Source organism: Podarcis erhardii (assembly GCF_964252035.2).
Source record: "Podarcis erhardii genome assembly, chromosome: 16".
Lineage (NCBI taxonomy): Eukaryota > Metazoa > Chordata > Lepidosauria > Squamata > Lacertidae > Podarcis > Podarcis erhardii.
This window is the reverse complement of record NC_138514.1, coordinates 3,906,883-4,195,240: the sequence shown is the minus strand read 5'-3', so window position 1 is coordinate 4,195,240 and position 288,358 is coordinate 3,906,883. Positions and strand designations below refer to the sequence as shown.

At 43.4% G+C, this 288,358-nt stretch overlaps 2 protein-coding genes across 5 annotated transcripts; one reads left to right on the top strand and one right to left on the bottom strand.

The window, feature by feature from the left end:
• Positions 1-116,032: 116,032 nt before the first annotated feature.
• On the bottom strand, positions 116,033-256,943 carry LOC309331261 (uncharacterized protein). 4 transcript variants are annotated; one of them, XM_081843380.1, is made up of 7 exons: positions 256,770-256,943; positions 215,269-215,382; positions 175,153-175,206; positions 171,373-171,498; positions 125,423-125,478; positions 116,248-116,375; positions 116,033-116,151 (listed from the first exon to the last, which is right to left on the bottom strand). In XM_081843380.1, the coding sequence occupies exons 1-6, from the start codon at positions 256,860-256,862 to the stop codon at positions 116,369-116,371; spliced, it is 450 nt and encodes a 149-aa protein (XP_081699506.1). In that variant the 5' UTR covers positions 256,863-256,943; the 3' UTR covers positions 116,033-116,151; positions 116,248-116,368. The 4 variants fall into 4 exon arrangements, with proteins under 4 accessions (XP_081699506.1, XP_081699507.1, XP_081699505.1 ...); XM_081843381.1 differs by lacking the exons at positions 116,033-116,151; positions 116,248-116,375; positions 125,423-125,478 and adding an exon at positions 152,935-153,057; XM_081843379.1 differs by lacking the exons at positions 116,033-116,151; positions 116,248-116,375; positions 125,423-125,478 and adding an exon at positions 152,936-153,061.
• On the top strand, positions 163,726-165,615 carry LOC309331481 (claudin-34-like). Its single transcript, XM_081843690.1, has 2 exons — positions 163,726-163,787; positions 164,176-165,615. Exon 2 carries the CDS (start codon positions 164,177-164,179, stop codon positions 165,329-165,331), a length of 1,155 nt encoding a protein of 384 aa, XP_081699816.1. The 5' UTR covers positions 163,726-163,787; position 164,176; the 3' UTR covers positions 165,332-165,615.
• Positions 256,944-288,358: the final 31,415 nt, after the last annotated feature.

The following is a 288,358-nucleotide window of genomic DNA, read 5'->3' as shown; positions in this document are numbered from 1 at the left end:
GGATGGAGCCTACCAGGGCATGTCTGGATGGGGGTGGCAGCCCCCTGACAGGCAGCTCTGTCACCTTTGCCAGGGCAAGGAACCCCACGGAAGCCAACTCCTGCGTGGAGGCACCTGGTTATGCCTCCTCAGAATTTTGCACCTGGGGCCATGGTCCCCTGGCCCCCCACATAATGCCACTGCTTGAGCAAGTGGTTTTGGCACAGAAACTGCTTTGGTCTCCCTGTTTGATGACCTCTGCCAGGAGAGTGACAACAGAAATGCCTCCCTGTGATTTATTCTCAACTTCTCAGCCATATCCTTCTGGTGTGGCTGTCTGAGTTAGGGGTGGTGGCACTGCTTTGCAGTGGTTCTGGTCCTACTTGGGTTGTTGATTCCAGAGGGTGATGCTTGGGGAGTGCTCTTCGGGCCCATGCAGCAATCTATGTGGGGTTCTGTGGGATTCACATTTGATCCCCTATGGGGTCATCTGGAGCTTTGAAGTACGTTGTCAGTGATATGCTGATGATGCACAGCTCCTCTTCTCCTTTACATCTGCAGATGTGGCAGTTAATGTGCTGGATCATTGTCTTGCCTCGGCAATGGACTGGATAACAGCAAACAAACGGACACTCAGGCCAAATAAGTCTGACGCACTGTTAATGGGTGGTTCCTTAGACTGGATGGATGATCAGCTTTGACTGGTGTCCCAGCTGCACCCCTGTCTGGACACGGATAATTTAACTTCTGTCATCTATGCCCTAGGAACCTCTAGGTTAGATTCCTGCAACACATTATACATTGTACAGTGGTACCTCGGGTTACATATGCTTCAGGTTACATACGCTTCAGGTTACACACGCCACTAACCCAGAAATAGTGCTTCAGGTTAAGAACTTTGCTTCAGGATAAGAACAGAAATTGGGCTCCGGCGGCGCAGCGGCAGCAGGAGGCCCCATTAGGTAAAGTGGTGCTTCAGGTTAAGAACAGTTTCAGGTTAAGAACGGACCTCCGGAACGAATTAAGTACTTAACCCGAGGTACCACTGTAGGCAGTTCAGAAACTTCAGTTTGTACAGAAGGCAGTCAGGTTGCTCTATGTGGGAAGATGGTTTGAGCATTTTACACTGATTTTGGCCTGACTGAACTGGCTGCTAGTTAGTTTCCCAGCCCAATTCAAAGTGCTGCTGGTTTTGACCTATAAAGCCTTAAATGGCTCAGAACTGCAGTACCTCTCCCCATGTGAACTGACCTGGACCCTGCAATCATTATCTGAGGTTCTTCTTTTGTGTGCCTCCGCCAGGGGGTGGCAACATGAGAATCAGCCTTTTCTGTGGTGGTTCTCTATGGAATGCTCTCCCTAGAGAGGCTCACCTCACGCCTTCATTGCATTTCCTTAGGTGCTTGGCAAAAACGTTTCTCTGTTACCAGGCCTTTGGCTAAATAACATTCTATAGACTTTTAAATGTGTTTGTTGGGAGAGGGGTCGTTGGTTTGTTTTTCTTTTTGTTTTACTATTTATTTTCTGTACTCATTTTGTATTTTTATGTTGTAAACCAACCTGTGATCTTCTGATGAATGGCAGGAAACAAACTTAATAAATAATGACAATAAATAATAATAAAATTTGCATTTGTAGTTCCACCACTTTTGTCCTTGACCCCACCCACATGTAGAAGGCTGCCCAGAAGAGGAGGTCCTCAGGCTTAAAATGGATGCCAATCCCTGATATAAGGGATGATGAGAGATGGGAGAGCTGGATCTGGCTGGTGGTCCAGATTATTCTCTCTCCCACCCATTGTGGGCCAATCACTTGATATCACAATGATATCTGGTCACTTTTTTGGTCCACAGGGGTCTTAAGAAGCTCCTTTTGAAGTACCATTTTACGGAGCATTTTGAAAGGGGCTTCAAGAGATCTGGCTTTAAAACAAACAACTGCAATTCTGTGCTTGCATATTACACACAAGCAAGGTGAGCATTCTGTATGTTCTGCCTTTTGTCTTTCTGACTGCAAGGACTATTCAGCTTCCCCTCCAGGGTATAGCATCCACTCCTGTTCCCCTTTCCTCCCCCTCAGTCCAAACCTATTCATACTTGCTGTAATTTGGATGCAAAGGGTTGGTTTCAGTACTTTAGGTTCAGTCAGAAAGCAGAGTAGGTGAGTTTTAATTCCAAAATTATATGCTTTTTGATGGTGAATGGGTGGGTGGGTGGGTGTAATAAAGTTTTGTGCTTAGAGCAAAAAACCCCTAACCTAGCAACAAAGTGCATTCCCACCTCCCCTTTCAGATTGTACATATTTTATGTACATTGACTAATAGATCATGTTTCCTGGGAGAAAATGAGTAGGTGGGGGAAGTGGTGGACTAATCACTCTGCAGGAGGACTGAACTTTAGATGGTCACATAAACAATGACATTCCATGCATTATTACCATGGACATTTACAGATACAAGTGGAGAGCTGTTTCACCCTGCCTCTCCTCCCATTACACTAGAATTAGGGTCACCTAATGAAATTTTTCATATAATGATCGCCGAAGAATTGATGCTTTTGAATTATGCTGCTGGAGGAGACTCTTGAGAGTCCCATGGACTGCAAGAAGATCAAACCTATCCATTCTGAAGGAAATCAGCCCTGAGTGCTCACTGGAAGGACAGATCCTGAAGCTGAGGCTCCAATACTTTGGCCACCTCATGAGAAGAGAAGACTCCCTGGAAAAGACCCTGATGTTGGGAAAGATGGAGGGCACAAGTAGAAGGGGACAACAGAGGACGAGATGGTTGGATAGTGTTCTCGAAGCTACCAGCTTGACCAAACTGCGGGAGGCCGTGGAAGACAGAAGTGCCTGGCATGCTCTGGTCCATGGGGTCACGAAGAGTCGGACACGACTAAATGACTAAACAACAAATGAAATTGTTAGGTATTAGATTTAGGACAGGCTTAAGATCAGCAACTGACTGATGGTAAGATTCCACTACAATTCTCCATATACCATTCCTATTCTCTTCCATCTCCAGCCAGTAAAGGAAAACCAGTTTTGCTGCAGCAGCAAAACTGCTGCCTATGGCGACTACCTAAAATTATCTTGTGATAAAGTTGGGCCTGCCTGCCTGCCTGGGCTTTTTGCCATCCTCAAGGAAAAGAAATAAAAAATCTTGCAGCAATTATCTGCTCAAGTTTGAGTTTCTGTTTTGCAAATGTTAGAACATGCTGGTCCTGGAGCAGAGTTGTAAATTGCAGGACACAAATGCCAGGCTGCAGAAGCTATTACTGCAGAAACAACATCTGGCACCTTTTTTGATGGGCTGCAGAAACAGATGCTGATTCACAAAATGCCAGCTCTTCTCGAGTGATTTGACTGCATCAAGAGGCTACCTGGCCTCAATCCCATTTGGCTGCGAGAGAACCCATTCTTCCAGCGTTGTGTGCCTTCCCTCATAAATTTCAGGTATTTTTGTACCTTTCCTGAAATTTCTCGGAAGCAGTCCTCATGATATAGGATGGGCGAGGCAGGGGCCTGGAGAGGATTCCTGGTCCCACATCTCTGGGGCAGAGGTAACAATACACCTAGTCAATGTGATGCCCCAACCCCAGTATTGTTGGACTCACAACTCCCATCAGACCCAGGCAGAATGGCCAACGGTCAAGGATAATGGGAGTTGCACTCCAAGAACATCTGGAGGGTGCCATGTTGGCTACCAATGACCTACATCAATGTTTCCTCACAAAATGCATGTAAATCCTATTTTTGGAAAAATATAGTCTTAGTATTTGGTTTTTGCCTACCTCATAGCAATCATTACAACTTTGTAAGGTGGATAGGCATTGGGTAGGCTTAGATCTTGGATGGAGGGAAGGTTGTAGCCTCTGCCTGCCCCTCCTTGGGAAGGGTATCCTGTTGAAAGGATCTGGGAAGAGTAGCTTCTGTCCAATGCCCAGACAGGGGCTAGGGCCATACCATTCCTCAAACGGGGACCCCTTGGGGGGAACCCCTATCCGATGTAAGTCATAGGACGCCCCTACAGGTTGGGTTTACCCTCAGACGCACATCCAGCAGACAGGCTGGAGTGGATTAGGAAAGGCTTCACCCAATGCCTATTGCCAAAACTTCAAGTCTGTAACCAATAAAGTTGTGGCCTTAATTTACCCCATAAATCTATATCCTGTGTTTTCTCTGGTTATTTCACTTTGGGAACAGGGCAGTTTCGGGGACTTGGCATGCAAGAACAACATAAATCACCGTGAATTTTTTTCAGTATTTGAGTACAAATTTCTCCTAATAAAAACCTTTTTGTAGGCAGTTTTGACTAGTGTACACATTTTTGCAAGCAACATGTTCTGGTACAATGCATCTAGTCATTTTAATACATAGTTTCTCATAATTTATGCATTTTGGTAAACATTGTTGGGTTTGATTTAAATAAAACAAAGGCCACTAAACCTGTAAGGAAGAGTGGACCCCCCCCCCAAGGGAGCAAAGTCTCTAGATATGATCAACATACCTGCATCTCTTCCCCAGAAGAGGTTGATAAGGAAACATTGATGTAAGATCCTTGGTCCAATGTTTTTAAAGTGAATAATAGAGATTTACCTCAACCACTGTCACAGACATCAGGACTGAAATATTATGCCGACTGTCATATACTAATACTTTGCTCTTCTGTGGCTACTCAAAACAATGGGGGTCTACTTTCCCAAAGTGAACAGAAATGCCATATAATCAATAAATTGCAACCAATAATCATTGGTTTATGTATACTAGATAATATTCTGAAGGTGGAATGTCAGTTTTATAACTACATTCAAGCTTGTGAGCTTCTGACTTTAAAGGATAGTATCACAGCTAGCAGGATATACAACAAGAAGGAGGAATTATTGGAGCTGGGCATAACAGTATCCAGATAGTTCAAAAATATGACCCAGCCCTTATATCTAATAAATGTAGACCCAGATAGGGCAGACAGAAGCAATCCAGTTCATAGAATCATAGAATTGCAGAGTTGGAAGGGATCCAGAGGGTCATCTAGTCCAACCCCCTGCAAAGTAGGAATCTCAGCTAAAGCATCCAAAACAGAGGCCATCCAATCTCTGCTTGAAAACCTCCAGGGAAGGGGAGTCCACAACCTCCCAAGGGAGTCCATTCCACTGTCGAACAGCTCTTACAGTCAGAAAGTTCTTCCTGATGTTTAGTTGGAATCTTCTTTCCTGTAACTTGAAGGCCATTGGTTCAAGCCCTACCCCCCAGAACAGGAAAAAAGAAGCTTGCTCCATCTTCCGTGTGACAGCCCTTAAGTTATTTGTATATGGCTATCATATCTGCTCTCAGTCTCCTCTTTTCCAGGGTAAATATACCCAGCTCCTTTAATTGTTCCTCATAGGGCTTGGTTTCTAGACCCTTGGTGATCTTGATTACCCTCCTCTGCACATGTTCCAGCTTGTCAACATCCTTCTTAAATTATGGTGCCCAGAATTGAACACAGGATTCCAGGTGTGGTCTGACCAAGGCAGAATAGAATGGCACTATTACTTCCTGCTTTATAGCGGGAAGATAAACATCGTTTCTGTGTGCTGCGCTGGTGCTGGCTCGCCAGAGCAGCTTCGTCACGCTGGCCACGTGACCCGGAAGTGTCTTCGGACAGCGCTGGCTCCCGGCCTCTTAAGCGAGATGAGCGCGCAACCCTAGAGTCGGACACGACTGGCCCGTATGGGCAGGGGTACCTTTACCTTTTTTACCTATTACTTCCCTTGATCTGGACCCTATACTTCTGTTGATGCAGCCTAGAATTGCATTAGCTTTTTTCGCTGCTGCATCACACTGTTGACTCACGTTGAGCTTGTGGTCCACTAAGACGCCTAGATCCTTTTCACATGTACTGCTTGTAAGCCAGGTGCCCCCCATCTTATATTTGGTTCTTCCTGCCCAAGAAAAAGAACCTTACATTTGTCCCTATTGAAATTCATTTTATTAGTTTGGGCTCAGTTTTCCAACCTGTTAAGGGCATTTTGAATCCTGATTCTGTCTTCTGTGACATTAGCTACACCTCCCAGTTTGGTGTCACCTGCAAATTTGATGAGCATCCCTTCAATTCCTTTGTCCAAGTCGTTAATAAACACATTGAAGAACAATGGGCCCAGGATCAAACCCTGCTGCACCCGCCTTGTCACTATCCTCCAGGATGATGAGGAACCATTAATGAGTACTCTTTGGGTTCATCAATCAGCCACGTACAAATCCACCTAATGGTGACCTCGTTCAACCCACATTTTACCAACTTCCTTGCCAGAATAGATAGATAACATAAGCAATGAAGAAGACCTCATTAACCTGTGTGTGACGACTGGATTTATTTCACCTATTGAGTGGGAAGAAAATTGGGATATAGCTCTGCAAGAGTTGAAAGTAGCTTCAGACCCCCCAGTGGGTGGATCAGGAGTCCAGAGTAGAGCTTAGGTTGACTAGAAATATCTTTTTGGAGAACTCCTACACTGTGCCTGCCCAGCTACAAGTGGATAACTTAGAGAGATCAAAGAGTCGGATAGGAATGTCACTGCACAATGAGAATGGAAATGAAGCAAGTAGAGCAGAAGTAGGACAGGAACTGAGCAAGGATAGAGCAGTGACTGGGTCTGATCAAAAGTGCATCTGATAAAGCATGTTTTGTTCAAGAAATGCATTTCAAAATTTGGAGAAGTACAAATTTTGGAGGGTGTCTTTTTTTGAAAAGTTCCTATTTGATAGGTCCATCTTCCAATGAAAATCCTAGATAAGACATTGTACAAGGACATGCACAGGGATGTGCATTTGAAGGCACATTGGACTGCACATTCCAGTCAAATCTATAGATTGCGGATGGGCTGTATCCTCACATCATACACTATTAGATTTAATTCTATATCCAATATGTGGATATGATAAAGTTGGCCAATCCTCCTGGATATATAGTCCTTGGGCCTCACCTCAGCCTTGAACTCACTGAGTGGCCTGGAGCAGGGAGAAGATGCCTTTCCCGGCTGTTACTGGTGGCTCATGCTGCACTCTCTGCTGCAGTCAGGAGGCTGAAGCCATCGTTGAAAAATGTATAAAAATTAATTAACCATTTTATAATTAGTTTTAATTAGTCATCATTTAATCGCTACCTCCATGGTTATGCCTTTGGGCCTGATTCTGGAAACAATTATCAATTGCAAAATGGGAACAGCCTGCTAGTAATGAGCTTTCTCTCTCTTCCCCCTTCTTCCTGATACAAATGTGCCTACCCCTTGGTGTTCGTTTTGCAAACTCAGGGCTGTCACTTAAATCTGTAGATTAAAACTCTAGCATTCAAAAACTGCACTAAAACAGATTTCAGGATGTACTCTGATGATAAAGCCACTCCCAACATCAGGGGGGGGGTTGCGGGCTCACGCCCCATCTACATCCTCGCGGGGCTGGCTGCAGCCCTGCGGGACTTGGGGAATCCCGGGATTCATTAGTAGTCATCATTCACTGCGCCAGCCAATCGGCTGGCGGCGGGGGCGGAATATATATATTTTAAATATGCCCAAAATCTAGTGCTGCATCAAAAACTTCATGCTTTTTATCTAACCATTCTCCATCAATTAATGAGAAATTGTGTTTGAAAATTATCAAAGGGAATAGGACACAGGTAACCAATATTTGGTCTGCTTTGTGCAGTGGAGCAACTTAATCTGATTGATCTAAACTTGATTCTGGACCAGAAAGCAACTCCTAGTCATGAGATATGCTTCCCTACATTTTGCAATCCATTCCAGGTGTGTAAAAAGTGCACATATACAAATGTTAAAATATGTTAAAAAGAAGCAAACAAAATTCACATTTTACTTGAAAATGTATTGAAAAGCATTGAAAATGTGCCACACAAAATACAGCAGAGTGAAATGCACAGAACAGGCTGCAATGGGACACCAAAGGACAGAATGGAATGAAAGAGATCAACAATTGAGTGTTAGCAAAACTGAAACGGGACAGAATTACCTGCACTGATCATCCCAAAAAGAATTGCTCTTTGGGGGCGGGGGGAATAAAACAGGCTACCAGCACAGCTCTTATAGGAAAGGTGACATGTGATCACATGGGTGAGCTGCATTCTGGAGGAAGTGAAGTTTTCAATGACACTTCAAAGATGGCCTCATATAAACCATGCCACAAAAATCCAAGCAAGATAAGTAAGTCATGAGTTGCTATGGCCAACTCTGATATCCAACAGGGCAAATCAGGACAGGGATTCACTAGGGAAAGATAGGCACCTCTCCCCATTCCTTACAGAAAAATTGCCTAGGCTCCAGCTGGAAGTTATTTCAACGCAGGCAACAGAGTAGTATCCTCCAGGGCACCTGAGACAGCAGACTAGTTTATGAGATTCAGAACAGGCTATGCTGCATATATAGTCAAGGAGCACAGAAGAAACAGCCAGGGGGCTACTGCTACTTACCCCCCAGTATGTCCTCACATTGTCTAATGCTGGCCCAGAGTAGAATGTTACATATGAACTGTGACTCAAGGCCTGTTTACTCATTCCTGAAATGAGCAGGCTTGCTCTACTTCATGTTACTTGCTTATGCAAACAAGGATTCTAAATAAAAGAACTGACTTTCTTCTCCCTGAATATATATATCCCACCCTCAGTACATTTGATTCCCCTTTGTACTAGATGAACTGTTGAGGTGGTGCAGGAAAAGGCTAATTCAATTCTGGCTGTGATTTTATTCAGGTTAATCATAATAATCTTCTGAACACATGGCTGTCAGCAATCATACAGTACATGAGGTTTCTAATAAACACTTAATCAGCTTGCAAAGTAGTAGGTGCATAATACACATTGCCTCCATCAGCTATAAATAACTACAGATGACTTATTAGCTGTTTCATTTTTTTAAGGGGGAAAAAACCACACCTGTGTCTATTTATGATTCCTTCCTGTATTCATGCTCCTTTTGAAGATCCACAGTATGATGAAGGAGGCAGTGTGCATCTTTGATTGGCTGCCTACCACACAGCAAGCTGCCTTATACCAAGTCATACCATTTATCCATCTAGCTCAGGGTTGTCTATGCAGCAGCAATCCAGAGTTTCAAAAAAGAATCTTTCCTTGCCCTGCTTGGCCAAGCCAGTGACTGAATCTGGAATCTTCTGCTTCCATAGCACATGCTCTACAAATGAGCCACATCCCTTCCCCAAGTTCACAAACCCCCTCAAATCCATGGAATGAAGACACAAGACCCAACTTTGTTAATTGCATGCCTGAGGAGGGGGATACATTGAAATGTATTGTTTTGCAGCCTCCCTGAGTTGATGGGTGTAACTCCCTTTCTTTCTTTTCCACTTTTGGACTCTGTTTTCCAACAAGCCCTGTGAATGAACTTGCAAAAGCGTTGCTGGATGGCAAGAGAGCTGGGATTAGGAAAAAATGTCCGAAATTGTTTCTTATGGCCCTTAGGATTGGATCCAGAAGGGGTAAGTGTGAAGGGGGGGTTGGAGTGAGCAGAGGAAATCCTGGTACCTCAATGTTCCAAACAAGAAGAAGGAACTGAAATTTGCATTCCCTGGCTACTTCTGCAAAGAGTGTGTGTGTGTGTGTGTGTGTGTGTGTGTGTGTTGCAGTCTGTCTGCCACATGCACTTCCAACAGCAAAAGAAGCGCCCATTGACAGTCCCAGCTGCAGGCTCCTCTCAGTTAAATCCCTCACAGACTTGCAATTTCAACCATATAAGACATGCTGTAAGAGGAAGAAGGTGAGGAGGGGAGAAGGGATATTGTCTAGAGCTTTGCCATTTACTTTCAAGTTTCTTTTCTGCCATCCTTTCTCCCCCCCCTCCCCCCGTCATATCACCATCCTTGCCTGCCCCACCCCATATTTCCTTCAAGTTGGAGCCTCTGGTCTGTAGACCATAGGGATGGGCAAATCTGTAAATTGTGGTTTCTCTAAGTTTCTCATTCTTTTTAGGAATCTTAAACTCATGCCTCCACATTCACACATCAATTTACAAGGGGTGTTTTTTAAATAAAAGTTCTCGTGAAAATTCATCAGCATTTAACGCAAATCTCTTTTAATAGACACATTTGTATGTAATCTTGTCTGATATACCCATTTTTTTGCAAAGCAGTTTCCCCTAAAATCATATAATGTATTTTTGTATGCTATTTTCACTAATATATGCATTTATATGCAAACTTTAGCCTAGATACACATTTTTGTCCAACTTGCACAGTCAGAGAACTGTGCTGAGAAATGTGGAGATGTGTGGATTTTGACAGAGGGCTATGTTTAGTTCTCATATTGCTTCAGAAAGTATAAATTAGGTTGGTTTGCCTTTAAATGCAGGCTGAATCCAATTTCCCCCCATTCACATGGGGACACATTCTTTTTGGGGGAGCTATGATCTGTCAGGTGTTGCATGCCAGTGGGTGTGAGCAGAGACGAAAGTGAATGGGGACACCCTTTTTCTCCCTCCATCTCCCTCTATCCCCCCTTTCCATTTCCATCCAGCAGGCTTCCAGGAGACAGATTACTCACGCCAGAGGTGCAAATTGCAAAAAGCTTTGAAAATTAGGCTGAGTGCCACAAAACATACAGTACAGTGGTGCCTCGCAAGACGAAAAGAATCCGTTCCGCGAGTCTCTTCGTCTAGCGGTTTTTTCGTCTTGCGAAGCAACCCTATTAGCGGCTTAGCGGATTAGTGCTATTAGCGGCTTAGCGGCTATTAAAGGCGTAGCGGCTTAGCGGCTAAAAGGCTATTAGTGGCTTAGCGGCTTAGAAAAAGGGGGGGAAGCAAAAAAAATTTGCAAGACTCGCAAGACGTTTTCGTCTTGCGAAGCAAGCCCATAGGGAAATTCGTCTTGTGAAGCACCTCCAAAATGGAAAACCCTTTCGTCTAGTGGGGTTTTCGTCTTGCGAGGCATTTATCTTGCGGGGCACCACTGTATAGCCATAGAGCTACAGGTTTCCCATCAGTGATCTGCACCCTGTGTACATAACAGTTGTTCTTCCTATTCTCCCCCTCAACTGTCATGCATTCAGTGCAAAGGCAGAGTCCACCTTGCCTATGACTATATGTGCAAAAGGCCCGTGTTCAGGCAATTAGAAGACCTGACCTTTGCATGGAAGCTCATTCCACAGAATTCAGTGTGAATGTGTGATGGTGTTGATGGCTATTGGCAATTAAATGGGCATCTGCACTAAGCATGCCAAAGGCACAAATCACTTGTACATTTTTTAAAAAAGTGGGGGTGACTGAGTCATCTGTGTTGCTTGGCCTTATAAAAGGTCAGGTTTCATTATCAGGCTAGCAGCTGGTAGACTGTAGTTCATCAAGCTGGCTTTTCAGCTCTGGTGCCCTTGACAGCAGCAGCAGCAGCAGCAGCTTTAACACAAGGAGAAGCCATGTGTAGAGATGACAACTGAGCCCAAGATGTGTGTGAATGAGAGGGGTGCAGGTAGGGTCAGAGATCACAGGTAGTCTTTCAATAACCTCAATAACCTGCAGTGATGTCAAGAAGGAATGGTGTTGGCGGGGGGCATAGTGGAAGAGCAGTCACGCTTCGTGATGTGTATTTAAATGATTTGTAAATACATTACACACTATGTAAATGCATTCTGCCTTCTGTAAATCAAGCTTGCAGCAATGTGGTGACAGGATTGAATATTCAAGATAAATACGACATTTGTAGTAATGATTTCTAAATCAAAGCCGAGTCTTTAAACTTCCTTGACAGCTTTGATAAATCAGAGACTGGGATCTAAAATTTCAAGAGCTGGGTGTGCATGTTTATAATTCCGTTTTGTAATTCAACCTGCAGGGAAGAGTGTGTAGAATAATTGTATTTATTACTGATTTCCCCCGTCTTCCTAACACATGTTGAAAAGGGCAGAATGATAGCCATCTTGCTGGTTTGGATTGTAGCAAAATTGCACTAGAGAGGGAATTGTATAAAGATTGCAACACTTTGGAAGAAGTTGTCTAATGGTGTAGTACCCATTGAGATAATACATTTATGCCTGAGCTATGATATTTCTGAATGTAGGTGGGGGGTTCACACGTCAGAGCTGTAGCTCAGTGGCAGAGCATATGTTCTAAATGCAAAAGTTCCAAATAAAATCCATATTACATCCAGGTAAGGTTAGGGGACAACCCAGTGTGAAACCCTGGAGAGCTGCTGCCAGTCAGTGTATACAATACTGAACTGGCTGGACCAATGCTCTGATTTGGAATAAGACAGCTTGCTGTGTTGTAGACTGCCAGTTGAAGATGCACACAACCTCCTACATCACACTGTGAGATCTTCAAGGGAAATATAAAGTAGTGGATGTTAATTTTAGCTTGGGAGTACTCAAGTTACCAAGTTAAATCCCCATCCTATTTAGCTACGTGGACCAATGGTCTGACTTGGTATAAGGCAACTTCCTATGAGAAATCCTTCCTAAATCTAAGGTGGTAAACTGGGATGAGGTTTAATTCAGCATCCCAACCCCTGCCTGCTGCAGGTCCACCCACTGCCCACCTATCCCAAGTTGTTCCAGTAGCTCTGTGTGAGATAATGTCAAGTGACAAGTTCCTAGTGGCATATACTATTTAAACAGCAGCAATCCTATGGATCTCTCCAAGGCCATGTTGTTTCCATCACCCCAACATTCCCTTGGAGGCTTATCTGTGTTGCTAGCACTGCAGCAGCTGCAAAAATTCAAGGATGGGTGGGAAGTGAGGAATGATGAAGCCAGCACTGGATAGAATGATTCTCCATATCTTAAATAGAAAAGACCCCACCACTCCCCAAAAATTAGCATGTCAGAGTTAGCCTTCTGACTGGCACACCCAGCTTTCTGCATATAATGATTTAAAAGCCAAGTGTGAAAAAACATTCATTCATACACGATCCCCACTGAGTAGGTTTAGCTTAGACACAATTCAACTCCCTCAATGACAACTTCAATGACTACATTCAAATACGGAGGGTCCATACCTCATTTCCAAACATATGGTGTATGCATACAGAAGATTCAAAGCTAAATGGTTAAAAATGTTGGCCAGCAAATATACACTGAAATCAAACTAGTATCTGAACTACTGATTGCATTTTTTAAAACCCACACAATTCTACCTTCAAACTGGTAGGAAAAACACTAATGGCTTCTATTGATGTTTGACTCAACAAATGATAGTTCACAATGAAAATGAAAAATTGACTTCCAGCGCTATTTTTATTTAGGTAGACATTTAGCTGCTGAGGCAACTTTTGTGCGATGGTACTATATTTATAGGTCTGGCTTTAATCTGTGCTTTAAGTGCTTAGATTATTGTTGTTATTTATGTGTTGTGAACCACTTTGAAATTTGCTTGTATATATATATATATATATATATATATATATATATATATGCACGTCCAGCAGAGATGAGAAGCATCTGAATGAATCTTCAGATGTTGCTGGACCACAACTTCTATCATCTCTGACCATTGGACACGCTGGCTCAGGCGGGTGGTTCGTAAGAGTTCAACCACATCTGAAAGCCAACAGATTTCTCATCCTCGAATTATGAGATGGTAGTTTCAGATGGCAGAATACCCTCCTTCATCTGATTGCCACAATTTGGATGCAGTTAAAGAAGAGTAAGGATAAACAATCTGTCATTTCAGAGCCCAACGGTACCCTCAGCCCATGGCAGTTTTACCGAACCTGATGCTTTTCAGATATTGTTGGACCACAACTCCCATCAGTCCAAGACAAGGGATGCTAGAAGTTGCAGTCCAACAGAATCTAGAGGATACTAGGCTAGGGAAGACTGGTCTAAGAGCTAGGAGGCTTCTCTGCTGCGAAACTGTCTGTCATGGGGACAATGGAGATGATCTGAAGAAAATGCTTGGATGTGAAGGAGAAATGGGAAGAGACTGGGGAGCTGGATGATCCCAGGGAGGTCCCAGCAGGAGACGTCAGGGTCCCATAAGTTCTCTGTCCCTGTGGAGGAGCTCAGTGGGTTGGGGGATGAACATCCTGATCCCAGGGAGGGACTGAGTGGCCTTTCAGAGAAATGTTCCACTCCCAAGTCTTAGGATGTTCTGAACCTAAAGCCTCCTACCATAGAACCGTGATAAAGCCTCCAGCTTTGAGGGAGGGGACATCTGAGAGTAACTTTGATGCAAAGCCAGCTCTGATTCCACATCCACAGAGATGCTAGCACCAGTGTTAACAAACCTAGCAAAGCCAATCCACTCTAAGGGGTGCCTGTTTAATTTCCCAGTCTTAGGACTCCAGCCGTTTGCTGCTCAAATAGCTGTGCCACTCTGCTATTCAAAAGGATGGTGCAGGCTGGGGGTGTCAATTGCTGGATCAATCTGTTAGCTTTGCACTTAGCAATGGTCTTAGCTTCTGATGCACCTGTTTAAACCATGTCTTGTAACCTGACTTACACATAAATCCTTTAGCAGGGATGGTGTCAAGAGTTCTTATTCTTTATCCAGCCAAGAGCCAGGATACTGTTCCACTTGTTACGAGTGCTCTGGTACCATAACTGAGTTGACGCCACCTACTAGTAATGTGTTCAGAGCACGTTTTCATGTATAGCATTTCATACATGTGTGTACATTTGCATGTAACATGCCTGCTACCCAAGAAAGTGGTGCATATATTAAGGTATGGAATAGCTTTGTTTCTTACCTCTTGAACATATTGTTCTTTTTCCAAACAGTACCGTGTACAAAGTTTTCATCATACCTCAGTTCCCAATTTGGCAGGGCCACCAAATGCCAGATAAAATTGCTTTGGGGGTGACTCTCACCTACAGGCTTCCAGGTGGCAATTCTTCAACAACAGCATCCAGCCAAGGCCCAGACTGAAGGAAATGAAACACAGCAAAACTTTTTTTTTCTAGGTCACATTGTACTCAGCCTAGATTCCAAAAATGGTTCGTGGTCTGCTGAAGCCAACGGGGTTCATCTCAGAGTAAAAATCTTGCAGATTTTCACAGTGCCTTTGATAGTGGGTTGCAGGAATACAAAGCTACATAAAAGCAGAGAAGCAGCTGCACGGCGTCCACCTCGCAGTCCAATCCAATTCTCTCCTGCTCTGAAGCTAGCATTTTAGCAGATTGGATGGTGCAGGTATGGCAAGTAATAAGAACATATGATTTACTGAAGCAATAGAAGGTTAGCAGATAAATTACCCATTACCTGCTGAACACCTCCATTTTGAAGCAACCTAAATTATCAGCAAACTGTTCTGTAGAGCTTTGTAATTAAAGCTTTCTTATTAGCAGTATATTAAAGCGAGTCCTTGCCTCAGCTACTGCAAACTCAAATTACAGAAGCTCAAATGAATTGCCTCCTTGAACATGTTCTGGACTGCTGGGGAAGCTGGAGACAGGAGAGTGACGCAGCCAAGACTCCAATCTGCCTAATTAACCAGTGGCAGGAGGGCACAGAATGTATGACGGGAATAGAAATGTACCTGGTGGAAGAAAAGATTGGTGAGCGATAAAAGTTGAATCTCCCTGACAACCTTCCATCCCAGAACCTCCCATTTCAGAAAATAAGTAACCATTGTTAGTTCAAAGCCGGAAATCTCTAGGGCATCTTGGGCCAACCTAGAAGGTATGGGGAAAGTGTTATTGCATTTTCAATATCTGTATCTGTGGGGTGTTCCTTTTTTTTTTAAAAAAAAGCAGCAGATGTGTGAGAGACAATATGAGGGAAAAGCCCAACTGAATCAAACCAAAGGCACTTCTCCTCAAACATAATGCTCTCGCACCAGATGTGTATGGGAAACCTGCAAGCAGGAACAGAGTGCAGCAATGCTCTCTCTACTTGTGATAGCCTTTAGCTGGCATTACTTCCTCCAAAAGTGGGCATAAAACATCGTCATTGTGGCTACAGTGGTACCTCAGGTTACAGACACTTCAGGTTACCGATGCTTCAGGTTACAGACTCCGCTAACCCAGAAATAGTACCTCGGGTTAAGAACTTTGCTTCAGGATGAGAACAGAAATCATGCTCCGGCGGCACCGTGGCAGCGGGAGGCCCCATTAGCTAAAGTGGTGCTTCAGGTTAAGAACAGTTTCAGGTTAAGAACAGACCTCCAGAACAAATTAAGTTCTTAACCCGAGGTACCACTGTATTAGCCATTGATACCCTTCTCCTTCATGAATTTGTTAAATCCTCTTTTAAAGCCATCCACGTTTATGATTCACTGCCTCTTGTGGGAGCAAATTTCCTAGCTGAACTACGTGAAGAAGTACTCCCTTTTTCTGTCCTGAATCTTCCAGCATTCATTTTCACTAGATGGACCTGAGTTCTAGTAAGATGAGAAAGGAAGAAAAATCTTCACCCTGTACACTTTCTTAACACTAGCATGATTTTATGTAGCTCTATTTTACGCCTTTGTCATTGGAACCAATGGCAGCTCTGATGTCTATCTATCATCTATACCTATCTATCTATCTATCTATCTATCTATCTATCTATCTATCATCTATCTATCTATCATCTATCATTACTAAACTTTAAATAAAAAGGCAAGCCATCGTCACAGTAGGAGGAGCCCTATGTGCCTACTCATTCTACTGTCCATGTGGTTGTGGGCAAAGTTGTTTTCCTTTGTTCTTATAATTTAATATACCCCTTCGAACAGCAGACATAAAATAACCACCCTATCAGTAGGATGATTTTCAGGTCACAGTGATGTAAGAAGACATCACTTTCTATTCTGTCAAGTATTAATGACATGTAGCACTGTTTTTGTTCCACTGCAGTTCATCTTTCACCCAAAACTATGTTATTTGTCACACTGAATTTTGTGGAGAAATTGTTTTATTAATGCAAGTTACATTGTCATTGTCATTCCTCCCCACTCTTTTCAATGCAAAGGCAAACAGGGTGGGAGGGCAAAATCAATTATGTATCATTGCTGGACTGAAAGCAACAATAGCAAATACCAAACAAATTTGCCCCATTGATTTCTTTTGTGGACATGGGATGCATAAGCAAAGTTTGCCAATTTCAGCTCCTGTTTCTGTTTTCATCTGAATAAATCCACCTTCCACACACAGCATGGTCCCAATCTTAATCACATCTATTTGCATCTGCTTAAAAAACAAACAAATTTGTTGCTCTGAGTATGTGCTTAGGACCACACTATTTGTTTTCTTTAGGTTTATTTCCACAAGCTAATTTTTCCCTATGGCTAAGCTGTTCTTGTATCATGATTTGTGAACTACCTTCTGTAGTCATCTGAACTCTGAATCCTTCAGGATTGAGAATCTGCTGCAAAACTGCCTGCCCTATCACCTCAGTGCTCTTTTCTTAAATGACCTTCTAGCCCTTGTGACCAAAAATGGGAAGGGGTTAGTTAAAATATATGTGAGCATCTCCTTGCCACTGCCTCCATCACAAGCACAGAAGGTAAAAGAGGCTTGGTATAATCATGGATATCCTTGCTACACAAGTTTCTGTTCTTTCCCTGTTCCTTCTGGGTCTAATTCCTTTCTTCCTTTGTCTGGGTTTATTGGTGTTCTGAGTCTGGAAAAGATGCATTTTCAGTGCGTTCATATTAAAATATTAAGATACATGTCATGTCATTAGATATTGAGGCATCTAATGATGGCCTAAAATATTGATACAGAGAGCAAGAACTTTACCTGAATAAAGAAAGGATCGTTTAGTTCTTAAATCCCCCACAGGGGTTAATATATATTGCTGAAATCCTGTACTCTGAGCATCCAAAGCATCATTTCTGCCAACCACATCAGGTGCTAAATTGCAGTTTTAGCCTTACCTCTCATTCCTTAATGCCTTCTTTCTGAGCATTTCAGATAAGTATTTAGAGACATGGCTATGAGCGAGTTTCATTTTGCACATTTCACTGTTTTGTTTTTCTGATTTTAATCATAAAAATTGAATGCTTCTAATAGAGCAAAGAAACCCAATTTCCTCCCCAAAGCATATTCTAAACTGATGTGCAACAGATATTTTGATGATCACCGGAGAATAATGTCTTGGGCTTCAGAAAGTGCTCTTAAATATGTGCAAACGCAAATAGAGCTGTAGCTGGTCGTTATGTGTTTGGCATCAATGACTTTCAAGAAGAGGTCTAAGACACTTGTTTGCTGGCTATCATCATCCAATAACCTTCCAAGCTTTAAAATGTCTCCTGTTCTTTTTTGTGCAAGCATGGAGTGCAGTTTACTGCTGAAAGGAATGAGCAGATGCAACTGAAGAGACTTTGTATATCCATTATCTGAGACCTGGTCTACATTTACAGTAGAATGAGCTGTGAGAATGGACTAGGAAAGCCAGTGAAAGTTCCCTGAGCTCAGAAATGAACTGCTGGGGCTTTTTAAGGTCCAATAAGAAGTGAGTTTTTAAAGCCCCCAAATTCTTCTCAGGCTTGGATTAAAATCTGAGCCAGAGAAGAATTCTGGGCTGCACTCCAGCAGCCACCATACTTTGTTGGCCAGCTCCTCCAAACACCCTCATCCCTTCCCCTTCAAGCCATAACTTTATGGTGGAGGATCTTAGTTCCAGGGACCAAATACAACCCTCCAGGCTTCTCTATTTGGTCATCAGGTCTTAAATGACTCAGGTTCAATCCGGATTTATCAATCAGGGTAATAAATTGGATCGGGAGATCCATTCACAGCCCAAATAAATACATGTATTGGTGAAAATAACATACAATAATGCATCATATTAGGGGATTTTAAAAATAAAAACAATAAGCACAAACTAATATGGAAATGTGCGGGAATGAAATCAGGATTGGGAAAATTAGGAGAAACTAAAATCATCATCTAGCCCTATGTCCATCTCAGCCCCAGGCCCTCTGGACTCTTCAACACTAACACCACTAACTGGTATTCCTTGAGTCACACAACCACCTATATATTCCCAACTGAACAAAATGTGAAGAAAGGAGAGCTGGCCATCTCATTAAAAGATCCAATAATCCCTTTGTGGTCAGAATATAATATACTATAACTTCAGAGCTTATTCAAATAACAGAGGATTAAAAAAAAAATCAACCCTTTGATAGACAGTTGATCTCTGACCACTGTTATTTATCAGAAGCTGATTTCTTGCTTCATAAATTGAAAATGATTTTGCTTTACTAGATGTTGTTGCATTCAACCGTAAACATATAACAAACAAAAGAGAAATAAATATAGAGAGGAAAACCTGAACCATAATAATAGAACACTAGAATATTGGGGCCAAGTTTTTCAATTTATAGATTGCAAGACAGCTGGCTTGTTTTCCCCCATATAATTCTAAAGCAATATGAGTTGACACACACACCCCACCACACACTTTCCCAATCCATGTGTAACAAACTACAGAAATTGATTTCATGGTCAGCTTCTGTGTGCATTTGGCTTTGCAACATGCTGTCTTCAGTGGGTGTTTGAATTTTTTCACCATGTAAAGGAAGCTATTTATCCAAGCTAAGTACAGTGGTACCTCAGGTTACATATGCTTCAGGTTACAGATGCTTCAGGTTACAGACTCCACTAACCCAGAAATAGTGCTTCAGGTTAAGAACTTTGCTTCAGGATGAGAACAGAAATCGTGCTCCGGCGGCACTGCGGCAGCTGGAAGCCCCATTAGCTAAAGTGGTGCTTCGGTTTAAGAACAGTTTCAGGTTAAGAACGGACCTCCGGAACGAATTACCGTATTTTTTGCTCTATAAGACTCACTTTTTCCCTCCTAAAAAGTAAGGGGAAATGTGTGTGCGTCTTATGGGGCGAATGCAGGCTGCACAGCTATCCCAGAAGCCAGAACAGCAAGAGGGATCGCTGCTTTCGCTGTGCAGTGATCCCTCTTGTTGTTCTGGCTTCTGAGATTCAGAATATTTTTTTTCTTGTTTTCCTCCTCCAAAAACTAGGTGTGTCTTATGGTCTGGTGAGTCTTATAGAGTGAAAAATACGGTAAGTATTTAACCTGAGGTACCACTGTACCGTCCACTCTAGTGACTCTAGAACTATTTGGGATCCTAACTGTACAAAGCATGTGGTTTGAGACTAAGCTATGGATTCTCTCCTAACCAAGCCAATGCTACTTCTAAATCAACAGGTTTGAGAGGATCCTGTTACTGATCTAGTAAAACTTTGGATGTCTTGCCTCAAAAATCTTCACCAGCAAGGCAGCAAAATTACAATTTTCCATCTGCTTAACTTCTATAGTATTTGAAATAGGGCCTCAGATGATGATCTAAGTCAGGCATTCCCAAACTCAGCCCTCCAGGACCAGTGGTCAGGGGTGATGGGAATTGTAGTCCCAAAACATCTGGAGGGCCGAGTTTGGGAATGCCTGATCTAAGTGAATGGGCGTCATATACAACAAGTCCTTCCTAGGCCATTTAGAGCTTTGTGCATCAAAATTGTATAGGTCAAGTGTTTTGAATTCTGCATGGAACATATTGGAAATTAATGTAGTTATTTCAACACAAGTAAAATATGTTTATTGTAATAACCCCATTAAAAGCCTGTCTCACCCACCCCAACATAAAACAGGACATCTTTGTAAACAAGTCATGACTGGCACATGGTGGCCAGACATAGTCTAAACACCTTCCCCACCCTGGATTCAGTCCCAAATCAACTGAGACGTGGGGATAACAGTTGCAGATAGGTAGCCGTGTTGGTCTGCCATAGTCAAAACAAAATAAAAAAATTCCTTCCAGTAGCACCTTAAAGACCAACTAAGTTAACTAACTTAGTTGGTCTTTAAGGTGCTACTGGAAGGAATTTTTTTATTTTGTGGGGATAACACTTAATGATGAACCCATCATGTTTAATTGCAATTAAAGATGCAGTTACAGTAAGTGGGGGAAGGGGTCATTGCTCACCACTTTGTGAGCAGAGGATTCAATCCTTTTGGAGACTGCTTCCCCATCATTCTCTCTGGGCTGGCCATCCTCTTCTTTGCACCCAACACCCCACTCCCTGACGACCCCAGATCATTTCTGGTGGCCAGCTCAGGGCAATCCAGGGCTGTGATCACCTGAATCAATTGAAGCCAGAATCCCACCCCCCCAAAAGGCCCAATTCAGTTCAGCAGTACTGTCTTTGATAATTAAGGTAAAACAATTCCATTATGGCTAGACCTTTGACTCATTTGCAGTATGAGAGCATTTTCAAGTGGCAGCAATATCTAACTAAGGAGGGGGGAAACCCCTCCCTCAGCTCTCCAAACAGCATGTATTTCTTCAAGAAGCTACTCCTGCCTTAAATGAACTTTAAGTAGAAGCTTTCAAAACAGGTGCTTAAATCAAATCACTGTGCACTGTAGCCCAATATGACATCAATGGAGGTCAGGTCAGCAGTGAGAGCTTTTGAGAAGCTCATGCAAATGGAAGTCGAGGCTACTTGTACTGGGAAAGTGGCAGGCTATTGAAGGAAAATAGCTACGCTAGCAGGAAAAAGACAAACACACACACACACACACACACACACACACACACACACACACCTTGCTATTATTTTCTTTTGCTTCAAAATGCATTTATACACCGGAAGGCTTCAGACCCCCCCTCAAAATGCTCTTGATCAGTTTTGCTAGAGTTGATGTCTGAATGCTAGTTGCCTTAGAGAAAGTTGGCCCAAGATTGTAAAAAAAAAAGGGGGGGAGGATGACGGAATTAAAAACTCACCCTCCACCCAGGCATGTGTGAGTTACAGGATTTGGGATGCAGTGATGGTCCTGTCATTCCGCTGCACACTGCTGCTCCCTGTCAGGGTTTGGATTGCTCTGTTAATGTTTGTCAGGAGTGGTTGACTTGGCATCCCTGCCAACAGTCACTTGGCTTCCCGGTCAGTTTGGGAGTTGAAACAGAAGGACAGGACAGTGCAACATTGTGAAAGAAACAGAGACATCCAGCCAGCAAGAGAATAAAAACACAACTGGCAGAGCATCAGTGAAGGGTCCCAAGCAGGGAAACAAACAAGCAGAAATACCAGGCTTTGATTTACAGCAGCAGAGCAGAAAAACAGGAGACGCTCCAGACAAAACAGACATGGTGGAAGGTAGCAGATGAGGCAGGTTGATGAAGGAGATACAAGAATCAGTGAGGATCGCAGTGGAACTGTAGAAAGCAGAGAGAATACAGAGATGAGAAAATGGCAAGCCTTGCCTACAGCAGACAGGGCACAGCAGAGAAGAAGAAGAAGAAGAAGAAGAAGAAGAAGAAGAAGAAGAAGAAGAAGAAGAAGAAACTGTGGTGGCTATATAGTGTATACATTGGTAGAGGTTCTGCCTCAGTAGGTTACAGAAGTGGGATATTGTGTCCTCCCTAAAAGAGGACATAGAATCGGATGGTTTATTCTTTTCAGTGTTCTGGAATGGACATTCACTACGTACAGTACCTAAAATCAGCTAGTTGTGCTGTAAAAAGGTAGGCAGGCACAGGTGTTTTCAGTTTAACTAGACCACAGGCTTAAAAGAAAATGGAATAATCAATGATAGTTTTATGAAATTATTATTTTCTCCAACAGCAGATCCTTAGGACTACCAGAACTCCACTCTCCCAGTTTCTTTCAGCAGCAAAAAAGGAAACAAATAAAAGAAAGAATGTTGTATTTGTGAAGGGGGAACTCTTGACAGGGGGCCTGAAAGCCTGGCTATGCTGAAATTATATGTGATTCATTTTCTGTCAGGAACATGGGAATTTATCTGCAACTACAAATCCCATTATTCTGACCAAATACACAACTGGGTAGTGCAAACCTGTGAGTCCTTCTCACTACCAATTACTCCATCATCCTTTGTGAAGGTTATGGGTGACATTTGTGAATTTATTGCTTAGAGATTTTATTTCATTTCAAGTATTCAAGGAAACACTTGAGAAGCCTAGTGATTTTTGAGGTGACCAGAGGAGAGTTGGAATATAATTAGTGCTAATGACATCACTAACATTACCATCTTTATAATCTAATTTCTTAATTTAAGACAATGATATTTGACTCTCAGTTTAACAAATAATCTATACCCCCCCCCCAAGGAAACCCCTAACAGGGGCTGGGCCTAGCAATGGCTCCCTGCTCTACCCCCCGCCCCGGTCAACTTGTGCTTAGTTGGTCTGCCAGTGCCCTATAGGGCCCTCTGTTCCTGAAAGTGTGTTCTCCCTCGTGGAGAGCACGTGTTGCGGTCGGGGCTGACAAGACACCACGCTGTTGCTGGGCAAAAGCATTTGGCCATCTTGAAATCAGGGATGGGCTGTTACTGGGGAGATTTTTATGTTGCCATTTAATGATTGACAGCCCTATTTGATAAATACACTGCACGCAGTGACGAGCTTTCTCTTTTCGCTGCGTGCTTCGGATCAACCGCCCTCCCTCCCTAATGTTTAGGCTGTTTGCTTGACTTTGCTTTGCCTGTCCTGGGGTCGTCTGCTTTGGGGCAGGGGCCCGGTAGGAATTTTGTCCATTTGGCTGATTGGCTGGTGCCATTTGGTTTTTGCCTACTGCGTAGCAAATCGTCACAACTTGTAAGGTTGTGGTTAGGCATTGGTTTGGGAATTGGTTGGTGGAGGGGTATGGATTTGGCTGTGCCTGCCCCTCCAAATTGCTGCTGCTGCAAGGGTTTTCCATTAAAGGAACCCAGGGGCTCGCCATGCTTTTGTCCGAACCCCCTGGCAAGGGGCTAGGGCCACGCAAGAGCCCCTGGGAGCATTCTGGGGAGAGGTGAGGCATGATTCCCAGTCCTGTCTCTCTCCCCAGGTGACTTACCCTTTCTGACTTCGTGGGGGGTGCGAATGTCAGACTGTCCCCAGGCGGGGTTAGTTAGTCGCTACCAATGCCTAAGCAACCACTCACATTGCTGTAATTTAATAAAAGTTGTGGCCAAAATTATGCCAAAAACCTTAAACAAAAATCAAGTGTCATTGTGTTTTTATTTGGGGTGGCTTGGGGACCTCGACGCACAAACTAGAACGCAGTCCTTTCCTGGATGAGGCTCAGCCGACAAGGCCTACAGTAGGCTATGACCTAGGGTGCTAAACAGAAGCTGGGTCCTGCCTCGCCACTGGTCTTCTTCTGAGTAAAGGGAGCTGCAAGGAGAACCAGCTCTCCTTGCCTCTCTAGGCTCTTTCCATCCCCACCCACTGTGATCAGGTCAAGATGTATCGAGGCTACTGCTGCTCCAGCAAATGGAGATCGACCCCTAAAGAAGGATCCAGTGCTGCCCTCTCCTCAGACCACCTTAGGAATGCACCAGTCAGTCGGTGCCAAGGATTTCCCCTCTCTTGCTGCCTCTCTGGCCCAACGGCCACAGTGGTACTGAGGATTATTTTCTCTTCATTGCACAGAACATCCATTTTGTATGAGTGTATCTATTTTATTTGGTTAAAGTTTTAAATGAACAATCCTGCTGCAGAAATATGGAGAACTGAACTTAAGAGTAGAAAAGCGAGAAACCCAAAGGCACTGATTTGCCCATTCCTGTGTGCAACTACTCTGAAGACTGAGGTGGTTTAGGCTTGGATATTGATAATGGCATGAATGCTAGCCAAGGAAGCAGTTGTTGTTTTTTAAACTAGAGCATGTATAATTTATTTCAGGCTGTGACAGTGCAAAGACAAGTCTCCGGAGTCTGGTCTCTAGTGACCAGAGATACAGGGTCAGTTCAGGCAATGGAATATACATAGCTAAATGGTTGAGATTTACGTGCAGAAGCTTTTCATGAAGAAACTCCCAGGGTCAATTTTGGCATCTCCTGTTTTTAAAAGGATCAGATAGCGTGATGGGAAAGACTTTTGCATATAATCCTGGAGCTCCTGCTGATGGTTAGAGTAGACAAGAGTGGCATATGTAAACAAATAGCTTGGCCTAGTAAATTCATCAATGTCAGATTCCCCCCCCCCCACCCCAAAAAAAAAACACCTGAGCCACAAGCTTAGACCTGCATGCCTTCATTATTATTATTTTTCAGAGCTTGCTCCAAGATAGAACAATACATGTTTGTTTATAGGGTCGTGATTGCACTTTCCACCAGTTTAAAAGTATGGCATTTGTCTTCAAACTCAGGTACCATAACAGGGTTTTTGCTTGTTTGTTTGTTTCGGTTGTTACAGAAGTCTTTTTCCCTACACCCCTGTGCCTGATCAGCCATGTAGAATCTATCAGCCAAAAAAATATTTGCAAGTGCTATTAGGTGCTATTTTAGCCTCTCAAACATAAAGAACTTGTTACCTGGGTGCACAGCCACTGTACATGTTACTCTATCATTATGCTGGGTAAAGTCATTAAAAATTATGGCTATTTCAGAGTGGCTGTAAAAAGTTTCATTACAACGTGCAGCATTATACCATGAAGATGATTGCACAAGGCAAATGCACGCAGCCCAGAGAATATGGAGACAATTAAAATGCTGATTAAACTTTTGGCATATTGCAGCAGGAGGTGTGCAGAGAAAGCCTTTTCAAGAAGCAGAGATCTGCTTACCCAGATATAGTACAGACGTTGTTCTCAATGTGATCACAGTTTCCTTCTGTCTTTTCTTCTGTTACAGTAGTTGTTGGGCAGTGGGGGTTCATCAGGCCAGGATACCAAAGGAATTTTGGCTGGACTCATTTTCTCAGCTGCTTTAGGCAGTGATAGCCTCAAGGATGGATTATTTGGGATTGCTGGCCATGGCTGCTGAACTGAAGGGGTTACTAAACTGAGCCCAGTGGCTCAGTTTCTGTAAACATGTGCTTACTGTATGCCATGAGCTAGGGTGAGATTATTGAGAGGTAAAGATAAAGGTAAACAACCCCTGACAGTCACAAATGACTCTGGGATTGCGGCACTCATCTCGTTTTACTGGCCGAGGGAACTGACATTTGTCCACAGACAGTTTTTCCAGGTCATGTGGTCAGCATGGTGAAACCAGAGCAGCACACAGAAATGCCGTTTACCTTCCTGCCAGAGCGGTACCTACTTATCTACTTGCACTTTGACGTGCTTTCGAGCTGCTAGGTTGGCAGGAGCTGGGACCGAGCAACAGAAGCTCACCCTGTCATGGGGATTCGAACCACCGACCTTCCGATTGGCAAGCCCAAGAGGCTCAGTGGTTTAGACCACAGCCCCACCACTCCCTGTCCTATTGAGAGGTAGCTCTTGGCTATTTTCATGGGTATTGCTTGCAAAGTCTGTAGGAAGTTTGGCCTGTTGCACTGAAGGTTTTTCAAGCTTGTAGAAACCGAAGGTGTTCCTTGGACTGGGTGATAGCGTGGACAATGAATATTCACCAGATAGGATATCCTGTACGCATGTGATAGTGTAAAGGTTTTTAAAACTTTCTTTCTTTCCTGGAATACTTTCCTCATGGGCTTGCCTTCCCAAGAATGACTACATGGTACAGAGGACCCCACAGAGTTTGTAGAGGACACTATGCTCAGACAACACATTTACTGCAGGAACTGCAGTGGCTGTCAAATTGCTACTGAACCAAGTTTAAGGTATTGCAGTTGGATGATGGTACCACAGCCATCAGTATTACACTTGAATCCATCTGGAACAGGTTTTTTTTACAATAATTGTGCCAACTCTTTGGAGTAGCCTTCTCTTGGAGATTAGACATGCACAACCTTTTTGCTGCATGTTTCAAAACATTATTTGTACACTTAGGCATTTCCTCATCAGTAATGTAGCCTGCACACAGGCATCAGATTGGATTGTATCCATATTACTGGGATGCATGGTTTCGTACTGATTTATTATGTTTTATAATTTTGCATTGTACTCCACTTTACACACTTTAAAATATAAAGTGGGTACATATAGAATCGTCAAAGAATCGCTGATAATCTTTTGAGCAACTCCACAGTTTTCCAGAACACAGCTTAAAAACCATGCATTGCCTAAAGCAAATAGCATGCCATAACTATTATAAGGAGCTCAGACAGCACAAATAATCCAAGTGGAAATGGCATCACAAACTGGACATGAGTGGCAAAAAAAGCATGCATTATATAAATAGCATAAATGTTATGTGTGCCAGCATGTGCATATTTTGGGATTTATTGCAAAACCCTCATGGTAACTTCATTTCACTCTAGTGGAGACCAAATGAGGACTGTTGCTTGATATGGTAAATAACTGTGACAGTCCCTGATAAATTGGACCATAACTCATCATTTATTGCAGGTCACTGTTGCAATGATAATGAAAAGGAAATTAATCTCTTGGGACCAGCTTAGATGAATGTGGACAGACAGAAAAGGGTACAAAGGATGGGTTTTTTAAAAAAAAAAATCCTGCCATTTTGTTATATGAACATAAGAGTTTAGCAATAGGAGATAAGACTCCAGACAGATAGCAGCAAGGACTCTGGCAGAAGGACCCAGACTCTAGTGCTATGCCAAAATCTGTCCTCCAGTTTCTCAAAAGCTTTATTTCAGCCCAAAGGAGCCTTCCATTTTTCTGCGTCATTCTCAAATAAAGTGATGATGTACTTTGAATTTGGAGCAGGATTTTGAGCTTATTGGTGCCAACAGTGGCATATTTGCCCCCCACTCCAGTAATCATTTCCCTGGTTTTCTACAGCTTCCTCCACTGCCCACAATCCTTGATCTGAAAAAAGTCCTCTGTGAGAAGTTACCTTGAGATGTCTTCCTCTGGGCTTATATTTTGTATTGGCACCCAGGAAACCTGCAGACCCTGGACAGATGATTTGTAGAATGAAGCAAATGATGCTCACAAATGCCCTCAGCCACCTGAAAAGTAAGGTAAAGGTAAAGGGACCCCTGACCATTAGGTCCAGTCGTGGCCAACTCTGGGGTTGCAGCGCTCATCTCGCTTTATTGGCCGAGGGAGCCGGCGTCCAGCTTCCAGGTCATGTGGCCAGCATGACTAAGCCGCTTCTGGCAAACCAGAGCAGCGCACAGAGACACCGTTTACCTTCCCACCGGAGTGGTACCTATTTATCTACTTGCAGTTTGACATTCTTTCAAACTGCTAGGTTGGCAGGAGCTGGGACCGAGCAACAGGAGCTCACCCCATCATGGGAATTTGAACCGCCAACCTTCTGATCAGCAAGTCCTAGGCTCTGTGGTTTAACCCACAGTGCCACCCACGTCCCTGAAAAGTAAGGTGGGGACTACAAAACTGCTGGCCCCCTCTCATGAGAATATCTCCAATTTTTTTGCTTCCTTTTGTTAATTTTAAATACAAATTTCCCACCCCTGCTATAAAGCTTCTGACTCAAGCTTTGTTCCTCTATCTGAACTGCTGACTGATTGGGTTATTTTACCCAATTTCCTGTTCAACTAGCTGCCTGGCTCACATTAGTTTGGCTCCATTCTATCAAGAAACAGCACTTTCCACAGGATGGAAATATATTTATTATGCACTGTTTGTTTACTTTGATTTTTGTGTGTTATGTTGCTGTTTAAACAGTCTTGGATATTATTCCTGTACTCTGGTTTCTTTTAGATGTGGAAGCCATTTTATGTTATGTCATACCCTCACAGCAGACATTTTGCAACTGGTGCTCACAGCGCTTTCTCAAAATTCCAAATATGCTCACTGGGCAAAACAGTTGGTAGCCTTCAATAGTTCCAGCTAGCTCAGTATTGTCTACCTGATTGGCAGCAGCTCTCCAGGGTTTCAGACAGGGAATGAACTGGGGGCCTTTTGCATATTTTATCCCATGGGCAACAAATAAATAATCAGGCCTCATATATCAGAATTCATCCCCAGCTGCAGTCACATCTTATCTGATGCGTGCAGTAATTTCAGCAATTGTGAGTGGCACAAGGCTGACAAAAGACACATTCATGTCCCTCTCATACAGAGGAACAAAGATATAATCATGCATTTAAAAGTATGACAGAATGCAATAACAAAGCAAATCGTATTTGAGAAACATAGTTATAGAAGAAATCTTCCTTTTATGTCTTTAGAGAAGGATAAATGACCACAGTTATTTAATTTGGGGGAGAAATCAAATTGGTGCACACAAAACATTTTTTGTTGTTGTTCCAATCTTACCTTTAGAATGAATGTAGGAAGCATAGAGTCACAGATCTTCGGCTTTGTTCACACAGACTCTTGGCAGCACAGGAAATGTACTATGTGTGCTAAAGACTGGTAAATGGGGAGCTGTGAATGAGTCAGAGGAACATAACTGGCTTAACTGTCTTTAAAATATGTTAGAGAAATTCTTAGAAGGTAGGTCCATGTTCTATGAATTTGTCTAATGTTCTTTAAACACCAGATAATAGCTGTATTGGGACGCAGGTGGCGCTGTGGGTTAAACCACAGAGTCTAGGGCTTGCCAATCAGAAGGTCGGCGGTTTGAATCCCCACGACGGGGTGAGCTCCCATTGCTCAGACCCTGCTCCTGCCAACCTAGCAGTTTGAAATAATGTCAAACTGCAAGTAGATAAATAGGTACCGCTCCGGTGGGAAGGTAAATGGCGTTTCCATGCGCTGCTCTGGTTTGCCATGCGGGCCACATGACCCGGAAGCTGTATGCCGGCTCTCTCGGCCAATAAAGCGAGATGAGCGCCGCAACCCCAGAGTTGGCCACAAATGGACCTAATGGTCAGGGGTCCCTTTACCCTTTACGTAATAGCTGTATTACAGAATAGTCAGCTTGGTGCACCAAATCCCATCAGCCCCCACCAGCATGCCAATGGTGAGGGATGATGGGAGTTGGAGACCACAGAATCTGGAGGCTACACCAAAATGGACCCTCCAGGTCCAGAAGCAGTGTTGTTCAGTCTAAGCAAGACCCTGGGAGGCAGTGGACATCTTCCCAACACACCTGATCTCATGGGACTCCCCAGGAGCCAGTGTGCTATCACGAGAAACCTGGTGGTGGTGTTGGTGGTACTACCTTGTCTTTAAAAGGGAGTCTCAACCACGAAACAAGTCCTGGTTCAAGGCTTCCATGTGCATCCTCCCTCAGGGCCAGTCTGTGTTCAGAAAACGTGTTTGGTCACTGGTTGACAGGGCTGGAAAAGCATGGGTGGGTTTATTAGTCATGAGGTTTTTACTTCCACCCTAGAGCTGATCACATTGTTAGGTGTATCAACTTCTGTCACAACTTTGGGCAGGAAAGGCAGGGTCTTTAACTTAGGTGGGGGACCCACTTTCCTGGGTGTTTGTTTTCCCCCTCATCAATCCTACCTGTGTGTCAAGGCACTGATATAGGGACCACATGATCCCTCCTGATGGGGATGTTATGAAAAAATTAAACTGAGTGCCATCAGTGTACTCCAAAACTCCCAGTGACTATTCCCAGTGACTTCAGATAGATATGATAGAGCACTGGGGATAGAGTAGTGCCCTGTAGCACCCCACAGAATAGTTAGGGGGTGAAGATCAACCACAATGGACACAGTCTTGTAGGTAGTATCAAAAGCGCTGTATAACACAGTGCTCTCAATTCCTATTCCATGTTGCTGGTTTCAGAGGATATCCTGGCCAATGGTACTGGAAACTGCTGAGAGAGCAAGACGCAGGAATCTTTTGTTTTTAACTATTTATTCTTTGCTTTTATCCTGTGTCTTTATCTTGTGAACTGCCCTGAGATCTTCAGATGAAGGACAGTAGGCAGATTTAATAAATAACAGTAAGGTACACTCTCCTTGTCCCGCTCTCTATAAAGGTCATCCATCAGGGCAACCCAGGGTGACTCTATCCCATGGCCAGGACTGAAACCAGATTGGAACAAATTTCAATAATTTCTTTTGTCCAATAATGATTGCAGCTGCCCCACTACAATGCTCTCCAGCTCCTCCTGCAAGAAGGGGCATTTGTGACTGGTCAGCTCTTATTCCAGTCCAAGTGGTCCGGTGCTGGGTTGGATACACAGCCCTTAAAATAGAGGACCGTACTCTGCAAAGTAGGGTACATGGCCACCCTTCTGAGAGTTATAAAATGCTTGGACACTATAAATATAGGGCAAATGATCAAAAATGAACTCTGTAGACATTAAAAGTCCTACTAACATGTTCGAAGGCGGTAGCCTTAAGACATAGACGTGACTAGACAGGAAAGGCATTGCAGCACCATATTAATACTTTAAGAGCTCTACAAAGAATACCCAGTGTGACAGTGAACAATGTAACACACATCAAGAGAGAGAGTGAGGAAGGAAGGGACTTCTTTTGGCAGCGTTTGCCATGGATTTAAGGAATAATGCATGATGTGCATGAGTACTAGAGTGAATTATCTTGCAAGCATTCAAAGGAGAGATCTTTGCAATTACAGATGCAATCCAAAGGCAAATCAGTCTGGCAGAATGACTGATTGACTTGGATCTCTGGGGTTCCTTGTTGAAAACCTGTGGAGAAAGAAGAATTAGAAGCAAAATACATCTGCTGTTGAGATTTTGGCAAGAATCAAGAGATGGAGGATTTCCCCCTTTTCCTCTCCCTCCTAGTCTACAAAACTGTTTGCTTTCACTGTATGATCTTTGAATGAAAAATTCAGCAGCAGAGGGCAAGGCAGAGAAATAGGTGCATAAATATTATAAAGGCAAAATCACTTTCATTAGTTGCCCTGATGAAACACAGCATGAGATCCCAAAGCAGGAGCTTGTTATTTAAGTGCTGGCCTGTTGCAGGCAACAACACAACAAAGCAGAGTCTTGCAGCATTTAAAGACCTGGTGTGCACATCACACTTAGACAATCATGGCTTATGGCAAACATGTAAGTGTGTGGACTCCCAAGGAGTAGCATGTGGTCGCTTTGCTCCTCCCTAGTCATTTAACTGCTGTGCCACACTGAGCTCAGTTACAGCTTGGCTAAATGTGTTTTCCAGACCCAGTCTTGTGGTTTAGTTTTTTTCATGAGGTGTAACCAACTTAATTGGTGGGTGGGTGGTGCTTGTGAGCTTATTGGAGATTGCACCTTGGAAAGAAAAATTAACTCATAATGAGTGGGGGGGGGGGGAGTTAGTGTACACACACACCTGTTCAGTTATGGTGCACAGGCTGTGTCCACAACAGTTTTTCCCATTTTGAAAATGTGCTCCCAGGCCCAAAATGATTGGCAATTCCTAATGCAGTCTGTATTCATGCTCAAAACACTACCAAACACTTTGTCATGTAAATTCAAAACTAAACAACACACACAACATGACGGACTGTATGTAACTATATACATTCTTTTTAAAAATTCTTTTAAAAATACAATTCAACATATCATATCAAAATATGTGGTTCTGTAGACCGACCTATCACACAAACAAAACATATTATAAGAAATTAGAGTCCAACAGATTGGCCTAGAGATACATTCTATTTACCGTATTTTTCGCCCTATAGGACGCACTTTTTCCCCTCCAAAAATGAAGGGGAAATGTGTGTGTGTCCTATGGGGCTGGTGGTGGGGCTTTCGCTGAAGCCTGGAGAGCAAGAGGGGTCGATGCGCATCGACCCCTCTCGCTCTCCAGGTTTCAGGAGAGCCCCACCGCCAGCCCCACAAGCTCGGGGGACAGCGGGGAGGCGCAGCGCGCCTGTCCCGCTGTCCCCTGACTTGGTTAGAAGGCTGGTGGGGGGGAGAAGCCTGCTCCTCCCCGTTGCCTGCCCCGCAAACTCAGGGGACAGCGGGAGAGGGGCAGCACGCCATCCCACTGTCTCCCAACCTGGTTTGGAGGCTGGCGGAGGACTTCCCCTTCCCCCAGCCCTGAGCCTGGGGGGGGGGGAATAATTTTTTTGCCTTTATTCCCCCCCCCCCCCAGATCTAGGTGCGTCCTATGGGCCGGTGCATCCTATAGGGTGAAAAATACGGTAGTTCTTATGTTAGCAATATCCACGATGTGGAATTCTTATATCAATCTTGTAATGTTCCACGTGAAGATGCTCTTAAGAATTCTGGCGTTCCCTGTATGCAGGTTTCAGACGAAAGTCTTAGAAGAATGGCATATGCAGAAAATAAGACAAGGATTACAGGATAATTCCTTGTTTCGCCCAACCAGGCTTGGTCAGCCTGGATTATATAAACGACCATAAAATGATATAGTTTTATACAAAGACAAGTAACATAACTCACATACAAAATACAAAATAATAACTACATACCGTATACTTGTAAATCAAAGACATGGAGCATTATGGATTCAGTTATAACAACCATTAACCTGATGCTTCTTTATATAGAGTATTGACTGCAACTACAGGTGGCAATACTTCCCATACATTACTTCTTAAAGAGACCATATATATACTACATACCATAAATAGATTTTTAAAGAAATTAAAGAAATTTATAATATTCCTTTAAGATGTTAATCATAAAAAACAGTTGTATTCTAATTCTAATTTTTAAAAGAATTAAAAATAATTTTTAAAAAGATTTTATATAGTTACATACAGCCTGTCATGTGTGTGTTGTTTAGTCTATATTCATGGGGCAGTCCTGACACCCTGCTCTATATTGTCCCCAGAAATATTGGATTTCACTTTCACTTGAATCATGCTATGTAAAAACACTGGGAGGAAACCATACAATGTTACCTTATACTGAAGAGGTCCATTGGTCCACCTAGGATGGTTTGTCTAATCTGACTGGGGAAAGGCGTCAAACAGAGGTCCCCAAGGTTTCAAGAGAGCTCCTCCCACTATCTATAGTTGGATGTCCTCATTCAGGACAGCATGCTATTTGAAGGTCAGTCCAGGACAGTGTACATTTTGCTGATCTAGTATAGGACATACAGGGTAAAACATGGTATCTGATGGATGGCCGTCCTTCCTTTGTTTAATTAAGCTGAAGGTAAGCTGACAGCCAAATTGCCACTGCTAGTTTGTGGCTTTGCCTCAAATGGATGAACACCACTGTGTGATGAATGCCACTGGGCCACCGCTCATCTGTGGTATCAGAGGAGGACCTGCCACCAGTAGTAGGAGACCACAGAGGACACTTTTTTCAGGACCCCCTTGAAACTTGGGGCAGGGCCTTCCATTGATTAAAGCAATTAATTCTCACCATCAAAGTAATGGGACTAGGTATGTTTATTGATTCCCTTTGCTATTTCCCTCATCAGATTCTTAGTTTCTGCTTTACTCAAAATAGTTATCAGAGCTGATCTGACTAAGAGTGGTTCCCTTTGTTTTCCTAGAAGTGCCTTTTTGGAATGTGGCAATACTTTCTCTCTCTCTCTCCCTCTCTCCCCAAACTCAAACACAAACACACAAAACTATCCCAGGTGGGTGACAGTAATTAAAATATAAAGTAAGCTAATCATTTCTAGTTCTGTAGACCTACCCCAGATCATTTATTTTAATCTTTATATTGAAAGGGGTGAGGAGTATATTTTTCTTCCTACAATCTCATGTCTGTTTTATGTGTGGAATATTAGAGTGTGGAGTCATTGCAAAATCATCAGTTCCTATAAAAAGACAAGTGGGGCAGAACTTAAAGTATACCAATATAAAGAGAATATAATGGTGCAAAACAGGGGAACCTGCTCATCATTAGGCTCAGCTCTAAAAGAACTTGTATTTGTGTAATAATTATTTGCTAGGCATATTTTTTACTCCTAATTCCAGGTACAGTGGTACCTCGGGATGCGAACGGGATCCGTTCTGGAGCCCCGTTCGCATCCTGAATGGAACGTAAGATGCGACGGCGCGTCTGCGCGGGTTGCGTTTTGCCGCTTCCACGCATGATGTCATTTTTAGCGTCTGCACATGCGCGAGCGGTGAAACCTGGAAGTAACGCGCTCTGTTACTTCCGGGTTGCCACAGAGCGCAACTTGAAAGCGCTCAACCTGAAGCACATTCAGCCCGAGGTATGGACTGTATAGCTCATCTTTCTTCCATGATAGAATCCAAGGCTGTTTACATAGAATGGTCTTCTATTCAGATACAGTTGTGGCTTCAGATTTCAGGTCCTCTTTCTTTGAAGAATAGCTCTCCAAAAGACTGAGTGCAGAACACACAAAACACAATGGACACAAAAGCCTTATTTATTTATTTCTTGTGTCATTATTGGCTAAGAATGTGCATGGACAAGCCATGTCTAATCCAGGTATTCTTTTCTTGGCAAAGGGCAGTTACATCCTGACCCCCCCCCCCAGGCCAGGTGCGACCAGTCTTGTGGTTACAACTGTGGGAACCTGCAAGCTCAGCAACTCAGCAGGCTGTGGACAACTGTGTACATGATGTGGTTATGGTGCCCTGTTATTAGAATGAAGAATAGATCTAGATCAGGCATAGGCAAACTCTGGCCCTCCAGATGTTTGGGACTACAATTCCCATTATCCCTAGCTAACAGGGCCAGTGGTCAGGGATGATGGGAATTGTAGTCCCAAACATCTGGAGGGCCGGAGTTTGTCTATATATATAGATATATAAATATATACAATACATGCTCACAGACTTTGACTAACTCCTGGATGATGATGATATGATTATTATACCTAGCTCATAAAAGGGTACACATTGCAGATGGGTCCTATATATGCAGAAATAAGTTAACAACAGTCTGCAAGGAGAAATACTGAAAAAATACAAGGCAAATGGACTTGGGATTTATCTCCTTATTGGTATCTCTCTCAGTGTGTGTGCACTCACACAGTGGGTTCATTTTTGAGCCTGTTGTGATCTTAAGAGGCTTCTTTCTTCAAAGGTATGTATGTTGACTTACTAGTACCTAACAACCTGCTCCCAAGAATGTTAGATTTCTATGCTAGCCAGAAAAGTTGACCCTGTCTTTTGATCAATCCAGCTTTTATCTTCCTTTAGGCTCCATAACTAACCACTGTATCATCCTTTCCAATCCCTTTTCTTAGCCATTCTGTTTATAGCCTAACTCCTTTTAATGTTTTCTTTCTGCACTTTCTTTTATTAAGTTGTGCTACCGGCTTTGTAGAGTTCTCCGGAGGTCATCCCTCTCAGTCCTGTAGAACAAGAACCACCAGTGGGAGGGAGAAAAACACAACAGCACTAAGAGATTCACTCCAGACAACTAAAGCATACAGAGGAGTCACTGACCGTTAGAGCAGGTCTCTCCTTTACTATGAAATGTCTGTATGTCCAGGATGAGAATGTCAAAATCTTGACGCTTCACTTAAGTTGTGGATGAAGTTCAAACTTGAACATTATGGATACTATGTAAGCATGTAGATTCAGTTCACATTTAAAGGCTAAACTACCACAACCAATCCAGCTGAATCCCAAACCAAATTGGGGTTATTTTGGTCAATTTATGCTGTGCATGGAGGGAATTGGGGTAGCCCCAGCTTGCAGCCCATCCCAAATTGCCTTGGAGATCTGGGAAATCCAACGTAAAAAATAAAAAATGGTGGGGAATCCAGACTCATTGTTTCCAATACGTTTGAAGAATTGAAATAAAAACTCATACACCATATAAAGGAAATGCCACAATGGGGAGTGGGGTAGTAGGAGAGCTTGACTTTCCATATTATTAACAGGGAATACCTTCCCATCTAGAGCTAAAATGCCAGGTTGGGGGAGAGGAGGACAGTGTGGGGACAAGCCATTTTGGCACCTGAAGTGAACCACAAAATGGCATCCCCCACACCAAGAAAGAAGCGGTGAGTGAAGATCTACATCAGAAATGAGTGATAGGAATAAAGATCTACGTTGGGAAGAAGGGTAGGAAGAGATCACCAAAAGGCTGCTGTAGAGGTGGCATGGGGGGAGAGCTGCCATGGAGGCAGCCTTCAAGGAGCACAACACACCCATTGCTGCCATTACAGTAGCGGGACGTGGGTGGCGCTGTTGTCTAAACCACTGAGCTTCTTGGGCTTGCTGATCAGAAGGCTGGCACTTCGAATCCCTGCAACGGAGTGAGCTTCCGTTGCTTGGTTCCAGCTCCTGCCAACCTAGCAGTTCAAAAACATGCAAAAAGGTGCAAGTAGATACAAGTTCAAGTTAGTTTTATTATGGCAAAAGCCAGCAACACAGAACACCACAAGATCAAACAAAAGGAAATCAACAACAGCATAAAAAAAAAAAATTACACAAGGGAACTTCGCAGTGTGCCATTCAACAAAAGAGATTTACGCTTCCTGATTGCTAAAGTGCAAAATTTGGCCACCTCATATGATATTGAGCTTGAGGAATCTTCCAGAAGGTATTTTCGTAGAATTTCAGGGAAGGATTCCAAATAATGTTGTAGGGGTATAAATTTTGATAAAAGCGGCAAAATAAGTTGAACTCGTTCTTCACTATAAAATTCGCAAAATAGAAGGATGTGAGTGACAGATTCTACCTTATTAGACATACAGGGGCAGAGACGCCATGCATTGGTACCCACGTAAATTTGCCGTACAGCACTGCTGAGGGCATTGTCTCAAAGCGGGCTCTGGAGAAAGCCCATCTATAAGCTTCGTTAGTGATGTTAGTTAAGTAAGGGGCAGCTGCAAAATTAGGCCCAGCTTTTAAACATCTATACGTCTCCGGGAGTAGGGCGTCTTCTTGTTGTAATTCGACATCGTAAAGTCTCTGAGTGATAATTACTGTGCAAGTAGATACTATGAGCAGGTACCACTCTGTCGGGGAAGGTAAACGGCGTTTCCGTGCGCTGCTCTGGTTTCGGTGTTCCGTTGCGCCAGAAGTGACTTAGTCATGCTGGCCACATGACCCGGAAAAACTGTCTGTGGACAAAAACCAGCTCCCTTGGCCTGTAAAGCGAGATGAGTGCTGTAACCCCAGAGGTGTCTGCGACTGGCCTTAACTGTCAGGGGTCCTTTACCTTTTACAGTGGTATTAGCAGGCAATGCATTCCTTGGAAGCTGGATCTGCTGCCCCTCTGAATCCTGCCACCTGAGGCAGTCACCTCACCTTGCTTCATGGGTGGACCGGCCCTGGAGTGGGAGGTGGAATTTGCATGTTGATACAAGGTCAGCGGTTCGAATCCCTATAACGGGGTGAGCTCCTGTTGCTTGGTCCCTGCTCCTGTCATCCTAGCAGTTCGAAAGCACATCAAAGTGTAAGTAGATAAATAGGTACCGCTCTGGCAGGAAGGTAAACAGCGTTTCCGTGTGGTGCTCTGGTTCGCCAGAAGCAGCTTAGTCATGCTGGCCACATGACATGGAAGCTGTATGCCATTCCTTGGAAGCTGGATCTGCTGCTCCTCTGAATCCTGCTCCCTCGACAAATAAAGCGAGATGAGTGCCGCAACCCCAGAGTCAGTCTAATGGTCAGGGGTCCCTTTACCTTTTACGGTTCTCTTGATTCTAACCCAAGGTCAGAAAATCTCATTCAACATCTCTCCAATCACAGTGTTTGGTTCAGGGGGTGGGGTGGGGGTTGAATTCTTAAAACTATATGCTTTTCAAAATGACTTCACTCTTTTGTTAGTTTTTTAGGAGAGAGAAAACATTTGAAAGAGTTGATCAGATTTTATTTGATAGTTTACTTATATACAGCTTGTCTTTTTTCCTCTCTTCCTAACCTTATCTGTGCTTGTTTGCTTCCTTCCATCTATTCTTGAGGACTGGGAGGGGGGGTATTGCACCTTCTCTTTCCAGGGGATCTTCATAAAGTATCAACCCAGGTAAAGGTAAAGGTAAAGGTAAAGGTAAAGGTAAAGGGAGCGGACGACTCTGGGGTTGTGGCACTCATCTCACTGTACTGGCCTAGGGAGCCGCCGTTTGTCCGCAGACAGCTTCCAGGTCATGTGGCCAGCATGACTGAGCCGCTTCTGGCGCAATGGAACACTGAAACCAGAGCAGCGCATGGAAGTACCATTAACCTTCCCCGCCGGAGTGGTACCTATTTATCTACTTGCACTTTTTGGCATGCTTTCAAACTGCTAGGTTGGCAGGAGCTGGGACCAAACAACGGGAGCTCACCCCGTCATGGGGATTCGAACCACCAACCTTCTGATCGGCAAGCCCCGGGCTCTGTGGTTTAGACCACAGCGCCACCTGTGTCCCCGTATCAACCCAGAGGGCCCCTCAAAAGAACCCTCGGCATAGGATTAAGAAGCCACTGCTTGTTCATATAAGATTATGGGTGGAATTGAATTTAGAACTAAGTGGGGTATGTGCAAAGAGAATGAGGTCATTTTCAACCATGGGATTTCCCTCCTCCCAGTATGCTCCCCAAACCAGTTCTGTGAAATTCCCACAACCTGCCAGAGAAGATTTAGGAAGCTCAGGGATGCAAAGGGGGAGGGGAGAAAGTCCTGTTGTATGAGTGGATCTTGTTCCGTGCATGCAACAGCTTAGTTGAACTCTGCCCTATATCCTCTTCTTTGATCTATTTGTCAAGGTGAACCAGGCTTCTCTAGGTTAATGCGCTTACTTGGAGAAACCTGTTGTACCTCACCAAATAGAAGAAGACATTTACATAGCTCATTTGGGTATGTAAAGCACATTGCCTACATTATCTCAGGAATGTGTGTGAGAGAGAGAGAAACAGACAGACAGACAGATAGTACCATATCTGGAAGTTAAAAGCCTGCTTTAAAACAAATTATCATTATTATTTTTACTGATAATTAATTAGGGTTTTCACATTTTACAATTACATATTCTGGCCCTCTCCCCCAGTTCCCTTGGCCCTCTAAAGTGTCTTTTGTTGACATCTTTTCACTCCAGTTACTCAGTCAATTGTTGGTGGGAAATGGACAAGGTCGTCACGTAGATGTTAGGATGATAAAAGTAAGTTGGAGGAATTACTGTTTTTGTCCTGTGCCTCCTATCCTTGTGGCTTTGGGACTACTCAGTGAAGGGCTGCAGGATTCTTTGTTTGCATTTCACCGTAAAATAATAATAATGGTGATGATGATGATGATGATGATGATGATGATGATGATGATATTATCCCCACATTATAGGTAAGAGGCTAAAGCTGCGTACCCAGTCCAATCCAATGAATGTTTAATTCAAAATCCTAATGTGTTTTATAGGACTTACTCCCCAATAAGTGTACAGAGAATTGCAGCTCTAGGGGATTAATGGAATAGATGAAATTTGAACCAATAAATTCTTTTTGCACAACTCATTATTGGCTATTGCACCATATCACTTTACCTCACGATATCACTTTACCCTTTTGTCAAGATTGAGGCGAGACCTGGCAGTCTTTGTTTCAGTTTTTGGTTGTTGTTTTTTTGGTTTTTTTTTTGGGGGGGGAGTCACACACAGAGGCCAGGAAACTTGACAACCAGGCTCTGTAAATTGGAAGATTATTTATTAAAATTAAATCAATATTAAAATCATGCCATGTGTGTAAATCTATGCATACAGTATCTGTTATACATAATTAGAAGTCTCTTGGTGTTGAGGTAGTCTGTGATTAATGCTTCAGGTGAGCATTTTTGCTTCTAATACTAATAAGAAGTGACTGGTTCTAAACCGCTGGTGGTACACGAGTACCTCAGGAGTAATGTAGGGTTGCTCAAGGCATATTGCACAATTTCTTGACTCATTAATTATAGCTATCTAAAGTGGGAAGTTTATAATTAAACATATAGTTTGTTCTTTGAGTTTCCAATGGAGTAAATTAAGGTAATTAGATTTCTTTTTGATTAAGCATATAAAGGCATTTACAAGGTGCTGAAGTCTGTGGAATCTGAAGGTTAGTCATCGAAAGAAATAATATCTCTCAAGCGAATCTCTGAAAAGTGTCATAGTTTGATAAGAAACATGGCCAGATTCCATTGAGCAAAATAGGTTGTGTTACAGTGTGTGTGTATTAATAAATACATCCTATACATGACAGCACACATTTAGGGGTGCTTATAGCAAAGACCTACTGTATCACAGTCCATAGTATGCTACCCACAGTACAAGTTCTCATGGTCTCATTTATCTGAAAGAGTTTATACATGCATGGGTATCATTTGACCACAAGCTTAACACTGTAACTTTCAACTGAATGCCTGAACTAGTTTCAATGAACTTGCTTCAATGAACTGAATGCATGAACTAGTTTTAATGAACTTGTTTTTTTGGGGGGGAGGGGGTAGTGGGATTTTAACATATGAACTCTAATATGAACATTAAAGGTATTAAGATCTTCACATGGGATCTTTCTCCAGGTACCCCCACTTTCAGAAGTGAGGCAGATAGATGGTGAAGTTCCACAGATCCCCCTCCAATTTATGCAATGAATTCCACAGAGTGATCCATTTGACTAGAAATTGCCTAGTCAGCCATGCTGTTGCTTTGCTGTTCTGCCCTCCCCTAAGCATCAGGTGGCAGGATGTCGACAGGATGTGGCTGCGGGCAGAGGAGTGCCAGCTGTGTGCATGGCGTGATGTGCATGCTTAGGATGCATCAATATATAGATGGGTTGCTACGGCTGTTTAACTCTGCTCTGGGCTCACCCCAGCATCTTGATTTATTTTGTTTCACTTCCTGATACAATATGCAAACTGAAACGCAATGATCCTTTGAACGTCACAATTTTGCAGCAATACATACGTTAGGTGAGATTTGTGCCTAAAATGCATACACAACTGAAAATAACATACAGAAATGCATTATGTTAGGCAAGATTGCTTACAAAGGTATGTGTATTAGTGTCACAACCCATCCTAGATAAGGAAGAAGCACATGTCCGATAGTTAACTCTATTGTTATCTCCCGCTTGGACTACTGCAATGCGCTCTACGTGGGGCTACCTTTGAAGGTGACTCGGAAACTACAACTAATCCAGAATGCGGCAGCTAGACTGGTGACTGGGGGCGGCTGCCAAGACCACATAACACCGGTCTTGAAAGACCAACATTGGCTCCCAGTATGTTTCTGAGCACAATTCAAAGTGCTGGTGTTGACCTTTAAAGCCCTAAACGGCCTCCATCCAGTATACCTGAAGGAGCGTCTCCACCCCCATCGTTCTGCCCGGACAATGAGGTCCAGCTCCGAGGGCCTTCTGGCGGTTCCCTCATTGCAAGAAGCAAAGCTACAGGGAAGCAGGCAGAGTGCCTTCTCGGTAGTGGCGCCCGCCCTGTGGAACGCCCTCCCATCAGATGTCAAAGCGATAAACAACTACCTGACATTCATAAGACATCTTAAGGCAGCCCTGTTCAGGGAAGTTTTTAATGTATGACATATTAGTGTATTTTTGGTCTTTGTGGAAGCCGCCCAGAGTGGCTGGGGAAACCCAGCCAGATGGGCGGGGTACAAATAATAAATTATTATTATTATTATTATTATTATTATTATTATTATTATTATTGGTGAGAGAAATGGAGAAGCTTCCACGGTGCACCAGGTATGCGCGCGCGCGCACACACACACACACACACACACAAACAAACTTCTATCCTCTAGTCTGGGCCCTATGGAGCAGTTGCAGCAACACCGGGGCCCCTCCCTTCCCCTCCTTCAGCTCTTTAGCTCTCTTCTGACAGGTTGTGTGTCTGCAGCCTGAGACTTCTCCTGCATGGAAGCCATAACTGCTCTTCCATTTTCAAGCTCTTCCTGGTCCTAGGAGATAGTGGGGTGGAGGAAGGTGGGGAGTCTACTGTCGTGTCCCACACCTTTCCCATCCCTTCTTCCTCCACCACATCGTGGGCACCTTCCTCTGCCTCAGACTGCCCTGAATCACCCTCCTCATCTGGCTCCTGCTTTGTGGGGGACATCACATCCAACAGAGACTCCAATGCCTCAGGGTCTTGCGAAAGAACAATGTCAAACAAAAATTGATGATCTCCTTCTACTGGGCCACAACAGAAAGTGTCCTTTCATACTGTTTTACAGTGTGGTACACTGGTTTGACAGCCACAGACAGGAAGTCCCTACAGAGGGTGGTGAATACAGCACGTGATATCATGGACTTTCCCCGGAGTTCGCTAGACGACATCGCAGGAGACCGCTGCCTCAGGAGAGTGAGGAAAATTCTTAGGACGACTCACACCCTGGCCAGCACCTCTTTAATCTCCTACTTTCGGGCAGGAGATACAGAAGTATAGTCAGCCGCACCAACAGGTTAAAGAACAGTTTTTATCCGTGGGCTGTTTGGCTGCTGAATGGAAAAAGTTGGGGTGCGATTGACTTCCGACAAGCACACAGAGTGCGAACAAGACTGAGTGTATGGGGGGGGGGCTTGTTTAATTTCACTGCACATAGGCTGTGTAGTGATAATAAAGGTTTATTATTATTTATTTATTTTATCCCATAAATCATCGGTCCCCTCCCCCTGGTCCCCTCCTTCCACCGCACGCTCTTTAGTGCCCCACCAGTCTCTGACAATTAGGCAAAATTGTGAACAAACGTGTATAGATTAAGAGAAATATGCACTACAGTGCTGGTGAGCCTTCACGGTGATTTTTTAAAAGGGCAAAGTGATGCAGAAATGTGAAAGAGTGAAGTGAATATTGCGCATCCCGAATTGGTTAAGAATCAGGAAGCAGACTATGAATAAGTAGACTACTATCCCAATGAAGGAATATAGAAAGTGGAGTCCCACAAGGATTGGTATTGGGACTTATGCTTTTGGGCTTTTTCACAAACTATCTAGAGTTAGGGGGGAGCAGAGTGGTGGTATTTGCTGGTGGTATTACATTGTTCAGGGTGGCTAAAATAATACAAGGGCTGTGAAGAGCTCCAAACTGAGTGGGTGGGCAGTAAAATGGCAAATGAAACAAGTGTAAATTTCACTTATCTGCCGATAGGGTCCAAACTGGCAGTGTTTGACCAGGAAAAAGACCCCGGGGTTGTAGTGGATAGCTCACTGAAGATGTCAACCCAGTGAACAATAGCTGCAAAGAACCTGAATTCCCTGTTAGGGATCATTAGGGAAGTAATTGAAAACAAAACTGCTGGCACAATGTCATTATTCAAATAGATGGTGTGACCACACTTGCAGTACTATGTACAGTTTTGCTCACCTCTAAAAGGATATTGTAGAGTTGGAAATGATTCAGAAAAGGGCAGCCAAAATGACCAAGGGGGTGGAGCAGCTCTCCTCTGACGAAAGGTTAAAACATTTGAGGCTTTTTAATTTAGTGGTAAGGCAAGTCAGTGGTGACATGATAGAGGCGTATCAAAATAAACATGGTGTGGAGAGCATGGATAGAAAAAAGTTTTTCTCTCTCATAACACTGGAGTTTGGAGACATTCAATGCAGCTGAATGTTGTGAGATTCAAGGCAGATAAAAGAAAGAACTTATTCACACATCGTACATTTAAACTATGAAATTTGCCCACACCAAAGGTAGTGTGGACAGAAATTTAAAGAGAGGACTGGACAAATTCATGGACGAAAAGGCTAACATTAGCTACCAATCCTAATGACTGTGTTCTGCCTCCAGTATGCTTCTGAATAGCAGTTGCTGAAAACAGCAGGAAGCGAGAGTCCTTCTAGGCTTTCCCATACAAATCTGTTTGGCCACTGTGACAGGGAGGCTATTGGGTTGGGTGGGGGCTATTGGGTTGTTGTTTTTATTTTTATGATGTATTTTGTGGTTTTATATTTTGATTTTATTCTGTGAACAGCCCTGAGACCTCTGGGTATAGGGTAGTATATTATTATTATTATTATTATTATTATTATTATTATTATTATTAGATGTGCCATTGGCCTGATCCAGCAAGTCCCTCTTATGTTCTTATGAAGACTGGGAAAACGAGAACTTGAGAGAGACTGAAATTGATAGTTTTGTCCATCTTTTCCTGCCAGTGTAATTCTATGCATATTTGCTCAGAAGTAAATCCCACGAGTTAGTGCATTTAAGACTGCAGCTGCAAATAGTACTCTTGAGTAATTAAACTTTCTTTAGGGAAACATAATAAATTTTCAGAAAGAACTCTAGGGAGGATACTATATCATGTTCCCCACAATCTAGTGTATTTTCACATTTAACCACCATAAATTATATTGACAGAATGATATTTTACAAAGACTTTTTTTTTACAGAAGTTGGTAGCAAAATTCCCATAAGTTTATAAGTTGCTATTGTTGTAGCCAAATGTATGATTAAGGGGGGGGGGGGGAAATCAGGTTTTGAGATCTAGTTCCCACATAAATGGGATATTACAGTGACACCCAAAGTAGATCAGATAAACTGATCCGCCCCCGCCACTTAATGGATCCAAATGGTTTCCAGAGAGTGGTAGGGGATGCTTTATCCCATGTTGATGGCCTTTCAGCCGATTCCCTGGTGGCCCGCTGGAATGTGGAGTTAACCAGGGCTATTGACTGTTTGGCTCCGAAGCGCCCTCTCCGATTGCATGGAGCCCGGACAGCCCCGTGGTTTTCCACGGATCTGAGGGCAATGAAACAATCGTTGAGATGGCTAGAGCGCCAGTGGCGGATAACTCATTCCGAATCTGACCGGACACAGGTTAGAGCTCAACGTCGAGCCTACCAAGTGGCGATAGTGATGGCGAAGAAGAATTTCTTCACCGCCTCTATTGCATCTGCAGAAAACAGCAGCAGGAGACTTTTTCAGGTGGTTCACAATTTAGCGGAACCACCTGCAACATTGGGGCCCAGTACGGGCCACATGTTCTCCTTCAATGATTTTGCAAAGTTTTTTGCAGATAAAATCGCTCAGATTCGGGAAGAAGTAGACTCCACCGTGGGAGCAGGGCCGGGGCGGGAGAGTGCTAGAGTTTTGTCTAGTCAAGTTAAGTGGGATCAATTCCAATCTGTTACCTCCGAGGATGTAGACAGGCTGCTTGGACGAGTGAAGCCAATCACCTGTCTCCTGGATCCTTGCCCATCCTGGCTTATAAAAGCTAGCCGGGAAGGACTGGGCAATGGGCTTCGTGGGGTGGTGAATGCTTCCCTCCATGAGGTCCAGCTCCAAGGGCCTTCTGGCGGTTCCCTCACTGCGAGAGGCCAAGTTACAGGGAACCAGGCAGAGGGCCTTCTCGGTAGTGGCGCCCGCCCTGTGGAACGCCCTCCCATCAGATGTCAAAGCGATAAACAACTACCTGACATTCAGAAGACATCTGAAGGCAGCCCTGTTCAGGGAAGTTTTTAATATGTGACATCATAGAATCATAGAGTTGGAAGAGACCACAAGGGCCATCGAGTCCAACCCCCTGCCAAGCAGGAAACACCATCAGAGCACTCCTGACATATGGGTGTCAAGCCTCTGCTTAAAGACCTCCAAAGAAGGAGACTCCACCACACTCCTTGGCAGCAAATTCCACTGTCAAACAGCTCTTACTGTCAGGAAGTTCTTCCTAATGTTTAGTGTATTTTAGTGTATTTTTCATCTTTGTTGGAAGCCGCCCAGAGTGGCTGGGGAAACCCAGCCAGATGGGCGGGGTACAAATATATTATTATTATTATTATTATTATATAAACTCCGACACTGGGTAAAAATTCATACATGCCAGCAGTCTGTATACATAATGAAATATGCCTTTTAAGTAGATGCATGATGGAGCTGGAAGGGATGTTATTTAATTAGTTATCATGGCAGAAATAGTGAATCGACTCCAGCCACAGTTAATGCATGTATGTAATGCAGTTAATATCTGCTGTTGTCAATTTTGTTAAGAGGGAGCATTAAGGCCAAATTAGACTACTGTTGTTTTAAGACAAAGAATTCTCAAGAGTAGGATAATACTGCAAGTTCAAGAAGTTAATAGAGGAGGCAAGAAGCCTCTGCCCTCCAATACCGGTAAATTGTGATTAGGTTAGAAAATGCCCCTGCATCCTATCAGATCAAAGCAGGCAACTTTGTCCTTTTGTATTGATAGATAGCATTCGCCTTTATGCTAAGCATGCAACTGGGAAAGGTTTCTGATCAAGATGGTGTGGAATATTCAGCTTCATATTATTATTATTATCATTATTATGAATACCACTCTCCACCCAAAATTCAAAGGACAGTTCACAACATAAGAATGCAAAATTAGAACACAAAAAATATATTAAAAACAAGAACAATAACCACAAGCACATTTAAAAGGGCATATAACCAGCATGCTTAACTCTAACGCATGAAGGGGTTAAAACCACAGAGTAAGCTGTCCTGCCAGGCTTAGTTAGGTCAATCCCCATCACTTTGGGTGAAAGCATTACCAAACTCTTGTTGTTGTTTAGTCGTTTAGTCGTGTCTGACTCTTCGTGACCCCCAAGGACCAGAGCACGCCAGGCACTCCTGTCTTCCACTGCCTCCCGCAGTTTGGTCAAACTCATGCTGGTAGCTTCAAGAACACTGTCCAACCATCTCGTCCTCTGTCGTCCCCTTCTCCTTGTGCCCTCCATCTTTCCCAACATCAGGGTCTTTTCCAGGGAGTCTTCTCTTCTCAGGAGGTGGCCAAAGTATTGGAGCCTCAGCTTCATGATCTGTCCTTCCAGTGAACACTCAGGGTTGATTTCCTTAAGAATGGATAGGTTTGATCTTCTTGCAGTCCATGGGACTCTCAAGAGTCTCCTCCAGCACCAGAATTCAAAAGCATTATAATTCAAAACCATAATTCAAAACCAAACTCTTAGTGCTCCCCTTTGACCATGTGATCCCTACCAGTAAGGAGGTATAAACTGGATGCTCCAAGCTTAGACTACATGGCTTAAGCTAGCCTTTGTGTTTCTATACAAATAATTTAGAAACTCTCACCATTTGGAACCTAAGTATTGCCTGTGTTTTCTTACTGCTGTATGGAAAAGCACATGAAGCTCACCTTTGAAGAGTTTGTAAGTAAACCATTTTTAACTGAACAAACATGTGATCCCTTTCTATGTTAATGGAAGTGAGGCACTTTGGAAGCAACTTAGAACAGAATCTTTTAAAGGTCCAGCAGCCTATATTCCCAGGATTCACTCTGCTGAACATTTTGTGATTTGAAATCTGTGCTGAGGTTCTCTCACCAAAGAGTACTTGACCCGAACCTTGGCATCCAGGAAAGTCTTTTTTAATTTTTAACACCTAGTATATTTTTACTTTAAGCAAATGGAAATACAAAAACCAAGAGCTGAGACCTTTCTATATATAATTTTTAGATGTTTCACTGCAGATATCTACTTGAGTAATGCATTTACATTTATAGGGGGGGGGTCTCTAAATGTTTGCTTTTGCAGTTATATATTTGAGGGTGGAACAGCAGCAGAGAGAGATCTTCCTTTCCTCTGCCAAAAAGCTCAGTTTAGAGCAGAGGATGGGAGACATCAGAGCCTTGGAACTGATCTGATCCTTGGAACTCTCCACAGACCCCACCCTCATGCCTCAGACTACACTCCCCACAAGCCCTGCTTTACACCCTCCTAGAGTGTTTTGTCTGGCTGGAATGTGTCCCTGAACTCTGATCATTCCTCTTGTTGGCCTGGATGGAGGACAGGGGGGCATAAGTGGAACCTATTGTCCAATGGTAAACTTTACATACATTGCTGCACCCAATTTTGCCTCTGACTCCACCCACCACTGGCACATGGCTCTCAGAAAGTTGCACAGAAAGGAATGTGGCCCTTAGGCTGACAAAGGTTCTCCAGTTCTAGAGATAATATCCCAGCTATCCACACAATTGTCCTAACAGTTTTTGCATGTGTCTTTTTACAGAGGAGAATATTTAGAGAGAGAGTAACCTCACTGGGTTTCAGACTACATGTGATGATTCTTCAGGGGCTACCTACCTGTAAATGCTCCCTTTGACTTGAAACATCAGGGTGTTTTCTTGCAGCCTTCTGTTTCCCCATCCACCCCCCCCCCAAAAAAAAATCTATTGACAAGTCTGAATCCAAAACAATATTGACAATCTCTGATTTCTCATTTCCTCCCTAGAGAGAAGATTTAGACAAGGTCTGAATTTAGAATAAGCCTATTAGAATAAGCCTTTATGGGAACAGCTACATACTTCCACTGGTATTCTTCTAATTTGATTCTTTTTAACAATATTCACTGTTGGATTTAACGGTTTTAGGGAAATGCTGTAAAGCGTTGAATCTGTAATGTGAATACTTAAATCATTCTTTCTTATTTTTGAATTTTTCAGACATGGGAGGCACAGCCATTTCTATCTATCTAATGTAGGGAGGAACACAACAGAATCGCTCTCTCTGATTAGTTTTTATGAATTAACAAATATCCAAATAAAAAAGAATGAAAGCTCCCCCACCGTACCCCTGCAGCAACATATTATATCCCAGCAGATAAGATTATCATAGGAACTGTCTTCTGCACCTCTCTCTGATTCTTTCTTGTTTTTTTAAACATATTTTACATGCAGCCTATCAATAACAGCTATCAAACACAATAGCAGCATGATCCGAACCCAAGATCTGCAAGGATGATAAAGTTTGGATTTGGGAAATCTTAATTTAGGGTTTCCATATTTCAAAAAGTAAAAACCCGCACTACTGCCTCTGAGTACTAGCTGATGGTTGGGCAGGGGGCGGGGTGATTGCCTCTATGCCCTGCTTGTGATCTTTCCCTTCTACTGGGTCTATAAGAAGCATTTAGCTGACTAATGTGACAAACAGGATGTTAGAGTAGATAAACCCTTGATCTGATTCAACAGGCCTTATATTCTTATGAGAACATGACTTCCTGCCCCACAGATTATTTCCTGTTTCTGACACTGCAAAATTATCAACTTCCTGTAGCCATTTTTGCTTCCTGTTTTCCAGGTGTTTAATTTTACAAAAATGATTTATAAATTTCAACCATACATTATTTTTTTGAGGGGGGGGGATGCTCCAGTTTAACGCAAGAGCTAGTCCCACCCCCACCACACTCCAAAGTCTTCGATGAACAGTCTCTTAGGACAAGCATCTTACTTACAATCCCCTATTTCACAAATCTTCTCCTGTGTGCATTAGGTGAAGTTATGCCTAATCCTGCTGGTTTACATCAGTGAGAAAAGAGAGCCATTGTTCGTGCAATTTCTCCTGCTATCTCAGTCCTCTTAGTACTTTGTGTTGAGCTGTAATATATTTCATGGCAGCAATTTGCCATATTTAGTGGATCTAGGTAAAGGTAAAGGTAAAGGTACCCCTGCCCGTACGGGCCAGTCGTGTCCGACTCTAGGGTTGTGCGCCCATCTCACTCAAGAGGCCGGGGGCCAGCGCTGTCCAGAGACACTTCCAGGTCACGTGGCCAGCGTGACGCAGCTGCTCTGGCGAGCCGGCACCAGCGCAGCACACAGAAACGCCGTTTACCTTCCCGCTATAAAGCGGTACCTATTTATCTACTTGCACTTAGGGGTGCTTTCGAACTGCTAGGTGGGCAGGAGCTGGGACCAAAAGACGGGAGCTCACCCCGCCGCGGGGATTCGAACCGCCGACCATGCAATTGGCAAGCCCTAGGCGCTGAGGTTTTACCCACAGCGCCACCCGCGTCCCTTTAGTGGATCTGCCCCTTATTAAATTTGTTAGTCGCTTTATTTTGCCCAGGGCAACCCAAAGCAACATACAATCAGACCAGCAGAGAGACACTAAACCTCACAGCCATCAGTGTATGAGCTATAAGCTCCTTATGGCATTAACCCAAAGCTTGCTCTTCAGTTATTGATATTTAAGCAATTTTTGGATCTCAAATTATTGTTTGTTGTTATATTTCTCCCACAATTTTGAATACCTTTCTCCAGAACACCTGCATTCCCCCTGCATCTCCACCACATATGAACCTGTTTCTCCCAAGTTTGCCAACATTTCCTCCTGTTCTGTTGCAAAAGATGTCATCTGTAGACTGCTTTCACCGGGTTTTCTCTTATTGTTGGTCAAAACTGATCTCATTAGTCTTTTCTCCCATAAATTAGCACACACACCCATTCCAATTAATAGTGGTTTTTCATTTTGTTCTGATGTATTATTTTCAGCAACAAAGTGGAGTTCAAAGCAACTCACCTCTCAGAAATATATAGTTTTGCTTTTCTTTGTTGATGCTTTGTTACTACAAAGTGCATCAACAAAAAAGCAAATTTGTGTGTGTGTGTGTGTGTGTGTGTGCGCGCGCACACACACACACACACACACACAGCACATCAGTAAGGAAGAAAAAACAATTCCATAATAAAAGTTTACTGTTTATTTCTTTATTTAATACAATGTATATACCACTTGGGGACACGGGTGGCACTGTGGGTTCAACCACAGAGCCTAGGACTTGCCAATCAGAAGGTTGGTGGTTCGAATCCCCATGACGGGGTGAGCTCCTGTTGCTCGGTCCCTTCTCCTGCCAACCTAGCAGTTCGAAAGCATGTCAAAGTGCAAGTAGATAAATAGGTACCGCTCCAGCAGGAAGGTAAACGGCGTTTCTGTGCGCTGCTCTGGTTCACCAGAAGTGGCTTAGTCATACTGGCCACATGACCATAAAGCAAGATGAGCACCCCATCCCCGGAGTCGTCCATGACTGGACCTAATGGTCAGGGGTCCCTTTACCTTTATATACTGCTTGATTGTAAAACAACCACCACCACAACAACCCTCAAAGTAGTTTAATACAAACCACTTATAACGCAAAATCAATTTACCAGAATAACCACTCACCTGGGGCTCCATTGGGGGGCGGCCACATTTGCCATACGGTGCAGCCGCAAGGGTCTGGGGAGGCTGCCATCGTCTGGCACGGTTGGGGAAAGAGATGGTCACCTGATGCCACCCACCTCCAACTGCCACAGCCTCACAGGTATGGGCGGGAAGCACCTGTGGGGCCTTGTATGGTTTCCTCAGTCACCAGTTGCAGGGCCAGGGAGGAGTTTTCTCCTGTAAGCAAACTGGCCAGCTTGCAGGTTTTTCACCTACCTCATAGCAACCATCATAGATTTGGTGGATGGGGCATTGGGCTAGATCCTTAGTTGCAGGGGTACCACAACAGAGGAGTCCAGGAGGGGTGATTCTGTCTGGGAGTCCACAGGGGGACCTATGGGCCAATCCATGTCAGGGAATGCTACCCAACACAGGTCAATCCCACCAGGTTCCTACAGTATCTGGTAGCAGGTGGGCTGCCTGATACTGGATACATGCCCAATTCCTTAGCCAAACCTACTATTTTCTGTAATCATGAAAGTTTTGGCCTAATTCAACCCAATACCAGTCTCCTGTGTTCTTCTTGTGGCCCACGCTGCACCTGCAGCAGCCATTATGCACCTGTGCTGGCAATTGGCTGCTGAACATGCCCAGTCCCTGCTGACATAATAGAGCCTCTGTCAACCTGGTGGACTCCAGATGGACTTGCACTCCCCTCAGTCCAGCCTAGCACGACTGTAGGCTGGCTGGGAAGGGGCTTTCTAGCCTCTTACACAATCCCAGGCAAGCGGCTTTCTTCATAGTTCAGTCTTCTGTACATCCTCCATAATGTCATTAGTTCTTGTAATGGCTTGATTGCTGTCGCGTTGGAGTTGATAGAAGTCAGGCTCATTACGCCTGGCTTCCGGGCAAATCACCCCAACTGAGAAAAATGCACCCTAATGACTTCAGAAGGAGATTGCGTAAATATATGAGTCGAAGCACTTAAGATGGCATGTCCGTCTCCTCTCCCATCTTCTCGGTTCTATTTTTAAGGCACGAATGTGGAGCATATTGATTACTAGGATGTTAATGGCATTTGTTTCTCCACAGAATTAACCTTGACAAATACATTATAATGACTTTGCCAAAGCTCTGTCTTAATGAGCTTTTATCACACCCTCCCCCCTTGCTTAGCCACATTATTTGTTTTAATTGTGTGCAATTGAAACTGTATGGTTATCTTCTTCCTTTTAATGAAAAGCAAAGGCAATCCCTCTGATTTGGGCTTTTGTCAAGAGAATGAATTGGCAACACACAGTGTTGGTGGGTTAGTTAGTTAGTTAGTTAGTTAGTTAGTTAGTTAGTTAGTTTATTGCTTGCTTGCTTGCTTGCTTGCTTGCTTGCTTGCTTTGTACGCACAAAGGGAGAGAGAGATTGTGAAATCTGTTGATCTTAATGAAACTTGAATGTTTTTATAGGCGTAAGGTGGAAAGACTCTGAAGACAACATGTCACCTCAGGCTGCTATTTCATCCAACTTCATAATGGATCTACATCCATTCAGCAATACTGGTTTAAACAGCAATTCCAGCATTTTGTTTTATGGTATGCTTTGTACTACCCCACCCCACCCTCGTTTTTACAGTTCCATCCCCTTATCTTACAGGCATTTTCAGTTCTCAGTTCCTTTGGCTTCTAATCTACTCCCCTAACCTTATGTATATAGATATCAATTCCATTTGTAAAATAAGAATTCTGAAGTGACAGAAATAGCAGTTACTAGTGCTTGTTAGATCATCTGTCCACACAGGGTATCCAAACTCTGAGGCAAAACTCATGATGTGCTGAATATACACACAAAAATGCAAATACACACAATCTTGCAGGACCATTCATCTCCCATGAAAATGGAGGGGGTTAATCAAGGACTTGAGGGATGTGAAATTCTAAGAATTTTCACACAGGGGTTTGCCTTACTGTAATCAGACATGACTGGGGGGATTATGTCTTTGAATAAGGTAAAATGTAAAGGTTAAGTCCAGTCAAAGGCGACTATGGGCTTGGAGCGCTCATCTTGCTTTCAGGCCAAGGGAGCCAGCATTTGTCCACAGACAGCTTTCCAGGTCATGTGGCCAGCATGACTAAACCACTTCTGGTGCAATGGAACACCGTGACAGAAACCAGAGCGCACGGAAATGCCGTTTACCTTCCCGCCAGAACAATACCTATTTATCTACTTGCACTGGCGTGCTTTCAAACTGCTAGGTAGGCAGGAGCTGGGACACAGCAACAGGAGTTCACCCTGTTGTGCAGATTCGAACCACCAACCTTCTGATCGGCAAGCCCAAGAGGCCCAGTGCCACCTGCATCCATGTCTTTGAATACTACCACCCTCCCCTCCCCCCCCCCCCCGCTTCCCTCTCCTCTTTTCAAAATCCAGTTTTTATTTTAAAAAGGGCATGGATACAGAAAAGTAGCATTTCCTTCCGCCAGTCAGGGCCCACAGACCCATTTTCCCAACACTAGAGGGTGTGGGTTCTGGAGGTTCATGCATCTGTCCACACAGTCATTGGGACCTTCATGCAGTCTTGCATCAGTCATTCACACAGGTGGCAAGATGGACTAATAAAATGGAACTTTTTTCTTTCTGAAGCCTGCACCCAAAATTCCAAGTTAAAAGCTATTTTGAAATGAACCCAAACAAAGTGGGATTTATTTACAGGAACTGATCTACAGCCTGTGAGCAAGATTATAGAATGTGGAAACATTCTGTTCTCATGAGAAAGGAAAATATTACTTGTGGTGCTCTGGGCTGTGTGGGTCATGACTTGTGCTGTCAGAAGACTAATGTTCGCATTTGTGGTGGCTTCTTTAATAAACCTTTCAATGAACAGGTGAATCTTGGCTCGGCTGTGTGATCATGTACTGTCCTGTTCAGAGATGCTTAAAAGTCTCACCTCACCTTTGGCAAGCAGTTGCTTTACAATATGCTTCAGCTTTTTAAGACCTCTGGACTAAAAGCTTTTCTTTCCTGAGCTCCAAGATGTCGAAGGGCAGCACATTTTCAGAGCAATGCTTTGTGATGGGGAAAGATGGTCAAATGGTCAACTGTTGCCTGTGCCTTTTGACGCCTTACGATTTTTCCTGTGTGGCAACTCGCAGCAGAAACAAATAATGCAACTCCTTAAGACATGCTGCCATCTAGAATAAGTGCTTTAGTCTACACCCTGTTTTCTGCAGCTGCTCTCCAACAGAAGATGGCTTCTTATGTTACAGCGTTAAAAGGAAATTCACAAGCAAGTAGTCATTGATTTTATGTTGACAGCAAGTTGCGCCTTCATCAGTATGCAGCACATTATTGCTTGTGAGTCAGGTGTCACACCATCCAATCTGAGGAAGTACCTGGCACAAATGTATCCAATATTCCATAATATTTGATGAGGAACCAACATTTTGTGTAGAAACTGAAATGTATGATGGATTATAGCGGTTGTAAAACTAGGGTTGCCATATTTCAAAAGTGAAAATCTGGACAGAAAAGTTGTTGAACTTTGTTTGGCAAAGTTTTTGAGCTTTTTTTGGGGGGGGGGAGCATAGTTGTTGAGCTTATTTTTGCAAAATCGCATAGAAATTGGGCATTTTAAAACTATTTTTTAGGAAAATCAGCCAAAATGACACTGCTGACTTCAGTTACAATACATCTGGATTTTCCCAGACATTATCCATTTTCTGTCTGGACACTGCTTTCAGATACAGTATTCTGAGTATTTCTGAGTGATTCTGGACATATGGCAACCCTATGTAAAACTGCATCTCAATATTGTTTGTAGTATAAATGGATTAGTTTGAGCCTTATCTATGCACAGTAAGCTAATTCCTACAAGTTTTCACATGCCACTCTCTGCCCAGGCAGGCATTAGCAAAGTTGTTGTTTTTGAATTACACAAGTTTCCAGCAAAGATGACCCAATCAAAATCTCTCTTCTCCCACACACTAGGGTACCAGTCCATATCAGGGACCCTGCAGTAGAAATGATTTTAAAAACACAGAGTGTGCACTGAAAGGCCCATGATCCACTGAATGTAACATGTAATTTCTTCCTGAGATTTCTGTGTTCATGGGATATCTTTATGTTCCTGGTATGTGTTCAGGTCAAGCTAGCTTCATTTATTTTTATCAGAAACATATGAAATTCCATGATATTTAACTCTCTTGCATCAAGTTGTTTTCATCTTTTAAAAATGATATAACTTCATTTTTCAAATGATATACCGGTAGCTCAGGAAATGAGCCACTATGATATCAGTAAACACAGATATGACTAAGTCACATATCTTATTTTGAGCCAGATATTGTCTGAATGTGCTATTGGCAGCCAATCAGAAAACAGTCGCATTAGTATCTCTCTTACCCATCTGTTCCACTTTTCCTACAACTGTGGAGGATCTTGCATTTCTTCTAATACTTTCTACGAAAGCTAAAACTCTGAGTGACTTTGCTTTTAACCAGTTTGTAGCTTCATCAGATGCTCATTCTAGTATTGCTGAAAAACTTCACCATGGCATATAAAACATTTTGAAAATGCTTCAAAATGAAGGGAAGAATGGAAAATAAGAGACAGTGGTGGCAATGGTGATTATTTCAATATGTTTTATTATTTATTGATAGAGCAGGTTGAACGATAGGTCAGTTTAACTATGAAACTTCTGAGTAATACAGTCACTATATTGGGTGAGGTTAGAATTTGTATCCCTGTGTTTTTATATTACTGTACTACTAGAAAAAAGTCATTCTGATGTTCTATCATTTATTAGATGTTTATACCATCCTTCCTCCAAAAAGCTCAGCGTGGCATGAAAAGTGGTCTGTGGCAGTGCCCATTTTATCTCCCAAACAACCTTCTGAGGGAGGTTAGACTGAGCAGTGGTGAGTGACACAGGCCGTCACAGAATATGAGGCCATAGTTTGCAAGAGTCCGCCTGCTAGTGGTGCCCTGCCAAGCAAATGACTTCATGCATAGAGTGTGGCAAAAAACCTTCATTAAAGTTTCGAGGCTGAACATCTGCTAATGTATTGTAACAATATGTATTAGAACTCTGCACTGGATCCAGTTGGATCCTAAACCAAATCAGGCTGATTCAGGTCAAACTGGTATCCAGCCAGAGTGTGTTAAGGCAGTCCCAGGTCAAATTGGGTACACTCAGTGCAATCCATACCAGTCAAAATGGTGGCAGTCTGAGGGGAGAGGAGAGAGGGGAAATGAGACATGCTGGAATCCTGTGTACATCTCCTTCATCCCCTCTCCCCACTGCAGTCAGGCTTTTTTGAACTCCTCAAATGGGATTCATCCATTCTGCTGGACACACTGTTATGTTTTGTTGAAACCATTGGAATGGTATACCGGCATCACTACATTTTTCGGGTAACTTCAGTATTGCAGGATAGCAAGCTAAGTTTTGCTGGAAATAGTATAAAAGAAACTATAACAAAGCAACACTTTTATACAAGAACAATCTAAGATGAGAGATCCAGAGGTTGGCAACATGAGAACGTGCCTTTTCTGTGGTGGTTCCCCATTTGTGGAATGCTCTCCCCAGGGAGGCTTGCCTGGCGCCTTCAATCTTTAGGTGCCAGGTGAAAATTTATCTCTTCAGGTATTTGGCTGGTTAACATTCTATGGATTTTTGAATGTGTTCGTGGGAGAGGGATTATTGCTTTGTTTTTTGTTTTTGTATTTTGTATTTTGTATTTTTCTGTTGTGAACCGCACTGGGATCTTCAGATGAAGGGCTATATACTACTACTACTACTACTACTACTACTACTACTAATAATAATAATAATACAGTGGTACCTCAGGTTACATACTCTTCAGGTTACAAACTCCGCTAACCCAGAAATAGTGCTTCAGGTTAAGAACTTTGCTTCAGGATGAGAACAGAAATTGTGCTCCAGCGGCGCAGTGGCAGCGTGAGGCCACGTTAGCTAAAGTGGTGCTTCAGATTAAGAACAGTTTCAGGTTAAGTACAGACCTCCGGAACGAATTAAGTACTTAACCCAAGGTACCACTGTGATACAATTCCACCCAATTGTGTTTAGTTAAGATGAGGTGACATTTTGGCATTCTAAAAAGACATCCTGGTTGGTTGGTTGGTTGGTTGGTTCCAGGATGGCTTGTCTGCTCCAATAGTGAAACCTTGCTTTGGACTTACCAGAAAAGGTCAAAGGACTGATCATTCCTCTTTGCTGAAGGTGTCTAGTTAGGGTTAATGAGCTACCATAGTTTGGTAAGGTGCAGAAAAATTCTCCTGCATTTTTCATAACAACCTGCATCAATTTGTGAGAAAATAAATTGCATCCATCAATTATAAAAGGGGAAAGATAATTTGGGATATGGAGTGCATGTTTTTTGTTGGTTTGTTTCCTATTATTATATTATTATTATATCATGTGTTTTGCATTTTATGTTGTGAACCAATATGTGGTCTGTTGATGATACCTTGGTTTACGAACTTAATCCATTTCGGAAGTCTGTTCTTAAACCGAAACCATTCTTAAATCAAGGCACGCTTTCCCTAATGAGGCCTCCCACCGCCAGTGCCCTTCCACTGTTTGGATTCCGTTCTTAGACCGAGGTAAAGTTCACAAACCAGGACACTACCTCCAGTTTTGCGGAGTTCATAAACAGAATAGTTCGTAAACAGGACTGTTCTTAAACCGAGGTATCACTGTATATAAATTTATTATAATAATAATCCCCTCCATGGTCAAGGGGAGCCAGTGACTGGTCAGGGTGGGTGGGTGGAGTTACTTTGATGTTCAGAGACTCTTCAGTACCCAACAAACATTCTGACTTGCAACTCGATTGGCTCACCACAGGAGCACCCAGATTTGTGGATTGCCCTCTGTAGCCTGGGTGGCTGCTAGAATCTCAGATGACAGGAGCTCAGATGCTGAACCCTGCAACCAGTACAAAATGTATGCCCTTGATAAGCATAGCATATACAAAGTCCCAGCTATAGGTTACTGTTGCACCAGTTAAGAAAACAGCTGTAAATAACTGCAGACTATCCTGACTGTGAGGGACGTGAGTGGCACTGTGGGTTAAACCACAGAGCCTAGTACTTGCCGATCAGAAGGTCAGCGGTTCGAATCCCCATGAGCTCCCGTTGCTCGGTCTCAGCTCCTGCCAACCTAGCAGTTCGAAAGCACGCCAGTGCAAGTAGATAAATAGGTACCGCTCTGGCGGGAAGGTAAACGGCGTTTCCGTGCGCTGCTCTGGTTTGCCAGAAGTGGCTTAGTCATGACCCGGAAGCTGTACGCCGGCTCCCTCAGCCAATAAAGCGAGATGAACCCCAGAGTCGGTCACAACTGAACCTAATAGTCAGGGGTCCCTTTATCTTTTTTTATCCTGACTGTGAAGACAGTTTACAGCTAATATGGGTAAAACTAATGTGCCCTGGAATAAAAAAGTAAAAGGTAAAGGACCCCTTGACAGTTACAGTAAATGCAGCCAAATTCGACTTTCAGGCCAAGGGAGCCAGCGTTTGTCCACAGACAGCTTTCTGGGTCATGTGGCCAGCATGATTAATCCACTTCTGGCGCATGGAACACCGTGATGGTAGCCAGAGTGCATGGAAATGCTGTTTACCCTGGAATAACAGCTGGGAAACCATACTATGTGGCAAACCTCCTGCCTTCTCAGTAATATACTGAAGATTATTCTGTCACTTTTCTACCAACACCGCATGTGCTAAGTAGATTTAAAGGAAATTATAGTAATTGGATCCTTTTGATACTAACAGAAAATGGCAGCCATTTAGAGATGGAGTAAGAAAAAGCAATTTTATTGTGGAATGTTAATTCAATCATTGTTCACTACATTCACCCCTAAACCATGAAATAGCCATGAAACATGGCGATATTTTTTTTCAAAGAGCCACCATGAAATTGTCACAGATTTTCCATCAAAAATGGACAATTGCTCTGATTAAGTCAACCAGTTTTGGATGTATTAGATCTGTGCTGGTTAATTATATGTATTCCTCATTTGAAGTGGCGGTTTCCCCATCTATGAGCCAGTTTTAGGTCTGGGTGCCGGATTCAGCACGAGCAAGGGACAGCAGTGCTCTTTTGACAGACACAGCTATTTGCTCCTCAAGGTTTATGGGACTACATTGGGTACCTAGGGTTGCAATCCTCTGCCCAGTTACCTGACATTACCCCTTTGAACTCAGTGGGGCTTGCTTCTGAGTAGAAATGAATAGGAATGCAATGTTATGATCATAGAATCATAGAATCATAGAGTTGGAAGAGACCACAAGGGCCATCAAGTCCAACCCCCTGCCAAGCAGGAAACACCATCAGAGCACTCCTGACATATGGTTGTCAAGCCTCTGCTTAAAGACCTCCAAAGAAGGAGACTCCACCACACTCCTAGGCAGCAAATTCCACTGTCGAACAGCTCTTACTGTCAGGAAGTTCTTCCTAATGTTTAGGTGGAATCTTCTTTCTTGTAGTTTGGATCCATTGCTCCGTGTCCGCTTCTCTGGAGCAGCAGAAAACAACCTTTCTCCCTCCTCTATGTGACATCCTTTTATATATTTGAACATGGCTATCATATTACCCCTTAACCTCCTCTTCTCCAGGCTAAACATGCCCAGCTCCCTTAGCCGTTCCTCATAAGGCATCGTTTCCAGGCCTTTGACCATTTTGGTTGCCCTCCTCTGGACACGTTCCAGTTTGTCAGTGTCCTTCTTGAACTGTGGTGCCCAGAACTGGACACAGTACTCCAGGTGAGGTCTGACCAGAGCAGAATACAGTGGCACTATTACTTCCCTTGATCTAGATGCTATACTCCTATTGATGCAGCCCACAATTGCATTGGCTTTTTTAGCTGCCGCGTCACACTGTTGGCTCATGTCAAGTTTGTGGTCAACCAAGACTCCTAGATCCTTTTCACATGTACTGCTCTCAAGCCAGGTGTCACCCATCTTGTATTTGTGCCTCTCATTTTTTTTGCCCAAGTGCAATACTTTACATTTCTCCCTGTTAAAATTCATCTTGTTTGTTTTGGCCCAGTTCTCTAATCCGTCAAGGTCATTTTGAAGTGTGATCCTGTCCTCTGGGGTGTTAGCCACCCCTCCCAGTTTGGTGTCATCTGCAAATTTGATCAGGATGCCCTTGAGTCCATCATCCAAGTCGTTGATAAAGATGTTGAATAAGACCGGGCCCAAGACAGAACCCTGTGGCACCCCACTAGTCACTCTTCTCCAGGATGAAGAGGAACCATTGATGAGCACCCTTTGGGTTCAGTCAGTCAGCCAGTTACAAATCCACTGAGTGGTAGCATAGTCAAGTCCGCATTTTACCAGCTTCTTTACAAGAATATCATGGGGCACCTTGTCAAATGCCTTGCTGAAATCAAGGTAGGCTACATCCACTGCGTTCCCTTCATCATGATAGCTGAGAGAGTGACTTAACTAGACCTCAGTGTTCTACCTCCGCTATCAGAGGCATCGTGTCTCTGAATCCCAGTTGCACATGGTCTGAGTGCTGTGGAACTCATGTCCAGTTTGCATGCTTCCCACAGTCACCTGGTTGGCCATTGTGAGATCAGGATGCTAGATTAGATGGGAAGTTTTGTCTTGTGTTTTTAAATTTGCATTATTGGGAATTCGTATCCTGGGGGTTGCCAAATTTTGTAGGGTGCATATATATGTCAAAAGATAAGTGGGGGGGGGGAGGAGGTAACTATAGCACCATCTCCAAATATAATTAATTATTTTTCCCATCCAAAAAGCTCTGCAAGAAGCCTTGAAAACATGAAAAACCTGTACAAGCATCACTACCACCATGATATCACACCAGCAGCAATGTAATTGCCCCAGAGCATAAATAATGCAGTTTTGTATCCCCCCAATATATACATTCTTTAACACACTTTACGTGTGTGTGTGTGTGTGTGTGTGTGTGTGTGTGTGTGTAGAATTGCATTGCAAAATTTGGGGAAAAGTGTGATTTTCAAAGGATATCTGTGGTAGGTAGGTTCACCTTTAAATGTGAACTGAATCAAATTTCTCTTCCATCCCTAGACAAGTTACTGAATCTTTTTGGCCTGGTCGAGAGCCAAATTGAAGAAATTTCAGTCACAGGTGAACTTGAATTATTGCTGAAGCAAAATGTGAAATGATTTGCCAAGGGATCTTTCCCAGCACCCACCTTGCTTTCTTCAGGGTTGGCATCCTCCAATCCTCGGCTCTTGCAAATACGAAGAATGATAAAAATAGCATGATGCCTAATACCTTGGGTGTAGGTTACACAGAGCTGTGTTTATTTTCCTCTCTAATCCTTTCCTGCCGTCAAGGCTTGTTTGCTTCTCCACACTAGGTGATCCTGTAGTTTACTTCATAGTTCATTTCGTTCAGCTGTCCACTGTGGTGTCTTTTTCTCTTCTGCAGGTTTTTATCATTGACTAACAGTTTAATAACAGTTGGTGTGGGGCGATGTCAGCTCCCACCCCCTTTCCTCTTGTCTGTTCTGTGGACTTCAAACACATTCACCGCTGGCTGAATAACATGACCAGACATCCAAGTAATAGACTATTTCTGCGGCCTGGCAAACATCACAGAGGTGCTAAGATGCCCTGTCTCTTTCTTTCCGCCTTCCTCCTCGGTGCTCCCCCGTCTCCCCCTCCCACATTTGTCTGGAAGCATTTCTCCTGTGCACAGTGTCTGGCAGTTAAATTATCTGATGTTTGGCTTGGCAGAGGTGAGCAGGGAAATGTTTCGAAAGCAAACAGCAGCCACTGTTGAAGGAAGTGGCCTGCTACTGAAGGGTTAGAGGAGCTTACAGCAGCTGTGCTCCCATTAAGACCTGAGCCAGGGTGTGTCTGCAGAGGGCTTTCTCCCTGGCAATTGAATGCATTCTTCAGGGCATTTTGTAGGGACGCTTATGTAATCCTCCCCTGCTCAATTTAACCCCATATATTGGGATTCACAGTTACACCGATTGATTTGCTAGAACTGAACTGATGATGTTAGACTACATGGTTAGGTACAGAATTTTCATAGTCCTCACTCCCAATCTCTCCTGCATATAAATATGGATAATTAATACAACACAAGAGGAACCTGCAACAAAATGTTGTAGTGTGGGGTGCTGCTATTCAGAATTCTAGTCAGTTAGCCATGATCCCATTCAAGGCACTCTATTCCATACTCTATTCCATTCCCACCTTGTTTTTGTTCCCACATCTTCAAATCCTCAGTGGGAATCCCCTAAGCATTATGGATTTTTAAAATCAATTTTTTGGTACTTCTGCAAACTTTGGAGTTTACCTGAGCCGTGTGTGTGTGTGTGTGTGAGAGAGAGAGAGAGAGAGAGAGAGAGAGAGAGCGTGCTAGGGCATTTCTGCTCTCTGTTTCTCATTTTTACAATTCTGAGTTCAGTTCTCCTAATTGGTTTGTGATTTTAGCACAAATCTCTCTAATAAACACAATTTTTGCAAACACATTTCCCCCTTATAATTATATTTTCCCAAATATAATGCTTATTTTCACTAATATATGTATTTTTATTCACAGTACCTATGCATTTTTGTACACATTACTTGGCTGGAGAACTGCATTGCAAAATTCAGAAAAGTGGAGGTTTTGAAGGATCACACTGTTTTGATTCACACATTTCTCCCATCAGAAAATACAGATTAGGAAGATTTGCCTTTCAATGTAAAATGAATCAAATTACTTCCCCATCCCTAGTAAGCAGCATTACTCATGCTTGGCTATCAGAAATAAAGGGAATGATACAAATGGAGATATAGGTGGCAGAGATGGGGAGAACTTTCTGAGAATCTGAAAATTCACCCCAAATCTGGAGGGATGTGTCTGCAAGGAGGAAGAAGGGATGAAATTGTCTTCTCAAACTGCCTCTGCTATTTTAGCTTTGAGGGAGCAGAGGATGAATTTTATGGGGGGGCAACACTAAGCAGCCAGTGTGGTGTAGTGGTTAAGAGCGGTAGTCCCGTAATCTGGGGAACCGGGTTCGCATCTCTGCTCCTCCAGCTGCAGCTGCTGGGTGACCTTGGGCCAGTCACACTTCTTTGAAGTCTCTCATCCCCGCTCACCTCACAGAGTGTTTGTTGTGGGGGAGGAAGGGAAAGGAGAATGTTAGCCGCTTTGAGACTCCTTAAAGGGAGTGAAAGGCAGGATATCAAATCCAAACTACTACTCCTCCTCCTCCTCCTCCTCCTCCTCCTCCTCCTCCTCCTCCTCTTCTTCTTCTTCTTCTTCTTCTTCTTCTTCTGTAGCTTTCTGCTAGATGCAGGTGCCCCCACTGCCCTCCAAATGCCCCAGAATAAGATTAGGATGTAATTTAATGTCATGCTGAGCAAGCTACATTATGGTAAAAATTATGCCCTCACCACACTACTACCTCAGAATACCGCTTGGAGTATCACGGCTTAGTGTTGCTTTGAGACATCTTAGGGGGTGGGAATAGCCAAAAAGATATGCAGAATATGGGGGCATCTTGGTTTAGCTACATAGACTAGAAACATTTTACTCTCTCAGCACCAATATTCTGAAAAGTGTTCTGTTTGGGCACAAGTGACAGCAACTGAAGTATATACAATAGAGCTTTGCTTTTTCCTCTGAGGTCTTCCCAAGCAGATCCATGGAATGAGCATGTTCAGATGTTCTTCTGGCCAGCAGGTGGCAATGAGCACATCCATTCTGGATTTTCTTCTTATAACAACTTTCCACATCCTTCCTGTTTGGCACTGTACAAATTCAGTGTACAAAATCTTGTTATAATGTGGCACAAAGTGCTGGAGGGCATCAGACTGGTGAAGGCTGTTCTAATGGCTAAACTGAATTCCTAATTATAAATTGAATTCCTCCTTCAATTTACATTACCAAAAGATAATGCTGAATCTTTCAAAATGAACTAAGAGTTATTGCAGACTTCCACTCTTTCCAGATGGGATCCAGTCACCTAACGACAAATTTAGGTTACAGAATTATATTAGATTGGGAGGTGTGGCATAACTAACCATTTCCCTGCAAAACTAGTCTTTTTGCAATGAAGAAAGTGACAGAAAAATGCAAAGGGAAATGTGGAACAGCATACGCTTTTTGCAACATCATCTAACCTCCCCATAAAAAAATCAGAATGAGAACTCATTAATAGCCATCTTTGTTTAATCTGCCTCCAAACAAATTGGCATGGAAGCACCCTAGGACTGCCGTTCTCTTTCAGCCAGTCACCATCCATGAAACTGCTGGTGAATTAAGCAAGAAGTCATGGGCATAAATATACCCCAGGGGCGTCTCATTGCCAGAACCATCTCTTCCACACATCATGACAGGATAAAAGCAGGAAATTAACCTGAATGATGGAGTCATATCCTCACTGGTGATTCCCTGACAGAATCTTCTCTGGGGTGTTATTAATCACAGTACTCTTGCACTGCTGATGTTTTTCATCCAAGCATATTAAAGTACTTTGCAAACATTAATTAATGAAGCTTTGTTAAACCTCCGCAAGGCATATAGATACATGCCGTTACACTTGCTTTACTGATGAGGAAGCAGATTGGCTGGAAATTCCAAGCCTCACAGCAGGCATTTGAAGCAGCCTCACAGTACAACCCAGGAATTCTGTGCAGTGGTCCATGCCGATGGCGTACTTTTCGCACAAACTCAGTTGAAATCAACAGGCTACACTGATTCGTATTAACGCTGAAGCTGGCCCTTGGGAGCCTATGGCATGAACACTCACCATTTGTATTTTGGGTCTAATTAACAATTCTAGACTCCCAAGCAGATTACTGTCAACTATTTAATGGCTCATTGGCTTTAGAAGCATTTCTGGTTTCTCTTTTGCAATTTCAACTGAACAGTTATTGTGATTTGTGACTTCAAGTAATAGCCAGCAAGCTGTGAACAGGCCTCACAAATTATTATGTTAGTCACACCCTCTGACAAATAAGCTTTCCTAATGCCAACCGTCTCCTTACACCACATTTCGCAGATGCTATTGGACAGTAGAATCCACTGATACTCCGTATTTAGTCCTATTTGCTCTCAGACAAGAAAGGCATCCTCAGTGGCAATTTGCTCTGCAAGGACAAAGAGAGAAGGAAAAATCAATCAATTTCTGATCAAATCTATGTGGGCTGCACTGTATATCTCTTAAATTATGCATGTCTAAACCTATTCCCCTGTGAATACGTACTGTATGTTAAACTAGATTCTGATCCATCTTTCCGATATATTTTTATATAGAGAGAGAATTGCATTGGAAACATTTAGGAAACATGAAATCTAGTAGATAAATAAGTTCCGATCTACACATTCATCTAGGAAGTGTGGATAAGACAGTTTGCATAGGACTTGTAAGGATCAAATTCCTCAAGCATTTATAGTGGGGATCAACCAGTTATAATTTCAGGATTTTCATGGTCTGTGCATTTGTGCATCTCAACATAAAGCTATAGAGTGAGAGAGGTCCCCTCATGGATCCCCTCTCCCCATCAAGCTATAAATAATTTCAGGCTGGATCTAGATCTTTGGGGCAAAACACAAATTGCCTGCAAGCCCCAAAATGGCAATGGAGGGCACAAGAAATGGGCTAATTATGAACCCCGAATTTGTTTAGTATAAATCTGGTATGAAGTACACACAATGACTGTTTTGTGCAGGGGTTACATGCATAATCTCCACTCCACCCATTGTGCCCCTGTTATACTCCCACTCTGCCCCACCCTGTTCCACCCTCATTCCACCCCTTTTCTGGGCACTTCCAAGTTGCATGTGTGCATTGTTGCACATCAATTGGACACACATTAATTGGTTGTTGACTGTATATACTTGTTGACTTGCATTTTAGTGTGGATTTCTGTTGATATACATATTTTTACAAAACATTTTTCAGTAATATAATGCATTTTGGGTATGTATTGTTATGTACACTTGGCTCATGATTATTTGCACACATCATATCATTGGAGAACACAACTGCAATTCAACACAATTGAAGAAGTGTGGTTTTTTTAAAAAAATGGCTACGTTTCAGCAGTGGCGTAGCGTGGGGGGTGCAAGGGGTGCCAGCCGCACCGGGCGCAACATTTTTGGGGGCGCACTCGGAGCTCTCTGCCCCTACCAGGCTGCGAAGGAAGGGACGAGGCTGCGCGCTCCCCAGCCCAGGCTCCTTGCGACGCTTCAAGCCCGGCAAGCTGCACCCTCTCGGCGGCGCGCTGCAGGTGCTTCCCCAATCCTGTCCGAGCACTAAGAGCAGGAAGTCGCCCTGCCGGCTCGGAGGAGGCAGCCCAGAAACGGGGCGGGAGAGCAGGACGCCGCCCCGCGCCACCTCGCCTCAGGCGCCGCCTTCTGCGCGCACACTCGCTTGCCGCTAGAAGCCCTGCGCGTCGCCCGGCATTGGCACGCGTTTGGGCGGGCTGCGGAGGGCGCGAGCGCTGCGTGCGCCCCAGGAGGCCGGCGAGGGCGGGAAAGCGGGCGGCTCGCTCCTCCCGAGCGCCCGAAGGGGCTTGTTTGGCGGTTCTCCCGGAGAAGGAAAGCACCGCATGAGCATAGCAGTGGAGGGTGACTCTCAACTTTTCTGGATGAGGCTCTTGGAACGCGGCTCCGAGCGGGCGCGGCGAGGCTGCAAAGCAGCCGGAGAACTGACCTCGCGGAGATCGGAGAGCGCTGCGGCCTCAGAATTGAGGCTATGGAGCGGCACAGGGCAAGACTCTGGAGCCTTGGAGGTCCAGGACGCCACTCTGCCAAATAAGCCGCAGAAGGATCCCCAGGCGCAGGCGAACGTGCTCTGCTTTGCTCCACGCCGAAGCAAATGAAGGATTAGCTGTAATAAATTAACGATGGGTCCCTGTGAGACCATTGCTTCCGGAATATAATATAGCCAACTGCCTAAATTTATGTTTTCCCATGAATTACATTGATCTGGAGCTGGAGGGTTAGAATTTTTATTTTTCGTTTCGTTTACTAGGTTTTAAAACAGCTTAAGGTAGCCTTTCTCAACCTGTGGGTCCCCAGATGTTGTTAGACTACAACTCCCATCACCCCTAGCTAGCAAGGCCAGACCTCAGGGGTGGTGGGAGTTGTAGTCCAACAACATCTGGGTGGGGACCCACAGGTTGAGAACCACTGGCTTAAGGAATATTTGCACATCAGTCTGAAACTTCTTTAGGTTACAGCTTGACCTTGTGGATGTACAGCTTGGAACGGAGGTCCCCCTGTCCTCAGTGGGGTTTGGTCCCAAAGTGAGTGCACAACTTTAAAGAGAGCCAACACCAGGTGTGGGGCAGCCCTCAGGAAAGTGGTGGGGCCACAAGGTGCCATGAGAAGGCTGATGACACCCAGCTTTATTTCACCATCTGGTGAGATGGCTGAGGGGAAATAAACTGAGTTTGAATCTTGGCAGGATGGAGCTACTAGGGGTTGCTGGTTCTGGTGCTTGAGAATTGGACAGTTGACTGTCCTGAATGCAGCTGCACTCCCATTTCTTTTTAAAAATTACATTTATATACTGCCTTTCACCCAACAAGCCCATAAAAACACAAATTGCCCAACATGATATTAATAAACAATACCCCCAAACTCATTTAAAAGGCTATGGATGGTTCAGTCAGCCAAAGGCCTGGCTGTAGAGCAACATTTTAAAGATATGTAACGAAAGTGCCAGGTGAGAATCCCTAAGAGCATTCCACAAAGGGAGCCACCACGGAAAAGGCCCATTCTCATGTTGCCATCCTATGGACCTCTCGTGGAGGGGGGAACTTGAAGGCCTCAAATGATGCTTGCAAGGTCCAGGTTAAGGGAAAGATGGACTCTGAGGTATTACAGTCCTGAGTCATTTAAGCACTCTGTTGTTGTTTTTTATAATAATTTTTATTGGTTTTACAACATGAAAAAAGAATAAACAAAACACAACACAAACAAACATAGCACGACTTCCCCATACCTCCCCTTCACTGCATCCTTGTTTTAAATTTTTTTAGCAATCCTTCATCCATTTTTATGTTTAATTTTCTTTAAAATTTTCTTAAACTTAAATTTTAACAGCTGTAATTCTCTGCATCATACCCCTTGACATCTTAGCATTCCGAAATTTTACAACAGTTCTTAAGATAAATTTTAAATTTTTTCCAGTCCTCTTCCACTGTCTCTCTCCTCTGGTCACGAATTCTGCCGGTCATCTCTGCCAGTCCCATAAATTCAGTCACCTTGGTCTGCCACAGTGGCGTAGCGTGGGGGGTGCAGGGGGGGGCCGGCCGCACCGGGCGCAACATCTGGGGGTTAGGGGGCGCAAATCCACGGGTTAGGGGGCGCAAATCCATGGGTTAGGGGGCGCAAATTACTTGCCTTGCCCCGGGTGCTGATAACCCACGCTACGCCACTGCGTTTCAGTTCACTTATTGCTTAAGAAACTGCAAAACAGGTTAATGTACCTTTAAATGCAAACTAAATTAAATTCTCCCCCATCCCTACTAGTAGTGACCTATTAAAGCAGGAAATAATCAGTTGAACAGATAATAAAAGGTGCCAACTATCTGACAGAAGAAGAAGAAGGGTTTGGATTTGATATCCCGCTTTATCACCACCCAAAGGAGTCTCAAAGCGGCTAACATTCTCCTTTCCCTTCCTCCCCCACAACAAACACTCTGTGAGGTGAGTGGGGCTGAGAGACTTCACAGAAGTGTGACTGGCCCAAGGTCACCCAGCAGCTGCAGGTGGAGGAGCGGGGAAGCGAACCCGGTTCACCAGATTACGAGACTACCGCTCTTAACCACTATACCACACTGGCTGGTGTAGAATAAGCCAAAAAAAAAACAATAACCTCCCTTCCTTCATCCTGTTTCAAAATGTCTGTCTGTCTGTCTGTCTGTCTGTCTGTCTGTTTAAATAAATAAATAAATTGTCTACTTCTATATTAGTGCCGCATGCTCTAGGTAGATGTCCAGCAAGCGGAGACAATATTGGACGGACAGCAATTAATGCATCATAAATCTGAGATCATTTTTAAAAATGATGTATGTTACCAGAGTAGAGTCTAGGAAACAACTGGATTTGCCAGGCTGAAAATATTACGAATGGATCTCGATTGAAAGTGGCTACAAAAATGGAGATAAAATTTCAACTAATTTCCATTGAAGTGAGCTTCTTTTATCCTGAAATCATTCTGCAGATTGCAACTACAGCCTCCCAAAGTAAACATTTTATTTTTTTTACCTGCCAGGTCTCCACTCAGCAAGCCAAGGTGTGCATGTGCTAAATAATTCAGTGTTAGGAATGTCTGTGATGCTTGTTAACAGCATTCAAATGAGACTTCATGAAATGCAAGCTCAGTAACGAGAGAGAGAGAGAGAGAAGGAGAGAGAGAGAGAGAGAGAGAGAGAGAGAGAGAGAGAGAGACCAGGACCACCCATGTGACCACCCTCTAGTGTTATTGCCCAGCTTGAAGGCACAGCCTGGAAGAAATAATTTTCACCCACTGCCTTGAGATAATGCAGATGAATTTGGGTACAGAAGCTTGTGGAAATACAAACATTTTCCTTTGGCCTAATATTTTCTTTGGTGTTCAAAACTGTTCTTGAATGTTTCCATGTTTTTATTGTATGGTTTATATCTTTTCAATGTTGTAAACCGCTTAGATATGTTTCGTGATTAAGCAGTATATAAATACTTTTATAAATAAATAAATATTTGGGGAACTGTAAGGGTGCCATGCATCTGAAAGGAATGCCCCTTAGTGACCTTCCATAACATAGCAAGAGCATAACAGAACTTTAGGTTTGGGCCAAAAGTGGATGTGAATTGGGTGCGAATTCTCCCCACTTCAGGGGGAGGAAGATGAAGGACTAGACATCTCCAGTCAACAGTCTGCAGTTAATGATAGCCAAAGCCATAACCTTGGTTATCACATTCTCTCTAGGAAAATAGAGGGAACGAGGGATTAACCTCTGATTTTCTAATAAAGCCACTTTCTCTGCCAGGAAACCAGGAAGCTTTGGAAGAACCAGATAGAGGTAAGTGACTTAGTGTGGAGAAACATCAGTCATGCCCAAACACCACGCCATAGCCCTTAGGGTCAGTCCTTAGATCATAAGATCAACAAATCCTACTTTTCTTTAATTACTTTTGAGACCATTTTAAATCACAACTGAGGTGAATGTTGAAATTGGTCTGATGGTTGAAATTGACATTTGGAGTGAAAAGGGTCCACACCCACTCTTTAATCCATCTTGACAGTACTGGTGTAAGCCACAAACATGCATAATGCAACTCACAGAAAGATGCCTGTAGCAATACAGAAACACTCAGGCACATTATAAGGCAATAAATAACTGGCACAATGTGGGACATCTTTCCTTGTCCCAGGCACTCCAACTTCCCCATCTGGATTTGAGTCTGAAAGACAAAGGAAAAGTGCGTGTGCATGGAGATTAAGTTGCAAGCAAGCACAATTTCTGGCTTTGCACAACATCACACCTCAGCTTCATATATCGTGGGCTTATGCAGTCTCTTGTGCAACACCATTGCTCTGGCACAAAGCATTTTCCCTGAAGGAACAATAAAGCTAAGTGACTTACTGTTACATCAGCTATACCACTCTGAGAGAGAGAGAGAACACATACTGTACTTTTTGAACCAAGAAGAGTCCTGTAAGAGCTATCCCCATTGTAAACAAGGAACAGAGTCTGAGGTGGATATTCATTCTTTTATTTATTATTGTTCATTCTCTTCATGACTGACAAGGGACTGAATCTGAAATCTATGTTTTTCCCAAAGCTAAGTCGAAGGCTCTAGCAACTGGACTAAATAGCTTTACAAATCCAAAATTCTGACATATCTTAGATATATTAGATGCATATATTGAAATAGTAGGACAAGCCATTTCTTTTCAAGTGTAGTTTCTGTCTTGCATTTTCTGCCATCACAACTAAATGATCACTTCTATTGTATGTTAGAATTATGCTTTTCACCAACCCCAGGTGTGCATTTTGGTGCTAATAATGCAGGATCCATGAGTTTTTAAACCAAAGTATTTTTTTAAAAAAACTATTATTTTTTGCTGCTGGGTGCAATGGAAATAGCCTTTCTTTAATAGTCTGAGACTATACAGTTCATCATCTGTGAAATGAACTCCATCGTCTTTTAGTCTATTGGGGGAAACAAAATGTCAAACAACTACACAAGCATAAATAATTGTCTCCATTTCTTTCACCATTGCTGTTCATGATTAAAAGTATTCTGCCTCCACACCTGGAATGAAGATCTGTGAGACCAATGATGGTTATAAATATTCATAAGAACTTGAATATCTGCGCAGAACCTGTGGAGATAATGAAGGAAGACCTCCTTCCCCCTGCTAAGCGCAAAAACTATTTCAAGTGTGCTCCATCACCCTAAACAGTATGATGGAAGGGAGCATTGGATGTGCATGTACTGAACACTGTCCCCCACCTTCTGTTGAGCATTCAGCAGGTGGTACCCATTAGGTCACTAGAGCAACAGACCAAGCAGCCTCCCCAGCTGATCAGCAATAGGATACCCACCACTGCTGCAAGCCACTTACCTTCCCTCACTAAATGCCAACTGTAATTAACTGAAAACAAATCCAGACCCACCATAAGACAGTGCAAGGTAAGCTGCTTGTGGAGCATACAGACAAACACACCAACCCCAGATTGCCCCCTCTGCTCAGAGCTACATTTCCCAGAGTCCCCTGGGAAGAGGAACTATTGTTAAACCACTCTAGGAATTATCTCTCTGTGAGAGGAATAGAGGTCGTCTAACAACTCTTAACAAACAACAGTTCCCAGAATTCCTTGGGGGAAATCATGATTGTTAAAGTCATATAATATTGCTTTAAATGTATAATGCAGATAGTGCCAGTATCTGAGGTCCTTTTCAGCTGCAAATGATGTGAAAGTATTGGAGGAATTAAGTTCACAATTAAAGCACAGATTTGGGTTTGCCTTCTCCCTTAAAAAAAAAATAGCAATAGACAATTACCAGCACATAAACTTCGGTTCTTCTAATGTTTTTGCTATTACAGCGGATTTAATAGCGTAAGAATCTCTAAAAGCCTAGACTAAAGTAACATGCAAAGCCCATCGCCGAAGCTGAAGAAAAGTGGCAATGAATTAAGAAAGGCAAGATAATGTTAGCTTAAACTAATGGTCTAATTCTTAAAGAGGGGAACTTAACTAAGAAGTACATTAAGCTTTAAAATGTTATGAACTTGGGGAATCTGGCCTCCATGACTAGACTAAAACCATTGAAAGAGCTAGAACTTAATCAGATCTTTCAACATCAAACCGAGAGGAATGCGCTCCTCCAGGCTGAAGGTTTTTTCCCTACCATATTAGTGAGCAGAAATGAAAACTTTGTTGTTTCTATGCCCTGGGTGGGCTCCCAATTATCCCTCTGCTCCCACAAAATCTTTGTTGCAGGGGAGGGAGGGCTTACTAAACAAATGTTCCAGAAACCCTACCCGTCTAAATCTAGAGCATAATATGATGTGCATGAGCATTGCTTCACACACAAGATGGTAGGATTTGCAGTTTTATCTGCCTAAATAAAGCTATAGATCCTATGATCCTGGCACAAACTGATGCTCATGACTAGGAATGATAAGAAATTTGATTCACTTTGGATTTAAAGGCAAACCCATCAAATCCATACTTCCTGAAGCATTATGTGAACCAAAACACAGCTGTACTTGCCACATCCCTGAATTTTGCAATGCAGTTCACCAGCCAAGTAACGGGTACAAAAACGCATATACCTAAGAATGCATGTTAGTGACCGTAACACAAAGCTGCATCATATTATGGGGTTAGTTTCTTAAAAAAAAAAAAAATGCAGATTGCTGCAGAAACGTAGAGAACTGAATTGAAGACTGGAACAATTAAAAAATAAGAGAACCAAAATTGACATAACACCTCACCCAACCTGGATCCCAGCATGAATAAATTCAGGGACTAGGCTAATACTTCATTAGTTTTTTTTTTTAAAAAAAAAAAACCCCGATTAAATATACAGTCAAGAGAGGGTAAGTGCAGCGGCAGAGCACCTGGGGCGGTACGCACACCCTACGCCCAGGGGTGGGGCTAACTGCCATGGGGGGCGGGGCCACCCACCCACAGGGCAAGGTGAGCTGGGACAGGACGCTTCGCGGGGCCTCCGAGGAGCCTGTGTGCCTCCTCCCACTCAGCCGCCCTACAGCTGAGGGGGAGGCGGTAGGCAGACCGTTTGGGGCAGCGCGGAGCCCACGGGTGCTCAAGCCACCATGTCACTCCCAGGAGAGATGCGTGGCTCGGGCGCGCTGCAGGCCCCGCGGTGAGTGCCACCTGCCATTTTGTCAAACCCCCCCCCCAGTGGTGACACCCAGGGCAGCCTGCATCTACCACACCTCCTTTTCTCTGCCCCTGGGTGAGGGAAGCAGGTGCCACAACTCCTTTGCCCCTTCTCAAACACATTGCAGAGAGCTGGGGGTTCAGTACTGCTGGGCATTGCTTTGGTGGCAGCTGCTGACTCTGTTTCCCCAGCACATTCTCTGCAGGGAACATGCTGGCAAAGCAGTCCATTGCAGCCAGCAGGGTTGAACTCTTTCATAAACAGCTGGTGAGAGGAGGGTTCAGACCTGCTCTGTATGTCCAAAGCATTGTGCTGTTTGAAAGAACTTTAGCAAACAGCCCCACGTTGCTTTTCTCAGAATCTGCCTGCCCTTCCTGCCTGCCTGATGCCCTGTCCCCTGACAGCCCTGGATAACTTCGGGGAACCCACCTCAGCCCAGTATTCTATTCTCACTGTGCCTATTCAGAGGCGTATTGCAGTTGAAGTAGAATCCAGCCCTCCTGACTGGTGGACATTGATAGTGTTATCCTCCATGAATTTATCTGCTCCTGTTTTTTAAGCTTGTGGTCATCGCTACATCTTGCGGGAGTGACTTCAATTGTTTAGACTTCTGGATCTTCCAGCATTCAACTTCATTGGATGGCCATGAGTTCTAGTTCTATGAGAGAAGAAACATTTCCTTATCCACTTTTTCTGTGTCATGAATAATTTTATTCACCTTTATCATGCCACCCCTTGCTTGCCTTTTTGTTCTAAACTAATGATCCCAAATGACATAGCCTTTTGGTGGGGTTGTTCTAAGCCCATGATCCTTTAGCGTGCCCTTCTCTGAACTGCCCCCACCAGCTCATTCTTTTTGAAGCGAGGAGATCAATACTGTTCAATGGACTTCACTCTCAGGCAACTAGATATAAGGCTGAAGCTTTTAAGCACTAATCACCTGCTGCCTACCTTGTATTTTTCATATCTAAGAGCAGAACTTTTCCTTCTATCTCATTAAGATCATATTCCAACCCCTGCTTCCAATTACATGCTTTGCCTTGCCCCTGTTGTGCACTGATACATCCCAGCCAAATCTCTGCAGAGCAATAGCAAGATTCTAGGGGTCTTGGCACTCAACCAGGGCTTGTGTTCCTTTGGAAAGAAGCACAGTGGAGACTACTTTCTTTAAGAAATATGGTTTATTTACACATATTTACAACCTGGGTTTTGATGGAAAGAGAGCCCACAGTATTTACAGGATTGGATTTGGAGGGATCCTAAGTATCATCCTCATGCCCTTCAGTCCTCACATGGAGTTCTGCCCACTTCATCCTTCTCCTTCCCAGCAGCACTTGCAGAAAACAACTCCTTCCCTTCTGCTTTCAGTACCCCCTCCACTCACCCTGACAACATCTGTTTCTCAAGTCCATTGCATCCCCCCCCTTCCCAGCTGCTTACACCAGGCCAACGGTAATCATACCTGTGATGGGATAGTGAGCTGCTTGTGCGTAAAAGCTTGATCCCTCTGGGGTTTGGCTGGTCATCCAAACCGATGCACTAACGGAGCCCCCAAAGCATGACTCCGTCAGTCGCTGGTAGAATCTGACAGTGGGCGTCTACGGAATTTACGCCAACATAAAAGCTCTTTGACAGACATGCGCTTTCGAGACTCTCTGCGTGACAGTTTCCGGCGAAGGGTGGGCGTTCCCAACGGGGGTCCCGTTACCTCTCCACTACTCTCACTGGAAGCATCCCAGAGCCTCCCCTCCGCTGTGACTCCTGCACTCCCCCTGCTGGTTCCCTCTTCTACTGCAGATTCTCTCCTATTCTCCTGTAGCCTGTCCACCACCTGTCTCTCCGATGGCAGTTCCCTGACATCCACCTCCCCCCCAGGGCCCCCTTCACCCCCTCCCGCCTCCTCTCCCACTGGCGGTGAGGGCGGAAAGCCCCTGAAGGAACTCTCCTCGTCGTCCGAGGATTCTAACACTTCCAGCCACGGCGTACCGTCTCTCTCCCCGTCTTCCTCTTCTTCGTCGGAGTCGGCTTCTTCACCCACCCCTGACTCTGGGAACCCTTCAAACTCTCCTTCCTCATCGGTGGTCCCAAAGTGTTCCCTTCTAAATCGAGCCACGGGTTGCGGTTTTCTTGGGAAACGCTGATGAAATGTTTCTATTAAAACCTCGTCATTGACTACCTCTGCTGGTACCCAAGTGTTTTCCGACTCTGCTTCCCCCTCCCATTCTACCAGATATTCCACCTGATTCCCCTTCCACCTGGAATCAATGATTCCTGCCACGTTCATGTCGCGCTCTCTCTCTTCTATCACGGGCGTTTGGGTGGCCTCTCTCTCACGCTCCCCCCACTCGCGTCCCTCTCGGTACGGCGACAGTAATGACCTGTGAAATACTGGGTGTAATTTCATGTGACTGGGCAGCCTGAGTTTGAATGCCACTGGGTTGACCTGCTGTATGACCTCAAAGGGTCCCAATCTTTTGGGCCTCAATTTCTTACTCCCGCCCTTGAACAGTAGCCCTTGGGTGGACAACCACACCCGGTCCCCCACCCTTATAGTTTCACCTTCCCTCCTATTTCTGTCTGCTTGCTTCTTATATTCTTCCTTGGCTTTCTCTAAGTTAAGTTGAAGCTGACGGTGGATCGCCTCCATCTCTTCAAAAAAATATTCCGCCGCCGGCACGCTCCACCTCTCCCCTCCCTCTCCTGGGAATGCCCGGGGGTGACACCCATAATTTGCCAGGAAGGGACTCATCCCTGTGGACACGTTCTCCGCGTTGTTGTAGGCAAATTCTGCTAGAGGTAACTTATCCACCCAATCATTTTCTCTGTCTTTTACATAACACCTCAGGTATTGTTGTAAAACCCCATTTACCCTTTCCGCTTGCCCATTGGTTTCTGGGTGCCGGGCAGTTGAGAAATTGAGTTCTACGTGCAGTAAGCTCATAAGTTTCCTCCAGAACCTGGAAGTAAATTGTTTCCCTCTGTCGCTGACCACCCTCAAGGGGGCGCCATGCAACTTGAAAATATGTTCTACAAACAACTTGGCGGTTTCCTCCGCTGTGACTGCATGTGAACAAGCTATAAAATGACACATCTTGGTTAATTGATCTACCACCACCATGACAGCTGTTTTGCCTTTGGATTTTGGCAGGTCCGTCATAAAATCTATGGATACTGCCTCCCATGGCCTTTCGGGCGTGGGTAAGGGTTGTAATAGCCCCGCTGGCGCCACCCTCTCTCCTTTCGCTCGCTGGCACCTGTCGCAACCCCTGACATATTCCCGTACGTCCTCCCTCACCTTGGGCCACCAAAACTCCCTGGTAACCAACCACATGGTTTTGTGCTGTCCAAAATGTCCCGCTGTGGGGCTGTCATGCAACTGCTTGAGTACTCTGCCCCTCAGTTCCCCGTCGGGTATGTACAGTGCCCCTTTGTAATACAACGCCCCGTTCTTTTCTTCGAACCCCCCAACAGTTCCCGCCATCCCTTGCCATTCCTTCCTTTGCGGACAGACTCTGGCAAAGTGACCTGGCTGTTGGCAGAGATAGCATCTCTTGCCGCTCTTTCCCTCCTTCTTCCGCCCTTCACTGGTGTTTGAAACTGCGCGCGCGCGCGCTGTTCCAAGTTCCATCGGCTCTGCTGGCGGGAAAGGCTGCTCCGGAATCTCTGGAATGCGGAAGTCCTTCCAACGTTCCCCCTTTCCTTCCCGCTTTTCCATAGCTCTAGCCTCCTGGCGTGCTCCTATGGACAGCGCTGATTTAGTCAGCTGATCCATAGACTCCGCCCTAGGCGCCCGGGAAAGTTCATCTTTCACTGCCGGAGAGAGACCTTCTTCAAACAGCATTTGAATAGGTTCACTAGCAAGGTCCCACCCAAGTCTATGAATCAGCATGGTGAACTCAGTCCAGTACTCACGTACAGATCGGCTCCCCTGTTTACACGCCATTAACTGCCTGCGCACCACTCCCTGCTCGATCTCGCTGGAAAACATCAAGTCCATGGCGCGGAAAAACTTCATTGTGTCCTTTAAGATTTCATTATTGACTGCCATCAGGGGCCGAACCCAGTCCCTCGCCCCTCCCTCTAGATGGCCAATCACGTACGCCACTCTAGAGTTCTCGTCGGGGAAGTCATCAAACAGTAGATTGAGAGCATATTGCATCTCTGTCCTAAAGGCTTGATAGTTCCGGGGATCCCCCCCAAATTTCTGCACCAGTCCAGGCACCCGTCTGGCAAGTGGGGTGGTCTTCCCCTTATCTGCATCTTGAGCCCTCCTCTCCTCGAGCCTCGCCGTTTGCAGTGCCAGCTGGACCTCCAACGCCCTGTACCTTTGTTCCAGGCTTGGATCTGCGCCAGCTCCCGCTCCTGCTCCTCCGGTTCCGGATGGTTCGCTCATGATGCCTTCTGCTTGCACAAGCTGCTTTCAAAGACTGTCAGATTGCTGTGATGGGATAGTGAGCTGCTTGTGCGTAAAAGCTTGATCCCTCTGGGGTTTGGCTGGTCATCCAAACCGATGCACTAACGGAGCCCCCAAAGCATGACTCCGTCAGTCGCTGGTAGAATCTGACAGTGGGCGTCTACGGAATTTACGCCAACATAAAAGCTCTTTGACAGACATGCGCTTTCGAGACTCTCTGCGTGACAGTTTCCGGCGAAGGGTGGGCGTTCCCAACGGGGGTCCCGTTACCTCTCCACTACTCTCACTGGAAGCATCCCAGAGCCTCCCCTCCGCTGTGACTCCTGCACTCCCCCTGCTGGTTCCCTCTTCTACTGCAGATTCTCTCCTATTCTCCTGTAGCCTGTCCACCACCTGTCTCTCCGATGGCAGTTCCCTGACAATACCCCAAAAGCTATTGGGCAGAGAGTCTGGTGTTTTGCTGATGGCTTACCATTATCAAACAAACCAGGCCATTATCAGACTTTATTTCTTCAAGACCCATTCCCAGCTAGCCATTGCCAAGCAGGGGATGCAAAAGCCAGCCAGTATTAATTCCCATCTCTTGATAAATTCCTGAAATCATGAATTTGCTCAAATTCTAACCCCCACTGAATGTAGATGTTATGGGGGGAGGGTCTGCCCCCAACTCATAATAGTACGTTTGTATGCATGTTGAACTCTTCCTTGTAGGGGTCCAACACATCTGGTGTCCTTTGTCCACCTTTAATATGACAATAGCATCATAATTTGTCATTTAAGAACTGGAAGTTCCCAAATCTTTCTCACTGTTTTGTGGAGGAAGAAGGTTAAAAAAAAAGCGAGGCTCTGGGATTAAAGATAATGGAATGGATATCTTCACTTATTTGTTCCTTAGACCAGTCAGTTTGATGTGGAAATTCACAACTCTCTATAGCATCAAAGCAAAGCAGGTAGTTGCTTTGGGCAGCTTGATACTAGGAGCAGCGAGAAACTGAGAAAGGATTTATAGTGTTGAATCTGAATTTCAGTTTTGCCTATGGCTACCGAACCCTAGAGCCAAGCCTGTAGAATAGAAATGTTTTCCATGTAGGAATATATGATGCATCAAGGTACTGTCTCCACATTGTAGTTTATTATTGAGTGGTATGCCATAATTTGGGATCAGTATATAGCATTTTGGGGGTTAGTGGGTTGGGAATAAAGCCTTTGTAGGCAGAGCAGTGTATAAAACAAAAAAATTAAAATTAAGAGTCCCTGAAAACGTGGGATACCATGTGATGCGTGTCAAAGTAGCATTGCCAAGCCAGTCAAGAAAATCATGGCTGTCAATAGAGTTAGCAAGCTTTATGTTAAAATATAAGAACACATTGTGACCCATGAGTATGCTAGTGTTTCATTCGGCTGCCCAGCCCAAACCTGCAATAACACAAAGAGGCCAGCTGTGAATTGATAATGGCCACAACTTTACTGGGAACAGCATGGCGTGAACAGCATGGCATATGTTAGGGTGCTATTGCCAGTCAGCCTGCTTGCTGTCCAAGGCCCTTACCCAGTGTGCCCCCAGCAGGGAGTTGACTGGCAATTTGGGGAAACCTTGGTGTGGGTCATTTCTGTGATCCCTGTTGTCAACCTTGGTGTTGGTGACAGAAGCCCCACCAGTTGGTCCTGGTACCATAGTGCACCACCCCAAGACTCCTAATGGGGTCACCCATTTTTATTTTAGGACTCCTGCCAAATGCCTACCAACCACAAAGTTGTAGAGTAGAATTATGAGAAATACAGATGCAACTAAATTAACCCTGGGCTCCCGATCCAGGGAAGGCAGCAATTCCACATTCCTAAGGCAAGTTATGGATGTGGGTAATATTATTTCAAAGCTCTGTAAACAAGCAACTAACAAATGTCCTAAGCAAGGATGAGAACAAAGGGAGGTTGGGTCACATCCTGTGGCAGTGACACAAATGGGCTACACCACGGCCCTCACCTGGCTTTAAAGGCCAGGTGCAAAGCAGACAAGGGGAATTTCTCTGTGTACACTGCCTGCAGTAGTATGTGGACCGAGAACTCCCAGAAGTGCAAGCTGGATTTAGAAGAGGCAGAGGAACCAGAGACCAAATTGCAAACATGCGCTGGATTATGGAGAAAGCTAGAGAGTTCCAGAAAGACATTTACTTCTGCTTCATTGACTATGCAAAAGCCTTTGACTGTGTCGACCATGGCAAACTATGGCAAGTTCTTAAAGAAATGGGAGTGCCTGATCACCTCATCTGTCTCCTGAGAAATCTCTATGTGGGACAAGAAGCTACAGTTAGAACTGGATATGGAACAACTGATTGGTTCAAAATTGGGAAAGGAGTACGACAAGGCTGCATTTTGTCTCCCTGCTTATTTAACTTATATGCAGAATTCATCATGTGAAAGGCTGGGCTGGATGAATCCCTAGCCGGAATTAAGATTGCCGGAAGAAATATCAACAACCTCAGATATGCAGATGACACAACCTTGATGGCAGAAAGTGAGGAGGAATTAAAGAAGCTTTTATTGAGGGTGAAAGAGGAGAGCGCAAAATATGGTCTGAAGCTCAACATAAAAAAAACGAAGATCATGGCCACTGGTCCCATCACCTCCTGGCAAATAGAAGGGGAAGAAATGGAGGCAGTGAGAGATTTTACTTTCTTGGGCTCCATGATCACTGCAGATGGTGACAGCAGCCACGAAATTAAAAGACGCCTGCTTCTTGGGAGAAGAGCAATGACAGGCCTAGACAGCATCTTGAGAAGTAGAGACATCACCTTGCCAACAAAGGTTTGTATAGTTAAAGCTATGGTTTTCCCAGTAGTGTTGTATGGAAGTGAGAGCTGGACCATAAAGAAGGCTGATCGCCGAAGAATTGATGCTTTTGAATTAAGGTGCTGGAGGAGACTCTTGAGAGTCCCATGGACTGCAAGAAGATCAAACCTCTCCATTCTGAAGGAAATCAGCCTGAGTGCTCCCTGGAAGGACGGATTGTGAAGCTGAGGCTCCAGTACTTTGGCCACCTCATGAGAAGAGAAGACTCCCTGGAGAAGACCCTGATGTTGGGAAAGATGGAGGGCACAAGGAGAAGGGGGCGACAGAGGACGAGATGGTTGGATAGTGTTTTCGAGGTTACCAGCATGAGTCTGACCAAACTGCGGGAGGCAGTGGAGGACAGGAGTGCCTGGCGTTCTCTGGTCCATGGGGTCACGAAGAGTCGGACACGACTAAACGACTAAACAACAACACTGCCTGCTTCAGTGTAACAAAGCAAATTTAGTTTTTTGTTCAATTGGTAATCAGCCTTTCAAAGCAAATTAAAAACAAGGAAGGAGTTTCCACTCTGGCTCCTATTTTTCTCAACTACCTTAACAAACTCCAGCCCCAAGGGGAAGCTATGCCTGTTTAATGTGATATGTTACTCCTTGAAATGTAGAGTGCAGATAGGACTCTAGCCTTGCTAAGTGTGGAATGCATTTCAGAAAGTTCTAATTTAGTGTCATTATGTCCCAGAAGATGCTTGGCAGATTGCTAACCTGAGCTCTGGATTTCTGGTCCAACATTGCTGGAGTCAGTGGTATAAGCTCCCCCCCCCCTTTTTTTTTTTTTTTGTAAGAGACATGCATCAGTAGAGGCTGATGCAGTCAGCAGAGTACATGACTGGATCCATAATGCACAAGGGAAACCACTGGAACAGCAGGAGACAGGAGTGTGAAATGTCACACTGCTGAGTAGTTGAGAATATATTTTTTTGTGATAGATCTCTCCCAAAGTGAAAACTTTCTCACCCTGTAGTCCCTGCCTGCTACTTGATTTTGCTAGCACCTGTCAAATAAGATTAGGAGGGGTACAATGACAGCAAATCAGTGAAAGAAAGATTTCCAGTGGTTGGAAGCAGTAAGGAAATTTTTGTCACAGTTCTGCACCAAGACTTTATTTTTTAAAAAAATAGTTTAGGCACTCAAATATCAGGTCTCAGCTGTTAGTACTGCTATGAACCAGGGCATCCAAGACTTGCTTGGCCCCAGATAAAATGTGAGGTTATTAAATGATTAGAAGAAGGTGTCTCTCATTTTTGAAGAAACAGGCATAATGATGGCTCCATTCAGACCCACCACTGCTTGGTCTCCAAGTCTTGCTGCGCACTCAAGTTTGTCTCAAAATTGCCATCACAACAACTACATGCAATAATACAAGGTGGAATGGAAAACAATGTCTTCTTACATTCTTTCTTACCACCATATCAGTAATTTATTTATACACGGTTTTGTCGGTTTGAAAGTGGGGAAGGGCTGTAATTCAGTAGTAGAGCATCTGCTTTCCTTGCAGGAGGTCCCACATTCAATCCCTGGCATTTTCTGTGTTTACAAAATTACCACTATCAGTTCTTGCACTGGCAATAACATGATGGGATGGAGAAAGAATATGTTTTAAATTGATTTAACAATTGACACATTTTCCCAAGGAAATCTAGGAATTGTAGCTTGTGAGGGAATGGGGTCTCCTAAAAACTCTCAGGATGTTTCAGAAGTGGTCAGCCCAATGACTCTTAGGTTCCTCGCCATAATGCGATGTCATGAACTGGAGCTGTTGTAAGCTCTCATGAGAATTATGTCATTGAAAGTGCATGCATTTTCAATTCTTTTTTCCAATGGAGTGAGGGATGAATTTCACGGCAGATACAGACCCCGATGCCTGCAAAGATCTCAGACCTGCTTTATTTTTTATTCTCCTATATCAGAAACTATTTGTCATGCTGCTTTGCAGCATGGGACATACATTTATATGGTTCTGGGAGATGTAACTCATTTTCTGTTTAATCCACTGTCTGTCAAAAAGCAAGATTTAAGACAGAACTCTATGGGTTTTCTGACATGGCTCAGGTTTTATTTAGGTACACTCAATCTGATTCACAAGGGGATTCTAGTTTCTTTGGAAAAGATGTCATTTGGATGAGAAGCAAAAGAACTGACTTACAGTGGACCTGATTTTCACACTCCATAATCATTTGCTGAATGTGAAGTGCAACAGGCTCTCCTGAAGTTGAGATCCACTTAAGTGAAGCACGACAAGGACAAAAGAATAACTGACAAAGTGTGGAGGTCAGTAATTTTATTTTTTAAAAAGTACCCATCCTTTGGATGGGTGGTGGTGGTGGTTGTGTGGTACTCCCTGCATGAGCCCTATTCTCATCTTCAGACCCTTTCTCCAATGCCATGACAATCCTGCACAGCCAGGATCCATGATCACATGGAAGAGCCTGCATCATGTGTACCATTCTGGAGTTCAATTGTACCTTATAATCAACACAAAGAGGTTAAAGATTGGGGCAGCAGGTTCTAGAGCCGGGATCCTACTGCTAAGAATCTCATGTCTTTGGCCTCTGTTCTTCATGATATTCCTACCAATGGGACCAAGAGCAGGGCCTCTCTGCCATCACAAATTTATTTGAATAATTATAAGATCTTGTATCCACCAATGTCATTTCATTAGTACAAGGACTTCTGCCAGCACAACAGGACTTGCTCTCCGGCTCCTCATCCCATGCTCTGTCCTGCTTCCTCTCCCAAAAAAATCTGGTGTGGGAGGTTGGGAGAACCTCAGAATAGAGTTTGGAGGGCACAAGAAGGGCACAGAGAGAGGAGCAGGAGGGTAAGTCCCATTGCACAGGTAGACGTTTTTCCACTAATTAATTTATTGGATACAACCCAAGATTTCACACCCAGCCATCACTGTAAGATCTCGGGAAAGATTTCAACAATATAATATACAATTGAAAAAATATAGAAACAATTACAACTATAGAACAAGTACAGTAATTATAGAGCAGCATAAATTCAACAACAAAACAAAAGAACTATCAAAGCTAAAAAGGTGCCTCTTCAGCATATGGCAAATGGTGTAAATTGCAGGTGCCAGGTGTACCTCTTTGGGGAGGGAATGTCACAATGCAGGGGTTGCTACAAAGAAAGCCTTTTCATAGGCTGCCCTGCTAGGGCGTCAACTTCAGCCCCAGATTATGGGTGCCCAATGGCGCCCGCAACGTAATGCGACGTCATGACGTCATGTTATGTTTACGCACCACAGTGGTGCTTCTGAGGCCTCATAAAATGTCATAAAATGGCTGTTGTGGTGGTGTGGCTTGGCACAAAATGGCTGCTGAAACTGAAAGAGCAGGGAAGGACTACAAAATTGTGAGGGCATACCTCTCCACCCTACACAAAAACAATGGTGGGGAAGGAACCTACATCAGCTGCTGCCATGCTTGTTCACAGATGGAAGCTCCTTGCATCTCTCCTCCATTTAGAACAGGTGCCATGGTGGGCATCCACTCCAGGCATCCAGTGATATGTGGCCATGTTCAAGGGGATGTGTTCAATATTGGAGAGACTGCGCTCATACAAACATGAACTGTGCAGGAAGTGTAAACATTACCTTGGGCTTTATGAATTTTTGAGGATATATTTACTGAGACCTTTTGTGTGTGCCAGTGGAGGTGTACTGGAAGACACACTGGCATGCATGGCCACCACACTGGTGTCCCCTGTGCTAGCCTTTACAGCTATTGTTCAGTAGCTAGTTATTATTTATTTCTGGCACTGTGGGATTGATGTAGCTCCTTACGTATGCTTTGCCTGACTTCATGGTGTTCCATTCTACTTTTGATATCTCATCTTCTGCTGTTGAGATGATGATGATACTGTCCCAGGGGTATAATGTAAGACACCAAATCCTCTATCCGTAGAAAATGGAAAATTGATATGAAAATGCCAAATTCACGGAACAAGGAGCACTAAACAAAGAACAAGATGAATTAATTCAATATTTGCTGACTTCTGGATTTTGTTGTCTTGCATCGTATTTTATTTATTTCCCCATTTCTTCTACCATGCTTCATGTCTCACATGAAATACACACATGCACATACGCACACAGACACACACAGACACACAGGTGGCTAAGAATTTTATCATAATGAGATGCATAAGGACAATTAAGAGCGATGATTAAGATCCATCAAACAAATCATAAAACTGTAATGATCAATAGTAAAATTTTATGGGAACCAAAATAATAAAAACATAATGATGTTAAGATTAGAAGAGACTTGCAATTGCCCCATGCTACCTAGCAAAATATGTTCTGTGGTGTGTGTGTGGGGGGGGGGAAATACAATACAGAAAAGGTAAAAATAGTTTAGAACTATAAAATCAGACATCAGTTAAAATGTCTGCTGGGATGAGAAAAACGGCTTCAGTAGGCACTAGAGGTTCAACAGGGAAAGGGCATGTCTGACCTCAACTGGAAATGAGTTCCATAATATAGAGCCCACCATACTGAATGCATGGCTGGTGGGTGGTACAGACATGTTATCCATCTGAGCCACAGGGGATGACCAGCAGCGACTTCCCCAAATACCTCATTGATCAGGCAAGGATATAAGAGACTGAGCAGTTCTTGAAGTATCCTCTTGTTAGAGACAACAAAATGTTTTATTTTTATTTTTACAACTCAGACATGCTGGGAGGCTTAATGTTAATAAATTATTGCTGAACACATGGATACAAGTAGTGTATCCTGTCCTCTCCATCAGGAGGACAGGAGGAGCTACAACTGGCGTGAAGATCAGAAAAAGATACCATTAATTCAAAGCCAGACCAACTATGCTGGGCCTGAACAAAGTCTGGAAGATTCTTTTGACTCAGCTGTGTGTGAAAGGAGTAATAGACCATTTCTCACTGTGGATTTATATGTTGCATATAACCTTTTGAGCCTCTTTGATGGCAAGTGTCATTAAAATTCATTCTTCCCCCCACACAGCTGTCATGGTTTTGATTCCTCTCCCCCCCCATCCCGCCCTGTCTGATAGGAGTTAGGAACTTAACTTCTGTAAGGTTTGCCTGACATGAGCTATGTTAGCACATCAGTTAAAGCTTAGTTCTTCTGAACTTCAGAGGTGTTTCACAACCTTAAATCTTGGCAGTTCTACTCTCCAACTTGCTCAAATGTTTAGGCCTCAAACACCTAAAGGAACTTCTATTTTAAACTCTTGCCTCATGGCACAAGCATTTCACTTAAAAAAAGAAAACAGGTAGGCCGTCAGTTGTGTGACCAACTGTCGAGGACAGAACACCTAACTGCCAATACAGGACTGTCTAGGTGTGCAACCCTTGAAAATCGGTGGTCCCAGATTGTGTGTACAGGTCTCTGTGCACATTTGGGAATACACAACTGTTTGTGTACAAGTTCCAAGTGAAGCCAGGGTGCATAATCTGCTGCAATGATCCTGTATGTCTTAAATGAACGTCTACATGCTGAATGAACATGGATTTACACTGTGTGTACAAATCCATTGTTGCACAGGGAATATAACCCCATCCTAATGGGGCCCTGGGAAGTAATATTGACTGTGTGGAACACTGGTACCACTTAGCAGATATCTTCCCTTCCCCATTTTGATGAGCACGCATTTAGCCTTAGCAAAGTATATAAATATGTAGACATAAGTCTTAATTCCACATTGCATACAAAATCTGAAATGCAGCATTACTGTACATTTATTTATTTATAAAAAAATCTATATATTGTCCTCTCAGAATATGTCAGGGCAGTGCATAGCAAGATAAAAACAAAAAGCCATTAAAAGCAGTGCAGAACAATTCTTAAAACAATAATAATAACAATAGTAACAATAATAATATTTTTATTATTTGGTTGCCGCAGCCACTCTGGGCAGCTTCCAACATATATAAAAACATAATAAACAACTGGCTGCTCAAGAATTTTTTTATCAACTGTATAGGCCTGTCAGCATAAACATTTTGGAATAAATTGTGGAATATATCTTATTTTTTATTTTGATGCATTTTTTTTCTTTCCCACTTGAGTGGAACTGCAGAGGAAAATGCCTTCATACCTTTTTAAATGTTTAGTAGAAGCTCTAGGACCCTGACTCCAATTAACCCAGGCATCATGAGTCCAAATGAGGTGTCAGGGAAGGGCTGGTCAGATCTGAAAGAGGTGGAAGGAGCTCGAGGAGTTTCCAGCTGATGTCCCTGAAGAAGGCCCCAGTGGATTAGGGCAATCCATACCAGGGCTCCAAGAAACATCAGAGTTTCTGAGGACGAGGTGTCTGAAGTGGATGTGTATGTTGCAACCCTACGCCACCACTCCCGTGGTTTCAACACCACTTCACATTCATCCTTACTCCGGCTACAATGCCTCCTCCCTCCAAGGAAGTGCTGGATACCCATGCCACTCTGAGCCAGCGCTGTCACCCCTCCCATCACCTAGGACACAGAAACACCACATTGGCACAAACAGACAGCTCATGCCCTGCTCCTCAGACAGAGTTTCCATTTGCTTGCTCAGTCCAAAGATGTATCCTGCTTACTGCACTGGCATAGACAGTAGGTGCCAACTCCCTAGGGCCCCAGGTTCCCAAGCACCCACAAAATTCTCCATGAAGGGACTGGGCACCCACAAATTTTGGTGCCAGGGCCATGTACGTTGCATGGCCCCAATGGCTCCAAACACCCATGGTGCTGGGCCAAGCTGGCACTCCTGTGCAGCAGAGTCATGCCCACCCATTCCTTTATAACCAGAGTCCAGGTGCTGTCCTAGTTGTTTGATCAACAACTTAGCTAGCTTAGCTGTGTCCTGTACCTGCTGTGCTGGTGATCTATGCCTTGCTTATGTACTGTACCAGAATTGGAACTCTGAACATCACATGGCAGCATTTATTTATTAATTTGGTAGGATCCACTTTATTATTTTCAATATTTATGTTCTGCTTTTTCAGACAAGTATTTTCAAAACAGTTTACATAAATACTTAATGCAACACAAAAAGCTAAAAGATGGTGAAACAAATAAAGAGGTATTTGAAATTTTGCAGGAAAAGCCTCGCTTCCTACCCAGTCCTACAGCAAACCAACTGGAAATGAGACTCTGTTGCTATCACTGGGACTTTCTACTTAAATATATGTTTTTAGGATTCCAGCTCTAGTAATCAAAAGTGGTTTGATCATCTCCGTCTGTATATAACTAAGGAAAAACAAATATGTGAATGTCATATCCTTTGCTATATTTAATTAAATGTAATATGTGAATAAATAAAGGAAGAGTGGTGAACTGAAGACCTTTAATTCTGCTCCTTAATCAGAATCAACAGAAATCCTTCCATGAAATCCATTCTCATTAAATTCTAGGTTGTAAATAATGTCTCAGGTGCATAGCATTGAATTTGCAGCCCAGGACTTCCGGAGGCGGCGCGAAGGGTAATGGCTGCCCTTTCCTAACGGGAAGGGAAGCTCCGCGCGAGAAAGGGTCGTCCGCTACGGCGCAGCGGAGACCCAGAAACGGAAAACCGCAGGCAGCAGAAGCCTGCGGTCCTGGGACCCGGCGGGTGCCAGAAGCGGCCACCGAAACGTTGAGGGAGCCTCGTAAGGGGCTCCGGATCGCGGAGGAGGCTGCGGCGCTGTGGGTCGTTCCGCAATCGGCGGAGTGAAGCCGCGTAGCTGTTGCCAGTGAGCGCTGACCTTTCTTCCTGAAATTTATGCTTTAAAAACAACAACCCGTGAGTAAACAACGGACTGTATGTAATTCGGGACTTTAAAACATTAAATTTGGCTGAAAGCGGATTGACGAAAAACAGGAAGTCCGTCTTCCGCTCCCATTGAACTTGAACGCAAAGAGCGTGGAAGAGTGGAGGCAAAGAGAGACCTTTTAAACTATTCGATCTGAGCACCCATTGAACTTTATTTTAAGTGGAATAAATAACCTCATGTGCTGGACTTTTATGAATTTTAGTTATATTTTAATCTTTCTCCCTTTGGAGCTATATTTTAACTAAAAACCCCAGGCGCTGGAACTGCCTGAGAAACTGAGCTGTCAGCTTGCAGTTTGCAGCTTGGATACTTTGAATCTGAACTTTGAAACAATCTGAGAGAGTCTGAACTTGTAACTTTGAAGCATTTGGATTACCAGCTTACACCATCAGAAATACTGTTGTTGCACTAAACCTTAACTCTGCTGAAAAATCTTTTTATTGAAGGTTCTTGGACTTAGAAATCTGACTTTATTTTAACTGAAATTGATTTCTTCCCTGAAATATTTTAAACTCCCCCTAGAGGATCTGGGACTTATAACAGTGACTTTTACTTTACTTTCTTTTTCCCGGCCCCTTATTGACTGTGACCATCTGTGCTGGGGCTTTCTCATGGGAACAACTCAGCTTGACCTTGAATTTTAGATAACTTTGGAATGAGTGGTACAAGAAGGAGAGGAAGAACTAAACAAACAACTTTGACAACTTTAACCGCAGCCTCACAGGCACGTAGATCATCTGTGCCTACTTTGCCCTCTGAGGTCGAAACTGTTTCTCTGCCACGGGCAGGGGAGGGAGAAACTGAGGAATTACAACTGGAAGATATGGCCTCAGGGGCAAGCACTACTATTTTAGAGAAAATTTTTGAAAAATTAGAATCTTTGGATAAGAAAGTAGAATCTCTGGACAAGAAAGCTGATGAGCAAACATACAAAATTGAGCAGAACATAGAATGTTTAAATAAATTATCTGGACAAGTCGCACAGAATACTCAAGCAATCGGAGAATTGAAGGAGGCTGCAGGGGAAAATCGGAAATTGGCTGAAGATACCAGCCAAAAACTTGAAAATTTAGAACAAGAGGTAAGACCACTCTGCAAGCAAGTAGGCGAACATCAGACCTATTTGTCCATGCTTGAACTGCGGAACAGGGAGAGCAATTTAAGGATAAGAGCAATACCAGAAGTGGAAGAAGGCAACCTAGCTGAGTTTCTGACTAAAGAATTCTCCAAATTTTGGAGTTTAGAGGAAAAGGACTTTAAAATTGTTTCAGCTTTTAGGCTCGGAAGACTTCTAAAGAAAGAGAAGCCCAGAGATTGTTTGATAATATTGAGGTCAAAGGAGGAAAGGGATAAGATTTTGGGCCTACACTACGGAAAGTCACTGGACATTTTGGACAAAAGAATTGAGATCTACAAGGATATTCCTAAACAACTGCTAGATCTTAGATCTGACTATTTGGAGTTGACAAGACTACTAAGGAAGAATTCAATCATCTTTAGGTGGGAATTTCCTCAAGGACTATCTTTTACCTTTAGAGGGAAGAAGATCAAAATCAGAACATCGGAAGACAGAGATAAATTTCTGAACGTATACGGAGAGGACCTTCACAAAGGAATTGATCAACTTCCAGGGCCTGAAACACCAGAGGCATCTGCACCCTTGGACTCTGAAGATTCTCTGAACAAGATACCACCCCTTGAAAAATAACCAGATTTATTCAGGATGTCTCTGCAACTTTTGAGTTGGAACATTAATGGCTGCAATATCCCGGAAAAAAGGAGGAAAATTTTTCATATATTAAAAAAAGAACAATTGGATATTATCTGCTTACAAGAAACACACGTGACTAGGCTCCATAGAAAGGTGTTAATAAACAAAAGACTTGGCCAAGAATTTATATCTTCGGACAGAGTAAAGAAGCGAGGAGTGGTGATATATGCAAAAGAGAGCCTGTCACCTAAATTCTTATTCAAAGATGAACATGGAAGAATATTAGGAATTGAGATACAACACCAAGGAGAAAAGATTCTGATATTAGGAATTTATGCACCAAATGACGGGAAATCGGAATTTTACAAGAAGTTGCATGAGACTATGCTGGACTATCTGGACTACAACAACATCATTATGATGGGAGATATGAATGGGGTCGTATCGACAAACATGGATAAGTCACAAAATCAAAACGTTACAAAAGACGGCAGACTACCAAAGACCTTTTTTGAAATGGCTGACAATATGGACTGGATTGATATTTGGAGAACTAAGAACCCCCTGGGAAGAGAGGGAACATTCTTCTCTGAAGCCCAACTGACTTGGACAAGAATCGACCAAATATGGATATCTAGAGGTCTGGCACCCAAGGTCAGAAAAGTGGAAATCTGCCCAAAGACCTGCTCCGACCATAATGCGCTGAAGATGGATATGACACTATTGCCAACCGGCTCCTTTAGATGGAAGATGAATGATAGCTTGTTTAGAGATCAGGAGATTCTCAAGAAGGCCCAAAAAACCTTGAAGGATTATTTTGAAATAAATATGAACACTACGGTGGAAAAAAGAACTATCTGGGACGCAAGCAAAGCTGTGATGAGGGGGTTCTTGATACAACAGAACACTGTAAAGAAAAGAACACAAAATGAAAGGAAAGATAAGATTTTGCAGAAAATTAAAGAATTGGAGAAGAAATTAAGATCAAACCCGAAGTCACAGCCGATTCTGAGAGAAATTAAACTATATCAAGCCCAATATTCTAAATTGATAAACCAAGAAATAGAATGGAAGATTAAATTAATGAAACAAAAAACTTTTGAATCGGCAAATAAATGTGGAAAACTGCTAGCTTGGCAGTTGAAGAAGAGACAGAAATTAAATACAGTTACAAACCTAGAAATTGAAGGAAGAAATATCCAGAACCCCATGGAAATTAGAAAGTGCTTCCAGAGATACTTTAAAAAATTATACACTCAAGGGCCGCAAGATGAGGTTGAGACTAAACAATTTCTGGAAAGAAATGGATTAACAAAGTTGTCACAAAAAAACAGATTAATCCTGAACAACAAAATAACACAACAAGAGATTGAACAAGCTATCCAGAACATGCAACTGGGCAAATCTCCAGGGCCAGACGGTTTGACCTCCAAGTATTACAAGACATTAAAAGACTATCTGACCCAACCAATGATGGAGGTCTGTAATGAAATTATGGAAGGGAAGAAGGCGCCGGAATCGTGGAAGGAAGCCTTTATCACATTGATACCAAAATCTGAAGCTGAAAAGACACAACTCAAAAACTATCGTCCCATCTCCCTTTTGAATGTGGATTACAAAATATTTGCAGACATTTTGGCAAGTAGATTCAAAAGAGTGCTTAATGAAGTAATTCATAAAGACCAGGCAGGCTTTCTCCCAGGTAGACATATGTTTGCAAATACTAGGAACATTATTGACGTTTTGGAACTTTTGCAAACAGACATAAATACAAAAGCAGTGTTAATTTTCATAGATGCGGAGAAGGCCTTTGACAATATTTCTTGGAAATTTATGAAGGGAAATTTGAATGAAATGGGAGTGGGACGGGGGTTTGAGAATGGGATTGACGCAATATATTCAGAACAAAAGGCCAAACTGATAGTTAACAATGTGGTTACAGAAGAGTTCAAAATTGAAAAAGGAACACGACAAGGCTGCCCGATTTCCCCTTTGTTATTCATTTCGGTTCTGGAGGTGCTCTTGAACTTGATCAGAGGGGACCGGTTGGTGGAAGGGATTCAGGTCGGAGCGAAACAATACAAATTGAAAGCTTTTGCAGATGACCTAGTTTTGACTCTGCAGGAGCCAGAATCTAGTACGAAAAGAGTATTACAACTGATACAGGATTTTGGTCGGGTGGCAGGATTTAAATTAAATAAACAGAAAACTAAAGTGTTGGGGAAAAATTTGACAGATACAGAGTCGGAAAGGTTTCAGAGAGAAACAGAACTAACTATGGTTAAAAAAGTAAAATACCTAGGGGTAAACATAACAGCAAAAAACCTGAGTCTATTTAAGGACAATTATGAAAAATGTTGGTCTGAAATTAAGAGAGACTTGGATAGTTGGACAAAATTGAAGCTTTCTTTGTTAGGCCGAATTGCTGCTATTAAGATGAATGTATTGCCAAAAATGTTGTTTTTGTTTCAAACATTACAGATTGTGGACAAAACGGAGTGCTTCCGGAAGTGGCAGAAAGATATATCTAAATTTGTCTGGCAGGGCAAAAAGCCCAGAATTAAGTTTAAGATATTAACAGATGCGAAAGAAAGAGGTGGCTTTGCCCTGCCAGACTTAAAGTTGTACTATGAAGCCGCAGCTTTCTGTTGGCTAAAAGATTGGCTACTTCTCGAAGACACTGACGTGCTGGACTTGGAAGGTTTTAACAATGCTTTTGGTTGGCATGCATACTTATGGTATGATAAAGTTAAGATCAATAAGGCCTTTAAGAACCATATTGTCAGGAAAGCACTGTTCAATGTCTGGACGAAATATAAAGACTTATTGGAAAACAAAACTCCAAGGTGGCTCTCACCTCTGGAGGCTAAGGCCCTAAAAAGACCCAATATGGAGGCCAAATGGCCAAAATATTGGGAATTATTAGAAAAAGATGGAGACAATTGGAAATTGCAGAGTTTGGAGAAAATGAAGGATAAGGTGCGAGACTGGTTACATTATGCTCAGATTAAAGAAGTTTTTAAAAATGATAAAAAGTTAGGGTTCCAGGTGGAGAAATCGAAGTTAGAAACAGAATTGTTAGAACCCAAAACCAAGGTACTATCTAGAATGTATAACTTGCTGCTAAAATGGAACACACAAGACGAAATGGTTAAATCGGCTATGATAAAATGGGCACAGGATATTGGGCATAACATTATGTTTGAGGACTGGGAAAGGTTGTGGACCACTGGGTTGAACTTCACTGCATGTAATGCTCTGAAGGAAAATGTTATGAAAATGATATACAGATGGTACATGACCCCAGTTAAACTTGCCAAAATATACCATTCGTCTGACAATAAATGTTGGAAATGTAAAGAAAATGAAGGAACATTCTTCCACCTCTGGTGGACATGCCCTAAGGTGAAGGCCTTCTGGGAAATGATATACAATGAGCTGAAAAAGGTATTTAAGTATACCTTCACCAAGAAACCAGAGGCCTTCCTTCTGGGTATTGTCGGCCAGAAGGTGTTAAAGAAGGATCGAACATTTTTCATGTATGCAACAACGGCAGCAAGGATTCTCATCGCAAAAAATTGGAAAACTCAAGATTTACCCACACTGGAAGAGTGGCAGATGCAGCTGATGGACTATATGCAACTGGCCGAGATGACTGGCAGAATCCGAGACCTGGGAGAAGAAAAGATGGAGGAAGACTGGGAGAAATTCAAGATGTATCTACAAAAACATTGTAATTTGTTTGAATGTTAAGAAGGATGCTAGATTATAAAAAACTGGCCACCACTAAACTAGATTTAAATTTGATGATAAGTGAGACTAAAGAAAATATAAAAACTTTATTGGAAAAAGTGTTAAATTATATTGGAATGTGTGGACATGAGATTGTAAACAAGTTGATAATTTGTTTGGAAAAATTCTTTTTTTTTTTTAATGATGTAAATGGGAGAGGGGGACGTGAGGGAGTCCAAAGAAGTGAAGAATTTGTTGTTATAAAAGTAAGATTGTTTGATGTGTGCATTTATATTTTAAAAAACCTTAATAAATATTTATAAAAAAAAAAAAATAAATTGTCAATTATGATGACAGTGATTTTAAAAAAAAAAAAAAAAAAAAAAAAAAAAAGAATTTGCAGCCCAGCCCAGGATAATTCCAAACTCGTTATATCAAGTAAGGTACAGGGGAGTTCAAAGAAATGTGAATAGTCTAATAATGGTCTTGAGCGGAGAACAAACAGTCTTGAATGTGACACAAAGGGAAATCAAATGGGCAATTTAAATAATTCAGCCTGGGTCTGCATATAACCAAATAAGAAAAGAGCAAACAAGGACATAACCCTTGTTTGTGATTAGAATGTGAAATGACAGGTCTGTGATGGGTTCTGCCATTTTCTTCAGGCATCAGTTTCACTGCCCTCACTCCTCTGGCACTTCAGGACAGTACAAGAAGGGTACTGATCACATCTCGTAGAGCAGGGATAGCTGATGTCTGGAGCACTTTGGAATTTTAGAATCCCCAAGCATACAATCAAGCTTACATGGCTACAGTCTATGTCAGGGGGCATCAACCACAAAGCAGGTAAGTGTTATGGGCACTATGAACCCCAGCAAACATATAAATATTGCAGATATCTACACATGCATGAAAACACCACAGCCACACACATGTACAGTCATTGCAAGTACACAAACTCACTCTCTACTCCCAGAAATTAGACTTGAAAAAGCCTTCTGTTGGGTACAATCGAGTGGTTCTTTCAAGACGAAGTTCAGTCAAGAGCGGAAGGATGGGACCTCCATGAGTATTAGGGAAGGCCTGCATGGTGGGGGGCTTGAGTAAGGTGCCCCACTGCCCTTTACTCTCAGGGGGTCTCCCTCCCCCTCCTCCTCACCATTGTCATTGCTGCCCATTCACTTCCTCTGGGTCTTATCCACGCCATCCCAAAGGGGAGAGCAAAAGGGATGTGAAAGAAGCTGTTCCATCTTTTCACTCTTAGCACTCCTTGCATGGTCAGAGAGTGGAGGTGAACATGTCTTTTTGGGCTAACTGTTCTTAATTTTGGCTAACTGTGTTTACACAAATTGTGCAGGTGGAACATGATGTGACATATGCTGCTAGCCCACAACATCCCCATCTCTACACACTTCACTCTTGACCTTCTTAAATTAAGTGAGGGATCTAAAGGGTGGGGATTCAGGTTATATTTGGTTGGGCATATTTAGAAGCATAGTGATAATGGGCTCCAATCCAAACTTTCCTGCCCCAGGACTTGCCTCTCCTCCCACATGAATTGTTTAAACACAGTTAAGATAATGCTTAATAGGACCAATGTGAAAGGTTTATATGTCCACTGCCGATGCTTGAGAAAGTTCCCTTCCAGTGCTCTGTACCTTGAGATATCCAAAGGCAATAAGATTAAAGTGTTAACCTTGAGCATGAGAATTGAATCTGTCTTAGTCACACTGGTAAGCAACAGTAGAATGAATTCTTTTTTAAAAATAACATGTGTTTTACAAGGTTCTGTACAAGCCCTGCCAAGCGAAGCAGGGAATCAAAATAAAACAGACAAAATCATATGATTTATCCTCTGGTTTATGGTACTGTTCCTTTAATTTATGATATCTAAATTCCATATGGTGTCGTCGTCCCCCTAAATTACAAAACACAGACCTTTGTCTTTGTCAAGGGGATTCACCTTTCCTCACTTTCCTAAGACTTCTGCCAGAGAGTTGTGTTGCCTCGTTACAGCATAACTATCAGAAAGAGTTGAGACTGTGGGATGTGATACGTAAATAGCAGTCAGGTACAACATTCCTTGTTTTCCCAGAGTGGACATGTGGGGGAATGTTTGGTCCAGCCAGTCGAAAACTTCCTCTTTCCTCCTGGCCTGGAGCATCCTTCCTTTGTAGGTGACTAGAGGTTGGCATGACCTTACCTGTCCAGGTAACAAAAAGGACAAGGCACACAGCACCCTCTCTCTTTTTTACTTCCTCCGTCGTTGGAGCAGCTTTTAGCTAGAGATGCTCTGTTAGCTTCCACCCAACAGAGGACACTGGGATTATCCCCATATGGGATAGCTCCACATGTATATACTTTGTAACTAAGTCTGCCTTCAGGGATCCAACTGTGAACTGAATGAGTGAGTAAACTACTTTTACAGTATATACTTTACACAAGATTGTGACGTGTTTATTCTTTTAAGAGGGATATAAGGGAACTTACCAGGCACCTAATAGTGAGAGGCTTACACAAGCCTGCAACCAGCTATGCACTGTGCATTTAAAAGGGGAATGTGAAACTCTGCTAAGTAAAAGAACATTCTAGCATGAGTTAGGAAGGATATTAATAAACAATATATCCTCTCCTGTATCCCTGAACATTCCCACAGAGACTCCTTCTTCCACCCCCTGCTCTCCAGACAAAGTGCTTGGAGGGGAAGGGGGAGCTGAGAGACCCCCACCCCAGTCTCTCCTCTCCCCTCCCCTCATATACACATACTGTTACCACAGTCTTTGGAAGGGGAAAATGCCTTCCCACCCTCTGCCCAGCCTAACCCTTTCCCCCTTGCCCATGTGACCAACAGACAGACACATGGTTTCAGTTGACTGCCAATTTCATTGTTTCACCTAAATTGGGTGACATTATTTTTCTGTTGAAAGTTAAGAATATTGCTCCTAGCAATTTATCACAGCTTCTATAGCCTACATATAGTAGGGGTATTTAAAATGAGAGTTACCATAGCAATCCATAGTTTGCTCTGGCAACCCTACCATGAATGTCTCCCTTGTTCTCTTATAAATGGCAATGATTCCCAGAAGAAGAAGAAGAAGAAGAAGAAGAAGAAGAGGAGGAGGAGGAGAAGTTTGGATTTGATATCCCGCTTTATCACTACCCTAAGGAGTCTCAAAGTGGCTAACATTCTCCTTTCCCCTCCTCCCCCACAACAAACACTCTGTGAGGTGAGTGAGGCTGAGAGACTTCAGAGAAGCCCAAGGTCACCCAGCAGCTGCATGTGGAGGAACAGAGACGCGAACCCGGTTCCCCAGATTACGAGACTACCGCTCTTAACCACTACACCACACTGGTGCCAGAACTCATTTCCAGTGTGTTCCAACTGCGGGGGGCAGGGGGCGGGCGGAGCCCTATTCTAACTGAATCATCTAACTTGGGGATAGGGAAGCACTGCTCTCTGAAAAATTCACAGTAAACCATTAATAATTTTTAGGTAGTTTTTTTTAAAAAAAGAAAAATTGCAAATTGCTTCGGAACCCTGGAGAACTAAAATTGAGATTAGAAAATCGAGAAACCGAGAGATGCGAAAATGACAGATACTTCCAGCCCAAGTTCTGTCTGAGAACATTACTTTGCCTACATAAGCTGGTTAAATCAGGTTCAAGGGGAGATAATTGCAGTCTGCAATTTGGTTCTGCTCAAAACTAAAGCCTTAATCTCTGAAATAAAAATTAATGTCCTCTATCATCCACTGAAGTGATAGAATAATTTGGATATGCAGGAATATCCAAGTCATTTAGAGCACCATTGGTAAACCATAAAAGCATGAGATCATGGAACTGAAGAGACATCTGTCCTGTGTCTAAATATATCTCTTTATGTTCTGTGAACAGTATGCAAATTTGATACACAAGCCCATTATCTCTTGCTCTCACGAATATGCGGCTTACTTTCTATTTGCTGAGAAACACTTTCATAATAAATTGTAGATATTATTCCTATCAAGACTCTGTGCTGGCAGACACCACAGCCCCAAGCTCATGCAAAATTTTCTGAAATGGGTTCAAATGGGGAAATGATTATTTTAAGGTGAGTGGTTTGCCCGAGGTAATTTGAGTAATTTAGAATTAAGGAACCAGGCCAAATTCATTTGATTCACATTTTAATATGACCCTAGAAATGGCATCGTGTGGGTTGCCAGCACCTGGGGCTGCATGGGGGGTGGGAGGGAAATGGACAGAGCACACATGCACATTCAACCGCCTAATGCTGCCCACATCACCCAGGAGATTACAGTCGCAGAGATAAGAAAAGAAGAGTTGTTCTGTTGTCTGGAGAAGTCACTTCCAGGTTCAAATGGAGAAGCCATTTTCAATGGAGCCCAAGGAGAGAAGTGCACAGCTGTATTGAGGTGGCACCGGGTATTGAAATTTTATGCCCCTAACAATTTTGTGTCTGGAGCAACCACTCCTGTGTGTGCACTGGACCCTGCCTAATTCATACCTCCTACTATCCTACAAAGTTTGCACTTCACTGATTTTTTTAGACATGGTTCTCCAACTCCAAAATGTGAACAAAAATTATATATTAGTGGAAATAGCATACAAAATGGCATCATGCTTAGAAATGTAGCATGCAAAAAAATGCTTTAAGTGAAATTGCATACAAAAAATTCTGGAGAGTTTTGTTTTCTTGTTTTAAATCACCCAAAAAATGAGGAAACAGTGTATGTAATATTTTTTTTAAAAGTGAAACTGAAATATGCTGAAATGGGTCACTGTGGGCTTGTCTATACTGAACTGGGATCTTTCCAAAGCACCCGAAGCCAAACCTCTGAACCAATTCAGGGTGCTTCACAGATGTGACTGTTAAAAAATGCTGCAGAAAGTGTGTTGGATAAAGTGATATCTTTCTCCCCAAGTTTGCATTAAGGAAAATGCCAGGGTGGGTAGAGGCTTCTAATCCAGCTTCTAATCGGAAGGGTAATATTCCCAGTGATTTGAGGGAGAGATGTTAAAAGTCATGTTTCATTTTCCATGCTTTTTGCTAGTTCTGCTAGTGGGGTTTGCTCAGAAAATTCTGGATGTTTAAGCCATTCTGCCTCTGTGCCACATTCTCACACTCCTGTCAAATCAACTTAACACTTAGCTTTTGTGAATTGTGGTGCCAACTGAGCAGAGCACAAACCTGGTGTTTTCTTTTTAAAAAAATCACATTCTGCTTAGTCTCTGCACATATACTTATACTTCTGATATTCTACAGATAACTTTCCTTAGGCCACCTCTACAACTTCATACTAAAACATTGCCCTCAAAAAACCTTTATTAAAGATAAGCAAAGCAGGTCTCACGTGTATCCTACTTTCATTCAAATTGCCTACAAAAATATAGGGAATATTGTAAAGTACTCCAAAAATAAATGTTCAACTTTTAGGACAGCCACTGTAGCTATCCTTATGAAATGTGAAATATTACCCCCTCAGAAGGGGATACTATACATGCATATTTCATCCAATCTGCCAAAAAATCAAAAGGTTTGACAGTTCCTTCAAAAAGAAATTAAGGGTGATTCACAGGAAAAGTCCTGGACCTGGTTGTCTATAATTTGGCAGGTGTTATACACCAAGGAGTGGTTTCTATGCTTGCAAACTTCAGCCAATTGTATCAAAAAGGAGGCAGGTTCAGGTTTGAACCAGGGTGTCCCACATGACCGTAAAGTGGTGCTGTGCAATGCCAAGTCAATGACCAATAAGACAAGTGTGTCATCCAAGACTTGATCTTGGAAGAATTGACCTGGCTGGCAGGTGTAACAGAAGTGGCTGGACACAGCAGCTGTTCTCACCGCTGCTTGTCCACCAGCTTTCTGTCATGCACAGCAACCTAGGTCATGTGGGTGGGGAGGTGAAGTTGCAGTGATTGTTAAGAAGTTCTTAGTTTTCACCAGGAAAAATCCAACTTTCTGTATTGTGGGAGTTGGGTAATAGGGGCAGAACAGGATTCCTCTTTGCATGGGGCTGTCTTTGAAGCTGACTTGGAAACTACAATTAATCCAGAATGCGGCTACCAGACTGGAGACTGTTCTGCCTGCTGAAATTGCAGGTGGGCAGGTGTGATCCTGGCTGGATTCCCACTGGCTGTAGCTAGCAGAAAGCCCCCAAACTGATGCACTCCAAGAGCAGGCTCCCAAGCTGGCTCTGGTACCACCACTTGACAACATCAGGCCTGATATGGACCGGATCACTATGCCAAATTCAGGCTGGCATATCATAGATTATGGATTTGCCTGTTTGTTGCCTTCAGTTCTATCTGGCATAAACGTGGCAGGGCTGTGGATGTGGTGGTGAGGATTATCTGGGGTTAGGATTGCTCTGCAACACTGCAGCCATGGACATTTACTTGAAGGTAAATCTCTGACTTACTTCTGAGTAAACATGCACAGGATCCAGCCATGCCTAACAAATTCATTTGCATCTCTTGGCTTTTGTTATAGGGATTCGCATGATTGTGTGGGTGCTTTGCTGTCAGTAATGGATCATGCCTAGTCCAGGGCCTTTTTTTTCTTGTCTCAATGCAGACATATCCCTTGACAGCTGAATAACATTTGTTCTGATGTGTATCCTCTGATCTTTGTCAAAAATAACCACATTTCATCCTGACTAAAATCACATATCCAAGCCTTGACAACGCTTGCCAGTCCTGCCAGTCCCTCATCTGTCAAAGTTCTCTCCATCTGAATAAATCTGTGTACTTCCAGAGTCTACCAAGGGAGGTATCAATAGCTCCTTCCAATAGTTTTTTTTTTTTTTAATGCTTTCATAACACAGACATCAAAATGATCATCAGCAACAAATCATATTTAACTCTCCCCCCACCCACATCCCAATATCTCAAGTGGAGAGATTGGGGAAAACAAAGGCATCTCTGAGGAATGCACTGGCAATATTTTGCACATAAGCTTTCATTGTGAAACCATCCTTGTCAGATAGCTTGAGGACTGATCTAGACATGCAGGACTATAAGGTGGGGGAGCTTATTGTATGGGGGATTGTTGTTGTTGTTTAGTCGTTTAGTCGTGTCCGACTCTTCATGACCCCATGGACCAGAGCATGCCACGCACTTCTGTCTTCCACTGCCTCCCGCAGTTTGGCCAAACTCATGCTGGTAGCTGCGTGAACACTATCCAACCATCTCGTCCTCTGTCGTCCCCTTCTCCTTGTGCCCTCCATCTTTCCCAACATCAGGGTCTTTTCCAGGGAGTCTCCTCTTCTCATGAGGTGGCCAAAGTATTGGAGTCTCAGCTTCAGGATCTGTCCTTCCAGTGAGCACTCAGGGCTGATTTCCTTAGGAATGGAGAGGTTTGATATTCTTGCAGTCCATGGGACGCTCAAGAGTCTCCTCCAGCACCATAATTCAAAAGCATCAATTCTTCGGCGATCAGCCTTCTTTATGGTCCAGCTTTCACTTCCATACATCACTACTGGGAAAACCATAGCTTTTACTATACGCACCTTTGTTGGTAAGGTGATGTCTCTCCTTTTTCAGATGCTGTCTAGGTTTGTCATTGCTTTTCTCCCAAGGAGCAGGCGTCTTTTAATTTCGTGACTGCTGTCACCATCTGCAGTGATCATGGAGCCCAAGAAGGTAAAATCTCTCACTGCCTCCATTTCTTCCCCTTCTATTTGCCAGGAGGTGATGGGACCAGTTGCCATGATCTTCATTTTTTTGATGTTGAGCTTGAAACCATATTTTGCGCTCTCCTCTTTCACCCTCATTAAAAGGTTCTTTAATTCCTCCTCACTTTATGCCATCATTTCTGCATGGGGGATAGTAATACTTTTAAAATCCTCACCTGCATAAAAAAATTAAAGATACATTCTATACTACAGTCATACCTCATGTTACGTCCGCTTCATGTTATGTTCTTTCACATTACGTCCCGCAGCGACCCAGAAGTACCAGAAAGGGTTACTTCTGGGTTTAGCCACTCGTGCATGCGCAGACACGCAGAATGACATCACACGCATGCGCAGAAGTGGCGAATCACAAGCTGCGCATGCGCCGCTGCGCCGCTGTGGGTTGCATTCTTTTCATGTTGCAAACAGGCCTCCAGAACGGATCCCGTTCGCAGCCAGAGGTACCACTGTAGTAGAATTCAGCAGAACAGGAAGAGTGTCAATCTCCTTCCTGGTGTGCTATGCTAATCTTCCACTTGCAAAGAGTTTTAAATGTCAAAGAAGCATCAAAAAATGCTTTAATCTTCCTGTGTGAGCTTAGACTAGGGGTGGGGGAGAAGTTCAATATGGTTCATATTATAAGGTGAACATATCTAAGTCATTCTTTCTGAAACATTATGTGGACCAAAGCACAGTAATCCTTTGAAACTCACATCTCCAAATTTTTCAGTGCATTTCTGCAGCCTCGTAATATGTACAAAAGATGCATATACTCACAGAAAGTGTGCATCAGCATGTGTATATTTGAGAAAATAACATACAAGAATGCATTGTATTAGTAAAAGCTGCTTTACAAACATCTACATGTTAGACAAAATTGCATACAAATGAGAAATTTACATCAGAAATCTGATGTGGAAATATGGACAGTTTTGAAGGGAAAAAATATAAACTAAGAAAAAGCAAAACTGACATTCACCATTCCATAGCTCTGACCCTACTTTTTAAATTTCGGCCTCATTCCATTGTGTGCAGATGCAGCTTCAATTTGCCCCAAAGTTAAGCAAATCAAGTGAAACTATACTGCCAGTTGATTTCTCTGGTACCTTTGTGGTCCCCCACCCCCCTCCTTCTGGTATGTGTGCACAACATAAAACCCTCCCCCCACAATGCCACCCCAGTTTTCCTTCCTCGTGCACAACAATACAACAGTCAGTCAGCACTCGTGCTAGCTGAACATGCTCAGTCCTCTTGCTTTACACAGGCTATCACATCCACCTAAAACAGGTGCTTGTTTATGGTCACAGATATACAGAACATGAGCAAGGGGTGGAGTGTTTCTTGATAGGGAATTTCAAGGAGACTTCAGTCTATTGCGGGGGGGGGGATGGTTTTCATCTCATTGGTCACATTCCTCTCAAGGCAACATTCCAGGGGCCACCAGAACAAAATGAGCAACTAAGATTAATTTTACCTTTATAAAGTACTTGTTGTGGATGGTTTCAGAACTCACAGGGTTAAGGAGTTCTGGATGACGTCTCTCCATTCCTGAGGCGTGACTAGAGGGAGTGGTTTGATTCCACTGCCTGTTTTGTCTCTGCTTCCGAAGGAGACAGAAGCAGCCATGAGTGCTCAGAGTCCCGGAAAAACCAAGAGAGTTCTGTTTTATTGTTTTACTGCTTGAATAAAGACTGACAAATAGACACACTAATGTCTGGGTGTGTTTGATCTTCTAAACACCGAGGAGCAACAGCACGCTGTGTTTTACTCTGCAATCGTGGCGAACGGAAGATCGGAGCAGCAAAGAGGCGCAGCTAGAGGGAAGTGTGCCGGGCTGCAGTTTGATTAAGCTACGGCTAATTGGGGTCATATACCAATTAGCTACGCCACGCCCTAATACTTGTTGCTATACACTCTTACATATCCTTCTCTCTATGCTTCAGCCAGGCAACCAAGAAGTATTATCAAAGTTTAAGGGTGCATTCCAGTCAAGCAAATATATTGGTAGAGGATGCAAAGCAGGGCTGAGGGGATGTGGTGGGGAGAGGAGTGTGGGCTGAGGATAGTCTGCATTCAGCCCCTAGTTCTGACATTCCCTATTCCTGATCATGGAGAGGAGGGGGACCAGAAAGAATGAAAGTTACATTCTCGATCCTGATGCAAAAAATAACCTTCTTGCCTGGATCACTCATAATCTATTAGCAAGGTGTTCTTGTCCAGCTGAAAGGAGATACTGTAATTCATCACATAATTGTCACCACCACATAATCGTCACATCCCATTTTTTCAGCCAAAAATTGGTTTCTAACCTTTCATTGCGTAATCTTTGCATGTTATAATTGTCAGTACAGTGGTACCTCGGGTTACATACGCTTCAGGTTACAGACGCTTCAGGTTACAGACTCCGCTAACCCAGAAATAGTACCTCGGGTTAAGAACTTTGCTTCAGGATGAGAACAGAAATTGTGTGGTGGTGGCAGCGGGAGGCCCCATTAGCTAAAGTGGTGCTTCAGGTTAAGAATAGTTTCAGGTTAAGAACGGACCTCCAGAATGAATTAAGTACTTAACCCAAGGTACCACTGTATGTGCATTCTCAGTATATTTCCATAGGGAAGCAGGCAGGCAGGCATGTGAAGCTGGAATGAGTGAGACACATGTGGCTTGCATCTCATGAGCAAGGTGCATGAGACTTGCATCTTCCCGCAATAGCTAAACTGCTAGCATACAGTATATTTCTGATTATGGGTAAATATAAAAACCATTTTGTGGATAGCATGGAAAGAGAGCTGCAGAAAGGCAGTTTTCAGTGAGTGAAAAGTCAGTGCAAGACTGGCGGAAACTAAAAGACAAGCTAAAAAATACAAACCTTTCTAGATGCATGTTTAGGGGTCCTAAAACTGCCAAGTTTCTGCAAATCAATGAAGAAGTGTTTTGTTAGGAATTACAGGAAGCGAGATCAATAGAAGTGATTATAATTTTTTTCAATATGCAGTGACTGCGGCAAGAATTTTAATGGCTCAAAAATGGAAACAAGAAGATTTACCAACATTGGAAGAATGGAGACGGAAATTGATGGACTTTGTTGAATTAGATAAACTGACAGGAAAAATCAGATACCAAAAGGATCACAAGTTCATACAGGACTGGAGAAAGTTTACGATTTATCTGGAAAATATATGTGATGAACAGACAACGCTAGTCGGTTTTAAAGAGGCTTTGTGAGGAGAAAGGGTGTTGTAAGAGGGGAAAGAGCTGTAAAGATTTACTAACTAGCAATACAATTATAAAGGAAATGTGAATTTAATTTTAAAATTATGAGGATTGTGGAGGGAGCTGGGGGAAGTCTAAAAGAATTTATGTATTATATTGGAAAGTATGTGTTATTTAATTTTGTAAAAGAAAAACTTTTCTAAAAAATTAATTAAAAAAAAAAAAAAAAGAAGAAGTGTTTGTATACATCAGCGAAATGCGTAACAATGACTGCAGTGTATTGTATGAGATGTTGCAAATGAAGGCATGGGAGGTAGCATGCAAACACAACATTCACACAACTCATTCGTGGCTGGGTTATGAGGTTCCAGCGACGACACAATCTGTATGTGCAAATGAGAACCACAATATGCCCAATATCGACACCTGATTTCACTGACAAGGTTGAAAGCTTTCATCGCTTTGTCTTACACATGCACCAGGATACTTCATACTCACTTTCTCAAATTGGTAATGCTGATCAGACTCCAGTGTTTTCCAATATGCCTCACAACAGCACTATTGAGCTAAAAGGATCATCAGATGTATCTATGAGAACCAGTGGTATTGAGAAATTACAGTGCACGGTAATGCTTGCCGTTTCAGCTGATGGAAGGAAGTTACTAGCTTACATGATTTTCAAGAGGAAAACAGTGCCTAAGGGAATACAATTTTCCACCAGAATTCATGTATGAGTGGAAGCAAAGGTTTGGATGGACTCAGAACTCATGGTGGACTAAATTAAAACTGTGTGGAACAGAAGACCAGCCGGCTCTGCTCATTTTAGATAAAGTGGATAAAATCTGCAGTCATTTCTTTTCTGCTTTTGCTTCTGCCCCCACCCTACCCCATAAATTGCCCTGAATGGTTTAGAGCCCTCAGGCTGAAAAGGGTTCTCAACCCCAGCTCTTGTTTCTAGCATAATTTGCAGCTAATCATTTTATTTAATGTCGAAGAAGAAATTTGCTTGAATCAGCAGTGATGTCTGGTGGCAACTAGCTACTAGTGTAACCCACCTGGCCCAGTATGAATTGCCCCATAGCCAACAGAGATGGAAGTCTGAGTTTTGAAGATGGTATCCAAGACATCACCATACACTGCTTTTTTTCTTGTTTGCAGGGGACTTTAGGTGGTGGAGGGGGGAGGTATCTGACACTGACTTATCTGATGTTATCTTGGGTGCAGGAGGGTGAGATTCTATCCCTGAGGATTGTTGTTCATTATGAAACAAGACATTGAATAACTCTTTTGTTTAATTATGACATAACTGGCGGTCTTTCATGTCAGGAATGAGGATGTCTAAGTCAATTAAAGACCTTCCTGGCTGCAGCACCACCTCTTGCATCTATTACAAGGTAGTCTTGAGAAAGGAAGAAAGTACTAACGAGAAACTCAGGCATTCACACATGCCTAAGCAAGGATCTCTTCCTGAAGCTTCCTTGGATAGCAAAAAAGGGAACAAACATCTCCCCCGACCTGCTCAGTGACCAGCAGTCTGGGCTCCGGACTCAGAAACTGGACTTGCTTCCCAATGCCTTAAAGCAACAACAACAACAAATATTATCTGGAATAAGAGCACAAATAGGATTCTAAGATGCAATAGGATGTAAGCAGACAAATAAATCAACCACTTGAGAGCATTTGGAATATAGAAAATAACGCATGCACACATTTTTTATTTTTTTTTTAAATCTATGTTAGTCCTCTTTCCCAGGTACCTGAAAACCAGCCTGGACCCCCACTCCAGGCAAAACCTGGTTTCCACACCTTCGTTTAAAAATAGGCCAAAGTAAAATAAGAGGGTTAACACAAAAGAAAAGGGGGTGGGGAAAGCATAAGATAGGTGTAGTTTTATACCTTTTTACTCACACCAGTGATGGTATCTACCAACCAGAACCCAGGGACTGAACTCCTCCCTCCCGACAATTGATCAGGCAACATACACTCCAAGTGTCTCTATTTTCCAGGAACAGTCCCGGAATTACAAAAGCCATCCCTGTTTCTGATCTGATTCTGGAATGTCACTATTTTTTTCATTAATTGGGGCCTCTTCACACACTATGGTTTTAGGTCTACCATTAGAACTAAAAATTACTAAAAATGTCATATCAATCAACACTCAGTAAAGGTAAAGGTAAAGGTACCCCTGCCCGTACGGGCCAGTCTTGCCAGACTCTAGGGTTGTGCGCTCATCTCACTCTAGAGGCCGGGGGCCAGTGCTGTCCGCAGACACTTCCGGGTCACCTGGCCAGCGTGACAAGCTGCATCTGGTGAGCCAACGCAGCACACGGAAACGCCATTTACCTTCCCGCTGGTAAGCGGTCCCTATTTATCTACTTGCACTTAAGGGTGCTTTTGAACTGCTAGGTGGGCAGGGCAGGAGCTGGGACCGAAAGACGGGAGCTCACCCCGCCGCGGGGATTCGAACCGCCGACCATGCGATCGGCAAGCCCTAGGCACTGAGGTTTTACCTACAGCGCCACCCGCGTCCCGTAACACTCAGTAGTTTCATCTTAATACACACGGTCTGCATAAGACTTCAGAGAGATAACCTGATGTTAAATTGTCTTCCATGTTTTCCCCATGAAACTACCTGACTCAAAATTGTCTTTGGCACCTCAGGTGTCCAGCTGAATCCAGCCCACCCGAATCCTCCACAAAATGCCAAATAAGAAACACGGGCAACGAGTGTAGTCATGGACTGTTGATGTTACATTAGACTCACAGATCGTTTGAAGAAATCTAGATTGACTTTTAAGAAATCAATAATGGATGCCTTTTGTGAACTATTTGTTTTTTTGTTTCACATTTGATTATTAATCATTCAGTAACTGAGGAAGTATGTAAGAGCAAGGAAGCAAAACCATATTGGATATTATGAAGTTTGATAAAGTCTGAGGCTAATCTCCAGCTAGGGAATGAATCAAATATGACTTGAAAAAGAAATGGAAGTTATGGATCATTAGAGTCCTTAATGATAAAAAAAGAACATTTGCAGTGAAAGCCTCATGAGTTGAAGACAAAAAGGGAGCACACATGGGGTATGAATTTGTTCTTTATCGTATTTCATTTGAGGGGTGTCTGAAGCACCCACACACTTCTCATTAAGAATCCTGGAACATGTTTAGAAATGAGCTTTGGTAAAGTCCAAGTCAATTAGCAGTGCAATCCTAGACATGATTTATATTATTTTTTAAATAGGCAGATTTTCTGACCAATGCCCATCCAAAATACAGTACTATTCAAACTACAATATTTCCCACAGATTCTCCCTCAAATGGAAAGAAAGAAAGAAAGAAAGAAAGAAAGAAAGAAAGAAAGAAAGAAAGAATAAGAGATGTGTTTCATGTTTCTACTCCTTAGTGATTACATACTACATGTGAAATAATCTCTCACAACAGGGCTAATCTAATCTCTTTCATACACGCACATACAAACACACACACACTGAGACTTTTTTTTCCACTGCTCACCCTGCTCCTTGGCTTTCTCTCTCCAAGACAATCTCTCCACCCTTCATGCCTCAGTTGTCCCTCAGACCACAACATCTCCCTTCTTCCTGCCTCAATTTCCCTCACCCAGAGTTTCCCTCAACATTACCACATCTTTCCTTTCCATGCTTCTGTTTCCCTCCACAATGCCAGTGTGTTGTTTCTTCCTCAGCTTTCTAAACTACAAAAGTTTCACTATGTCTCCCCTCTCCCCCAAACAACCAACCCTATATGATAACCTTTCATATATGATAACCTTGGCCGGCATAATTCAGCAAAACATTGAAGGCTGTTGTCTTTCAGCTGAAAGGGGGGGGGGGGATAAATTATGTTATTGTGGAAAAGCTAACCAATCAAATTAAAATGGAACGAAGTAGTCAAAAGTATAATAAAATGAACTGAGTCTCAGCATAATTATTGTTGGCAAAACAAACCACATGCATTTTAAAAAGGTGACCTATATATTTAGTATATTCCTAATGAATGTGTATATATGTATTTAATACTTACAAATTTCTGAAAGCAAAATAAAACTATTAATGACTACTACTACTACTATTACTACATTTTGCAGTAGGAAAACAGTACAGTGGTGACTGGCATCCATTGAGGCTGATGGGGTGGAAAGCAGGAAGACCAATGCTAGATGACGCCAGAGCTAATTGCAAGCAGAACCACTGCCTGTGGTTGTTGATGGGCACGCAAGCAGGCGGGCATTTGCCCTAATGGACCAGCATTCAGTGGGTGACAGCAAAGCATTGATGGATTCCCTTTTTTCCAAATGACGCTGAGATGATGGGGCTTGATCACCTGTCGACATAGATGGTGATCAGCAAAGGTCCACTACAGGGTTGCCTAGCAGAGCTAGCAATTTCTTTCATGTGACCTGCATCAGCCAATGGGCTTGGGGCAAATGGTGGCCTATAGAATATTGCCCCTGCCTAAAGACCTCCTTCTGTGTTGTGGCTTTGAGCTGTGTGGGCTTTGCAAGTTGCCAATTTGGGACCAAGCAGGAATTTTGGGGGTGCATCTTGATTGGCCTTTGAGTGACCTTTTTTCACCTACTTCACCCTGTTCTTACTTTGATTGGGTTACAGATTGGCTTATTGGGAGCCGCCCAGAGTGCCTGGGGAAACTCAGCCAGATGGGCGGGGTATAAATAATAAATTATTATTATTATTATTATTATTATTATTATTATTATTATTATTATTATTACAGTGGATCGGGGGGCATATGACATATGTCCAGAAATAGGCTTAGATAATGACCTACAACCTGAGGCCACTAACCACCTCCTATTGTTAACAGACTTGAAGGGCTGTTTGGTCTGGTGCTCTTGGGGCCTGGCAAGTGTCACATGCTGTGTGCTGAACAGTGGAGGTGGCTGGCATCAGACAGATCACACGTCTATGGGTAGATTACTTTTGCCACTCTACATGCCTCCTTGAGTGAGAAAGTTGATGAGGGTCCTTTGGCTTCAGGGGTGACATCTAGAATAAAATATTGGGGGGGGGTGTAAGCCTTGCCCCACATAATCAGTCTCATGACACCATTTGAATGGCAATACCCATCAGCTTTGAGGGTGGGGGGCAAAGACCTATTGGCCCCTAGGAGTTGGCTCTTATGTTTGATCCTTAGCAGCAGGCAGAAGATTTTCTCCTTGCCAGTACAAGTTATACCTGTCCACAGTTATGTTTTATGGTTTGGTGTAAGTTCTTTGTTATATTTAAATAAATATAGCCTTTTCACCAATCCCTGCTATCAGTACTTCCTTTCAGGTATGTGACTAGCATCTGGATGGATCTTTTAGTTGGCCCAACCAATTTCAACTAGAAGTCGGGCATTTAGGATTGTTTCCAAGCAAGTTCTATTAAGAGTAGATCCCTTGACATTAACAAACCTAAGTTAGGCATGCCCGTTAATGTCAGTGGGCCTACTCTGAGTATGACTAACATTGGATACAACCCTCTGTGTCACTGGTCCAATGTTATGGTAGGAATTTCCTCCCTTCCTGCCACACTGATGGATGCCTTCCATCAATGGAGAGAAACCATTTGCATACCACCAATTGTCTCTAAGGTTCTGTTGGATCAGGTCTTTAGAGCTTTTCTGTTTTTTCCAGCATGTATAAAAGAAAGTATTTCTGTCCACTGGATTATGACATCCAGGGATTTAACACCCCTCCCCTGCCACCATGATTAGCTTCCATAAAAATATTGTTTCCTAATTAATCACTTAGTCACTTCATTAGGTACTGTCACTTTTGAAAAATGAAACAAAAGAAATATTTTTCTCCTTTTCTGGTTAATTTAAAAATGCAATATGCCATTAAGTGAGTGGGTTATTGTCTATCTGATGATAGCATCCTACCCCCCAGAATGGAAGATTAGATGGAGTCAATCTGAAATATTGGTGCAAACTTGGCATCTGAGCTTATGTATGTTTAAAAGTACCTATTTGCAGATGAAGCACAAGATCTTAGGGACAGGGACTTAATTATGCATCTTATAACTGCAGCACATCTTGCTGTTGCTAGGCACTGGAAGGCATTGAATGCAAAGTCATACGCAGTTTGGTGTGCTTATGTTTGAGACTTGGCAGAAAAGTTGGAAGAAAGGGTATGAGAAAGAAAACAACAAAGTCTACAAAACTTTTACAAAATATGGCGCACTTTTATTAAATTTGCAACCAAGAAAGAGCATGTGTATAAACCACCCAAGAAACATAACAACCTGTGCGATGGCACTTTTAGAATTGGCAGTTATTGAATTGATGTTTTGTTTTATTATTACTAATACAACTGGATGCAATTGGGGTTGTTATGGAGGGGGCAGAGAGGAACTGTAATGGACTGTACATTTCTTCCTATATTTAATGATGATGGTGGTGGTAGTGGTGGTGATTATTACAACAACGACTTGGCCAACCATCAAACGTGTTATTTTATCCTGGAGGTTGACCCTCCCAATGGTGACAAGCCTTGGTCAAGTTCAGAGAGAGGTCACAGCTGGGGATCCAATTCCAGTGCAGGCAGACAAGGAGGTTGGGTAAGACAAGACTGTCAAAAGTTCCACCCAGTAACAGAATACTCAAAGGGAGAAGGTTTTATTAATCATCTCAAATCATATGGGCCCAGCTTGTCCTCATCGGCTTGTGAGGTCAGCTGACAATCACTGTTCCTCAAGGGGAGAATCATGTACACCACCTTGAGGAAAATGTGGTATATAAATGAATTCAAATAAATAAACAAATGAATGTGTTCCCAGACTGGAGTGGCCCTTGTAGTTCTTTTCTGCTGAAAATCACACATACACACATGCTTGTAGAGTAGTAACATTGTTTGAATATGAAATTTACACTGCACTTCTTATGCTGAATGACTTTTTGTCAGGATGTGTAAACTGCTGAGACATTTCTGTTGAAATGGGAAACAACATATGAATCAATTAAATAAAATAATTTAAAATTGCCTCCTCCTTGGCTGCACAATCTTCAGTGGGCAGATAGGCATGAGCAGGAAGGTGCAGAGCCCTGATCTAGTTTGAGAGCACTTCCTGATCAGAGTCAGTGGATGTTTTCCTCCTTCTCAAAATAAAGGAGCCAGTTTAAGTACAGTGTTTGGAAAGCATTAATAATGTCACATATGGTTCCGCCCTTACTTTTAAAAAAAATGTATCAAAAGGAAAGGAATAAGATTAAAGGTTTGTGGCTTTCTTGACTGTGAGTCCAGTTATATTCTGCAAATTTAAATGCTATCCTTTTATTTCCCCACCACCACCATCTTGCAATTTTCTGATCATTACCATCCTGCATGACTGAACAAAGGGCTTCTCTGTGGTTGGCAAGAAACCACCTCTTTTCAACCTCTGCCCTCAGGGTTCCAGGGTCTCCTGAATCACTGGCAATCACTAATATCTCAGCAAAGTGCAGCTAAAAGTCATTCCTTCCAAATGTTGTCGCTTCCAGGTGATACGTTTATTGATCATTTATCCTGATTTGTTTGGAATTAAGTTAGATGATGTTGCATCAAGCAAATGTTATTTCACACTTTTCAGTGCATTTTTTCATCACTTCCCTTTTGACTAAAAAGCACCTTTAGGGGGAAAGCAGGTGCAAGAGCTCAAAATCAACTTTAATTATGACCTGGATTTTCCCATAGAGGTGGGGGAGAAATTTGATTCAGTTTGCAATTAAAGATGAAGCTACCTAATCTGCACTTTCAGAAACAATTTGAGACACAAAACAGAGTCTTCATTTGAAATCCGCACTACTCCAATTTTTGCAGTGCTATCCTCTAGCCAAGTAATATGCACAATAATGCATATACTAGAGGAAAAAATGTGCATATAAATGCATATATTGGTGAAGTGAGTGCACAAAAATGCATTGTACTGGAGGAAATTGTTTTACGAAAATGTGTATATTAGCCATAATTGCATAGTAACATGTACCGGTATATTAGGGAAAATTTGCACTAAAATAAGATGAATATTCAAGACAACATTTTTTAAAACACAGACTATGGAAATGTGACAAAACGAACTTAAAACTGGAAAAATGAGGAACTGAGAGCAATCAGAACTGACATTCAACCATTGGTTTGTTTTAAGTTGCTTTGAGTTGCCCTGGGCAAGATAAGGTGACTAACACATTTAATAAATAATAATTCATATTTGCCAGTACATACTTTAAGCCCACCTGAAAATTTCAACAATATGGAAGTGACCTCTGTTCATGAAATATAGGCATATATCATTGTCTACCTTCTTTTCTTTTTCTTGTAGATATCAGTCATTGTTTGGTTTCTGCCTATCCATGAATAGAGATGGAGGACCGACTTTGTACTTTCCTTTGAATTGAACCTTTTGAGTGCTCTGCTTGAATACCTCCAAACACTCAGGAAAGTTTGAGGGTGGATGGAGAATGTTGACTGAAGCATTGCAGGAGTGCTAGCAAAGTTGTCTCACGCAGAGAAAAACTCCCTTGATTCCTGGCAGAATGTGATTTTTTTATAAATTTAAAGATTTTATTAAAATGTTTTTCACAATAAAATAAGACAAAAGAAACTACTCTAAATGAAAACAAAGACAGAGAAAGTAAATGCAGAGTCCTGTCTCAAAAGTAGCTCTTAAGACTTGTCACCTGAGAGAGTAGTGGACCCTCCCAGCTCTCACCTCAGAGCTTCCTCTCTGCTCCCCATCTCTCACACTGGGAGATCTTCACTTCCCTACCTCTCACACAGGGCCTTTCCACCAACCATCTACCACCTCCATGTGTGTAATGCTTGGACCCCTAAATAACCAAGAGGACACCAAAGAAGAAAAATGGGGGGGGGGAGGAAAGTAGGAAAGGAAAGAAGAAAAGAAATGAAAAGAGAAAGAAGACGGAGAAATTAAAAGGACTTCTGATTTTCCGTCTGTCAGTTACATAAAAGAAATTATTCAAATCCTTTGCTCTATTCTACTTTCTGTTAAGTAATATTGTTGTTGTTGTTTAGTCATTTAGTCGTGTCCGACTCTTCGTGACCCCATGGACCAGAGCACGCCAGGCACTCCTGTCTTCCACTACCTCCCGCAGTTTGGTCAGACTCATGTTAGTAGCTTTGAGAACACTGTCCAACCATCTCATCCTCTGTCATCCCCTTCTCCTTGTGCCCTCCATCTTTCCCAACATCAGGGTCTTTTCCAGGGAGTCTTCTCTTCTCATGAGGTGGCCAAAGTATTGGAGCCTCAGCTTCATGATCAGTCCTTCCAGGGAGCACCCAGGGCTGATTTCCTTAAGAATGGATACGTTTGATCATCTTGCAGTCCATGGGACTCTCAAGAGTCTCCTCCAGCACCATAATTCAAAAGCATCCATTCTTCGGCGATCAGCCTTCTTTATGGTCCAGCTCTCACTTCCATACATCACTACTGGGAAAACCATGGCTTTAACTATACAGACCTTTGTTGATAAGGTGATGTCTCTGCTTTTCTGCTTTTTAAAATGCTGGTTAAGTAATACCCCCCCCCCCCCAATCTTCAGACCCAAATGTCAGAATTTTGTTCAATTTTCCTTTCCGCATCAAAAGTCCAAAGGGGGTTCTCTAATTATTAATAATAATAAATGTCAGAAATTATTTTTCTCTGTTCATACTTTTCAGCAACCATGCTTCCATATTAAACAATAATTAATCCTTCCGTCTTCGCTCCTATAAGAGTCTCTCTGCTGTGATCATATACTGAGATATTATTCCTGGCAGAAAATAATTTGGCTGAATGTACATGCAGTTGTATCAGGATATTTTGTGTGTTGTGCTTTCACTAATGCACAGGAGCAAATGTAGAATGTTGCACAGAAGGAATCACCATTCAGTAATACATATGAGAAAAATTATATTGATTTGATGAAGTGGTTTATCAGTGCCTACATGTTCATTAGTAAGACGGGGGGGGGGGGGTTGCAAATGGTCTGAAGCTATATAAAACTCACATGCTCCAATTATGGAATTATCTTTATAATTCTCCTAGCCAAACCTTGATTCAAAAGAAGGAGTGCAAAGGATGCAGAAACCTATATCTGAGGGGACTTCACAAGGAAAAGCTTACAACAGTAACAAAAACAACAAGAGGGCAAGCTTTAATTCTTGAGAAAGAACTTTCATTTATCATTATCCTTGTTTTTACTGTAAGGTCCCAGGCAGCTTAGAATAATACAGAAAGAAATCAGAAGAAATCAGAAGAAAAGGGTAGGTCCTATGAAATAAAACTGGGCAACTGAATGGAATAACAGGAACTACCTGATGGGGAGCTGCTGTTCAGTGCTCGGAAGTGGCTCTCCAAGTGGGATAGAGCTGCTAGGTTAATGTCCTGGCAGGTGGATCACTGTTGCTTCCCAGGGAGGTTGGTATGGCGCAAATTATTGGTAGCAGCACACGGCTGGCTTCGTTAAAGTGTTTGCACCACACCAATCTCCCTGCAACACCGCTACTCCCAATAAACAACCGTGACTCTCTTCTGTCCTTCACCTCAGAGAGCAAAACGTTGTGGCTTTTTCTTTCTGCTGCTCTTTGGAGCCATTCCTGATCAACTCAATAATAATGTAAGGGAACGATGGTATCTTTTAGTCCTTAGCAAGAAGAGAGACAGAAAACAAGCTTTGTTTACAGGTTGTAAACATACCAGCAAATTAAAAGTGGAGTCCATGTTGAAAGCTAAAGACAAGTCCAAAGGCTGAAGAATGCTGCTCCAGTCAATTTGGTCTAATGAAAAATACTTTACCCCATCCTAAGTCCTGGTCTGAGCATGTTCTCTGTGTGGAGCAAATTTGCCAGGCAGTGCAGAGGCTCAGAGAGCAGTGAGGAATGCAGGATGTTTTCCAACCCTGAGTGGAGTGCTATTCCATCAGCAAAGATTGAACAGATTAAGGAATTAATCTTCTCCTTACTGCCATGCCAACCGACTTACCTGCTGTGCCAGGTTGTAGGCTTTCATCCAACAATGATGTCCAGTTTAAGTCATTTCCACTGCACTCATGAGCCACAGATGTGCACCAACTTCAAACTCTTGAACATCTCCGTGTGTGTGTGTGTGTGCGTGTGCACACAGACGATATCCAGGTTTCCAAAACAGTACAATTTTAGACTGTCAGAGAAAGATGGAATATACAATTATGCACTGATGCCTTGTCATTCTCTAACTGGCCTTCAAATCAATGTCGGGGGGGCTGTCAATACATACCTGGTCACCTTTTGATTGATAGTGCACAGTATTTTAACAATAGCATTTCATATTGCCAGGGTAATCAATGGTACATGCCCATCCATCATTAATAGATCACCTCTTCTGTTTTGCCCTTTGTTCACAGTCTGTGGATAAGTTAGAAACTGACAATATAATACTAAAGATCTAAATTAGTTACAATGGCAAACATCTCAGAAAAAGAAAAGAAATGAAGTATCCAAATTTGAAATGAATTGGGACGCGGTCCTTGTCTTTGTCTCTCTCCCCAACCCCCACCCCAGTTCATTATCTCTGTGTTTAGTATCAAGCTAACAAGAAAGACTTTTCACTTCATAGGTTTTCAGAGAGGGAGTTAATGATAGTAGCTTCGTTCTGAAGCCAAAATTAATAAGGCTTTTCAAATTTGCATTTTAGTGTGGTTTTTTATGTTTGATGAATACTCAAATTTTCACCACAAAGAACATTTGTATGCAGCTCAACTCTGACTTGGATTTCTCCATTTAAAATCTGACTGTGCAAATAGCAGTACGATTAGATCAATGAGTTTAACATTATGCAAAGACAAAGTAGCTCTTTTCTGAAGCCCTAGATCATGGCAGGTTCCATAACAGCAGTAAGTAGAAGGTCAGTCCCATTGCTCTACAGAAATAATGGTCTTAATACAGCTGAGCCAACTGTGGATCAGTGGCTTTGAACCCTGAGGGTTCCTTGGACATTTGTCAGTGTTTCTCAGTGAGAGGAGAACAGTTGTGGACATGTTTCCCTGAATGATTACCAACTTCCCCAACAATGTGAAGCCTTATGGGTATGTATTGCATGTATAATAGGCGCACATTTGGAGCATAAAAGGAAGCCCAATGGTGTTCTACGTGTTCTGAGTGTGGGCCCTGGAACATGCTCCAGAACTGTCTGCAGTGCATTGGGGGTTGGGCAAGTGCTCATGGGGTCTGTGGGGAACCGGTGGATATGGAAAGTCTTTTGTACAGATCCAAAGCATGAAGAAAATGCCACTGCTCTCCATGGCAGTAGATGTTCAGACATCATGCGATATGACATAGGGTGATGGTCAAGCTCAAAGTAGTTCAGGGTATGAAAAAGCTTTAAGTGTAAATTGTGTGTGGCATATTCAACAATACCAAGTTTCAAATTTATGAGCCACTAAGTGCTTAATGCAATATACTAGATGGAGGAGCAGCTCATCTGACGAAGTTGGGGCAAGAGCAGCACTGCTGCTATGGCTGGAGGGTGGTGCTTCTAGCCATGCTTCCTGGCACCATTGCAATTGACAATGGTGGCAGTAATGAAAATTCCCAAAGCAAGTTTGAGAAACACTCCCCTTCTATAAAGAGCTCACATAGAAAATCAAGTTGTGTTTTGCTTTAGTTTGCATACATTTTGATGCTTAATTTTGAATGTTTATGTATTTCCCACCCAGGAACCTTTGGTGTGAAGGGCTGATACACACACACTCCCGCCACCAGCACTCTTAAGTTTTGCTGTAATTCTGCAATGTGGGGTGATAGGCAGCTGCCTTATACTTGGTCCGTCTAGCTCAGTGTTGTCTGCATAGCCCACACAGACTGGCAGTGGCTCTCCGTGATTCCAGGCAGGGGGCACTCCCAGCCCTACCTGGAGACGCCGGGTGCTTAACCTCTATCAGCTACACCCCTTCCAACATTCAGTTCTATTCTGTAGCAATTGATTTGCACCTTTGGTCAGATAACATTGAAATCCTATGGACAGACCAGTACTAAATCCATTGGACTTATTTCCCAGGGCTGCTGTTTGGCTGTTTTCAGTGTGACTCCATTCTAAGTTTCAAAATGGTTGGCGCATCTCCAGCTGGACAAAAAGTGTATGGATTAATTATAGGCCTAACCACCTGCTTCACCCAACTTTAGCGCTCTGAATTTTGAGCTAATTTGAAATTGGCAGTCTCAGTTCCCGTGAATATGGAAATGGGACTGGGTTTGTAGAACACTGTTTTAAACCCATGTAATAAATTCAGAGCGCTCTGTTCAATATTCTGCAAAATAGATTGGAAGCTGAAAATGAGATTTTATTCATTAAACCCATGTACACCTCTGGAATGGAAAGAGGAAAAGTGATTAAATGCCATTCAGGGTTACCAAACAGTCCCTTCCCTTGGGCCATAGTGTTTTATGAAGGAGATGTTAAAAGCTGACCATAAAGATTTCAGAACTGGAAAATACGCGTTTTGAGGGCATTACTGTTGCATGCAAGTCATTTTTGCTTGTTGCAGTTACTTGACTGGGACTGGTGAGTTCCAAGTTAATTTCCCAGTTCTCTAAGAAGCTTTCCACGTGACATACTCTCCACATTTTCAGTTGTCAGTAAAGTTATGATAATTAGGCTGTTTTTTATCATTTTTGTTTTTCTTAAGAATATCCACTGGTATGGTAGGAAGTGCACCTATGATTTGCATTAGCTGTGCTGTTCAAATTGGCCTGTATCCTATGAGGTTATTGTGTGAGTGGAACAATTTTCACTCAAACAACAGAACTTTTCTTCATTCTCCTTCCTCTGTGTGTCCCCTGTAACTCCCAAAATCTGCTTTGGGGGCTTCCCCAACTCTTCATGGTAGATTGGGATAGTGGTGCAGGGCCAAATGTCAGGAGGAGAGGGAAGGGAGGTTCTGTTAAATGAGTGTAAGTTGATTCACATACTTTCTAGGATTCAATCCATTGAGAGTAACTGATGAAGCTGGAAGGCGGCTTGAATGCAAATGGGGGAAAGATCCAAATGAATGCAGCCGAAGGGCTCATTATTGAGCCTACCTAGTGGCAGCAAAGGCACCAAAGAAGGCATACTTCGCTGCTTCCATTCCATCCTCATTATGTTTTCCGGCAGAGCTTTTCCATGTTGTACAGGGCCTTTTACAGGCTGGCCCAAAAGAGGTGATAGAACAATGGTAGCTCGCTGTGACTTGTTTGCAAAGCATTTTGAGGATAAAAGTTCTGAACGTCTAGTTCTGTTGAATGAGTTTCAGTTGCTAAGGCTTGAGGATGTGGACAAGGTGCTCGGATCAGTCAAGGCGACTACTTGCGCTCTAGACCCTTGCCCCTCTTGGCTGATGAAAACCAGCAGGAAGAGAACAGCTGGCTGGGCCAGGGAGGTGATCAATGCCTCTTTACAAGAGGGGGTGGTCCCTGCCTGTTTGAAGGAGGCAGTGGTAAAACCCCTCCTTAAGAAACCTTCCCTGGATCTGGAAAATCTAACTAACTATTGACCAGTTGCTAATCTCCTTTTCCTGACCAAGGTTCTGGAGCAAGTGGTCGCAGACCAGATCCAGTTGCTTTTGGAACCATTTCAATCAGGTTTTAAGCCCGGTTTTGGCACAGAAATTGCTTTGGTTGCCCTGTATGATGACCTCTGTTGAGAGAGAGAGACAAGGAAACATGTCCCTGCTAATTCTTCTCAATCTCTCAGCTGCTTTCGATACCATTGACCATGGTATCCTTCTAGAGCGACTCTCTGGACTAGGGATAGGTGGCACCGCTTTGCGGTGGTTCCAGTCCTACTTGGATGGTCATTCCTAGACGGTGCTACTTGGGGAATGCTTTTCAGCCCCGTGGAACCTTCAATGTGGGCTTCCGCAGGGCTCAATCCTACCCCCCATGTTGTTTAACATCTACAGTACATGAAACTGCTGGGTGGGGTTATCCGGAGGTTTGGAGTATATTGTCAGCAATATGCTGATGTCACTCAGCTCTATTTCTCCTTTGCATCTGAAGGTGAGGCAGTGGAAGTGCTGGACCAGTGTCTTGCCTCGGTAATGGACTGGGTGAGAGCCAACAAACTGAAACTCAATCCAGATAAGACTGAGGCACTGTTACTGTGTGGTTCCCTAGACTGGATGGGTAGGAGATCGCCTGCTCTTGATGGGGTTACACTTCCTCTGAAGAAGCAGGTTCATAGCTTAGTGGTCCTCCTGGATCCTGTGCTGTCACTTGAGGCTCAGGTGGCCTCAGTGGCCCAGAGTGCCTTCCATCAGCTTTGGCTGGTGGCCCAGCTACGTCCCTATCTGGACAGGGATAGCCTAACTACTGTTGTCTAAGCTCTGGTAACCTCAAGGTTAGATTATTGCAATGCATTATGCATAGGGCTGCCTTTGAAGAGGGTTCGGAAACTTCAGCAGGTGCAGAATTCAGCATCCAGGTTGCTCACCAGAGCAAGATGGTTTGAGCATATTACACCGATCCTGGTCTGACTGCACTAGCTACCAATTAGTTTCCGGCCCCAATTCAAAGTGCTGGTTATAAACAGCTCAGGACCGCAATAGCTCAAGGACCACCTCTTTCCATATGAACCTACCCAGACCCTGAGATCACCTTCTGAGGCCTTCCTTTGTGTGCCTCCTCCTCAAGAGGTCCAGAAGGTGGCAGCACGAGAACGAGCCTTCTCTTCAGTGGCTCCTGATCTGTAAAATGCTCTCACCAGGGGAGTTCACCTGGCACCTTCATTATACACCTTTAGGCACCAGGCAAAAATGTTCCTTTTTAATCAGGCCTTTGGTTGATTTGATTGACATCCTATGCCCTTCTAAAACGTGGTTGGGGTTTTGGGGGGGGGGTGTTATTGGGTAGTTGTTTTTATTTTGATTATATATATTGCGTTTTTTATTTTGATTTCTAGACTTCTAGGTATAGTGTGGTATATTAAATAAATTGATAGATGATAGATAGAGATGATAGATAGATGATAGATAGATAGATAGATAGATAGATAGATAGATAGATAGATAGATAGATAGACAGGCAGATAGATCCATTCAGCTCTTCTTCTACTTAAGCTCCGTCAAGGCTTGTGCATCACTAAGTGGATTTACAGAAGATATGCCATTACTCCTCAAGAATCTCAAGGATCAGTCCTACACATGATGGCTTGCTGGCATAGGATTCTGGAGGGGAGAGCTTAACATTTGCAGAAGGCACAGATCTCAAACCCCTGACTTGTGCTCTCCTTGCTCTAAGATCAGGTATATCCCTCCCCTGGTTTTCTTTCTTTTTAATCCTGTGTTCCCTCTCAAGATTTGGGGATAATTTGGGACTCTTATACTTTTTAGAATAAATATAGTGCAAATATAGTTAATGATTGTTTGCTGCATGTGTAACCTCACTGCCTAAAGCAGAACCCCCATACTTTTGTCATTTTTGCGTAATAAACCAATCTTTGTCTACTTCCTGGTGTGAGACGTTCTTTAATTTGTATAATTGCAAAGGTACGTATACACACATGGTTTCTGAATACACATCCTGACTCCATGCAAAAGGTTCCATTCCTCTCACTAGTGTATGCTGGATATGTGGTGGACATGTATGTGGTTTCAAAAATACACCTTGTAGAAGTACTACTACATTGAATACAACACTAAATCAGCAACTGCACTGATTTTAGCCAGGTTCACTTCTCTGATGTCTCTTAGTGTGCGGGAGCGAGTTCAGATGAGGAACCATAGGCAGCTGGGAAGGTTGTAGAGCACTGGAGAAATTGTTAATGGAAAGATAAACAAGAACATCATCAATGGCATCTTTGCAACAATAATAAGCTGGATCCAGACACATCAAATCAACATTTCAGTTAAACGCGTTGTAAACTTTGTATGAGAAATCGGGTTGGCAAATCAAAACTCCACAGCGCCATCTGGTGTCACAGTGTTATAATGTACATATAAAACATTTTTCTTCTCCAGTGGAGCTGAATTCATAATCTCCGCACTGCATAGATCAAAGTTATAGAGCTATTTTAGTGCCCTTGGGGTAGAAAAAAGCAGAAGAACTGAAGCCCCTTATTTCACAGGGGAAGAACATTTCAATAGCTTTCAATAAATTAGAGGGCAGGTTTAGGTCCAGCACTATTAGGAACGGACTACCTACCCTCACAACTATTTTGATCATGACAAAAGAAAGAGTTTACTTTTTCAGGATGTGCTTCTCTGAATAGGCTTCATTTGCCCTCACATTCCTGATTTGCTAGCATAATATAGTCCATACACTAGCCCTGCCCTCAAATTGATCTGGGGCAGGGTGAATGGTGCCCAGGTTGGCTGGGGGGGGGGGGTTCGTCCAAACCTCAGACTGAGGCCACGGTGTGAATTGGGAGGTGGGGCTGTGCACATTACTTTCTACGCCCACTTTTGCCTGTAGCCCTGTCCACCACTGGCTTGTGGCCCTTGGAAGGTTGCCCAGAAGGGAATGTGGCTCTTCAGTTAAACAAAAAGCCCTGGCTTAAAAAGGCAGTGTCCAGGGTATTAACTGTGCCTGATTTAAACAAAGAAGAAATCTCAGTAACATTATGCTGGCATTGTTGGAGGAAAGCTAAGGTGGAGAGAGGCAGGGATCTTGCCTAAGGCCAGCTAACGATTTAATGGCAGCAATGAGTTTTGAACTGTGCATCTTCTTATTCAAAGCTCAGTATCTTAGCCCCTGATATCTGGCTTCCTCTCCTGCCCCCTTATGGGCCATGTTGAACACTATCAGATTATCTATGGTATCTGGGAAATCATTTTTAGGCCAATAACTTCTGATGGACGCCTTTTAGGAAATAATGTCAATTATAACCTTGTAGGACTTCGTTATTTCAGTCTATTACCTGCAATGAGTTATTCTCAAACAAGGAGTTCAAATTGATAAAAGGCAAAGGAAAATCAATACTTGAGATTGTTGAGATTAATTGGGACTTTATAATGGATTTCTTTCCCCCTTTCTTTTTCCATTGGGACTTCCAATAGCTCCAGCAGGCAGACCACCCTGAATGCGGATTTAGTGCTGCCAAATATGTGAAGTCAAAACTTGAAGAGATTCATATTTTTCTGCATTAAGATGATTAATATTTCAAAACTGCAGACCTGCCAAGATAAATGGGGCCCAATATGCACACTCACCCGCACACACACTGAGCCTTCTTTACCAAGAAAAGAAAAATCAGTAGCTATTCTTCTCACTGGGAAAAAAAATCTAGCGGTCAGGTCATTGTTAAAAGTGTGTTTATTATTCTTGCAGAAAGTGCTGTAAGCTCTCATAAATTGCTTTCTGTAGAGTAAGAAATTAGAGAAACTTGGGAGGCTACAGTGCAACCTCAATTGGCAGCCATTTAATAAGTTGTCAGAGAAGCTTCAGGAAGAAGATAGCAAGCAGCTCTCCTGGACAGTTTTGTTTCCTTGCATTCCATCTTGTCATCTGACATCTCAAGTTGGGGAATCTGGCAATTTTCTCTATAGAAGAAGGCTGAGTTTTAGTTGCTCCCCTGTGGATGGCCAGATGAGGCAGTGCCTAAAACCAGGGCATTCAAAGGGCAGCAGAATTCTACTTGATTCAGTACAGCTACTGACTCTGGCAAGGGTGAAGAAAAGGAGAAAGCAGGTCCCACAGAAGTATGGGGACAGGGAGGGAAATGTGGGAACCAAAGGCAGGGACTGCATAACCAAGCAAAAGTAAAGATTGCTGAGTCAGATAACCAGAGTGATCAGAGTTAGGTTCTTCAGGGCCTTGGACAGTTCATAGGAAGAAGATGGTCTATTTTGAGTCCACGGCTCCCTTGACCAGCTACATGCTTTCTGTGGCTCCCTTGTGGGAAAATGGCTCCAAGCCTCAGTTCTGTCTCCCCTTGCCTGCAGATCCGGCAGCCTCTCACCCCTTTTCAAACCCCCTCCCTTGTGGAGTGTTCCCTCAGCCTCCTCTCCTCTTCCCTTTCCTTGGGAGTTCTTCAGGCAGCTGTCCCTGGTCTCTGAGCTTCCCCCACCCCACCTCAAAGAGAGGTGCCTCCTCAGGCTGTCCCACAGGGGCATGGGAACAGGGTGCCCACAGCCTTAGTGGCCCACGGAGACTGGCCAAAGGTGAACATGAGGCCAGCACCTGACCTTGGGAGGCAGCAGTGGGTGCCAGGCCTGTTACAACAAACAGACACACAAGCCTGTGGGAGGCAGAGACATGAGAGGGCATCAGAGGGAGGGAGGGGAGGAAAGAGGGACAGAGGCCTGTGTTGCTTGAGGCACCCCTGACCATGTTTCAAGGCACCACAGGGTGCCATGGCATGCTGGTGGAAAACCACTGGTACATTTCATAGAGAATTCTAGAGTAGGAAGGGAACATGAGGACCATCTAGTCCAACCCCCTCCCTGCAATGCAGAAATCTTTTGCCCAACATGAGGCTTGAACCCACAACGCTGAAATTATTTGTTTCCATTATAAAAAGATTGACATGACTCATAGAATGAGTTGGAAGATACCTCAAGAGTCCAGCGCAGGAATCACAGCCCAAGAATCCCTGATAGATGACCTACAGCTTCTGTTGGAAAAATTCCAATGAAGAAGAATCCAGCACCTTCCAACGGAGTCTATTCCACTGTCAAATGGCTCTTACCATCAGAAAGTTAGTCCTAATGTTTAGTTGGAATCTCCTTTCTTGTAATTTGAATCCATTGGTTTGGGTTCCACCCTCTGGAGCAGCAGAAAACAAGCTTGCTCTATCTTCAGATATTTGAAGATGGATACCATATCATCTCCCAGTCTCCTCTTTCCCAGGCCAAACACCCCTAACTCCCTCAATCATTCCTCATATAGCTTGGTTGCAGCCCCTTGATCTTCTTGGTTGCCCCCTCTGCACACGTTCCAGCTTGTGAATATAATTCTTAAATGGTGGCACCCAGAACTGGACACAGTACTCCAGGTATGCTCTGACCAAGGCAGAAAAAGCAGGACTATTACTTCCTTTGATTGAGACACTCAACTTCTGTTGATGCAGCCTAGAATAGCATTAGCTTTTTTTGCTGGTGGATCACACTGTTGACTCATATTAAGCTTGTGGTCTACTAACACCCCTAGATTATTTTTGTTTGGACTACTGGCAATCCAGATATCTCCCATCATCATATATTTGTGCAGAACCTTACATTCATCCCTCCTGAAATTCATTTTGCTAGTTTTGTCCAATTCCACCAATCTGTTAAACAAATACACAAATAAACAAATATTTAGTTGTTTCCATTGGGTTTGAACACCACTTTGAATTACAGTGGCACGTAGATGGATCAATAGTCAGTCTAGCAAAACCAAATGTGTGTTTGCATGGGGAACATAATGGATAAGAGCAATCCAAACTATAGGAAGCTGCTGTAATATATGACGGGGTAAATGATGCTGCTGTAACTTACCTCTGTTTCAAACTCCATTGAGGAATGGGGCTACTGCTGGCCGGGCCAACCTGAGCCTGACGGAGAGAAAACAACCATTACACCACTCATTTTGTGAGTGTATCTTCTAATGGCTTACCAGGTCATGTGCCTGAGCTCAGCAGAATAGGGGCAAGTTCCCCCCTCCCCATTTCCATCTTCACTTTCCCAGAGCACCTCTTTTGGGGGACTTACCCAAGCCTTGGCTGAGCCAGGACAGAGGACTGACACCAGTGTCTCTTCAGCTGAGCAGAGATGAGGGACCTCTGTTGCTCAACCACAGATGCACCTTTTCCAAACTGCTCATCTTGGCAGTTCTTGGGTTTGGAATGCTCCCTTAGTTTTTATTTGCATTAATTTATTGGGGAAAAATTAATTCCACTATTAATTGCAAGTGCTTCCAGGCAGTGATACAGTAAACTTTGGTAATAAACTTAGCTTGCATTCTCCATATTCTTCCAACCCCTTTCTGAGGACTGGTAAAATGTGTAAAGTGGGAAGCCTCACACTGCTCCCGTACGTGATATGTGGCTTTCTACCTGTTGAACAAGTACCCTAATGATATCCCCGGGAGCCAGAATGTGAGCTAGTGAGGCCCATGCCTTTATATATGATGGCAGAGCTGGGAGTACAAGCAAATGAGTCAAGTGTAGTGAAGCATATTTCTCATTAAATAGAGCAACTGGAAACAAAGCTCATGGAAAGGTGAGCTCATTTATCAAATCACATGTGGATGGCACAGGCGCTATGTTTTATTACCTCCAGGGCTTGAGGTAATATCAAACAGTTTTTGCTGGGTAATGCCAATGATTCATAATGTTGTTTTTGGAGGCGCTTCATATATTGCGCTGAATGGGTGCATCATTGCCAGTTGGTTTGCTCTAGGAAAAACAAAAGCAAAAATGAGCTTCAGGGGAAGCTCAGTGTTAGAACACATAGCTTGCATGCAAAAGGAAATGGTCCAGACCTTGGCAATCTAGGTAGAGCTAGGAAAGACTTCTGCTGAAACCATGGAAAGTCACCAACAATCCATGCATGTCAGGGATGCAGAGCTTGTAGTCCTCCGTATGTTGTTGGGCTACAACTCCCACCATTCTTGACCATTGGCGATGCTGGCTGGAGTTCAAGATTATTGTAAGGGCCACTGTTTTTCTTCCATGGTATAGACAAAATCTCTTCCTGTGACCCCATTGCTGCTGACTTACTTGCTTCTTCCTCTTGCTCCTGACTTACTTGCAAAAGTGCTTCTTGTCTCCTTGGCACAGTACTCTTCCTAGAATATCTTAGTGATTCTTCCTCTTTCCTGAGCATCAAGACCATCTAGGAATGGTGCCATGCTAGAGGGAGAAGAACTGCCTTTGTTAATAAGTTGGTGCATTTCTTCCCCATTGCAGCATTGTGTTGTGATGAGTGGTGTCTCTTGTTCTTCAGAGATTGTTGCCCAAAGAACAGAGACAGCATCACAACACCGCAACAGGAGAGGAAATGCTGTCTTTCTAAAGAGCAACAAACAACATTTCCTCTCCTCCAAATCACAATGGGAAGGAAGGAGACCACTGTTTCTGTAGTTGATAGAGAATATGAATTGTGTGTGTATCTCTGTGTGTGTGTGCTGTATGTAGAATAACAGAATTGTAGAGTTGGAAGAGACCTCAAGGTCATCTAGTTCAACTGTCTGCAGGGCAGGAATCACATCTATTTTTTTTTTTTTAAATATTTTTATTAATTTTACAGAATAGAAAAGAACAAAAAATAAAATACAGAAGTTTCATAAATCATATTTCTTTTACAAAATCTTTTGGACTTCCCCACATCTTCCCGAATCTGCGTTATTTATAATACCAATTTCAGCGTTTTGTTATCTTATTTCATCACTTATTGTATCTTTCATTTTGTCACATTACCCTTTTCAATATATTTATAACCCAATGTTCATAATACAAAATCTTCAGCTATTTATTATCTTATTTCATTACTTATTGTATCTTTCAATTCATTATTGTATCTTTCAATTTCATGTTACCAAAATCAAAGTTATTGTGACCATAATCTTATATATTGTGATTAAAACGTAATGCAATAAAGATTTTTCTTAATTTCACCTCTCTTTTCTTGTGCTTAATTTTAATTTCACCTAATTACCATTGCTGGGGCTAATATTTCCTAAAAAGTGCATTTTCTTAACATTCATACAGCTTATAATATTTTTGTAAATAGTCCTTAAATTTTTTCCAGTCCTCTTCCATTTTTTCTTCTCCCAAGTCTCGGATTCTGTCAGTCATTTCCGCCAGTTCCATATAGTCCATCAACTGCGTCTGCCATTCCTCCAGTGTGGGTAAATCTTGTGTCTTCCAACACTTTGCGATGAGAATTCTTGCTGCTGTTGTAGCATACATAAAAAAAGTTCTATCCTTCTTTAACACATTCTGGTCTACAATGCCCAGAAGGAAGGCCTCCGGTTTCTTAGGCAAGGTATATCTAAATACCTTTTTTAACTCATTATAAATCATTTCCCAAAAGGCCTTCACTTTCGGACATGTCCACCAGAGATGAAAGAACGTCCCTTCCGCCTCTTTACACTTCCAACATTTATTATCAGACAGGTGATATATCTTAGCAAGCTTGACTGGGGTCATGTACCACCGGTATATCATTTTCATAATATTTTCTTTCAGGGCAGTACATGCCGTGAACTTCAATCCGGTGGTCCATAACCTTTCCCAGTCCTCAAACATAATGTTATGTCCAATATCCTGTGCCCACTTTATCATGGCGGATTTGACTGTCTCATCCTGTGTATTCCATTTAAGCAGCAAGTTATACATTCTTGAAAATAGTTTGTCTTTAGGTTCTAACAATTCTGTCTCTAATTTCGATTTTTCCACCTGGAACCCAACCTTTTTGTCTGTTTTGAAAATTTCCCGAATTTGGGCATAATGCAACCAGTCTCGCACCTTACTTTTTACATTTTCAAAACTCTGCAGCTTCCAATTGTCGCCATCTTTTTCTATTAATTCCCAATATTTTGGCCAGTAGGCCTCCATGTTAAGTCTCTTGCGTGCCTTGGCCTCTGCCGGTGAAAGCCACCTTGGTGTTTTACTCTCCAATAAGTCTTTATATTTTGTCCAGACCATAAAGATTGCTCTTCTAACAATATGGTTTTTGAACATTTTATGAACTTTAACCTTGTCATACCACAAATACGCATGCCACCCAAAAGCGTTATCAAACCCTTCCAGATCTAGGACATCGGTGTTCTCTAACAAAAACCAATCTTTCAACCAGCAGAAGGCTGCAGATTCATAATATAACCTCAAGTCTGGCAGGGCAAATCCCCCCCTTTCTTTCGCATCTGTTAGTATTTTAAACTTAATTCGGGGCTTTTTGCCCTGCCAAACAAACTTAGAAATATCCCTCTGCCACTTTTCGAAACATACCACTTTGTCCACAATCTGCAGGGTCTGAAACAAGAATAACATTTTCGGCAAAACATTCATCTTTATAGCTGCTATTCGGCCTAACAAGGAAAGTTTTAGTCTTGTCCAAGTTTCCAAATCCCTTTTGATTTCTGACCAACATTTCTCATAGTTGTCCTTAAACAAATTCAAGTTTTTAGAAGTCAGGTACACCCCTAGGTATTTTACCTTTTTAACCACATTTAATCCTGTCTCTTTCAAAAACTCATCTGTTTCTGTAGACGTTAGGTTCTTAGCTAAGACCTTGGTCTTTTGCTTATTCAACTTAAATCCCGCCACCCGACCATAATCAGATATTAAATCCAAAACTCTTTTTGTGCTAGAAACTGGCTCCTGTAATGTTAGTACCAAGTCATCTGCAAATGCTTTCAGTTTATATTGTTTCACTCCGACCTCAATGCCCCGAACTGACCGGTCCCTTCTAATCATATTCAAAAGCACCTCCAGGACCGAGATAAACAGTAATGGGGATAGAGGGCACCCTTGCCGTGTCCCTTTTTCAATATTGAATTCCTCCGTCACCACATTGTTTACTATCAATTTAGCTTTTTGGTCCGAATATATTGCTTCTATACCATTTTCAAACCCCCGTCCCACTCCCATCCCTTCCAAATTTTTCTTCATGAACATCCAAGAAATGTTGTCAAAGGCTTTCTCCGCATCAATAAAAATTAACACCGCTCTAGTGTTAATATTTGTTTGTAAGAGTTCCAAGATGTCAATAATGTTTCTCGTGTTGTCAAACAAATGCCTACCCGGGAGAAAGCCTGCTTGGTCCTTGTGAATCACTTCATTCAATACCTTTTTAAATCTATTTGCCAAAATGTCTGCAAAAATTTTGTAATCCACGTTTAGGAGTGAGATGGGACGGTAGTTCTTAAGTTGAGTCTTTTCAGTTTCTGTTTTAGGAATCAATGTGATGAAAGCTTCTTTCCACGTTTCTGGTGCCTTCTTACCCTCCATAATCTGGTTGCATACCTCCATCAAGGGTTGTATCAAATAATCCTTCAAAACCTTATAATATTTGGAGGTAAGTCCATCAGGGCCTGGAGATTTGCCTAATTGGAGGTTCTGTATGGCACTCTCGATTTCCTGCTGTGTAACTTTAACATTCAGGGTTGTTCTCATTTCCTGAGGAATTTTTTGTAATCCGTTAGTTTTAATAAATTGATCTATCTCAGATTCTTTCTGCGGCCCTTGTGCATAGAGATCTTTGAAATATCTCTGGAAACATTTCCTAATTTCTTCAGGCTTCTGAACCATTCTTCCTTCAATCTCTAGATTTGTAACTGTATTTAATTTTTGTCTTTTTTTCAACTGCCATGCTAGCAGTTTCCCACATTTATTTGCTGAATCGAAAGATCTTTGTCTCATTTGTTTAATTTTCCACTCCACTTCTTGGTTTATCAGTTTCATATATTGGGCCTGGAAAAATTTCACTTCTCTCAGCACTTCCTTAGACTTGGGCCTAGATCTTAATTTCCTTTCACCCTCACTTATTCTCTCCAATATCTTCTGCTTCTTTTCATTCCAGAGTCTTTTCTTTACAGTGTTTTGTTGTATTAGAAACCCTCTCATCACCGCTTTACTTGCGTCCCAGATTGTTCTTTTTTCCACCGTAGTGTTCAGATTTATCTCAAAGTAATCTTTCAAAGTTTTTTGGGCCTTCTTCACAATCTCCTGATCTCTGAATAAAATGTCATTCATTTTCCATCTGAAGGATCCGGTTATATTTAGTCTCAATTCCATTTTCAAAGCATTATGGTCGGAGCAAGTTTTTGGGCAGATTTCCACTTTTCTAGTTTTAGGTGCCAGTCCTTTAGTTATCCATATTTGGTCGATTCGTGTCCATGACAAATGAGCTTCAGAAAAGAAAGTTCCTTCTTTTCCTAGGGGGTTCTTGACTCTCCATATATCAATCAAATCCATATTGTCTGTCATTTCAAAAAAAGTTTTAGGTAGTCTGCCTTCTTTTGTTATATTTACACTCTGCGACTTATCCATATTTACAGAGACAACCCCATTCATATCTCCCAACATAATAATGTTGTTATAATCCAGATAGTCCAGTAAAGTCTCATGCAGCTTCTTAAAAAATTCCGATTTTCCATCATTTGGCGCATAAATTCCTAAAATCAAAAATTTTTCACCATGTGTGTAAATTTCAATAGCCAAAATTCTGCCTTGTTCATCTTTAAATAGAAATTTCGGTGACAGGCTCTCCTTTGCATAGATCACTACTCCTCTTTTCTTAACTCTGTCCGAAGAAATAAATTCTTGGCCTAGCCTTTTATTAATTAACACTTTCCGATGAAGCCTTGTCACATGTGTTTCTTGCAGGCAAATAATGTCCAATTGCTCTTTCTTCAATATATGAAATACTTTCCTTCTTTTTTCTGGGGAATTTCCGCCATTTATATTCCAACTAAGAAGTTGCAGAGACATCCTGAGTCAATTTATAGGCCTTACAATGGGGTGTCTAGATCTCCCGTTCCCGGCGGTGGCAGTGATGGTCCAGCTCCAGGCTGTTTAGTTCCTGGTGGTAAAGGTGGCCAAGACGCAACTGCTCCTTTCTGGAGGTCTTCCCCGTTGTCGTGAAGAAACTTCTGCTGGTCCTCTAGTGTTCTGATTCTAGTTTTCCTTCCTTTATAGCTAAATGATAGTCCTTGCGGAAACTCCCACCTATAAGGGATTGTGTTGTTTCTCAACAACTTAGCCAGTTCTAAGTATGAGGCTCTAAGATCCAATAAGAATTTAGGTATATCTCTGTAAATTTCAGCCTTTTTACCTTCTATCTCTAGAGATTTTTTGAAATGTAGGCCTAGTATCTTGTCTCTTTCCTCTCTTGATTTCAGAATAACCAAACAATCTCTGGACTTGTCTTTCTTCACCGATCTGCCCAGTCTAAATGCAGTCACAATTTTAAAGTCTTTATCCTCTTCTATTCCCCAAAATTTGGAGAATAAAAGTGTCAAAAATCCCTCCAAGTTGCCTTCCTCCAATTCTGGGACAGCTCTCAACCTAAGGTTATTCTCCTTGTTTCTCAATTCCACCATCGACAGGTAGGCCTGTTGTTCCCCTACCTGTCTTTGCAGAGGCTTGATTTCACCTTTAATCTCATCAACTTTTTTACTTGCTTGCTCCGCTTTTTGGTAGGCTTCCACAGCTAATTTATGATTTTCAGCTGTAGCTCCTTGTAAATTCTCAATTGCCTGTGTGTTCTGAGAGACCTTTTCAGAAAGTACGCCAATAGTAGTTGTTGCTTGGTCTATTTTTAATCACATCTAAAGAATCCCTGACAGATGGCCAGATGGAAGTTTAAAAACCTTCAGTTTGTGGGTTGTGTGTACTGTATGGCAAATATGTATGTGTGATGCATATCTGTGTGTGGTCTATATGTGTGAATGCATGGTGAGTATGCTGCGTGGTCCATATGTGTGGTCTGTATGTAGCTTTGTATGCTGTGTCTCTGGCGAGTGTATATGTGTGCTTTGGCCGTAGCTGGTGTGTGGCCCTGAGAGAGTTGGTGGACTGTGAACGTGGCCCAAAATTGTAACCACTGGTGATACAGACAACATTAAGCTATATATACCAATGGCCTCGTTTGTTATGTGGCAGCTTCCAATTCATTTGTTTTTTGAAGTTGATTTTCAGCTTGTTGAGCACTGTCAGAGACCTCATCAGCCATGTCTGAAGTCTCATTACTTAATTTTTCAAAAGCTACTTCAAAATGGTGATGTATGAGAAAAGATCAGAATGAAAACAGCCCATATTAGTAAAAATGTGAGAGAGAGCATGCTTAGAATCCTTGTGCTGCAGAGGCCAGTTCAGCAATTATTGGAAGCCTGGGGCTGTATCCAATTAAGCTATACTCAGAGTACACTTATTAAAATGAAGGAATCTAAGAGAGCCATATCCATTAACTTCAGACTCACTTCAGTGAGTCTGCTCTGAGTCGGATTAGCATTGGATACAACCCTTGGAGTCTTCTCTCTGCTGAGACACCCCCAAAAAAACACAATAATGAATCCTGAACAATTGTGTGGAAGCCGTTACATGTAAATCTCTATGTGCAAATGCTTTCCCTGTATGCCTGTGAATTGTTGATTAGATACAGGATGCTGGGCAGGTTTCTGATGGTATCTAGCATGCAAGGACACGTCACAGCATAATAGTTTAGCCTGAAGGGTTAAAAAGAGCAGAAGCATTACTTTTGAAATGAAAAGATTCAAAAGTCTCTATTTTTGTTGAGAAGAGAGAAGCAGAGCCATTGTCCACAAGAATATCAAGCCACGGCAGTAATATGTGGTTGAAATAAAACTGAGGGGTTTTCCTTTTGAACTGTTTATTTTCTTCATTTAAAAGAGTTAAAAAAGAAAGAAAGAAAATGTGTGCCATTTGAAATGTAAATATGTTTGGGGGTTTAGATGTTCAAGGTGTGGGTGTGGGTGTGGGTGTGTGGGTGTGTGGGTGTGTGTTCAAGTAATCAGTACAATGCAAGCTTAAGGTGAGCAAATATTTTGCACCTATTGTTTTATGTTTGGTGCTGACTGTATTTCAGAAGGCTTAAGAAGCCCTCACTTTGCAGCTTGGCGGGTTCTGATTGTATCCAGTAGTGAGGCTCAAAGAGGCTTTATATAATTCAGGAGCAGGGCAAAGAAAAGAGGAAAAAACCCAACTGCCATGTGAATAAAATGTCAAAGTATCTCTTCTCACGAAGCTATCGGTGTGCTGGTCTTGAACACGTAAGCTCGGCTGGATAGAGAGTAAATGATTTTTTACAGATAATGTGCTTTTATGATCTAACAAAGGAAGAAGAATTGCCTCTGAAGAAAAATGTCCTTTTTGTCTTCCTTTTGTGCCCTTGAAGGGTTTTCTCTTTTTTTTCCCTGGAATCCATCAGAGGATAAAGAACTGGGTGTCAAACAGGAGAGGGAGGGAGGGGATAAGAGTAAGAATACTAAAAATATAAAAGGGACCAACTGGCCTTCTAGAAAATCCCTTCTACAGCATCATGTCTGGGAGGTGGCTCTCAACTGCTGCTGTTGTGTGGAAGTCCAAAGCACTACTGTCCCTTCTTGTCATGTGTGATTCTATAGAATAAAACTATTTATTTTTTGGCTTCCCCTCTGGCTTCTCCCAAGAGAACTTAATTCATTCCGGAGGTCCGTTCTTAACCCAAAACTGTTCTTAACCTGAAGTATGCTTTTGCTAATGGGGCCTCTTGCTGCTACTGCGATTTCCGTTCTCATCCTGGGGCAAAGTTTGCAACCTGAGGTACTATTTCTGGGCTAGCGGAGTCTGTAACCTGAAGCGTATGTAACCTGAAGGGTCTGTAACCCAGGGTACCACTGTACATAGGAATGCAATACTGCAAAAAGAAGAATTACCAAGGGTGATATGTGTATTGTGCTTTTAAACCGGGTCAGGCAAACAAAGGCCCGGGGGCCGGATCCGGCCCAATCGCCTTCTCAATCTGGCCAGCGGATGGTCCGGGAATCAACGTGTTTTTACATGAGTAGAATGTGTGCCTTTATTTAAAATGCATCTCTGGGTCATTTATGGGGCATAGGAATTCATTCCTTTCCCCCCAAAAAATATAGTCTGCCCCCCCCCCCAAGGTCTGAGGGACAGTGGACCAGCCCCCGGCTGAAAAAGGTTGCTGACCCCTGGCATAGGCTGTTTTATTTAATACCTAGGATTGAAAGCCATTGTACATATTAGGGGTGGAAAGGTGGCAAAGCTGAGATAGTAGAATTCTGGACAGTACGTCTTCAAAACTACAGGTATACTTGGTCAGCATATGTTTTGAATGCAAGCCCCAAGCATTGGGGGAAAGTAGATCGGCTTAATTTCTGAGCCAGTCACCCCATCTCAGTCTTAGTCTACATCATGATAGGAAGGCTCACATTTGCTGCTGTCAGCTCCTTGGCTGACGGGTAAGGACGTAATGACAAAAGGGTTCTGTTGTTGCATGTTCCTCAAGGAGGTTAGATTGGTCTCAACTAGGGCCAGGGCCTTTTCAGCACTGGCCCCGACGTGGTGAAACGCTCTGTCACAAGAGACTAGGGCCCTGCGGGACATCTTTCCCCGGGGCCTGCAAGACAGAGCTGTTCCGCCTGGCCTTTGGTTTGGACTTGGTCTGACCCTTATGTTTCCCTCCCCTTATGGTCTTGATTTATCAGCTATTCTAAAACGAGGCTGCATTTTAAATTGCATTTTAATCTGTATTTTAAATCCCCCCCCTTTCCCCCCATTATGTTTTTACTGTGATTTTATTAGTGTTAGCCGCCTTGAGCCCGGCTCTGGCCGGGGAGGGCGGGGTATAAATTAAATATTGTTGTTGTTGTTGTTGTTTGTTGTAAAAGTATGTGCTTCTGAAATATTTTGGCACAAGCGCACCAAGTTCCACCCAATGTGGGGGGGGGGCGTTGCACAAGCATGTGACATGCGTGTGATGCACACATGTGATATCGCATGCATTGGGAGGAGGCTGCAAGGCCTAGAGAAGCCCACCACCATCATGGGGAGGCCTGGGGAGGCTGGCTTCCACTGCAGGAAAGTCCACAATCCGTTCTATCACCATTTTTAAAAGAGATTAATAATTTTGGCACCCCTCAAGTCTGCTGGGATCTCCTCTCTCTCCCAGGTTTTTCTGATGAGCTTGTGAAGTTGTTGTGTAAGTTCAGTTCCGCCCACTTTGAAGACTTTGTTGTTTTTCATTTGGTCAATAGTTGCACACAACTCTCCCAGATTTGGAGATACTGCATGCTCATCTCTATAATTTGTTTTTTGCAGAATTTGTGAGAGGACTGCATTTATGAAGGCACCCCATAACACGAGTTCTTTGGGTAGGTCATAAGAGAAATATAAATATATTTATCCCACATCAAAACACAACAACAAATGTATTCTTAAAACAAGAAACTGAAACATTATTAAATGACAAAAAGCCCATCCCAGTATAAAACTGAGAGGCCCTTGCAGTAAAAGTTATTTAAAAGGCCTTCATGAATAGAAAGGTCATTAATATTATTACATTTACCCCAAACTCCAAGCGGTTAGAGACTTCAGCATAGAGCTCAGGTTTAGTTTCCTTTATTACTTTCTCATTCCTTTATTACTTTTAGCTTTCTGTTCCTTTCATTGCTTTGCCCTTGCTTCTGCTTTGTTTTGCTTTTTTCTTGTCCTCTACTCTGGGTTAATGAGCACTCACACTTTATATGTGGGCGCCCTTTGCAGGATTGCGTGCGGGGCTACAGTTCCCAGGGAACTTAATAGTAGAAGGGGGCTGGCTTCTTTCTCAGTGTTACCGTATTTTTTGCTCTATAAGACTCACTTTTTCCCCCTAAAAAGTAAGGGGAAATGTATGTGCGTCTTATGGAGCGAATGCAGGCTGCACGGCTATCCCAGAAGCCAGAACAGCAAGAGGGATTGCTGCTTTCACTGCGCAGCGATCCCTCTTGCTGTTCTGGCTTCTGAGATTCTGAATATATTTTTTCTTGTTTTCCTCCTCCAAAAACTAGGTGCGTCTTGTGGTCTGGTACGTCTTATAGAGCAAAAAATACGGTAATTTTTGGAGGTTCACACCCAGCCTCAGTAATCAAGTTTCTTGCTGGGAGATGGGGCCAGCACCATTTATAATAAGGGGTGGAGCCGACAATAGCCAGACAGTCAGCTCTGGAGATTCACCCTCCCTACCCTCCCTTTGTTTAATGTTTCTTGTTGCAGGTTAACTTTTTCTTCCTGATTAGTGGGTGCTACTACGGGTGGCGCTGTGGGTTAAGCCACAGAACCTAGGACTTGCCGATCAGAAAGTCGGTGGTTCGAATCCCCGTGACGGGGGTGAGCTCCCAGTGCTCGGTCCCTGCTCCTGCCAACCTAGCAGTTCAAAAGCACGTCAAAGTGCAAGTAGATAAATAGGTACCGCTCCGGCGGGAAGGTAAACGGTGTTTCCGTGCGCTGCTCTGGTTTGCCAGAAGCAACTTAGTCATGCTGGCCACATGACCCGGAAGCTGTACACCGGCTTCCTCGGCCAATAAAGCGAGATGAGCCCAGAGTTGGTCACGACTGGACCTAATGGTCAGGGGTCCCTTTACCTTTACCTTTACTACGGTCTTTGACTGGTTGCTGCTGTAGGACCGGAAAGAAATTTTCCTGCATTAGCAGGTTTTGTCTTCCCCACAGCAATTCATCACAACTTTGGCGGTTATGGCCTTGGGTGGAATCCTTTAGTCTTTTCTTCCCTTTAATGGGGGGAGGGGCGTGAAATGGTGACTCACCCCCCTGCAGCAGTGATTCCAGGGTCCCCCTCTTAAAGGGGTTATATATATATACAGTGGTACCTCAGGTTAAGTACTTAATTCATTCTTAACCCAAGGTACTATTTCTGGGTTAGCGGAGTCTGTAACCTGAAGCATATGTAACCTGAAGCGTATGTAACCCAAGGTACCACTGTATAGGTGTCACTGGCCATACACTGAAAGGTTGTCAGTGAACTCCCCTGCGAGCGGTGATATGGGCTGGGCTGCTTGCTACACTTATGTCTTGCAGTCACCCCCATATCCCATTTACCCTAATGAGCCCCAGTTCCCCCGGCTGGGGGGGATACACGCCCAAGGCCTAAGCCAAGGTCATCCTACATTCAGAAGTTTAACAAAGTTGTGACCTAATTTTAATTCCATATAACATTGTCAGCCCCTTCATGGATCACTGCCTTGCCGTGGCGAAGGGGCTTGAATAACTCAGAGAAGCCACCCAAGATGGACAGGTCATAGGGGAGAGTTTTGTCCAAATGTGAACCACCTGGAGCAGGAACCGGCAAGCCACTCCAGTATCCCTGCCAAGAAAACTCTACGGACAAAGACAACAGGCATATAAAAGTTATGACGCTGGAAGATGAGCCCCTCAGGTCGGAAGGCGTCCAACATGCTACTGAGGAAGAGCAGAGGACAAGTACAAGTAGATTCAGAGCTGATGAAGCGGCTGGGCCAAAGCCGAAAGGACGCTCAGTTGCGGATACGCCTGGAAGCGAAAGGAAAGTCCAATGCTGTAAAGAAAAATATTGCATAGGAACCTGGAATGTAAGAAGCATGAACCTAGGTAAGTTGGATGTGGTCAAAAATGAGATGGCAAGAATAAATATTGACATCCAGGGCGTCTGTGAACTAAAATGGACGGGAATGGGCGAATTCAGTTCGGATGACCATCACATCTACTACTGTAGGCAAGAATCCCGTAAAAGAAATGAAGTGGCCCTCATAGTCAACAAAAGAGTGGCAAAAGCCGTACTGGGATGCAATCTCAAAAATGATAGAGTGATCTCGATACGAATCCAAGGCAGACCTTTTAACATCACAGTAATCCAAGTTTATGCACCAACCACTGGTGCTGAAGAAACTGAAATTAACCAATTCTATGAAGACTTACAACATCTTATAGAAATGACACCAAAGAAGGATGTTCTTCTCATTATAGGGGATTGGAATGCTAAAGTAGGGAGTCAAGAGATAAAAGGAACAACTGGCAAGTTTGGCCTTGGAGTTCAAAACGAAGCAGGGCAAAGGCTAATAGAGTTCTGCCAAGAGAACAAGCTGGTCATCACAAACACTCTTTTCCAACAACACAAGAGACGACTCTACACATGGACATCACCAGATGGGCAGCATCAAAATCAGCCAAAGATGGAGAAGCTCTATACAATCAGCAAAAACAAGACCTGGAGCTGACTGTGGCTCAGATCATCAGCTTCTTATAGCAAAATTCAAGCTTAAACTGAAGAAAGTAGGAAAAACCACTGGGCCGGCAAGATACAATCTAAGTCAAATCCCTTATTAATACACAGTTGTCAGGGGTTCAGGGAGAGAGGCGCAGATGAGGGAGGAGACAGAGAGCGAGGGGGAAGGATTCCAGGGTGACGAGGAAGAGGACGACAATGACCCAAGATTGTCCATGAGTCCGTCCAGTGAATCGGAGGACTCCCAAAAGGGAGCCCCTCTGGTCAAGCCAAGGGGAGCTAGAGGGGGAAGCAGTCAGGAGCAGGGAAACGAAGGGGGAACCCCCAGTGGGAGTTGGAGATCGGGACCGGCTGCTCCGCCGGAACGGAGTGAAGGGGGTGGAGTGACCAGTGTGTCAGAAGGAGCAGAACAGGAAGCAGAGAGGGGAAGGAGATCAGGGCAAGACGTCCTGCCGGAAGGGGAGGAAAGTAGTATCGAGGGCAGTGTAACTGTCGAAGGGAAGGTCAGGAGCAACGTACGCGCGCCAAGTTCAAAATGGGAGGCGCGCGGAAGTGAAGAGAGTCCTGGGGAGGAGCCTGGTCCCAAAGCCCGAAGGAGGGGGGAGGAGGCGCCAGAGGATTCAGCCTCTGGGGAGTCCCGAAGGGAGAGAACAGGGCAGAAAGACCCTGCGGAAAAGGAAAGAGAGGAAGAGGTGGACCAGTACAAGCCTCTTAAACTGGTGTAGAGGCGGGACTGACTCAGAGGGGACTTCAGCGGTCTAAGCGTAACAGACTTAGAGTCACGGAGCTCGGCTGTGAAGCTAAGAATGTTCTTCAATAAAAACTTTTGTACATAAGCCGGACTGGACTTTGGTCTCTTGTGAGCTGGGACCACGGGTGACTCTGACAACAGTGGAAGTGAGGAACAGGTTTAAGGATTTAAGGATTTAGATTTGGTGGACAGAGTGCCTGAAGAACTACGGATGGAGGCTCGTAACATTATACAAGAGGCAGCAACTAAAACCATCCCAATGAAAAGGAAATGCAAGAAAGCAAAGTGGCTGTCCAACGAGGCCTTACAAATAGTGGGGGAGAGAAGGCAAGCAAAATGCGAGGGAGATAGTGAAAGATACAGGAAATTGAATGCAGATTTCCAAAGAATAGCAAGGAGAGAGTAGAAGGCCTTCTTAAATGAGCAATGCAAAGAAATAGAGGAAAACAATAGAATGGGAAGAACCAGAGATCTGTTCAAGAAAATTGGAGATATGATAGGAAGATTTTGTACAAAGATTACCATAATAAAAGACAAAAGTGGAAAGGACCTAACAGAAGCAGAAGACATCAAGAAGAGGTGGCAAGAATACACAGAGGAACTATACCAGAAAGAAATGGATGTCTCGTATAACCCAGGTAGTGTGGTTGCTGACCTTGAGCCAGACATCCTGGAGAGTGAAGTCAAATGGGCCTTAGGAAGCATTGCTAATAACAAGGCCAGTGGAAGTGATGGTATTCCAGCTGAACTATTTAAAATTTTAAAAGATGGTGCTGTTAAGGTGCTACACTCAATATGCCAGCAAATTTGGAGCAGTGGCCAGAGAATTGGAGAAGATCAGTCTACATCCCAATCCCAAAGAAGGGCAGTGCCAAAGAATGCTCCAACTACCGCACAATTGCACTAATTTCACACGCTAGCAAGGTTATGCTTAAAATTCTACAAGGAAGGCTCAAGCAGTATGTGGACCGAGAACTCCCAGAAGTGCAAGCTGGATTTAGAAGAGGCAGAGGAACCAGAGAGCAAATTGCAAACATGCGCTGGATTATGGAGAAAGCTAGAGAGTTCCAGAAAGACATCTACGTCTGCTTCATTGACTATGCAAAAGCCTTTGACTGTGTCAACCACAGCAAACTATGGCAAGTTCTTAAAGAAATGGGAGTGCCTGATCACCTCATCTGTCTCCTAAGAAATCTCTATGTAGGACAAGAAGCTACAGTTAGAACTGGATATGGAACAACTGATTGGTTCAAAATTGGGAAAGGAGTACGGCAAGGCTGTATATTGTCCCCCGGCTTATTTAACTTATATGCAGAATTCATCATGTGAAAGGCTGGGCTGGATGAATCCCAAGCCGGAATTAAGATCGCCGGAATAAATATCAACAACCTCAGATATGCAGATGACACAACCTTGATGGCAGAAAGTGAGGAGGAATTAAATAGCCTTTTAATGAGGGTGAAAGAGGAGAGCGCAAAATATGGTCATGGCCACTGGTCCCATCACCTCCTGGCAAATAGAAGGGGAAGAAATGGAGGCAGTGAGAGATTTTACTTTCTTGGGCTCCATGATCACTGCAGATGGTGACAGCAGTCACGAAATTAAAAGACACCTGCTCCTTGGGAGAAAGGTGATGGCAAACCTAGACAGGATCATTAAAAGCAGAGGCATCACCTTACCAAAAGAGGTCCGTGTAGTTAAAGCTATGGTTTTCCCAGTAGTGATGTATGGAAGTGAGAGCTGGATCCCAAAGAAGGCTGATCGCCGAAGAATGGATGCTTTTGAATTATGGTGCTGGAGGAGACTCTTGAGAGTACCATGGACTGCAAGAAGATCAAACGTATCCATTCTTAAGGAAATCAGCCCTGGGTGCTCCCTGGAAGGACAGATCGTGAAGCTGAGGCTCCAATACGTTGGCCACCTCATGAGAAGAGAAGACTCCCTGGAAAAGACCCTGATGTTGGGAAAGATGGAGGGCACAAGGAGAAGGGGACGCCAGAGGACGAGATGGTTGGATAGTGTTCTCGAAACTGCTAACATGAGTCTGACCAAACTGCAGGAGGCAGTGGAAGACAGGAGGGACTGGCGTTCTCTGGTCCATGGGGTCACGAAGAGTCGGACACGACTAAACGACTAAACAACTAAACAACAACAACCACATTGTCAGAGTCTTTATTCCTTCCTTATGATCCCTGGGGGCTGGGACTGTTGCTCCTGGTCACGCAATGAGGGTACTGCATGCAGATAAAGGTATGGTTGGTTGTTGAAGAACCCTGTGTGAGAGGCAGGGAAGGGAACATCTCCTGGGGTGGGAGGTTGGGAGCAGAAAGGGGAGCTCCCAGGCGAGAGCTGGGAGAGTTCATCTCTTTCTGTGTGGGACAAGAGTTATGAAAAAGGACTTTGCCTTCTTTCTCTCTTTTTTGTTTTTATTTTTTGTTTAGTTTGCTTTCTATTGTAAAGTACTGTACTATGAAAAGTGTTAACAAAATCTTTCTTTTTTAAAAAAATAGCTGCAAGCCACATGATGCCAAAGCACATTCTGCACTCATCCAAGTGGCAGATGTGAAGGCAATAGCTAGGTAGGTACTGGAACACACAATGACAAAGCATTGGTCCATGTAGCTCAGTTCTGTCTACACTGGGGTGGCAGTAATTCCACAGGGTTTTCCAGCCCTACATGGAGAGAGCAGAGATTGATCAGGGACTATTTGTATGTTACACAGTAGCTCTACTACTGAGCTACATCGCTCGTGTGCTTTTGAAAAGAGAAACAGCACATCTCAATTTCTTTTCCTTGGTGTTTTCTTCCCACGTCTTTGTGGCAAAAGGATGGACCACCAGGAAGCTCTTGCACATCTTTTGAGACGGGGAATAGTCAGTGTGCTTTAAGTAACAAGTGGCATTTCTTTCATGTATGCCATTCAGATTGTCAAGAACATTCATGCACAAAATATACAGTAAAGATCTTAGAAGTATTCCCATTTCCCCCTACCCTTTGAAAGTTCATTGTGCTCTGGGAGAAGGGGGTGTTTAGGCATTATCATTTGAGAATTGGCACCTGTGTGCTCCATCTTAATATGCATTTCTCATTTTAATCAAACCTCTGTAAACATCAACCCCTTGAAAATAATAATCAGCATCAAAAGATGCATTGGCAGGCACATACAAGATGAATCAAAATGCTTTTCTTTCTCCAATGCTAATCTTTTCCTAATTAGTCTCTATTAATATTATGCTGCATACAGCACTGCTCTTTTGTGTGTGTGTGTGTGTGTGTGTGTGTGTGTGTGTGTGTGAGAACTACCTTGTCAGTAACAAAAAAATCAAATTGCAAATGAATGAGATCTGTGTACAGCCTAATAATTTAAGCCTCCAATTTCAATCTCACTGTGTGCTGTGTGTGTTTTTCTCTCCCACTAGTCCTTGCAATTATTTGAGAACTAGGCAGATTTCTGACTTGCCTTGTCTGTCCTTCTGGAGGAGGGGTGTAATGTGATGGTTGAGATTGGACATTTTGTTATGGTGAGCCAAAATCCTGAGAAACAGTTGGAGAATTTCTCTTCTCCTGGACATATTTGGTGAAATGGGACACAGCAATTTCTCTGCTAACAAGTAGGGTGTGCAAATTTGAGAGGCCGTTTGTGCACAGGTCTAGTTAATTCTGCTTGACACACATTACTTTTGTTCATGGAAGTGCAGAGTGGTGTGGGGAGAAAGCTCCACAGGATTCAGCAAAGGAACTTCAAATTCTGTGAGAGTCCATTTGAAGTGGAACCTGCTACTGTCTCTAAGGCAAATTAGGTGCCATCATGCAGAATGGGCACCGCAAACAGGCAGTCTAGGATGTGCTATAATTCTGTAGGAGGGGAGAGAACACACTAGCACTGATGTCTCATCACCCTCCCAAAATTGGAAGGTCGCTGTGCAAAGTGAGGAGCCTTCTTGGGGCTGATGAGAACAAGAATGAGACAAGGAAGCTAGCATCCCCTTTACCTCTGCCCTCCTTTCCAGTTAAAGGAACATTGGGAGAGGATTTCTAGTTGCTCTGTTCTAACACTGGGAAGGGAATTGCAATGTTCCCACCTGAACAAGCAATCTTTTCACCCTTGAACTACAGCAGCTTTGTGATGCATGGGGAGTGTGGGGGGTGGGGTGGGGAGTTCCAATGCATAACCCCCCCCCCACACACACACACTACAATCCTGGTCTCTCTAGCTATACATGCAAGACTTTACCAGTTTATTTCAGGTGGTCACGCTTCTGCTTTCTGACAGTTCCTTTGTTTTCCCCAGCCATTTGTTGGGGGGATATGAGCTGACCTTTGATCTCAATAGAAATGTTTGCTTCACTTGGCGAAGAGTGCTTGCAAGGCTCTGTAGCCTGTCAAAGACATGTCAGCAAATTGTACACTAAGATGGTTGCTCCTCTGCAAGCAATAATAATAATTTTCTTTTTTTAAAAAAAAAAAAAACAGTTTTCTGAGGGTTAAAATGCTTCTTGGAAGAGAATGCTCTTGGACTTGAATCAGAGCAACACTGGACATGATAGTATCCTGATCCACCACAGGCAGGTGATGGCGACGCACAGGGGAGGTCAGTAGTTCCTGGCAGTCAGAAAAGGAAGGCAGGCAGAATCAGCTAATTAGATAGGGACCTAGGTATGGATTTCAGTACCACAATTCATGATCCTGCAGTTGAGGCAGAATATAGGGTTTCAGTGGCACCCCAGAGCAACTGGAAGATCTTTATAGCCTGGGCTAGGCATTCATTGACTGGAAGCTTCCTCTCCTGAATGCTGCATCTGGGCAGTTAAAGGACTTCTTCTGCAGTCATTGGCTTCTTCTGGGCCTCAGTGTTTCAAGCTGAGGGGACTCCTGATCCTTTGAGGAGTTTGTAGACCAATAATCAAAGTCTGGCAGCAAAGGTGTTTCCTTTGTGTTCAGGGGAGAAGATGGCTACAGCTCTACATAAAGTCGTAACGGGGTGGATACATCTCCTCCTCAGGGATGCCATCTTTGGAATAATCTGCCTCCAAGAATTCATGGTCTGGAGCCTTGGCATCTAATCTCAAGTTTCAAAAACATCACGCCTCTGATCACCAGTTGCTATGGTAGTCAGAGGGAAGGTGGTTGTTTTAATCCAATGCCATGGTCTTCCCAGCTGGCCTATGTTTCAAACAGGATGCAATATTAGATAGCCCCTTGTTTTGATCCAGCAGGGCACTTCTGATGTTCTTGTGTAGTGCTGGTTTCCTCATGGAATATGTATTTCCCTGACATGTGTAGTGCAATGCTATGCATTTTTGCTCAGATGTAATCATATTCCCAGGTAATTGTGGATAGGATTACAATTTCAGGCAGCTAATTTGGACTAAGTCCAGCAGAAATGCATGAGACTGACATCCATCAAGACATTTCATGGGCTGAGGCAAAGGACAAGATGACACCCCCTTTCATTTACAGTGGTGCCTCGCAAGACGAAAAGAATCCGTTCCGCGATTCTCTTCGTCTAGCAGTTTTTTTGTCTTGCAAAGCAAGCCCATTGACAGCTTAGCGGATTAGCGCTATTAGCGGTCTAGCGGCTTTTAGCGATCAGCTGAGAAGCGGCTTATCAGCGGATCAGCTGTTAAGCGGCTTAGCGGCTTAGGGAAAGGGCGAAAAAAGTGGGGAAAAACCCGCGGGAACTTGCAAGACATTTTCGTCTTGCGAAGCAACCCCATAGGGAAATTCGTTTTGCGAAGCGCCTCCAAAACGGAAAACCCTTTCGTCTAGCGGGTTTTCCGTCTTGCGAGGCATTCGTCTTGCGGGGCACCACTGTATTTCTTTGCTGTTTATATTGCTGGACACCTTAAAAAACAAATTGTCTAGGTATAAGCACAGCTCTGCTCGCTAGTGCCTTGCCACCATCCCTTGCTCCTGCGCACACCAGTCATTTACTCTTGAGAAGGCTGTCTCATTCTGCCTAATACTGGGACTGGCCCTTATCATCCATCCATGGAATTAATCTATTTCTTCTCTTCTGCTTATTGGTCCCCTTTCTTATCTTTCTCCCAGTACTATTCAACTGCTATTGCATTAGGATCTACTCCTGTATCATTGAACTTTGGTATCTGAGGGTTACTTTTTTTTGTTCAGAAAACCATGGTTTGACTTCAAATGCCCACAAGGGTTTGCTTATTCTCTCTACTGTACTGGCCTTTTTCTTTTTCTTTTTTAAGGAGCAAGAGAGAGAATTGTTTCAAAGTGAAAGCTTTGTTTATTCAGTGCAAGTGGAATGGCTGCAAATGGTGCCCTTTTTGCTTTTGATAAACACAGAGGTTTATCAAACACAAAGCAAGATGTAACTGCAGTATGACTCATGCCTTTCAGTCATTTCACATTTTACATCCTTGATGTTACCATTTTTCTTGTCACTCTCATGCAAAGAATACAGGAAAAGAAATGCTAAATGTCCCTGCTTTGCATTTCTCAAGTGCCTTTCAGCCATAGATCTGGAAGCATTTCTTATGCCTTAAGAAAAAGAGCCTTATCATAGTCCCTGGATATATTCCCTGTGTGCATGGGTGTAACCAGGATTTTTGTTAGGGGGTCAGGACTTGGGGGGCAGGACTTTTGTTAGGGGGGCAGAATTGAAGTGATTTCGTCAGCTCCTTAAGTATTTCTGTTGTTTTACTTGATCTGGGGGGCAGCTCCAACTCAACCCTTGGCTCCACTCAAGCCTGTGTGGGAGACATACAGATTCAGACAGGGGAGGTTTAGAGCCTTTTCTGGAGTCCTAAAATAAGTCGTTAACACTTCCAAGTAGATTTGGGCCATATTTTTGTGGGGCTCAGTTCTCAGCTTGACATTTGCACATTCTGTTGTGCAAAAAATTACACACACACACCAAACACACAAACACACACACTCCATGTTTTGAGCATTAATGACAGCTCTGATAAAGAAATGCAGAAGTTCCCAAATGCTGTTTTTTAAGACTCAACCAAATTGCAATACAGGTCAGGACACAGGTCAGGGAAACACTCAAGCCTTGGAAACAAAGGAATTATGCAATTTTTGGTCTTGTCTGTTGAAGTTTCAGTATGCAAACAGCCTGTCTGAGGAAGCCATGTACTGTATTTCTCATGTGTTCAACGCATGCCTGTCTTCCTTGTTCTAATGTAGGAACTGGAACCTTTTTCAGACTGAAGACCCCGTTCCCTTGTGGACATCCTTCCAGGGACTACATGCAAGCGATGGGCAGATCAATAGATGCACATGTTAGCTTTTTGCAGTTGGCTAGTTTTCACATATAACAAGTCCTCTAATTCCGTATAGTAAAAGCTATGGTTTTCCCAGTAGTGATGTATGGAAGTGAAAGCTGGACCATAAAGAAGGCTGATCGCCGAAGAATTGATGCTTTTGAATTATGGTGCTGGAGGAGACTCTTGAGAGTCCCATGGACAGCAAGAAGATCAAACGTATCCATTCTTAAGGAAATCAGCCCTGGGTGCTCCCTGGAAGGACAGTTCGTGAAGCTGAGGCTCCAATACTTTGGCCACCTCATGAGAAGAGAAGACTCCCTGGAAAAGACCCTGATGCTGGGAAAGATGGAGGGCACAAGGAGAAGGGGATGACAGAGGACGAGATGGTTGGACAGTGTTCTCGAAGCTACAAACATGAGTCTGACCAAACTGCGGGAGGCAGTGGAAGACAGGAGTGCCTGGCGTGCTCTGGTCCATGGGGTCACGAAGAGTCGGACACGACTAAACGACTAAACAACAACATTGTCAGAGTCTTTATTCCTTCCTTATGATCCCTGGGGGCTGGGGCTGTTGCGCCTGGTCACGCAATGAGGGGACTGCATGCAGATAAAGGTGATGGTTGGTTGTTGAAGAACCCTGTGTGAGAGGCAGGGAAGGGAACATCTCCTGGGGTGGGAGGTTGGGAGCAGAAAGGGGAGCTCCCAGAAGTGGACGACAGAGGACGAGATGGTTGGATAGTGTTCGCGAAGCTACCAGCATGAGTTTGACCAAACTGCAGGAGGCAGTGGAAGACAGGAGTGCCTGGCGTGCTCTGGTCCATGGGGTCACGACTAAATGACTAAACAACAACAAGTTTTCACACACACACTCACGTCCTTCTCTATCTTATATCCAGGCAAGCAAGAGTTCCTAGTTCCTGGCTCAGCTATATAGGTATTCAATGAGACCATCAGACACACCCACACAAGATATGAAATGTGAAATGGAGCCATAAGCAGACTTTTAACACATACTATTCAGTAGTACTGTGCACCAGCTCTAGGCAAATCCCAGATACCAAACTCATTCAGGTCAGTCCAGAATTTACCCAGATTGGGCTGTGGCAGACCCAGTTTGCCTCATGACAGTTTACCCACAGCAATCAAGAGTTACAAAAAAGGGAGGTGGTCACAGAAGCATATGAGGGGCGAGAACCAGAAGCAACTAGTTGGTATGAGAAGGGATTGAAAACAAAGGGCTGTGCAAGTCCTCTAATTCAGTTTGAAACCTGGATCTGGCCCAGATGTCAGGTCTAGTGCTAATCATCTGAGGTCATGTCAGTCTTGATCCAAAGCATTAAGTTGGGTACCTACACAGCCCTACTGTCAGCTCTATGCTGCACAGCCCTACTGTCAGCTCTATGTATGAAAGGTCTCAGATAATTTCCATAATGTCTGAGTCGCTGAGAATTTGGCTCTCTATAGGTACCAACACTGAACTATATCAGCTCCCATGAGGACAGAGATTTTAGTGCTCAGGCAAATGTATCTGATAAGCTGCTTCTCTCCTCTTTTCCAGAAAGAAGTTTCTCGTTATCACTGAGAGGGATGAGTATAAAAGCACAAGAACAGCCCAACTAGGTCTGACCAAAAACCTGTCTAGTCTAGCACCGTGTTCTCACAATTGCCAACTCAGATGCATATGGGAAGCACAACCTGCGTGCAATATAGTCATGCCTCGGCTTACAGATGCGTCAGGTTGCATGTTTTCGGGTTGCGCACCGTGCCAAACTCGGAAGTACCGGAATGGGTTACTTCTGGGTTTCAGCGCTCGCGCATGCGCAAAGGCGCTAAATCACACTTTGTGCATGCACAGAAGCACTGAATCGCAACCCATGCATGCACAGATGCGGCGCTGCAGGTTGCGAATGCTGCGAGTTGCGAGCGTGCCTCCTGCACGGATCATGTTCACAACCCAAGCATCCACTGAAGTGCCTTCCTGCTTGCAGGTAGTATAGCTTGGATGTGCTACAGCCATCATGATCATTGATAGCCTCATCCTTCATGAATTAGTCTAATCCCCTTTTAAAGGTGTTCAGGTTGGTGGCCAGCTTGTGAAAACATGAAATAACTGGTGAATTCTGATTATCATTTGCCAACTGGAAGCAGAATATATGATTTTTTTAAAAAAATAAAAAACTCCAAAATAGCATGTCAGCTCATTGCATTCTTGGTGAAGTTGTTGTGAATTTGACTGCTTGAACACAGGGCTTTTTTTCCAGCCAGAACTTGCCAGAACTCAGTTCTGGCACCTCTCAGGTGGATTCCCACACCTCTCAGGTGGGTGCCATTGCCATTCTCAGAGAATGTGGGAGGCGTTCATGGTGAGTTCTGGCACCTCTTTTTCTGGAAAAAAAATAGCACTGCTTGAAGTGCAGGTAACTAAAGTCCCCAGCAATGCCTTTCATTTCAAACAGTGCTGTAAATCCATTTATTTTGTGTAACTGATTCCAAGGAGAATAGTGTCATCTTGAAGTATTGTGAAGAGCCTGTGAAACATGTCTCATCTGTAGCAGTTTGCTTGTCAGCTGAGAATGAAATAATAATTCCTCACCACCAGACATCATACAGTTAAAGCTAGAAAGATCGATTAGGTTGTTGTCTGTCCCCCCCCCCCCGAGTTTTAAGTCCCTAGATTATTTTTGTTAACAACAAAGAAAGTTTGAAGTCACTTGTCTTTGTCTTAATTACTTATACTATTAGTCTGCAGTTAGAATAGTTACTTAGGTAGTGCCACCTCTTCCCAATTGTGGACATAGTGTTAGGTTTTACGTTTTATCTACAACTGTATCCTCTCTCAATCAATCCTTTTCATTTATACTTCAGCACCTAGGGCATTATCATTCTTTCATTGCTGCCTTCCTACCTACCTAGGTTTATCATAATTCCCTCACTGCTGATTGTGTGCTGAGGCTATAGTAGTCATTCACTCCATTGCCTTTACCAAATCACAATTTTCACTTGGTTAAATTTGCAGATCTGTGCTGTGAGATTGTCCTAGTTTAGTCCAATATGTTAGGAGGAAAAAAGTTGTGAAACTTCTCAAACACCTCTTTTCCCAAAGTGTCTAAAGTTGAGGTCAGGGGACAAATGACCCTCCTTGCCCCCCCCACCCCCTCTGATAGGCCCTGCCTCTGACAAACCCAATGGGGATTGCATTCAGCCCATCTAACAGAACATTCTAGCGAAGAAGTTGCCCTTCTAACTGCACAGGAATTGATGATCTGTAAGGAAATCCCACCAGCTGGGAGAACATTTCATTGCATGCATCCTTCCCACACAATCAGCACCCCACTGCTGCTCACAGCAAAGTTCCTGTTCTGTGAAGGGAAAATTCACATTTAGCCCAACTTACATGGGTCGTCTTAGGTACAACTTCCGAACCCCATAGAAACTACTTGTGGATCAGTGCTTCCAACACAGCAGGGTAATATTAAAAGAGCATCTAATGCATCTCAATTAGTAGCTGATCTGACTAACACCCTCTAGAGCAACAAAAACAAGTCTCAGACTAGATGTAATGTTACCCATATCTTTGAAATTGTGTTTGATAGTATTGGTTTTTTTTTTCTTTATCATTTTTTATTATTCTCCCCTGGCTTTAAAATCTCACAGCAGCCTCATGTACGCTTTCCCCAATTTTGATTGGGCCCGCAGGGCTGGAGAGGGTTTTAAAACTCTCTTTGCTAGTCCATTTTCCTGTTGAAAGTTGTCCAGCCATAGCTGTCAACGGTTCCCCTTTTTTAAAGGGAAATTCCCTTATTCCGAATAGGATTCCTCGCGAGAAAAGGGGAAAGTTGACAGCTATGTGTCCAGCCCAAAAAGTAGTGAGCCCTCAAGGCTGTGATTTGCTGCTGTGATGGATGGCAGAGCCAGACTAGAGTCTGGTGAGGCAGTCCCGCAAAAATTCCACCAGAGTGGCTACAAAGTCAGCTAGCCACGGAGGAAGGAGGAGCAGCAATTTGGGAGGGAGAATAAAAGAGAGAGGGTTGGATATGGCTTGCTTTGAGATGTTAGACAGGGATCAGGTTAAGGGATAGGGCTTGATTTGAGATGGGAGACAGGAAGTAGGATAATAATAATAATTAATAATAATAATAATAATAATAATTTATTTATCCCCTGGCCCATCTGGCTGGTTTTCCCCAGCCACTCTGGGTGGCTTCCAACAAAATATTAAAATACAATAGTCCTTCAGATATTAAAAGCTTTCCTAAACATGGCTGCCTTCAGATGTCTCCTAAAAGTCTGGTACAGTGGACGCTCGGGTTGCGAACGTGATCCGTGTGGGATGCGATTTAGCGCTTCTGCGCATCCGCGACCACCGAAACCCGGAAGTAACCCATTCTGATACTTCCGAGTTTTGGCAGTCCATAACCTGAAAAAACGCAACCTGAAGTGCCTGTAACCTGAGATATGACTGTAATTGTTTTTTCCTTTGACATCTGGTGGGAGGATGTTCCACAGGGTGGGCGCCACTACCAAGAATGCCCTCTGCCTGGTTCCCTGTATCCTCTCAGTGAGGGAACCGCCAGAAGGCCCTTGGCGCTGGACCTCAGTGTTTGTCTGAGAGAGTTGTTTAGAATTTGAGTGGAGCATCCTTTCTGAAGAGATATCTATAGCTATAGGAAGGAGCCTCATAGCTTAGGTATTAAGACGAGGGTTGAGGGTCTGGGGAAGATATGCAGACAGGACTTATCTGGAGGGCTGAGTCTGAGCAGGGAGAGGTAGGAGCTGTGGGAAGACAGACTCCCTGGGTCACTCCCTCCTTCGTTTTTTCTACTCTGAGGGGGCCTTATTCATCCCTGCGGCCCTGAAAGTGTATAGCATCAAAGTGTTGGCCACAATGGCCTATGCTGCACCTTTATGGGCTGCCTTTGCAAACCTCTCACCATTAGAGTCACTTCAAAGCCAATTCTTACGCCGACTTTTAAAATTACCATCATGCGTAAGTAACGCGGCTATTCGCTTAGAAATGAAGATCCCATCAGTGGAGTTAGTTATATGGAGGAGAGTTTTGATTTATTGGATATCCCTATGGCATAAACTCCCGAACCACTATCTCATTCAATGCATGTGGTGAGATGACTTCACAGATTTGTGGTCAGGAAAAATCCATGCCAAATTGCTGTCCTATGAGATCTCACCCACTGAATTGCTCAAACTGGATCTAAATGTGGCAAAAAGGTGTATAAATCAAAGGCTGGATGATGCGGAGCTATACCAAAATTTCGTAGCTGGTGGTGGAGTCTGCTCGCCGTTAAATTTCGGCATAACCCCTATCTACCGCGCTCCGTCCTACTTAACATCGCTTATGGCCGCGTCTCACCGATATGCCTTCATTAGAGCTAGGTTTAATGTCTTTCCAACAAACGTGCTGAGACATAGATTCACCAAGGGCCAAGTCCCTTCAATGTGTGCTTGTGAAATGAAAACATCTGAATCTCTACATCATGTTATGTTTATCTGCCCTTTGTACAGTTCAGCCCGTGCTAGCATACTAAACTCCATAATCCAGCCTATGGCTGACAAACCAGTAGACCTACAGCTTGCCTGGGTTCTTCAAGATGTGGATCCTTATATTACTCTACAGGTTGCTAAATTCCTAACAGCCGTCCTCTCGTACAAGAGACGGAATGGAATGTTAGCTGATTATTGATAGTTATAAGAATTTTCTATAACGACATCAGATACTGATTTTAGTGTAGTGCAAAAAATTTTTATTTTTAATTTTAATTTTAATCTTAATCTTAAACTTTTCTTATGAATTGGCTAATATTTGTCCTTGTGAGTTGTGAACTGTGTTATACTATTTGTGGCTTGTACGAGTCCGCTGTTTTATTTGATTTGTTTTGTTGTGTTGTGTTTCATGATGGGCGTAAAGCCGAATAAACATTTGATTGATTGACTCCCTGGGTCAGTCTCATAACTAGCCAGGAGGGGAGAGTTCTTCTAGGAGAAGAAGACTCCCAAACCAGTAACAAGGGGTGAGGTGATCCCCTGGGTCTGTTATACCAATTGGGATACCTCAGGAGTGGGATTGTTAAGAGAGGGGGGAACTGACGGAAAGTGCCCCTCACTCATGAACCAAAGAGTTAAACTGTGAAGGAAAATTAATGAAAGAGAATTAACGAAACAAGAACAATGGAGAATAAAAATCCTCCAGCCATAACAGCCTGGTTGAGAAAAATCTGATAGCATTAAGTAGTAGTCAAGCAGACAAATTTATTGCAAGTTGGGCTTTATTTCTCCAACCCTGGAATGAAAAAGTAACATAAATTATTTATTTATTTATTCCTTCTCTCTAGTGTATGTTTTTCTTCTTCTTACAAAGATGTACTCCTTGCTGTCTGCCTCTTGTAACGTTTCTCTGCCTGGCTGGGACAAAAATGGAAAACTTAATAAATATTATATACAAAAATAAATAAATAAAATAAATAAATACTCACTGGCCCGCCTTTCAAATAAGTGGAAATGAAGCAGCTGGTTGCCATGGTGAAATTATGATGACACTGTCACTCTGTAGTGGCAGTGCTGAAGTCATAAGTCAGATTCAAGGGGGAATTCCCCCCCCCCAGGCCCTGCCCACCAGTTAACAGTGACCTAAGGTTTTCCAGTAAAACATGAAATGGTGAACACACTACATCTTGTTCGTGCGCTTAGTTCATAACTTTTCTCTTAGTTAAATTAATAATAATAATAATAATAATATTTTATTACTTATCCCCAACTACTTTGGAAGGCTTCCATCAAAATATAAAAAATAATGTCAAACATAAAAAACTTCCTGATACAGGCTGCCTTCAGGTATCTTCTAAAAGTTCTGTAGTTCTTTATCTCCTTGACATCTGGCGGGAGGGGGGGCGTTCCACAGGGAGGGCGCCACTACCGAGAAGGCCCTCTGCCTGGTTCCCTGTAACCTCACTTCTCGCAGGGAGGGAACTGCCAGAAGGCCCTCAGAGCTGGACCTCAGCATCTGGGCTGAACAATGGGAGTGGAGACACTCCTTTAGGCATACAGTGGTGCCTCGCAAGACGAAATTAATCCGTTCCGTGAGGCTCTTCGTATAGCGGTTTTTTCGTCTTGCGAAGCAAGCCCATTGACAGCTTAGCAGATTAGCGCTATTAGCAGTTTAGCGGCTTTTAGCGGATCAGCTGTTAAGCGGCTTATCAGCGGAGCAGCGGAAAAGGGGGGAAAGGGGGGGGAACCCGCAGGAACTCGCAAGACATTTCGTCTTGCGAAGCAAGCCCATAGGGAAATTCGTTTTGCGAAGCGCCTCCAAAATGGAAAACCCTTTCGTCTAGCAGGTTTTCCGTCTTGCGAGGCGTTCGTCTTGCGGGGCACCACTGTATTTGTATATTCAAACATACCCTCATGTTGTAGGTTAAAAATAAGTCCATTGAAATATTTATATGTGACTGGAAAAAGTGATGTGCACTATTATTATTTATACAATGGATTTTATTTATGCTATGCAATTATTTATTTTGTATGTATTCACTCCTTTATGCTTAAGAAAACCAAAATAAAACTGGTATACAGATACCAAATGTAAACCATGCATTCCTGAAGGGTTTGTAAATGGCTAGTGTAGTGCATGTGCCAGTGTATAAATAATTTTGCCTAAATACTGTTTTGTTTTTAATAATAATAATAATATTTTATTATTTATACCCCGCCCATCTGGCTGAGTTTCCCCAGCCACTCTGGGCAGCTCCCAATCAAATGTCAAAAACAGTACAGCATTAAATATTAAAAACTTCCCTGAACAGGGCTGCCTTCAGATGTCTTTTAAAGATAGGATAGCTGCTTATTTCCTTCACATCTGAAGGGAGCGTGTTCCACAGTGTGGGCGCCACCACCGAGAAGACCCTCTGCCTGGTTCCCTGTAGCTTTGCTTCTCGCAATGAGGGAACCGCCAGAAGGCCCTCAGAGCTGGACCTCAGTGTCTGGGCAGAACGATGGGGGTGGAGACGCTCCTTCAGGTATACGGGACTGAGGCCATTTAGGGCTTTAAAGGTCAGCACCAACACCTTGAATTGTGCTTGGCAACATACTGGGAGCCTTTAGGACTGGTGCTATATGGTCCCGGTGGCCACTCCCAGTCACCCCTCCAGCTGCCGCATTCTGGATTAGTTGTAGTTTCCGAGTCCCCTTTCAAAGGCACACCAGCCAGTGAGCGCTTGGTAGGCAGGTCTGAGGAGTCAGACTCTTAAGTCAGGGACACTGAGAGCTTGGAATGTTTTTGTTCCTTCCTCAGAAATGGAGAAATGGTTACCAAATAAAAATAAATTGGAAAAAAGATACTCAAAGAAACTGCCAGAACATAGTTCAGATAAGAGATGCGGAGAAAAAGTAAAATGCCACAGTGCTGGAGTGGTTTCAAAATTTCTGATTTTGGAGTGCATTATGTGACTTTCTGAAACTTGCAGCAATTCTTGGAGTGCGAGATTAAAAGTATTCTCTTGGAAGTCTTCCTTTGTAACATAAGAAAGCTGCCTGGATCAGGCCAGTGTCCCAAGTTCAGCATCTCGTTCTCACAGATGCCTGTGCAAAAACTGCATGCAGAATCGGACCACAACAGCCCTCATGATTCTCAGGAACTGATATACAGAAATATGCCGCCTTTGAACCTGGAGGTAGTATTTAGCCATCACTTGACACATCGCTGAGTTCACATGGCATCCACCTGGCTTCTTCCCCCAAAGAATCTGGGAGCTATAGTTTGGGTCACCGGGTTTGGTGCTTTTGTAACAGGATTTGTAATGGCTTTCAGTCAAATACAATAAATGATTGATTGATTGATTGATTGATTGATTGATTGATTGATTGATTGATGAAAAAGTGCTTTTTTCCTGAGATGCTAACTTTCTCTCTGCATGTCATTCCTTGAACAGCTTCCTGAGCAAAGATAAGGCTTGCTTTCATTGCTCTGTTCATTTGTGCATTTGACTAGTGTTGCGTGGAAAGAAATGCAACCACTGGACTGAAAAATGTCCCCCTCCTGCCCCCTTGGGTTTCTGGTGTGGCCTTCACAGATATTGGCACAACTGGGGGGGGGGTGTTGGCTGCTAAGCTGCGCTCACCATTGTGAGGGCTGGGGGGGGTGACCGGGGTGCTTAAACCATGCCCCTTTTCCATCGGAAGCTGCATGGGGGTTCAGTATCCAGCACCCCCTTCTCTGCTTCTCTTGAACTCTTTGACTTTAACCCTTAGAGGTCTTCTAACATATAAACAAATTATAAAAATGCATTGAAGAAACAAATCACACCATCTAACTTTGCTACTGTGCAAGAAACAGAGATAGTTTCTGAGCATTTTAATATATTTATTCTTTATACCTCAGTTTCCACAACCCCACAACTTTCTGATTTCCTTCCGGCTGTGCTCTACTTCCTGAGCCAGATCACCATGGAAACTACGCTGCCGACCATCATTTCCATGGGAATTTGACTGGCACAGGAAAAGGAGCATAGCCAGAAGAAACTCAGTCTTGTTGGCTGTGATTAACAACCACTAAAGTGTGTGTTTTTTAAGTGTAAAAAAATAAGAGGCCCTATGTTTGACCACCTCAGCCAGAAAGTAGATTTAGAAAGTTAATTCAACTCCCCTCCCTCTCAAATTCTTAGAAGACAATGACGATGGTGGTGATTGTGATAATAATGTGCTGAATTTCCCTCTCCAGTTTTACAGGGGGTGTGATGGTCCCACAACAATGAAGAGGGAAATTAGACTCACCAAATATTAATGTGTCATGACTTTTGTGGCCAGTTCTTCAGCATCAAAATAAGGAGGGAGGTCTAAGGGACAAAGCAAATCTCTACGCCTTTCTAAATGGCCCTCAGCACTCTCCCTCCGCCCCACCTCTCCTGGGTCACACCCCCAGGCCATGCCCTCCCATACACTGCTTTGCACCCTTCCTAGAATGCTTCTTGCCTGGCTGGAATGTGTCCTCTGATAAAGCTCTTGCTTTCCGGGATAGAGTGGTGAAATTTACATTTGTTGCTCTACGCACTTTTGCCTTTGGGTCCTGCCCACCAGTAACGATAGTGTGCCTTATAGCATGAACGTGTTGGGTAAAATTTACTACAGCATCAAAACCAGCATTTTTCTCAGGGAACACCTGAGCACAGAACACATTCAATAAAAGCACAGGGCAAAATCACATTGTCTAATGAAATGCCTTCATGCACTATTCCTGGGTTTTCTAGAGGCATCCGCCTGACCACTGATGGAAATAGAATGCTAGACAAATAGACCTTGGTCTGATCCAGCAGAGCTCTTGTTATCCTTTGTATGTTGACATTCCAAGTCCAAGGCTCAGATCTCTGCTATTGAGAGTGAACAACAAAGAGACACATTGTGGATTCTGCAAGGTGTGAAAAGGTGAGGAAATGAAAGTGGACAGTAGAGAACTGAAAGGGTCAAGGAGGATAACATTACCTGCTGGGTCTTTTATGAATTGGAGGCTATTTCAGATCAGGAGAGCTGCAGAGTCATGCATAAGTGTTTATAAAGACACATACGCACACAGCTTGTGTACATTCCCATCATTTAATAGAGGAGAGTGCCAACTGGAGACATCTGTGATGTGCATTGTCTTGCTGTTACATGCATCCGGCCTTTACGCCCCAGAGTTTACTGATGACAACATGGGAGAATGAATGCAGGGATGGAGCAATGATGGAACTCCCAGAATGTTATACTATAACACTAAGCCCAGTGATTAATCTTAATGAACTGTTGTCTGTGCTGTAAAGTTTGCTACTATTTCTAGTCATTCCTATGAAAATGTAAGAAAAGTCCTGCTGGCTCAGACAGAGGGCACATTTACTACAGCATGCTCTTTCTCACAGTGGCCACCCTATAGGAAGCCTGCAAATAGAACCTGAGGGCAGGGACTGACAAATTGGTTGATTTCTGTTTCTCTCGGTTTCTCATTTTTCTAGTCTTAAATTCAGTTCTCCACATTTTGACATTGGTTTGTGAATATTTATTTCAAATGTCATTAAAAAAACTCACCAGCATTTAAATGTGAATTTCCCCTAGTATGCAATTTTTAAATGAAAATTTGACTGAAATTCACATAATGTATGAATGTGAATGTTATTGTGCGGTTGCAGTTAGCATTTGAAAACATATGGCATGTAGCAGGAGAGATTGGGCGCTATAGGGAAGCAATTAGTATGTGACAGCATCTCTTAGATTGTCTGCAAGCTAATTAATTCAATTTTATATTAACCTTATTCATTGACTTAGCCAACTACGAAAAATCAACTTAGATTGACCAAAGGGGGTGTGTGTGTGTAAAATTCTCAGCTTTCAATCCTGACATTCTGATGTCAAATTTTGTGAGCAAATGTTGACAGCAAATCCAAATTTGAAAATCTTCTGTCATTTGGCATTTTGTGAAATGTCGTTGCAGACGTTGTTCTACATTTTCCATGGGAGTAAGGATTGTGGGTGCCATCCAGCAGTGACTGCTGAATGGAAAGAATCATTCAGTAGAACAGGGAGAGGAAGCTACTGGTGGTTCTCTCCTCCTGCCTGTAGGGCCTCATCCCACGCCCCAAAATACATTCCAAGGGAAAATCTTCAGAATAAGTTTGTGGTTTTTTTTCTGGGGAAGGGAACGATGACAGGGTGGAGGGTAATCACCTACAATTTGCCTCCTCTCTGTTCTGCTAATCAATTCTGTATTTCAGCAGACTGTCACTAAAGAGACTGGTCCTTCTGGGCAATTAGGGCATTGCACATTCAGAACACATTCTGTCCTCAGCCTCCACCTACCTGTGTTCTTGCTTACAACTGGTCCAGAGGGTTGTAGTCCTAGCCGTCACCGTCCTCCTCAGTCTCACTATTGCCTTTGTAGAACTGCGAAAGGAAGACGATAGGAACAAAACTAGAAATATTTGGCTCTGGCTGTCATTGGATCTCGCTCCACCTACTGCTCGACTCCTTGCCTTACGCCAGGGGTGCCCAAACTTTTTTTAAAAAGGGCCAGATTTGATGAAGTGAATATGCGTGAGGGCCGACCAAAGTTGAGCTTTTTTTAAGATTGAAGTTTTTTTTTAGGATTTAAGTTGTTGAGCTTTTTCAGGGATTTTACCTGCCACAGGAGCTGGATTAAACTGACCGGCGGGCTGGATTAGACCCCCAAAATGGACTTTGGACATGCCTGCCTTATACCATACCAGTCCAAATGGGTACCAGCCACAACTGAGCAGCCACCGTTGAATGCAGCCAGCTGTCTTATATAACCCTTCTTTAAAACAGAACATGTTAATAGATCTGGTTTTTGTTGTCTGTTTACTCTTTCCCCCTCCTATTGCATTCATGTATATTTATGTGACACTCCGAAATAGCCAAGAGCACTTTAATCAGTGGATTATCTGCAACCTAATCAGTGAAAATACTAATCAGGAAGTGCAGAAAATGTCCCCACTCAGTGCGGCACAGGGAATGTTTTCTGATGTTTCTGATTCCCGAACAAGAATTAGGCATTTATTCTTTTAAACTGCTTTTTAATTGTGCTTGTTGTTGTTATAAATTTTTAAACAGTTTTAATGTGGGGGGGGTTGGGGGGGTTATTCGGCTGTTTCTGTTTATATTTTGAATATGTATTTTGTGTTTTTTTGTGTTTTATACTGTAATTTTATCTTGTGAACCCCCCTGAGACCTGCGAGTATAGGGCGGTATATAAATTTAATAAATAATGATGATGATTTCATTTGTTTGCTTGTTTTGCAGGGTTGTCTGGGGGTGTGATGCTTCTTTAGATTGTGCCCAGTAGGATTTAAAAATTAAAAAATAAAAAAATCTGCACAGCATTACCAATAGATGTTTGATGAGACTCAATAATGATCATTGCCTTAAAGAGATTTTGGAAAAAAGCAAGCAAAATGGTGGTTTCCATTGTGTTGTGTGTTTTGATTACACCCAATAGAAAGGGGGTGGGGAATAAGTGGCCCCCCAGAAGTGGGTGGGTGGGTTACAACTTCAGCCCTGTCAGCCTGACCACTGGTCAGGGATGATTGGAGTTGCAGTCCAGCAACATCTGGAACATCACAGGTTCCTTGCCTCTGCTTTAAAAGTGTTAACTGGTTAGGAACATAAGACGAGCCCTCCTGTATCAAGCCAAAATCCTGCATCTTGATGCCGCTGAGGGCCAGCAAGCAGAACCCTACTGCAACAGCCATTCTCTCCACTTCGCAGCAACAGACATTGTCTCCCTCAGAGATCCTCCTGAAAAAGTTTCCTGGAAAAATGTAAGATCTAAAATACAAAAACTGCTTTTGCATAATTGCCCACAGTTATTTTAAGAACTTAAGAACCAGATGCCTATGTGAAGCGTGAAAGCAGGACATGCGAGCAATAGCACTCTTCTCTCTTAATTTCACAGGAACTGATATTCCGAGGTGTTTACTCTCCAACAGTGGAGGTAAAACATAGTCATCATGGCCAGTTTACATTGATAGCCTTATCCACTATGATTCTTTCTAATCTTTTGTTAAAGCCATCTAAGTTGGTCCATACCTTGTGGAAGTAAATTCCACCTTTTACCTATGTACTCTGTCAAGAAGGGCTCTCTCTTGTCTTTCCTGACTCTTCCAACATTCATCTTCATTGGAGGCCCCTGAGTTCTAATATTGGGACAGAAGGAGAAAAACTTATTCCTATCCACTTGCAGGGGCGCCGACTTATAAAAAATATTGGGGGGGCCCATACCGGGGTCCTGCCCCGGGAAGTTTTCTAAATTTTAGATGAAAATTAGTGAGTTTTAAAGTTTTTTAAAAGTATTTTAGAGTCATATGATCAACATTAGAACCCCGAAAACTCGACTCTCTATAACTCCACACTCCAGGAAACTCGACAAGCCTGAAACACTTTTTGGCTTTGAAAAAAGAAACAAAACATAAACACGCACGGTATTTTCGTAAAAAGCTAATTTAATTTACAGTAACAATTATGCTTATAGACTATTACAGAGCAGTGAATATATAGCTCTGAAAGATTGAAATGATATTTAAATAAATCCTATCATTAAAAGAATAAAACATAAAATATTGCTGTCGCACAGTAATAGCACTTTGATTAATAAGTGAAATAGCTAATTTAAGCTTACTTTGAATAAGGCTGAGGGTTCATTAAATAAAAATAATATCTCAAAGTTAATGCTTTAATACAGTTAATAAAGTTAATACAGTATGCCTAATACTGTATGTAAATACTGTAATACTGTATGTAAATAACGGGCTTTAATTGGGTCTTACACCCTAAAAATATTTAAGTATTTGAAAATAACAATTACAGTACTATAGTAATATAGAAATACAGTACTAAACTAGTACTAATATTTCGAAACTGAAAATTTAACATTCTGTATGTATTTAATTCTCTATTTTATAAAGATTTTTAATATCTGACAGTGAGTTTGGAGTAGCCCAATGCAAAAATCCTGAGGATCCATGTGGATCCATGCTTTGTAACCACGTTTTTGCACCACTGTGACCCTAGGCAACAGTGGGTGCGTGATTTTTTTGGTGCAAGATGTAGCCATGGACATGCTATGTGATCTGATGGTGAATTTGGGGTGACCCAATGCAAAAATCCTGAGGATCCATGTGGATCCGTGCTTTCTAACCACGTTTTTGCACCACTGTGACCCTAGGCAACAGTGGGTGCGTGATTTTTTTGGTGCAAGATGTAGCCATGGACATGCTATGTGATCTGATGGTGAATTTGGGGTGACCCAATGCAAAAATCCTGAGGATCCATGTGGATCCGTGCTTTGTAACCACGTTTTTGCACCACTGTGACCCTAGGCAACAGTGGGTGCGTGATTTTTTTGGTGCAAGATGTAGCCATGGACATGCTATGTGATCTGATGGTGAATTTGGGGTGACCCAATGCAAAAATCCTGAGGATCCATGTGGATCCGTGCTTTGTAACCACGTTTTTGCACCACTGTGACCCTAGGCAACGGTGGGTGCGTGATTTTTTTGGTGCAAGATGTAGCCATGAACATGCTATGTGATCTGATGGTGAATTTGGGGTGACCCAATGCAAAAATCCTGAGGATCCATGTGGATCCGTGCTTTGTAACCACGTTTTTGCACCATTGTGGCCCCAGGCCACAGTGGGTGCGTGATTTTTTTGGTGCAGGCTGTAGCCATGGACATGCTATTTTATCTGATGGTGAATTTGGGGTGACCCAGTGCAAAGATCCTGTGGATCCATGCTTTGTAACCACGTTTTTGCACCATTGCAGCTCCAGGCAACAGTGGGTGCGTGATTTTTTTGGTACAGACTGTAGCCATGGACATGTAATGTGATCTGATGGTGAATTTGGGGTGACCCAATGCAAAAATCCTGAGGATCCATGTGGATCCGTGCTTTGTCACCACGTTTTAAATGGGGAGGGAAGGAAAAACACAGAAGGGACAAGAAGCACAAGAGGGGTGTGCGAAGAAGCAGCTGGCTAAGAATGCAGGGAAGGAGTTTAACGGGGTGGGGGGGAGGAAAGGAAGGCAAAAGTCCCGGTCCCCCCAAGCCAGCCCTCTCTCTCTCCCACCTGCGAGTCCCTAGAGCACGGAGAGGAGGAGGTGGTGGGCTGGGCACGCAGTGTGACTAGGAAAGAATTAGAAGGAAGGACTCGATCCTTTCCTTAACCCTCTGCTTGCCAGGAGGGCAGGGGATTCCCTGCTCTTTGTTGAGTTTGAGCAAACGCAGCAACAGAAGCGGGTGGGCAGTAAGACCCTGAGGCAGAATGCAGGAAAGCAGCAGCTTCCGCCTTCCCTCCGCCCGACCGCCCGATCTTATTTTTGCCTGATTTTTGCCTATTTTTGCCCCTGCGCTCCGGAGTCAGCTCCAGGGACCACACATTCGCTCAATAACACGCACAGACATTTCCCCTTACTTTTTAGGAGAAAAAATCTGCGTGTTATAGAGCGAAATTTAAGGTAATAATTTTTTAAAATTATTGGGGGGGCTGAGCCCCCCCAAACGAATTTTTGAGGGGGCTCGGGCCCCCTCAGGCCCCATGGAGTCGGCGCCTATGTCCACTTGTTGATTGCCTTGTGACATCCAAATACCGTATTTTTTGCTCTATAAGACTCACTTTTTCCCTCCTAAAAAGTAAGGGGAAATGTGTGTGCGTCTTATGGAGCGAATGCAGGCTGCACAGCTATCCCAGAAGCCAGAACAGCAAGAGGGATCACTGCGCAGTGAGGCTGGCTCCCAAAGTTATTTCAGGTGAAATAGATGGATTTAGGCCCATTGCTTGGCCGAATGTTAATCACACACACTCACACTTCAGTGGAAACTGCATGCAGCTGAGCAGCTCACATTCGGAGCATCAACACAGAAAGGAACAGAAAGAAAGCAACACAAATATTTTGATGGAAGTGTCTTAGGAAAGCGATTTTAAATCATGGACACCTAGGTTCTGAAAATGGTATTGCCTGTATTGGTGTGAGTGATGGGGTCCCATGGCACAAATTCCATGTGGTCCCAGTGCAAAGGAAAAGAGCTAAGATCTTCTCCCTTACTATAATGTCCAAACAAGATGGGATGGGGAAAAAGAATGATAGGTTTGTAAGGAGTCTTCAATAATTTTGCCAAGGAAATTCTTATGGTTCAGGGCCTCATGCTATTAGCCTTTCTTGTACATGGATATCCTTTATGAAATGCATTCAGGCCCATCAAACAAATCTGTATTGAGATACACACACTGTATCACCATTTTTATTGCTGGAACTGCTCTGAATCTGACTTCAGGAAGAACAGTTTTAACTGCACAGTGTCCTGGAATAGACACTCTGCATTGGGAAAGAAGGGAACTGAGTTCCCTCCCATTTTCCACTTTCCTGATGTTCCAAATGACCAGTACCCTGGAGTTATGATTTGTGTTGTTGTCAGGATTCTAACTGGCCTGTAACTGACCTAAGAATTCTGCAGAGCAGTTGCTGCTGTGGCTGGCTGGCTGCTCAGGCAAACGTCAGCTCAGTGGCCAACAGCTCAGTCTTCTTGAGGCTCAGGAATACCTAGCAAATCCCTGCTCTGTTCCTGGCACGCTAGACTCTAGCTGAGGAAGGCATTTCACGTAAGTTTATGGATTAAACATTCCTCACTATGCCATCAGGTGTGTTTATGCTCAGTGGAAAAGGATAGCTGCAGTAGCAGGTAGCAGAACAGCGAATCATGAGCAGCTTCCCATCCACAACAGGTTGCTGAGGTTCTGGCCATTTTCACAGGAACAATGCAAGAGTATATTAAATCAGTAGCAGTGTGCTGGAAGAAAGTATGTGTTTCAGCTTCTCTGGATCAGATGTCTATACCTAACCAGGGGGTGGGAGAGAGCAGGAACTCTTTCTTTTGCTGCTTCTTTCTGTGCATGGAAGGAAGAATGCAGGAGGGAGGATGTCCTTCAATGACTAGACATGCTTGTTAGTCCCTCTCTCACTGCACGTTGTCTTCTCTTTTGTTTCCAGGATGTCTGCCAAGGTCTCCCCTGCTCCCCTTCTCTCCAAACCCCCCCTGCAGGTGAAAGAAGGCTCCCTGGTGGTCAGATGGCTAAGTTTAGTTTCCGGCCTCCAGGTATCTGCATTCCTCATTGATATTTTGGCCTGGATGATGTGCATTGCCTCAACAGCCATTGTCAACTGGCGAGTGTGGCGTGTGGACAACATCAAGGGAATAGGCTCTGGAAACATCTGGATTGGAATCTGGCAGGTCTGTTTTTGGAAAGACCCTTCTAACGACGGCAACTCTTTTTGGCATTGTGAAAATCTCAATGAGCAACATCCAACCCTCCCAAAGGAAATTTTTATTGCACAGGATTTAATGGCCTTAGCTTCCATTATGAATTCAGCGGCCCTAGGATTAATTTCGTTTGCCTTGTACAATGTGTTCAAGCCCAGAAAACATAAGGATTTTGTGTTAACCTTTTTTAGGCTTCCAGCTCTCCTGAACTTAGTTGCAGGGATACTCGTCCTGATTTCCGTGACATGGAACATGTCTGCTGTCTTACAAAATGGAGAAATTGTCTTCCCAGAAGCTTTTGAATTGCCTCAAATTCCCAGCGAGCAGCATATTGGACCTTCTATTTATCTAGGCTATATCGCTGCGGGTTTCCAGCTGCTGAGTGCAGCATTGGTTGGGATGGAGAGATGTTGCATCAGGACCATCGCAACAGATACATCTCAAATAGTAACTGTAGTAGTGATTACCCCAGGAAGTGCAGTGAAAAGCGAGAGTCTAACTATTTGTTCGAAGTGTGGTTCTCTGCTAGACCTGGTAATTCAAGAGAAATCCTCTGCAGTGGAGATGGAGGAAACCCATGCGGAAGATCTTGTCATTCCAGAGGAATCCTGCGCAGTTGAGATGGAGGAAAGCTGTGCAAGCGATCTTGTCATTCCAGAGGAATCCTGCGCAGTTGAGATGGAGGAAAGCTGTGCAAGTGATCTTGTCATTCCAGAGGAATCCTGCGCTGTTGAGATGGAGGAAAGCTGTGCAAGTGATCTTGTCATTCCAGAGGAATCCTGCGCGGTTGAGATGGAGGAAAGCCATACACCCCAAAGGTCACCTAAAGGACATCAAAGCCCACCTGATGTCCCCAAACATACGATTATATATGTGATTCCCTAAAACAGGGAGTCATAAACTATCAGATTCAGATCCATGCAGATGGCTCTATACATGCATGGATCTGCGTGGATCAGGATCTTATAGTTTTGTTTTGGGACTTCAGGTGGGCTTTGATGTCCTTCAGGTGAGGAAGCCTCTTTTTTATGACTAGTATTTATTTATTTATTTATTAAAGATTTTGTTGATTTACAAAAGTGTGCAATGTCTCTCTCTCATGTTTTCTCCCCCCCCCCCCATGTAACATTTTTACAAATCATTTTCATTTGTTGAGACATTAGGAAGCAAAGGGGAAAGAGGTGGAGGGGGGAGGGAAAGATGGGTGGGGGTGGGGTCGGGTGGCGATTTTTCTATTTTACTTCCTATATGTAGGGTTTGGTGTCAGGGTTGATTTCCCCCTCTGAAAACTAGGTGCGCCCTATGGTCAGGTGCTTCCTATAGAGCGAAAAATACGGTAATCATGTGGAAGCATTGCTGCACCTGTTTAAGGCCTCCCCATTCACTGAATGCCTAGTCATGCAGGACTGAGGGTGAATGTTTGGTTCTCATTCCTAAATCCATCTGTGGAAGGAAGCATTGTTTTTAGTGCTCTGTGTTATCATGGGATCAGGAGAAATAACTGGTTCCATCTAGGTCTGTGGTTTCACCATATATCATCACCAGCAGGTTCAAGCAAGGATTCAAGTAAAGCAGAAGCACATCCCACATTGGTGAGCACCCTGAAGCACTGGGGTGGTGTTCCAGCTTGGAGGGACCTGGGGGAGAGATGCTCCCACTTAGGCCCTGATGCTGCTGGTAAATGTGTGGAAAATGAATCAAAGAACAGTTATATTAGTGATTTAAGAGTTGTCACTATGGTTGGATCTATGGTTGGGGAGAAATTTAGAAATCTACTCTTCCCCAAACAATATGCAAACCATAATGCTGCTATCCTTTGAAATTCACATTTCTTCAAAACATTGTGATGCAGTTCTCCTTAAAAAAAAAAGTGTATACAAAAATCCATATATAATAGTGAGGAAAATGCATTAACATGAATAAGTCACTGCAAATGGCATACCTAAATTCATGGTATTAGGGGAAATTGTTTGCAGAAATGTGAATATTGTGGGAAATGTGCATTAAAATGCTAATGAATTCTGGATTTCCCAGAATAAAAATTTTTGTTGATCTTCATCCCATCTCTACAATATGAAATTCATGAAATGTGGTTAGAGAAGAAAATCATGTTTGAGAAGGCAAAGGTCAATAAGTGCTATCCTGCAAAAGCCCTGCTACAAATACTGTATATTTATCATAGTATATATTTTTATAGGGGTGCATGGGGTGTTAGGGGAGGGATAGTTCCTCTGGTGTGGGACAAGTTGTGCTCCTTCTGGGATAGTTTGTCCACCTTTGGTTCCCACCCTGCACTCAGCTTCCACCTGTGGCTCCTAAAAGCTGTCAGCATGTGACAGCAGCCACACCCTGGAAAATGGCTTTGACTGGCCGGTTAAACCAGGTGAGGGTAGTTGATGGGTCTCAAACCCTTGGTGAATTAGGGACTTCCCATGCATGTGAAGACAGGCGCCACCAGGTCGAGGAGATGAGACCAATAATGGGTCCAATGGTCAGGAAGGCGGTTTCTGCATGTGCTGTAGAGGGAAGTGAGGGGCAGATGGGGACCATCAACCTGGGAATGTAGCCCATCTAGGAGAAGGGAAACTCTGATCCTAAACCTCCACTGCCCTTGCAGGATATCTTCAGGAGAAAAAAGACTAAGGAGTAAACCCTACACAAGTCCCGAGTCCCGAAGATGGTTGGCTGGTGCATTGTATGCCTCCTTCAGGCAACTTCTGCAGCCAGTATTATGCCAAGTGTATTGCTCTGCTTTCCTTTGGAGCACATCAGTGAGGCCAAGGGGTCTTGTCCTCTGGTCAGCCTAGGACACTGCCCAGGGAGGTCGCTTCAGTGCTGCTAACCCAGAGGTTTGACTTCACCAGAAGCTGCACTCCATTGTTGCTCAAGAGAGATGGATGTCGCAGCTAGAGTCAGATGCAGGTCAGCACAAAAGACGCAGGGCTCCATTGTCAGTGAAGTTAACTTTTTATTCAAGGAAATGACATACAACTTGGGAACACTTCCCAGTAGGTCTTGCACCTAAGGAGCAGTTGGCAAGGCTGAAGATCCCTGCCTTCCACCCCTCTTCTGGATGTTTCCCAAACAGTCTCAAACTGCGTCTGCCCATTTCTGACCTCTGCTCTGCTCTCCTCATTACTCTGCATGTTCTTGGAGAAAGGGGTGCGGGGGGGGAGCTTGTCACAGCAGGAGAGGGAGGCTCCCAGGGTTCTTCAGAAGCCTCTTGACCCTCCTGCTCTGCTCAGAGTCTGAACTGCTCCCTGAACTGCTCCAGGTTCTTCCTGCTCACTAAACCCTGTTGCCCCTTCAGCATCCAGCCCCTCTTCCCAATCTCCTCCCTCGGACTTCCTCCCCGTGTCCCACCACCAATCCTCTAACTCTGAGCCTTCCTCCTCTGGGGTTTCCCTTGGCCAGTGCCTCCCACCTCTCCTCTTTATCCACAGATGCCAACAACAATATTTTCTCACAATAAAAACAAAACAGTATTTAGGCAAAATTATTTATTCGAAGGTCACATGCACTCCACTAGCCATTTACAAACCCTTCAGAAATGCATGGTTTACATTTGGTATCTGTATACCAGTTTTATTTTGGTTTTCTTAAGCATAAAGGAGTGATTGCATACAAAATAAATAATTGCATAGCATAATTAAAATCCATAATATAAATAATAATAGTGCACATCACTTTTTCCATTCACATATAAATCTTTCAATAGACTTTATTTTTAACCTACAACATGAGGGTATGTTTGAATATACAAATATGCCTGAAGTCTCTGTTATCCATAGGAACATAGAAAGCTGCCTTATACTGAATTAAACCATCATCTAGCTCAGTATTTGTCGACACTGACTGGTAGTGGCTCTCCTGGAGATGCTAGGGAATGAACTTGAAGCCATCTGCATGCAAAACAGATGTCCTACCACTGAGCTATCCATAAGAACGAATGAAGCTCACACAGTATGTTATATAACCATGTTCTCCTCTATGCCATTGGCCACAATCTGTGATGCCTGTACATTTTAAGATCAACCTTGTATTTCATAGATATTATACAGTGGAACCTTGGTTGACGAACGTAATCCCTTCCGGAAGACCGTTCAACTTCCAAAATGTTCGACAACCAAGGTGCAATGGGCGGTCATCAAATTCCATTGAGAAAATGGAGAAGCACACCTTGATTATTGTATTTTAGTGTTTTGTTGGAAGCTGCCCAGAGTGGCTGGGGAAACCCAGCCAGATGGGCGGGGTATAAATAATAAATTATTATTATTATTATTATTATTATTATTATTATTATTATTATTATTATTGAAAGCCATTAGACTTCCAAGGCGCATTCCAAATTGGAAGCATTCACTTCTGGGTTTTCGGCGTTCGGGCTCCTAATCATTTGGCTTCCGAGACGCTCGAAAACCAAAGTTCCACCGTGTATGCACACACACACACACACACACACACACACACACAAACTACAAACAAACTCGAAATGGCTTAAAGCACGATTACCAAAATTCACCCACTGAAAGAAATGCTACTTCCTGTTTATAGAAACAGCAACTGAACAAACAAGCAAACAAATAATAAATAAATAAAATTTAAGCGAAAATTAAAAGTGCTAGGTATCCTGGATGGACCTTGGTAATATGGTATCCTGTGTGAGGCCAAAATTTGAAGTGGGGGGCCCAGCGCAAAGCTATCTTCCCAAAGCTGGGCAAGGGAGGCACTAAGCTTTGGGAAGCAGGCATGAAACTCTGGCAGGCTCCTAGAGCCCTCTTCTCCTTCTTCTTCTTCTTCTCCTTCTCCTTCTCAAAGTTGGCCAAGCACTAACTAGGCTTTGGGAAGGACGTAGGAAGGTGCCCTTGCCCCCTGCATGGGGGAACCGGTCACACTGCCCTAAAACCTCTGTAGGTGTAGGGTGATCAAATAAGTAAATAAAGCCAAAATACAATTCCATATTCTTTGGAGAAGATGCACTGAACATTTGGTCTTCTTCACGAAACTTGGCTCAGTGAAAATGTATAACAAAGCATTTGAAAAACTTTCTTTGTCTCATTGCTTTGCTTCTGTTTTCAACCACTTGCCGTCATGCAGTCTCTTCAGAAATATTTTTAGATTTTCCAATAGTTGCTTGGGGCTTCCTTTTGAAGTTTTACAATTCAGGTCACTTTCCTTTTATTAAAAAAATAAAAGAAAACTGGTGTTGAAAGATGTGGTGTTCCAAAGTTGTAGATCAGGTGTGAATTGGAGTCCGTAATATCAACTACCTATCTGCTCTTACAACAAATTTTTCATTTGATGAGTGTGATTAATATAGCTATTATGCATGCACACAGAGACAGTAAATAATTGCTTGTTTTGTAATCAAAAAATCACTGTTAATTGATTTTTATCATCAAGTAATAATCGTCTTTAGTGAGTGTGGTCTCCACAACCAGAAGTTCATTTAGATGGGGTACAGTGCTAAGGCAATCACATGCTCAGAAGATGGGTCAGTGAATGAGCATCAAAATTTAATTACAACTAGTAGAAATTAACTTCAGCATGGCTTATTTTCAAAGATGGAAATTGAAATAAATATACTGTGAGTATTTACTTGACTTGGAAAGCCACTGTCTCTCAACCTTTCACCTTTTTGCATGCAGGTGCTAATTCTGTTTCTTAATGCCCAAGTGTCTTACTGCATTGTGATGCTCATTTAGGCCTAAGTCACATCCACACCATACAATGAAAGCAACACCATATATCCCATGCATCCCAGCATGAAATGAACAGTTCCACAGAGCAAAGCAATCATGTTGGTATATATGGGGTAAGGTGAATCTTCAAGTAAGCTGGCCCTAAGGTGCTAAGACCTTTATGTAATAATAGTAACGTCTTCAACTTGGCCTGGTAGGAAATCAACAACCAGAGCAGATCTCTGAGCAGAGGCCTTCTACAATGGCAAGGTTTCACTCCTGCTCAGCTGCTATACAGCATTCAGCAGGAACTGCAGTTTTCAGATCCAGAGCAAAAGCACATTACAAAAACCCAGTTCTGAAGTCACCGGTGCCTGAACTACTGTGGTAAAGCTTCCCCAGTCCAGTCCAGGTAAAGGGCTAGTGAACTCTCCCTGATACTGGTTCCCTTCTCTCCCCCCTTTCCAAGTGTCAGAGTTTTTGTTTGTGAGGAGGGGGTTGTCTAATGGCAGGGATGAATCCCATTATGAACTGGGTATAAGCTCATATTGGGTTGAACATTTTTGGAACTGTGGGAGCTCAGATTTCAATCTCTTCAAGTTTTGAATTTGGCCCCATCACTGCTCCTAAATAGAATGGAGCCAATCAGTTAGCTTTGATCCATTTACTATGTTCAGGATTAACCAGCTCTGTGCAAACACCTGCTTTGCATCACTGCAGATAAGACAGCTTTTTGTGAGCAAGCTGTCTATGCTTCATAACTCAAAATTGCAGCAACATAATGTGTGTGGATGATCATAGCTATGGCTCTGGATTTGTCATGCTAAAATAGCAATAATCCACTGGGGACTCAGCTAAACTGGTAAAGAAAAAGTGATTTATAGGCGTTGTATGTGTGATATACACAGTGCCACCAGATGGCGACGCGGAGACCAGTTTTTCTCTACCTGTTTTCCCTATTTGAATTTACAATGCTTTAAACTGAAACGCTTCTTTGATGTGTCTAGATCCAGCCTAAGGGTCACCAATTTCTGCCACTAAGCCCAAAACTAGTAACAACTCTATACATCAGGTGCAGCCAGTACAGTGCCCTCCTGTTGTTTCTGGACTCCATTTCCCATCATCTCTGACCATTGGACATGCTGGCTGGGGCTGACGGTCCAACCACATTGACTACCCCTCATATAACCATTGAGTTATGCCTAATGTGAGTATTTAAGAGAAAACTGAAACAGATCTACTTACATTCTGTGAATGCCACCTCTTGGCAAGTTCATGAAGGCTGCTTCTAAGATTATGATATTCGTGGAACTGTGGCACAGAATCCATGGAATTGTTAAATGTCTTCAGATCTTTCTTTTCACACTGTTTCTGAAATGAGAGGATTGTTTTAAGGTCACCTGTCAGATTCAACACACCATTGTTAAATATGGCAGCACTACAGCATAGCTGTGGAATTCAGGGCCTATTCTGGTTCAAATCCCATTCATTTCCGTAGGGCTTTTACCTGAGAAACTCCAAATGATCATAGGTAGCACCGGACGAGAGGCAGGGAGGGCAGTGCTCCCTAAACAAGGAGCTTACCCCTCCATCCCCTCCCATTTCTGAACTCCTGTCATCAACTTATGCTATTATTTTTCTTTCTCTCCCACGGAGAAATATACTTTACCTGTTCTGTGCCAACAAAGACTTCTTCTTTCTTTTTTTTCTGGTGCCACCACTGCAGATGAGTCATGTCTTCCATTTTCACAACTAGTATTTCTTCTCACAGTCATCTCCACCCCACCCATCCCCGTGATCCAGATTTAAAAGGCTTCCAGAATGTTCAACCTTAAATAATGGGCATCTCTTTCTACTCCATAGGTGACCAGACCACATGTCACATGTTAAATGCAGTCCGCCAAGCCAGAGGCTCACTCACCTTTCTTGATCAACTCATCAGCCACTGGCTGGGGAATGCAGGAAATATTGGTGTTCCTTTGCTGCTAAGGAGCTTATTAGCTACATCAGTTTGGGATGAACTGGGAGCACTGGTGGAGGCTTTAAGCTCTCGCCAGTGCTCCTAATCCAGGCAGTACTATTGCTCCTGTGCTGCCAATCTTCTGCACCTTAACAACATGGAGGGAAGGCAGCACTTCCACCCACGCCCAATTTTCCCACCCACAAATAGCATGAGAAAATTGCTCAAACCCCAGTTTTATCTGACTAGAGATGCAGATCCTGAACAAACACTGACCACAGGAGGGAATTCATCCTGACCTACACAGCTAAGTAATTCTCACCATGATAACAAAATGGAACGACTCTGTCCTGTGTTTTCAATGTAGTCATAAGCAACTATCCCATCAGCGTAAGGGTTTACCCTTGTATAATGGGACTTCCTCATCCTCCACAATATGCCCTCTGCTCTCCCCAAACCTGCTTCAGAGCAGATTTAGAGGGGCATGGAGGGAAAGGGGTCTTGTTTTGCAGGTGAAAATCCTCGTGTTGATTGGACCATTACTTAGCACTATATTGGATATAAGGCAGGGTCATGACACAACTATGATATCAAAACAAAGATTCTAAGATACAACCAGAAAGACCACCTAGAGCATATCTACGTGTTCATTCTTGAATATACCATATTTTTCGCCCTATAGGACGCACTTTTCCCCCTCCAGAAATGAAGGGGAAATGTGTGTGCGTCCTATCGGGTGAATGCAGGCTTTCGCTGAAGCCTGGAGAGCGAGAGGAGTCGGTGTGGGAGTTCCCGCGGGCTTGCAAGGCTTGCAGGCAGCAGCCTGCAGCCTGAAGCATGGGGCGCCCTCTGGAGGGCGCCCCATGCTTCGCGCAGGTGTCCGCAAGCCTTGCGAGCCTGGCGGGAGTCGCCGCCGGGCTCACAAGGCTTGCGGATAGCAGCCTGTTCTGGGGGCTGGGGTCGGGGGTCGCAGCTGGGGGGGGATAATTTTTTTATTCATTCCCCCCCCCCCCAAAAAAACAAGGTGTGTCCTATGGGCCGGTGCGCCCTATACGGCCAAAAATACGGTGATTGCTGCAAATATAGCACAACACTTAAAACAGTGTGCACACCCTTAGATATAAAAATGCTAGATGCTAATTCTGAGAGATCAACACACTCTGGACTTAGAAAATCCCAATAATTAGATCAGACACTTATTAACAATGTGACATTCTCAAGCACAGTAACATTCATGATCCCCAATTAAATCCTGATACCGGCAGTCTGCTTCACTTATCAATGTTAATACATCAATGATATCCCCACTGTTGCATTGTAGATTTTTTTTATATTTAAAAAAAGATGTAAGTCCATTTCTTCTCACATACTTCCTGTAAAGTGATCCACACTTTGTAGATTTCAGGTGCCTATTTTAATTGAGATGTGGAGCTTGTGTTGCTCTCCTCTCCCTGTCTGTTTGGTCCTTCTGGTTAGGCTGATGGTAGGGAGACTCCAACAACATATTGAGAGCCAAAGGTTCCTCTGGACAACTTATAACATGTGGTTTGAAACCAGAAAGTCAGTCAAGTCAAAGTTATGCATATAGCGTGCTCTCCTTCATTGAGAGCACGTTTTGTGGTGGGGGCTAACAAGACACCCACTGTTGTTGGGTGGGAAAAGAGGGTTGGTCACCATTATGATTGAGTTCTGCTTGTTGCTGGGGAGATTTATATGTTGCCATTTTGTGATTGACAGTCATAACTTTATATGCCCTGTGTGCAGCGCTGAGCTTCCTCTTTTCACTGTGCGCACCGGATCCCCCGCCCACCCTCCCTAATTTTAGGTTGTTCACTTGACCTTGCTATACCTGTCATGGGGTCGTCTTCTTTGGGGCAGGGGCCCGGTAGGAATTTTGTCCATTTGGCTGATTGGCTGGTGCCATTTGGTTTTTGCCTACTGCGTAGCAAATCGTCACAACTTGTAAGGTTGCGGTTAGGCATTGGTTTAGGAATTGGTTGGTGGAGGGGTATGGATTGGCTGTCCCTGCCCCTTCAAATGCTGCTGCTGCAAGGGTATTCCATTAAAGGAATCCAGGGGCTCGCCATGCTTTTGTCCGAACCCCTGTCAAGGGGTTAGGACCACGCAAGAGCCCCTGGGAGCATTTGGGGAGAGGTGAGGGCATGGTACCCAACTCTATCTTTCTCCCCAAAATGTTTCCCCTTTCTGACTTTGCGTGAATGCGAATGTCAGTCTGTCCCCATGCAGGGTCAGATAGTCGCAACCAATGCCTAAGCAACCACACACGTTTCTTGTATTTTAATAAAGTTGTGGCCAAAATTATGCCAAAAACCTTAAACAAAAATTATGTGTCAATTGTGTGTTATTTGTGGGGTGGCTTGGGGACCTCAACACACAACTAATTTACATTGATATTAGTATGACTTAACTTTAGCTGGAGCGTGTCTCAGCTTAACATCCATTATTTTCAGAGACAGTTTACTATCTCAGAACAACCCTATTTCAAAAATAATGAATTACTGTTATTTCAGGGCATCAAAATGCCACAGTACTATGCAGGGCCTTTTTTTTCAGTTGGAACTCAGTTCCGGCACCTCTCAGGTGGGTGCCAGTGCCATTCTAAGAGAACAAGGGAGACATTCATGGTGAGGAGTTCCAGCACCTCTTTAAAAAAAAAAAATAGAAAAATAGCGCTGGTACATTTAACAAGGGCTGGCCCAAGACATTTTGGCACCTGAGGCGAAGTGCAAAATGGTGTCACCCTCCTCACCAGGGAAGAAGGGGTGAGTGAAGATCTGTGTCAGGAACAAGAGAGGAAGAAAGATCTGCCTACTGCTTCTGTGGATCCTGCTGCTGTCTCACCTGGCTGTCTCACCTGGCTGTCTCACCTGGCCTCTTGGGTGGGCAGGCCCTGCACGCCACATACAAGTACTTCTCCCAGAAATACCAGTATACCATTCTATGATTTTATCTGGCATGCTAATACTTAGTTTGAATTTTTTTACACAAATTTTTCAAAGAATTTGTTTTTTTTAAAAAAATCAAGAACATTTTTACTTTCTTACCGGGTTTTGTTTTTCTGGAATATCTACCAGTGGTGTTGAGAGGTCTTTATTCTTCTGAAAATAACAATGACAAAACACAGTTAGGTAACAGAAGTTAGAGTAAATATTAGACATAACTGGATCCTTCCAGCTCTCTTCTTCAAGGGTATTTTTCCATAACAGCTGTAGGGGGTGACTCTTTCAGGAATGCAGTATCCCCTCTCACTGAATGTTCAGCTTTCATTACAAAACATAAGTCTGGAAACCTCTTACTTGTGACTTCACTCACTTCTTGGTAGTTATGCACAGTATTGCCCTTCAGGTAACTTTAAACACATTAGGTTACCTATATGCTATGTTCCAACTATTCTGCAATGATCTCCCACCTTAGTCCCCTTGACTACAGAAGTTCTGGCTACTAGTTTGTGATGCATTAGGAGAGTTTGATATCGTTGTTCATGCATTTATCTGTAAGTGCATGCATTAATTGTTCTTATTACTCTTTGGCTTTTTAAAATGGGAACTTAGTGGCTGCAACTTCACAGTATCCCATTAGGTTTTTGAATGCTCATCAGACGGAAATGTAAATTTCCACTAATTTAATTCTATACAGTAGAACCTTTACTTACAACTCCCTCCACTCGCAGATGTTCCAAGTTGCGACCGTGGCAAACCCGGAAGTAACCGGCAGGTTTGCCATTGTTCACACATGCGCAGGAGTGACAATCGCCATTTGCGCATGCACAGGAGTGGTGATCACCATTTGCGCCTGCGCACCACGGCGCCTCTCCCAGTGACCCATTTCGCCATAAGGACAGGCCTCCGGAACGGATTGTGGTCATGAGTAGAGGTTCCATTGTACATAAATCTTAGATTAGGGTTCAGAAACCTTTGACCCTTCCAGTGTTGCTGGACACCAACTCCCAACAGCCACAAGAAGAGGGCCATAGATTCACTATTGCTGTCTTAGATTGGCTGCATCGACAGAAATATCGTGTCCAGATCAAGGGAAGTAACACTGCCAATATTCCCACTCTATTCTGCCTTGGCCAGACCACACCTGGAATCCAGTGTCCAGTTCTGGCCACCACAATTTAAGAAGTTTGTTGATAAGCTGGAACGTGTGTAGAGGAGGGCAACCAAGATGATCAAGGGTCTGGAAACCAGGGCTTATGAGGAGCCCTTGAAGGAACTGGGTATGTTTAGTCTGGAAAAGAGAAGACTGAGAGGAGATAGGATAGTCATCTTCACATATCTTAAGGGCTGTCACATGGAAGAGGGAACATGCTTGTTTTCTCCTGCCCTGGAGGGTGGGACTTGAACCAATGGCTTCAAGTTACAAGAAATGAGATTCCAACTAAACATTCGAAAAAAACTTTCTGACAGTAAGAGCTGTTTGACAGCAAAACAGACTCCCTTGGGAGGTGGTGGACTCTCCTTCCCTGGTGGTTTTTAAGCAGAGGTTGGATGGCCACCTGTCATGGATGCTTGAGCTGAGATTCCTGCATTGCAGGGGGTTGGACTAGATGACCCTTGGGGTCCCGTCCAACTCTACAATTCTATGATTCTATTATTGTTTTCTTTACCATTCCCTCACCCTTGAATTGCAGTCGATGTATAGTATAAAAGTAAAGGATAATGGGCCCTATTCAACCCAAGGAATGGACCCAATAAGCCATGTCTATTAATTTCATTGTTTATACTCTGAATGAAACTAGCATTGGATAGAACGCTTCATATATATATATGTAGTCTAAAATTTGGAGTTTCCCCATATGCTATAAGAAACAAAATACAAAATGTGGTTCAGTATTACATATACATATAAATTTGCACTGCAGTCCTATCACTCAGAAGTAAGTCTCACTGTGTTCAGTAGGCCTTACTCCCAGGAAAGTGTACATAGGATTGCAGCTCAAGTCAGACAAAGTCAACCAGGTTCTGTATACTGTTATAACATACCACTTGATCCATTGTGTGATGCAAGTATTTCTGAGTTTCAATAAGGGCAGCTAATAATTTTCCCGTCGGCCGGCAACTGGCATACACTCCAAAGCAAAGCAAAATCAAACAGCTGGAGTGCATTGTGGTGAGAGTAGTGTGCTTCGCTTTTCTTCTGCTGAATCTAGCAAAACTTTTGATGCTCACCCTTTTTATATACAAAGGATGCTAAAGGAAATGATTAATATCTACCACAAAATCGGGTAGACCAAACCAAGTTTGGGACTGCTGGAAATTACCTTGAAGAGTGCAGACTTTTCACTCTTTATCTGATGTTGAGGTGCATGCAGCTTTGAAATAAGAGCCATCTTAATCATTGAATATATATACAGATATGGGCACACTTTCTACCAAAATAAGCACACGTATAAAGCCCACCATCATCCAAGAATTGAGACTGAATCTTTGAAACTGGAAAGTACCTTTTTTAGACTCTTGTCCTTAGTTGATGAGACAGAAAGGTACTTTTTGTTTAATCGTGCCCTGAAATAACCTAATTAATTAATTAACTAACTGGGGGGGAGCTTAAATGTAATATCTGAAAGTATGGGCTCAGTGTCAATGACAGTTTACATTAGATCCCTAAGGGTTGAGGGGTGCTGCTACTTCTTAAGAAGGGCTTTGCATCAATTTTTATTAAATTTCATTTACTCAGTTTATATACTGCTTAATTACAGATGTCTCTCAGCTGCGTGTAGAAATTCAAAGCAATGAAAATAAAATGAATTAAGACTATAAAATCAGAATTCAGTTAAAAGCATGCTGCAATAAAGAAGAATAAGTCTTCAGTAGATGCCAGAGGTTCGATAGGGCAGGGAGGGGGCTTGTCGGATAGCAAATGGAAGGGTTTTCCATCAAATTGGACACACACAAACACAATTTTGAATGCATGGCTCCTGTGGAAGCCAAGCCATGCATCCAAGCCCTGGGAGTTGCCCAACAGTGAGTCCCACAAAGATCTCAGTATCTGGCAGAGACTTCAGGGATCAGGCAGTACTTGAGCTATCCTGGACCCAAGCAGTTAAGCGCCTTGTAAATTAATACCAGAACCTTGGAATGCCGCCAGTGCATTTGTCTCATATATTTGTGTACTGAGGATATGAAACATGCTCAAGGTGCTTGGTCTTGTAATGGCCATTTGTAATCATGCATATATAGCATGGAGATACCACCATAGCCACTATAAGCTCAACCAACAGTACCCTAAGCAGCTGCAGGTCCCAGATTTCTTTGGAAAAGCTATGATGGTATTTTAACTTCTGTTTGTTTTAAAGTGGGGTTGTATTCCCTCCCCCCCCCCCATTTTTCCTGTTTTCTCTTTTGTAAATTGTTTTGAGGGTCGTTGTTTTTACAATCAAGTAGTGTTTAAATTTTATGAAATGAAATAAATAAATGGAAGTTGTGGAGTTTACAACTTGGAAAATCATACTGCCTGAATTTTCATCGTCATAAAAATTTAGCTATCTGCTACCGGTTGCAGCTTTAGACAGCAAGCTTCACAGGAAAATGAGTGAGTGATAGGAATCAGTCAGTGTATGGAGCATGTGCTGTTCTTACTAATTATGTAAACCTATTTAGGACAATCTACCGTATTTTTCTGTGTATAAGACTGTTTCAAAACACAGACGCACACCCAGTGGTTGAAGGAAAGAAGGAAGTGCAATGTGGCAGACTCTGACCTGCAGTCATCCCTAATTTGCTATCGCAAAGAAGACTCAACACTCCAGCAGTTGGGAGAAAATGTTGTATTTATTTAAACATAACACAGAATATGCAGCTGAATGGTGTTTGCTGAAGACTTACATCAAAAGACAGCATATGGCTGTCAGGTTCATGCAAAGTATGATTTTATCTGGACTTGACTGTATTCCAGGACATATTATTGACTGCTCCATTGTGCATTGTTTATATCTGTCTGCAGTAACCATTTCTCCGTTTTCTTTTGTTATGGACAAAATGTATCTCTCATACATGACAGATGGCCATCCAACCTCGGCTTTAAAACTTCCAAGGAACGAGAGCCCACCACATCTTGTGGGAGTCTGTTCCACTGTCAAACAGCTCTTACTGTCAGAAAGTTCTTCCTGATGTTTAGTTGGAATCTCCTTTTCTCTAGAGCAGGAGAAAACAAGCTTGCTGTCTTATAATATTTGTAGACTTGTAGGGTTGCAATAATTTTTAAATGTTTATTAATCTCTTTCCTGTACCACAAAGTGATTCGTGAGTGCCCAAATCTATGTTAAGCAATGCTGTCACACAAGACCTTTGTGTGTAGACTAGGGGTGGAAAAGAAATATGATCCAGCTTGAATTTAAAGGTAAATCTACCTAACTTACTTTCCAAAACAATGCACGAACTAAAACACAGCCATCCTTTCATGCTTCTCTGACGTTTGCAGTGCAGTTCTCTGGGCAGGGTAAGTGAAGTGTACACACAATACATGTGCATGCAAAAATGCATATTTTTGGTAAATAATGTATAAAATGCATTATGTTAGGGGACATTGCTTCACTAAAAATTCACACTGAGGACTCTTTTAAAATATGGACATGTGGAGAGCTGAGCTTAAAACTGGGAAAATGGTAAACTGAGAGAAAGTGAAACTGACAGATTCACCTATCTGTAGTGTGGATTAGATATTGATTTTATGGTCCCATGCAAAGTAAACCGCCCCCCTCCATAGAAGGCATTCATTTCTATTATTATTGGAAAACCTTTACTTTCACTACTGATTGCCTTTGTGCATCGGCCTGGAAAGCTCTGTCGGTTAGAACGTGGTGCTGATAACGCTAAGGTTGCTGGTTTGATCCCTGTATGGGCCAGCTGGGTATGACTGTATTCATCTATGTATGACCCATGGCTTATGATGTTAACAACACAAAGAATCCTGCACTTATACTTCTTTCCACATTGAAAGTGTTTCTTCTAATTAGTACACTCTGAACGAACTCATTAGCTACAACATTAAGATCAATTTCCTGAGATTTCCATTTCTGTGTTTGAGGCATGCTTGTCCAATGCTTAACCCTACAAATGTATTTATTCTGCAAAGGCATGAGAATGACCTTTCTGATGTACAAGAGGAAACAGGCCTGGCCAGATAGACTTTGTCAATTCTGGTAGTAGCTCACACAGATGTTTTTTTCCTTGCTCACCACTTGGAAGATCAACCACATCCTGATTCAAGAGCTGCAAGTTCTTTCCACTCCCTTGCAATATCCAACAATATGTCATGATGAAGCTGTACTCAGATAGTTTCCAAGTCAGTTTTGTGAAAACTTAGAATATACGTGCTGTCATCCTCTCCTACAGCAAACTTTTCTGTTTTGCTCGTGTGAGAAGCAACTGTATAAACTGATGCTGATATTATCAGTGATTTCATAGAAGATTTTCCTGTTGACAGCTTTAGGAGACTCAAACCGGTGAGGACCAGGGGTGTAGCATGGGGGGGGGCAGGGCATGGTCCCAGGTGCACAATTTTTGAACAGGTGAGCCAGGTGACCCCCTCAGGCAACCCCAGAGCAGCGCAGCTGGGTGGATTCTGCCACAGTCTGACAAGCTATATTTAATATGTCCAGTTGCCCAAATTTAAGCAGTAATAACTGAAGCATGAAGTAAAAAGCAAACCTTAACACGTTTCGTGCATATCCATCCCCCAGGACCTCCTCTCTCCTCAGATAGCACATTCTCAACTCATTTGGGCTCCTATAAGAAGAAACTACAAATATAAGGTACACACAGAGCTACAGTTCCCAGCACCTCGAACAACCTATGGTTGTGGTTCGAGGACCCGACCCCCGCGATGTGGAAAGAATACACAAGGACACGTGATATAAGGTTAATTGGCAATGAAAGGCCACAACTTTATTGATTACAGCAGTGAAAAGGTATTGGCTTAGGCATTGGATCTCTCAAGCAAGTGGGTTTATTCACCAGTAGGTGGAGCCTGTTGATGCTAATCCAACTATAGGCTCTCCCCTGATGTCACCGAGGGTCGTGCCATGGCCTCCTGCCAAGCAGGCATCGGACAGAATACACGACCAGATTCCTTTAACGGAATACCCCTAAATTGAAGGCATAGGCGATGGCCACACCTAGCTCTTTGACACACCACAACACATTATTCCAATGCCTAACCTACCCACCAATACCACAAAAGTTGTGACGATTGCTACGAGGTAGGCGAAAAAACCAAAAAGCCAAATGCCAAATGGAAAAACTCCTACCAGGCCCCCTAGACAACCAGGGCGACCAACCTAAGGTCCATAGCAAGGCCAAAAAACTAGGACCCTGAACCTGAGGGGAGTGGAGGGTGGGTGACTCGCGGCGAGACGACGAAGAATGAGGCCGGGGAGAGGCTGGCGCCGCAGCAAACGGCTGCTGAAAACGCCCCCTCTCAGGCACCTGGTTGGATGCCCGCCGAGGGGCGTGGGCGCCAGCCAGGTGAGATGGAGGCAGGGGGCTAACGCCCCCTGCTAGGGGCGGTGCTCGGCTCCCGCCCACAACCACTCCCCTCTCTTGCAGGGAGGAGAGTCTTTGCCATTATTCTTCTGTGCCGTGAACTGGCAGGACTGCGGGGAGGAGGAAAAGGATTGCAGCAAGGAGTGTAACTGGGACTGGGACACACTGGGGCAAGCTGGGGGTGGAGAAGGAGAGGTTGATGGAGACAATGCTCACAGAATGACGGAGGATAGCAAGGGGGTGGGAAGCAGAGCAGCAGAACCCATCAGCAGAGCCAGAGGGGCCCCTGTCTCCCCAAACACAGCAGAGCTCTGAGGCTTAAGGAGCAGTTGGAGGTTCTAGGAGGCTAAGGCAAGCAAGGACCCACAGCCTAGCTCACTAGCTGGCCAGGTGGGGCTTTTGCTAGTTCTGGGAGGTGGTTCATGATTCCTCTGCTGGAGTAGGCTCAGAACAGGTGAGGATCACATGCCTCATCAAGCCCAGATGCTGTAATCAGCATGTAAGGCATAAAAGGGAAGCAGACCTGAGATGCTGTGTCTACTGAACTTGCAGTGCTGGTTGGACCACAGCTTGGATGTTCCAGCAAGCTCTTTGGGATGGTGATTGTGCAGGATTGACCTCCAGATGTCCTGATCCCTGGGTTGGCTGCAGAGGCAGGAACCTGCCTAGACTTTGGACTTGTTGGCCTGCCAAACTATGTGCTAGCATCTGCCATAGGCTTGTGTGTACCAGTGGGACTTGCTGCCAGTTACCCCGTGGTTCGTGATACTTTGGGGGAAGCTACGTGTTTTGGTTTTTTTTCTTTTAGCTTTTATAGGACACTGTTATTTTGATGGGTAGCTAATTTATTTTCCCTTTCTGAAGGGATCATTCTTTATTGTAGTCATCACCACAACTTCATTATACATTGACTTTAACATCTGCAAAATTAGGCTGAACTGAAAGCAGAAATCAATTGCTGCACACGGTGACCTGTTTCAAGTAGTTCTTGAAGCGGGCAGTGGCAAAGAACAGAGAAGTGACTGTAATCAAAGAAATGAGAAGAAAACAAGGTACTTTCAGAAAACAAAGTACCTCATTAAAATCAGATTTTTCTCTGTGTTCACATCATTTATTGATAATCCTCTCTTCGTTCTGCTCACTTGGGAGGGGGAAGTAATTTATTTATTTATTTCTCAGATACCCTCCTCATTATTTTGCTATTGCATCCAGGGTTATTAAACACTTCATGAGGAGGATGTGATGGGCTAGGTCACAAAAGGGCACCCATCAACTGATGGATGCAACATCAAACAATAGCATGCTTGGATTAGTGGATCATCATAGCCTTAACAGCACAAACAGAATTTTCACAGCACCCATTGGGTAGGAATGGGGGAGAAATGTGTTTGGGTCACATTTTAATGAGGACTTACATAATTTGCATTATAACATTTGTTTGTTTGTTTGTTTGTTTTATTTATTTATTTATTTTACATACCACTCTTCAGCAGAAGATATTAAGCAGGAATGCACATAAAATGTGTAAATAAACTGAAATATGCATTTTGAATTTTGGTGCAGCCATTTATTTATTTTTAAAAGTAACAATCGCACAGTGATGTGTCAACGGGTTGAACTCAAGACTTGAAAAAAGGGGAACAAGAGAGTAACAGAAACCGACTGTTTTCTTCACCCCTACTTCAAATGTTTTCATGAAATGCTGGGTTTTCTGTGACTAGAATTGTTTCCATCAGTGTGTAGTTAAATACGTTTTGATTTGGCTGCAATCATGGGTGAGCCCTAGAAGCCTAGTGTGCTGGTAGAGGTGATGTCCTCCCCTGGCCTGCGCTGATACCGAAAGTCCGTCCTGCAGCTTTGCAGCTGCCCCAGACCACAATCACCACTTCCCTCCAGCAGCTGGTAAGAGGGCCATCTGAATAATGATGTGAATAGGGGCAAGCTAAATAGGTTGCCTTCTTCCCTAGTTGCTCAAACGGCATTTTTTCATTTCTCTCTGCAATCTGGGCACAGAAACTGTATTTTCTATGTATAGCACCCATTTTGGGGCCCCTCACTTCCTTATTATTTGGTGCATTGCAGTGAGAATCAGCTTGTATTCTCAAGAATACAAGGGAACTTCAAAGGAACTCAAAGTCAGTGGTAAATCAAGAATGGAAAGTCACATCTAGTGGATATGGACAGCAGACCAAGTTAAAATTGCAACTGTGCTTAAAGTTCCCTGATGCCATAGCATTGTTTAATGAAGATGGGAGCATGTTTCTGTAACGAATGAAATGTCCACATGTGCTGATCATGCCCCAAGTAGCTTATGCAGATTGAAGATATGTGGTGTTCATGTGAGCTTCCTGTCTTTCCATGGTGCACAGAATCTTGGAGTGTAAACTATCTGTGTCTCTTTCTTGCTTAAGCTTAAAATGAAGTTTTTTCTGTTTCAACCAGTGCTTTTTTCTGGGGGAATGCAGGGTACCCCTAAACATTTTGTGAATCTTTCTATTTTTGTCCATTTACTGTATTTATTTCCCCCAATTTGACCTATAAAATGGTGTTTTTCTTGAGTCAAAACATTTTTTTAGGGAAAAAAGCACTGGTTTCAACCCCTGGCAGTGATTTTATTGACTTTTGAGTTACCCCAGGAACACTACATTACCAGTTGCTGTCAACCGCAGGAGGGGAGAATGCTCCTGCTCAAGACTTTCCCGCAGGCATCTGAATGACCACAGTGTGAACAGCATGCTGGATTAGGTGGGTCACTGGCCTGCTCCAGCGATCTCATCTTTTGTTTGTCCTCAGTAAATTTATGTCAAAGCAGAACACCATTGTGTTACTCTAATGAATAAGAATGGACTGGTGTCACTCTAGGAGGGGCGGGGGGACTTAACCCGAGAGACAGAAACCGAGGGCATAAGCAGCTCACAGTTTTGAGGTTTGGGGTTGGTGGTATGAAGCAGCCCTTGAAGTAGAAAGAGCAGCTTCCTCCTCCTTAGTTTCAGTTTTGCTCTTGTAGGTCTTAGCAGGGAGGAGGCTGGGGGCAGAGCTAAAATTAGTTGTCTGTCAAGGATGGTGATGATGTGGGGCGGTGATCGATTCGAGCCAGTGTGGTGTAGTGGTTAAGAGCGGTAGTCTCGTAATCTGGGGAACCGGATTCGAGTCTCCGCTCCTCCACATGCAACTGCTGGGTGACCTTGGGCCAGTCACACTTCTTTGAAGTCTCACAGAATGTTTGTTGTGGGGGAGGAAGGGAAAGGAGAAGGTTAGCCGCTTTGAGACTCCTTAAAGGGAGTGAATCCAAACTCTTCTCTTCTTCTTCGCAGATTGACTCACAGAACTGATTCAAGTTATTTCACATACTCTTTTTCCAGAAGAACTTTGATGGTTTCTGAAATGATCCAAGGTGCGATTGAAGGAGTCCATCTCTACCCAGGACTGCCTTGCAATTAGCTGCAGGTAAGGATGTCACAAGGCACTGAATTCCATTCTGCCCTGTATTTGTCACATGCAGCACTGCTTCCATTCCACTGGAGTTCATGTTCTGCCATGTTATTTGTCACACTGTCCATTGTGGCAAAACTGCATAACTTACGTAGTTTACATAATTAATTACATAAATTAAAGGTAAAGGTAAAGGGACCCCTGACCATTAGGTCCAGTCGTGACCAACTCTGGGGTTGCGGCGCTCCTCTCGCTTTACTGGCTGAGGGAGCCGGCATACAGCTTCCGGATCATGTGGCCAGCATGACTAAGCCGCTTCTGGCGAACCAGAGCAGCGCACGGAAATGTCGTTTACCTCTCCACAGGAGTGGTACCTATTTATCTACTTGCACTTTGACATGCTTTCGAACTGCTAGGTTGGCAGGAGCAGGGACCAAGCAACAGGAGCTCACCCCGTCGCAGGGATTCGAACCGCCGACCTTCTGATCAGCAAGCCCTAGGCTCTGTGGTTTAACCCACAGTGCCACCCGCGTCCTAATTACATAAATTACATTGCTGTAATGTTATTCTTTTCCATTCATCTCAGTGCAAAGGAAAGACAATGCAAATACAGGGGAGGGAGAGATAACTGATTACGTATTGTATGCAAACCAAGAGCAACAAGAACAGTGAGTATGGATTTGCTGGACTAATTTCTATTTGGGGCATGAGATTAGTAAGCAAACATTGACCATTTCTGCTCACATTTCCACTTTCCATGGAATTCTGACATCACTCCTCCCAGGTACAATAAATGAGAACACTATGTAAATGGGAAAAGATGGGCGTTTTTATATGGATTGCAATGACATCTGGGTAGTGTGAGCCAGGACTAAGTCCTTGGAAAGAGCTGGTAGCATTTTCTTTTCCATCCTAGTTACAAGGCTGTATTATTGGTGTGTATTTGCATGTGGTTTTCACTATCCTAATTCTCCATCTGTTTGCATAAGTGTGTTTAACACAGGTCTTTACATGCAAGCTTAACAAAGTTGTTATGTGTCTTAATTTTCTTTTTATGGCTTCATAGTCAATTTTCCACGACTTCAAACAGCAGACAATAAGGCAGAGCTCCTAATAAAGCCCCATACTTCAATGCCTTGTTTTCTCTTCCCCCCCCCACTTTTTCTTTTTTTTTTTATGTCCAAGGACACCCTGATCACTCGGACAATGGATGCTTCTGAGCTTCCAATTAGACCTGTGTTATTTTACTGGTGGTGAAGAGAGATTAATTAAATCACTCTTCTCAAAGCTGGAACTCACTCAGGGAACATTTCCATGTTTCTCTCCCCTCTTTTTCATCACCATCCACTCCCTTTGATATATCTGGCAAGGAAATAAGTGTGCCTGATAGAAAATGTGGGAAGTGAGACAGAAACTTTACTTTCTGGTTTTATTGTTATGAACGGAGCACTTCATTCTTCAGATGTAAATCAAAAGCGGGTCGGAAAGGAAGAACAGAGACAACACTTGCGCCTTAATCCACCTTGATCTAAAGAATGCAGGGGGTTTGTGAGAGAGATACTTTGATTGCAAGTGAATATACCTTTAGAAACACTCAAGAGTTTCATGGTTCTATATTTTATTCTGTTTTACAATCAGAGTAAGATCTGAAGGGACACTGTCAATGGAATGCACCTGAAACTGAGCAGCTAGTCCCTCCACAATAGAAGGGGGATGATGCTATTTTAGGGTCCCAAATTTGGCATGGCTCTCCTGTCACGTGGCTAGCTTTATGGTTATTCCAGCACAACCTAAAAAACAGGTCAGGCAGATTCAACAGGCATTGAAGTATGCGATCTACTGGTAGATCACGGGGTGTTCCTGGTAGATCCTGGTAGATATCTGGCTCCTCAGTGATCTCCTTACAAAAAAAGGAAAAAAGAAACACCCCCCCAACTTTGGTTTCCTAAAAAAAGCTCTACAACTTTGGGTGGGTCACTGCCTGTCTTTTTACGACAATGAGTAGATCACTGCCAGTTTTTTAATCCTATGAGTAGATTGCAGATTATTGGGAGTCGGGTGTCCCTGAAACAGGTTATTTTGTCACAGCCAAGCAAATAGGATAGAAAGGATTACAATATAATTAGGCTGAAAACGAGAGCAATATAATGAGGCTGCATAGGCACCATACATGTCAAGCACATGGCCTCCCCCAAGAATCCTGGGAACTCTAATTTGATAAGGGTGCTGTGAGTTGTAGCTCTGGGAAGGGCAGGATTCTTCGGAGGAAGCCAAGTGCTTTAAAATGTGCTTTAGCGTGTTCTCCTTCATGGAGAGCACGTGTTGCGGTGGGGGCCGCCAGGACACTCCAAAGTTGAGGGCGGGCTAATTGATCGTTGGCCACTGATGCGATTGGGGCTTCCCTTGTTGTTGGGAAGAAGTTAATGTTGCCATTTGTTGATTGACAGCCAGAAATGCTAAAACTCCTTGCACGAGGCTAGGGCTTTCTCTTTTCGCCAGTGCATTGGATTGCCCGTCCCTCCCTCCCTAGAATAGGGTTGTTTGCTTTGACCTTGCTATGCCTGTCATGGGGTCGTCTGCTTTGGAGAGCGGGGGCCCGGTAGGAATTTTGTGCATCTGGCTGATTGGCTGGGGCCATTTGGTTTTTGCCTACTGCGTAGCAAATCGTCACAACTTGTAAGGTTCGCGGTTAGGCATTGGTTTATGGTTTGGTTGGTTGAAGGGCATGGATTGGCTGTGCCTGCCCCTCTAATGCTGCTGCTGCAAGGGATTCCGTTAAAGGAATTGGGGGCTAACTATTGCTTGTCCACTCTGTCAAGGGGGCTCGGGCCATAGCAATGAGCTCCTGGTTGCATTTGGGGTGAGGGCAGGTTCCCTGCTCCGCGTAACCCCCAAGTGTATTCCCCTATTCTGACTTTCGCATCGTGCAGAATGTCAGTCTGTCCCCCATGGTGGGGGCAGATAGTCGCAACCAATGCCTAAGCAACCACTCACAAATTTGTATTTTAATAAAGTTGTGGCCAAAATTATGCCAAAAATCTTAAACATAAACTTATTAGCCAATAAAAAAAATCATATAAAACACTGACACTTTCATACAACACATAAAAACCACAACCCCGCTCCCAAATGACAACATAAGCATCTTTGATGACCCACTGTCAGTAGAACGTCTGAACATCTCTCAAAGGAAGGACCTGGAAAAGGATCCCAGATGAAGGTCTAAATGTCTGGATAGATCCCTATGCTACAGATGGATAGACCCCTATGTTACTGGGGTCCTGAGCCATAAAGGGTTTTTAAAGGTCAAAGTCAGCACTCTGTGGTATGTACACTACTCTGGGCTCTCATCATCTGTGGTGTATAGACTGTCATTATGTGTGTAAACAAAAACTGGTCACCTCTAAGTCCCTGCCCTCCTGTCAAGAGGGACTCCCCACCCTCAACAAACTACAGTTCCCAGAATTATTTGAGGGAAAGAAGTTCAACGGCTGCCTACGCTGTTTGTCAAAAATTGCCTTTACATTCTCAAATAGCCTTATATGTATGGCCATATTGTAAGAAAGGGGAGGAGGAGAGAATCTGTAGCTCTAGATCGCACCCCCACCCCCAATATTCTTATTTCAGTGTATTTATACACTGTGTTTGTGTGTGTGTCCAATTTGCTACCTTGGCTAGTGTTTTGTTTATATTGTCCCCCATGAAGTGCTGGCTTCCACAGATACAAGATGTTGCTTTGGCCTGACTTCACTCCCTCTTTCCCCCTCCAATGCAAATGGTCGTGTTTATTAATGAGACAAAGCACGGGCAGACACCATATCTGCAGAAGCCATGCCTTTCTGGGTTATCTCCTACATTACATGAACGATGAGCAGGATATGGGCATCTGTCTTGTTCCTGAGGGGAAGGGTCAGAGGCTGCTGAAATTACAAGACAGCTCCCTCTGGCCCAACATGGCATCAACTCTGCCATTAGCCAGATATGTTAGCGTGCCATTTCATGTTCCAACTGAACATATGGGCAGTCTAATCAAAACACACACTGTATCTATGAAAGTTCGATGGCAGTCTCACGTTGAGTTTGATTCAAGACCCTTCCATTGTAATAGGAAGTGACAAGACACATTGGCTATCTGCGGGAAAAGAGCCACAGAGGTCTTAGTTTTGCCTGTCATCTAATGTTTACTTCTACTGGCTGGTTTCCTTCCACTGAAAATAGGGAGGGGAGGGCATACAGAGAAAGAGCAAAGACAGGCGTCTAGCTAGGTCACAATTCTGATATCGTTTTTGCATCCAGACCCAGAATAAAGAGGTAAAGCACATTTATTTATTTATTTATTTATTTATGAGTTGCTTTTAAATTTTATTTATTTTTATTGAGGTTAGGGGTGGAAACCTCAGGCCAGGAGGGGGGGTGAATGTAGCTCTCCAAGCCTCTTTATGTGGCCCTATACTGTGGCACTAGAACACATTAAGGTAGGTACCAGGTGATTCTCCTCAAGGAAAATGATCCACAAAAGGGGCCACCACTAAGAAAGTTGCCTCTCTCATTGCTACCATCTGTGCTTCAGAATAAGGTGGAACTCAGAGAAGTGTCACTGTAGATCAGGCTTCCTCAACCTCGGCCCTCCAGATGTTTTGAGACTACAATTCCTATCATCCCTGAGCACTGGTCCTGCTAGCTAGGGATCATGGGAGTTGTAGGCCAAAAACATCTGGAGGCTGAGGTTGAGGAAGCCTGCTGTAGATGATCGATGATCTTAAGGTAGTGGTGGTGATTTTCCAGCTGGCAGACTCAAATGTTGCCATTTTGGGAAAACCACATCCATCTCTAAAGGGCCTGATATCAGCTGCAGGAATGTTGGGATGTGGAATTTCAAGCCACAAAAAAAAAAAACTTAAATTGAATTAGGGTGCACTCTGTATGTGCTCTGAATTTTCCCTCTGCATCAAAGAAAGTCAGGGCTTTATTGAATTTGGTGCCTTGTCTGTCACCCTGCACAGCACCAGGAAAGGGGGGGGGGCAAAATTTTAAAAGTACCAACCTTCATTTCCACCCCAACTTGAACTCAGGATGTGGGGTGTGGTGTGGCTTCCTTTGCATGCCCTGCTTCAATACCAGTCAGGGGTGCAAAGAAACTTTTTAAAAAGCACATGAGGCAGGCTGCAAAGGAAACAAGTTTCTTTCCAGGCATGAAAACTTTAAGCCACACCTGCAAAGAAAGGAAAGGATTGGAAGTGCACTCTGACACTGAGTGACCTGATGTCATTGTGACATCTGTCCAAGTGGGCAACTCAAGATCTGGACTACCTGTCAGATCCTGTTCCCCACTCCTGCCGTAAAGCCCAGGTAGATACAGGGACCCCAGGCCATGAAAAGCTTTATATGTTACTGTCAGGGTTTCTGGGAGAAGTGAGGAGATGGCAGAGGAGACGGAAAGCGAGTGGGAGGAGGGAGAGAGAGACGAGGAAGAAGATGACGGAATTCGAAGGGAATCTATGAGCCTAAGCAGTGAGTCAGAGGATTCCCAAAAGGGAGCTAGCATGATCAGGCGAAAAGCAGGAGAAGAGAGAAGCTGTGAAAAGTCAGGGAAGGAGGGGAGAAAGCCCAGTGAAGCACAGACGCTGTCAGAGGGGTCTCAGCCGGAACGGAGTAAAGGGGGTGGAGTTGTCAGCCTCTCGGAGGGAGGAGGAACAGGAGAAAACAGAGAGAGGGGGTTGGAGCAAGGTGTTCAGCCGGAAAGGGTAGAGAGTGGAACAGGGGGCAGTATAGAGGACGAAGGAAAGGTCAAAAGCAACGTACGCGCGCCAAGTTCAAACATAGAGGGGCGCGGAAGTGGGGAAAGCTCAGAGGAGGAGCCCGGCCCCAAAGCCAGAAGGAGGGGGCAGGAGGCGGCAGAGGATTCAGCCTCAGGCGAATCCCGGAAAGAGAGAACCCAGGGGGGCAGAAAGACCCTGCGGAAAAGAAAGGAGAGGAAGAGGTGGTCTAGAGCCAGGCTATTAAGTTGGTGTGGAGGAGGGGAGGAGTCAGAGGGGGACTTCGGCGGTCTAACGTGACAGACGTACAGCCACAATGCTGAACTGTGAAAGAAGCAATTATCTTCAATAAACTTTTCCTGTAAGTAAACTACAACGGAGTAAGGTCTCTCGTGAGCTGGGACCCACCTGGGTGGCTGTGACAGAAAGTCCCCCTCCCTCTGAAAGCAAAAATTTTTTTTTGCGAAGCTCACGAACGGGGCAGCCATGAGTGCTGAGGAACAGCTGGCTGCACTCCGGGATCAGATTACCACTCTCACAACGGCAGTCATTGCTTCGCAGAAGAAGAATGCTGACTTGGAGAAAGCGTGCCAGGATTTGCAAGCAAGGTGGGAAAATGCGGACAAGGCGGGGACCCCGGGCTCCAGAGCGGAGGGCATTGCGCTTGGAAGGAGGGGGGGTGCCCTAGTTTCGCAGTTTAATGGCAACTTGCAAGACTATCCCAACTTCAGGGCAGATGTCGTGTATGCACTGCATTTACTCCGTCATGATTTTAGAGATGAGGAGGAGAGAGTGGGATTTATTGTTTCGCACCTGCATGGGGAGGCCAGGGCTTGGCTACGCAATCTGTGGCGCGAAGATGGACCAGCCCGTCGCAATGCAGATGCGTTTATCAAGGCAATGGATGCTTGTTTTCAATCCTCTGTGGATAAGGACATTGCGCGCCGGCAGATGCACGGGCTGAGGCAGGGGAGAGCCACTGTACGCCAATATCATTCTAAATTTTTTGCATTGCTCACCGCCTTAGATTGGCCGAAGGACAGTCTACCGGTCAGGGATCTTTTTTGGGAGGGATTGAGCCCCTCCGTCAAGGATGAGATCGCAAGGGGGGACAGACCCCAGACCCTGGAAGACGTGGTGCAACGGGCCTTGGCTATAGGAATTCGACATGAGGGACGTCCGTGGCACGAGGAGGGGGGGCCCCAAGCGCGCGCGCAAGCAAAAGCTCTCCCTTTTGTGCACAGGGATTTCAGCCGTGCGCACCCCTCACCAATGGGGAAGGAAGGCGAAGAGCCAATGGAGATTGGTGGTGCTAGGGCTCAAAAGCCATCCCAGAGCCCCATCCCTGCTGCAGCCAAAGCGAAGCCTCCTAGAGGGACCAGGAAGTGTTACATCTGCGACAGTGCACACCATATGGCGAAAGAGTGCCCCCAGAGGCTCCAGAAGCACACTGCAGCACTAGCAACTGTGACAGCAGAGGTGCAATCAGAGGAGCAGCTTCAGGGAAACTGCAGTGCCTGGCTGGAAGCAGAGCTACTGGGGCTCAGCCAGGCGGATCTGTAGAGAAGTCCCCAGCATCCTTGCAGCGCATGGACCCTTTACCTCCCAAACCAGCAGTTTTACTCACAGCAACACTCCAGCTGCCTGATGGGCGACTTCTCGAGGTTCCAACAACCATCGATTCGGGAAGCAACGCCGATTTCGTGGGATTACAGTTCGTCAAGCAGCATAACATAGCGCTCCTGCCTGCAACGACGCCTCTGAACGTGGTCACGGTAGACGGCAGGAAGTTGCTGGGGGGGCAAGTGGTGCAGCAAACCCCTCCCATGATGATGCAAATTGGAGACCATCGAGAGCTTATTAGTTTCAATGTCACCCACTTATCGGACACGCCCATCGTGTTGGGCATGAGTTGGCTGGACAGGCACAGTCCCGCGGTTGCTTGGTACCAGAGGCAGATCACCTTTTGTTCATCGTATTGCGCCCAGAATTGCATCCAAACCGATCAAGGAGGAGAAGCCGAACAGCAGCTGCATCTGAGTATGGTGCAAGCGGTTCCTCACAAGTACGCGGAGTTCTTGGAGGTTTTCTGCGAAAAGGAAGCTGACAAATTGCCGCCTCACAGACCTTACGACTGCGCGATTGACTTAGTGCCAGGCGCGCAGTTGCCAACTGCCAAGCTGTACTCCATGTCGGAAGACGAGCTGCAAGAGCTTCGGGAGTTCATAGAACACAACCTCAAGCGCGGATTCATCCAGGAATCTAAAGCAGCGGGAGGCAGTCCTGTTTTCTTTGTGAAAAAGAAAGACACGCCCCAGAAGAGGCTCATTGTGGACTACCGGTTCATAAACAGACTAACTAAGCCCAAGGCCTTCCCCATGCCCAAAATTGACGACCTTTTGGCTACAGTCAGGAGGGGGAAGATTTTTACCAAGCTGGATTTACGTGGAGCTTACAACCTCATCCGCATCAGGAAGGGCGACGAGTGGAAGACGGCCATGTTCACTCCTTTGGGCACGTACGAATACAGAGTTATGCCCTTCGGTCTACAAAATGGCAGCCATGTTTTCCAAGCATTCATGCATCACGTCCTGGCAGGTCTCCTCTACAAGAAGTGTGTCTGTTTTCTCGACGATATCCTGATTTTCTCGGAATCGCCAGAGGATCACGATAAGGACGTGAAGGAAGTTCTGCAGAGGCTGAAGGAACACAGGCTGTACGCCAAGTTGGAGAAGTGCCAGTTTGATGTGAGAGAGGTAGATTTCCTTGGCTACAAGCTGTCCGACGAGGGACTGGCCATGGACAAGACTAAAGTCCAAGCGCTGTTGGACTGGAAAAGCCCTCGAAATCGGAAGGAGGTCCAGAGGTTCATCGGCTTTGCCAATTTTTATCGCAAGTTTATTAAAGGTTTTGCAAACGCGACGGCGGCAATCACTGACACCCTCAGTTCCAAGAAGAAGAAGTTCGTCTGGACCGAACAAGCAGAGCGATCCTTTCGGAAGCTTAAAAGCCTTTTCGCCTCCGAGGAGCAGCTGCTGCACGTGAATCCTGGCAGGCCCATGCGGGTAGAGACAGATGCATCAGACAGAGCAGTTGGGGCCGTCCTCTTGCAAGAGGATTCGCAAGGCAACTGGAGACCGGGTGCATTCTACTCCCGGAAGCTCAGCAAGACGGAACGCAACTACACCATATGGGACAGGGAGTTGTTGGCCATTCATGCAGCTTTCAAAGCGTGGCGACACTTCTTGATAGGAGCCAAGCACACGGTGCAGGTCCGCACGGATCACAAGAACTTGGAGTATTGGCGGACGGCTAAATTGCAAACCCAACGACACATGCGCTGGGCGGAATTCTTTGCGGATTTCGATTTCAAAATAGAATACATCCCTGGAGACTCCAATGTTATAGCAGACGCGCTGTCCCGAAAGCCTCAATACCTGGAGGAAGTAGCTCCAATCGCAGCGAAGTACATTTTCGCACCGCAGGCGTGGACGTGCGCTACCATCGCAGTCGACCTGGACGCGGTGCGACGCGCGCTGCAAGAGGATCAGTTTGCACAATCCAAGATGGAGGAGCTCCGCAGAGGGTCGCCTGACAACAATGAGTTTCAGTTGCAGGATGGACTTTTGACTCGCAAGGGCGCCCTTTACGTGCCCACCGACGAGCTTCGCGCCACGGTTTTGCAACAATTGCACGATGCCCCGAGTGCGGGCCATTTCGGCAAAGAGAAGACGATGGAGTTGGTGGCAAGGGACTTTTGGTGGCCCCAGATGAGAGGAGAGGTGGCGGACTACGTAGCCAGGTGCGATATCTGCCAGAGGTCCAAACCAGTGCATCAGAAGCAGGCGGGATTGTTAGAACCGCTGGAGACACCGCAGCAACCGTGGGAGAGGGTAGCGTTGGACTTTGTTACAGACCTGCCCAGCTCCAGAGGTAAGACGGCGGTGTTAGTGGTTGTGGACTTGTTCACCAAGATGGCGCACTTCATTCCTTGTGCCAAGGTGGCGACGGCAGAACAGACCGCAAAGCTCTTCATCGATCACGTCTTCAGAGTGCATGGACTACCGCAGTCCGTCTTGTCCGACAGGGGGCGCCAATTTGTTTCCACTTTCTGGCGGAAGCTTCTGGGTATCTTGCACGTCAAGATCAACCTGACGTCGGCGAGGCATCCACAGACCAACGGTCAAGCGGAGAGGGTCAACGCGATCATGCAGCAGTACCTACGGTGTTACGCCAACCAGCGACCCGCGGCGTGGGTGGACTACCTGCCGATGGCTGAGTTCGCCTACAACAACACGAAGCACGCATCCACCGGGGTGACGCCTTTCTTCGCGAACTATGGACGTCATCCCAGAACCTTCCCGAGCTTTACAGCACCTGGAGGGGGGGGACCTCAAAATGCCGACCAGTTTGCAGCAGAGTTGCAAGAGGTGCACGAGGAGCTGCGGAGACATTTGGAGCTGGCAAAGCAGGCGTATAAGGTGCAAGCCGATAAACACAGAAGGGCGGGGGAAGACATTCAGGTTGGGGACTGGGTATGGTTAGCAGCCCACGCGATGCCGGCCAGGTCGTTGGCCAAAAAGAAGTTAGAACACAGGCAGCTAGGACCATATCAAGTTGAGGCTAAGATCAATCCGGTGGCTTTTCGCCTAGCCCTTCCGGAGGGCTCCAGGGTGCACCCGGTCTTTCATAGGTCGGTGCTCACTCCCTACAAAGCCCCACACAGGTTTCAAGAGTCAGAAGCACCTCCAGAGCCACGTAGAAGGGCGCCTGAGAGAGGGGAGTCGCCAAGACCAGAACCTCTTAATGAGGTCACAGAGATACTGGATTCACGATGGGGGGAGGAGGGAGTTGAATATTTTCTCGCCAGGGAAGGCACTCCAGTCTCTGCAAATAGCTGGGTGCCGGGTTACGCTTTGGACGAACCCCTGTTGAAGGAGGAGTTTCATGCAATTTTTCCGCACAAACCCATGCCCGAGGAGTATTTTGATGATTGGCTTTTCACGCCCACTTTGTCGGGCAGCACGTTCGGGGGTTTCTCCTCGCCCGAGGGCCCTACGCCCAAAACAAGCCCGACCAGGGATCCCCGCCTGGGGGGGGGAGAGACAAACCCTTATTGGTGGGTGGATCAGCCAAGGGAGGTATGGAGTCAGAGGTGGATGATAGGTCCTTGGCAGGCAGCACCAGGAGAAGCAGTGAGGGAGGAAGAGACTGTGATGCCTTCAGGGGGGGAACCCGAGTTCGAACACACGTATACGGAGCTGCCAGAGGAGAAGATTGACGTGGACACCCGGTATCCTGAACCGACCCAGGAAGAACCACATTTCCCTCAACCTGCACCCAGCGACCGGGAGGGGGGAAGGGGGGGCTTCGAGGGGGGGATGGATGTCAGGGTTTCTGGGAGAAGTGAGGAGATGGCAGAGGAGACGGAAAGCGAGTGGGAGGAGGGAGAGAGAGACGAGGAAGAAGATGACGGAATTCGAAGGGAATCTATGAGCCTAAGCAGTGAGTCAGAGGATTCCCAAAAGGGAGCTAGCATGATCAGGCGAAAAGCAGGAGAAGAGAGAAGCTGTGAAAAGTCAGGGAAGGAGGGGAGAAAGCCCAGTGAAGCACAGACGCTGTCAGAGGGGTCTCAGCCGGAACGGAGTAAAGGGGGTGGAGTTGTCAGCCTCTCGGAGGGAGGAGGAACAGGAGAAAACAGAGAGAGGGGGTTGGAGCAAGGTGTTCAGCCGGAAAGGGTAGAGAGTGGAACAGGGGGCAGTATAGAGGACGAAGGAAAGGTCAAAAGCAACGTACGCGCGCCAAGTTCAAACATAGAGGCGCGCGGAAGTGGGGAAAGCTCAGAGGAGGAGCCCGGCCCCAAAGCCAGAAGGAGGGGGCAGGAGGCGGCAGAGGATTCAGCCTCAGGCGAATCCCGGAAAGAGAGAACCCAGGGGGGCAGAAAGACCCTGCGGAAAAGAAAGGAGAGGAAGAGGTGGTCTAGAGCCAGGCTATTAAGTTGGTGTGGAGGAGGGGAGGAGTCAGAGGGGGACTTCGGCGGTCTAACGTGACAGACGTACAGCCACAATGCTGAACTGTGAAAGAAGCAATTATCTTCAATAAACTTTTCCTGTAAGTAAACTACAACGGAGTAAGGTCTCTCGTGAGCTGGGACCCACCTGGGTGGCTGTGACAGTTACAAATAGAACTTTGAACTGAGCCTGAATAAGAATTGGAAGCCAGACTGGGAAGGACAGCATAATGGTCTCAAAATGTCTGGTATGAGTTAACAATATGGGATAAAACATATGCAATAAAATAGGACCAAAGCTTGATTAACATTAAGGAAGGAAATTTGCAACACAAAGGCAAGTACTATATCACAACCACCTCTAGCTGCCTTGGTAAGGATGAGCTTGGCAGAACTCAAGCCAGAAGCTACTGTAACTGCCTCTGCCCTAACTGGCCACACTTTTTGGTATTGAGGAAAGCTCACCTGAATCACCACACACACACACACACAGTGAAGAATCCAGTAAAACTCCAAAGGAGCTTCTTTCTTCAGCCAAAGCCTTTCCTGTAGGGTTGCCATGTGTCCTCTTTTTCCAGGACATGTCCTCTTTTTCATGGGTATGTGAAATGAGAGTTGTCATAGAGATCCATAGTTAAAAGTGGAAGTCGGCAAATGTGTCCTCTTTTTTGCTTTTCAAAATATGGCAACCCTACAAGGCTTAGTGACAAGTGTGGGGGAACCCCTCCCATCCTAGTAGTGCCTTGGGTTCCTCATCTGTCGGACATCTGCTTTTCTAGTTCTGTGAATGGGAGGGTACTTCCAGTGAACAGATAAAGCAAATGTACCACTGCATACAAGAATGCCATAGTTCTCTGTAAAGAACAGTGAATCAAGACAAGTGTTCAAATTATATCAGGTTCTCCCATAGTTATGTGTACATCTGAATCAGCAGGAACCTAGTCCACATTAATTCAATCCCATGGTTTTTCATACATACCATTGAGCTGTCAGGCAAACCATAAAGCTATGGGGACATTTAAGAACAGAAGCACAGCTTACTGGATCAGGCCAGTAGCCCTTCTAGTCAAAGGAACTAGGACACTGTCTAGCATCATGTTTTCACAGTGGCCAAGCAGGTGCCCATGGGAACCCCACAGGCAGAACCTGAGAACAACAGCACTCTCCCCTATAATCTGCCCTATATTTGAGAGAGTTCTGATCATTTTCTATCCATTTTTTTGGGGTCAGATATATTGCATCTGCAATGTAGCATCAGCCGGGGTGCCAAATATCCATGGCCATCAAAAACTTCCAAGGATTCCTTCCTTCCATGCTCTTTCTTTTTCAAATAAATAAATAACAGAAATGTCATTATGTTTCTATTTAATTAGGGATGTGGGTGGCACTGTGGTCTAAACCACTGAGCCTCTTGGGCTTGCTGATCAGAAGGTCGGCAGTTTGAATCCCTGTGACAGGGTGAGCTCCCGTTGCTCGGTCCCAGCTCCTGCCAACCTAGCAGTTCAAAAGCACGTCAAAGTAGATAAATAGGTACCACTCCAGTGGGCCTGCTCTGATTTCGCCAGAAGCGGCTTAGTCATGCTGGCCACATGACCCAGAAAAACTCTCTGCGGACAAATGCCGGCTCCCTCGGCCTATAAAGCGAGATGAGCGCCGCAACCCCAGAGTCGTCTTCGACCGAACTTAACTGTCAGGGCTCCTTTATCTTTACCTTTTTTCTATTTAATTATCCACGTTTAATAGTAATAATAGCAGCTATATTAATTTGATTTTATGAGGCTCAGTTTATGGTCAAGAAAAAATAGTACACTTACCTTTTTACAAATAATAAGTAATGCATTTCTTTTATCAACAACAACAAATCACTCCTTTTCTTTCAGAGGGGGGAAATGTTTCCTAGGAGATTTTCTTTGGAGTTAGAAACATTTCATGCCATTGAAAAGCTATTCTTTCGGTTGAAAGAGGGGTAGGGTGGGGAGAGGGAAAAGAAAAAACAAATCTATACTCCAGAGACTAATAGGCAAAGACGTGTTTTTAATTAGCATATGGAGTGATACACACACACACACCTCACTGAAAAAACCATGTCAAACCAATTAACACCCTTACATTCTACATATGAATGTCAACTCCACCCCCTGAGGTGCAACCCGGAGATGATTTTTTCTTTGAGTGTTAATAAAAGTTACCATATTGTTAGATATACACTAGAAATGAGCCCCTGTTTACTTAATCTGCATATTTAATTTAAAAATAATCATTTTAAAGTAAAAAACAACAACTCAACAGCAACAAATGTACCTTATGCTAAGATTCTGTTTACAATATGTTTCTGAACTGTTTACAGAGCAGTCACCTTGCATTAAAGTAAATTGTTTTCATTTGAAAACTCCAGCAGGTTTCAGGTTGCTCTTAGAACCACAAGATCATGGAGCCATAGGTCACATCCACTTCTTGCATTTAAAGCACATGACTTCCTGCAAATAATCCTGAGGACTGTAGTTTGCCCCTAAGAGCAGGGGCAGATTTAGAGCTGTGCAACCAGTGCTTAAGCACTGGGTGCTGAACCGAGGGGATGCTCCCTCAAAGCCCAGTAAGCGAGGCGCTGGGCTTTGGGAATGAGGCACGGGGCTCTGACAGGGTCCCAGAATTGTCCCACCTCCTTCCCCAAGCCTAGTTTGCACTTTCCCAGCTTTGGGAGGGAGGTGGAAGGGCTCTAGGGCCCTGTCAGAACCCTGATGCCTCCTTCCTGAAGTTGGGCACCTCCTTACATTAAAGGAAGGCATTGGGAAGGCAGCTCAAGGGCTGGCAGAGGTGTGGTGGACCTAAGTTCACTACTGCTAACAGAGCTACAATTCCCCGCGCCTAAAATACTTTGGCTATGCAAAGCATATGCAAAACCCTTTACCAAAACCCACCTTTGGGCAGAGAGTGAGAAAGCCTGTGTAACTCAGAAGCAGGAAGGGGGCTAAAAGAAAGGGTGGTGGTTTTGTTCCAGGGACATGCAGGGGTGGGTGAGTCTATATTAGTAATGTGGTGTTTCCTATGACTGTGCTTTGACATTTGATTTTGAGTTCTCCGTGTCAGTGCTATTGCTTTAATAAAGCCTGTGCATAAACTCCTCATCACAACAAGGAGCTCGTCATCCAGATGTGCACAGTTTTTCTATGTCCTGCTTTAAATATGGTGCCCAGAAGTGGCCACATTTCTTCATTCCTTTGCAATTTTCCACTTTCTCTTTTCCAACGTAGAATCTCAAGGTATTGCTAACAAAATTAAGGTACAATACAATGAGGCTGGGCTAATATTTCTGTGTCATCATGCATTTATTTTATTTGTTGCTTTTCTAATTGTTTTCTTATAAGAACAAAATTCTTATAAGAAATTTCTAACTTTTTAAACACACACACACACACACACACACACACCCAAAAAGTAACAGCATAAAAGTGTACATTTACATTTTTTTAAAATAGACTGCATACATCAAGAGCAGAAAGTAAGGGGGGGGGAAATTAAGTATCCAGTGGGGAACTGGATGTGACTGGCAGACTGGATCTCCACCACCCCCTTCCCCTGTTTGACAGGTGGATGTGGATGTTCACTCGTCAATCACCTGATGTCATTATGACATCAGGTGGCCTGTTTTCATAGTTTGAATTAAAACTTTATGGAGGAAGACAGCCACCATGCAAGCCACGGTGATGAGCTGATTGCCAGAACTTGCAAAGCGCCATGCATGGGTGCGCGCAAGGCCCCTTCCACCTAGCTTAGCATCATATATGATGTCAGGTCTAGGGCTGGGGTACATGGCTTAGCAAAAGCAGCCTGATGGAACAAATAGGGAGGCCCAGGCCATAATTAGGATCACAGGGCAGAGATTCTTCCTCCTTCTGATGTAAAAGAAGTGAATTATGTATCAATGATAAATATGCCACTGCATGATGAACACATCTGATAGTAAAAGTAAAGCCAAGCCAGTGGCTGAAATTACAAAGATTTTAAATAAATTTATAATTTTTGTCTGTTGTTATACACAATCCCATTCCATTTCTCATTGATTTGCATTTTTTAAAAAAACTTATCTAAATATATGTGCAAATGTTTTTCCTTTCAAGACATGTTTTAAGTGCATATTTTGATATGTTTTAACAGACAAGAAATGCATCGCAATATTGAGAGAAGTGTGAAATCTGAAGGACAGTTAACTTCCAGTCTGCACATGAAGCTGAGAGGTGTGAATCAGGTCATCTCACATCTGAGTTTTGTAAACATTGAATTCCTCAAGCATCCCTAAACAGGTTAAAGGAGATGTCACTTTCCCCTGCTCCAGCCCACGCAGAGTAGCTGGCTATGGCTGGAATTGGAGGGATGGTGTCAGGTGGTCCATGGACAATGCAGGCTGATGGAAAACTTCTTTCATCATCACCTTTTCCCTCTGCTATACTGCAGAATGGACTACATTCCCACTGTGAAGCCCAAAAGGGTGGGATCCATGAAAATTTTAAATCCTTTTTCTTAAGCTTCCAGGAGATATGAGTGTCATGGGCCAGGAGTGGCTTCACTTGCTGAGCAGCAGCCTGAAGGAACAGAAGCCAGATTGACTCCATCAGCCTTCTTGCTCCTGATGTGAACCAGCTGGCTCCAGCTTTCTTAATCAGGGTTTCCAGACTCAGTCAGCTGCTGGAAACAACATTTGTTGTTCCTGGCCAGACCTCGCTGCTTCTTGCTTCTCATGAACTTGGACCCTCAGCTTTCTTGACCCACAGTTCTAAGGTAAGGAGTATCTCAGTTCACATAGAATCTGAAGTGTGCATGCACACGAAAGCTCATACCAATAACAAACTTAGTTGGTCTCTAAGGTGCTACTTTTATATGCCTGTTGTCTTTGTCCATGGAGTTTTCTTGGCAGGGATACTGGAGTGGCTTGCCAGTTCCTCCTCCAGGTGGATCACATTTGGTCAAAACTCTCCACTATGACCTGTTCATCTTGGGTGCCCTGCACGGCATAGTTTATAGCTTCTCTGAGTTATTCAAGCCCCTTCGCCACGGCAAGGCAGTGATCCATGAAGGATCAAACTGACCAAACTCCGGGAGGCAGTGGAAGACAGAAGTGCCTGGCGTGCTCTGGTCCATGGGGTCATGAAGAGTCAGACACGACTAAACGACTAAACAACAACAACAACAACAACAACAAGGTGCTACTGGAAGGAAATTTTTTATTTTGTTTCGACTATGGCAGACCAACACGGCTACCTACCTGTAATGAGATACTCCTGACCTTAGAACTGGACTGAACTTTGCACATGGACTCTGCCTCCAGGCAAGTACCTCCCTGGTTGCTTGACTTCTCCCTCCACTGAGCTCAGCACAGGACAACAATGAGCTCGTCACTTTCACATGTACGTACAAAGACGTATGGCTTGATCCTATCAATGTTTATTCGTGTTTACTCAGCAGCAGGGGTGCTGGTTATAGGGGGAAGAAGGGGCTTTAGCCCCCTCAAAATTTTGGTGCAGGGGGCTCAGGACCCCCCCCCCCAATATTGTTGGGGCCATCACCTCCCACCGCTGCGTAAGCGCTTGCATGCCAGGTGGGAGTGGGGCATGCGGAGGGTGAACATCACCTTCTGTGCGCCAGTCCCCCCTCCCCCGCTGCTGGGTGAGCACTTGGCAGCCAGGCAGGGGCAGGATGCACACCCTACCCCCTCCCCCGCTGCCAGGTGAGCTGAGTGAGGCCATGCAGTGCTGTCAGTGCTGGATTTACCTATAAGCTAAAAAAGCTATAGCTTAGGGCCCCACTCTCTTGGGAGCCCCCAAATAATTAAAGGATGTACATTTCCAAAATATAAGATAACCTTCTTCTTAATTGTATTTGAGTTCAACAATTACTTTGATAAAATACATATTTTGTTATGTGCAAATGGCTTTAGATACCTATTAGGTCCATAAATTACCATAGAGCATATATTCGACACAAAAGACAGTGAGAATTTGTTGTTGATAAAGGACAGCTGGACATATAAAGGGCCCCATCACCTTCAGTAGCTTAGGGCCTCATCAAACTTAAACCCAGCCCTGAGTGCTGTGCAAGCCATCGGCAGGGAAAGACAGGTGCGTCAAACCAAATAACAACAACTAGGCTTGGGGGAGTTGCTGCCACACCAGAAACACCCCTTTCAAGAAGGAGGAGGGAAATGCAGAGAAAAGGGAAAGGAGCCGCCCGCCCATATCGCTGCCAAACAGTGCCTCCCAGAACTGTTCTCTCTGTCTCTCTCTCTCTCTCTGTCTGCCTCCTTTGGAAAAAGAGCAAACACTTCTCCCAGCAGCAGATTAGGCGGCTGGCAAGTGCCCTAGTGTCCATGTGCATGTCAGGTGGGGGGCAGCTCCTAGGAGCTGAGGTGACTTCAGTCCCCCCCCCCCAATGTAGGGGCTGATGGGGCTGAGCCCCTGCCCCAAAGTTGATGCCCCAAGTTGCTGTTGCCAGGCTGCCAGTGGCAGCAGAAGCATCAGCAGGAAGAGGAGGAGCTGCTGGCCATGAAAAACAAGTTGCCATGCGACACCTGGACATGAGGGGGGCGCAATTTCTCAGTCCTCCATGAGTAGTGTAGGTAACTTCTTGAGATTACTTCTTGAGATTTCTTTGCATGCAAGCCTTTTTAGGCCTGGGCTACTTCAGAGAGTTTTGTGAACGTGAATATTCCACCCACAGCTGTATCAATTACGATGCTCTAAAGGAAGGACCCATGCAGGCACGCTTCTCTGCTGCTCTAATTATCTGGAAGACTCCAAGGGTGAAGCCTTTGTTCCTCTTCCTCTCTTCTTTTTAAATTAAAATTATTTTCCAAATCTTCTATTATTAGCTTATGGCCACAGGGAAGCCTTCTTAGCTATGTATTATTCTATTCTATTCTATTCTATTCTATTCTATTCTATTCTATTCTATTCTATTCTATTCTATTCTTCATTCATTCCCATTCCCAAGACACAGGACCAAGCACACCACAAGCAAGCTCATAGAAGAATATATGTAACTCTGACAGCTACCCCCTAACAATGAGTTGCTGCTGCTCTTCCTAAGGGGTTGTAATTCCAGCTGGTCCAGAGGCTGCAGCTGATGCACAATGATGCAGCCTAGTAGTGCCCCTTATTGGGCACATATCTTGCCACTGCAGTGCTAAGGAATCTGCATTTGCATGAATAGCAAAACTGGACCAGGTTACCTGAAAGACCAACATCCTCACCATTTCCTGGTATTAACACATGGAATCTAATTTGTCTCACATCAGCCTGGTGTTTATCAGTGTTTATCACATAGAGGTGGGCTTTTTCACTGGTGACACCAGCATTACAGATTGCACGCCCTGCTGAAGTGCAAAAGGCCCCATCTACATTGGCATTCCACCAGCTTTTTAAAAATTATGTATTTTTTAAAAGATTTTCTTGAAAACACATTTGTTTACAGCAGTATTCCTTTGATCTCTTAACCTGTTTTACTAAAACTGTGTGTTGCAAGGAGGTTTTTTGTGTGTAATTTAATTATGTATGTTTATAATGGGATTTCTTTTGTTTTGTATTTTAATTATGGATTTTATATTTCAGTGCTTGTGTCACTGGATTTTATACACGTAAACCACTTAGGAGCCTACTTTGGCACTAAGTGGCACATTAAGAATAAGAATATACTCTCCATTGACCGTCATTTCACTTGCCCAATCACAGGACCATTATGCCACTGAATCTAGAAAACAATAGGCTTATTCTTTCTCCTGGCCATGTTTAAGTTTGCACCTTGTATAGTCCCCTTCTGCCATTACATCTAAATAGTAAGTTGGAATGTTCTGTTCCCTGCCATTTAATAATATGACTCTGTCACAGCCAGGGGCATAGTGTGGGGAGTGTCAGGTGGGTTGTGGCTCTGGGTGCATGGTTTTTGAGGGGGTGTGAACCAGGCACACACACCCAGGTACCCCCAGCGCAGCCTGGTGCTCCTCTTTGCCTGCCAAGGGCCACGTCCATTGGCCTGCTGGGCTCCCCACTGCGTAGGCAGGCAGACAGCTTAGTGCTGCTCCACTTTGCTCTGGTGAGGTTGGGGTTGCTCTGGTCGCAGTGGTTGTGAGGGCTGGGCTGGCACACATACACCCTGCCCAGCATACATGCACATGCCCCAGGCACTGGCAACCACTGGTACATTGCTGGTCAGAGCTCCCATGCTCCCAAGGCAATTGTCAGAACTTCTCATGAGCGGAAAGATCAGAAGTGTTTCAAGCAGGGGGAACCTTGGTCCCTCCAGATGTTGTTGGAGTCCTGCTCCCATTAGCCCCAGCCAGCTTGCTTGTCTACCTGCTCAGCTGTGCCTCAATCTGAGGAAGCATTGTGAATAAAGTGGCTCACAGGCTGCTTGTCTAAAAGCTTCAGATTTTTCTGCTGTGAAACTTCATAGGGTGTGTTTGCTGTTGCTGCAGCAAATACTGTTCAAAGTTTCACAATGGTAAACTGAAATTCCTAACGGTATTTGTCACCACTGCAAAGCAAGTGTGGGCACTCTCAGAGGCCTCCTCAACCACCATGCCTCACTCTGAGGGAAAATGCATTGTAGGGTGAGATGACCCAGATGATATGGAATGACTGCATTACCACTAGTAAAAGAGCCCCAGAATCAGAGGAGGCTGCAACTCTGCTTGCTTTAAAGCGGTATAATGCCTGACCCTGATGTAAAGACTTGATTACCTTTTTGCTGTTTTTTAGCACACACATAACTATGAATGTAAATCTGGGGTGGGAAACAGCAGGCTCAGGAATAGAATCCCCCTAAGCCATATCCCCGCCCCAGACAGCACTCTTCACATGACCTGCCCCACACCCTGCTCACTGCTTTCGTCTTGCATTGCCGCCCTGGGTAGAAGAGGGTTGAAACCTCAGGCTTTTTTGCAGCTGGAATACAGTATAGCCTGCTGTACCAAGTTCAGAGTTGTCCCCATTGGTCTGTCATGCTTGCCTCCAGCCAGACAACCAGAGCTGGTATGTGTTTCCCCACCCTTGACGTTAAAGATTCAAACTCTCTTCACAATAAGAATCCTTCATCTAGAGATAGGAACTAGATGACCCTAGGCAGACAATGTATGTATGATTGTGTCTGTGTATACATGCAGCCTACATCCACTCCCAATTTAAGGGTGCTTGGTAATTCGCTGGCATTACTCTTAGGCAGCAACTTTGTGCTTTGATTTCTGATTTGCTGGGTCTGGAGTGCACAAACTGTGGAATGAAGAGGACTTACATTTCAAATAATGAGGAAACAGGCTGTGTCAGGAAGAAAGGAAGCTAAAGGGAAATGAGGGAAATGGGGCAGGGAAGAGAGAGGGAGAAAGAAAGAAAGAAAGAAAGAAAGAAAGAAAGAAAGAAAGAAAGAAAGAAAGGTGAGAGGAAGCAAAATTAAAGCAGTCTTTCCCCTTGTCAGTGTGAAAATGAAGTCTCATTTCCTGGTGGGTATGATAGCATGTTCATTCCCCTCCTCCCTTCCTCTAGCTCACAGGTTTGTGCTGTGCATGTTTCACAGCTTACACTAGCTATCTGCTGGAAAGATGTGAATATGGGGAGCTATTATAAGAAACTTTGTTGTTGATGGGGAAAGTGATGCACCATCTCCTGGTACTAAAATTATAGACTTACTTTTTAAAAAACAATTTTTGGACTGGCGTAACCTCCTTTGTAAACCAAACAGGGAGTTCAGCCACAATAGCTCTTTACCAACATACCCAAGAGGGACGCGGGTGGCGCTGTGGGTAAAACCTCAGTGCCTAGGACTTGCCGATCGTATGGTCGGCGGTTCGAATCCCCGCGGCGGGGTGAGCTCCCATTGTTTGGTCCCAGCTCCTGCCCACCTAGCAGTTCGAAAACACCCTTAAGTGCAAGTAGATAAATAGGTACCGCTTTATAGCGGGAAGGTAAATGGCATTCCGTGTGCTGCTCTGGTGCCGGTTCGCCAGAGCCGCTTCATCACGCTGGCCACGTGACCCGGAAGTGTCTCCGGACAGCGCTGGCCCCCGGCCTCTTAAGTGAGATGGGCGCACAACCCTAGAGTCGGACACGACTGGCCCATACGGGCAGGGGTACCTTTACCTTTACCTAACATACCCAAGAGGACTTGAGACCAGAAAGATGGGTAACTGGTTATATTTATTAAAATATAACTAAAAAGGAAACTGCATTCAGAATAATTCAACCAAATTAACCAAAACCAATGAGGTGAATTGATGGGAGGGTTTCAGCTGAACCCCAGTGGCCAATATTCACCCGGTCCCAACACCACTCTGGCTTGGATATTAGGCAAATCCATTCACCCACCCAGACCAAATGCCAATTAGCCAAACTCAAACAAAAAACCACTCCTGTCCCACAGACAACACACAACAGGTTGAAGTAGGTTACAAAGATGTGACACAGGCCAATTAGTGTCAAAATTCCTACTCAGTTTCCTCAAAGAAGGTAACCAGCAGAGCCCAGAGTAGAAAGGGGATGGGAGGGAGGGAGTCTCAATGGGAAGGTGGTGTGTGTGGTGTGGAGCTTAAATAGCCAGCTCTCCAATTCTCCCCTATAGGGCAAATGCCCCATGTGGTTGCCCACATTACGCCTGCAGGAGAGTCCATCTCTCAACGTCTTGCAGGGGAGGAGGAAGCAGCAAATGTGTGCCCCTCCCATACAAGGAAGGAATGGAATTATTTTCAAAATGTAAGTTTGTCTTGATTTGATTGATGAAGATTTAAACCCAGAACAACTGGGAGCTCTGATTATAGCTGTACACGAATTTCAGCCTATTTCATTAGGGTGTGCATCCAGAATATTGTGTTTGTGAGAGTCTAATTTTTGATTTGAAAAAAAAGCAGGCAGGATGAAGTATCCAAAATAATTATTTACTTCCTTCATCCCACCATGCTGCAGTAATTTCATATCACTTTGCTCCTGTTTACTGCTCATTCCAACAGCTGCATTAAAGCAGAAATTGTCCATGCAGGTACATTATGTGACCAATGAGAGCAGCAAAATAAGAAGACTGTACAACGGAGATGCGATAAGATCAGGCCAAATCTCTACTGACAGCAAAAGGCAGGGTAAGAGTTGGCATGGCATTGGATCCACCAAGTTTGGACCATGCCAAACCTGTTCCATTGGAGTCGGCCAGTGTTGAACCTTGCCATGGTACAAGCCAAGCAAGCAAGGTCTCATTGAGGGACCAGGATGCAGATTCCTACCAGGCAGATACCTCAAGCTTGAGGTTGCTGTGGTCAATCCTTCCCTCAGGCCCCTTATGGGGGGGCCCTATACTATGTTGATCCTGCCCAATGCCACTTCTGCCCTCATACAAACAACGCTCTTCACCTAACAAAGGAAGACCATAATTTCACTGAGAGAAAGGTGGAAAAACCCAAACAAGTGCCAAACAGGTTGAGAGAGAAAAATTCATTTCCAGCCCTGTCAACCCAAAACTGCTCTGTGAAGGCTCTAACCCAGGGTTTCCCAAACTTGGGTCCCCAGTGATTTGGGGGTGGGGGCTACAATTCCCATTATCTCTGACCACTGGTCCTGCTAGCTAGGGATGGTGGGAGTTATAGTCCAACAACAACCGGAGGTCCAAGTTTGGAAAGCTCTGCTGAGTGTGAGCAGGTGGGATGCTCTCAAAACATTTTTTTCTGAGCTCCAAGGAAAGCAGCCTCACATAGGCTTTCTCATCCCCTTTGCAGGGCTCATGGCACAGCTTTTTCCCAATATTTTGTGTCGCCAGGCAAAAGCGTCCCATGCTTATTGGGCATAGAACAAGCCTTCTAAAAAAAATGTTGAATGGTCCTTTCTTTTCTTAGGTATGTACTACAGCCAATCTGTGTGAAGAAGAATTGCCCTCACTTTGAATGAGACATTTCCACTCTCTTCCACAACTGCAATCATCAATAATAGTTGAATTGGAGCGCATGTTTCACAGAAAATTAACTCCTCCACTTTCCAACCTCTGCTGACTCATCTAACACAAAGAAGATGGTAATGAAGTGGAACGTTTATTCCATGTGGGAAAAGCACAGAATGGTACTGCTTCTTCTGAAAGTCTAATGCAGAGGTTTCTACTTCCCTTCCAAAGCAGCTAGACCTTAACCTGATATTCTTGATGTTTGACAGCTGCTGCAAGTGACCTAACACTGCTGGGTGGGGCAGCCATTCCCATGGAGACTTCTCCACCTCCCACCATCTCACTGTCATGTTTACAATCTTGTAATGCATTGATTGGCTTCATCATGTGCCACAATTATCTGAACATCCTGATCCACATTGCTGGAGCCACAGCTAGGGGTGGGCTACATATAACAAGATAAGGCTGATCTGATTTAGAACCTGTGAGTATAATAACGGGTTTGTGTAAAACTCACATGATGTCAGAACCCAGTTTAATGTTACTTAAGTGCCATTTACTCACAATTTGTATAAGAGCATGATTAATAAACATAACAATCTCAGACAGCTCTCCCACCACAAGTGTTACAAAGCTGATTCCCAAGTCTCTATGCTTCTTTCGCCAGGCATTGTATGCAAATCAATCATTCCCATGATATGTTTTTTGACACTGTCCTTCCCTCTCTGTTCTTACACTATTTTGTAAGAAGCCATTCTGGATCTCTCCATAAAAGAAAGAACAAAAAGGCCTAATTCGTCATAATTTCATAGGGTTATAGCGATGGAAGGACATCTTGTTTGAAGCAGAACATTCAGAGCTAGGACAGCAGGCCAGATCTGTGTGAGGGCTTCCAGAAAGATCTTGTGAGATCTCGCCAGAAACTGGTGTCATTGCCATTTCATCCAATGTCATTTTGACACCAGGTGACCAGCTGGTGGGTTCTCACATCCACCTGTTAAAGTTGGCCCTCGGAGGTGGGAAAGAGATTGAATTCCATGCACACCAAAGAATGTGAGGGAAGTTCAATCCTTCCTTGTGCAGCTGTAGATCTACTTGCCCCACAACTCAGATGTGGGGCAGGTGGATGTGTGTTCAGGAAAGCAACCATGCAGACCAAATAGGAAATGCTTGATGGGACAAGTCTGGCCCACAGGCTGGAAGTTCCCCATCTACCCATCCACCCCACCACGTGTAGCCCTTGGCCTAGTTTCAAAAGTGCTCTGCATTAAAATACTATAGTTCAGACCTCCAGCATGACTGATCTGTCCACCCCACATTATTACAGCAGATGGGGAGGAAAAGGGAGAGAGGAATTTGTCCTGCTTCTGGCACTGACCACAGATGGCTTCGGTCCTGCCCACACTCAGCATGCAGCCCCAAACAGAGCACCCATGAGGGAATATGGCTTTCAGCAGTTAAAAATGGTTGCCTCCTCCCACGCAACAGGGGGAGACAATGTGGCCCAACGTGCAGGTTGTTGTACTTTCACAACACAGTAACCCTTTTTTGCTTATAAATATTGGTCATCGCAGTATAGTTTTTACATATGCAGAACATGATATAAAGTAATAATAATAATAATAATAATAATAATAATAATAATACTTTTTATTTATACCCCGCCCTCCCCAGCCAAGGCCGGGCTCAGGGCGGCTAACAAGCAATAATAAAAACAAGATGAATGATTACAATTTAAAAACAAAATTAAAAAACATTAAAATAATGAAACATTAAAATATTAAAATGTCGCCTCATCGCAGGAGGAGAAGGAAAAGAAAAAAGAAAGAGAGGGAGGGAATCAAATTGGCTCCAAGCCAAAGGCCAGGCGGAACAACTCTGTCTTACAGGCCCTGCGGAAAGAAATCAGATCCTGCAGGGCCCTGGTCTCATGAGGCAGAGCGTTCTGCCAGAGTTGAAAAGGCCCTGGCTCTGGTTGAAGCCAATCAAACTTCCTTAGGGCCAGAGACCACTAGGGTGTTGCTATTTATGGACCTTGAGGCTCTCCATGGGACATACCAGGGGAGGCGGTCCCGTAGGTACGAGGGTCCTAGGCCATTAAGGGCTTTAAAGGTCAAAAGCAGCACCTTAAATCTGACCCTGTACTCCACCGGGAGCCAGTGCAGCTGGAAAAGCACTGGGTGAATATGCTCCCATGGCAGAGACCCCGTGAGGAGCCTCGCTGCAGCATTCTGTACCCGCTGGAGTTTCTGGGACAGCTTCAAGGGCAGCCCCGCGTAGAGCGAATTACAGTAGTCAAGCCTGGAGATGACCGTCGCATGGATCACTGTGGCCAGGTCGGGGCGGGAAAGGTAAGGGACCAACTGCTTGATATGGCGGAGATGGAAAGTGTTCTTACTTATAGCAAAGTGTGGGGGAAAATAACTCATCGAGATCATCAAGATCAAGGCACATGTCAGAAATTGGGAAAGTTTCATGTGAATAAGCTCAATGAAGATTTTCAGGAAATTCCATACCCACTCAGGCTTAGGCACATAAATCCTAAAGGAGTCATGTGTTGATGGACAAGGTTTATATCACACTTTACTTGGGAGAGATGGAGGGCAAACACATTATGATAGAATTATGCCACTGCAAATTCTGTCTCCTTTGTGAGTTCTCTGCCTTCATTTAGAGTGGCATTGTGCTTCGATATGGCTGGCCTGCATATCTGTGTTACCAGAACATTAAAGTACATAGAGCTTTCCTAAACCAGGTAATAAGGAAAACGATCTACGTAGTACAGGAAAAATATAAGAATTCATTACAACAAAAAAATACTATGGTGGCTTTTCCCATTGGAGGTGATATCTCTAAAAAAAAAAAAACGACAACAAAAAGAGAAATGACTGGCATCTTATAAAGAACTATTAATGGGAGTAGATCATGAGTTGAAATTAAAGAGGTTTGAAGATATAAGAGGATTACTAACTGATTGGTTACAACACCATCAACATAATTATATATTTAAGATGGACAAAAAGAAAGGTTTCTCTAACAAAACCTCTAAATTGGGGAAAGAACTATTAGAAAATAAGACTAAATTACTTTCAATAACGTATAAACTATTATTAGAATGGCATACGAAAGACGAACAGGTCAAATCAGTTATGATACACTGGGCGAGGGATTTTGGATATAATATACAACTAGCAGCATGGGAGAGGTTATGGAACTGGGATTTAAAGTTTACAGCATGTTATGCTTTGAAAGAAAATTATATGAAAATGGTGTATCGCTGGTATTTAACCCCTAGCAAATTAGCTAAAATGTATAAAGCAAGGTCAAATACATGCTGGAAATGTAAGGAAAAAGAAGGCACCTTCTACCACATGTGGTGGAGCTGTAAAGTAGTAAAATAATTTTGGGAGATAATATATAATGAAGTGAAAAACATGATTAAAATAACCTTTTCTGAAAAACCGGAAGCTTTTCTTCTAGGAATTGTAGGTACCAAAATTCCAAGGGACCAGAAGAGACTTTTTATATATGTGGCCACTGCTGCCTGAATACTATTATCCCAGAGATGGAAAGAAGGCACAGTCTCTACCAGTGAAGAATGGCAGATGAAATTGATGGTCTATGCAGAAATGGCAAAACTGATTGGAAGAATTGGGAATTGGGGGGGGGGAAATAATGGGGAAAATATATAATTTACCTTAAAAATCACTGTAAACAACTACAATTATTAGTAGGATTGGAATGACACTTGCATTTAAATGTTGGACTATGGTTGTAATGGAGATTTAATAGAATTGGATTAACAGAGAAGAGGTGGGGGGGGGTAACATAAGGACCCACAAAGGGGAGGAGGGAAGTCCATGGGAATCTATGTTGGAAAAAATATTTGTTTGATGATTGTTTGTAAATTTGAAAATTACAGATATAAGATAGATAGATGATAGATAGATAGATAGATAGATAGATAGATAGATAGATGATAGATAGAAGATAGATAGATAGATAGATAGATAGATAGATAGATAGATATCCATTCCGGAGCCCCGTTCGCATCTAGAAGCAAACGTAACTAGCAATGGCACGTCTGTGCACGTGCGTGTCACTTTTCGCTGCTTCTGCGCATGTGTGTGACGTCATTTTGAGCGTCTGCGCATGCACAAGCGGCGAAACCTGGAAGTAATGTGCTCCGTTACTTCCGGGTTGCCACGGAGCGCAACTCGAACGCGCTCAACCCGAAGCGCATTCAACCTGAGATATGACTGTAATACAGCCACACTCTAGCAGACTATATTAATTTATTTAGTAAATTTACATCCAACCTTTCTTCCATCATGGAGTCCAAGCTTGTGTCCCATCTAGACACTAGCCAAACCCAGACCTGCCTAAGTTCAGCAAACTGTCTGTATTGTGTGATCTCAGACCAGGCCATGTATGCTTTTCTCTAGCACCGATTAACAAAATAAATTTCTTTGGAGGGTTTTGAAGATCAGCCTGTTAAGCAAACTCTAACTGCACACTCCAGTTTTTCATAACTAGGGAGTAAGTGATAAAAGCTCCACATAGCTTCTAATATGGTGTCTGCATTTGCTGTTCTTAAGGTGAGGCAATAAAATGTGTGTGTGTGTGTGTGTGTGTGTGTGTAAGAGAGTTCATCAAAATTAATAGCTTATGGTTATTCGCGTCATTATTCTTAATGGGACTGAACATGTACCATAGTCTGCAGAAGGAACACTTGATTCACCTACAATTTATAACCCATTATGACCTGACTGGTCTCACCATGAGCATAAAAGCCCTCATTGCTAACAACGATATGATGTGTGCAATAAAAGGAATACTAATCTTTGTTCCAAATAAGGAGATCTCTCTGTCTTCTTGCATCAGTTTGTTGTGAACTGATTTAAGAAGAGTTTATATGTATGCTTTAGTTGAGATTCCAACATTGCAGGGGGCTGGACTGTATGACCCTTGCGGTCCCTTCCAACTCTACAGTTCTATGATTCTTGGCAAGACAAGGTTACATAATATTTTAGAAGATAATAAAAAAAGAAAAGACATGCCAGATTCTGCAACTTCCTTCTGATAATACGTGATGCGAAAGCAATTGTCACAGGGCAAGGCTTGGCAGTACATGGTGCAGCAGCCTTGATGACCCTAAGGAAATCTGATCAATGCCTGGATGGGAAACCACCTGTGAACCCCATGGATGCTGCCCTGAATTCTATTTGATGCACAATTAATGAATGAAATGTGGAACTTGGAGCTAGAATAGATGGTAGAGTATTGTTGTGTTCAGGTCCCATAGGCATCTGGTTTGCCAATCTGAGAGCAGGAAGTTGGACTAAGATGAGCCATTGGCTTTATTCAGCAGACTGTTCATATGTTCTTATGTTAAATAGTGTCTCACGCCACCTCAATCTCTGAGCAGGGTGAGATTCCAGGGATTCCAGGTGCTTACTCAGGATTCATGTTTCCTTTAGGAATGAGGCACAGCACAGCACAGACTGTGCTGTCTTTATGATATATGGTTTATTTACACTTACAGTGGTACCTCGGGTTACATGCCCTTCAGGTTACAGACGCTTCAGGTTACAGACTCTGCTAACCCAGAAATAGTACCTCAGGTTAAGAACTTTGCTTCAGGATGAGAACAGAAATCGTGCTCCGGCGGCGCGGCAGCAGCAGGAGGCCCCATTAGCTAAAGTGGTGCTTCAGGTTAAGAATAGTTTCAGGTTAAGAACGGACCTCCAGAACGAATTAAGTTCTTAACCCGAGGTACCACTGTATATACAACCTGAGCCTACGATGGAGGGGTTCAGAACGTTAACATCCCAAGAAGGTCTTGTTTCTCCTATAGCCATAGCCTTGGATTCCAGCAGATATTAGGCATGGTGCTTTCTCTCTCTCTCTCTCTCTCTCTGCCTTTTTGCTGCTTTTTCCTCTGGCTCACATCAGTCAACTCTCTCCTTTGTCTTATATACCAGCCAGTTGAGGGGGAGGAGCACGCATTTGCCACCTCACACAGATCCACTTCCTTTGTTCCCTTCAATGGCCCATCATCCAGGCAGTCACCTCTTCTGGAAGCTATATTTTAACAGCTGCTGCATCCAGGGATTAGAAGGGTCTTGGCATACAGTCTATGTTCCCGAAACTCATAACAATAGGCATAGATGAAGTTGTCTTCATCTAGTCCATGTTGTTATGATGAGTTACATGATGAGCTCCAAGTCAACTGTTCAACTCTTGGCTTGGAGAAGTGCAGTTGGTGTGAGTCTTCTCCATTCATTCTGGCATCTCCATTCCAGACACTTTCAGGGCCTTTGGAGGCATGGGCCACTTCTGGATTTTGAACCCCACAGTGATAATAAATGCAGCCACATAAAAATGGTGACACACGCAAACAAAAGAAGGCACCCCAAAAATAGGGAGCAAAGAATGTTGGCCTTACATGAGCTCCCATATGCAGGGATATTTTGCACAGAACTTGGAGAACAGTGGGAGAGGTACAGCAGTACACTTCCAGTTTACTTTTCCTGGTTTAGCAGTCAGTCATGTAAAAATTGTGATCCAAAGATATACTGTGTGGTCCAAATGTGTGTATTGCAAGGGTCCTGGATCCTTTTGTATATGTCGAATGATTGTCTGATTCTCTGGTTTTCTGATTCTCTGACTCTCTGCAATGAGTGAGCGGAGCTGAAGGTAGAGACAACACAAAAGGCAGACTATTGATTATAGGAACAATGAATGGGAAAACAGGGCTTCAGAGGTCTTTCCCTAAGCAAAATCCAAGGCAAAAATCACAAGTGGGAATGCCCAGACCAAATAAAAGCTGTGATGGCAGCTTTTATTTCTCTGTATTTTTTTCGTGGTTCTAGCTCCCAATGTGTTTTCCCCCCAAGTGAGTACTTTTCAATAGGTGTATTTTGCTGTCGTAGCCTAACAAATTCACATTAAAGGGAATGTGGGCAGGAGAATGAAAAGCATTGCTTTACACAGTTACATTTGGTTTTATTCTGTGATCATAAAATTGGAGCCATTCAGGTGTTTATAAATATCTTCCAAATATAGCCTTGTTTTGTTTCTTAAATAAACCCTGGGACACTAGAAACCTGATGTCAGTACTAAGGATAATCCCTCTCATCCTTTTGACGCAACAGTTGTTTAAAAATTGAAAGGCCAATTGTGGAGTTTCTGGAATGTGGCAACATTCAGAAATCAACATACATTTGCACTAAACTGCATTCTGCCTGAGAGGATACACTAGCCACATGAGAGCATGTTCTTACCAGTTTTAAGGTGTGTATAAAATAATTGTGACTCACCAGTCCTCTTACAAATCTGACATTGAGGGGTCCCCCCCCCAATTGCAGTGTGCCATATTGGTGATCATCCAGTCATGAATTGTGACTCCAGATTGGTTATTCCTGTGTTGGACAACCTCTGTTTGAGCAGTTGCTAGTAATGAGTTAAATTTAACCAGTGGCCTTTCAGAGCTCCGAGTAGCTCAAGATGGCATTGCCAATAATCAGAGATGGTGGGAGTTGTCAGACAACAATATCTGAAAGGCCACTGGTAGCATATCTCTAGGTTAGACCATTCATTTGATAAAGCATTGATGCTCTGTTATTTAATTCCCTGTGGAATGCACAGTAGCAGTACTATATTTATAAAGTGCCAGGAGAGTTTCTTGAGAAATGCACTGATTGATTAACATATTGCTATGAGATGGGTGGTGGGTGGGTGGGTGGCGCTGTGGGTTAAACCACAGAGCCTAGGACTTTCCGATCAGAAGGTTGGCAGTTCAAATCCCCGCAACGGGGTGAGCTCCCGTTGTTCGGTTCCTGCTCCTGCCAACCTAGCAGTTCAAAAGCACATCAGGTGCAAGTAGATAAATAGGTACCGCTCTGGTGGGAAAGTAAACGGCATTTCCTTGTGCTGCTCTGGTTCGCCAGAAATTGGCTTAGTCATGCTGGCCACATGACCCGGAAGCTGTATGCCGGTTCCCTTGGCCAGTAAAACTAGAAAAGCACTGCAACCCCAGAGTCGTCCACGACTGGACCTAACAGTCAGGGATCCCTTTACCTTTACCCATGAGTTGGGTGGGTGGGTGTCTAGCTTCCCCATTAATGTATTATGATTTAGTAAAAGTTTGAATTAATCAAGGTTTCCCTAAACTTTACCAAACACAGAACCTCCATCCCTACCCTCCCTCCAGTTATGCTAATGAGCCAAGCCAGCTCAACAAAGCTAGCTGGGTGGGCATTAGCAGGGGACAAAGGGCAGTGATGGAAACCATCAGAGGACAAGACTGCCAGGCAAGGTGGAGTGGGGCTCCTTCTTTGTGGGGCACTAGTGGGCAGAGGCAAAGGCCAGGTTTAGGATTTCAAGTCTGAATGACGTAGACTAGGGGGAGGTCCTTGGCACCAAGAAGGAGAAGGAGGGGCAGAACTCCATGTGAGCTGGGGATACCAGGCTAGAACAGAGAGACACAGAGGATAGTAAATAGAATCATATATCATAAGGACACCACATTCTCTGTTGTGCAGCATTGTTCCAAAACATTCCCAGTGCAGAAGTGCCACATTGTTTGATTGCAGAGCTTCTGATTTGCAAGCGGAATGCCCAAGGTTCAATCCTCAACATGTCCAGTCAGGACTGGAATATCCTGTCTGAAGCCCTTGAAAGTGCTGCTGCACAGGTTGGACAATAGGTTCTAGTTTAGTGCAGATTCCTATGTTTCTACTGCCTTCTTAAAACTGACAGTGAAATGATTTCTTATTTTTATGATATCCAGGTATTCTTTAATAAATTATTCTATGGACTGTTTGAATTAGCTACTTCAAATGAACTTTTAGAGGCCTCTTCCTAGGAATAAGGGTGGTGGAACCCCTACTGTAGTACAACATTTTACATAAATTTCAAAGGGCTGCTTGACTGCTTTTAAGAAGAGACCATTCCAACCTTTGATCATCTGTTTGATCACTATTTCAAAGCTGCCTGGCAGGGGCTTATTTCCATGGGATTTTTTAAACCCAGTGTTTATATCCATAGGCAAAGAGACCAGAATGGATGCAACCACTCCCCCTTGCATAGGAATGCCAATTTTTCATTTTTGAGTTCCTACTCAACTATGGGAGAATTTCAACAATCCACCTGGAGAATATCAAATGGAATTTCCCCCTTTCCCAATTTCACTTGCAGATATGAAGGAGAATTTTGGGTGCAACTGTGGATCCAGATTTAATATTCTTCAACATTATTTAAAAATTGTTGAAGGCAGAACCAAAATATCAGAAGAGTCTTCGGGATCACGCCAGTGTCCCACCTGGTCCAGCATCCTGTTCTCACATTGGACAACCAGATGCTTGTGGAAACCCTCAAACATGAACCAAGCTCAAAAACACTCTCCCATCCTGTGGTTTCTAGCAACTGGTATTCAGAAGCATTACTGCCTCTGACTGCTATGTTATCTTTCTGGTAAGTGGGCCACTGCTGCTTGCAGGGAGGGAGAGGATAAAGGGAGAGGAGGTTGGTGCCGTGCAAACACATTGGCAGAACCATTCCGGTGCTCCTGTTGGTATATTTGCACTGTGCCTTCCCCCTGCTGTCTCTCCCTGCTTGCTTCTCCCACACTACCTCTCTGTAAGAAACTATGACCTACCTGCTAACACGGAGGTTCTACCCTTCCCAGCAGGCCCCTCATTTTTAAAATACATTTGATTGAGTTTCACACATATAACAAAAAATTATTTGCAGAAACACTAGAAATAAGACAAGCATACAGGAAAATATAAATTATAAAGAACATAAATGATTACAAAATTAAAGAAGACGTTACTGGTGAACTGCTGTGGACTATCCATACTAAGAGCATCATCTTCAACTTTAATATTTTTCTTTCCCTGTCTATAAAACACACAGGTGAAGAAATATCAGGTTTGTAAAAACAGTAAAGCCATTCTATACTGCAAAACACAAATCATTCTACTCTGGCCCCCTTTCACCTTAAAGTTATGTGTCAATTTCTCAAGTAGAACTTGTCAAGATAAGGGTATAAAAGGTAAGTCAATTAAACAAGCTTCCTTATCAACTAGCCCAGTCCAAACAGATCTACCAACTGGCCACTGGTCTGGGCACAAGGATTTAGAAGCTGGACTTGCACTCAAGAAACCATACAAGAAACTAAAAAACACATAGAACTTTATTTGGACTAGTCACAAGCAGAGACATCACCTTGCCAGCAAAGGTCCGTATAGTTAAAGCCATGGTTTTCCCAGTAGTGATGTATGGAATGAGAGCTGGACCATAAAGAAGGCTGATCGCCAAAGAATTGATGCTTTTGAATTCTGGCGCTGGAGGAGACTCTTGAGAGTCCCATGGACTACAAGAAGATCAGACCTATCCATTCTTAAGGAAATCAGCCCTGAGTGCTCACTGGAAGGACAGATCCTGAAGCTGAGGCTCCAAGACTTTGGCCACCTTATGAGAAGAGAAGACTCCCTGGAAAAGACCCTAATGTTGGGGAAAATGGAGGGCACAAGAAGAAGGGGACGACAGAGGACGAGATGGTTGGACACTGTTCTCGAAGCGACCAACATGAGTTTGACCAAACTGCGGGAGGCAGTGGAAGACAGGAGTGCCTGGCGTGCTCTGGTCCAGGGGGTCAGGAAGAGTCGGACGTGACTAAACGACTAAACAACAACAAAGTCACATTTACTATAAAGGGTCCCATGACTCAGGTGGAATCTACACACACATAAAAAACGCTGTGAAAATGCTTTTTTAAAAAAATAATAAAAAAACGTTGAAATTGCCATAGCTCACTGTCGCCATCTAGTGTCACATTTGTAGATTGCACCTTACAACACACTCAAAACGTTTTATTTGCAGCTGTACAGCTGAGTCCCCAGACAAACATGAAACAAAATCAAAGAACTACTAGGATAATGGTTATTGGAGCAAGTCAGAACCCCCACAGACCCCTACTGGCATTTTACACAGTCTCAAAGAGAAAGTAGGAAAAGAGGGGTTGAGGGACAGAGGTGAAGTTTTTATAATAAATCACTGCTGCTACATCCCTGCAGGGGTAGAGTTACCTGCCCCGGCACCCAGAGTGGTGTGGGGGCAGGGCTAGCCATCCCGCAGGAGAAGGGCTAGCTGCCAGCCCATGCAGCGAGTGTCCTTAGCTTCCTGCCGCCTGTGTGGCGAGCATGGGAGGGGCACTGCTAGCTGCCCGCAGCCGCATCATCCCTAGCGGCCCACTGCCCACTCAGCAAGCAGGGTGGTGGTGGTGGTGGTGGCGGCGCAGCGATGTCACCTGGCCTCACAGCTGACATCCAGTGCGCACCGCACCCCCTGCACCCGCCCTCCTCCGCCAGTGCATCCCTGGTGATCATGGGTCTAGTTACACGCTTAAAAAAAAAGTGGGCAGGAACTAGGAAAAACTTTATGCAAGATAAGGAGGGGGGAAATTGCAAGGCGCAGTCATCTCCGACCTCCTTAGCCCTTTCAGCACCGGGTCTTGACAGCACTATGTCCCAAATGTTTTGCTACCTGGCGGGCCACTTCTTTTGGGGGCCTGCTCCTTCCATACCCCACTGCTGCGAACGGCAGAATTTCATTTTCAGTCTTCAAGCCTTTCCTTGATTTCACTTATATTCTTACTGTTTGGTGCTGCATTTAATTCTGCTGTCCTGTCTTCATTTTCTGATGCCTGCTTTCTGCTGGATTAGACTTTGTGCTGTATCGGTTTCAATGGTTTTGTATTGTATTTAGTTGTTTAAGTTTTTATTGGAAGCCCCCCAGAGAACTTATATTTATTTGGTACATAAATAGGATAAATAAACAAACAGATTGGTTCCACCTCCCTGCTGAGCCTTAGGATTTATCATAAACCCCTTTCAAATATCCCTCATCCATGGATTCACTCGAACCAAGGAGGAGGGTTGTGCCCACCCACACTCCAAACACACCATTGGCTGCAGCACCTGACATTCAGGGTGGGCCCAAGCCATTTTGCTGCCTGTGGCAAAGGACAAGATGGGAATCCCAACCAAGTTCTGAACACGGAAACCAGACATGCTGGCAGCTGAATCTTGCTTCAGCACTGGCATCCCAGCATCCTCCTCTAAGACAGATGAAACCAGAAGGCTACCTTAGCAGGTGCAGGACAAGGCATGCTTCATACACATCCAGCTACCCATTACTATCTGCCCCACAGCATCTCCTTCCTGAGACGGCATGATAGCAATGAAATGGATGCTTAATGAGTAGGCCTTTTTTATATATAATCATTTTTATTAACAATTTTAACATAACAAATTATTTCAACAATCGTATTTTCTCCCACTTGGTAAAAAAGTAAAATGGCTTACATATGCGGATTTGTTAAAAGACTATGAAGGAAAATGGAAATTAAGAGATTATGAGGAAATAAAAGACCACTTTCAGAGTTGGTTACACTATTGGCAATTACATGAGATATACAAAGAAGACAATAAGAAAGGGTTCAGTTACACGACATCTAGGTTTCAAAAGAAAGTGGAAGGGAAGGTAAAGTTGCTGAAGGGTGCATATAGTATTCTGCTAGAATGGGAAACAAAAGTTGAAGAGGTGAAATCAGTCATGATTAAATGGGCACAAGAAACAGGTCACAATGTAATGTTTGAAGTTTGGGAAAGATTGTGGAAAACTAATTTAAAATTTACAGATTGTTCTTTACTGAAAGAGAACTATATGAAAATGATGTATAGATGGTACATAACACCAGTACAGATAGCAAGAATGTATAAGACCAGTTCAAATATATGTTGAAAATGCAAGGAAAAAGAAGGCACTTTTTATCATATGTGGTGGGAATGAGTAGGCCTTTTGAAGCAGAGAGGAAAGTCTGCATGAGGGCACATGCACATAGAGTCATGTGAGCATAGACATGCTCTGCCCAGTTGACAGCCCTGCCCAGCAGAGCTTCCCAGTCACATCAGACACACGCATGCCGACAGCATAAGCATATGAGTGCCTCTTTTCAGACTTCTTTCTCCACACTAGAGGATGACTCATCTCTACTCCCTCCTCCATATAGAGAGTGAATGTGTGGAGAAACAAGTATGAAAGGCGCTATGCTTTTGAGTCAGAGCCCAAAGTAATCAAAATTGACTATTACACCTGAGTGTTTTCTATTGCCTTAGATGTTATTTAATTTAGATCGTGCTGCCTTTGAAAGATAAAGGCTGCAACAGCTGTGTGTGAGAGACAGAGACAGAAAACCTCAGAATTTTCATTGTTAAAAGCAGCTACAAAATAGTTAAAAGCAGTACTTAAAAGCAACTGGTAGAAAATGCACGCAGCTGAAATGCAACCTTCTCTCTGTTTTGATATTCTTATTCTTATGTATCTCAATGTATATGATAAAACAGTTTTTAAAACAGTACAAAAACAACAGAAGGTATTTTGAAAAATTCATACACAAAAATGGGGCAGAATGGACTGATGGTTGAACACATGTGAAAGTGAGACAGACTGGAAATAGACTGATTCTGTCCCCCTGTGCTCCAGTTGGAGCTAGCCCCCTCACTAGCCTCCATCCTCGTCATGCTTGGCAGGGGGTTGGACTCGATGGCCCTTGTGGTCTCTTCCAACTCTATGATTCTATGATTCTATGATTCTATGATTCAATGAAATGAAAGACTGCCTGATTCCTTATATCAATGTTCCTTTGCTGAGATGTTAGCAGTGGTAGTCCCCCATAACTCAGATTTAGGTGCACTCAGATTTAGATACAAATTGTAGGAATATCCACAGGGAGCCCTCATTCTATGCTATCCAGGTTTTAGGCTCATTTGAATTTCATTTCAGATTTGCTTTCAGATCATGCCTGCTCCTTCGGAAAGCCAACCCAATCTCTACCAAGCTGTACTGAACAGACAACTCTGATGAAAGCTCCATCTTTCCCAAGGTCCACATATGACTCACTGCTCTCATAAAGCACAGCTTCATTTACTTTTTTATAGTTAAGTTTATGGCCCATTTTGGGGCCCTTATTCCTCGGTGCATTTTGTCCTGAATTGTCCCCTATTTTACCAATGCAGGTTCTGAGAGACATCATGAAACAATTATTTGAGCTGAAGAGAAAGATGCTCATTTTGTGACATATATAAGAGCAGGGTCCGTCCCCCCCCCCCCCGCCTTGCCTTAAAACCATCTTTCTGTTCCAGAGGCACTGTAATAATGGCAAGCTTCCATTCTCTTTCCTTCATAAAGTTAGTCAGAACATTTCCCCAGCATTTCACTTAGATTTATGTCCTGCTGCTGTCCCCTGCTGACCGCTCACATCACCCATTTGGGCTGTTGTGGTATGTAAGTGCCATCTAGCGGGGACAAACAAGAAATGAAATATGGATACTTGCATAACAAAGGGAAGTATGGCATTATTGAAAATATTTCTTTATGTTCCAGAAAATATTTGGGTTATTTAAATTGTCATTTTCATTTTTAGCTCTCTAGCTAGTAGAATATACAGTATTTCTTATACTCACAAAGAAAATGTAGCCATTCACCTGACCATTCCAGGTGAATGATTTATACATGAATGACAATAATTACCAAGGCTTGGGTGAATATTGCAGTTTTAACACCACTTGCCTGGGAGTAAGTCTTATTGAATCCCATAAGATTTATTTCTGAGTAGATATCTATCAATTTCAGTTCCTCTGTTTTTAATTTTTTTTCCAAATCTTAAATTCTCCACATTTTTGTAGCAATTTATGTTTTTTGTTTAAAAAATCCTTCAGCATTTTACTGTCCTAATGTACAAATTTTTGTCATACATACACAATTTTTGCAAAAAAACTTCCTTAATATAATGCATTTTTGAATGCTGTTTTTATTAATGCATCTATTTCTATGTATATGTACACTTTCCCCTTGTATATGCATTGTTTATGCACACTATGTTGAGTGTAGCTGAAGTCACCTGTTATTACAACCAGGCAGTGCTTTTTTTCTTTAAAAAATGTTTAGGGGTACTCTCATTTTCCTGCTCAAATTGAAATACTGCCCCCCAATGAGAACAGCAGCACAAGAAGAGAAATAGGTACAGCTGTGGCAGGAAGGTAAGAAGCTTTTCTATGCGCTCTGGTTTCCATCACAGTGTTCGGCTGCACCAGAAGTGGTTTAGTCATGCTGGCCACAGGACCCAGAAAGCTGGCTCTCTTGGCCTGAAAGTGGAGATGAGCACCACACCCCATAGTTGTACTCGACTGGACTTAACCATCCAGGGGTCCTTTACCTTTTTACCTTTTATTGGTTCTCTGTTCCACCAGGTTTCTGTTATGCCCACTATATAAAGGCTATTTTCTAAAAACCAAGCACTCCTGTTCACCCATCTTGGCTCAAAGGCTTCTTGCATTAGCATATAAATACTAGCATACAGGCTCTATCTTCAAGTGTCTTTAAGTGACCCTCCATATTCTTCTCAGACCACATTTTCTCAGCTGTGCTTGAGTGGACCAGACTGTGTCCTTGAACTCTGATAATGCCTCTTGCTTCCCTAGATGGAGTGTGTGAGTTTGCGTAGAATCTAGCCTACCCTACAAAGGCAAAAGTTCCAGCTACTGGAATATAGTCTCTGAAGGCTGCCTAGAATAGACTATGGCCTTCAGACTGAAAAGGATTCTTCATCCCTTTTTATACTTTTGGCAAATGACAATGCAGTATTTGTTCCTATTTAATGCTCTTGCTAATGAAGCGGTCTGCTTTCAGACTGTTTGTTTTCTTAAACTGTTAAATTTAAACTTATGTGGATTTCACTGCTGATTGGCTTGTAAGTTGCCTTGAAGACTTTGGTTTGTATTAAATGCAAATCCTACTCAGTGTAGTTCCATCTCAGTTGATTTCATTGGGACTATTCTGAGTGGAACTTAAGACGATACAACTCCATGGATGCCAGAAAGTTTGGATATAAATTTTAAAACAATTAAACAGAATAAGCCCACCACACAAGCAAGGCTCTGGGAGCAATGAGAGGTTAAAAACTAACTGCCAAATAGGAAACACTTAATGGTTACTTAGGTTAGCTCCTTAAGAACAAAACAGACCTCACCAGGAAATCCAGAACAAAAATCCCTTTTGGTCCTGTGGACTGCTGATAGTTCAAACAAATCATCATGCTAGTTCTCAGAAGGACTGAAGAGCCCTAATAATTGACCAATTCACATTTTGTAAAAAGAGCCTCTTTCCCCATCTCCACAAATTCCTAAGATTCTCATAGCAGAGGAGCAGGCCATTAGTAAATTCATTTGGTATTCTAGTGGATGTCAAATGTAGTTTGGTGGGTATTTCATTGTGTTTTGACATTAATTGATGGACACTTAAACTCTTCATAACTCAGCGGTGCTTCAGAATGGAGGAAATTAGAAAGATGAATTTCTAAGAAATGAACCCATTGAAGAGAGATGTGACTGCAAATTCATTACAATCAAGTTAGCCGAGAACCGTGACACCCAAGCCAGAAAAATGATGGCCAATTGTGGTTATATGTGACAAAACAGATCTTGGAAAGCAGGGAGGAGGTGCTGGCTCTCATTGAAGAAGTTACAGGTATTAAACAGGGAAGGAGATTGTGTCTAGTGCACCATCAGCTAACTGCTATGTGCTGTTGATTCTTCCCAACTTCCCCCCAGATTTTAAGTGGGGGTGGGGGTTGAACTGTATCATAACAGATGGCAACAACTTTAGAAGCAGACCTGCTTGTGCCTCTAACTTCATGTGTGGAGACTTAAGAGCAGGAATAACCTTTTTTATTCAGAGTTCATTAACTATAAGTGGGGGGTGCCCCCTCTTCTGCTTTTTCTGTGTATGCCATTCAGTCATGTCATGTATTAATATTTTACCAGTTTATACAGATTGCACAGCACACAGAAGACATTCACAAGGATGCGGGCTGTGCCCTGTTTTTAAAAGTATTTAGGGGCTGATCTTCAGCTTCCAGCTACTAGGAAGTATGCTAACTGATAATTCTGACTCCTTTAGTCTACCAGTGGTTCCAAAGACTGCTGTTCTGTTTTCAGTTGCATTGTTGTCGACACCCAACTGTCTCAGGAGACAATGGAAGAATGCACCTCCCGGGGTAAATCCGGTTCAACCCGGCTCAACCCAACCCCACAGGCGGCTGGCCCGCCCCTGGGCACAGAGTATGCGTGCCACCCCAGGTGCCTACGGATATCTTTTGTCTGTCTTTTTCTCCAGCATGCCTTCTATCGCCAGCCTTCCCAGCGCTAAAGCGGATCTTCCACCCCAGACGCATGGTGGGTCCTTCCCAGTCCGCCTCTTCTGCAGGGTGTCCTGCGTGCAACTCGCTGCCTTTCTCCTGGCTGTCCTGGGCTGCCTAATGAGCATCTGCTCCACATCTGCCAACCTTGACTGGAGAGTGTGGCAAGTGGACAAAATCATGGGCAGCAACCAGCAGGGCATTGTGGGCATTGGCATCTGGGGTGCCTGTTCTGTAAGAAGAGTTACTATGAAGAAAACTAACATGATATGTATACCATTCAGTGATGAGGAGTCCCTGCCAGATGAAATCATTGTGGCCCAGGACTTGATGCCAATGGCCTCAGTGGCCAATGCGGTGACCGTTCTTTGGATGGCCTTTGCTCTATGCAACATCTTTGAGCCGGGAAAAGACAAGAATTTCATCGATAGCTTCTTTTCAATTGGAGCAAGGATGGAGTTGGCAGCGGGTACTTGTGCACTGATTTCCATTTCATGGAATCTTCATTCTATATTAACGAACGAAGGAATTCCGCTTCCTGAGGTTTTGGGAGTGCCTCCGATTCCCACAGAACAACGTGCTGGAATGGCCATCTATATTGGGTTTCTTGCTGCAGCTTCCCAGCTGTTAAGTGGAACTCTGGTTCTGGGTGAAAAATATTTTTGGAAAAATGAGTGAAATAAACACTTCCAAGCCAAAATTTGTAAATGACCCAGAAAGTGTTACAGACACCGAAAACCCAAAGCTGAGAATGAAATACAGACAGTACTTCTCTTCTGTGATACTGGAATGTGAAAAAGAAAAACCCCCTATCTGGCGGAGATGTCAAAATCATATTAAAATGGAAACCATGCCAGTCTCACTAGCAATATGGCTAACGAATGGTTCCAATCCTGTGACTGGCTTTTTTTAACTGGAAGCAGGGGGCGTTGTGTATATTTATTTTCTTATGCATATTCTGTTGTTGTTTTTAACTGAAAGCTTCTGTATCCCACCCTGGGATGCTTACAACATAGGGTTAAATATAAATAGGGGGAATAAATGAAAAGTATAAAACTGTTATATTTTCCTGTAGATATTTATTTTATGCTATATCTCTTTTAGCAATAAAAAGAATGTTATCTCATCGCAAACTTATGCTGGAGTGCTTATTTTGCTGCAGACTCTACTGTTTATGGCGCTTTTCGAATTTTCTGCATTTCAGAAACACTGCAAATCACAAAAGGTTCTGGGGCATGCTTCCTGTGTGTGTGTGTGTGTGTGTGTGTGTGTGTGTGCGCGCGTGTGTGTGTGTGTGTGTGTGGTCCGTTTTACAAAGGAATACTGGCCAAGCCTTTGAGTGCCTGTGTGCTGCTCCCAGCCCTGGCCAGCAAGAACAATGATCAGGGACACCCGGTTTCAGTGCTCCAGAGAGACCTAGGCCACTTCCAGCTTTAAGCAGAATGAAAAAATAAAAATGATGGAACCCAAAACAAAATAGCGCCACACACCAAAGAACTAAGATGTAATTAAATCTGATGAAATATCTGCGAACAAAAAAGAACCATGTCTTTTACCAAATCACATCTCTCATTTGCTTAAGTTTGCAGGTCTAAGCTGAGAGTGGGTGTCACATTTTGGTCTGCTGCAGGTAGAAACAAGTTGAGAGAAGAATCAAATACCAAAAATATTAAGAAGTGACTAAATCTTTTTTTTTTATCATTTTTTATTTATTTATTAAATTTTGACATAAATATATTTCACAAACGTACAAAAGACAAAATGAAAAAGAAAAAACAGAAAAAGAGAAGGAAAAAAAGAAAAGAAAAAGAAAAAGAGAAAAAAAAGAAAAACACGAAATACATACAACTTTAAATGACATTGATCGACTTCCCTTTATCTCGATTTCGGAAAATATTGCCTTGTTTATCTATCTGCTGTGTCTATTCCTTAATAAAACTTTTTACGTAGTAAGCGTTATCTCATGCCTACTGTGATTTCTGTAAGTACATATGTGTTTCTGATCAACATTTTGATTTTCCCCTTGTCTCTATTTCCATATATATCCTAAATTTATCCCATTCATTGTTAAATTTTGCACTTCTTTGATTTCTTATTTTCTGTGTCAATTTAGCCAACTCCAAATAATCGGATAATTTAAGTTGCCACTCCTTTAGTGTTGGGATTTTTGGTGTTTTCCAGTACTGTGCTATGAGGGTTCTGGCGGCCACCGTTGCATATTGAAAAAAGGTTCTATCTTCTTCTTTGATATCCTTACCAATTATCCCCAGCAGGAAGGCTTCGGGTTTTTTAACAAACGTATATTTAAGAATTTTTTTAAATTCATTATAGATGGATTCCCAAAAATTTTTGAGAATCTCGCACGTCCACCACATATGGATGAAATCGCCCTCCTTGCTCTTACATTTCCAACACAGTTTATCGCCCGTTCTATACATTTTATGTAGTTTTACCGGCGTTATGTACCATCTGTACATCATCTTATACATGTTTTCCTTTAGTGTCGTGCAAGCTGAGAAATTCATATCTTTACACCACAATGCCTTCCATTTGTCAAACTCTATGTTGTACCCTAGGTCTACCGCCCACTTCACCATCACATCCTTTACTTCCTCGTCCTTGGTGTCCCACTCAAGCAACTGGTTGTACATTTTTGATAATAATTTTGTTTTACTTTCTATTATTTCAATCTGAAATCTAGATTTCTTGTCATTTATTCCGATCTTATTATCTTCCCTCCACATTGAATTAATTTGATGGTATTGAATCCAGCCAGTCAGCTTGCTTTTTATTTCTTCGTAAGGTCTAATCCTCCACCCGGATTCTGTTTTGGTTAGTAAATCTTCATATGTCCATCTTTCCCCCTCAATGTTTAATTTTTTAATTGTTAAAATGTCTATTCATGATAACCACCAGGGCGTTTTCTGCTCCAACAATTTTTTATTCCTTTCCCACACTTCCAGCAGTGGCCCTCTGAGAATGTGATTAGAAAAACCTTTATGAACCCTTCCTTTGTCTCGCCATAAATAGGCATGCCAACCGAATCTTAGATTAAACCCCTCTAGATCTAACAAATTTTTGTTTTTGATGACAATCCAGTCTTTTACCCAACAAAGACATGCAGCTTCGTAATATAACCTCAAATTTGGAACCGCAAGACCACCCCTATCTCTTTGGTCTGCGAGCAATTTAAATCTAATTCTTGGTCTCTTTCCCTGCCAAATGAATTTAGAAAGTAATCTCTGCCATTCTTTGAATATTGAGGTTCCTCTAATTATCGGTATATTCTGGAATAGGAAGAGTAATTTAGGTAGTAAGCTCATTTTAATCGCCGCCATTCTCCCCAACCACGAGAGATGTATTCTATTCCATGTATCCAAGTCCTTCATTATTTCTTTCCATGTTTTCTTGTAGTTATTTTCAATCAGATTTATATTTTTCATAGTTAACCAGATTCCAAGGTATTTAACTTTTTTAGTTATTTTAATTCCAGTTTGACTTTCAAGATCGTTTTTGGTTTCTTCTTCCATATTTTTGGTCATTATTTTGGTTTTTGCTCTGTTCAATTTAAATCCGGATAATTTTCCAGATTCCTCTAGTAGCTTTAACACTTTGCTGATGCTCTCTTTTGGTTCTTCCAATGACAGCATAAGATCGTCTGCATATGTTTTCAGATTATATTCTTTCGCTCCTATTTTTATGCCACGGATCTCAGAGAACCCCAAGAAGTGACTAAATCTGTGGCCCACTTTGAGGTTGTGCAGCAGGCCAAATGCCCCCTGCAACCCCTCCCCCCAACTGGCCCTGCTTACAGAATTCCTTCAAAACCTCCTGCTGCTGAACACCAAACATGACAGTGGAGGGGGCCCTAAGGGAGGTCAGGTGGTACCAGGTGCGTAAAATTTCTTCCCACCCCCCCCCCATTTATTTATTTATTTTTAGTTTTGACTGCAAAAATTGTTATGTAGTGAAGTTTCACCCTGGGCCAGCAGGGGGATACTGTATATAGTTTTCACTCAGGTCTGTCGATAGTTTTCACTCAGGTCCACGTCAGTTATTTTAGGCGGGAACTCTGGGCTGTTGTTGCTACAATGTTGACAGCCGGCTGCCTATAAAAGCAGGCCGGCTGAGCTGTTTGCAGTCAGTTCTATTCCAGCTTACGAAATAAAGAGCTACTTGGAGAAATCGCTGTGTCGTCTGCTATGTCAACCCACAACCTAATAAAAATGGTTTTACTTTATTTCATATTTTCTTACAAAGAAATGTGGATTCTGGGCTTCTGATAAAAAGTAGGCGACTGTGGACAGATACTTAAATCTACAGGATGGATTGAGTTGTGGCTTGTGATATTTTATTCATATTTATTGTTTATTTATTTTAAAAAAACCTTCAAAATGGTTTACTAAAACAAAAACACTAAACATGACAGTGGAGCGGGCCCCAAGGTACAAACTCTGTGCTATTTTTCTAGAAAAAGAGGTGCTGGAACTCACCACAAACGTCTTCCTTGTTCTCTTATAATGGCAACAGTGCCAACCTGAGAGGAGCCGGAACTGAGTTCCAGTTTTTATCGTTGCCGTAAATACAATTCTGCCCCTTACAGCTTTCCCATAGTGATTTACAGCTAGGAATAACTTTGACAGAAGACCACAGGTATTAAGGAAGAGATTTCCTGCTACAACACGGCAAAATTGTTATCTATACAGAGACGTTGTGGCTTGGGCGCCCACAGGCTCCGCGCTGCCCCAAATGGTCTACCCACCGCCTCTCCCTCAGCTGCAGGGTGGCTGAGTGGGAGGAGGCAGGCAGACTGCTCGGAGGCCCCACGGAGCGTCCTGTCCCCTGCCCCACAAACAGCTGGCCCCTTCTCCATGGAGAGCTGGCCCGCTCCTGGGCGCAGGGTATGCACACCGCCCCAGGCGCCCGATTGGCTTGCTCTGCCGCTGAGGGCGGTCTCCCATTCAGGGGTTCAGATTGGGACTGCTGGATATTTTCAGTCCCACATTTTAGAAGGGAAGGAATCCCTACGAGCATGTTCAGTAAAAGTCTTCGTAGAAGACTTGTAAATCTACAATGGAATATTTTGAGTCCGTAGCACATGAACATCACCGAATCTGAAAGGAGTCATCTACCTGGGGACCAACACAGTGACTGTAGGGAGAATGGATATTCGAGTGACCAGCAAAGCAACCAATGAGCTGGGAAACTCAAAGATCCCCCTCATCATGAATTTACAAAGTGACCCTAGGATGCATCAAGGAAAGTGTTAAAAATGGGTGTGATGTGATTGGCCAGTGAGAATGCGAGGGGGAGTAAAAGATAGAGTGGGAGGTTTTGAAAAGACAGTTGAGGACTGGGAGTTGACAGTTGAGGTTTGGGAGTTGGGAGTTGAGGCTTGGAGAAAGAAGAGGGTGGAATAGGCAGTGGGTTGGTTGAGTTGTATTGTGAGAGAGTGAGAAGAATTGTTAGGGAGTTAGATAGATAGTTGGGAATAAATTCAGTTTGAAGTTAGGAACTAAGATTAGGAAACTGACAAGAGGAAAATAAACAGCAACCATACGCTTGTTCCTGCACTTAAAAATAAACTTGATTATTTGTTTATGTTTAAACTGTCTGGACTCTGTGTGTCCCCATGAGAAGCGGGGTGGTGGCAGCGAAGAAAGCAACTGCAGCGGTGGCACAGGGTCAATAGACCATGAAATGTCCGGGGGCCCTGTGTGATCGCCACAGGCCCTAACTTAAGCAAGAAATTATTTCACAGTACCAGACGTCTCCAACCTCTGCCAGACTAATATGGAGATAATACTTGTCTGTCCCCATAGAGTTTTTATAAAACTTTTTATTTTTAGAAAAGGGATACTGGACAATCAGATCCACCAGTACTATTGAATAAAGTTGCTGTAATTAAAAGTGGTGTTCAAACCCAATGTTACTTGTTTATTTGTTTATTTCAAATCTTGCTTGCTCATTCCTTTGGAACTGGCAGCTGGGGTGTTTATTTCCACATTTTGCATCCAATCTTTGCATAAGCTTACATCTAACAAAAAAGTGTATTTTAAAAGTTGAGGAATCACACTGGTATTCAAATGCATACTGCCTCCAAGCAGTTGCCAAATGTTCCAAATGACCAGTACCCTGGAGTTATGATTTGTGTTCTTCCGAGCGTTCAAAGCAAGCTGCATTCTAACTGCCTCAGAACTCCAAGGAGCAGTTGCTACGGTGCTCAGACCAGCTTCACTCTTTCCAGGTCCTCTCCTAGGTCAGACGCTGGAAGAGATAAAAACAAAATAAAAAAATTCCTTCCAGTAGCACCTTAAAGACCAACTGAGTTAGTTCTAGGTATGAGCTTTCGTGTGCATGCACACTTCTTCAGATACACTGAAACAGAAGTCACCGGACCTTTCTATATAGTGAGAAGGTGGGGAGGGGTATTACTCAGAAGGGTGGTGGGAATGGGTGATTGGCAGATAGCTGCGATGAGCCTGTTGACGACTCTTAACGACTGCAATAGGTCTAACAGGAAAAAGCAAGGGGAAAAAGCAAGAGCCAGACTGATACCCAGAGAGAACTTGCTGCAAGACAGACCCAAAAAAGAAAATAACAGAACACCTCTAGTCATCACATACAGCTCCCAAGTTAAAACAGTACAACGCATCATCAGAGATCTACAACCTCTCCTGGACAATGACAGTTCTCTTTCTCAAGCTCTGGGAGGAAGACCTTTCATTGCCTACAGACAGCCACCCAGTCTTAAACAACTCCTAACCCACAATAATACTACAACCAGACCTAACACGGACACTGGCACCAGAGCCTGCAATAAACCCAGATGCCAACTTTGCTGCCACATACACCCGGACAACACCATTACTGGCCCCAACAACATCACACATACCATCTCGGGACTATTTAATTGCTCATCGTCTAACATTGTGTATGCCATAAAATGCCAACAGTGTCCTTCAGCTCTCTATATTGGACAAACAGGCCAGACCTTACGCCAAAGAATAAACGGACATAAATCCGACATCAGGAACCACAAGACAGAAAAACCAGTAGGAGAACACTTCAATCTCCCAGGACATTCTATACAAGATCTCAAAGTAGCTGTTCTATTACAAAGGAATTTCAGAAATAGACTGGAAAGAGAAGCTGCTGAATTGCAACTTATCACCAAACTTAAAACTATAGAGAGACCTGGTTTGAACAAAGACATTGGATTCTTATCTCATTATACATGACAAAGCCATTTTTCACCTTCTCACCCCTTGCTTTTTCCTGTTAGACCTATTGCAGTCGTTAAGAGTCGTCAACAGGCTCATCGCAGCTATCTGCCAATCACCCATTCCCACCACCCTTCTGAGTAATACCCCTCCCCACCTTCTCACTATATAGAAAGGTCCGGTGACTTCTGTTTCAGTGTATCTGAAGAAGTGTGCATGCACACGAAAGCTCATACCTAGAACTAACTCAGTTGGTCTTTAAGGTGCTACTGGAAGGAATTTTTTTATTTTGTTTTGACCATGGCAGACCAACACGGCTACCTATCTGTAGCTGGAAGAGATAGACCTGGAAAAAGCCCTCGCTCTGGAAAAAGACTGGTTGAAGAACTGATTCACGCAGGTGCATATATGCAGCGCTCCTCAGTTCCCCACCAACATAGCAGTGTTTTCTCAGATAGGAACAAACTGACTTTTATTTCCTTTTGTCCTGTCTGAGAGCCACTTGGTAGGCTTTTCACTGTGTGTGTGTGTGTGTGTGTGTGTGAGAGAGAGAGAGAGAGAGAGAGAGAGAGAGAGAGAGAAGGAGGACTAAAGCCAGAAAGGATTCTTTCCTGAAACAGGAGCTGTATTGGTTTGTTGTACCAACTTTCTTTCAAGGACAGAATGCATAACTTTGGTGGGATCATGCCTGACATTTTACCAATGGAGAGGGAAGGGAGGGGAGCAGAGGAATGCAGAGGAGGAGTGGACTAGACAAGAGCCCAATTATCTGCATGGAGGGGGTCCCTAGAACAAAAGGGGTTGTGCCGTTGCGTGGACAGGCAGAGTCCCCAGATCCCGCGCGGTCCCCCCGTCATGTGGAATAACGACTCAAGACAACGTGCTATGGGATTAAATTGGCCACAACTTTATTAAATTTCAAATGTGGGTAGACCTTGGCTCAGGCATTGGGTGTTCTCCCTCCCCAGTCCCCAGCCGGGGACCTAGGGAGCATCAGGGTTATCCAGTGTGTGTGGGGGGGATGGGCCAGCTCTGGAGAAGATATGTTCAAGCAGAGATAGCCGCCCCCGTTACGCCTTGTGCTTCGCAGCTTTTAAGCGGAACTCTGGTTCTGGGTGAAAAATATTTTTGGAAGATGAGTGAAATAAACACTTTCAAGCAAAAATTTGTAAATGACCCAGAAAGTGTTACAGACACCGAAAACCCAAAGCTGAGGATGAAATACAGACAGTACTTCTCTTCTGTGACACTGGAATGTGAAGAAGAAAAACCAACTATTTGGTGAGATCTCAAAGTCATATTAAAATGGAAACCATGCCAGGCTCACTAGCAATATGGCTAATGAATGGTTCCCATCCTGTGACTGTTTTTTTTGTTTTTTTTAATGGAAGCAGGGGACGTTGTCTATATTTTCTTATGCATATTCTGTTGTTTTGTTTTTTAACTGAGTGCTTCTGGGATGCTTACAACATAGGGTTAACTACAAATAGGGGGAATAAATGAAAAGTATAAAACTGTTATATTTAGATATTAATTTATGCTATATCTCTTTTAGCAATAAAAAGAATGTTATCTCATCGCAAACTTATGATGGAGTGCTTTTTTTGCTGCAGACTCTACTGTCTATGGTGCTTTTCGAATTTTCTGCATTTCGGAAACACTGCAAATCACAAAAGATTCTGGGGCATGCTTCTGTGTGTGTGTTTGCAGTCTGTTTTAGAGAGAATACTGGCCAAGCCTTTGAGTGCCTGTGTGCTGCTCCCAGCCCTGGCCAGCAAGAACAATGATCAGGGACACCCGGTTTCAGTGGTCCAGAGAGACCTAGGCCACTTCCAGCTTTAGGCAGAATAAAAAAATTAAAAATGATGGAATACAAAACAAAATAGGCCCACACACCAAAGAAGTGAGATGTAATTAAATATGATGAAATCTCTGCGAACAAAAGCCCACAGGCATTTAGGAACAGATTTCCCGGTACAACACGGCAAAATTGTTATCTATTCAGAGACATGGTGGCTGCAGGGTGGCTGAGTGGGAGGTGGCAGACAGACTCCTCAGAGGCCCCACGGAGCGTCCTGCCCCAGCTTGCCCCACCTGCAGGTGACTGGCCCTGTCCCAGTGAGTGGCTGGCACCACCCCAGGTGCCCGATCGGCTTGCTCCACCGTTGGGGAAGCACATCCTTTTTTGAGACTGTCCTTCTATGTGATGCCCAAAATCTCCCTAACATAGTCCATATGAAAGGCATTGAGGCATTTCTCCTGGGGGGTATAAGTTTCCCACGACTCCCTTCCATAAAGCAGCATGCTTAACATGCAAGCCTGGTAGACCTTCAACTTGGTGTTGGTCATTAGCATCACATTCTCCCACCTTCTCTGGCTGATTGAGGTGGCCAAGGCGACATCCTGACATCATGCACATGGCCCTCTGAACATTGAGGGGCCCCAAGTGCTTAGGCCCCAAGGAGCCAGCGCCCTTATTCTCCAATACCCTTTTGTAGAGATGAGCCATTGCTAAAGCTACCTTGCCAATACTCATGTCCAGCTTAACTTCAATGGAAAGGTTGTTGGTTATGGTGGCACCCAGGCAGACAAAATTATCTACCACTTCCAGTGTGTACATGGAGTGCTGATGATATCCTGACCCAGGATGCTGGTCTTTGTCAGGCTAATGATGAGGCCAAACTCAATGCAGACTTGGGCAAAATGGTCTATAGGTCTCTGTAGAGTTTCCTCAGAGTGCTGGTAGAATAGAAATTTTGCTTTGACTTCTGGAACTCAAATAACATCCTAGACAAATGGGCATCTCCCCTTCCTCAGTCCCCAATCTTCATTAAGACAATTTTAATTTGGCTGGGGCACCTGAGGTGGAGTTGGATATTTATTCCAGTTGCTGCACTTCCAATCATGGAAGTGATTTGTTTAGTTGCACAGCTCAACTATTGGATTCTACACCAGTTAAACATAGCTTAAATAACTATATGAGTGTACAGCTCAACTACTTGTGCCATAGGTAACACTAACTGAGTGTCATGCATGGACACCCCTATTGTGAGACCTCCTGCTCCCGTGTGACGATGTGAGCACATTGAGTGGAGTTGCATAGCTGGCTTTATAAGTCAGATTTTCATCTTTTCTGGATAGTTCATCACCCCTTAAGATAGCATAGGATCAGCTGGTTGCAGTTTCAAAAATTTTTTTATTGGTATTTCCACTTTACACAAGATGTAGGAAATACACAGCACAATAACAAACATACAGTTTTAGGGAAGGGTTCTCTGATTGGCTGCAATGAGCACCTTTCTTGTTTCGGGCCTATTCCATGCTTTTATTGCCTTCTCCTAATTGGCTTGTGTTACTTTTGTCACAGTATGCAGATGGCGAAAGCAAGGAGGGGCATCCTTGGTCAGAACACAAGGCCACCAATTCAATCAATGAATGTACATGCCCTCTGTCCCTATTGTCCACCAGGTGGTATGCTTCTGGAAACCATGCAGTTGCTGAAAACCATAGAATGGGAGAGTGATGTTGCTCCCAGGTCCTGCTTCCCATGGGCATCTGGCTTTCCACTAGGAGAACAAATGCTGGACTAGATGGCCCACTGACCTGATCTAGCCGAAATGTTATTAACCAGCTTAAAATGAGGGAGATGGAGAAATAGATTTAGGGTTCTGCCAGAGGTATCTCTCCTAATGCAGGAAAGTGAGGAAGAGGTGATGCACCACTTGAATGCCACCTTCAGCTCACATTTTAAGCAAATGGGCAAGGAAACGTATCTATCAGTTGACCACCCTGAACCTGAGAGGCACTGTCCCATGGAGGAGGTTCTACTTGAAACTTCATCAAATCAGGTTACCTGCATTGTTTTCTGGTGAGTTTTCCCTAGCTAACAGTGGGGAACTATAACTATAACTAGAAAAACCAATGCAGTAATCTGAATGCACCCAAAGTTGTTGTTCTTTCTTTATTTATATAGCACAATCAATGTACATGGTGCTGTACAAATAAAAATAAAAAAGTCCATCCTGATGAACTATGCAATACAAATCAATAGTTTAAACAGCACGATTCTATCAGGTGTACTAAAACTGCCATAGCCAACTGGAACCAGAACTCTGCACAGTTTGGGGAAAACAGGGGTTGCTCAGCTGATGGCTGATTCATGGCTGAAAGTCATGATCAAGAACTGTTTAGTGTCTCCTAGAAATAGCTGAGGTGTTGGAAGAACAAACACAAGCTCAGAACACAGGAATGGAAGTCTCCCTTCTTTCTCCTTCCAGGCCTCTCATCTGTAGACCTATTGAAATGAATGGAGCTAAGTTCATCATGCCCATTGCTTTTAACGGGAGTGGAACTTATTTGGCTACCATTCAAAATGCAACAGCCTGCCTTGCTCTTAGTATTTCAGAAGAACCGTGTAAAGTCTCATGCTAAGAGATTGGTTCTTTTAAAAAAAGTGAAAGCAAGAAATATTTGTGCTTAATTAGTCTCAGACAATTCAGTGACATCGGCTGGTTTGGCATTGACTAATTACTGCTGTTAATGTGAGTTGATAATAATGAATGAAGAAACCCTCACACAGGCCTTAGAACCAACTATCCATTTCCTCCTGCAAGGCCACAGAGGCTACATTCATATTTCATCTACATTCAGTATGAGAATGCATCAGAGTGGGAGGAATCAAATTTCAACATGCCAGAAACATTTTTCTTACCCACTTGGCTTTGCAGGCTCTTAGATTTCATGCCTTGCCAGTTTTACAACCTTTTTTATTTTTTTTTTAAAAAGCCCTTCCTTTCAATTAGATCCCTGGTGCTTTTATTTTATACGAACTGGTGTAGCCATTGTAGCAACCACTCCTTTGATAAAACAGATTTTTCTCTTTGGTTATTCTAGGAGAGAAACCCAAAATCTATTGTGAAGATTTTTAAGTAACAGCACAAAAAAGAAAAGCAAGCCAAATCCATAGAATAAGCATTTTATTACTGAATTTTTTTGATTGTACAAGTAATAACGTGTTCCTCCTTTTTAGAAGAAGGAGACACGAAGATGCCTTGGTGCTGCCTGATAATCCCTGCCTCCCCCAGTCCAATTTTACTAGGTGTCTAGCATGAACAAAGAAATATCTTCCAGCATCTTCTTAACTGACTTCTTAAATTTATTTCTTCTGGATCTTGTGGTGCTTGACTAAGCTGAATACAATAATTGCCGACATTTGTTTTGAGTCATATAAGTAATGAACGATAGCCAACTATCAGTGCCATCTTTACCACAGGTTGCAGTCAACTAAGTCCTACTCAGAGTAGGCCCATTGAAATGAATGGACACAAGATTCTCATGCCCATTAGTTCCAGTGACTCTACTCAGAGTAGGCCAGCACTGGACGCAACCCCTCTCTGGTAAGTCCTATTGAATTCTGTGAAGCTTATTCCCAGTTAAGTAAGGCAAGGACATGTTAAGTTCACTTAAGTTCACTGGTTTTCAATAGGCCTGTTGTGTACATGACTATCCTTCTATAACACTCAATAACTAGTTGGCTAACAGGTTTCCATTGAAGCCATGGCAACCAAATAAGTAGGTGGTTTAGAGTTTTCTGCCTTTGCAACAATGCTTTTTATTATTATTATTTTAAAATATCAAAATTGTCCCTTCTTATATACGGTACATTTCATGGTCAAGTTTGATTAAAATTTCATCTACAGACCACGGTTGTTGTTCTTTTACTGCCTGTTATCAAACTTTGACTCCATAGAAATGATTTATACAATACAGTCTTCTATTTTTAAAATGAAATATTATGAAGGGGGTTCCTGAAGGTGGTTAGTATTTGAAACATGCTGGTCTTACTCCACGTACTTCCACATACCTGGAGGCTTCCCCCATCTTTCCTTCCATTTGGCTCTTTTCTACCCACCCACCCCCCACTACTTTTTCTACTACACTAAATAGAAAGCAATATAAATAAGGAACAGACATGTGTTCCGGATCTTGGGTTCCTGCCACAGCAGTCCTGCCTCCCCTCAGGCTTCACATAATCTCCATAATCTCCTTCCAATCACAGTGACCAAGCAAAGAAGACGTAAATCACATACATTCTAAGGCAGACTGGTCAAAACTTTCAGCAACCTTCCCAAGTTAAGTGCTTCCCATTTATGTCTTGAAGCTAGCAAAATGTGTGGCTTCCCCTCCACCGCTTCCTCCGGTGCTTTTCTTTCCACTTCCCAATGAAAGAATTACTGTTATTATGCTTTCTGCTCACCTGCTCCCTGTCTTCCTATCTGGCATCTCAATTTCAAAGTAATAATAGCTGCCTAGAGGTTTCAATTAGCTTATAACGAAATGTTGCTCATTAATAAAGCCCCAGGATAGTAAAACATATGCCACTTCAGCACTCCCCCCACACACAGAGAGAGAGAAAGGGAGAGAGAGATCACAGTTTTCAAAACGAAGCAACCTTTATGTTTGCAATCAGCATGCAAGTAGTTTATTGAGACATTTGTCTCAGTAAATCTAGAAGCAGGTCCCACTGCAGGCAGTATCCTCCGCACAATGTTGACATTTGAAGCAATGTTAAAATAAAACTGGGAGTGGTGCTTATGTTGTGCTAAAAGTTGGAGATCTGATTAACATTTGCCAAAAACGTTTGCTGATCTTTCTGAACCCATTTTGGGGAAAGGCAGGCAGAAGGTAACAGAGGAACAGCTGCTTGGATCTTGGGTCCTTTTCAGGAAAAACTCTTTCTGCAAAGTGACAGTTCTCTTTCTCAAGCTCTGGGAGGAAGACCTTTCATTGCCTACAGACAGCCACCCAATCTTAAACAACTCCTAACCCACAATAATACTACTACCAGACTTAACACGGACACTGGCACCAGAGCCTGCAATAAACCCAGATGCCAACTTTGCTGCCACATACACCCGGACAACACCATTACTGGCTCCAACAACATCACACATACCATCTCGGGACTATTTAATTGCTCATCGTCTAACATTGTGTATGCCATCAAATGCCAACAGTGTCCTTCAGCTCTCTATATTGGACAAACAGGCCAAACCTTACGCCAAAGGATAAACGGACATAAATCCGACATCAGGAATCACAAGACAGAGAAACCAGTAGGAGAACATTTCAATCTCCCAGGACATTCTATACAAGATCTCAAAGTAGCTGTTCTATTACAAAGGAATTTCAGAAATAGACTGGAAAGAGAAGCTGCTGAATTGCAACTTATTACCAAACTTAAAACCATGGAGAGACCTGGTCTTAACAAAGACATTGGATTCTTATCTCATTATACATGACAAAGCCATTTTTCACCTTCTCACCCCTTGCTTTTTCCTGTAAGACCTATTGCAGTCGTTAAGAGTCGTCAACAGGCTCATCACAGCTATCTGCCAATCACCCATTCCCACCACCCTTCTGAGTAATACCCCTCCCCACCTTCCCACTATTTAGAAGGGTCTGGTGACTTCTGTTTCAGTGTATCTGAAGAAGTGTGCATGCACACGAAAGCTCATACCTAGAACTAACTTAGTTGGTCTTTAAGGTGCTACTGGAAGGAATTTTTTTATTTTGTTTTGACTATGGCAGACCAACACAGCTACCTATCTATAACTCTTTCTGCAAAAGATCCTTTGCTCCGTGACTGAAGAGGCAAAGCAAGTAAGCATCTGTCCCCAGTCACACATAAGGAAGCAAAGAAGGTGCAACATTAATTATCTGAATGCAGTCAATGTGCAACTAGGAGGAGTAGGGTATGGCAGGGACCATGAGAGGTGGAGGGAAGGAATTTGCACAAACACAAACCCCACGATCCCCATGAAAACTGCTCTCCACAATTCTGCTATTTGCATTCAGAGGGCTATCTCCATTGCCTTCCTTTATATTTTTTTCTTCTAAAACAGCACATATTAATTGCCTTCAAACAATCTAGTTTGGTTCTGATATAGCTAGGGATGCGTGAGCATGTCAGTTACAGTTTCTTTCTCTCTTTTTTCTAATCTTAACTTTAGTCCTCCCTATTTCTGCATGGGTTTGCTATTTTATGCCCCGTGAGATTTCATCATTTTAATCTTTATCTCCAAATATACACATTATTAGTATTCAGTTTTGAAAAGCAGTTTCCCCTAAGAAAACACATTTTTCCCCACTAATATATGCAGTTTTATGGAGACACATATTACCCTAGTGTTGCACACGTTACAACATTTTGAAGAACGCTGTGCTTCAGTTCTTGTGTTGCTTTGGGAAGTGTGAATTTGGAAGATTCACATTTAAATGTGATCTGGGTCGGATTCCTCCTGCTTCTCTCATTACTACAGCTCCATTCCAGCAAGAAAGGAAAGAACACCTGATTCCATCTCTAGGAGAATGGTGCAGGGATGTGTGGGGTGGAACTGGTGCACTCACTCCTGCTGTCTGTCACGTCATTCTCATTCTTTGAGGGAATTAGAATGCCAAAACAGTCTCTTCTCACCAAACTCACATCTCTCTGTGTATCCTAATTTGGATGTTCATATAACATGTGTGGGCAAACATGGAAGGGGAATCTCTGGGTGCACTACCAAGACCCCATAGGAGCCAACTTCTACAGGCTGTGGGAGCTTCAGCCCCCACAATAAAATATTTGAGGAGGCTGAGCCCCCACAAAGTTGATGGGCATTCCCATTCAAATGGTGTGTGTGCACTGCGTCATGTGATAGATTGTGCAGGGCAGGGCTTACCTGCCCCCCCCCCACAATATTTTATTCAAGTTGGCACAACTCTCATGCCCCCTGCCACCTTCCCTGAGTATGAGTGCAAAGGTTTTCAACAAGGCCAGCTCCACTAATAAAGTAGCTTTCAAACATACTGATTTCTCCCCTAGAACAGCCTTCTGTGTGCATTCAGAAGGGGGGCCAAGTGCATTATGCGGGGAATGGCATGCATGCGCTAGCCCTCCCCTTCAGTGCTCCAGAAATGATGTTCCCATCCACTGGTCCTACATCTAGCTCCACTTGACTTCCCTCAGGTTGATTTAGGACTGGGGGACCATTTCCAAATGCTAAGAGTCCCCCAACACCCGCTGGGCATTTTGACATAGTTATTTTGATGTAGCCTGCACAGTTCGAAATCAAGCTGCATGGGCAAAGCTGCAGCATTTTGCAGGCACCAGCTACCAGCAGATTGCCTTTTCTTTTCTTTTCTTTTCTTTTTTCCATTTTTTTTTATTAATTTTCCAAAAAAATTAAAACAAGCAAACAAACATACATACATCCTATTTGAATCTTGATAACATTATTAAGTGACTTCCTCAAATCCCTTTGGTTGAATTTCATTATATATCATTTTAACGGTTTTCCAAAATCAAATTTCTCAAAAAATTAACTTGGCCACTTAACATCTTTCATTCTTTCTAATTTATCTTTAAACATCTTAAATCCTATCCTTACATATTTAAATCCTAAGCCTATCTAATATTTGCAAGCTTTTCCAATTAAGTTATCTTAACATATTTAACTAAATAGTCTTTAAATTTCATCCATTCTTCCTGGTACTCCTCCTCCTTCTGGTTGCAGACTCTTCCAGTCAGGTCGGCCAGCTCCGAAAAATCCATCATCCTCATCTGCCAATCTTCCACTGTTGGTACTTCTTGTGTTCTTTTCTTTTTTCTTTTGGTCAGGGACTCATGTTTTTCCTTGCCCCACCCCAATGTCATCCATTATTTCATGATTGACAGGTGGGCATGGCTTGGGCAAAACCTTGCAGCGGATCCAATGCGGAGGGTTGCCATGTCTAATTAGGCCTGCAGACTGGAGGTTCCCCACCACAATTTTTGATTCTAAGCCTTCAGGGTAGGACCTATGACTTCCCATTGATTTATACTAATTTACACTAATTTGCACTAAAAAATCAGTGTTCCAGAAATTAGAATTCAGGAGGAGGAGGAGAAAAAAAAAACCTTTATTGAAGGAGAGCAATGATAAAAATAAGCATGCAATAAAGTTATAATGCAGAACATAAAATGTGAGTCTAGCTGTTAAACATGTTTGGTAGTTCAAGCTCACCCAGGCATGACTGTGGGCAGGATTCCTGCATTGCTGGGGGTTGGACTAGATGACCCTCAGGGTCCCTTCCAACTCTACAATTCTATGAGTCTATGATTCTATGAACTGTTTAAAATGACAATAAGGAAATTTGGGTGCTAGCCATTCATCTTGCACTAGAGGGAGCTCATTGACCATTCTCTGGAATTAGCTGGCAACATTTGTTGAAAAGTTATATTTTAGAAAAAATCTGATGATATCCAGCTATTCCCATTTTTGTCTTGATTAACCAAACCAAGTCTGTGCATCTTGTAGTGTTACATAATGTCTATGGCTGATCATCATCTAGAAGATAGTTATAATAGTAGTAGTAGTAGTATTTATATACTGCCCTATAGGTAAAGGTAAAGGTACCCCTTCCCGTACGGGCCAGTCGTGTCCGACTCTGGGATTGTGCGCTCATCTCGCTTAAGAGGCCGGGGGCCAGCACTGTCCGGAGACACTTCCGGGTCACGTGGCCAGCGTGATGAAGCTGCTCTGGCAAGCCAGCACCAGCGCAGCACACGGAAACACCGTTTACCTTCCCGCTATAAAGCGGTACCTATTTATCTACTTGCACTTAAGGGTGCTTTCGAACTGCTAGGTGGGCAGGAGCTGGGACCGAAAGACGGGAGCTCACCCCGCCGTGGGGATTCGAACTGCCGACCATACGATCAGCAAGTCCTAGGCACTGTGGTTTTACCCACAGCGCCACCCACGTCCCTCTATACTGCCCTATACCACATGATAAAATCAGAACACAAAACCACAAAGCACACAATAAAAAAAATCGAAAGCAGCCCAACCCCAACCCCCCATTTTAAAAAGGGCATAGGATGTAGGTTAAAAACTGTTAACACACTAAAAAAAAATAAAAAGACATTTTTAAAAAAATTAAAAACAATTTAAAAGAAGAAGCAGCACTCTGCTGAGGAGCAGCAGCTGCAGTCTTTCTGAAGCCTGTCAGGCCCCTCACTGGGCCCAGTGCAGAGAGGCAGGGGCAGGGCCCTCAGGCTCTCAGCAGGGCAGTGGGATACAATTGCCTGTCCACTGAAAGATCACACTGAGTGTGGCCTTTTTAATGTAAGCTGCTGTAGGGGGAAATAATTTGAAAAGCTAACTATAAAAAATTTAGATCAATAGATTTAAATTTAACCATAACTTACAAGGAATGCTTCAATTCAAATGGGAATATTGATCATTTCAAGATCAATTAACACTGCATCTCAGATTTCATCTGCAGCTGTTTTAGATTTACAAATGAATTGGAAGATATCATGTTATGCAAGTTTACTTATAGGAAGGGGGCTGAAGGCAGGCCAGAGACATCAAGAAATGTAATGAGGAGGAGCTCCATATCTTATTGGAATGTCCAAACTAAAGACGGGGGACAATTTTTAGCCTGAGAGCCACATTCTCTTCTGAGGGCCACATGTCCGTAGTGGGTTGGGCTAGATGCAAAAGTGTGTGTGTGTGTGTAAATTTTACAGTAAGCAGGTGTCTGCACACATTTTCATATGCCCAGGTCTGGCCCAACCATGAGGCAAGGTGAGGCAACTGCCTCAGGCAGCAGGATCCACAGGGGATCCACAGGGGCAGCAGATCCTAATGTAGAGCTTTCTTTCCCCCTTGTTTCTGATGAAGAGCTTCCCTCATCCCTTCTTCCCTGGTAGGGAGGGGGTACCATTATGGGGTCCACCTCAGGTGCCAAAGTGTCTTGGCCTGGCCCTGTTTATACCCCTCTCTGTTCTCCATCCAGGCAAGTAAGAAGCATCATCAGAGTTCAAGGATACATTCCAGCCAGGGAGAAACACATGAGGAAGGCGCATGGAAGAGATGGTGAGAGGTGTGGCTGAGGAGAGTCCTGGAGAACAAAGGATTGGAGGTGCATTTGACCCACCTGACCTGAGAATCCCTACCTTTGGCATAAACCCAGTCAACTGGTGGCAAAAGTGGTCCTTTATATGCAGATTATGATGAGCTCTACGCAAGCTCTGAAAAGTAGCTGGAGCATATCTTCCCCACCACACATTACTGTCTCTTGAAGGGTTTGAACATCTTTGTTGAGCCAGTTGTAACTGACTAATCCGAGAGAGAGCATTTTGCACTAGAGAATTCCAGTTTGATTTAATATAGGAAATCCCATTAAAATGATTTATGTCTTAAGGTTCCGTTAGTCATAGATCACATATGCAGAAGAATTGTTGAGGTTTATGTACAGGGAAAGCAAACCAGAGGTAGCCTCAGCCAACTTATTCAACCTCTCTCATGACCCCTAAGTCAGGATATAAATTCTCATTCCTAATATACCTATGGCTATCATCAAACATCTGAAAACTTACAGAACAAATTGCCCTGTGCAGACCACATGAAATATGTGGATAGTCACTGTTGTAACCTGGAGGTATCCCCATGTAGAGCAATCCTAGGTACATGAAAGTTCCCCCTGATTAGGACACAAAGGGGGGACCATGAGGCCAAATCTCATTCCCTCAGCCAGGAGCTGATCCACCCATTTCATCTTGTCTGCACAGGACAACTGATTTTCCCCCACACAATGAAGACCTGTTACTAAGCATCATCTTCAAGCATAGCTGTTAGCGGTATGTCCAGGTTTCTGCCTTTCTGGTAGTTGTTTTCAGAGTTCCAGGAAGTGTTGACAGGCTGTACACTGGACTGAGCTGACTCATAGAACTGTAGGCTTAGAAGTGATCCCAATGGTCATCTACTGCATAGTTCAACCCATGGATAGGCAAACTAAGGCCTGGGGGCTGGATCTGGCCCAACCGCTTTCTAAATCCAGCCCGCGAATGGTCCAGGAGTCAGCGTGTTTTTACATGAGTAGAATGTGTGCTTTTATTTAAAATGCATCTCTGGGTTATTTGTTGGGCATAGGAATTCGTTCATTTCCCCCCAAAAAATATAGTCCGGCCCACCACAAGGTTTGAGGGACAATGGACTGTCCCCCTCCTGAACAAGCTTGCTAACCCCTTGCCATATGCTCCTGAATGGTCCAAAATTATCACTGAAGGTTCAACCCAGCGCAAGCCATACCACGGTCTGGGCAGTAAAGCTTGAGAGATTCTACTTCAGAACCCCAGTTCAATGGATTCTACTTCCATCCTTAGCCTCCAATGCTTAGCCATCAATGCTGGTTCAGTGATGTAAATAACTGGAAACATCTATGGCTGTTTGCTCTGTGAGCCACTGAAGAGTGGTCAGATAAAATTTATTTTCGACAGGATTCTGATTACTGGAAGTTGCAAGGAAGCTGTGTGTAGAAGAAAAGGATTGCAGGCAATGCTATTTTTAGTTCCTCCTTCCCTCAAGGTTAGTGAATCACTTCCTTTGATGGATCACAATGGCATCTTGTTGACTGCCGTGAGCTTACTGCAATCAACCTCCTTAATTGAAACAATGGCAATAAGTATTGATTCAGCAAAATGAAACATGAGAGACCTTTTATGCATTACTTGGATCTGGAGATTATTTGCTAAGTGGCATGACCAATTCAGATGACAAGAAATTTTAAGTAAATCATCTTGGCACACACACATAGAAATCACTTTGAGAAGCTTACTTTTTCAGATGAGAGTCCCCCCCCCCAAGCTGTAAATCATCTGATGGTTTAACTTGTCACTGGACTACATTGGATTGACAAATAGAAAGATCTCTGTTGATATATCCAAAAATGGAGGCTCTGCAGTTATTTATGAAGATGCTGGAAAATTCCAGCCACTATTGACGTCCACAGAGTCTTCTCCCTGATGTAATGGAGCAAAGCAAATTGGAAATGTTCTTTGTGGTCATTGCCACATAGAAGTATTTCTTGACATAAAGTGTGTTCACTCAGTACACTCAAAAGAACATGAGATCAAGATCTACCTCAGCCTTCCCCAACCTGGTGCCCTCCAGTTTTTATTGGACTACATTTCATCAGGCATAGCCAACATTACCAATGGTAAGGGATGATGAGGGTTGTAGTCCAAAACATCTGGATGACACCAGGATGAAGAAGGCTTGTCTACCTTGTCTAGTTTTATGCTTCTAACAAAGGAACAGTTGCAATGCTTGGGGTAAGGTGCTGCTGTGTCACCCTCTAGGTGTGGCAGTGCTGCCACTTGTTGGGGCCAGGGTGGGGTGGGGCAGTGTGATGTCAAGGGGGCAAAAGCACTGGGTTGGGGGCAGGCTTGTATGCCCATGCCCAAGCCAAACCAGCGTGCTCTTGCCTATACCAGTCCTAGAGGGTGGAAGCATCATGGCAACCAAGAGGGCAGTGTAGTGGCAACACCCCACCTCATGCACAAAGACTTCATGGGCCATGACTACAGATGTTTTCAAGGATGGTGTCTGGTTTGAAAATTTTATAGTGGAAGGTAAAAATCGTTTTTTTTAAAAAAATGCTTGGGGCATTAAAGCACAATATATTATTTCTTACAAAGATAATTTTGCAGGCACCTCACCCTTCTTGTCTTTTGCTCTGTAAAGTTCAAAAATGGTACATAGTCAACTGTCCTCAACCTGATAATTCTTTGATTCCACCACTATACGGATGTATGTTGCCCATGAACATGGGAACTCTATTTAACTGTTGCAGCTGGCAGTTACTGATAAGCCTTCTGTCAATGGGTTTAGATGCAAGCCATGCATTTAAATTAATAGGCACATCCACCATGCTGCATCCGGTAATGATGGCTGCATTTACTACAGTAGTACGGTTCAATACATTTACTACGGTAGCATCACCCTATGAGGAAATGGCTGCAGTTGAACAATAGGGCACATGTTTTGCACGCTACAAGTCTAAGGGTTGAACTCTGGCATCTCTGTGTAGGGCTAAGATCGTATATAGTTGCTGCTAGCCAGTCAATATGAAAAATGCTGAGTGACCAAAGTTTTCATTAGGTAGGAATGCACTGGTGCAATTATCCTGGACCAATGATACTAACATAATGCCATAAATCATAGCCAGGGATGGTACAGTACTTGCACTCTGTCCTGGACAATGGTTTACTGAAATACAGCGACTCATAGTCATAAATCAGCTTCAGCCCAAGTCCTTAATTGTCTTGAAGTTTGCACTGCCAGTGGTTTGCCAAGTATTCAACCATTCCAAAGCTTCCTCTTCTCCTGATTTAAAAGGCAAAGTAATTTGCTTCACCCTGCCCCCTCTTTTCTGTCAAGTCATAATGTATTTCAATGTACTGAGAATAAACACTGTGTTTCAAGTGTGAAGCACAGACCATCCTGGTAATTGTTTGTTCACTCCCTCTCCCTCTCTAACACACAGCTTGGTTCATAACAGGGGTTTCTTACTACCCACATCCTGCTACAGGACCCTGCTCCTCCCTCTTCCAACAGCTACTGCCCCAGGGGTGGGGACTCTGCAGAATTGCATAGTTTGTATGTAGGGAGAAGGGGCAACTAGTTAAACTGGGCACCCTCACTTCTCTTTCTTTCACCTTGCACAATGCCACCATTGGATCCAAGCCAGCACCTTTCAAAAGTGTTGTGATTTCTTCTTCCAATGCAGTTTTCTCTTAGAGAGAGGTATCATAGAATCATACAATTGTAGCATTGCAAGGGACCCTCGGGATCATCTTGCCATTCCTGAAATGCAGGAATATGCAGCTGCAACTTTTGCATTATCAGCACCAGCCTCTAACCAACTGAGCTGTTTCTTCACAACCCTCCACAAATTCCTACACTGGGAAAATCCTACCCTTTCCACAGCTACCAGAAAACTAATTTAAGGACATTAAAACTCTGCTTTATTCAGATGTGGGGAGCTTTTGGCCCTCCAGTTATTGCTAAGGTGGGTCAGATGCTCCCATCCCTGTCCTATCACCACACCAGCCAGGACAGGACAGAGGGTTGTTCGCGTTCTTTGAACAGCCTGGGAAACTCAGCCAACCTGGAATGGGACATACCTGTGTGGAATGGGACATACCTATGGGCAGCCTGAGGAAGTGCCACCCCCCTTGGACCTGCCCATAAAATAGCAAGTCCAGGGTGAGAGACAAGGGTGATGTTTCCAAGAACTCTTATCATAGTGAGACTTTGGTGAGTGAGCTGAGAGTTTGTTTGCACCAGGTGTGAGAACCTGGAGGTTGAGAGGGAGGGTATGTCAGAATTGATATTGATTTGATTGATATTGATGAATTGATATTGATTTTTATATATCAGTAAATCTGTACTAATGTAGCATTTTTTATCTATAGCTGTGTTTTGTGGTATTTTAAGTTGTCTGTTGTTGCTTCAGTTTTCTATACATTGCGCAGAGATACTTTTAAATGTATTAAGCAGTATAGGAACTAAAGAACCAATCAAGTTCCCATTTTTCCAAATGTGCTTCATGTTTTGCAAGGGCTTTGCTTGCTCCTCTTTATGAAACACACATATTCCAATATCTAATTGTGAATAATGAGAATCCATGGGAGCAATGTGAGTTGGGAAAGAGAGGAAGAGGGAAATGTTCCATGGGAAAAAATGCTAAAACATCAAAACAGATCTAATTAGGATGATGAGTCCTGTTTTTAATTAGCTAAGTGGGCTAGTGGGGGTTTGTATATATTATTTTTCAAGATAATATATTAAGCAATATGTACCAAAATAGAAATTACCATTTAAAAATGCCACAGATCTCATCATTGAAACAAATTGTTCTCTCCCCACATTCTTCTATAGTAGATAAAGTAAACAAAATAGGGATGTTGGAGAATCCTGATGAAAATAAACATGCACAGAAATTGCCAATGTTCACGTATTTGTCCCATGTTTGGAAAGGAAACCAATCCCACTAATACAGCTGTTGTTTTTAGTCTGCAAATGACGCACAATTGATTGCCCCCCTCCCTTAGCATTATGTTTCCTTTGCATTGAAATGAATGGGGTGGGATAATATAATGACAATATAATGTACATAACTTATGCAATTAATCACATAAATTGTGAAAGTTATTTTTCCATGGTGAATGATGAATGATGTAGTTTTTTGGAAGAAGATGAACTGCAGGTGAACAGAAACAGTGCTGTATGTGACAAATACAGGCTGGAACGTAAAATGGTGCCTTTCTATGTCCCCAGAAAACTGCTCTGGGGTTCTCCAATTCTCTGGAGCAGATTTTGAGGGTGCAGAGGGGAATGCAGGGAAGGGGAGAGGGAGGAGAAGTGTTGTTGTGTGAACAGAATGGCAGCATTGGTAGCTCAGGGTGCGCAAGGCAGAGGTTCTAACACCCCCTCTATTGTCAGCTTAATTCAAGCACTGCTGCTCTAAGACTTCAATCCTAAAAAGGTCTACTCAGAAGTAAACACCACTGAATTCAATGACAATCTCAGTTAAGTGTGTCTATATCTGCAGCCCAAATCTGGGGTTGTAACCATTGTACCATGCTGGCTATACAGGCCACAGTAGCCTTATCACTGCCCACAGAACGTCCAACTTCTTGTTGCTCTTTTCAGACTACAAACTTGTCGAAAACATTAATTTTAGCTACAAAATATAACAAATCAGCAGCCAAGATTAGGAATGAAGAGAAACTCATTTCAATTTGCATTTAAAAGCAAACCTGCTTAATTCACACTTTCTGAAACAATACACAAACAAAAACACGGCCATCCTTTCAAATCCATACCTCATTGTGCATTTCTCCAGCTAAGGAACATTTACAAAAGTGCATACACGAGGGTTAAGAGTGTATTGGCATAGCCTACCAAAATGTGTATGTTAGGAGAAATTTATATAGATTTGCAACTATATAGCAGACTGAGCATCACACATATTATGTGTGCATAAAAAGCATACATAAGCTTTATGCAAATCTGTATCCTCTGTTTTGGTAATGATTCCTCTCTTTTGGCAATGTGTAAGTGGACACCTTATAATAGGGGTATCCAACATGGTACCTTCCAGATGTTACTGGACTCCAACTCCCATCAGCCCCAGCTGGCTTGGCTAAGACTCAGGGAGGATGGGAATTGTGGTCCGGTCCATCAACATTTGGCGGGCACCATGTTGGCTAACCAACCTTATATGTTCTTTTCCTATCCTACCAGGCTCTGTCTCCTGATGTGTGTCAGGGACTGGCTGGATGACAAGGAGTGATGGGAGGTTCCCCAGAAGAAGAAGGCTTAGAGCTAGGGGAGTGGTGGTGGAACCCTGAGAAAAGATCTGAGGATAAAGAATGACTGGATGCTGAAGAAGCAACAGGCTTGAGTGAGAGAGAAGTGCCAGATTCAGGAAGCAATTCAGACTCTGCATATGAAGCCGTGAAGGAGGGGCCGAGGTGTCAGAAGCATCCATGGAGCTTGCATTTCCTACTGTAGTAAGTTCCCCTGCCCCTTTGTCTCCAAGGTCTTGAAGAGCCTTGTGTGTAGCCAGGGGCGCCGACTTATAAAAAATATTGGGGGGGCGGGGGCCCATACCGACTTATAAAAAATATTGGGGGGGCCCAAGACCTCCAAACCGCTGCTGCTGGGGGAAGGAAAGGGGCGAGCCCCGGCTGCCCCGACCTTAAGTGAACCTGTGAGGGCCCGCCCTTTGCGGCAGCCGATTGGCTGCCGCCGTGGGCGGTGAATATTAATGAGCTAGGGGGAATCCCCGCTTCTCGCGAGATTGTTGATGGGTCGAGAGCCCGCAACCCCACCCCCTCTCTAGATCGGGAGTGGCTTTGTTTTAACTCATTACTGAATGTATTTTAAAAGGTAACTATCGTCAAACAAGGAAAATAAAAAATACCAACATAATTTTGTGATTTTACAAAGCATAATATAACTAATAATTTTCTTAAATTATTGGGGGGGCAGAGCCCCCCCAAACGAATTTTTGAGGGGGCTTGGGCCCCCTCAGGCCCCATGGAGTCGGCACCTATGTGTGTAGCAGAATAAAGGGCACAGGTGGCCCCTTAAGGCCTTAAGCTATGCCTGGGAGACATCCAGCTGCGGAGGAGACATAGGAGGAAGTAGGAGATGCAGATTGTCAGTCCTGACACCTGGGCGGGGGGCAGTCTCTGCTTGCATGCTGTTTTCTTGAACAAAGAATTACATTTATTACTTGTCTCTGAGTCTCTGTGTTGACCTGCAGCTGAACCCGTCCTGGCAATGCGCCAGGTATCACCCTCTGTTTCCACCCCTTTGTCTCGGGATCTTCCACTCAGGAGAGAAACAGTTCTAACACTCACAAAAGACTAGTGGGAACAGGTCAGCAAATTGTAATGGACCAGCCACTGTAAGGCTGAGCATGACCAGCATTCCATTGCTGCTCATAGGAGATGCTGAGGGGGGGGGGTGTGGGGGACCACAAAAGAGAAAAATGCAAATTATATGCATTCATATAACTGTTCCAAGATGCACCAACGTATTCTAAGCTATCAAAATTCATTTGCTCCAAAATGCAGCTGCTTTTCACAAAACACAGAGCATACGCAGTTGCCAAAAGATCTGATTAGAAAGAAATACTGGCTTACCAATAAACGTTGTTTGCGAAATAAAGATGAAAGTGTCATAGAAGAGTAAAATATTATAGTTATTGTACAAGCTTCTTTTTTAAGGGAAGCATTATCCCCCATCTGCCTAAAAGCCATTATGCTCACTGAGCCTGTTATCTTTCAAGTCATTTACTTGCAGTTAAAATTCTCATTTCTGGGAGAAAGCTTATAATTGCCTGCTCAGCATGTATTTCTTATGCTTTGCAAAGCTGTTTTCTGCATGGTACATTTTGAAAGCCACCTTTAATTTTTATGCAGGAGTAAAGGGAATAAGCGGTTTGTAGACCACAGGTCTATGTTCTGACAGCTGCAAATGAATGAACTGCATCACTAAAGTAGAGAAACTGCATCACAAAAAAGAGAAGAATGGGTTTCTACTTAGAGTAGATCCATTTAAATTAAATTAAAGTTCGCCACATCTACTAATTTCAGTGGGTCTGCATTCGCTAAAACCCCTGATGCTCCCAGGAGGGGCCAAAAGGGCTTGAACTGTACTGTACAGTACATAAAGTGCACACATGATAAGAAAACCAGGGGATTAAGATTAACAATTTATCTGATCCACCTCAACATACTGGTAGTAATTGCAGTATTTGCTTTTCTGGCGTGCTCTGGTCCATGGGGACATGAAGAGTCGGACACGACTAAACGACTAAAAAACAACAAAAGTACATGTTATGTGTTGAGTCGAATAGGATCCAAACTGCAGCAGTCTGATTGGTCCCAGAACAATAGGATCCAAAAGGCAGCAGTCTGATTGGTCCCAGAACAATAGGATTCAAAATGCAGCAGTCTGATTGGTCCTAGAACAATGCAGCAGTATGATTGGTTGGCAGGAAGCACCCAATCATGCTCCAGATAGAAGTGAATCCACAACCTGATTGGCTTACAGTAGAATTCCGGAATTAGCCAATCATGTGCAGCCCATTGTGTAAATAATGTATATAGAGCAGATACTTTGAGGGGACTTTCATTCATTCCTCCTCACCACTATGAGCTGAATAAAGAGCATGAAATCACTTTGTGACTCTGAGTATATTTCAGTACACCTCAAAAATAATCTGCTGTACAGTGGTGCCCCGCAAGATGAATGCCTCGCAAGACGGAAAACCCGCTAGACAAAAGGGTTTTCCATTTTGGAGGTGCTTAGCAAAACAAATTTCCTATGGGCTTGCTTCGCAAGACGAAAATGTCTTGCGAGTTCCTGCCGGGGTTTTTTCCTCCCCCCCCCCCTTTTTCTAAGCTGCTAAGCCGCTTATCAGCTGATCCGCTAAGCCGCTTATCAGCTGATCCACTAAGCCGCTTATCAGCTGATCCGCTAAGCCGCTTATCAGCTGATCCGCTAAGCCGCTAATAGCGCTAATCCACTAAGCCGCTAATGGGCTCACTTCGCAAGACGAAAAAACCGCAAGATGAAGAGACTCGCGGAACGGATTCTTTTCATCTTGCGAGGCACAACTGTACTTATGTACTATAGAATAACAGAACTGTAGAGTTGGAAGCGTCATCTAGACCAGCCCCCTTCAATGTAGGAATTTCGGCTAAAGCATCCATGTCAGATGGCCATTCAATCTCTGCTTAAAAACTGACAAGGAAGGAGAGTCCACAACCTCCCAAGGGAGTCCGTTGTCACATGGAGGAGGGAACATGCTTGTTTTCTCCTACTCTGGAGGGTAGGACTCAAACTCCTTTCTTGGAGGTTTTTAAACAGAGGTTGGGTGGCCATCTGTCATGGATTCTTTAGCTGAGATTCCTGCATTGCAGGGGGCTGGACTATATGACCCATGGTTCCCTTCCAACTTTAAGATTCTGTGATTCCATGTGACAGCCTTTCAGATATTTGAAGGTGGCGATCATATCTCCTTTCAGTCTCTTCCAGGCTAAACACACCCAGCTCTTTCAAGTACTTCTCATAAAGCTTGGTTTCTAGACCCTAGATCATCTTGGTTGCCCTCCTCTGACCACGTTCCAGCTTGTCAATATCCTTCTTAAATTATGGTGGCCAGAATTGGACACAGTACTCCAGGTGTGGTCTGACCAAGGCAGAATAGAGTGGTAGTATTACTTCCCTTGATCTGGACACTAGACTTCTGTTGATACATGTCTGTATTGAAGCTGCATAATGTCCAGTACCACCCTCCACAGAACCTTCTCTCTCTCTTTCTTTACTTTGTTACTTTTCCATCTGTATTTTTTCTTCTTCTCTTATAATTTTAAAATTTTGATAAGAAGAAAAGAGTTTGGATTTATCACTACCCTAAGGAGCCTCAAAGCAGCTAACATTCTCCTTTCCCTTCCTCCCCAACAACAAACACTCTGTGAGGTGAGTGAGGCTGAGAAACTTCAGAGAAGTGTGACTAGCCCGAGGTCACCCAGCAGCTGCATGTGGAGGAGTGGAGATGCGAACCCGGTTGCCCAGATTACGAGTCTACCGCTCTTAACCACTACACTACATGAAAAAAAGAAATGTGCATAAAATTTGTGAATGCCATGTTTATAAGGGTTTATATTTATAAAGATAGATGCAAATTTAGGAATTACTGCTATACTTTTAACAGAAATGCTATACATATCACCAGAATGAGGAAGAATATGGCCAGCCCTTCTCCACCCAAGTTTACATCAATTTTGTTGGTGTGTTTAGTCGTTTAGTCGTGTCCGACTCTTCGTGACTCCCTGGACCAGAGCACGCCAGGCACTCCAGTCTTCCACTGCCTCCCGCAGTTTGCTCAAACTCATATTGGTAGCTTTGATAACACTAGCAAATAGTAAATGCCACTCCAGTACGTGATATCATCATTCCCTCAACATAGGAGGAAGAGAGTCTGGATAGCTGAGTTGGTTAGACCATGGTGCTGATAACGCCAAGGTTGCAGGTTCAATCCCTGTATGGTCCAGCTGCATATTCCTGCATTGCAGGGGGTTGGACTAGATGATCCTCAGGGTCCCTTCCAACTCTACAGTGCTATGCTATGCTAACCCATCACTGCTCTGCTTCCCCATGTTACTGCTTTATTATATCACAGTTACTACCTGCACCCATACAAACCCACCTGGGCTTTAATATTGGCTGCAGGGGCAGCCCTGCTCATGAGTCCACCATTAAGATATTTTAGACTGATGGACAGTAAAGACAGAACCAGTTCAGTGATGGCCCCATATTTGTGGAATTCTCCCCCAAGGCATATACATCTTGCCCCCATCTTTATTAGCTTTTAAAACAGGACTGCAAAGATTTTTCGATTTCAATAAGTTGCTGAGCTGGGTATTTAATTGTTTGAAGTGGGTGTTTTAATCTGTTTGATCAGAATTGCTATACAAGGTTATACAAACACACAAATAAGAGCACACTGCTGTTTATAATCTTGTAGTTATGAGATTGTTTTATTTGTATTTTAAGATTATAAATGCTTATGTGAGCTGCTTTGGCAGGGCTTTATGCCAGCATTTAAATACTAGGAATATACAAGCAAAGGGATCCAGAAATATTGCAAAACTTCATAACTGTCTCCAGAGGATTTTATTTGAACACACACACAATCCTGTTATGGCAATTCCTCATGTACTTTGCAGGAATAACTGTCTTTTGCATTGCACACCAAAAAGTGTGTTTTTGTGTTTCTGCTCTAGAAGATACCTGGATTATCCTGCTTAGAAAAAAAATATGTTTTGTTTTGTTGCATAAACTAATTTAAATAGACTGATTCACACTGCAAAGGCAGACAAAATTAGGAAGGGAATGTCATAAGCATTTAGACTGACAGCCTAAATTGTCTCCACTAAAGCTTAATTACCACGGTTTATACATTCTGCATATGTAGTCCCGACACCCCTTATTAAGTGTCTTGTCAAGCAACATATATTTAATTTGCTTTCTAAATGTGGAGCAGCCCCTCTATCTTTTGCTCCCTTGTACCCATATCTGAGCAAACAGACCTTGCCACATGCCCAGATGACTTATAAAAATGAGTCAGGCAGAATGAAGCTTTGGGAAGAGTTCCACTCTGAGAGTTTAAATGGGCATTTGAATAATTTTTCTCACCTCAGATTCTCCTCTGCCTGTGCCCTCCTCGTTTCCATCATCTGCATTCTTCTGCTGGCAAAATTGGGCATTACCTCTCCTTTCTCTTTTCATGGAATGCCAACTGCTTCACAAAGAATCATAAATCGTGTTCTCCCCTAAATGAGAACACGGGTTGCAGTGGGGTCTACCATGCCAAACCTCTGTTGCCAGGCAGGTTAAATAGTTAGTGCCTGAAGCAACGATTGGTTGACCGGGTTGCTGGGGCAAATTGTATGTTGCAATTTGGGTGGGTGGGACCAAAGGTTTTAAATACAGTGGTGCCTCGCAAGACGAAATTAATTTGTTCTGCGAGTTTTTCCGTCTTGAGATTTTTTCGTCTTGTGAAGCACGGACTTTGGAAAAGCTTCAAAAAGCAACAAAGTCTTCAAAAACCTCAAAAAAGGCTACCACACCGTGTGCTATGAGTTGCTCCTCGAAGTGAATGCACGGTTTTAAGAAAAAGGAAACAAACTCGCAAGACAAAGGAAACAAACTTGCAAGACGTTTTCGTCTTGCGAAGCAAGCCCATAGGGAAATCCGTCTTGCAAAGCAACTCAAAAAATGAAAAACCCTTTCGTTTTGCGAGTTTTTCGTCTTCCAAGGCATTTGTCTTGCGAGGTACCACTGTATTGGAGCAATTAGCCTTTTCCTTTCTCTTTTGCTGAGTGCATTGGATCACCCGCCCGCCCGCCCGCCCTGTGTTCCGGTTGACCTTGCTTTGCCTGTCATGGGGTCGTCTGCCGTTGGGGCAGGGGCCTAGTAGGAATTTTGCCATTTGGCTGATTGGCTGGTGCCACTTGGTTTTTGCCTACTACTTAGCAATTCGTCACAACTTGTAAGGTTGCAGTTAGGCATTGGTTATAAAAATTGGTGGAGGAGGGGTCAGGATAGGCTGTGCCTGCCCCTCCAATGGTGCTGGAAGGGAATTCCCTTAAAGGAATCCTGGGGCTTGCCATGATTTCGTCCAATCCCTGAAACGGGACCAGGGCCGGCAAGCCTTGGGGAGCAGATGGGGTGAGCGGTGAGGGACTGACGCTCAGCTCAACTGATCCCCAACATTGTCTTCCCCTTCACTGGCTTCCGATGGAGTTTGGAATGTCAGTTCTGTCCCAGGCGGGGGGACAGATAGTCATAACCAATGCCTAAGCAACCGCTCACAGAATTTGTAATTTTAATAAAGTTGTGGCCCAAAATTTTATGCCAAAAACCTTAAACTAAAATTATGTGTGATGTGTGAATTATTTTGAGGGGTGGCTTGGGGACCTCCACACGCAAATATGGAGGTATGAGGTAGACTTAGGGATGGGTGTATATTTTTTTTTAAGTTTCTGAAGGTGTTTTCCAGCTGCTCACAGTGCTAGAGAACAACTAGATTTCCTTTAAGTCTGTTCTCCTATGTAAACATTATTTGAAGTATACTCCACCATTAGTAACAGTTTACAAATACGCTCAGAAGCAACCAATTGGCACAGCACTGCATTTCTCAAGAAATCAGCCATCAACAATTATAGCAGTGGTGGATGCCTCATAATAAACATTTGGATTAATGTGGCTAGGTGCTCTGTGAAAGCAGCAATGTGCTTAGCTTCTTATTTTTAAAGCCTCTTGTATTTTAAGGCTGAAAAGAAGCTGCAACTTATCAGAAGCAAAAAAAACAGAAAAAAATGCAGGTATTATATTTTTCACCAGTCTGGTATTCTAAGTAGAGGCAGCAGTACTAATAGGAATAGTAGGGAAGTAGTAACAGTGACATGTATAAACTCCCCCCCCCACCGCCCCAATTGCATATATAATTTATTCAATTTTTTTAACAAAGTATATACACCACTGCTCAGATTTCTGAAGAGCAGCTTTTGTGATGTATGTCTTAGCTACAGCTTTTATTAAAGTTTTGGGGGTATGGTTTAGCTAAATTGCATGTGAATTTCGTAAAGGTTATGTTTATTCTTTTCCCCATAATTCATGCACTGATACACATTAGGGCATGGGTAGGCAAACTAAGGGCTGGGGGCCGGATCCGGCCCAACCGCCTTTTAAATCCAGCCCACGAACAGTCCAGGAATCAGCATGTTTTCACATGAATAGAATGTGCCCTTTTATTTAAAATGCATCTCAGGGTTATTTGTGAGGCCTGCCTGGTGTTTTTACATGAGTAGAATGTGTCCTTTTATTTAAAATGCACCTCTGAGTTATTTGTGGGGCATAGGAATTCATTTTTTTTTCTTCTTCAAAATATAGTCCGGTTCCCCACAAGGTCTGAGGAATAGTGGACCAGCCCCCTCCTGAAAAAGCTTGCTGATCCTTGCATTAGGGTGAGACAGCACAGGAAAAAACAAAAGGATAGATTGCTGAAAAACAGCCATCCAATTGATGGACATTTCTGTTACCCACTTGCAGCTATTGCTTTCTTTGATCTTTAAGAAGCCCAAGCTTTAAGTGCTTTACCAACAGCAGTAAGTAATAGTCCTTGAAACAATAAAATTCCCTAAAACAGTTCGGTTGCTTTGACACATCAACTTTAATCTTATGCCCTAAGGAAGGTTATGACGAACCAAAATGTGTTGTTTCACAAACTGTATAAGCTAACTATATCTTCAGATGCCTTCTAGGGTCAGAAACCTCCACAATTATGCTATTATTCAGGTGTTTCTGAAGTTCTGCTCTGGCCGTATGTGGAAGGGTGTTTGAGCATACTAACTGTCCCAGTCTCTGCCATCTTTGCATACTCAAGTTGGAATCAAGCATCACCATTATAGCATGTGTGCTAAAATGCCATATCAGAGTATCATGGATTAGAGGAAAACATTCATCTTTGTCCCAGAGGCCTTTGAACTCTTGCTTAAGAATTCTTATCATGCAGTCTTGTGCTTTCCTGTATCTTGCAAGTCTCTAGCTGTGAACAGCTTGCTATTGAGTCTGTCTTACCGTTGTTCCTGTAGCAGAATGTTGAAAGTAGCAGGCAAAGATGATATTGATTTATTCTCATCTTAAATTTGATTCAGTCCCATTGGTTTTTCTCTCTCTGCCTTTTCACTTCATTATTAGTCAAGTCAGAGTTTCAGAGTCATAAAACAATATTCAAACTTTACCTAAAGATCCTTGTGGCACCAATAAGGAGTTCCGCTCAGAAGAAGACTAGCTCTATCTTCTTTAAAAATTAGGAACATGACAAATGAGTTCAGAAGAAGACTGGCTGATTAACAAGTAAGGTACTGTTGGCATTATTTATTTTTTATGGCTGAAAGAATGAAAACGCAGCATGAAATTGTTTTGATCCTAGAACTAAATCATCACTGTAAGAACTTATCAGAACCGGGGCTGAAGTGCTGAGCAGGAAAACATTCAAAGGGAAAGGATAAATGTACGGTAGCTGCTAGAGTTCGTGAAGCTCTTTGCTGGCTAGACAAGCACAAGCCAAGGTCTGTGCATGGATGTTTTTAATCAGGAACTGGTGTGTGTGGTCCTGCTTTCTTTGATGGGAATTGGAAGAGAATATATTAATTATATTTACTCCTCTATAGACCCATGAACAAGGAAAAGTGTGGGGTTTTACAGACTCTCAGACAAGAGACAGCCCATAGCAGAATTTAAATATCATTGTTAAGCAGTTAATATAGGCTGTTAAACTTTTCTTTATTGTGCATCACTTGCATGTAGCAGCTGACCTCCTTCTACCCCTGTTTGCAGTGAATAGACTGCACACTGAAGTAAATTAAATATATACTTTACTTACGGATTTAAGGTCTCAGTCACACATTGTCCTATGCTGCAAGAATAGAAAATGCAGGCAAAATATTCTTTAGCAGGTATACAGCAATGTAGCTTCAGACACGTTTGAAGCTGGGAGCTATAGTGAGGCACATACTCCCTCCATGGCTCAAATCACAAAGAAGAGAATGAGGAAAGGAAGAGACGAGAAGAAATACATCACTTCCTCCCTCACTGGGGGTGATGGGGCATGAGCTCACTGACCCTACTCTGTGGTCCTTAACCCCTTCAAATACCAACTAGCAATCATGCAGTGGTGTTTGACTGCAAAATCTCCCACATTCATTTCTTTTTTAGCCCATACATATGCCCCTCACCTCTGAGCCTACAACCACCCAAAGAAGAACAGCATGGTGTCAGGACTTGTCCTGTTTCCTTTGCAAGCTGACAGCAGTCAGTCCTGAAAGCCTTCAGAGCAGGCCCTATTGACTGCCGGTTAAAAATGGGCCAATTTGCCTCCCACTAAAGACTTCCCTCAGCTCCCTCAGCTCTGATTTCTTTACACATATCATTCTCTGCATATTATAAAATTATACATATCTTTGTTTTGTCTATCATATGTTCACCTAATAAATTTGTGGATATTTATTCAAAACCTGCCAAGGAATCCAGTTTATTTTGTTGTCTTTTTAGATAATTTGTAAAAAGCTCCCATTCTTTCTTAAAGTTGCAGTTGTCCTTGTCCCGCAATTTGTATGTCAATTTAGCCAACTCTGCATAGTTCATCAATTTTTCTTGCCATCGTTCTTTCATTGGGATTTCCTCATTCTTCCATCCTTGTGCAATCAAGACTCTTGCCGCTGTTGTGGAGGGATGGGGGGAGGGGGGAAATATTGTAATTGATTAAATGGATTGATAATTTGTTCAATAATAATAATTTTAAAAATGGGCCAGTTTAAGCCATCAGCCGAGTTGTGCTTAACAGGCAACCTTTGTACAAACTGGAGAAGCCTTGGGTTTGAGAGGCAGTAATAATATTTTCTAAGTTGGTATTTAAATAAGTGCAAAGGCCACTGGATTGTCCTCTCAGTTACTGCATAGCAGATAAGAACTACTAACCTGTATGGAGAAAATGCCCCTAATTGTAAGCAAGGAGCAAAGCATGCTTTGCACTCATTTGTCTGACAAGAATTTGTGCAAATTGGGAAATCTCTTTAAAACAACAACAACAAAAGAAACAACAACCCATAGCTGTCAAGTGTCCCTTATTTGAAGGGACAGTCCCTTATTCCAGCGCCATGTCCCGATGCTGTCCCTTATTGATGGATGTCCCTTAAATGTCCCTTAAATGATGTCCCTTAAATTTCAAAGGAAGCAGCTCCTCTCCCTCCCTCCCTGCCGGCCAGGGAGGAGGGAGGCTCCAACTGTGTTGCTTGGCTATGTTGCTCACCCAATAAGAAGTCTAAGAACGATTGGGGGGTGGAGCTTGCATGCCTTGTGTGTGGCTAGTTAATGCAAGCTGAGGGGGTTTTTGAATGCTGGATGCCATCTTGTTGCACGTGCTGCTGCAAACTTTGCAGTGCAAAGCCAGGCTGGGGAGCCATCTTAAGTTGAGGCTGCATAGGCCTTGTGGTGCATGTGATTCAGATTCTATTCAGTTGAACCTCTGGTTACAAAGTTGGTTGGACAGTGTTCTCGAAGCTACCTGCATGAGTTTGACCACACTGCAGGAGGACAGGAAGACTGGAGTGCCTGGAACAGGTGAGGCTGCAGGTCCCTTATTTTGGCTGCTGGTCCCTTATTTTCAAGGCTGCTGGTCCCTTATTTTCAAATCTGTAAGTTGACAGCTATGCAACAACCACCTGAGGGTTGGATCCCTCCTAACAGGAGAACTCCCTGACAGTCAGGAAATCTCCTAGTTTCTCCTCTTCTCCATGGTAACAGCTCAGAAATATTGGGTAATACTTTTAAGGAAACAATAAGCTCCTTAGAATTTTCAGTAAGCTTCTGAAAAATCTATTTTATGTGGTTTTTCTATATGTTCTATGCTCTTGGGGCATATCTTGCTATTATGTAAACATCATGTTTTGAAGTAAATTTGTATAAAGGCCTTTTCTCATGTCTGATCTCCTGGAATATTCTTTTGTTACTGTAACACCTGTTATAATAAAGGACAAACAGGTACACATGGGAGATAGGAAGCTGCCTTATACTTAGTCAGACCAATAGTTCATCTAGCTTCTGAGTGACAGAAGCTCTCCAGGGTTTCAGGCAGGAGTTTGTCCAGCCATACCTGGAGATGCTGAGGATGAAACATGAAGCCTCTTGCATGCAAATCAAATGTGCTACTACTTCCATTGCCTAATAATCTAGTATTTTCTAAATACCTCTGGTGTGAAACTTTCCTAAGGTGGGTGGAAATGTGACGAGATACTTGAGGGAAGAGGGTCCAAAAACTGAGCACATTCTTTTGATAAATGGAGCTGTGGAAGAATGTCTTATCTCTGTGTATTGCATGGTTCTCACCCAAATAGAAGAGCACATTGAGTGCCCTGTGAATATTTGCGAACTTTTTAAACGTAAAAAGCAAGCCATACATTCGTTTTTGTCTCTGATGTGGAAGAAAATGCTGTTCAAGGCAGTGAATAGTGCCACAGCAATTCACTTGTCAAGCTCCAGCAAATGTACAGTCTCGTATCCAGATTGTATATCTGTGTAGTGGATTGAAAGTGGCTAATTTTATTCTCAGCCATACTTAGAAGAAACAGAAGGCACACCAATCATTTGGATGAATGCGCCATTGATCTATTTTGGCCTGTATTTACGTGCCCTGGCTCTTGGGAACATAGGAACTTGGCTTGCATTGAGTCACACCATTGGTCCATCTACTTCAGTATTGTCTACATCAACACAGCAGTTCTTCAGGGTTTCAGGCAGCTAACATTACAATTCCTACCTGGAGATACCAGGGATTGAACCTGGAACCTTCTATACGTAATGCAGATGCTCTACCACAGCCTTTCTCAACCTGTGGGTCCCCAGATGTTGTTGAACTACAACTTCCATCACCCCTAGCTAGCAAGACCAGAGCTCAGGGATGATGGGAGTTGTAGTCCAACAACATCTGGGGACCCACAGGTTGAGAACCACTGCTCTACCACTAAGTTAACATCTCAGCAACTGAGACAGCATAAAATAGTATGCTTCCTTTCCACCTTGCAGTCATGTGGTATAAATGGGCTTCTATTTTTGTTTCCAAAAGTATTTCAAGGCTGAGTTACAAAGTAACTCATGACAATTTGTGCTATGGGGACATCCTGTGTTCATTTCCAGACACTCTAGCTAGAAGAATATGTAGAACCACTGGCTGTTGGAACAAAAACAACCCACAAACATTTCCTGGGCAAGAGAGTCAGCTCAGCTCTACCCTTCTAGAAGTCAGCATCTGAATCTTGAAAGTGTGCAGAATTTTGCAAGCAATAAAGCTCTTCAAGAGGAAGTAACAGGTACCAATATTTGAGAAGCCTTACAAGTCACAATTGTGGCAAAACAGCAATTATTTTCAATGGAAATATCTGAATGTATTTTGAAAGAGACCTCCCATGCCTGAGGGAATAATTCAGGAAGCACGTAATTAATTTATGTGTGTGGCAGTACAACTGGCATATCATGTCTGAAACAAAGTATGGGTGAATGCACATCTGAGAAACTTGGGCAAATGAGGTTTCCCAAGAACTGTTCAGCTAACAGGTTCCAATGAAGGAACATGTATTTCTGCATATTTGGATCTCACTCACTGACCTACCCCCATGTTTTGTTTGTTTTAAATCATTTATTTAAATTAATAGTATTCTGCCCTTTTTCAGAATACTATGGGGCAAATAGCAACATTTTAAAACACAACAAATTCACAATATAATAAACAATTGAGTACTCTCATAAGAAAAGTCTTCTGGATCAGGACAATGGCCTATCTAGTCCATCATTCTGTCCTTATAGTGGCCAACCAGATGCAAGAGCATTTTATCCACTTGTGATTCCAAGCAACTGGCATTCAGACACATTCTGCTTCCAACAGTGGAGGTAGCCATTGATTGCCCTTACCTTCTCTGAATTTGTCTAATCTCCTTTTAAAGTCATCCAAGTTGGTGACCATCACTGCTTGTGGGAACAAATTTCATAGTTTAGCTATGCTCTCTCATCAAAACAAGAACTACATTCCCTAAGTTAAAGATCTCATTACCCAGAGACTTCACAGAAGAAGAAAGTCTACAGCTGGTAAAGTGAACTGGAAGCAGGTTCATGTTTGAGAGAATATTCCAAAGCCAGAGGGTTAGACTAAGCTCTGTGGATGGCAAATTGTGAGTCCCCAAGAAAGAGAATTGATCAAAGGCCCAGTCCACCTGGTTTCTCTACTCTTGAGCACTCTGCACTTGAAAATGTGTGAAGGCTAATTCAATATAAAGCACCACTTCTGACTTACTAAGTTTTGTGAACTTCTATCTGGTTCAGTGAGTAACACACTCAAGTCACCACCTAATGGTATCATGATGAAGATGTATGAGCAAACCATTAACAAGTGGTCCCTTGATCAGATTTTGAAAGATAGCAGTTGTTGAAACTCTGATGATCTTGATTATATTAATCACCATATAATTATCTCTGCAGATGGGAGTGCCAGCAGTTGATATCCTAGTCTGTCATTTCCTCTCTGGAAGTCCCCCTCTAATTCTTACTTTCCATGAACTTTTCTGATGTTTGCAATGCAGTTCTCCAGCCAAGCAATAATAATATTTTGAAATGTTTATAGTAGGGTAAAGTGTACATAAAAATGCATATAATAGTGCAAATAAAATGCAAAAAAATGCACTGTTAGGCAAAATTGCTTTGCGAAAATGTGTATGTTAGGAAAAGTTGCACACAAAGATATGTATTGTAGGAAAAACACTAAAATGAAATGCTGAACAATTTTCATGAGAACTTTTAAAAATGCAAATTGATATAGAGAACTGAATTTAAGATGGTGGAAAATGAGAAACTGAAATTGACAGATTCTGCCATCCCTACCTCAATCATGACAACAGAGTCCTTTGTCTGTACACCTGGAAGGCCCATTCAAGCATCCATAAAGGGGTGTAGCACGAGGGACAGAGTCAGGTGCCACCCCCATGACCATTCACTGGACATGCAAACTGAACGCCTGCACTGAAAAAATGGGTTGTATCAAGTGCTAGTTCTACTAAAAGTAGACCCATTAAAGTTAATGGACATTAGTAACTTAACTGGAAGCAACCCAAACTGTTGTGGTAACACACACACACACATACACACACACACACACACACACACACACACGCACGTGTACAGGCATTAATTTCCCCTCTTTGTATGTTTCAACAAATCAATGCCTATTTGTATACTACAGTTATCTTAAATTTTCAGCTTATGCTGAAAAACTGAACCATCTACTGGAAAACAGGTGAGGTCTTGTCCATTTCATCAGGGTCTTGTCCAACAAAAATGAAACAAAAGGAAAGTGTCTCGGGTTGTTTCTCACAGACTAAGAAATGCTGATTGCTCCAAAGTGAAGGTAGAAATGGGAGGGGGGGAGAGAAAACATACAATTTATATCTTGATCTGATTTTTTCCTCAACTAATCTTATTTCAGTGCTGCTTTCTATTGTCTGTGATAATTAAATCAGTTTGAATGTCTGGAAAGTAATTCTATCAAATGAAAAGGTTTGACTCTCACAAGAGAAAACAATACCAAGCTGCTTTTGGCAGAAGGTGACACATTTTGCATTCTTATCAAGATGTTGTATTCAGGATGACATGAAAGAGGTGCTACAGCTTTGCTTATCTGTTGAGTGTGGGGGGGCTCACATGTGTATATATAATGTGAACTATAGCAGCAACACAAAATGCTAAACTTGGCACATGAGGGAAACAATTCAAATCTATGTATAGGTATATTTAAAGCTGTTTAAATTAGATTTTAGGTCTGGTTGTATGATTCATTTCAGGATTCAGACTGGGGCTGCATACGAAGCATCGACTTAAAGCACATGACTTCCCCCAATGGTACTTAACTCCCAGATACCAAAGATTTAAGGGGGGGAGGAATGTTTTCTGTGTGCGTGTGTGTGTGTGTGTATTCTGCAGATTCATTTCCCCTTCTCTCATACCTGGACCAGTGTTCCCCAACCTGGTGCCATCTGAGACTACAACTCCCATTGTCCTTCACCACTCATTCTCCCAAGGCTCAGAGCTTAGATTCAAGAGGTAGAACCTGAATCAGGAGTTTGTGTCAGGACTTCAGAATTCTTTTTCTCATTTATCCTGGACTACAAACCTGGTTAGAAGGCTCAGGAGTTTACACTGGAAACTGTGGATAACACAAAACCACAGAACCAGAACCTTCTTTTAAAACTTGAATCTATTACAAAAATTAAACTGGATTCCATGTTGTCACAACAACTATGGGCAAATGCAATTTTAGAAACAAATGGAAGAATTACTTGCACGTTTTTGCTGTTTTTCTTTTTTGTCTGAGTTGCAGTCACCACCAAGCTATGGGAATTGAGAAAGGCAATTTGTTTCTGTCCTTGAACACTTTTCAGCCCTGAGATCATGGCAGTCTAATCAGCCCCCACAGACATAAATCGTCCCATCAAATTTAAGCCAAGCAAAGCCTCCGTAATCTTTTGCCAAAGTACATACACATGCTTCTAGCCTGAAACTAAAACTTGAATCGGGTCATTACAACTCCTCTCAGTACCTTTCATTATTCTTTCCCACCTTTGTGCAGTTGACTTCTATAAAAGTTAATCTTCATATAAAACTTGCTGTCTTCATGTCATAGTGTTACATCGTTAATTCCCCCAGTCTCTTACTAACGGGATCCAAGTTGCTAGATAACAAAGTTTTATGGCATCTGGAGATACAAACCTTCCATGGTTTTACAGTAATCCTTAGGCCATGGAGTTCAGACCCTTTAAAATGCATGATTTGTAGCAAAATCATTGGACAAAGTGCTGAGCTTAATAATCCTGGTGTCAAAAAGTACAACTGCTATACTGGTGAGACTGGATAGGGACAGAAGTACCCTCAAGTCTGGACTTCAGATTTGCTTATGTTGTGGAGGCTGGTATTGGCAGTGGGAGTCCACTGGGGTTAAGTAGTCCAGCTGAGCTACTAGCCTCTCCCAGGCCATGACTTCAAGAACAGCAAAAACAGAAGGGAAGAAAGGAGGCATGGGGGGAGGAGATAGTTTTATAAGTTGTGTGTCTTTGTTTCTCAGTTTGATCCTTTTATATGGTTTTGTATGTATTATGGTATTTTATGCATTGTAACTTATTTTTATTGATCATAGTTTAGTGGTTAATCGTTGTACAGTAGTTGTTAATTATTATTTGCTGATGTTTTGAGAGAATTTTATTGTCTAATATTATTCTCTAGTCGATTGTTGTATATTACTTTATTTGATATGAATCATCCCATTTTAAAGTTATGTTTATTATGACTTTTTGTATTGGATCAGATTATTATAAGGTATGTGTTCTTTGCTGTATATTTCGTTGCTATAAACAGTCTTGTGTATAGCAATATATAAAGGAGGTTTACAAATTAAAAGTGGAATGAAAACATGAAAATGAAATAGAGATTGTTATTCTTAATTACCCAAGAGGCCTCAAGTGCACTGCCAATCTCCACCAAGTAACAAAATCGCAGTCAATTAATTGCATCAACTAACCTATTAATACTTGTCCAAAGTGGCCTTGCTTTAAGCACAAATATTAATTTGCTTCATAGGATCTTCCTCTGCAGTCACAACTCAAGGTATAAGCCATGCCCACAAAGGACTTTCTTTTAGTTTGGCACCTCTGATATCACTGTGATATGTGACTGGCAGAGGGGAGGTCTATCTGTCAAAAGGGAGGGTGGTGGAGGCCAGGATTCAACCTGCTGGCCAGATCCTGTACCCCACCCCTTGCAGCACTGCTAAGAGGTATGGGCTTTAGTGGACATTAACAGCTATTCCATTTTTCATTACTATAGCATTGGGTATTTTAACTTGTTGGTTTCAAGTATGTGTGTTTTAAAGTGTGCTTACCACCCAGCTTCTAAGAACATAGGACTGTATCCAACTAAATTCTACTTAGAGTTGACTCATTTAAATTAGTCATATATTTAAAGAGCCAGTGTGGTGTAGTGGTTAAGCGCGGAAGACTCGTAATCTGGTGAACCGGGTTTGCGTCTCCGCTCCTCCACATGCAGCTGCTGGGTGACCTTGGGCCAGTCACACTTCTCTGAAGTCTCTCAGCCTCACTCAGCTCACAGAGTGTTTGTTGTGGGGGAAGAAGGGAAAGGAGAATGTTAGCCGCTTTGAGACTTCTTAGGGTAGTGATAAAGCAGGATATCAAATCCAAACTCTTCTTCTCTTCTTCATATATATTAATTTCAATAGATCTACTCTGAATATGAGAAACACTGGCCACAACCCATAGAAGGCCATTACAACAAGTAAGTGTTTGAGGATTGGAGACGCGAATAGGATGCAAGCAATCACAGCCAATAAATCTAATCTTAGAACTCATTGCTGCCAATCTGTAAGGATGGGCAGCAAAGAGTTTAAAGATTAGATTTTTAGAAATTTCTATTCCCAAGTGTTTTTCTCTTGCTGCTGTTGTGAAAGCATGCAAGGTCATTAATTATATTGCCAGATTCTGAAAGCTCCTTTTGTCAGTTCACCTCATGCTGTGAGTTATCTGTGACATTTATAGGACAGCTTTCCAGTTATCTAGGACTATTATGATGTTTCATAATTGTCCTACAGAGACTCCTCCACAATCACAAACATGCTCTACTCCTTAACTGAAATACAACTTGCAGACCAAGAATAAAATGATGTAAAATGGCATCTCATCAATCAAAGAAGAAAAAAAGTAAATGAAAGTTAAAAGGACTTAAGTGTATGATAGGTGTTACTTAAAAAACAAACATCTCCTAATGATGTTCAACACAAGAGCATGGAAGGAGGCTTTGAAACATTGGAAATCTAAAATGTGCTTTCTCCCATTCAACAGACATTCTCTGCATTGTTGTGGATTCAACTTTCAATACAGGTCATGCGCGCGCGCGCGCACACACACACACACACACACACACAAAGCCATGTGCCAAAATTTCAGTCATACATTGTGGCAACAGACGCACCTAACCAGTTTGTGCCAGGAGATTGCTGACACAGGTTGTTCTGCATACTGTAATACTTCTATAATGGTTACATGAATTGGTTCTCAAAAAGTCAATAGTATTCAAGCTCTAGTTAGACATGAGGAACTGCTAAGGAACTGATGTCAGAGTTGAGGTTATGATCTGATTACATGGTCCTGTATGGGCATCATCGTGTCTGAGAAAATGCAGGAAGGATAAAGGAAATGTGGAAGACCTGCAGTTTTATTTGAGCAGTGAGCAAACAATAGGGGCAGACTTTGGTAATATGGCACCCTGAGCAAGGATAAAATTTGGTGCCCTCTGCTGCAGGTGTTTCCAGTAGACCCTGCAGGAGGAGAAACTCAAAGTGGTCTGCTTGGAGGTGCTGCTGGAGCAGTGGCATAGCTGTCAACTTTTCCCTTTTCTTGTGGGGAATCCTATTCGGAATAAGGGAATTTCCCTTTAAAAACGGGAAGCGTTGACAGCTATGAGCAGTGAGGAGGAGGAGGAGGAGCAGGAGGAGAGCCACCCGCCCTGTCAGCCCCTACGTATCCAGGGTGCATAAGGAGACATTGATGGGCCCCTCCAGCCCCAACAAGCCCAGGGTGCATGAGCTGGCATCAGGAGAGTCCCTCCTGACCATGCCCTGCAGCTCTTTCGGGGGGGGCTGTGCTTGCCTCCTTTCTTGCCCCCTCATCTCTGGAAGTGCCCCTGGGATCAGGATCTCCACAAAGGCTGTAGCTCCCCCGACTGCCCTCTGTGTCTGGTCTTCAAAAGTGAGTCTCCTGACTGCAGCAGTGGCATCGGGAGAGAGGGAAGGAGGAGGATAAAGAAGCAAGTGGAGCTGTACCAGCATGAACAGCAAGGATGCCCTGTCTGTAGGTAGATCTCAGGGGGCCCTTTGCGAGAGAATCGCCTGCACAGACCTAAATCCAATGCTGCAAATAGGCAGTTCCTGAGCACAATGGAACATGCTTTTGAGCAGAGGTATAATTAGGTAATGGGACGTGGGTGGCGCTGTGGGCTAAACCACAGAGCCTAGGACTTGCCAATCAGAAGGTTGGCGGTTCGAATCCCCGCGACGGGGTGAGCTCACAGTTGCTCAGTCCCTGCTCCTGCCAACCTAGCAGTTCAAAAGCACCTCATGGGTACCGCTCCGGCGGAAAGGTAAACAGCGTTTCCGTGCTCTGCTCTGGTTCGCCAGAAGCGGCTTAGTCATGCTGGCCACATGACCCAGAAGCTGTATGCCGGCTCCCTTGGCCAATAAAGCTAGATGAGCGCCGCAACCCCAGAGTCAGTCATGACTGGACCTAATGGTCAGGGGTCCCTTTACCTTTTTATAATTAGGTATGTGCGAAACCTCTATGGAAAAAAAATATTTGGTGGTTTTTTCTGGTATTCTTTCTAAAACACTTAGCACCTTCAAATTCTTTCAAATTCATTCAGTTTTCTTTAAATTTCCTTTTTCTTTCCCTTAAGCAGTAATAAGAAAGTGTATTGCAGGACCTCAGAAACTAGCAAGTTTAGTATGGCACAAGTTTTGTGGGTTAGATTAGAAACAAACAGGCAGTAAAGAGGTCCAGCTCTGAGGGCCTTCGGGAACTTCCCTCACTGTGAGGTTACAGTGAACCAGGCAGAGGGCCTTCTTGGTAGTGGCACCTGCTCTGTAGAACGCCCTCCTATCAATGAAATAAACAACTATCTGACTTTTAGAAGACATCTGAAGGCAGCCCTGTATCAGGAAAAAAAATTATGTCATGTTATATATACTGTAAGCCGTCCTGAGTGGCTGTGGAAACCCAGCCAGATGGTAGGGGTATAAATAATAAAAATATTCATTATTATTATTATTATTATTATTATTATTATTATTGCTACAACTTCTTATCAAACAATATGGGAAGTCAAGGAAGAAAAAAATGATAACTTGTGACGCACTTAAGTTAATAAAAATATAAATAAAAGAAGTTTTGTGGGTTAGCATGCCTATCCCTCTGGAAAGTTTTGTTTTGTTTTTTTACTTTTGAACACCATTTTATTATTGATTTTATGTTTCCTGCTTGAGTTTTCTCTGAATTCAGAGTACTTTATACATTCTGAAATGAATAAACAAAAGGTTCTCTGGGCAATCAAGTTCTTCTCAAGGGATTCTTAGTCTTCCCAGGAAGCTCAATTTCATTTCCCTTGGCTGCTCTTGTAACAACAGCACTGGCAGAAAAACACCCCAAAGGACAACAGTTATAATTACACTGGTGAGCGTGTATTTCTTTAATGCCACGATGACCCTGTAGGCCAGTGTTTCCCAACCTTGGGCCTCCAGCTGTTTTTGGACTACAACTCCCATCATCCCTAGCTAGCAAGACCAGTGGTCAGGGATGATGGGAATTGTAGTTCAAAAAACAGCTGGAGGCCCAAGGTTGGGAAACACTGCTGTAGGCAGGCGTTTACATGACAAGAACTATCATATGCAAGGTAGAGCAATTCAAATCCAGAGGCAGAAGGAGGCTTCGGTTACTCTCCTTGAATTGATGATGAAGTCAGCTTAATAATTTAAAAATAAAGGGGAAAAACACATTTCTAGCTCTATCTGGCATTGTCCCTGTCCCCCCTTTCCATTTGTGAGTATATGGGCAGCCCCAGATGACAAAACAACTCAGCCCCACGGGCAAAGGGTCAGACCTATTAACTGGACAGGTTAGGCCTCAGTATGAGTTTGACAACAGAACTAGGACTCTCCTCTTCTGATATTACATCACTGATTTCCAAATAAACAAACCCAATGGTTTTCAACCAGTGTGCCATGGCACCCTGGGGTGCCTTGAATGATGGTCAGGCATGTCGCGGGCAACACTGGCCTCTAAACCTCTTTCCTTTCCTCCCTCCTAAGATGCCCTCTCACGTCTCTGCCTTCCAAAGGCTTGCACAGCTGTTTATTGCAGCAGCCCTGGCTATAGGTTTTGCAGGGGAATGGTGCCTCTGGGAGGAACCTCTCTTTGGGGCTGTGGCGGGGGGGGGGTAGCTCAAGGACCAGGGATGGCAGCAGTGGCTGCCCAGAGCACTTCCGAGGAGAGGGAAGAGGAGAGGAGGCTCAGGGAACCCTCCACAAGGGAGGGTGCTGGAAAAAGGGTGAGAGGCTGCCTGCTCTGCAGGCAAGAGGTGATATAACTGGACTTCTGAGCCCCACAGGGGTAGAATGTAGTTGGTCAAGGGAGCTGTGGACTCACAAAGATTGAAAACCTCTGAACAAACCCATAAAATACTTATTTATTATTCTAGTTACAGGTAGGTAGCTGTGTTGGTCTGCTGTAGTCGAAACAAAATTTTAAAAATCCTTCCAGTAGCACCTTAGAGACTAACTAAATTTGTTACTGGTATGAGCTTTCTGAAGAAGTGTGCATGCACATGAAAGCTCATACCAATAACAAACTTAGTTGGTCTCTAAGGTGCTACTGGAAGGAATTTTATTTTATTCATTATTCATTATTCATTTCAATCACATTTCAGTTTATTGACCACTGAACTTTATAGTTTCTAAGTGATGCACCATGAGGTTACCCAAAAATTTACCATAGAGATAAAATCAGTTGAATTATGTATTTTTTTTCCTGATTATACAGTTAATTTTATTTTTTAAAAAATAGAAAATAAAAACCCAGAAGGGATGTAGGGGCCATTCAAAGGTGAATACATCAAATCTGCACTTACTGAAACATCGAGAAAACCCAAACACAGCCATCCTTTGATATTCGCACTATTCCACAAGGTGCAGTTCTCCAACCAATGTTTACAAAATGTTTACAAAAATGCCTATATTAAGAGAAAGTGTGCATAAAAAATATTACACTAATGAAAAATGTCCAAAAATGCATTATATTGGGGAAAGTGCATGCAAAAGTGTGTAAATTAGTCAAAACTGCATTAAAAGTGTTTTTGGAAGAAATATGGAATTTTCATGAGGATCTTTTATTTTTTAAAAAATAATAATCACAAGTTGCTGCAGAAATGTGGGGAACTGAATTGAAGACTTGAAAAATGAGAAACCAAGAGAATTGAAATTGGCAGGTCCTTCCATCTCTGCTTGAGGCCAGGGTAGCTGACTTAGAAAAGTTGAGTCCACAGCTCCCTTAATCAACTACATTCTATCTGAGGTACATATGATGTACCTCCCACCAGGGAAGAAGGGGTGAGTGAATAACTACATCAGGAACAAGGGGGTAAATAAAGACCTACATTGGGAAAAGCAAACCATATGGCTTACACTCAAACGTTTAGCAGAACAATCGAATTCATTTGTTACAGAGATGATTAGAATGAAGACCTAGTTTGAGCAGAGGATGGGTGGCCTTCTGCCAAGGATGAAGTTGTTGAATCCTGAATTGAAGAGTCTTCATTGAGCAGGGGGATTGAAATAGATGAGCCTCAAGATCCCCTCCAACTTGATAGGTCTATTATTTCTAGAGCAATTAACCAGTGGTTGTTAATGGCAAGCCTCTGAAGGGTAGCAGTTTGGACAGAAACCAGCAAAAATTATCAGTGGTATTTCCCCCAATAAAAAGAAGAGACAGATATTAATGATAGCATAATCTAAAACTACATTATAAATATGCCAAGTTACTGTCTTCCTATTAGAGCAGGATAATCCCACAAATGCAAAAAAGAAAAGAAAAATACAGTTAAGGATTGACTTTAATGTTCTTTTTGGATAAAGGTGTTCGTCTGAGATAAGCCCCGACACCACATTATTCAAGAGATAATTTCAGGGACACCAGATAAGGTCTTGGTTGTTTTAAAATCTCTGTTCACCTCCATCATTCTCCAACCAAATTGTTCTCCAGTTATAAATACTCGAGTATCAGTGGAACAAGTTGACACTTGATTTAGACTTTTGTTGTTTTGTTTCTGAGAAAGACTTGAATTGATGGTGTGCTACATGCTATTCATTTGTCTCTTAGCTTTTTGTCTTTGAAATTAGCAGGCAGAAGACAGATATAAAAATAAGAAAACGAAAATGTTTCTCCCACCTCCTCCTGCTGCCAATGAAAAATATTGTAAGATCATGATTTGTGCATAAGGTTATTTTAGCTTGAAAGTCACAAGTATGGAATGTAGGCAGGGGAGCTAGATAAATAAGGGCCATTGCCCAGAAAATCACAGAATGTGCTTCCCCACTATATAATTTAGTAGTTTCCAGAGTGTCACAACATTGTTACTTTAAAAATAACATTCTAGTCCTCATGGTGGCAGAAAAATAAATATGAAAATATGCCGGAGTATCAACCAAAGTTTACCTTAGATTACAGAGGGAGACATCACAATCCAGAATATGAGAACTATAAAGAAAATATGTACAGTTGCAATCAAAATTATTCAATCCCCATTGAAAATTGGGTTGAGCTATTTCCATCACATTTGTTTGATTTGCTCATTGCAAACAGCTGAAAGTCTGTAAATTTTGGTAATATACCTGATTTGAAATGGTGGATGAATAATTTCGATTGCAACTGTACAATCAGAGTGTCATTCTCCATGATGACCAGACCAGTGAAAAACTGATGACCTTTCTGATTTTCCATGGGACATGAACAGCATTTTTTTCACTACTTCGTACTGTTTGGATGATATAATTGGCTGTTTTTAAATCTGGAGGTCTAAGTATAATATGTTGGTATGGGAAACTGTCATGTAATGGGCCAATGGCCGTAATAAAGATCAATCCAATCCAATCCTAATTGGCTGTTTTTTTCTCTTGGTCACAACTGCAGATGATGCACACTGCAACCAGGATTCACAGGTAAGCACCTAGTAGGTGAAGCAGGGACACCGATTTGGGCCCCAGATTATGGGTGCCCAATAGCACTTGCAATGTAATGTGATGTCATGACATCAAGTTACATTGGCACATCACAGTGGTACTTCCAAGGCCTTGCAGAGCCTCATAGGTCATGTCTGAGGCCTCACAAGACCTTCAACATGACTCCCAGTTGGAGGCCTGACAGGGCCTTGGATGTTGCTTCCAAGGCCTCATGGGGCCTCAGAGGTCACGTCCAAGGCCTCACAAAACCTCCAACAAAACTTCTGACTGGTACTGGAAGTCTACTCGGAGTCTTCACAAGGCCTGGGACATCGCCTCAGAGGTCCCCCTATTGAGGTGAAGGGACCCTATCCCAAGTTACCTCTTAATACTACCCAACTTGAGCAGATGTGGGAAGGGCCCCTGGCAAACAACAGCTCACCAAACACTGACTGGTCACATCTGTCATATCTGTTGAGGTCAAATGGAAATATGTTTTTCCTAGTATCCATGTATCATTTATAACAGGATGAAGATGTAAGCATGAACTTGTGCCATTCGTCTTCCCGATAGCAGCCATTGTGGTGTTGCAAAACCATATAGCCACTTTCTTGGATGGGGCAGGATGGTGACAAGGTTATAGTGGCTTGTGGCACACCAGGAGACATGATTGGTTTCACTGGGGTGTCCATGCAGTCTTAACCTTAATACTACTGGGGTACTACTGGGGTGTCCATGCAGTCTTAACCTTAATACTACCCTTCCCCATTGCAACCAGGGAAGCTGCAGTGAGAATGATGTTGAGCCCCACAGCTCTGACTCACTGCATAGGCTATCAACATCACCATCATCCATCATCATCAATTGGTCGCTTTTATTCAGAAAGGTGAACTCAAAGCAACTTAGAAAAACAAACATTAAAAACAAGTATAAAACAAAAATAGAAGGGGAAGAAATGGAGGCAGTGAGAGATTTTACTTTCTTAGGCTCCATGATCACTGCAGATGGTGACAGCAGTCACAAAATTAAGAGACTCCTGCTCCTTGGAAGAAAGGCGATGGCAAACCTAGACAGTATCTTAAAAAGCAGAGACATCACCTTGCCAACAAAGGTCCGTATAGTTAAAGCCATGTTTTTCCCAGTAGTGATGTATGGAAGTGAGAGCTAGATCATAAAGAAGGCTGATCGCTAAAGAATTGATGCTTTTGAATTATGGTGCTGGAGGAGACTCTTGACTGCAAGAAGATCAAACCTATCCATTCTTAAGGAAATCAGCCCTGAGTGCTCACTGGAAGGACAGATCCTGAAGCTGAGACTCCAATCCTTTGGCCACCTCATGAGAAGAGAAGACTCCCTGGAAAAGACCCTGATGTTGGGAAAGATTGAGGGCACAAGGAGAAGGGGACGACAGAGGACGAAATGGTTGGACGGTGTTCTCAAAGCTACAAACATGAGTCTGACCAAACCGCGGGAGGCAGTGGAAGACAGGAGTGCCTGGCGTGCTCTGGTCCATGGGGTCACGAGGAGTCGGACACGACTAAACGACTAAACAATAAAACAAGAGTAAAAATAAAACAAATTCCTTCCAGTAGCACCTTAAAGACCAACTAAGTCAGTTCTTGGTATGAGCTTTCGTGTGCATGCACACTTCTTCAGATCTTCGTATCTGAAGAAGTGTGCATGCACACGAAAGCTCATACCAAGAACTGACTTAGTTGGTCTTTAAGGTGCTACTGGAAGGAATTTGTTTTGTTTTGACTATGGCAGACCAACACGGCTACCTATCTGTAACAAGAGTAAAAATAGTACATCTTCTCTAATTTCAGGTGGAATTAACAATCTTACCAAATCTCTCAGGTTGTGCCTGTAATCCAGATCCTGTTTCATGAGGTTTACAACAAGTTTAGGCAGCTTTAAGGACCGAGATTTCATAATGAAGTGTGACTTCAGGTTAACCACAATGTAGGAGACTCCTGAACAATGATGCTCAGCAATGACTAAGGACCTCTCCATACATCCCTTTTATTGCACATCATTAAGGAATTGTGATCACAATGCTATTGGGGCAGTCATACAGGATAGTGCTTTCAATACTAATTGCATCTGCAAAGGTTTTGGGGTGGGCATATCACTTCATTTCCAATCAGTGTACAGCCTGTAACTTCCTGCTGAAATCCTGTAACTTTTCCTACCATAAATGCTCTGGGGCTTTTTTGACCTGCTTTTGTTGCACAGTTGCCCCTCTAGGCAGCAATAATGTGGTAACTTTGGGGAAGCATTGCTAAACCAATAAAGCAGAATAAATTAACATCTGAGAAGGCAGATAGGTTTTGCTTAGCAATCTGAAGCCTTCAGACAAAGAAATGGATTTTCCTCTTGGGGTTAACATTTATACACATGTCTTAGTACCAACGCTTTTCTTCTAGAAAAAAAGGTGTTGCATACCTTTGAGTACCCCCAGAAAAAAGCACTGCTTAGCACTCAGAACTGTGGGGAATTCAATGCCCTTTGGATAATAAAAAAGGCTTTCCAATTTCCAAATCTGTCAATCCAGCTGCAAATAGTATGTTTTAAATGAATATTTAAAATGGACATCTTCCCTTTTCTTGACTTGCAGATGGGAATTAAAAATGTAGAGCAAGAGTCATTCACATGAATGGATTTGGAGACTTCTATTTCAGTTTCCATAGAAATAGTGTCAGGTGGTGCAAGTTGTTTTTCCATGTGTACAAAATTTGGCTTTGTTCAGTAAGAACCCCAGTGGGCCAGGAGCCAGTTCATAAGGTTTTCCAAGAAGTAGATAATTCTATGAGGATTTGAAACATAAATATAGTTTGTAACTTCCTTAAAAAGTAAGAGGCGTCTTCCTGGGTTGGAGTCTGGGCAACATTATGCAGATTTTTGTACACAGCAGGGAAATAAATAATCAGCAGACTGTAGAGTTTCATTTTGATTGCAATTTATCAAGGTCCATGCCCCTGTAGGGAGGCCACTGCTGCCCCCTGGAGCCTCCACTTCCAGCTTTTCCTCCTCTTTGCTCCAATATCTCTACCTGCTGTCTCTGAGCAAAGAAGCAATAGCAAGAGTTAGGAGATGGAGCAGTAGCCTTATGATCTTCCCCAGATGGTTGTTTGCTGATCCTAGAGGGAGCAAGTGAGGTGTGTGCAGTGGTTAGGAGTGGAAAGGAGACAGTGGGTGAACTCAGAAAGGGAAGAACTCTGTAGGTATCTTGCCCCAAGCAAACAAAACATGGAGCCAGCACTGCTCTCTATGCAGGTACCGATCTCCCAACTTGCAATTTCATGATTATTATTTCTGTCTGAACGTAGGAAGCTGCCTTATACCAAGTCCATAGCCTCCAACATCTTGGTGTAACATCAGTTCCTTTACTGACACTACAATGCAGCTCCACAGCTTAGCAGTCACATACAGTTGTAGTTTAGAGTCATTCCAGCAACATACTCTGTTTGCAGCGTTCCGACACAGATTAGGCTCTAGCCAAGGGCGGAGATTCCAGGTATCAGATATGGGGCCTTCTACGTGCAAAGCACATGCTCTACCACTGAGCTATAGCCTTCCTCCCCCAAAAGTTTTGTGGGTTCATTTTTCAACAAATAGGAACTATTTGAAACAAAATTTCAACAAAACTGTTGAACTGGAAACAGTTGACTGGCAACACAACTGTTTCAGCAAGGGAAGCAATATAATCCCAGAGGCAATGGTCCCCAGATCGTCCTTTGACAGGAAATACATAAAACAGTGGAAATATCTGCTTGAAATGCTACAAGAATAGTAATCCTTCCCACACAATTCCTTCACAAAGGGAGCCGTTGCCAAGGCTTACATTTTTGAAATGAATGCTGTCAGGTTTCAAGCCTGAGTACCTTCAGTTGGAGAGTCTTCCCTATAATTCTGTATTTTTATGATCCGCTTGTGATTATCCAGTGATGGCAGGAAGAGCATTCTGCACATGCTCTTTGGCAAAGCAAGCTAAGGACGATGATGCTTTCATCAAGACACAGTATTTAAAGCAAAGCATTTGTCATAAAAGAAGTTCCTAGGTCATTTTCTTTGAACACTTTCTTTTTCATGCTTTCCCTGAAATGTAAGAGGATTTCAGTCCACTCCCTTCAACTGTATAATTGGCAAAATATTTCCCCCATTCACAAGTAGAGTAGAGTATTTAAAGGACAACTATGGATCTTGTTTTAATTATGCATGGAAAAGAAAGTTTGTTCAGTGTGTATCGTAAAGCAAACTGCATTATTCACACTTCCCAGACTAATACATGGATTAGAAAACAGTTGTTCAGGTTGTGTAATTCTCTGTGTTGTGCTTTGTTCTCTTGGCTGAAAGAATAAATAGAAAAATATTTATTTTAGGAGGAAAAGGAATATTATTATTTTGTGGGAAATATGTTCCTGTTATTTCTCCTAGATCTCTCAGTGGCTTTCAGTATCATCAAACATGGTATCCTTCTGGAGTGGCTCTCTGAGTCAGCCACTTTGCGGTGGTTCTGGCCCTACGTGAATGGTTGTTTCAAGAGGGTAATGTTTGGGAAATACTCATTGGCCCCATGGAGCCTTCTTTAAAAAAAAATATTTTGACAAAGTAATGGTCATAAATAAATAGGAATAAAAATGTGCACCCCACCACTGAGACCATTCCTATCCAACCTCCCAAAATTTCAACCATGGAGCCTTCAATGTCGGGGTTCTGCAGGCTTCAATTTTGTCCCTTGTGCTGTTTAACACCTACAGTGTGAAACCGCCAAGTGGAGTTATCCAGAGGTTTGGAGTACGTTATCAGCAATATGCTGATGACACACAGGTCTACTTCTCATTTGCATCTGCAGGTGAGGCAGTGGATGTGCTGGACCAGTGTCTTGCCTTGGTTATGGACTGGATGAGAGCCAACAGACTGAAGCTCAATCCAGATAAGAAATATTGCTAGAAGCATGCCTCTACATCAGCTGTCCTGAAGCACAGGAATGATCTTATTTAAAAGGTGTGTAATCCTCCCCCTACTGGATTTTAGAAAGGGCTGCAAAGCATAGACCCCCCCCACCTCTTGACCACCATCCAGCAGTTTGTCTTGCTGGCTAGTAAGTTTTCCCCCCCTCTGGATGACGCTGTGTTATCTTTCTGTTCTTTTCCATTTTTTTAAGGTTGATTTTCTGATGTTGCCCTGAGTCCTGAAAATCTGCCAGATAAATGTTTTAATTTTAAATACATGCAGGTGGAGACATATTTTAGTGGCCTCAATAGCTTTACACAAGATGGAGGGAATTTGTTTTGCCTACTCTGCAGACCAATCTGCAGATTAAAACATTTCGGGGAAATTCATAGTTAGAAATGTGGCTTTCCTTTGCAAAGAAGGGTTATGTTCCTCAGCAAGAACTCTGGAGTCAGCATTGTACAGATTATATCTAAGATCGCTAATAGCATTCTTCAAATAGAATTTGAAAAGGCTTTCAAAAAGGATTTGGTAACAAACATCAGTAGAAAGCAGTATTCTGAACAACACTGACATTGTAATTGCTCAGTTTTAAGGGTTCAATGAAAATAGGCAATATATTTGTCCTGATAAAGATGGTTTGCCATCAGTCTTGTTGGGCCAGCTGCTTCAAGGCTCATCCACACTCTGTTTCATGCCTAGGGTCCAAGAGTTCTCCTGTGCTTTCCAGGCATGGCTCCAAATGGTCTTCCATTTGCCCTGCCATTTTCCCACTGATTTGGAGTGAATATTAATCTGTGGGAAATCCAATTGACATCTGCTCTGATTCAGTGGTAAAGAGCATGTTTCCTCAGGGGAAAGCAGCGGGACAAGCAGAAGTGTGCATGAACCTTGAGTTGTGTTTTGCTTCTAGCAGGAGCATGTATATTGTTGCAGATCTTGGGTAACAGAGTTTGGGGGTGCAAGGGCATCCACAACTTCTAGAGTTAGTGAATGTTAGAAATTTAAAAATGGTAGAATTTAGATAATATTTGGAGTATTGAAGGAAAGATGACTGGCTAGTGGAAAAATACAGGCTACGCTCCCTTTCCAGGGATAGAAGTCATGAAGCAGGACAAAAGGTGTTGACGGCCCATCACAGGGAAATCCTTGGGTCTGTGCCAACAAAGACTGCCAAGGTGACATTGAGCAATGATGTAGGTTACAGGGAAATTACCACCTTTTTAAACTAGGCTTGGGATAACAGAGAAGTGGGGCGAGCAGACAGAAGGGGAGCAGTTGCTTGGCAAGAGGTTTTTTGGAAAGGAGAAGCAGGAAGAGGGGAGAATGCCATGGAGAGTTCACTAACTTTTTTGTTCTTTGGTTTCTTCTATCCAATAGGCCAGGGGTGGCCAGCTCTCAAGAGACTGTGATTCGGAATTAAAAACTGTCAGTGATCCACCCCTGGGGGGTTCAGCTCAAAGTTGTTGAGCTTTTTTTAGTAAAGAGAGAAGCCCCATTTTTTTAGGAGGGGCAGAGGGGCAAAGTCACTCACAAAAAGATCAAAGCTCCATCTTCCCTTCCGGAGATCGTACAACAATGGAGGGTGGGGCAAGGGGGCGGGGCAGGAGTAAGTTTTAGTGATGCTAAAGAAAGGGAGCCAGAGATACACCGTGATCTACCAAAACCTCATGGGGCTCAACCAGTAGATCACAATCGACCTGTTGGACATCCCTGCAATAGGCCTTACATGAGGCTGCCTACTGGGAGTGGGTGGCGCTGTGCTCTAAACCACTGCTCTGTTGTTCTGCCCAGCTTCTGCCAACCTACCAGTTTGAAAGCATACCAATATGAGTAGATACTGTATTTTTCGCCCTATAGGACGCACTTTTTCCCCTCCAAAAATGAAGGGGAAATCTGTGTGTGTCCTATGGGGCGAATGCAGGCTTTCGCTGAAGCCTGGAGAGCGAGAGGCATCGGTGAGCACTGACCCCTCTCGCTCTCCAGGCTTCAGGAAGCTATCCGCAAGCCTCCCACGCGAGGCTTGGTGCGGCAGCCTGCATCCCAAAGCACGGGGTGCCCTCCGGAGGATGCCCCGTGCTTCGGGAAGGTGTCCACAAGCCTCCCGCGCCCGGCAGGAGGTCCCGCCGGGCTCGCAAGGCTTGCAGACAGAAGCCTGTTGTGGGGGCTGGGCTCGGGGGAAGCTCGGGCTTCCCCCGCGCCAGCCCCGCGCCTGGGGGGGGGAATTTTTTTTTTCTTTATTCCCCCCCCCCAAAAAAACTAGGTGTGTCTTATGGGGCGGTGCGTCCTATGGTGCGAAAAATACGGTAAATAGATATCACTGTGGTGGGAAGGTAAACGGCGTTTCTGTGCACTCTGGCACTCATCGCGTTGTCTCATTGCACCAAAAGCAGTTAAGCCATGCTGGCCACATGACCTGGAAAACTGTGGACAAACACTGGCTCCCTCAGCCTGAAAGGAGTGCCACACCCCACAGTCAAGTTTGACTGGAGTTAACAATCCAAGGGTCCTTTCCCTTTCCCTTTCCCTTTCCCTTTCCCTTTCCCTTTCCCTTTCCCTTTCCCTTTCCCTTACATGAGGCTGCCTAGACTTCTGTGTGTGGAGTTCAGAAGAGCTCTAGGTTTGTTTGGTTGTTGTCAAAGCAAAGCAATGTAAGATTATTATTTTTAAAAACACCTAAATGAAGGTTTCAACTTAAAAAAAAAAAAAATTTGTTGCTGGGCTTTAACAAAACAACAAATTTAGAGCTCGTCGGTGTTTTGCAGATAACAGCCTCACTTCCTGAGTGAACAACTTGTTGCAACAAAGGTTTAGAGCAGGTCTTTTAAAGCCTACTCCACAACTATGTCTCCCACACTCTGTCCCCTTGTCGATAACTTCAGTTCTTAAAGGGCCAACTATCTGCTCTGAAGATGGGCACTGTTCCTCTGTCTCATGGCTTCCCACCTGATGCACTTCCTTTGAGAGGTTTATGTTTCCTCAGGCTCAAGGGAGGACAATCCTGAGGGTCCCATACAGGCCCTCATGGTATGGGAAGTTCTTCTTGAGGCTATTCTCTGCCAGACTCAAGCTCAGACTTGCCAGACTCAGACCACTGTCTCCCAAATCCCAGAAGCAGGTTCAGAGCCTTCAGCCTGGACTGACTTCTTCTCTGACTCCTTAGCTGGAGACTGCAGCCCCCAATAGCTCTTGGACTCCAGGGAGGGGTCATGTTACCTCCTGTCCACTCTCAGCTTTACATGAGCTGGATTTGAGGTGAGGGGGAGGGCTAAGACCATTCTCAGCCTCTAAGCAAAATGGCAGAGGTCACCTGGTGCCAGGCAAGATCCCTACATTTGAACTTACACTCTGTGCAGAAAGAGCAGCAGCACATAGGATCAGGCTGCTAAGAGGGGTGTGTATCCCCCCTCTTTAGAAGTGTCATCATTGGTGCTTTTCATCTGTGAACAGCTGAAGAGGCTATTGGATGTCACAACCTCCTGAAAAGTGAGATGCGTAAGTGCCTGAGTTACCCTTTGAAGTATTCAGCCAGCACATCACAGATAGAACAAAAACAGCACCAGTCTTGAGGAGGGAGCCTTTTGCCCACTGTGCTAACAGACAGCAAGGGATTAAAAGGCAGGGGGGATAAAGTTACACTCCTCATATGTGCTCCTTGCTTAACTGATAAATTGTTCATCAGTAAGCTCCTTTTAGGATGGACGGATGAGCCTTGGCAACACCTTTGCATTCCTTTTACATGAACTCTGCTTGTTTACACTGTTGCTCTGCCATGCATTGCCTAATGAATCAAAGCCAGTGTGTGTTTAATTTTAGCTCTACTCACTTGTTATGATTAACGATCTTTTTCTTTCTTTTTTTATCATCCCCTCTCAAAGCCAAAATTCTGGGAGGAAGACCTCGAATTAAGTGCATTTTTAATTGAACCCCCTCCTCCTTCCAAATTAGAGCACACACCAAACAACAAATCATATATCCATGCAATATGACCCACATCTTCAGCTGTGGTTGAGGCACAGGCTTTGCATGCAGAAGGGTCCAAGGTTCAGTCCTTAGCAACCTCAGGTTGGACTGGGAGAAGCCTCTGTATAAACCTACTGCCCCAGAATGACTTGACTTCAAGGTTATTTGGAGCAAATCCAGTGAAGTGGCCAGAGGTTCCCTGGTGCCAGATTTATTTATTTTTTTAATCTTAAAAATGGGACCCAAGGTACATAGCTGTTAACTGTTCCCTTTTCTTGCGAGGAATCCTATTTGGAATAAGGGAATTTCCCTTAAAAAAGGGAAACGTCAATAGCTATGCCAAGGCAGCATAGGAGCCAACTCCAGACCCAACCATGTCATTTTTACCAGGAAATCCCAGATCACAGTAGCAAAAGCCAGGCTCTTGTTTTGATCTCAGAATGTCCCATTTGGGGGGGCTTTGGTGCTCTTTCAAGAACACCCATAGGCCTTAGAAGAGCTATGAAAGCATTAGCAGTATATTGCAAGGAGGGCAAATTAGAATTTAACCATCAGAAAACTAACACCATGGCATTTTCCAAAAGGCCCAAACCCCTCCTATAGCACACTGGTGGCCATAAGACTGAGCAGGTTACTTGCTTTAAATATCTGGGGGTAGTCCCATAGCTGTCAACTTTTCCCTTTTCTTGTGAGGAATCCTATTTGGAATAAGGGAATTTCCCTTAATATTTTTTTTTTCCAATAATATTTTATTAAGTTTCTTTTCTTACAGTCAAAAATATATAGATTAAAGAAAGAAGAAAAAACAAAAAAAAACAAAACAGAAATATAAAAGAATATATAAAAGGTCCAACTTTCCATAATGTTTTTTAACAATCCAGCTGGACTTCCCCACATCTTCCAAACCCTGCGTTCTTTGTAATAAAAACGTCAGCAATTTGTTACCTTGTTTCATAACTTACTGTATCTTTCAATTTATCATGTTTCTAGATTGATTCTCCATTGTTTCCTCCAATGTCTCGGATTCTGCCAGTCATTTCAGCCAGTTCCATATAGTCCATCAACTGCGTCTGCCATTCCTCCAGCGTGGGTAAATCTTGTGTCTTCCAATACTTTGCAATGAGAATTCTTGCTGCTGTAGTAGCGTACAGGGAATTTCCCTTAATAAAAGGGAAACGTTGACAGCTATGGATAGTCCTTTTGGAAGGGGAAAAAAAGCCCATGGGGACTGTGCTGCTGAGAATGCACAGAGGAGTGCTGCTGCCATACTTAAATATCTTAGAACCAAAGTTGGACATTATATACCCATAACCTTTAAACTGTTTGAACAGGGGTCCTTTATCTTTACTCAGGGGTGTAGCTAGTAGCTCCAGCACCCAGAGCAACGGGGACGGGGTGAGCCACCCACAGGGGCGGCACGGCAATCCTTGCACAGGGGCGGGGTGGCGAGCTGCCGATGGAGTCCGCCAGGTGGATGCAAGCCCCACGCTGCCAAGAGAGACGCATGGCTCGGGCATGCTGCAGGCCAGGCCCCGTGGTACGTGCCGCCCCTCGTGGTGTGCCATTTTGTCACCCCCCTCAAGGATGACACCTAGGGTGGACCGCACTGCCACACCCCATTCCTACGCCCCTGCCTTTACTACCTCACCCCCCCCCCAAAAAAAACCCTAATCTTGAAATACCAAAACGGAGAAGAGCTTTGACTCTGGCTCGTTGCCAGACTCTCCCCTCAGCCATCCAGGAAGGTTATTTCAGAAAGACACCTTATGAGGAGAGAAAATGCCCTTGCGGCTCTAGACACATGGAAACAATCGAACACATTCTCTTCCATTGCCAGTATTACACAAACATATGTGCTAGGTTTATTCTGCCAATAACACACAAATTTCCAGGACACGCAGGGCAGTTCTATATCTCCCTACTGCTCCAATTCTGTTATAACATATTCAGTTGCCAAGTATTGTGCTGCCATGATTGGCATACGCCAGAGGATGGTATGTGCCACACAGCAGGTCTAAAATCGAAGGATTGATTTACCTGTTTTATGTGTTTTTATCTTAAGTTTTTATCTTAAGTTTTCTACTCTGGCTCCAGTCTGGTGAAACGCTCTGTCTCATGAGACCAGGGCCCTGCAGGATCTGATTTCTTTCCGCAGGGCCTGTAAGACAGAGTTGTTCCGCCTGGCCTTTGGCTTGGAATCAACTTGATTCCCTCCCCCTCTTTCCTTTTTCCTTTCTCCTTCTGTGATGGAACCCCTATTTGGGGACTTCCCTGGCTTTTCTGGCCCACGTAGGACCAGTCTGGATAGTTGGCCTTGGTGAAGACTTGACGTTTTCTCCCCCCAAACAGTTTTTGATCTGGGCTTCCACTGAAATGAGGCTGCATTTTAAGTAGTATTTTAATTTTTAAGTTGTTTTTTAATCAATTTTCTTTAATAGATGCCCTGAGCCCGGTCTTGGGCGGGGAGGGCGGGGTATAAATAAAATTAAATAAATAAATAAATAAATAATGTTGGTCTACTGCATCTGAGAGTACGAGTAGGTATACCCTCTACTTCTGCAGTTACCTTACTGCCTGTCTAGTATGTTTTATTAATGTATGGAGGTGCTTCTATCTTATTCTGGTCTATGACCGTAATAAATATATGGATTGATTTGGTGCTCTGGCGCAAGCGCTGGACCAAAAGATGCTCACTCTGGTGATCGCACACCAAAATTCCTTCCCATGCAGTGCTGTGCTGTGACTCTGCTGGTGGCCAGAGCGCTGGGCTCTCTGGGTGGGTGAGTGGCACAAGCAGGTGGCAAATGTGGGGAGGGCAAGGGTGGGCGGCCAGAGTGGGCAGGGGGTAGCAAGGGAGGTGTCCAAAATTTAATTAGGAAAAATTTAGAGCATATGCAGCTCTTAGGATCCAAGGTCCCTTCGCCCCCCAATAAAATATTTGAGAGGCCCTGCCCCCCCAAGTTGATATGCCTTGCCATTCAAATGGTGTGAGTGTGCTGCATCTTGTGATTGATTATGCAGAGCAGGGCTTACCCCTGCAAGGGACATGTTCTGTCAGGGCACCTGAGCCCATCAGCTCCCTGAGTGTGATTCTTGCAATCACAATACCCGAACTGAGTCTTTAAAAGGTATGTCAAAAATTCACTTATTCCTTCTATTTATGCCACCAAGGTCCCAGAGAGTTTTCACAGCAGAACAAAATATATTCAGCATTAACAGCCATTATATGGTAATGCTAGATGAAGGGCATCGAATGACTTTTTAGCTTCCTAATATGTAGATTCAGCAGGCTTCACAAGCTCATGGAAATGTGAATTCCAGAAACACAATTAGGTACAGATGAATATTGCTGACTATCACCATCACCCCACCATTATTTTCAATTCTTGGTTTGCAAAGGCTGAGTCATTATAATTGTTATAGCTGGGAAGGTTTATTCATGGAATTCATTGTACAGTTCAAAGAGTCCCTCATTTTCAACAAAACACACTGTACTCTTCTGGAATATTTATTGAAGTAATCATGGAGAAGATGGAGTGATGTGCAAGGAGAGTACAATTGGATATGGTGACATTGTTCATTTGCTGTTTTGTATATGACTATTTTATTTTACTTTACTACTTATGTATATCATTTAGCGAGATTTGTTTCTTAACTGTGTTGTTCCAAATGTGAAATTATTATTTTTTGCAGTTATATCAAAGTTTTTGTCTGTGTGTGTGATCCTCCTGGAGACTGGAGCTAAGGGTGGAAGGTTAAACTATCATTACTCCAGGAAGGTCATTCCCTTTTAGCAATTAGACTTGAAAATCACTAAGGAGGAGAAGAAGAAAAACTTCAAGCAGAATTGCTGGGGTCAAGTCATACATGTGATGCTTCCTGTGTGTGAATATGTGCAGGGATGTAAGCATGTGGGATGGCCACACCTACTTTT

Bases quoted from the DNA above. Each gene is read 5' to 3' on its own strand.
- LOC309331481 (XM_081843690.1), top strand. From the start codon at position 164,177: ATGTCTGCCAAGGTCTCCCCTGCTCCCCTTCTCTCCAAACCCCCCCTG.
- LOC309331261 (XM_081843378.1), bottom strand. From the start codon at position 256,862: ATGAAAAGAGAAAGGAGAGGTAATGCCCAATTTTGCCAGCAGAAGAAT. The intron at 175,207-215,268 runs GTATATCTTTGG...TGTTATTTTCAG, and splicing joins ACACACATTTGGACCACACA to AAGAATAAAGACCTCTCAAC. The intron at 169,622-171,372 runs GTAAGTAGATCT...TTTTAATAAAAG, and splicing joins AGAGGTGGCATTCACAGAAT to GAAAGTGACCTGAATTGTAA.